The 258,226-nt window shown below is 50.2% G+C and overlaps 8 protein-coding genes across 17 annotated transcripts; 3 read left to right on the top strand and 5 right to left on the bottom strand.

The window, feature by feature from the left end:
• Positions 1-10,826: 10,826 nt before the first annotated feature.
• JAGN1 (jagunal vesicle mediated transporter 1) lies at positions 10,827-15,830 on the bottom strand. The gene is made up of 2 exons (XM_077324861.1): positions 15,637-15,830; positions 10,827-12,119 (listed from the first exon to the last, which is right to left on the bottom strand). The coding sequence occupies exons 1-2, from the start codon at positions 15,750-15,752 to the stop codon at positions 11,657-11,659; spliced, it is 579 nt and encodes a 192-aa protein (XP_077180976.1). The 5' UTR covers positions 15,753-15,830; the 3' UTR covers positions 10,827-11,656.
• A 59-nt stretch (positions 15,831-15,889) lies between these two features.
• RPUSD3 (RNA pseudouridine synthase D3) lies at positions 15,890-23,836 on the top strand. The gene is given in 10 exon segments (XM_077324860.1): positions 15,890-16,114; positions 16,626-16,768; positions 17,203-17,247; positions 17,471-17,567; positions 18,004-18,111; positions 18,295-18,379; positions 18,593-18,719; positions 19,197-19,336; positions 22,556-22,754; positions 22,757-23,836. Coding segments are annotated over 10 exon segments (1,077 nt in total). The 5' UTR covers positions 15,890-16,007; the 3' UTR covers positions 22,783-23,836.
• Positions 23,837-35,215: 11,379 nt separating this feature from the next.
• On the bottom strand, positions 35,216-71,405 carry TTLL3 (tubulin tyrosine ligase like 3). The gene is made up of 20 exons (XM_077331335.1): positions 71,113-71,405; positions 69,861-69,979; positions 65,406-65,517; positions 65,217-65,312; positions 63,744-63,914; positions 61,749-61,811; positions 57,806-57,931; positions 55,047-55,113; positions 53,912-54,025; positions 52,820-52,932; positions 51,890-52,061; positions 47,222-47,283; positions 46,471-46,599; positions 46,160-46,274; positions 44,164-44,292; positions 43,058-43,250; positions 41,100-41,248; positions 39,992-40,235; positions 37,843-38,282; positions 35,216-36,142 (listed from the first exon to the last, which is right to left on the bottom strand). The coding sequence occupies exons 1-20, from the start codon at positions 71,113-71,115 to the stop codon at positions 35,316-35,318; spliced, it is 3,444 nt and encodes a 1,147-aa protein (XP_077187450.1). The 5' UTR covers positions 71,116-71,405; the 3' UTR covers positions 35,216-35,315.
• A 178-nt stretch (positions 71,406-71,583) lies between these two features.
• On the top strand, positions 71,584-84,674 carry TADA3 (transcriptional adaptor 3). 3 transcript variants are annotated; one of them, XM_077324857.1, is made up of 9 exons: positions 71,584-71,743; positions 72,385-72,604; positions 77,059-77,309; positions 78,455-78,560; positions 79,435-79,576; positions 80,214-80,317; positions 80,415-80,524; positions 82,213-82,398; positions 82,534-84,674. In XM_077324857.1, exons 2-9 carry the CDS (start codon positions 72,398-72,400, stop codon positions 82,724-82,726), a joined length of 1,299 nt encoding a protein of 432 aa, XP_077180972.1. In that variant the 5' UTR covers positions 71,584-71,743; positions 72,385-72,397; the 3' UTR covers positions 82,727-84,674. The 3 variants fall into 3 exon arrangements, with proteins under 3 accessions (XP_077180972.1, XP_077180973.1, XP_077180974.1); XM_077324858.1 differs by lacking the exon at positions 71,584-71,743 and adding an exon at positions 71,779-72,310; XM_077324859.1 differs by lacking the exon at positions 71,584-71,743 and adding an exon at positions 71,779-72,314.
• Positions 84,675-85,766: 1,092 nt separating this feature from the next.
• On the top strand, positions 85,767-130,197 carry CAMK1 (calcium/calmodulin dependent protein kinase I). Of its 2 annotated transcripts, none has more exons than XM_077324853.1 (12): positions 85,767-85,923; positions 98,512-98,679; positions 105,546-105,677; positions 110,938-111,012; positions 111,149-111,287; positions 121,226-121,352; positions 122,551-122,626; positions 123,518-123,630; positions 123,721-123,799; positions 124,725-124,812; positions 126,974-127,070; positions 128,766-130,197. In XM_077324853.1, the coding sequence occupies exons 2-12, from the start codon at positions 98,594-98,596 to the stop codon at positions 128,828-128,830; spliced, it is 1,077 nt and encodes a 358-aa protein (XP_077180968.1). In that variant the 5' UTR covers positions 85,767-85,923; positions 98,512-98,593; the 3' UTR covers positions 128,831-130,197. The 2 variants fall into 2 exon arrangements, with proteins under 2 accessions (XP_077180968.1, XP_077180969.1); XM_077324854.1 differs by lacking the exon at positions 85,767-85,923 and adding an exon at positions 85,981-86,202.
• Positions 130,198-130,351: 154 nt separating this feature from the next.
• OGG1 (8-oxoguanine DNA glycosylase) lies at positions 130,352-146,654 on the bottom strand. Its single transcript, XM_077324855.1, has 7 exons — positions 146,411-146,654; positions 141,122-141,486; positions 139,339-139,518; positions 137,362-137,543; positions 135,222-135,369; positions 134,349-134,398; positions 130,352-133,083 (listed from the first exon to the last, which is right to left on the bottom strand). The coding sequence occupies exons 1-7, from the start codon at positions 146,518-146,520 to the stop codon at positions 132,982-132,984; spliced, it is 1,137 nt and encodes a 378-aa protein (XP_077180970.1). The 5' UTR covers positions 146,521-146,654; the 3' UTR covers positions 130,352-132,981.
• Positions 146,655-148,442: 1,788 nt separating this feature from the next.
• On the bottom strand, positions 148,443-173,579 carry BRPF1 (bromodomain and PHD finger containing 1). 5 transcript variants are annotated; one of them, XM_077324849.1, is made up of 15 exons: positions 173,366-173,579; positions 171,141-171,756; positions 167,136-168,095; positions 162,644-162,842; positions 161,882-162,034; positions 160,493-160,621; positions 159,737-159,826; positions 157,740-158,046; positions 155,393-155,719; positions 153,445-153,702; positions 152,064-152,205; positions 150,778-150,914; positions 150,549-150,667; positions 149,468-149,622; positions 148,443-149,317 (listed from the first exon to the last, which is right to left on the bottom strand). In XM_077324849.1, exons 2-15 carry the CDS (start codon positions 171,740-171,742, stop codon positions 149,134-149,136), a joined length of 3,762 nt encoding a protein of 1,253 aa, XP_077180964.1. In that variant the 5' UTR covers positions 171,743-171,756; positions 173,366-173,579; the 3' UTR covers positions 148,443-149,133. The 5 variants fall into 5 exon arrangements, with proteins under 5 accessions (XP_077180964.1, XP_077180963.1, XP_077180965.1 ...); XM_077324848.1 differs by having other exon boundaries at positions 153,445-153,732; positions 173,366-173,576; XM_077324850.1 differs by lacking the exon at positions 159,737-159,826 and having other exon boundaries at positions 153,445-153,732; positions 160,475-160,621; positions 173,366-173,568.
• Positions 173,580-190,421: 16,842 nt separating this feature from the next.
• Positions 190,422-257,266, bottom strand: CPNE9 (copine family member 9). Of its 3 annotated transcripts, none has more exons than XM_077324844.1 (20): positions 257,045-257,266; positions 234,927-234,967; positions 227,297-227,343; positions 225,605-225,708; positions 224,162-224,201; positions 222,450-222,526; positions 217,087-217,150; positions 213,071-213,174; positions 211,023-211,127; positions 210,705-210,746; positions 207,135-207,210; positions 204,527-204,580; positions 202,256-202,317; positions 201,822-201,868; positions 200,739-200,920; positions 198,787-198,914; positions 195,461-195,563; positions 192,646-192,703; positions 192,087-192,160; positions 190,422-190,968 (listed from the first exon to the last, which is right to left on the bottom strand). In XM_077324844.1, exons 1-20 carry the CDS (start codon positions 257,119-257,121, stop codon positions 190,816-190,818), a joined length of 1,638 nt encoding a protein of 545 aa, XP_077180959.1. In that variant the 5' UTR covers positions 257,122-257,266; the 3' UTR covers positions 190,422-190,815. The 3 variants fall into 3 exon arrangements, with proteins under 3 accessions (XP_077180959.1, XP_077180960.1, XP_077180961.1); XM_077324845.1 differs by lacking the exon at positions 257,045-257,266 and adding an exon at positions 256,096-256,178; XM_077324846.1 differs by lacking the exons at positions 201,822-201,868; positions 202,256-202,317; positions 204,527-204,580; ... (9 more) ...; positions 234,927-234,967; positions 257,045-257,266 and adding an exon at positions 201,569-201,789.
• Positions 257,267-258,226: the final 960 nt, after the last annotated feature.

The following is a 258,226-nucleotide window of genomic DNA, read 5'->3' as shown; positions in this document are numbered from 1 at the left end:
GCATTCTCCCCCCCCCCCAATTTTCTCTTGGAAATCGCAGTCTATATGTTCTGCACACCAATAAGGAACAGAACCACTGCATTTGTTTGTTTGTGCGTGTGTGTGTGTGTGTGTCTGTCTGCGTGTGTGTCTGTGGTGTGAGTTTAGTCAGTTTAGTGCTTGGGTGTGTTTTTTGAAATTGTAAGCAGAGGTTCTTCAAGTTGAATTTACTATCGAGTAGCCATCTTAGTAGCTCTCCCCCTTTCATTGGTGTACAAGCTCCACTATTGCTTACTTTCCCGTCTTGTCCATTTCTGGAGGGGAATCTTAAGAAGCTGAATGAATCTCGTGATACAACTTTTTTGCTAAACTTGGATCAGTTTGCTGCTATTGTCCCCTTCACTCAGAGAGGCTCCGTTGGCTGTTCGCATGCTGGGAGGGAGATGCCACCAGTGCAACAAATGCTGAGCGTCTGGCTTAAAGCAGCAGCACAAGGGAGCTCAAGCCAGTGGTGCAGGGGACATGTTTAGCAGCAGTGGTGACTGCTCTCAGCCATTCCTAGCTTGCAGCTAGACACTGTGCTGAGGGGAGGCTCAGCAATCCTGTAGGAGCAGTTTCTGGAGATGCTGAGTGCCCTGATCTCCTAGCTGGGAAGGGAGAACTCTTTCCACATCTCCAGGACTTTGTGTAGGATCAGCTGCAGGGGAGGAGGAGGGTGTGATCCAGCCCAGTTGAGTCTTGCTCAAGCTGAACCCTGCATTGGCTCTCACTTGCTCTGTTGCTGGTACGCTCTGCCCAAAGGGCTGGAAAAGTTTCCCTATTCTGGATTTGCTCTGATTCTGATGAAACATCCACACGTGAAGAAACAGACACTTCCAAGGTGAACATAGCCTCTCCTCCTGAGGGCTGACATTTTTTAAAACTTTCTCACACACACACACAATTTTTGAAACTTCCCCTATCACTAATTTCCCCCCTACTGATCCAGGTTTAGTGAAAAGGCTGTATTGCTAGAGTAATCCCATATGCTAAAAAATTAAATGGATATGCAACAACAGAGCTTTAACGCCAATGAAAGGGGGAGGATGGTGGGAGGAACAACGTGAATGTGGGCATTGGAGTAGCCTCTGAGGTGCGGAAAGAGGGTTGGGGGCAGAAATCGGAGGGAATTATTATGCACTTTCAACTTGATAGTGGAGCAAGGGGGAAAAACCACCACAAAATCACTCTGAGAAAACACAGGGAAATAGCTATTGGAAAGCAATTTGAGCACTGAAGGGAGATAAAAACCATACAAAAAAAATTAAAATAAAGCACAATGGACATGTTCAGCCAAAGTGAGGGGAAATGCAGAACAAAAAACCCAAGGGACATGTGGGGAAATACCAGGGCATAAAAGGCCATAGTTTAAACTAGAGACTTCCTGATCTATCGTTCAGATACTTTCTTTGTCTCACTGTATTGGTCAGTTACTCTCTCAGCCCAGCCTACCTTACAGAGTTGTTGTGAGGATAAAATGGAGGAAGACAGGTTCTTGAACATTGCTTTGGGTTCTCATTGGGAAGAAAAATTGGGTAATACACTTACATATACATAATAGATAAATAATTCCTATTTGAATAGCAAAACATCTGTTTTCTTGGAGAATTTCCATTTGGATTGCCAACAGAAACAAACCTGTCTTTGTTTCCTCCTGGACCTTCAACAGCTGGCACATTATGAAAGGTAACATTCCAAATGTTGCCGTGGTGCAATAATTATTATTTACCACATATAAAACCAAGGCCTTTATAGCTCATTCCACTGGAACAATAGTGTCAGTCTTCAATTCTCTGTGGCTTGGCTAGCTTGAAGTCACTTGATATTCCTGTAGAACCCTGAAATATACAGGTCCTGGACCTTTACTTTTTAGAGAGCGAATGTCCTGATATTGCTGTTTTGATCAAGCAATCCTGTCAGAGCTCTCTCAGCCTCACCTCCCTCACAGGGTGTCTGTTGTGGGAAGAGGAAGGGAAGGCGATTGTAAGCCGCTTTGAGACTCCTTCGGGCAGTGAAAAAAAACAATTCTTCTTCTGTTAAGTGTATCCAACAATCCACAAATTGCTGTCACCAACATCATAAGAGTAACCGGCAATTCTGGGCACAACAGGAATGGGATTGGCGGGAAAAGTGAAAGTGGTGAGCAATTTAGTAGAAAGAAAAAGTTATTAATGAAGCTGAACCACCGTCTGGGGCAGCATGTCTGGGCACCTGCAGAGACCTGTAACTTCAAAGAGGGCCCACCAGTGCTTAGAGGTGAGTGGCCTGCCTATTCCTATGACAACTATGATGTCTTAGCAGACTTGGGCAATCTCCCATTCCTGTTAGCAGAGGCACTGGAAGAAATGGCCTGTAAGGTGAGCAAAATCACAAAACTATGGCTCACGTATTTTGGCCATATCATGCAATCCTACTCAGTGGAGAAAGCAATAATGCTAGGAATGATCAGTGGAAAAAGGAAACCAGCCTGACAAAGAACATGGTAATTAGACATGATCAAAATGGACACCAGCCAGAACATTGCATGGTTGAGGGAGGTTTTGCGGGATTGGAGATTGTGGTGAGAGCTAAGCCATGGGATCCCCAAGACTCAGGCTCAACTAAATGGCTGGCAACAACAATAACAGCAACTCTCTCATACTCCTTCTGATTCTGTGTCAGAGTTAATGGGATTTGAAGGAGAGCTGGATAGGCAAACCCACTTTTATTGCTCGCTCTTTTGAGCAGTAGGGGAAAATGGTGCCACTGGAATGGAATCATGCAACATTATTTCTGGCTATGTAAGCTGAAGTGATTCACCTACGATTCCCTGAAATGCTATGGTTTCTACCATAAGGTTTTTGGAAGATCCTACAGGATCTCTTATGGTTGCCAGGTCTTCTGGCATGACCTATTTCATTCCTGCTGCCATTACCTGCTACCTCTCAATTAGGCAGTGGCAGGAATAAGTGGGGGACTCATGTCTTGGTGTTGAGTCATTTCTATTGAATCTGATATCTTCATGTCAGGTGATGTTTTTGTTGGCAAAGAGGAGCAAAGCACCATGCTGCTTAAAAGAATAAAAGAGAAAGAGGAAAGAGTCCTAGCTAACTGTCTAACTGTTGGTCTGCATTTATTCTGTTTGTTCTGGAGGCAAGCAGGGAGGAAGAATGCCCAAAAGAGTAGGAAGTCTTCAACTGAGACAATCAGGATACTGGAGGAGATTATTTGAAAAAAATATCAGGAAGTTCCTTTTCTAATTATGCTAAATACACATCTCTGAAACCCCCTGTTGGATTTTCTATATATGCTCCTGGATCATGCACACTACAGATCTTGCATATTCCATCACCCCTTCTCAAGATCTAGCATGCAAAGTCCTTCAACTGCATCGTCTGTAAAGTCTTCTAGGATTTTTCTTAGAAAACCCATCTTTATACTGCTGCTCTGTTCCCTGGAGGCAGGTGTGTGAATGTTCATGTCAATCAGAGCTTTAGTTGATTTTCTGACTTCAGATTCTTCATCTTCTGGCTCATGGGGTTCTGTTGGTACCTCATCTGCTAAGTTCATGGTGCTTAGTTGCACTATTTCTGGCTGCTGTACTCTTTTTTCTTCCATCAGTGGAGATTCTTCGATGTTTACATTTTCTGTATTTGTATTTCTTGGATTAAGCATTATATATCCTTTACATCTTAAGGCACATCCTACAAAAATGCCTTGCTCAACTGTCATGTCCATCTTATTTTCTGTCTTCTTGGAAATGTAGGTGTAGGCTTTTGATGCAAATGCCCTCAGTTGCTTTATACTGGGTTTGTGTTCATACCATAGTTCACATGCTGTTCTTCTGGCACCTTTGGTGGATAACCTGTTCTGTAGGTAGGTAGTAGTTTTGATCGCTGGTTGCCAGTATTTCAGGTAATTGAGCTTCTAGAAGCATTCACCTGCACATCTCAGTTAGGGAGTGATTCTTTCTTCCTGCTTTGCCATTCCGTTGTGAAATGTATGGAACAATGAGCTGATGCTTTATTCCTTCTTTAGTCAAGCAGTTATTCATTTATTTAGTTAAGAGCCTCTTGTGGCACAGAGTGGTAAGGCAGCCGTCTGAATGTGGCTGCATGTGGGGGAGTGCAGAATCGAACCCAGCTCGCCAGATTAGAAGTCCGTACCTCTAACCACTACACCAAACTGGCTCTCTAAAGGAAAGTGTGCATGCACGCAGAAGCTCATGCCTTGAATAAAACTTTGTTGGTCTTAGAAGTGCCACTGGACTCGAACTTTGTACTGCCAATCAAACCAACACTGCTACTTGCTTGACTCGAAGCCCATTCTGAATTGCAATCATGAACCAACAACTATGATTGGAAACAGGTAGTTCCCCACAACTAGGAAAATATTTAATACCAATATAATTCTTGAAGAGAGAGTAGCTGTGTTTGCCTGAAGCAGCAGAACAAAGTTGGAGTCCAGGGACACCTTTAAGCCCAACAACCTTGTATTCAATGAATCAGCTTTCATGCACATGCACGTTTCTTTGTCTCTGAAGAAGTGTGCATGCACACGAAAGCTGATACCTTGAATAAAACATTGTTGGTCTTAAGGGACTCCAACTTTCCTTCTGCATAAGCAAAACTTTCCTTCTGCATAAAGAACAGCATGCAAAGAAAATATCAAGAATATTAAAATAACAGGAGCAGCCAGACTGTTTATGGGGTGTTGGATATCATACGTTTGCCCAACAAAATGCAAAGTTACTTAAGGTGTAAGACTCAATTATCCCTACCCTATAAAAGAGATCTGCTTATCAAAAATCCAACAGAAAATGCCCATAAACTGAATCACATTTGAACCTCTGGGTGTATATCTAACTGGGGAATGGTTCACATCTAATAATATTGCTTCCTGTTTAATCCTTATGTAAAGTTTAGGATTTATAGGAGTATGATTTCAATTAAGATTTCTCACGCACTGTATATTAATTTAGGATATTCACGCGCTATTAACTTTTATGACATGGATAATGTTCATGTTTACATTTAATATGCTTTTTATTATTATTATTATTAGTTTAATCAATGAGTCTTTATGCAGTGTATGTATACCAAAAGCATACATCCCTTCATGCTCTAAACAGTGTGATTGTTTACCCAACCTTAGTCATATAGCCATAGTAATTTACAGTGCCCAGGTCTGGATGGCTCAGGCTATCTTGGATCTCGGAAGCTCAGCAGGGTCAGCCCTGGTTACTATTTAGATGAGAAACCACCAAAGAAGTCCAGGGTTACTGAGCCGAGGCATGCAGCAGCAGACCACCTCTGAATGTCTCTTGCCTTGAAATGACTATGGGGTCTCCATAAGTTGGGTTGGACTTGCCAGCTCTCTGCACTACTAATTAATAACATACCAATCAGCCTCTGTTAAAGGGACATGATATATTTTTTTTCCAGGCAGCTGTTAGCCGTAGCCATTGGAGGACTTCCAATGCATGCTTGTCCCTGCGAGCAGTAGAATAATATTAAAAAGGCCTTCACAATTATCCATTAGTTGATTCTCACACAACAGTCTTACGAGGTAGGCTGAGCAGAGGGCATGACCTGTGCGATACTTCACAGCGGAGTCTCCATCTTTCACACATGGAAATCTATTTGTCTTCGGCAGATGGGAGCAGAACATACAAATGAGGGGTTCCTTTCTGTGCTGCTGGCTGCCTTAGAGATTTGGAGACCTGTGGGCATTAAAGGCCCCCTTGATTATTTTGCCATTTATACAAACTGGAGCCATCTAAGCTGCCTCAATTCGGTGTGCATTAGGCGTGAGACAAGCCCAGACACCGATGTAGATGCAATCCATTTGATCATAATCATTGTAGCATTTCTCTGTATCAAGAGGCTTCATTCTGACTGAGAGATCTGCAGAGTTGTTTCTGAAAACTGGGGTGGCTGTTTGCCCTGAATCAGATATCCTTAAGCTCATGATCCGAGCTGTGCCTTGATTAAAATTCTTTAAAATTCTTTGCGGTGAGGCGGATTTCAGGTGAATATTTCTGATTTGCTGTCCCCCATGAGGGGTGTGTTCTCTTGTAGACGAAATAATGCTTTTATAATGATGGCCTCCCTTACAAGGACTGTGGCTGGCTGCGTTTAATTGTCTATTTCCATGAAACCAGACCAGCAAATATATTTAAATATATCATGTTTTTCTCCCCAGTGGAAACCCAAAGCAGATTAGAACCTCATCCTTCGCTTTACGTTCACAAAACAATCCTGTAAAATAGGCTAGATGGAGGAGAGTTACAGGCCCAAGGTTACCTCGTGGACTTCAAGGCAGAGTGTATCTCCCAGGTCCTAATATAAACAAAACAGCATTCTGGCTCTGTTTATCAAAAAGATTTAATCTTGACAAAAGAAGAAGAAGGGGGAGAAACTTTTAAAAATTATCCTGCTTTTTACTACCCATAGGAGTCCCAGAGCAGCTTACAAACACCTTCCCCTTCCTCTCCCCTGTGAGGTAACTGGGGCTGAGAGAGCTCTAAGAGAATTGCTCTGTGAGAACAGCTCTAAGAGAACTGTAGCCAGCCCAAGGTTACCCAGCTGGCTGCATGTGAAGGAGGAGTGGGGAATCAAACCTAGTTCTCCAGATTAGAGTCTACCATTAACCACAACACTATAAAAGCAGGGGGTGACTTTGCCATCTGAAACCCTGTGTTAACACGGACACATGAGAAATTAATAGATATTTTGGCCATGCGTATGACTATATCGACACAGGCCTATCTGTACACATATGAATACAGGTGTAAAGGCTGTGGTAATCTTGGGAGTCACCTCAGGGCTAGGGATTAGAGAAGCAGCTGAACTGGTTCCACTCCTAGTTCTATGATCCTGGTGGACTGCTGCCCTCACTTTATATCACAACCAGCACTGGGGTGGGTTAGGTCTCAATCAATAAAGAAACAAAGGGGAAATCACACTCCAGTTCTTGCCTCTGGGTTAAGGTGACCAGATTGTCCCACTTTTGGAGGGAAATCTGGGGGCACCTGGCAAATTGTACTTATGTTGAAATTAAATATATATATATACTACAATACTATTTTTGCAATCTATGCATTCTATGAAAATTGTTGTTGCTCCATCTAGACCAAATTTTTAATCAAGAACCCGCTGGTAAATGGTGTCCCGCTTTAATGTTAACGCACAGGTCTTTTTTGCTAGTGTTGCAGATTGGTTGCAAGAGTGTAGCGCTTTTCGGAGAGTGAATCCACTTTTGGAGATTTCCCTGAAAGCGCTACAACGAAGCGCTTTTTGCGGATCGGTTTCAGGTGTGTGGCAGATTCTCAACGACGTTGTGCATAATGGCAAATCAGTAGCGTTTTCAATTGGCAACCATTGTGCGATTTTGAAGGAGTGCGGAAAGCCCCTAAATATATATATACTACAATACTATTTTTGCATTCTATGTGTTCTATGAAAAATTGTTGTTGCTCCATATAGACCACATTTTTAATCAAGAACCCCCCGGTCAATGGTGTCCCGCTTTGCCATTGTTAAAATCTGGTCACCTTCTGGGTTCCAGAAAGGAAATCTTGGCATGATGTCTCTGCAGGAAACGAAGGGGAAGGGAGAAATGGCAACAGAAACGAGCGGGATCAGGTACACAACCAAGAAAGCGGGCATTCTTGGGGTGTTCTGTAGCTGCCGAGAGTCAAACCCACTTCAAACGGAGAGAAAGCCACGGTGTGTACACAAAAGCAGCTAGCTGAAGAACATGGGTGGGGAGAATCTCATCTTTAAACAAGGGTGGGCGGGGAAAGTTTCAGATCTAAAAGTATAAAGTGTTGAAGATGCACTGGGGAGGAAAAACCAGGCAAGCAAGTCTATATGTGCCTTAGAGAAAGAGATGGGTTTTTCCCCCCTACATGTATTCATTCAAGTATATGAGGTAACCTTGCTGGTCTCATTTGCATCTAGTTCCTCTCCCCCTCAGAAATACAAAAACCTAACTGAAAATGTGTTTTCCTTGCTTAGTAACTGTGCTTAACCATTCCTTCTGGCAGTTTGCGAACCCGGATACCTGCTTCATTTTCTCTCATAGCCTCCCCCCCCCCCACCTTTCCTTCTGTGCCAGCCTATTAAGAGGGGACACCAGTTCGACTACACCATTGGGCTAGCAAGGAGAACAGATTTTGTCTTTTGATTTGGCTACGAGTAATCAGCCTGCTGGGGGGTAAAACAGTAATGACTGGGGAAGGCACTGGCAAGGCCATCCTGTACTGAGTCTGCCATGAAAACGCTGGACAGCGTCACCCCAAGGGTCAGACATGACTCGGTGCTTGCACAGGGGATACCTTTACCTTTTTAACCTGCCCAAATCGAAGGCTAGCCTCCCAAGGTTCCTAGCCTCCTATAGCTGAATGAGTGGACAGCCCAAATTTCCCCCAAGCATGCAGAAAATAACCAGGAAATAAACTATCCACAATGCAGAATACTTCTAGGGTGACCAGTTGCCTAGAGGAAAAATGTCCTAACATTTTAATACAGGTGTAATAGGATGTAATGTACTTTCATGCCACGAAACATTTCACACGTTCATTTTCACCTTTTACACCTCTGTGAAAGGACATTTTTTTTCTCCAGGCCTCTTGGCAACCCTGACTACTTAACAACCACAAAGTCTGCACCCACTGCAAGTAAGAGTCTTGTAGCCCTTTAAATACGATCAACATTATTCCAGTGCAAGCTTTCAGGGGCTAGAACCCAATTCAGTACATTTCTCTCATCCAATTACAAGCAAGGGCCGACCCTGCTGATCTGACAAGGTAGGATTAAGCCTGGGCATCTATATACTCTTAGCCATGGGGAATGTTTGGGGAATGTTTTTTGACTGACATTCCCCACAATACTTCACAGAGCCTGTGGCCTATTTATATGCATAAAAATTGCTTGATAAGAGTATAAGGAATCAACCACTGAAGAAAAATTGTGAAAACGGAGTATATCTAGAAACCGTTTTGGTTGGTCCTTAAAAAAATTATCAATATATAACATTTATTGTACCAATTGCCTTGGAAAGGTTCTGCTTTTCTCTGTTTATGTTTTGAACCTTTCTTCCTTTTTTCGTATTGTAATTTCAGTCACAGCACCGGCTGGCCCCAGGAGCCTCTTGGGGCACACCAGAAAATGTTCCGGGCTGCAGGCTCCCCAACACCACCCTGGCTGGGATGGACTCACAAAAGGGGGGGGGGATATGGGATTCTCCCCATGAGTGTTGTGGATCCCCACTTGTCTTTATAGCATTAGTGAACTGTGACCCCCCTATCTGCAGATATCTAAATCTGCATATTGGGACCACATGGACACTAAGGTGATTTTCCTGCTAACTTGGGGACGCCCCAGGTTGGCAGAAAAATCTTTTTTAAATTCCTGAGGGGGTGTTAAATCCCCCCCCCCAAGTCAAACAGCAGTCAGTGCCAGTGGTTCTGATGGACAGCAGTGGCATGGCTGAGGAACCATGCTGGAGTTCAGTAGCAGTAGCTGTGCTACCCCAGATCTGAGCTCTGGGTCAATACTCGTGGTTGTGGCAGCCACATAGCCCAGTGCTCCGTGCTGAGGCTGGTAGCAGCAGATGCAGAATGGGTGCCCTGTGGCATCAACTGCCCAGTGATGCATCTCAAGAGTCATGCTGGGCAGGCTGCCACCAGCAGCAGAGCTGCAGGCCTGGAGTTGCATTGGGCACTGGCCCCGTGTCTCTTGTTGGGTACGGATCGCGTTAATACTATTTAGACACCTTGAGATCTTCTACTCCTCTTCCACAGATATTGGAGCTTCATTTCCTCTTAATAAACTCCCCCTCTGCCAATTTCATTATATTTGGATCTCATTTTTCTGCAAAGCTTGTAAAGGCGCTTCACTGCTTCGTTCAAGATACTGCGAACACTGGCAGGGGCTCCTGGGAATTGTAGTCCATGGACATCTGGAGGGCCGCAGTTTGACTACCCCTGGCCTAGGCTAGCTAGCCCTATCACATCAGATCTTGGAAGCAAGCAGGCTCGGCTTTCGGTTTCGAAGGGAGAATGCCGAGGCAGCCCACGGTTGTTATGCAGAGACAAGCAATGACAAACTCCCTGTGAACATCTTCTGCCTCGAAAAATCCACAGGGCTGTCGTTGAGTCAGCACTTTCCACCATCAGAGCCTACGCAGCTGACGTTCGGCCAGTGGCACACTCTCAGCCAACCTGCTTCACAAGGTTGTTGTGAGGACAAAGCAGAGGAGGAGTGACATAAGCTGCTTTGGGGCAAAGGCAGGATATGAATTAAGGGATTGTCAATGTTATCGTTCGGTTAAAATACTGTATTACTGTTTTAGTTGGCATGTTATGTCATGATTGTTATCTGTTATGTGGCTATATGTTCTATGTAACTGTTCTACGATGTTTTCTGTAAATCGCCCAGAGCCGTATGGAAGGGCGGTGTAAAAATCTAGAATGAATGAATGAATGAATGAATGAATGAATGAATGAATGAATGAATGAATGAATGAATGAATGAGATCTAAGCATGGAGCAAATGTCGTTCCGGAATGCAAGCCAATGGCAGGTTTTCTTCCTTAGACTCAAGCTATTTCACTGGAGATTTGGGCTCTAATTGGAAAGGAAGCTATGGCTCAAATGACACACCCGGTGATTTTTGTCTTTGCCCGGACACAGTAACATTCCCCCTCCCCTAAAGCCCCTCCCACTCCACCTTTTGCAGATTCAGGAAGGAATCGAGTTCTACCCAGCGTTGCTAGATGCCAGTGGCCATCCCGCCTCTACGAAAAGATCCATGAGACAGACATTCCAGGTCAGCTCTTTATTTGGTACTGAAGCACAGAGGAGGAGGAGAGGCTGAAATGCAGTGCCTGAGAAAGCAGAGAAGAAGGTGACCACTGTCTCAGGGTCCTGACACAAAGGGAACGTTTGGACAGGGATGGAATCCTGAAGCCGTGAGGGTTGGCAGGATGATGCAAAGCAGGTCAGATTAAGAGAAGTGGCACCAGGCCCACAAACTGGACCTCTGTTGGTGAGAAAACTGGGGGAAGCACAGCATAACAAGATCTGTCTGGAAGCCGCTTTCTTCCTGGCTAAAATCAGCAGCTCAAAAGGTCTTCTACCACCACAGCAAAATAGCCCATCCTCTGGGGGAGGATCACTGCCTAGGGGGATGCCTCTCTCTACAGGGCTGCAGCCTAGAGCATCGAGAGTTTCAGGATGAGCATATGCCAGGTACCCCGTCCTCAACATGAACACCATCCCACCCTAACTCACAAGCTACAGGACAGCTAAAGGCAACCAGTTCTTTGTGCGGTTCAGCATCCAATCCACTGCTTGTGAGCTCCCAGCAATTTCAGCCTCACGAGGGTGGCCTGTTACCTGACAGCATCGCCTGCCTCTCCTTAAGACCAAAGAAACCTTGAATCCCTCCCAAGGAAAGTGGCCCATGCTGTGCATCTCTCAGGCTACCTGGAAGATGCCACGGTATGGGTTCAGCTCTCCCTCGGCATGCATAGGACCTTTGGCATCACTGGAGGATGACAAAGAACCCATTCTGCCTTTGCTAGAGTCTGGCCCCTCCAGCTCCCAGCCCTGAGACGCTGCCCCACATGCATGCAACTCCGAGCTGCTCCTTCATTTCTTCTTCTTCTCCTGTGTGCTGGTGAACCAGGAGTCCAGCAGCTTCTTGCTGTAATAAAGTTGCCAGCCGTGGACCTGCACGGCAATCACGACCAGCAAGTACATGACGGAGACGGCGGAGAAGCCAAAGATGAAGCGGTAGGCCTTGCCATGACGGTAGAGCTGCTGGGCCATGGGGAACATCTCCATGCTGCCGTAGATGAGGGGGGCCACCGAAAAGAGGCCCGTGCTGATCATGGAGATCGCCAGGTAGCTGATGTTGTTTCGGGGGAAGGAGAGGAGGCCGCAGAGGGAGGGGACGATGCTGAGCAAGTACGGGTACTCCCACTGGTAGGGCATGGCCACCTGGTCGTGGGGCAGCAGCTTGAAGTGAGCGACGCACATCTGAGTCGCCACCAGCAGCCACAGCGCCACTTGCATGTAGATCAACTTCTTAATCTCAGATTTGAGGGACACGCTGGAGGGAGGAGAAAGAGAGGTGACGCGAGTCAGTGATCACAAACATTTGATTGTCGTTCTGCTGTCTCTGTCATTTAGCTCTGATTTTAATGATCTGTGTTTTGGGGGCTTGGGTGTGTTTTAAAATGAGATTTTTTATTGTGTGTGTTTTGATTTGTTAGTGTCCCCGGAAGCCCTTATGAGGGCAGAAAAGAGGGGGATATACATTTTATAAAATAAAAAAAGTTAGGCAGACTCTAATCGGGAGAACTCTCCCTACTCCTCCTCCCCATGAAGCCTGCTGGGTGACCTTGGGCCAGTCACAGTTCTCTCAGAGCTCTCTCAGCCCCACCTACCCTCACAAGGCGCCTGCAGTGAGGAGAGGAAAGGAAGTGGATTGTATGATACTTTGACACTCCTTAAGCTAAAGAAAAGCAGGGTATAAAGGTTGTTCTTTAAATTATATAAAACATGGTGCCTGCATAGTGGACACCAATACTGTCATTCTAAGCAGAGGCATACCCTTCTAAAGCCACTGGATTTAATGGGTTTAGAGAGGTGGAACTCTGCGTAGGATTGCATTCCTGATCAACGAGATTAGGTCAGGCTTTCTCAACCAGAGTTTTGTGACACCCTGGGGTTTCTTGCTGGCCCTTGAACGGTTTCCTGAATGGGTTGAATTTATTATTATTTATTAAATTTATAGCCCACCTGGGACTCAAGGCGGGTTACATATAAAAATATCCCCATAAAGCCCAACCCTAAAATAACATTAATCCAAAAATTACTAAAAAGGCAAGATCCCTCCTATCTCCCGCAGTTGTCAGACAAGGGGTGCGCTAGATATTATAGCAAAGCCTGAGGGGGGGCCATTGGTCTTGCTAACCCGGCCTCAACCTTAGACCTGGCGGAAGAGCTCTGTTTTACAGGTCCTGCAGAACTGTGCCAGCTCCGTCTTGGCCCTCAGCTTTCCCAGGAGCTCATTCCACCAGGTTGGGGCCAGTTAATTAATATATCTTTACAACTTGTTAAACATTTATTGGGTGATATGATCATATATAGTCATGTTGTCCTGCCCCCCCCCCCAAATGGCCAATGAGAGGCCTGAACGGGGTGGGAAGGGGAGGGCCTCTGGGTGGGGGTATAAAAAGCAATGCTTCCCAACCATATTCTTCACAATTATGCCATTTCTGGGGCTTCCCAAAGCCTGAAGACTGTTTCAGAGGTTTCTCAATGGTAGAAAGGTTGAGAAAGGCTGGATTAGATGAAGAGGCACAAGGGCAGGGGCTTGGAAGCCTGAAGAAAGAAGTTAACTATCCAGATTTTAGCCATCATGCTGTGGTCTGCAGACTTCGGTGTTTTGGGGAAAGAAGAGGGACCAGGCACAAAGACACCTACTCAATAAGTGCACTCGCTTTGGCAAACAGATGGCCCAAGACAGGACCTTATCTTAGGCCCTTCACAGTGAAATCCTCAACCATCTGCTGTATCATCTTTGAAATCTACTGCCTCGTTGTTCTGCAGGCATGTGTACACAAAGCCTTGTTTTATGGGCCAACAATGAAACTCTGCATTTTCTACAATGAAATCCCCAACCTGACAAACTTTGTTGTTGTTAGTTGCGAAGTCGTGTCCGACGCATCACAACCCCATGGACAATGATCCTCCAGGCCTTCTTGTCCTCTACCATTCCTCGAAGTCCATTTAAATTTGCACCAACTGCTTCAGTGACTCCATCCAGCAACCTCATTCTCTGTCGTCCCCTTCTTCTTTTGCCCTCAATCACTCTCAGCATTAGGCTCTTCTCCAGGGAGTCCTTCCTTCTCATGAGGTGGCCTAAGTGGCTTCAAGGATCATTGCCTTGTCATGGCGAAGGGGCTTGCGTAGCTCAGTGAAGCTATGAGCTATGTAATGCAGGGCCACCCAAGACGGACAGGTCATAGCAGAGAGCTCTGACAAAAGGTGATCCACTGGAGAAGGAAATGGCCAACGACTCCAGTATCTTTGCCATGAAAACTCTATGGACAGTACTAAAAGGCAAACTTTATCTGTCAGTAATATTTATAACCAAGCATTTCTGGTGGTGGAAAGTGCCAAGATGCAGTTGACTCACAGAAACCCAGGCAAGAGGTGAATAAAGGAGGTTTGCCATTGTCTACCTCTGCAGAACAACCCAAGATTTCCTTGGTAGATGGTATTAACCACGGCCAAACCTGCTTAGCCTTTGAGATCTGATGAGATTGGGTTATCCTGAGCCACGCAGGTTAGGGCAGTCATTTCTACAACACTTAAAAAAGTGTAAAATTCTTTACTATCCTTATTATTCATCCCCATTTTACAAACGAGGGGGCAAAGGTGGAGAGAGTCCTGGAGGACCACCAGAATGATGCCAAGGCTGGCACAAACAAGGCAAAGAGCCAAAAAGAGAAGCTGACAGAAACAAAAATATTTTGGTATCAACCATAAACGTTGTACAGTGCTTGTAAGGTCCATTACACCTTAAAAACAATCTATGGTGATATACGTTAAAGGGCGGCAAAGAAGTGGGTTCAGGGAGCTCTGTTCTAGGGCACTCCAGCCTTTATAAGAAAGTTCAAGGGGCAATCCCATTTCAGCAGGTTGAGCTGCTCGTTTTTTTTTCTGGCAAAGCTCCTGTGCAGAATTTCAGCAGACGTTTTCATCTCAGCCCACTGATACAAATTCCAGCAGGATAGCCATATTAATTAGAGCAAAACCATATTCGTTAGAGCAAAAACAAAAAGATGATCCATTACGCCTTAAAAACATAAAAGCGTAAAGTTTTGTAGGTGAAAGATAGGGATGCTTACTGCCAAGAGAAAAACAGTCCTGTCCCTTGAATGGGGGGGCTAATAGTGTGATTGACCTCCATGCCAGGAAAAGCTTTAGCTCCCCATTTCCACATATTAAATTCAAGGGAACGGGTCATCTTTCTGCAGGCCGCCTGGCAACTTTAGCTCAAGCCCTCATCTTCAGTCAGTCTCTGTACCCACACAGGTAGAAGGGAAACTGTGGGGTTAAAAGGCCCATGAAATGCAAGAGGCAAGTCTACATCCCTGACATCACAAGATAAGCAGACTCAAGTCTCCCCCCTCGTCAAGTAACAAAACGCAACGCCTGCAGTGGCCACGAACCATTTCTGTTTAAACCTAAATGTCACTTCCGGGTTGCTGCTCTGCCAAGCACAGGAGCCCTGCCAGGGAAAAACAAGAAGCCAACCGGCAATTTCATTAGGAGCCGACTCGGAGTCTGCTCCCTCTCCTGCAGCTGACAGAAGCGAACACGTCCTCCCTCCCCTAGAAAGAAACAGCAACCAAGGCTGCCTTGCAAGCAGTTCTTGGAGATTTGGGGGCGCGGCCTTGAAAAGGGCTCAGGGGGCATGCCACTTTCTCCAGGGGAACTGGTCGTTGCAGCCTGGAGGATCAGCTGCCATTCCGGGAGAACACCCCGCAACTCCCCTCCGCCCCCGGCAGGTTGGCAACCCCGGCGGCGAGACGAAGCCGCCAACCCGCGCCCACCTCATCTGGTAATGCTCGGCCACGCGCTCCCGGTGTCGGAAATCGCTGCCATCCGTCCCCGTGGCGCGGGGTCCGGCGCGTGAAGCCATCTTCCAAGGAGGGAGCCAGGCGCGCATGCGTCAAAGCCCGCCTTCACGCTCCACATCCATCGCCCATCGCGCTCTCTGTGCCGTCGGAGAGTACAACTCTATGGTTAGCGGAAGGGCTCGATTTGGCGGGCGCCTCTACGATCGGTGGCTCTATGGTTTCCCCCTCGAGGCGGCGCTAGACAGTTCCGGCCGAGGGAACGCTATGGAAACGCGGAAGCGCCGTTCTTTCTTCCTGTTCTCGCCTCTGTTCCTATTGGCTGCGGCCGGCTGGCGCGTGTCGGCATGGAACCCTCTGCTTGTTTCAGGCCGGCCTTGAGGCTTCGTCGCGTTCTATGGTGCTCCGCCTGCGGGCGAGGGAGGTGTGGAGCGCGCTTCAGCACACGTGCCTGGTAAGGGGTCGTGGGGAAGCGCGGCGGGCTGGAGTTGCCCCGCGTCCGCGTGCACGCCCCCCTCCCAAACTCCAGCCATGATCCCTCTCACTGCACTGGCCTGCCTGGCAGAGCTCCCTAAATAGGGGTGGGTTCTTCTCGTCGTGGAAACTTCTCTGCCAACCCAGGTTAAGAACTTGATCCCGGGATAGTAGAATCTTGAAAGGTGGCAGTCGCAGAGTGTCCCTGCCTGTATTTTTAAAAGGTGTATTTTCCGTTCTGAGGAGGGAAGGCGGCATGGTATAGCAGCTATAGCTGATGGGTGGCCAAACTGGCTCTCGGGATGTCCATGGACTACAATTACCATGAGCCCCTGGCAAGGGCTCATGGTAATTGTAGTCCATGGACATCTCGAGAGCCGGTTTGTAGAGCCTGATTTCAGAAGCTAGGCAGGACAACCTGCTTCTCCCTTGCATTGCATGCCCCTTTGTGGGGGTCACCATAAGCCCCCCCCCCATCTTGATTATTGCAGGTATGAGATGTTGCTGAAGGAAGGAGACTCGGACAAGCCACTAGCAGATTGTTCTGGTGGAGCTAGCCTCTTGGGGCCGGCACGGCCATTGAGTCAGCAGAAACTGGTTCAACTCTTGAAAGCATCCGTGGTGCACAGGGATGGTATGTTGCCAGGTGAATGGCAGGGTGGAGAGGGCCTAAGCTGGCTTGGGTGGAGGAATGCCAGTAATGCTTCCTGTCAGGGCTGGCGGTGCTGTGGTTACTAGGCTGGGGGGTTCTGGTGCCCCTTGCCCTGACACTAACTCTGCCTTCATGGGAGTGTTCTGTTTACCTATACAGGTGGAAAGGAATAGGGTCAGATCTTTGAGTGCACACAGAAGCCTATAACTTGAATAAAACTTGGTTGATCTTAAAAGTGCCACTGGACTGATCCCCTGAATCCCAGAACCAGGAGACAACATCAGGGGAAGGCCTTGGTCCCTTTGCCTAGTTGTTGGCCCTCAAGAAGGACGGTGTGAGACAAGATGCTGAACTAGAAGAACCACTGGCCTGATCCAGCAGGGTTCTTTTACATACTTGCTGTTTTTTTGTTTCAGGTGCACTTGTGGCTATCAACAAACCCCCTGGCCTGCCTGTATCAGGTACATATATCTATGCAGCTGCAGCAGTTACCCCGTACAACTAGGGGGAGCACTGCAAGAGCAGCAGTGCTCCCAAAGCGGAACTAGATCAAGGAGGATAGTTGGGCCAGAGGAAAAGCAAAGCTCTGTCGGTGTAAGGAATACTCTCTCCTTTGGGCTTGAGTCATGGATGGGAGGTTGAGGGGCTTGTGTGGCAGTGACCGAGTTTCTTCTGTGCTTACAGGAAAACCAGAGGACATGACTTTGGTTTCTCTTCTACCTCATCTAAGCAAGAGACTGGGCCTCTCACAGGACGTGCAGGTGATCAAAGCTCCCGGAAAGTAAGTGAGATCCAGTGCTGGGATGACTGGCCTTGGGCTGCCCACAGAAAGGATTAGGCTCCTTCTAGCAGGATAAACAGTAGAGCTGCATGGATTGAACGGATGGGAAAATAAACCATGGCTGCCAGGTCGACGTCCAATAGCAGATAGCGCCATGGACCCTGGTCCCATCCCAGGCAAGAACTGCCGCAGTACCCCAGGCGAAGAAGGGGAATGTGAATATAAATTGATTATCACTGCTGTGGTCTTTAAAAATGTTTTCATGTGACTGCTAGCATGATTGTTGAGCACGCGAATCGCTGTGTTTTTAAAACGACCCCCTTTCAGCTGCCCCCCAAGATTTCTACCTTAGAATGCGTCTTAGGAATGAACCTTTGAAATGGATTTAATATTTTATGTACAGTCAACAGTTGCTAAGTCTCTCGTATCTTCCTAGGGAAAGTTCCGGACTTGTGCTGCTCTCGGATTGCGAGAAAACGATCCGGCATTTCCAGGAATTCTACACCCGGTGTCACAAAGCAAGAGAGCCGGTGGCTACATACTGGTGAATGAGACATTCCCCCTTTCCTCTTGTTGCTACCGACAATGGGGAGGAGGGAGCGATGATGCCAAAGGAGAGGGAGGGGAGGGGCTTCCGGATCGCCTCCTGCCGTCCCTGCTTCTCGCAAAGCTCTGCTAGGCCTCAGCCTGTCTAAGCAGTCTTGACGAAGAATCCCTCTCTTCTCAGTGCTGTCACGACCAGGTTGCCTGCGGAGTCGGAAGGCAAAGTCAGCACAGGCCTCAAGCGGATACGCGAGGAAGACTGTGATCTGGTGAGGAAAGCTTTCACAGCGAGGTCCATAGCTTGCCACTGCCCATGGGGGGAAGGGCAGGTTCCTCTGCAGAGCCGACATCTGTTCTTGCCTCCTTTGGCCTCCAGCAGCCTCCATCGGAGGGCCGTGGGGATTACCTGGGTGCCGGTCAGCTGCTGTTGCTGAGGGTCGGCAGGGAACGCTCCGTCTCATGGGGCTGCGCGTGGTTTGCAGGTGGTGCCGGTGGCTTCTCCGTCTCGTCGCAGCCTCCAGGAAGAGGAGGTGAAAATGACCCAGACGTGCTACAAGGTGTTGGACTCCCAAGATCAGTGTGCCTTGGTGCAGCTTCAGCCGCTGACAGGTGTGGTACAACGACGTGCAGCCACTGCGCGGGCCCTGCAGAGTTGAGACAGCAGAGGAGGAGGGGGGGGGTCACTGGGAGAGGCACTCCTTTATAGCATTGCACAGCTATAAAAAAAAAGGGGGTGGGGTGGGGTGGAGAACGGCTTCAGCAGAACACAGCTCAAGTCCCCAACGCGTTAGTCTTTCTCCGTCAAGCCGCAGTCTTGGCTGCATCCCTAACCCGAGGTTAAAGATGTGTGGATGCAATCTCTGCACATGTAGCATGGAATCCTAATACAGCAAACCCTTGACCTGATTCGTGGGGGAGATGTCAAGTTTCTAGTCCTTTTGGTTGTGGAGGAAACCCCCCCTGAGCATGGTTTGCTTGCAGGCTCAGACATCAAATTCACTTACTGCTCGAGACTCCTTTGGGTAGTGAAAAGCGGGTTGCAAAACCCAGCTCTTCTTCTTCCTGACTCGTTTCTCTTTTTGGCAGCCTTCCCATATCAACTCCTGGTGCATCTGACACTGCTGCTGAGTCCAGCCCTAGGGGACCACATCTATTCTTCCCGTGTAGGAGAAGTCCTGGGGGAGCGCTTCCTGATGCCCGCTGAGAGTACCCAGCCTGTGACACAGGTACCGCTCTAGAATCGGCTCTATCTGACTGGCTCCTAAGACAACTGGGAGGGGGGTGGAGGGGGAAGACTCTTTTTCTGCTATCCTTTAATACACATGGAGCACTTGACTGATTAGCCTCGTTGCCAGTTTTATGCTGGGAAGTAAGTGGGCCTTGCCCCCAGCCTCCTGCGTATGCTTTTGTACATCCCTCTTTCTCTCTCTTGTACATGCAAGGCTGTGCTGCACGCCCATTCCTACACAGTGCTCTTTCATACCTATATTTGAAAGTTACCAGCTTAATTGTGATCAGTGCTGAGCCTGTGAATCAGAAGTCGTTCAGTGGCCTTAAATAATGCTATCGCTGGCAGATAGAACCCCTAGGGATGGGACCGGGGCTGGGCAAAAGCAGACACTGAGTGAATGAAAAGGAGATAAGGAAGTCCCAGCACAGGAGTTGCGTAGCTTGAGACTCACCGTTCTTGGTTCGTAGAGCCAAAGTTTGAGCATAACAACTGGATCAGAACTCAGTGTGTCTCTCTGTGGGTGCTGGGAAGGTTCTTGCTGTAGACTGGAATTATATTGATATTTCCTGGGATTTTATCTGCCCTGCCTTCGGTTTGCTTGGTAGCACTGAATATGGACCAGAAACATATTAAACGTTGAGTGAAAATGGGAAGCGTCTAACTCATGCCCCAAGTAGGTCACTGTGCTCCGCAATGGCTAATAGACTGGAGATCCCTGGGTTACACGAAGTCCGCCTGACCCTGGCCCCAGCCTGGTGGAATGAGCTCCCAGAACAGCTGAGGGCCCTGCAGGAGCTGACTTAGTTCCACAGGGCCTGTAAGATGGAGCTCTTCCGCCAAACCTTTGGTTGAAGCAGGGTGGGGTGGGGCGGAGCTAAGGACAATCTAGCCCCTCCTCCAGAATGCCGTATTGTCATCTTCCTGGGTATACGGTGCAGGGGGTAGGGCGATGGGTGAGCTTAGGGCCAGGGTGGGAGGGGGGTTTTATTGGTTTTACATGGGTGTTATGATCTGTTGTGATCTGCCCATGTGCCAGCTGTGCTCGGAGCAGCAGAATATAAATGTAATAAATAAAATGTTAGGGAGGCACAGCAAGATGTTTAATGAACCAGTGCGCTGGATGGAATATTGTGCTCAGACGTCAGATCTGATGTCCTGCCCCACCAAGGAGCTCGCTGTCTGGCCCGGAAACCAATCGCTGTTCTTTCCCGAGATTATTTCAAGGATGCCAGTTCAGATGTCAGAAATACCAGACATGGCCACATGTCAAGATGTTATGGGTGGTTTCGGATCGATCTCCCTAGCCAGCATTGCAAATTGAAAATCCACGCCTGTCCTGGCTGGTAAAATCATGCCATGGAAAACCAAAGGGCTGCTGTTGTCAGAATTGTGAATCCCAGGCAGAACGTAGGTTTCCAAAATCATTGTGGGGAAGCCTTTCGAAGAAACGTCCCAGGATTAGAGTGGGCCTGGCCAGTGATAGACCAGTGTCCAGCTTCTCGTTACTGAGCATATCATTGGTACACTTCTGTAGAAATGGACTCCTTCAAAACCCGAGATTCTCACCTGTGTCCTCAGATCCTTCCATCAAGGTGCTAAATGAGATGATTCACATCTCTGGAGTTGATGCTGGCTCAGCCTCCCAAAGCAGCTGTCAGAACAAAGATCTTGAAAGTTGTCGCTGAATTCAGATACGGCAGATGGCCTGTCAGCCAGGAAAGCAGATGCTTTGTAGGAGATTCATTGGGGTGAAGTTATCGTTGGCAAGTCAGTCCTGAAGCCCTTGTGGACTCCATTTTTGTTAATGGAAGAACTGGCTCGAACTGGGGACGGGAGAAGAGGCTTCTTTTGTCAATGCCCGATTTAGAACCGGTGTCCTCCGTAGCAGACTCTGCTCCCCTAGTCACCTTGCTCCATGCTCCCCTCACCATTAAACTGCTGCCCATTGAGGCATCCCAATAGGCCAGAACTTGGCTGCTCGACCAACTGCTGTGCACACACAGACATCAAGATTGGCACAGCTGTGTGGATCTCTGATCAGAGAGACTGGCCAAGGCCTGGGACCCACATGCCGGAAAGACTGCTTCTATCTGCATGGAACCATCATGCACCGTTCTACCATTGTTTCCTTCTGTCCCTCCTCCATGATGCCACCTCCAGGCATCTTCGCGTGCTGCCCCTGATCTTCGCAGTGGATTGCCAGAAAACAGCCCCTCTGTGGCTGGCGAGTCACAAGACCAGTGTGATGTCATGGTTAAGAGCAGCAGCCTCTAGTCTGGAGAGCCGGATTTGATTCCCCGCTCCTCCACATGCCTACTGACCTTGGGCTCACCACAGTTCTCTAGCGCTGTTCTCGCAGGGCAGCTCTGTCAGAGCCCTCTCAGCCCCACCAGCCTCACAGAGTGACTGTTGTGGGGAGAGGAAGGGAAAGGGGTTTGAAAGCTGCTTTGGGACTCTTTCCGCTAGTGAAAAGCGGAGTGTTAAGAAAAAACAGATTTTCTTTAGGCTGATCCTGCATCGAGCAGGAGGTTTAGGCTGATCTGTGTTTATTTATTGGATTTGTATCTTGCCCCTGACCAGTGTCTTGGGGGTGGCTAACAACATACTTAAAATACAACTTGGGATTACATTAATAATGCAAAACAAATTAAAATAGTAAAATACATCCAATTAAAAGACTGGACAATGAAATCTAACTCCGAACAGCCATAGAGGTAAGTTCACCCAGTTGGTTTATGATTGAGAGGGGGTTGGACTAGATGGCCTGGATGGCTCCTTCCCCACTCTCTGGTTCAATGATCTTCCTTCTCAGTGCGTGTTTTCCCCCTATGAGGCAGTTCTTCAACTGAGAATCTGCTGTCTTGGCAGGCAATGAATGGGTGGTTCACTCTCATGGAATCATAGAATAACAGAGCTGGAAGGGACCTCCTGGGTCATCTAGTCCAACCCCCTGCACTATGCAGGATACTAACATCCCAATCGCTCATCCACTGTAACCTTTGTCTCCTTTGGTGATCGTTGATAACATTCTCGTGTTCGTTTGGTGTCCCTTGGCCTATGGCGAGGGCTGCATGCTGCCTTGGACAGACGGGATATCAATATTCTAAGTCCAAAGGTTGCCAAGGCTTGCTGGTTGGGCTAGCGTGGTGGATATACTAAAATAAAGGCAGTTGTGGGCTTGGCTAAGTCGGTATTCCTTCCTCTCTCTTGCTAGGTCCTGGATAAGGATCTCTTGGACAAGCTGCGCTTGAAGCAGGCCCAAGTGCATCGGCTGCCCCTTCACCTCCACCTGCACCAGGTAGTCGTGCCCGCGGCCAAAACCTCTGCCTCCAGCACGGTGCTTACGGCTCCTCCTCCCCCCTTTTTCATACAGACACTTCGCCTCTTGGGGCTTCGTCTTGCAACAGAAGAAACTAGACTCATTCAGAGCATCTTCCGTAACCTGGCCCTTGTGAAGCAGAAAGGATAGCCTAAAGCCAGGGGGAAAAGGCCTCTCTGGAAAGACTCAACTTGGTTTCTGCAGCTAGAGATAGCGCTCTCGCCCCCTGCTGGCCAGGTGCACACAGTAACTAGCAGAGGGCATCATTTCCTGGCAAGGGCTGGTTTTGTAACCTCCGCAGCGCTAGCAGAGGTGAGCGATCTGTTTCAAGGCTTCTTGCATTGCCAAGGCCAAGTTGAGCTCTAGGGGTCGCATTTGCCCCAAGGGGTAGAATGGCGGTGGGCTTAGCAACTGCCTTGGGGTTGCCAGGTGCTGTAGGACGGGGGTCGTCAACCGTGAAGGCCTCGGTAGCGGGCCGCCAGTGGCCACACCTGCCTCTCCCCCCCCCAGCGAGAAGCTCACCAGGCCGCGAGAGAAGTGGCCGCTTCGCTCGCAGCCCGGCTAGCTTCTTGCTGCTAGAGGGGGAGGAAGAGGCAGGTGTGGTCGCCGGCACACTGGCGGACACAAACACTCCGCCCATGCGCGTTTTCACCACCAGGGGGTGCTAACGCGCATGCGCAGCGCCCGGGCCGCCGGCTCTTCCTCACCCCCAGAGGCGGTCCTCAACCTTCAAAAGGTGCTGTAGGCGAATAAGTTTGGGGCATAGTTCAAGGCATAACCACGTCCTGTTCACCTCAGTGGAATGTAGACATTCCTGTATTTCTCGGTGGTGCGATGCATTTAGAAAAGGCATCACTCAGCCATCAGGTTGCCCACCTTGAGGGGGCCTAGAGAGGCTTGGGGGAAGCCTTCACGTCCCCTGAGAGGCTGATGCTTTTGGACTGGGCTAGTGATAACAGTTCAGCCTTTTCCCCCTAGACCTCTTGTGGCTGCATGAGGCTCACAGGATTGGAAACAGCTCTAGCCTTCCTGCCTCTTCTTCTCCCTCACCGGCCAGTACTTCTTTGGCGTAAGAGAAGTCTTGTTCGGAGAAGATCCCCATGCTGTGTATGCATTTAAAAATTATTAAATAAAGCTTTACTGGTGTTACAAGCTCTTAACGGGACGCTGTACCAACCTCCCCCCCCCCCAAACTCAGAGTATTTGGTTTCAGATGTTGTGCTGTCTGTGTAAGCAGGGCATCTAGCTACAGTTCCATTGCTGCATGACTCTGTGTAATGTGAAGGCTTGCCAACTTCTACGTTACCAGTGTCTGTTCCTCTAGTGACAAGTTGCCTTTCCTGTTCCCCATTATTTCAAGGATGCCAGTTCAGATGTCAGAAATACCAGGCACAACCACATGTCAAGATGTTATGGTTAGTTTTGGATCGATCTCCCTAGCCAGCATTGCAAATGAAAATCCACGCCTGTCCTGGCTGGTAAAAGGGACATGAGTCCGAGAGTCAGTAGGGATAGACTTTGGACATATGTTTTTAGCAGTGTCAGATGGCTATCTGCCTTTTACAACCCAGCAGAGAAACCTGAGCATGTGTGGCAGCTAGAGTTTCTGGGCTAGAGTTTCTGAAGGGTTTTGAAACAGGCACAAGATTATAGGCATCAGGCTCTATCAAGCCTTGCGTCTCCTTGCTGTGTTGAAACCCAGGGAATGTTTGTATGAAAAGCTTGTGGTTCTGTTTAGAAGAAGAAGAAGAGTTGGTTCTTATATGCCGCTTTTCCCTACCCAAAGGAGGCTCAAAGCGGCTTGCAGTCGCCTTCCCTTTCCTCTCCCCACAACAGACCCCCCTGTGAGGGAAATGAGGCTGAGAGAGCCCTGATGTTACTGCTCGGTCAGAACAGTTTTATTAGTGCCGTGGCGAGCCCAAAGTCACCCAGCTAGTTGCATGTGGGGGAGTGCAGAATCAAACCTGGCATGCCGGATTAGAAGTCCACACTCCTAACCACTACACCAAACTGGCTCTAGTACACAGGATTTGGGACAAAAACGTGACTTTTCCACTCTGCCACCTCTTCCTTCTGTTCTTTGCTTCATACCATCATCCCAAAAAAGATGGTAGTGGATAATGGGAGGTTTTTGGAGCAGGCTGCTCAAGACCGGGGAGATCTAGGGACCCCTCTTCATCTAAAACTGCTACAATCTGCATGGGCACCCCAGGATTTCCCCCTGCTGTTGGGGAGATGGAAGGGGAAGAGATTTGGGGGGGGGGGGTGTTCTTTGTTTTTTTCTCTATCTGGCGCTGCTGGTTATGGCTGGGTTTTTAACTTTGTGGGGTCTTATATATATATTTTATATAATTGTAACCCGCTGCAAGATGAAGTTCGGTAGTGGCGGGATATAAATCTAAATGATAAAAATAAATCCTAAACTTTCTAACGGATTTTGCTTGTAACAATAGCACCACCTCTAGGGGGAATCTTATTGACCCACATCCTTGAATGCACTTATGAAATGAAAACGTGACTTGGTGGTTGAAACGTTCAGCCATGGTATATTCTGTGTTCCGTAGAAGCAGCGTCATAATATTGCAGATTGCGTGGATTAGTTAAGCCTGGAGTACCAGCTTATTATGATCCTTGGACTTATTTACTAAATTTTTTTTTTTAAACCTGCTAGGTTTTACCCACTGCCCCTATTCAGGAATATGTTCAGGAAAGTCTTGCCTGAAATTGGCTCGGGCAAGGAGCCTGTGTTCAGCTGAATCCTGCAGTTAGAATGTCTTCACCTGGTGCCCGATTTACATAGATCTCTGTTTGTCCCAGGAATCTTTTTTAAAAGCTTAAAACTACAGTCTGTAGGGGCAGGACTTGTTTCAGGGGAAGACAGAACAGCCCTGCCCTGTCCTTATAGATGTAAATGTGGACCTCCAGGGCCAAGAAAAGACCCCCCCCCCCCCGAGACCTGAGCCATAGAAACTTCATAAAGGTAACACAAACATCTAAAAAAAGAGAGAGAATGTTACATTGCTTTTGGATGTTCTCAACTTTTGCTGTGAAGCACAAAAAGAACAAAAACTGACCACCTGGTTTCCTCTAAACGGGTATCTTTAATGCCACTGCAATCATCTTATCAAACAGAGTTCTGTTAAGCTCAGTTCAATCAGCCACAAAAGTCAAGGCGGTTTATTCTAAAGAACCACCACCAGGATTCACAGACCACTCAAGTGAGAATGTTGCTTTCTTGGTTGGATAAACACATGAAACCACCAAGAAGGGGCTACAGAAGGCGTCGGAAGTGTAACGGCATACAACAGTTGTCCGTGTGATTATCTTCGGGGGGGGGGGTGTGTGTGTGTGTCAAGGAACTGTAGAACAGGGGTAGTCAACCTGTGGCCCTCCAGATGTCCATGGACTACAATTCCCATGAGCCCCTGCCAGCAAATGCTTGCAGGGGCTCATGGGAAATTGTAGCCCATGAACATCTGGAGGGCCACAGGTTGACTACCCCTTCTGTAGAAGACGGGGTGATAATGTTCTTGAATTAGTGGTAAGGGGCAGCGTTGCTCCAGCCTCTCCTTCCTGCCTCTTGTGCCTTTAATGACCACCTGGGGCACATTAATTCCTAGCAGAAGAAGCTCTGCCCGCCTTTTCTCACTCTGCACGTGTAAAAAGCTTAGCTTGTTCAGCCTGGGGGGGTCGTGCTGTCATTCAAGGCACAGAAGCAGGGCTAGGAAGAGGGTGGCAATACCAGGCACAGCGACGATGAAATACCATGAACTTGGGACCATACGCCTCTAAAAGTTACAGCATGCAAAATAATTGCATTATTATTTTTTTTTAAATCATTCCTCCCCGAGGGGGCCTGGATTCGGAAGGACCTTCCTGTGCATAGAGGCAGCTACCCAGAACCTTTCTCTCCATGCCTGAAAAGCTCTAGAAAGGGACCCCGGTGGTGCTCAGAGAAAGGCCTTGTTTTAGAGCAGTGGTTCTCAACCTGGGGGTCAGGACCCCTTTGGGGGTTGAACGACCATCACGGGTTGAACAACCCTCACGGGTTGCGGCAGGGCAAGCAGCTTAGCCGGGGGTGGGGGGGTGCGCCATCCACACAACAGCCTTGTGGGGTAGATAAAGATTGAGCCTTTGTCTGTCTGGAGCAGCAGAAAAGAGTGAGATCAGCATGGTGGGATAAGAGGCAGAACTGAACTGAGAAACCCCAGAAAAAGAAACCCAATTTATATACAATCACGAACAATGGATCTTCACGCCATCGGTCAATTTGGGTTTAATTTCTGTGAAAGAACATGGTTGGGGGTCACCACAACATGAGGAACTGTATTAAAGGGTCTCAGCATTAGGAACATTTTCAAGCTTCATGTAGAATACCCAGAAACTTCAGTGTCAGCCAGGAAGGGAGGAAGCCTGCCTACTTCCTGGAACTTGGATGTGATCGCTTCTAGGGCAGAAACCATGGGAAGCTACTGATACGGGAAGAACTCACAACATCATTTCCTTTTGCAATATACTAAGGATAGCCGTGTAATGCATGAGTCACCTCACGGTTCGCACCTATGTCTTTTGCAGAGGTAAGCACCTGGGCATCTCTTTCCCACAGTGTTTTGCAATGGTTAAAAAAAAAAGATGCAAGATCTGATCACAAGGTATCTCTCCTGCCTTGTGACTCCTGTCTGTCTCTAGGCCAGTTTGCAGTTGTCTTGGTGGCTGAATAGCATCCCTTGTGTTCTATGTGGCTAAGTAAATGAGTTGCACAGCAGAAAACAAATTACTTCCATGCGGAAGTGCTCCTCTGTTCTCCCCCTTTTCCCCAAAGTAGTCCTTTTAGGGCAGCCTTTTCCAACCCTTTGAATGTGGAGGAACCCCTGAAATATTTTCCAGGCCTCAGGGAATCCGAGAGATGGGCATGGAAGGAAGATGCGGGCACCAGCCGATCCATCAATGGATCATTTGCTGTTTCCTTTGTGGAGAGAGACGAGGCCTGCAGCGCAACAGGGGAAGTGGGTTCCAGTGACATCTAGTGATGTCAGCCGCCATCCAAATTTCTGGGAAAGGCTACGTAACCCCTGGGTTCCCCGGAGCCCTGGTTGAGAGTCCTGGTTTTAGGGTTTCTGCACAACGCCTGATAAAATCAGAGTCCAGTAGCACCTTAAAGATCAATTCAAGGTGTGAGCTTTCGAGTGCAAGCACTCTTCCTCAGACTTGTTAGTTCATAGTCTGAGGAAGAGTGCTTGCACTTGAAAGCTCATGCCTTGAATAAATCTTTGTTGGTCTTAAAGGTGCTACTGGACTTTGATTTTATTGTGCTGCTTCAGACCAACACGGCTACCCATTTGATTCTGCACAACGCCTGGTTGGCCTAAATTTTTCCCTATCTGTACTGTCGATTTCCTCCTTCCTGCTCTGGAAGAGCCCTCCAGGAAACACAAATGAGAAAGGGGTAGATCTACACAATCTTCCCACTTGCAGCCTGAACTCTTTCCCTACCACAAGCAGGCTTTCTTGCTGGCTGTTTTGTTTATCATTTCACTCTGGATTTTTTTTAAGTCACCAGGGATGTGAGGGGGAGAAATGGCAAGCAAAGCAGGGAAAGCACAGGGAACCCCTCATCCCCAGCCTTTCAGAAGCTCAGTGACTGCTGAATGCACCTTTCACAGTGGCAATAAGAGAGCACACTGGGGAACTTTTCCGGTGTGGAAGCAGCTGCAGTTAGGAGTGGGCAGAACCAGACTCGGGTCGGCAGCAAAGGGCAGGTTCAGCCTTCTAGCCTGGGGGCAGAATCAAAACGGGGGAGGGAAGTGTTGGCTGCAGTGGGAGGGGGTACAGCAAGGCAGTGCTAGATATGGCTGGAGGAGAGCGGACTGGAGGTGGCGCCAGCACACCGTTCTAGGACCCATTTGGCACACTTTGGATAATGCACTTTCAATGTGCTTTTGCAGCTGGATTATCCTATCCGCAACAGGAAAATCTAAAATGCAATGAAAGTGCCTTATCCAAAGTGTGTGCAATGGGCCTAATGAAATTTCACCAGCAGCCAGGGCCGGTTTATCCACGTTGCACATGTAGTATGTGCTACAGGCCCTGTGCTTCCAGGGGCCCCACATGGTACCTTCTCCCCACGGATCACGGCCACAACCTCTCTCCTCCCCCCTTTTCCCTGAGTCACAGTCCTTTTCCATTGTGGAGGGCCCCCCTCTGCCTCTGGTTTGACTGCTCCTGCCACAATTGTACTCAGCTAGTGCCCAGCAAGTCCTTAAACTGACTCTAGTACTACGGGCCCTGCAAATCCTTAAACCCCTCCTGCAGCATCGGGTCGGTTGGTGTCCATGTGCCCCGATGCTCCAGCCTCCCCGCCATGGTGGCAGAAGTAATGCATCAGATGGGTTGCCTCTTCTTTAGCCCACACAGTTCTGTCACGCTGTTTCCTTTGCTGGCGAGTCTCTCGGGCCTCCTTGAAAACCCTCTCAGGGTTTTGTTCCGAGAACATGAGAACACTCCAGAGTGAGAGAAAAGTTTAAGACTGGAACAGTTTTCTCAAGTTCTGCCTCTTTGACCGCTTTGTCATATTCAAGCACAACCCAGAAATATTCCAGAAATGTGCTGGAGACTCACCCGCAGAGGGACTAGCTTCAAGCAGGAGGGGTAAAGAAGAGCAATGCCTGGCTTCACCTGCATTCTAAAACCAGCTTCTTGGGGGAGAGGAGGAAGTACCAGACCTCCCTCCTTTATATGCCCATTACTTTATGACCAGTGCTAGAGGCTTGGAGGGGGTAAGATGCTGAGAATGCCCTCTTACTCCTTTGGAGAGAAGCTGCCTTGAAGTTTATTGCAGTGTCTTTGAGCATCCTTTCTCAACAGGGGCCGTAGGGCCCCCTGGGTTGTGATGGCACATTTGAAGGTGGCCATGGACTGAAAAATACGAAAAGGGGAGCTCAGAAGATTTACGGGGAGCCCTGGTAACTGAATCAATAAAATGCCCTTTTTGTCAGGTATGATGTCATTAATTGTGAGAAAGTTTGACCTTCGTCAAGGGAAAGAAAAATCATGTAATACGTTCCTTTGCGAACGCTTGAATTAATTATTCAAGGGGGGGGAATGAATGCATGTGCTTCTCTTGGTCAAGTGTTCCAGAAGTCTGTCTCACTTGTGTGTGTGTGTGTGTGTGTGTGTGTGTGTGTGTATATATATATATGTATATATATATATATATATGTATATGTATGTATGTATGTATGTATGTATGTATGTGTATGTATGTATGTATGTATGTATGTATGTATGTATGTATATATATATATATATATATATATATATATATATATATATATATATATATATATATATATATATATATATATATATATATATATATATATATATATATATATATATATATATATATATATATATATATATATATATATATAAGACATGGTACATCAAGTCCAGTGAGTTCACTTTTAGCCTAGCTTATTGCACAAGTAGCCAGCCTAGGAACTTGCGAAATGTTCCTAAAAGGCCTGAGAACGGCTGGCCTAGAGGAACCAAAAGATACACCTAGGTACCTAGACTTTAAAAAGATCTCTCCCTAGCTCCCTGTAGCAGCCCCAGAAGGGGGAAGAGATCCAAAGTGCTGACAGTGGGCTGGGTTTTTTTAAAAAGACCGATCTAAACAATCATCCAGCATTATAACATTCTACCGCTGATGCCAAAGCTTGGTTTGCCTCTTCGGTGTTAGATTGCCTCTCCTTTAACAACTGCCTGGCAGACAAGTTAATAATCCACAGCTGAGGGTTTCCTTGAGTGTAAAAATGGTATTTTTTAAAAACTGATGAAAACTTGGACAGTGTGAGACAGCTGCTGAAGTCACACCAAAGCCCTGCCCCAGTTCTCCTTGACCTGACTGGGGGAAGTTCTGGGGTCACACCTGCCTAACAAGGAGCACAAGGGTAACCCACTCCCCACCAGTGCCCCAGGCAGGTTAGAAGGTCACAGGGACAGGGGTATCTGACTTTGCCCTGGCATGCATTGGCCACTGAAGAGGATCATGGTTACTTTCCCCCCCAGCCAGCCCTCTGGCCTTGTGGGGTCCTGCTGCAGGGCCATTCTGGCTTCCCAGTCTGTTCCTGTTGGAATGATGGAGCTGAAAGGGACCTCCAAGGTCATCTAGTCCAACCCCCTGCAGAATGCAGGAAATTCACAACTACTGTTGACAATTCTAAGTGAAACATGTTCCCCCCCCCCATACAGGATCTTGTCCTCTAGACTAGACATCCCCCCATGAGTCAGACAAGTGCAGAAATAGGATGATCTAGAATTGTGTTTTTAACTGATCACTTCTAAGGACATTCCCACTTGGGTTCAAAAAGGAAGATTTCTCTTCTTTTTCACCATATAAAAATGGAAGAGCTACACGGACACACAGCCAACAAGCTTGTGAACACCAGATTCTCCTTCCCGGAGAAGCTGACAGGCCTGCTAACCACATCTGTACCTTACGTATGAGACTGCCATTCCTATTTAGCACCCTGGGGCAGCAACCAGCTTCACTGGAGGGCGATTTTGAAGAGGTGTTAGTAGGCGGAAAAGCACGGCCTGTCTCCACTCTCCCAAATGGACTGTCACCAAGACACAGCATAGCATAACCACAATCATCTACCCCTCTACACATACACCCATGCCTGAGAGTTAGCAGCTGAAGGGTGGGGCTGATGAGGCCCCCAAGTCAGCCTGTTTCCCCCCATGGGCCGCTAGCTGCTGGTTCCAAGATGGCAAGGACAGCGGAACAGAAACATGGCTGACAGTTTACCCTGTGACATGGCACACAATGAAAGCCCATTTTTTTATCTCCTGGGAAGCATATTTCCCTTCTTTCTTTGCACAGACTGGTATTGCTTGATTCCAGCAGGTGAAGCATTGGTGCTGCCTTTTCTTCTGGCTAGAGCCAGCCCTCTTCCTCTGGTCAAACCTTCAGGGTGTGAGTCTCTTACTGTGTTGGGTGTCTCCAAAGTGCTCCTTTCCCCAAGTGAGGGGACAACAGGCCCATGATGGAACAGTGTAAACCCAGAAAGTCTGATGGCTGCCTTAGGGAAGCTGGAGAAGTCCCCATCACACTTGGACACCGCGTGATCCACTAGAGGTCTTCTTGGCATCCCCAAGATTCTAGGCGTATTTCTAAAGGCGGCACTCCTAGATTTTTTAGTGGATTGAAGTTATGGGGGCAGCCGCCTCTGGACGAATTCAGTGTGCTGGAAGTCTGTTGTGTGATTTTGTGACCTTGGCTTTGCAGAGGCCCTCCAGAGGCTGGTACCAGAGTCGGGGACGGCACCTGTTGACTTAGGAAGGCTCACTGGCGACTGTGCTGGGAAGCTCATCCAAACGGAGAACGGGTGACATCACAACTACTGCTCGGAACCACCAAGATGTTCTAGCGGGATCTCTCTTGGGACCTCCCCTCTGGCGGGAAGGGCTAGTCAAGCAAGGCTTCTCAGGGCAGGAGCGGGGGGAAGAGGGAGGATCCCCGAGCACTCGGAGACTCACTGTACACCGGGTAAGAGTCGAGCCCCTTACGGAAGCGGAGTTTGGGAAGCACAGCCTCGGCTCTGGAGCAGCTACACACCACTTGGACTCTGGCTAAGGCCGTTCCGTCTTTGCAGAAGAGGCAGGGGAGCCTGCAGGGTGCAGCAGGGCCTGGGGAGGAACCAATAATAAAGCATGTGGGCTTCTTGGGATGGACCCAGCAAAAGCTGTCAACGTCAAAAACGATACAGGCAGCCGAGCGGCTTAGGCACGTGCAGGGAAGCAAGAAGGGATGCGCGGCAGTCTGCGTGGCGACATGAATATCTCAAGTCTACTCAGGTTGGTAACACCAAGGGAAGCATCAAGACGAGAGGAGGCAAGCCCTAGTCCAAGCTCACTTGACTCTCTACCCACAGCTAGGCCCGTAGCAGCAGCAGCAGCAGCAGCAGTCCGTGCAGGGGTGGGAGGGAAAGGGGAATCCACATACCATGCACACTGCTTGAAGAGACCTGTCCTGTACGATTGTACCCCCCCTGTGGACCAAAAGACACACTTCTCAAGCCACAAGCTGGTCAGCAAGGAAAACAAGGCCTTTCATGTCACTTATGGGTAGATATTGGCAATGCCAAGGGTTGAACCTGGGACCTCCCGCAGGCCAAGCAGAGGTTTGACCACTGAGCCAAAGTAAAAACCAGAGTGAAGAGGATTCCAAGCATGTTCTTATGGATTTTACATGCCAAGGGAGTCCTCTGCAGCTCGTACATCAAAAGGGGGGGGGGTGTTCCTTCTGGGTTAGAGCATACATTGCTCTTAGCTCCTCTCTTCTGGGAAGGAATACACACACTGAAGTCTCTCTGAGTTTGAAGCTGCTAAAAGAATAGGAGTATTCCCTCTCCTGGAGACTGTGTGATGGGAGAAAGTTTCACCTGCTGGATTTCTGCCACACAGCTGCTAAAGGCACAGGAATTTCTTAAAAGTGGCAATGACGTATAGAGATTATAGTGTAAGATCAGGGCTTGGGAGACCCAGGTTTGAATCTGCACGCAGCCACCGGTTCACGGGTTAACCTTGAGCCAGTCATGTTTTCTCAGCTGAACCCTGCTCCGTAGGGTTGTTGTGAAGGTAAAAAGAGTGATGTCTGCTCAAAGCCCCTGAGAAGAAAGCGGGGACAGAAGTATATATTTTGAGATGCGTTAAAAAAAATCAGGAGGAATGGAAATCCAGCAAGCAACGAGCACCTTTGTTAACACAACTCTGCGATTTTAGAAGATACTTTTGTATTAAGTCATATGGATTTTGTGTAACGTACCCCCAACCATGAATGACGCTTAGAATGACATCCTCACAAGACACACACACACACAGACCTATCTTGCACATGTGTAGCCCCCGTGAGATTGCTCTTTCACACATGCATGTTTCAATCCTAACTGAAATATTCAGTAAGTAACCAGTGCAGCCTCAACACCTGGTGTCATCTCAAAATCTGACAAAGGAACATGAAGTAGGGTTTATGTTTGCCAAGATTCTCTCTCTTCCCCCCTGAAACCAGAAGCAAAAATGGGAAAACAAGCAAACTTATGCAAACCTAGCTTTTCCTGGGACCACAGATTGTGTTACCTTGGTGCAGGACTGCAATGTGTGTACATGTGGTTTACATACACACGAATGCACACCTATACATACACACCGCACACAGGTTTGGCAACTGTTTGGGCCTGATTTGGGCATTAGAATCACAGAGTTGGAAGGGGCCATACAGGCCTGTGTGATGCAGCACTAAAAGACAGCAGAGTAACTAAAAGGGTCAGATGCCGAGGTAGGGAGGATGGTCCACTGACAAAGCAATGACAAGGAAAGGAGGTGGGCATTGTGGACACCACCTGGCATACCGCTAGCTAATATCAGTGGCCTTAGATACATTCTGAAATGGCTGAGAATGAGGTCTCAGTACTCTTTTTGCCAAACTGAAATAAGAAGAGGTGGTGCCTGAGATATGAATGGTCCTTCTGGTTCTACGGAGGCCAAGCCAGATGCCCCTGGAGGGCCTACAAGCATGGCAGACAAGCCACAAGCCTCCTCTCATTGCCTCTGTCCCTCCAGCAACTGGCCTTCAGAGGCGTGCTGCCTCCAAATATGGAGGTTCCAATCAGCCACTGATAGACCATGAAGTTCCTCTTTCAAGGCCCCCCTGAGTTACCGCCTGTCCCCGCATCTCACAGCAGCAAATTCAGCAGGAGGCATTTCCAGCCTGCCCATCCCTAAGCCTGGAGTCCAAGAGCCACCTAGACCCAAAGAGCCACCCACCACACAGTGCATCAGCCAGGCAGCACCAAGGGCACTTGGTTTTCGGTGCCTCACTGCCCATTCCCCTGAATAAAGAAGAAGAAGAAGAAGAAGAAGAAGAAGAAGAAGAAGAGTTGGTTCTTATATGCCGCTTTTCCCTACCCGAAGGAGGCTCAAAGCGGCTTACAGTCGCCTTCCCTTTCCTCTCCCCACAACAGACACCCTGTGAGGTGGGTGAGGCTGAGAGAGCCCTGAGATTACTGAAGAAGAAGAGCTGGTTCTTATATGCCACTTTTCTCTACCTGAAGGAGTCTCAAAGTGGCTTACATTTGCCTTCCCTTTCCTCTCCCCACAACAGACACCCTGTGGGGTGGGTGAGGTTGTGAGAGCCCTGATATCACTGCTCGGTCAGAACAGTTTTATCAGTGCCGTGGCGAGCCCAAGGTCACCCAGCTGGTTGCATGTGGGGGAGCGCAGAATCGAACCTGGCATGCCAGATTAGAAGTCCGCACTCCTAACCACTACACCAAACTGGCTCTAAAGTCAGACACCTTTCCCCAGCAACCGTCTCTAGGGTCCCCCTGCTTTTTCTGCACATCTTCACCCTTAGCGTCTTTATCCTTGTCACTCTGCGTGCCCCCAACCCCATCTGACATACCCCACCATGGGTGTGTCAAAGCCCTTCCCCCTGGCTCCTCCCCCTGGCTCAGTCTTCCATTCACAGACTCTGGCTGGCTTTCCTTCAAAGTCCTTTATTGGGACGGAGACCCCAGCCCCTATCAAACATGATTCCTTCCCCAACAAAGGCTCTATAGCATGATTCTCGGCCCAGACCACTCTGGGGTCACCAGGAGGTCCCCTCTCCACTCATCTTCCGGCTTCTGATCATGCATGCTCTAATAGCATTGAGCTGAGCAGTTGAAGAGAGATCCAGGTCCAGAAGGGACGTAGGGGATGGGGGCAAGGGGACGTTGCGCATGGGGGACCACCTGCGGCTCCGCAAATGGTCTTGCGTCTTGGGCCTCGTGCAACAGGGGGAGGGGAAAGGGGGCATAACGTCAGTAGGCAAAAGGATGGTGTGGAAGCCACGTACGTACAGCTTCGCGCACGTATCCCTACCTGGCATTCGGACTGCCTTGCCGGGTACTTGCAAAAATAGACCGGAGATCTTGGCGGGACGGTTCGTGGACTCCTGCAGGCTAGCGGCCAGCTTCTGAGAGCAAGATTTGGCACAGAGGTGCACTGGCCGCATCACCATGTCCCCTGGAAATGTGACGGTGGTGGCCACACTGTGTGCCATCAGGACCCTTCTGTTACGAGGTTCTGGTTTCAGCTGGCTGGGGAGCTTGAACATCACAGACGTTGACGAGGCCACCTGGCTGGCCTGAGACGTCTCCCTGGCTTTGTTCTCCTTCCCAGGGCTTGCCGGCCCCAACGCCTTGCTGTTGGCCACCGCCCAACATGGGGTGGGCCCCTGGGGGCTCTCGTGGCTGCCACGCTGATAATAGAACTTAGGGGTCTTAGATTTGCCGTTCCTCGTGTCATCAGATGCGGACTTGGCGTTCTTCGCGTCATCAGAGGTGGGGTTTCTTTGGAACGCCGTCCGAGGCTTTTTGACGGTTGATCCTTCAACCAGAAGGCTGATGCCAACGTACTGGGGGATTTCCACAGCTGCCTGCATCAGGGAACAGAGAAACTGAATAAGACAGCTGTGTGCAGCAGAAGAAGCTGGGATTCCCCTGTCTGGGATAGCTGATTACTGGCTCTGTTCAAGGCTCCGAGATAAGGTTTTAGGGTGCTGTGTTTGGAAGCACCAAAGGGGAAATGACTTTGGAGATGCACCTGCATCTGATACAGACGGCAACCCTTTGGCATGTTTTGTGTTCAGAGCTTGTGCTCTGCCTCCAAGCCATGGCTGGCCTCCATTTACCAGGCAAACGAAACCAATAGGCAAAAAGTGGTATCTTCTTGCAATTTATTAAATGCAGTCCTGGGTTATTTAAATGTTTTTGCAACCAGAACGGGGTCCCGGGTATACAATCTTGTTCCTTCTTCAGTGGTTGCAATTATGGTCTACAAAAAAGCAACAGCCAAAATATGTTTTGTTCATTATGTATTTAAAAGTGACAGGGTGAGCTTAACTGGTTACAGATGAAAGTATTATTTGGTTACTTTACACGATGTTGTTGCTTTATTATAGACCAGGGGTAGTCACACTGCGGCCCTCCAGATCTCCATGGATTACAATTCCCATGAGCCCCTGCCAGCGTTCACTGGGAATTGTAGTCCATGGACATCTGGAGGGCCGCAGTTTGACTACCCATGTTACAGACCATAATTGCAACCACTGAAGAAGGAACAGAAAGCGGGATTGAATACCTGGGACCCCCGTTCTGGTTGCAAAAACATTTAAATAACCTTGGACTCCATTTAATAAATTGCAAGAAGATACCACTTTTTGCCTATTGCTTTTGTTTTCTTTTGGGTATATTTCCACGAGAAACCAACAGTGTTTCTTCATATGGGCCCCATTTACCAGGCACCTGCTCCTAAAGCTACCTGCAAACGCAGGGAAAGGGAAGCCGAGCCAGCAGAGGGCAAATAAGAGCCGTCTGGGAGAAGGAGTCTCCAAGCCACTCCCCCAGAGGGCAACTAATCCCGCTTGACAAAGCTCATTTATTTATCTATAGTATTTGCTGGTATATAAGACTACTTTTCCCCCCTGAAAAACATGCCTCCAAGTGGGGGGGTCGTCCTATACGCCGGGTGCCCTTCAGTTGGGATAGACATAGTGGCCCATAGTACTGTAATGTAATGTAACAAACTCTATATTTTGAGTGGAAATGTTGGGGGGTCGTCTTATACGCCGGCAAATACGGTATTTATTTATTTATCATTGCATTTCTATCCCGCCACTCCCACAAAGACTCGTGGCGGCTAACAATGATGAAAAAAAATCCCCAATACATAAAACTCCATAAAACTCCATAATAAAACATTATAAAACACAACTCAACCATCCCCTTAGAATCCTCCAATCGGCGGCAAAAAAACATCCTAAAAACCTCCTGGTGGACGGAGGGGCTTTTAATCCGCTCCTGGGATGGCAAGAGTGGCAAAGGGGGGGGGGTGGTTTCCAGATCTTCTTCCACGCGTTGGCCTCAACCACAGACCTGGCGGAAGAGCTCCGTCTTGCAGGCCCTGCAGAACGGCAAAAGCTCCCGCAGGGCCCGTAGCTCTTCCGGGAGCTCATTCCACCAGGTAGGGGCCGGGACCGAAAAAGCCCTGTCCCTGGTCGAGGCCAACCGCGCTTCCCGGGGGCCGGGAATGACCAACAGATTTATCCCTGCAGAGTGCAGATCCCAGGCCACTCGCCTGCTTGTAGATGAGCTCAAAGCCTCCGGTGCTGCAGCTGCGGTCGTACTTGCGATCGATGACCACCCGCAGGGTGTCCTCCTGCACGCTGGCGCACAGCCGACTAGTGACGGCGGTGGAGGCGGCCATGGTCGGGCTGGCGTTGATCTCGATCAGCCACGGCTGGTAGTTTTCCCCAAAGAGGAAGTCCGCGCCGTAGAGCTCGAAGCTGTTTTTGCGGAACTCGACCAGGTCTTGCGAAGTCTGCATGGCGTGGATGATGGCGGCCTTCATGCCGGGAACGATCACCTTTGACCAGGCGTCTGGCGCCCCCACCTGCCGCAGGTGGACCTGGAACTGCTCTGACGACCACATGTTGTCGGGGGGCAGCTCGGCGTGGCGGTTCAGCGAGTTCTCGTAGTGCTTCTGGATGGAGTTATTGCAGAGGTGGATGGAGCTAGGCGGGGAGAGGAAGATGGGATCGGAACCAAGAGGTGGCTAGTTGGATGCAGCGGTCAACTAGCCTAGATTTGAACAGTGGAGGTCCTTGCTCAGCTATGATGCGCCCCGTCTCCAGTGCATAGGAGCCTTTAATCTCTGCCTGACTTCTTTAAGCCCCTGTGCGTGACTCGGTTCTCAGAGATCTCATGCCAGAGTTCCCGTCAGCATCCTCATTGCCGTTTTAACAAATCCTGACTCCCATATTTCTTCACCTTTCCTGAAACGCTCAGAGGCTGTTTCCAAATGTATCTGTTCCACTTAATATTTCTGGTAAGGGCTTGGAGGAGGAGCTGACCTCATGACTTAAGTGCCACTCAGCACTTCACCCACTCAGGGCTGCTGTCCCATCCCTGAGTGCCTCCCCCTCCAACCGGCTTGCCTGTCTGTCCAGCAGCCAACCAATCGCCTTCCATCCCCCAACCCTGACCACCCCCTCCTCCTTCCACTTCCCTCTGAGGCTTGGAGGCTGCACAACCCTGCCGTGTGAGAGCTGCCCCTGCCGCTGAGTTCCCTAACAACTGGGGGAGATCATACGCAGAGTTCTTCCACACACACCCCCAATCTAGCACCCACTGTATTCCTAATTGCAACAGGCTTTGCCCCAAGTCAAGAGAACAAAATAATGAAATTGTTACCCTAAAACTAGAAGAGCCAACATTTACTTAATTGCTGTGTTCATAGTCTGCCTTTGCCAATGAGGCTAGAAACAGATCACACGGTGGAAGTTAGTGCAATCAATAGGGTGAGATGTCTAACAAGCAACAGACTCGGATCACCTGAGCAAAACCTGAGCAAGCACAAAATATTACCCATTATACAGAATGCGGATACAAGGTAGAAAGATGGTATTACATTAATAGAAAAAGGGTAATTCCTTTTGAGTGTGGATAAGGGACGGGTGCTGCCAAGTCATGGCTGATTTACGGAGACCCCTGTAAGTTAGGGTTTTCAAGGTAAGAGATATTCAGAAGCTATTTACCATCACCTGCCTCTGCATAGAGACCCTGGACTTATTTGGCAGTCTCCCGTCCAAATACTGACAAGGGCGGACCCTGCTTAGCTTCCGAAATCTGATAAGATTAGGCAAGCCTGGCTTTCCAGGGCAGAGAGAGTAATACCTACAGCAAATAAGTAGTACGCCGTGTACACAGTAGTATAGTCCATAGCCACTGTACCTTCATAAAGCACCTTCCTGAACTATTCTGCTACAGTTCAGCCCTGATAAAGTACAGTCCTGTTTCTAGAAGTGCTCTCTTGAACAGTTTTGTCAACCAAAGGCCCTCCTAAAACACTCTGCCCTGTACTTTTTAAACGAAATACAGAAGGGAAGAAACAGCCCACTGAAAGCTACACAGAAATTTGTGTCTGTGTTGACGCACCCTGAACCCGATACTGGCAAAGTTTCTTGCATAATAATATCTACCCTGTCTAACATTTCAGGCAGACGCCCTCTGCGGACTATTGATTTTAAGATCCGCAGTCCTCTATGCATTCTGGATGAGATGTCAAGTAATGCTGCAAGAAGATTTGTTCAGAGTTTGAGTGGGCTGAGCAGAGAATGCAGCGCATCCCTGTTTGTCCCTTTCATCTATGCGCAGGCGAGCATGTGCGCACAGACACACATGCACAGACACACAGAGGAAATGTAAAACTGGCAAGACTCACGTGTCCAGGTTTCGCAGGGAAAAAGGCTGCGTGGAGAAGCGGATGTAACTGGGCTGGTAGAACCAGATGGTGAGTGGATTCCAGTCGGTGACCAGAAACCACTGGCGCAGGTCAAATTTTGTGCCCAGTATAAGCAAGGGTGTTTCTATGTATTTCTGCACCACCCACTTGCCATCCTTCACGATCATGGGGTCGCAGTCCACTAGCTTCACGATGTCTTCCAAGCGGTCCATACACATGATGCCTGTTAGAACAGACTCGGTCATAACCCTGTGTGCCTCTCCCACCCTCGCCTCAGAGCAGAGCTTTGAAAGTGCTTGTCTCTTTCTGCAAGGCCCAAGCTGGATGGGCATCCTCCCAGTGCTGATGTTTTATCACTAGATCGCTAAGCAGCATGCCCTGGCATTTACTGCCCATGCAGATCCCCCTGATGGGTAGGGGAGAGCTTAGCATTTCACCCTCCTCCATGTAGCATGCTTTTGGAACCTTGCAGTTGGTTACACATGCTATGCAGGGCTGCCCTTGAAGACAAATCCAGAACCAGAAACTGGCTTGGCATGCAGTTGGCCAACAGCAACACATCTTGCCTCAAACTTTGCTCCAGCAGAGGTGAATTAGCTGGCTCAAGGGCACTAAGTGGGTTTCCACGAGAGAACAGGAATTTAAACCTAGATCCTTCAGATTCTAGTCCACGGGTAGTCAAACTGCGGCCTTCCAGATGTCCATGGACTACAATTTCCAGCAAATGCTGGCAAGGGCTCATGGGAATTGTATTCCATGGACATCTGGAGGGCCGCAGTTTGATTACCCCTGTCCTAGTCACTCTAACCCGGATGGAATGCCATAAATACATAACCAAAAAGTCTGCTCAAGAGGGTGGAAACTAGGTAACATCAGAAGCCTTGTGTATTGTTCTTCAGCGTGAGCAGTCACCATAATCCCCCCCCAAAAGCACAAATACTGTTTGGAAAGGAGTGTTACTGGTTGAAGGACAAGCTCAACATGAACAAGCCCTTAGCAGAGTGTGTTATCCAGTCTCCATCTTAGCTGTGCTTTTCAGATGTCGAAAGGACCAGCCCTTTTGCAGGGGCTCCTTCATTTCTCTTACCTCTGCCACGGGACTTGGCCCCTGGCTTCACAATCCAGATGTCTTTGTCACCCTCCATCTCCAGCTGCGGGACTACTTTCGCCAACCGATGTAGCATAGCTTCGCATCGCGCAACATGGCTGCCCATCTGCATCATCTGCGCTCCCTCGCTGCAACCATAAACACTGAGAGGAATTTCTCCATCTTCCCGGCCCCAGGTAGATTGAGTAGAGCAGTGGTCCCCAACCTTTTTATCACCGGGGACCGGTCAACACTTAACAATTTTACTGAGGCCCGGGGGGGGGGGGTAGTCTTTTGCCGGGGGACATTGCCGCCGCCTGAGCCCCTGCTCCACTTGCTTTCCCGCCAGCACCCCTGACTTCCCACTGCCCGCTTGGGAGCGCTGCCAGCAGCAGCTCTGCAGTGCCATGCCAAGGGGGAGCGCCAGCCATGGCGGCCGCTGGAGAGCACCAAAGGTGAGCCAACAGCAGAGTGGCAGGGCAGCCCCTGAGGCAGCAGCCAGGGAGGAGGACGAGGAGGAGCCACGGCCCGGTACTGACTGATCCACGAACCGGCACTGGTCCCTGGACCGGGGGTTGGGGACGACTGGAGTAGACAACCATTCTTGCCCCAAATTTTTTTCAGGCTAAGGGACAGTTTGGGAGGAAAAGGCAGGGGGAGAAATGCTGCTTTGGGATCAGTGGAAATTGTGGTTGCAGAACCCAGAATAGGGGCTGGAGTGAATGATCAGAACCTGAATGTTGCACTAGCAAAAAATATGCAGGGAAATTAAAATCTTAGATGCCAGGGAGCATCAGCATGGCACTTTCTCATCTAGATTAATGTTTTGCATACACAACTGGGATATACCTCTCAGTCTCTGATTCCTAAAAATGTAATACTTGAAATGAAATGCTGGCCTGGACTCTCATCATTATTGGTGGGGAAGGAAGGGGGGGAGGTTACCTCTGAAAACATGTAATTTCTGCTAAATTTTTAGAAACTGAGCCTTCATTGGACCAGATCTTCTTGCTAGTTTTGTAACACAAGCTGTTTACACAGGACAAGATTCAGCACTCTCCAATATTCCACATTCCCCTCCCCCAACTCTGCATCCCTTTCTTGTGTCCTATAGGTGCAATTCGTACTCTTGTTTGTGCAAGAATTCCCCCTCTGTAGAGTTTAGGAGGGCTGCCAAATGATGAGTAATACTCCGATGGGGCAAAGAAAGAACAGGAGAAAGCAAAAGAAAGGAGAAAGGTGGAAAGAGAAAGGCCGAAGCTGCAGAGAAGACACATACAAAGACCACGTGCCCTGCTCAACCAAGCTAAGCACGTATAAAGATACCTGGTTCAGTCCAAAGTTTCTGTTCTGCTAATGACAGAGGCCAAGATTCCCTGTCTGGAGGATTTCCGAGGAAGAAAGGGGAAGAGATTTATGCCAATTCAACCCTTCCGGTACAAACCCCAATTCCTTGCACATGCTGCTCCTGAGGATCCCTCAGTCCCTTACAGCATGGGTAGTCAACCTGTGCGCCTCCAGATGTTCATGGACTACAATTCCCATCAGCCCTGCCAGCATTTGCTGGCAGGGGCTCATGGGAATTGTAGTCTATGAACATCTGGAGGACCACAGACCCCTGCCCTACAGCATTATTTCAGGGAAGCATTTTGGGCTGCCGAGGGAGGAGGCAGCAAGAAAACTGATCTCCACTGACAAAAATCTCTCCTGTCAGGCAAAAGTCTGGAAGAGCCAAGATCCAGGAGGTTCCTCCCAGTGGAAGGAGTCCTGCTCCGGAGGAAGACGAGCATTCCGTCAGCGGAACGCTCCTTACATCGGAGAAGCGGCTCCACTGTGATTGAAATGGAAATTCTGGGTCTAATAATTTATGTGAACGCAGAGTAATATTCAGGACCTCTGGTCTCAGAAACTGGGGGCCTCATGGTGTAGATGTCAGTTCACATTCCCTATATACTTACTGGACTACCTGGTAGTAGCCTTGCAGGAACTGTTCCCAGTGTGCCTTCGTCATGAGCAAGGGGGACTCGACGTCTTTGTCAATGTCTTGGTGCCTCAAGCTGCTCAGATGCTCCTCGCAGGCGCGGATGGCAGTCTCCAGTAGCTGGGATGACAGGCTGGGCTTTTTCCTGGGGCTGGCGCAGGGCTTGGCTTCTGCAAACAGAGAGAGTGAGCTGCAAGACTGCCTGTGGGGGGGAGGGAAGAGGGAGCAAGGATCAGTAGTGCTGACCCGGAATCAAAACAGCCAGGGGAGTACCCATAGTGGAAAACAGGAAAACACAGGTTGATTTCATAAACATGGCTTAAATGGCAAGATTTGAGTCCTGTAGATCTGTAGATTTGAGGTTAAATTTCCATAGATATCAACAAGACTTGCAGGGTCTGAGCCAGGCTTTCTCAACCAGAGTTTTGTAAAACCCTGGGGTTTCTTGACAGCCCTGGAAGTGTTTCCTGAGTGGGGGATATGAACATATATGGTCATGTCGACCTACCCCTCCCTTTCAAATGGCCAGTGATGGGCCTGAAGGGGGTGAGAAGGGGAGGGGCATGTGCACAGCGATGCTTCCCAACCATATGCTGCACGATTGCACCACTTCTGGGCTTTCTCTAAGCTTGAAGAATGTGTCAGGGTTTTCTCAAGGGCAAAAAAGCTTTTTAGAGTCGAAGTGCCTTAATCAGATAGGGAAGCACCGACTATCAAAAGTTCATCCCCAGGGAAGAGTCAGGAAGACAGAGTGGCTTTCTGCTTGTCAGTTTGGTCTGCGGTAGCCTTCTTGAGTTCACACACAATGGAAAAGGAAGGGGTGGGAGAGCTGAATCTGATGCACTCCCATTGGCTCCTCCCATTCCCCCTCTCGGAATTTATTCTCAGAGGCAGAAAATGGCTGGAGAAAGGCCATTGGAAGCAAAGGGATTCAGATATTCAAGCAGAAGCAGACTGTGTCCATTGCCACAGACTCCACCCTCCAAAGCAGCCATTTTCTCCAGGGAAACTGATCTCTGTAGTCTGGAGATGAGCTGTAATTCCGGGGGATCCCCCAGGTCCCGCCCTGCCAGCTGCACTCACCTGGAGACTCCTTGACCTCGGGAGGCTCGTCCTCACAAGTATCCAGCGATGTAATGAAGGGACATTCGCGCCAGTATCGTTTCACCACCACTTTGAGAAGGCTCCTAGCTGCGGTGAGCTGGAAATCCTCTGCCACAATAAAGAAGGTGGAGAGACAGACAGAGAGAACAAGCATTATACCTGTTCTGTCACACGCCCATTCCCGGGACCTAGGAAGGGTGACAACAATTAAGAATGGACACATAGCCTTGTAAAAATTTTTATTCTGCTATGACTTCATAGGACACAGATATGAATAAGCCCAGGCTCGCCTCCTCCCCCTCTTATTATTATTATTATAGGATTTATTTCCCACCACTCCCGAACCGTCTCGTGGCAGGTCACAGCAATCCATCATAAAAACCCCAATTAAAAAAAAAAACATTAAAAACATAACATCCATCAATCCCAAAAAACCACAGATGGCGAAATCTAACACAGCCCATCTACCCATACAGTCAGAGTAGTTCAGTAGACTACAGTCAGAGTAGTTCAGCTGTGGAATAGGCTGCCTAAGGAGGTGGTGAGCTCCCCCTCACGGGCAGTCTTCAAGCAAAGGTTGGATACACACTTTTCTTGGATGCTTTAGGATGCTTAGGGCTGATCCTGCGTAGAGCAGGGGGTTGGACTAGATGGCCTGTGTGGCCCCTTCCAACTCTATGATTCTATGATATCTTATCACGTGGGCTAGGAGGAGGCCGTACCCAGTGCTAGCGAACTGTAATACTAGCACTCGGAGAGCACCCAAGGGCACCCAACGGGGGGCAGGGGGGGCCATGATCTTCCTTACTGCCCTTGCCTTAGCCATAGACCTGGCGGAAGAGCTCCGTCTTGCAGGCCCTGCGGAAAGCAGAAAGCTCTTGTCAGATCTCAGAAGTTAAGCAGGGTCAGCCCTGGTTAGTACTTAAATCGGAGACCACCAAGGAAGTCCACAGTAGTTACACAAAGGCAGGCAACTGGCAAGCCACCTCTGAATTTCTCTTGACTCGAAAAACCTTTGCCGTTGCCTTAATTACTCTGCAACCTGATGGCACTTTAAACACACACAACGCTTCAAGAGTGGGTGACAACCATTCCATCTACATCCACATAAGAGGAATAAGATCGATTACAAAGTAAGCCAGGGACTAGGAGAGCTTTCAGGAAATGTCCACTCCATTCATACATAATACAAATGACACAAGATCTCCTTCCCTGTGGCAAAAACATCTGGCCACCAGAGCAAGTACTTCTCTCTACCCCATGCATAAATGTATGCTGCTCTTTCATGCCCTTGAAAATTCCCAGCTTCTTTCACCTTTCCTTGTAGGAAAAGTGCTGTGACCCCATGATTTCCGGCTTCATGTTTTGATTTAATTTAACAGGGAACAGTTCCTGTTGGCAGCAGAGGATAGGACCTGCAATAATCGGTTTAAACTATGTACAGAACTCTACCAGCTAGATAGTAGGAAGAAAATGTTCATGGTCAGAGAAGTTAAGCAGTGGAATGGGCTGCCTAAGGAGGTGGTGAGCTCCCCCTCATTGGTGGTCTTCAAGCAGCAGCTGGACAGATACTTATCCTGGATTCTTTAGGCTGATCCTGCATTGTGCAGGGAGTAAGACTAGATGGCCTGTCTGGCCCCTTCCAACTCTGTGGTTGAATTCTTTTGGGGAGGGGGAACAACTACATGTCTGGAATTTCAGTTGCAAAGCTTGGGTTTGCTGAAGTTTCAGATTTCTGCTGTAGATGCCAGAAGTCTTTCCCTACCCCACGTACCCACAGGAGGCAGGTTCTGTCAGGTGGCTGGAAGCATCTTAAATTTGCAGTCATGTCAAAGCTTCAAGCAGGCGTTGATCTGATCGGTCCCTTGGATGGGAGACCACTAAAAACCCCATGTACATGAGAAGCGCCATCTTCAAATATCATTTATTTATGTTTTTAAGTAGCATACTTTGGACAGCGCTTTGGGCTTCTTACCAATGAAGGCATGCTTTTCATCCGCAGCTCCCAATCGATAACAACGTGGGAAAAAGGTATCAGCATCAGCCTGGTCAAACCATGGCAGGTTTCGTAGATTGAGGCATAGTCCTACCTGAGAAAGAGGGGACACCTTTGTAGGAGTTCAGCTTCTTGATCCCACTCCTGTCCCATCCTCCACACACAAACTCAGACCTTGTAGGCTTCAGCCTCATTAGCACAATAACAGCACGTATGCACGTATGCACGTATGCACGTGGGCACACACAAAGTTATTGATACAGTCCAGGTGTGAAAGGAACTCTGCCCACCTTGGTGGTGAAGGTGCCGGCCTTGGCGTAGTGGTTCATCATCTGTTCCTTGCGCAGAAGGCGGCAGTCGATGACATCACGGCGGTTAGTCCAGATGAAGTAGGGGATCTGGTTGCGAACCAGCCTTGACTGTCACCGGAAGAGGAAAACTTAACTAGTGGGTGAGCCCTGAGCAACAGCACCATGGATTGCACAAGTGGCAGAGTTAGGTGGAAACACGGGGCTTTTTACCCAGTCTCAGTTCGAATGCATGCCTCCCATCTACACTTAATTTGATTTCCATTGCAGATTTTTGATTTTTTTAAATTAACTCCCTTCTCTGTGCTGCACAACAAAGCAGTCTTCCCTGATTGGCGTCAGTTCAAAGACTTCCTGGTTCCCGGTGGCGAGGCTTGTCTTAAAGTGACTGCGTTCCAGAAGCCCACACGTCTGCCTGCTGCTCCTTAACCAGTACACCACGCTGGCTCTCAAGGAAGAGAAGTAAGATAATACTGGGCATGGGGAGAATGATGGTGGAGCACTGAAGGTAGAGATGTCAAGTCTGGGCAGGAAAACCCCTGAAGATCTGAAATTGGAGCCTGAGAGGGCAGGGTTTGGGGAGGGACCACTGGAAGGTACAATGCCACCCTCCAATGAGCCATTTTCTCCAGGGATCCCTATACTTTGGAGATACGCTATAATTCCTGAGGATCTCCAGACCCCACCTGCTGCCTGACAACCCTAACTGAAGGGGGTCTCGCACCAAGATTACCATGAGGCTATAGGTGCCATCTGCATCATCATCCTGTTCATCTTCTTCTTCCTCTTCTTCATCTTTGGGGGGGAAGGTCAGAAAGACAGCATGAAAAATATGAATGACCAAGGTAAACCCACCTTGTGACAGGTGGCTTCTTGTATACATTTGAACCCCATCCCCAATTAAATGACGATGGTGCATTCATGTGAGGATGGGAACTTATCTGACTATTGCTGTATATTTGTTTATTGTTTAAAAGTTCTCAGCTGCCACTTCCCGTGGGAAGAACCCCATCAAATCTGAGAGAACTAGAAAACTACAGTGATTTCTGGACACATTGAAAAAAAAATAGCTGAAACAATTCAGCAAGCAGGCAAACCAACCTAATGGATTCGAACAAGCCAGGCAGCTGTCTGAACAAAAAGCATATATATGTCCTAAAACAGCCAGGAAGAACAAAACAGTGTGCCATAAAAACAAAATCAAACAATTCTGCAAACATACCGAATGAATTCAAACCAGTCAAGAAGGATATGCATTTCTAAAGCAAGCAGTCAGGAAGAACAAAACATGGTGCCAGACATGAAGCTTTACCCAATTCAAACGTCTGGGGAAATACAAATGTCTTTATACCATTTCTTAATGAAAACCAGGCAGCACTCTAAGAGTAATCAGATTTCTAATTCCCAAGTTAGACATTCCCCCCGCCAGGCAGATCAAAAAAAGCTTACAAGGGAGGGACAGCTAACATTAAAGAAGAAAAAAACCCAGGCTTGCAGAAAATAATAAAGGGTTTTCAAAGGTTTGAGGGGAGTACATTTTTAAATGTTTTAAATATGGTTTTAAAGTTGGGGGAGGAGGTGAAACCAGAACACCACAGAACATGTGTGCATTTGGGAACCTAGCACTCCAGTAAAAATATTTTACTTCTTTATTTTATTGCATTTTTATACCACCCTCCCTTGCAACTCGGGGAGGTTCACAGAGGACATGAGACCCAATATGATAGAATACAAACACCTCAGTAACTGCATCAACATTAACAACAACACCCCCGGTTCCAGGGCTCCGTATTAGACTGGGTCCAGAGCTGCTGGATGATCGACCCCCTGGATTTCTATCACCAATTGTTATGATTGTAAGCCATACTGGCTACAATGGCTCTGAGATGTTGGGGAGGATTTTTATAGTGTATATATTTTTACTGCCATGTTATCTGCTATGTACTATGGGGAATTGTTGTAAATTGCACTCTATGAGTTTTCAGAATTTTGGATTGTGTCTTTATGATACTTTTTTATTGTGAACCGCTGCGAGCCAGCTTGCTGGGAGCGGCAGTATAAAAATCCAATAAATAATAACAACTGTGAACATTTCAACCATAACCCTGCAGAGAGGTCAGGCCGGAATTGCCCCACGATGTAACCAGTGGGCGTATCTGATTGGGGGGGGGGTTCTGTAGGCCCCAGCCAAATGCTTGGCGGAAGAGCTCTGTTTTGCAGCCCCTCTGAAATATGTCACCCAACTTTGGCTGGCTGCTGTTGGGGAGAAAAACAAAATTGGTTGTGCGATTCGGCAGCTGAAGTGGCCATTCGCGAACGGCCGCTTCAACTGCCGAATCGCACAACCCTATGACAGCTTGCTGCCGAATCGCACGAGCCTCTTGTGGTGCAGAGTGGTAAGGCAGCAGAAATGCTGTTTGAAGCTGTCTGCCCACGAGGCTGGGAGTTCAATCCCAGCAGCCGGCTCAAGGTTGACTCAGCCTTCCATCCTTCCGAGGTCGGTAAAATGAGTACCCAGCTTGCTGCTGGGGGGTAAACGGTAATGACTGGGGAAGGCACTGGCAAACCACCCCGTATTGAGTCTGCCATGAAAACGCTGGAGGGCGTCACCCCAAGGGTCAGACATGACCCAGTGCTTGCACAGGGGATACCTTTACCTTTATGACAGGTAAGCTATGTTTATCCACTAAAGGTCACTGAAGGCCGGATACTGAGTAAGACACAAGTCTCCTCTGCAGCTGCTCTTACTATACAGAAATTTGGCCCCAAGCGGTGATGTTTTTGAAAGGTTCTTTCTGACCAAATCCCCCTCGAACGCTTAGGCCCTGAAAATCCTGTTGGGTCTTTAAGAAGCTACAGGACTCGATCCTTGCTTTTGCTGACTTGCCTATCAATAACAAAATATCATTGGACTTAAAAGGTGATCCACAACAAATACAACACAGAAGGGCTAAGCAGCAGTTTTGAAGATGAGAATACCGTCCTGTTTTCCTCTGAGAACGTTCTGGTTTCAAGCCTAGGCAGGCTTGAACCTAGGCACCAAACCTAGGCAGAGCATGCATATAACACCCATTCTGCAGTCACTCCCATGGCTGTCCATCAGTTTTTACCATGTTCATTTCAAAGCCATGCATGATCCTGGACCCTCGTTACCTTCTGCACCACCCCTCCTCCCATATTCCGCTGTGACGGTTCCCCTCATCTGTTCAGGGCCTTCTGCAGATGCCAGCAAAGAGCAATGGGCTTTCTCTGTTTGGCTCCCAGCTTGTGAGGGAGTCAGGAGCGCTCCCACACACCTGTCATTTTACAAGCTCTGTAAAATGGAGTTATGCTGAAGGGCTTTCTACAGGGCTAAGCTATGGCAGAAAGGTTAAGGAAGGCACTTTATACCGAAAAAGGGACTTGCAGACTACACCACAGTGCATATGATATATTATCCATTTCCTGCATGTATTACTCTCTTGACACTGTATTGTTTTCTACTGGTATAATACCATTTTTGGCACTGCACCTGCATTCTGTTATCATGTCTAGTATTCTATATCTATTCAGATTCCTGGTCCCATAGTTTATTAGATGTCTCATTCTATTGATTGCATCAATACATGGTGTAATCTGCTTTGTGTCACACTGGGAAAGGTACACTATAAATCTACTATATAAATATATTAAATAAATAAAGGGCAGGACTGACCAGTGCAAATGGACATGGAAAGAAACAATCATGCAAAAATTCCTTTTAAGACTTCATAGGAGACAGAGAGGGAGAGAGAGAGAGAGAGAGAGAGGGAGAGATTAAGTTGTCCTGGTATCATTGATATTATGCAGTATTTGTAAACACAGTTTATGCCTATCATCGTAAGTAGCTATGAGATGTGATGGACACGATACATCATGGAACAAGGCAGCTATTAGATAACTCTTTTGCCTCTCTATCATCCAGCACTGAAAGAAAAGCCAACACGACCTCCTTTATCAAGTCTTTCATGTCTGGAATATATTTTTTAAATCTGCAAACACCCCACTTTCCATTTTTAACACATGTGTTTGCGCATAAACTGGAGAAGAATTGGTTTTTATATCCTGTTTTTCACTACCCGAAGGAGTCCCAAAGCAGCTTACAATCGCCTTCCCTTCTTCTCCTCACAACAGACAACCTCTGATGGAGGTGGGGCTGAGAAAGCTCTGACAGAACTGCTCTGTGAGAACAGCACCAGCAGAGCTGTGGCAAGCCCAAGGTCAGCCAGCTGTCTAAATGTGAAGGGAGTCAAACCCGGCTCTCCAGATTAGAAGATGCCGCTCTTCACCACTACACCAAGCTATTGTTAAGTGGTTTCCCATTGCCTTCCTCAGCAGAATTAAGGACTGTCTTCCTTCCAAGTATTGACCCTGCTTAGTTCTGAGATCTGTTGCACGAGCTCACAGCCTTGACTCTCCATGATACAGGAGCGTTTGCCTAATTATACTCAAATATTAACAAGGACGGACTCACTGCCACTGACGAAAGATTGAAAACGGAAAACAAATCTAGAGACCGTTCTGGCAGAGTCGAAGCCTGAATAAATAACATAAGAGACTCTTTATCTTTTCAAGCTTTATTAAGCCACTGGATAGATTCTGTTTCTCTCTAGTTCTGAGATCTGACAAGATCTCTTCTCTCCCATTTGGATATCTTTAAACAGCCCCGTGGCGCAGAGCGCCACGGACTGAATAAAGCAGTAAGGGCACTGTGGGAGGAGTTAGGGCGGGCCCTGTCCGGGATAAAAACTCGGAGGGGCCAACCGCAAAGCGGCTCCTGATTGGCCCCTCCGAGTGTCCATCCCGCCCCAAGCAGCCAAAAGCGCGGCTCCCATTGGCTGCTTCACCCGCCCAGACAGCCATAGGTGAGGGGTTGGTTGTGCTGCTTTCTCCCGGCCGGCGAGGCTGCTCCGCCAGCCGGGAGAAGGCTCGAGAGAGCCTCGGGGGCGGGTGGGCCTGCTCCGAGGCCATTTAGCGCCCATTTCATTCCTGAGTGAAATGGGCTTTAGATCTAGTAACTGCAATATTTGCTTAAGTCTCTAACTGGATTAAGCATGCTCAGAAATGCTGATGTTGCACATCCTCCATTACGATGCCAGAATTCTCCATTACAGAATACCAGCCACATTATTCATCTCACTAGAGGAGAATTGGTATGTAGAGTTCTCTACCATTATCAGTGGTGCTATATCAGCACTTACGGTTCTGGAAACATTCAAGCATTAAAGTACTTCATCGTGATTGAAAATAAGAACTGTGGTACATCAGATTTCTCTGTACTAATGTCAATAAGCCTCAGGGAAGGCCTCAGGGAAGGCCTCAGGGAAGGCCATGTACAGGCCCAAGAAAATAGGACAACGGCTAGCATTCTTGTGGAACATACCATCCTCTGGTGCATCGCTATCGTCCCCATCTTCCTGCTCCCCGTCAGGCATGCGCACTCGCTTATTAGCAGGTTTAGGCAACTTGGGAAATTTTCTTTCCACCCAGCCCCTGCCACGCAGTCGTTTCCGGATCACAGGGTAAGGGCCATGGACCATGAAGATCTTCCTTTGCTGGAGAGAAACGGGGAAGATTAACCATGTTGCATTGCAGGAAAGCGAACAGACGAAGTGAAACTGCATCTTGCTATTGTAATCAATCACAAGTGGAACACGAGCCAGCAGGGTGATGCCACTGCAAACAGGGCAAATGTCATTTTAGGCAGTATTAATAAAAGCAGAATATCTAAGTCATAAGAAGTAATGCGAGTTGACTTCATGTGGAATTCCCTTCAAGAAAGACATAGACAAATTGGAACAGGTCCAGAGGAAGGAAGTGAAGATGGCTGAGGCTACGGTTGAAAAATAAGCCCTATGAAGAAAGGCTGAAGTAATTTTGTGTGTTTAGCCTGGTGGAATGGAAAAAACACAAACTGTCCAAATACCTGGATGGCTGTCACAGAGAAGGCGGCAAAGTCCTGCTCTCTGTTGCTCCAGAAGACCCTGCTAAATGTCATTGGCTTAAGTTACATGGGGGTAGATTTGGGTAAATGTTAGGAGAAACCTCATAATGTTAACTGCGGTCTGACAACAGAATTGGGAGAGGCTCTCCCTTCAAGCAGAGACTGGACAGCCTTCTGTTAGATATGCCTTAGTTGGAATTTCCTGCTCTGACCAGGGGCCTAGACTAGATGGCCTACAAGACTCTCTTCAGCTCTTAGGATTGTGGTCATCCACGGCACTTCCCCTGAAAGAAACTGAACTGGTATTGTGAGGCAGGGAGTCAGACAGGATAAGGCATAAAGGCTGGCTGAGCCTGTGGGGTCCCTCACCTTGATGGCCCTCTCCACAAATTGTCTGGCTTGTTTAAGGCGTTCTGGGTTGAAGGAAAGTCTGAAGTTGATGCTCTGCTGCGAACGTCCATATATCAGAGAGTCTCCATACGCTGGAAAAAAAGGACACGACTGGCTAAGCCTCCATGCTGTGTGCCCTCTCTAGTATTTACCTCACAAAATATTTACCTCATGAGGCATTCACCTCATGAAATGTCCTTTGTCTGAGACATTGTGGAGCCCAGGTCCAGTCGCACACACCTCTTTTTCCAGCTAGAAAGCCAGAACAGCAACAGTCAGGGGTACCACATCTCAGGTAGAATTGCAGTGGAGTACTAAGGGTGAGATTTGGGGATGGGTGTGTGTGGAGACTGAGAGAGACGCCACTCCCAGGATAAAGTAGGGCATATTATTCTGGTGCCATGGGGATGTGGAGCACTTTCCCAACGTAACCACTTACCGTCCAGTAAGGGAACCGAATTTGTTTGTTTGTTTTGGAGATTTCTAACATACCCAAAATTAGTCTTGGGACAGGGTACATCAGTAAAATACAAAACACAATAGTCATAGCAGTCTAGATAAAATTCTAAAAATTACACTAAAGCCAATTTCATTTGCTCTTGCTATCCCACTTTGTTCTAGACATGAACATGCCTGACCTTCCCTGATTTTCAGATCCTGGACTAAAGTTCAGGCAGATCCAGTTTCAAATCCCTGCAGCCATGACCCTCCCTGGTAGAGCTGCCAGCCTGCGGGTGGTAGCTGGAGATCTCCTAGGATTCAACATTTCCAGATCACACAGATCAGTTTACTTGAAGAAAATGACATGGCCATTCCTGACCTTCCCTGATTCTTTGGCGTACAGTCAGTCTTCCCTCTATATTGATATTTACATCTGACAGCATTCGATCCAAGTTGGAATCACGGGCTGCTTTTGTCTTGAGGGAGTTCTTCCAAATCTCCGCAAAGCTCCATAAAGCTCAAGATTCAGATGGGCCATGTGTTCAGTGGCACATTCATTTCCAAATGCTTGAACTTGCATGCATCACCCCATTGTGCAACAACACTGGCAATAACATCCCAGCAACTCACCTTCCCGCCTCCGTCTGCTAGTGCTGGGCACACTGGATGGCTGGCAGCGAATGGGGAGCAGACATTTGCGTTCCACCCTGGGGCCTGCGTCTCCCTCAGACTTCAACCTGCCAACTGGGGCCAGAGTTAGGGACAGATTATTTAAAAGCTCAATGTTCAAAGGATGCCAAAATCCGTATCAGTGGAGGGCAGCGCTACTGGAAGACATACGAAAAAGACACAATCTGAGCAGGCCTGACCACCGATGAGATCTAACATGCTGTTGTGGTTGAGATTCTTGACGAAAGACCGGGCAGACCCAGTTTCAAATCTCTGTAGCCATGGCACTCCCTGGTAGAATTGCCAACCTCCATGTGGCAGCTGGAGATCTCCTAGGATTCAGCATTTCCAGGTCACAGAGATCAGTTTACTTGAAGATAATGACCACTTCTGACACCATGGCATTATACCCCATTGAAGTCCTTCCCTTCCCTGAGCCCCATCCTCCTCAGGCTCCGCCCACAATTCTCCAGGTATTTACCAACCAGGAGCTGGCAACCTACTCCCTGGGTGATCTTCAGCCAGTCACTCTCTCGGTCCAACATAACTCAGAGGGCTGTTGTAAGGATACAATGGAGGGGGGAGAATGATGTAAGCTGCCCCAAACTCCTTGGAGGAAGGGTGGGGGGAAATGTATTAAAGATTAAAGAAATACGATTAAAAATTGAACAACAGAACGACTCCTATGACGAGATTCAGGGCAGTCCTATATGTAGGAACCAGTGCTATAGGAGGGGGAATAGGAGGGAGGCTAAGTAGGAGCTACTGCCATGAAGAACAAAGCCAGTGAGGCTTTTGCTCTGGCTATTTCCTTGACTCAGAGAAGCTTTTTTCGTAACCTTTTCCTTCTCATAAGCAAGGCAAGGGACCCATGAAATGGGGAGAAGGGACAAATATTGTTGTGCACCCTTTCTGAAAGATTATCTCCAATGGTTTTTAAAAACAGGTACATCTTAGACCACATTCAAGCTATTTGGGGGGGGACACGAGGTTGGATGTTAGTATAGGATAAAGGAAATACACTAAAGCAAGCCAACAGTGTGCAGAAATCGTGCTGTTATCCTGGGACACACATGTCTTGGAGATGCTGCTTTACCTCCTCTTCCAGGCTGCTTGAGCCCTCCAGTATGACTGTCCTCTCCTGCTTTACACTTTGAGCACACCTGCAAGAGACCGAAAGAGACTCAATTAATGCAGCCCCACAGACTCCCTGGTGTCACTCTTCTGGTCAATCAAAGAAGAGCAGATGCAGCTAAACATTCACAATTTCAAAACACTAAGAAATCTTGAGTTAGTTCCTAAAGAAATCTGCTAACAGAAGAGGGAGGTGATTTTCAACAATTCCATCCTTCCACTGTAGACCTTCACCTCCTTCCTCAAGCTATTTTCCGAGAGTCCTCTGCCAGAGAGGTATTTGGGAGGAAGGAGGTGAGGAAAATCCACTGATGGAAATTCCTTCTGTCAGTAGAAACAACCTTTGGGATCTGAGGTCCTAGCTCCTATAACCCTTCTAGGTCTTGCTGTTTTTTTAAGATCAAACCCTTTTCAGCAAGGGAAATGTGGGCATCATTCACATGTATTGCACTTGGATATTGTGCTACAGCAATTGTTTGAAACTGGACTGTTCTTGTTGACACAGGAAAAAGCCAGTTGCAAATGACTGGTTTGGCACAGTAGTGCTAGATCCAGCTGCTCCAGGGCCATTCACCTGCATATTCTTGGTGCCAGCTCCAATGCCAGTACAGCAACTCCCCAGGAACAGGTACGTCAGTCATGGCGCACTGCACAGCCACCTGGAAGGGAGAAGGTGATATGTCACTGGCAACCCATCAGCTGATCCCCACTCTTCTTATTGGCATCCCATGGAGGAGCCCAGGGCAGACCAGAACTGGGGACAGACATCCACAGCATGTGATATGCAGTGTCTGCTCATTCTCTGCAATAAAGAAATTAGCAAGCGCTACCAAACTGAAAATCAAAAATGCTGTTAGAGTGCAGGAGAAAGCTACATTCAAGGCCACCGACATATTCCTGCCCTGAGCATGAAGAGCTTTGTTTGTTTACTTAGGTATTGTGATATGATTTACATAACAGAGCTCACCTATATTTACTGCCATCAGGAAAAGCTTTTTAGCACTATCCAGGCAGTGGCACTAATGTTTGAGTATGCCCAAGCACTGATGCCCTTTTGGTGTACTATTTTTAAAAAACACTGTTATTAATCAGGAGCTCAGCAGCAAATTAGACACAAAGCAAAATTTATTCCAGCATAAACTTTTTGTCAGCATAAGGTTTTGCATTTGCCAAATGCATTAATTCAGTTGACAGAATTTGATTATTTTTTATCAGTTCATCAACAGATTGGCGTGGTCCAAACCAATTCTTAGTGGATTACTGGCGGGATCTGATTTTCATCTGTTGCTTACAATGCAAATGCCATATATTTTTATCATGGGAAACTGTACCTTCCATCCTCTCTTTGTCATCTCCCCCTCCCCCCCCAATTGTATGCAGCTTTGGGTATAAACGTACCTCATAACTGAACAGGCACTTCATGCACCTGACAAAGTGAGCTGTGACTCACAAAGACTGGAATGAATGTTGTTAACCATTAAAAGTGCTACTGGACTCCCGTTTAATTTGGCTGTAAGGACACACAGCTAGCCCTCTGGAGAAACTAGCAGGCTTTCTCTTCAGAAATGCTCTCTCTTCAGTTCCAGAGAGGTAGTCCGGTTTGCATCTTTTTCAGAGCAGAATAAATAAATGGTTTTGTTGAATGTGAGATGGATCCAATGCTGGGCTCCAGCCCATAAAATCTTGTGCTGCAATAAAAGTGCCAGGGGATTTTGCTGATTCCAAGTAGTTTGACCCCAATTGCAGGGCTCTGCGTTTCTGAAAGAAACATGGCATTCATATATAGCTACAAATAATTGCACCCCTTTCATCTGTTACACATCCCTCATCCCAGTCTGCAAACCAGTGTGATCTGCTTTCACAGCTCTCCCCCCCCTTCTCCACACCTCATCCCAAAAATATACCCATCCCATTACAAAATAAATACAATTCCACACATCATCCCACCCACGTCATCCAAAAAAAGGGATGCCAGCCTCCAAGTGGGACCTGGGGCGATCCTCTGGGATTACAGCTCAGACTGCAGAGGTCTGCTCCTCTGGAAACAATTATGGATTCCTTGGAAGGTAGACTTTATGGAACTGTACCATACTGAGGTCAATAAAATCAGAGTCCAGTGGCACCTTTAAGACGACAAAGATGTATTCAAGGGTGAGCTTTTGAGTGCAAGCACTCTTCCTCAGGCACTTGCACTCGAAAGCTCACGCCTTGAATAAACCTTTGTCGGGCTTAAAGGTGCTACTGGGCTCTGATTTGATTGTGCTACTTCAGACCAACACGGCGACCCATTTGAATCCATACTTAGGTCCTGATTCTCCTCAGACTCTATCCCTAAATCTCCCAGCCTTTCCCAGTCTGGATCTCACAACCCTACTCTCCCATGCCCCACCAGTCCTGAGGAAGAACCTGAAAACCCTATATCCCAACGGGACGTGCTTCGAACCGCAGGACTCAACCCTGGAAGGTAGGACGCCATCGAAGAGAAGGCTCCTGTGCATATGCAAAGAGCATTTCTCGCCTCAAGGGGGGAAGCAGCCACCCCCCAATTTAGAACTAGGCGCCACTACTTCTTGCATGAGGGCATCGGCAATGCAAATAAGGGTTGCCTTTACAGACTCTGCCGCCCGCCCGCCCGTATCCCCCTCGGCTGGCTGGTTTCCCCCTCCCCGCCCAGTCCCTTCCCGCGAGACTGCAAGCCCCCTCCCCAAGCCCCCTGGATACCCGAGGGGCGAAAGGCGGCCGGCGCGCCAGCCCCCGCCCGCGCGGCCCCAGCTCCTCCCCGCAGCTCCCAGGCGGCTGTTTGATGTCTCTATGGAAACGAAGCATGCCGGGCCCGGGGAGCTGGGCCTGGGCAAGGGCAAAGGGGGCTGCAGCACCGCCGGGCAGAACGCATGCGCTCCGAGGAGGGGCAGCCAAAGTATTTTTGGCAGGACCAAGGGGCTGGTTGCCTTCTTGGTCCCCAACGCTGACCTCAGAGGGGGCATTCTAAGGCACGTTTTCCCACCCACCTCCTTCCTCCACGATTGCCCACCCTGGGTGGGGAAATAGCTAGAGGTTTTAGGAGTGGACCTCAGCAGGGGCCGGCGCAAGAGACCACCCTACGATCTCTGTCATCTGGAGATCCGTTGAAATAGTGCGAGAGAGCGCCAAGCCTCACCTAAAGGTAAAGGTAAAGGTATCCCCTGTGCAAGCACCGAGTCATGTCTGACCCTTGGGGTGACGCCCTCCAGCGTTTTCTTGGCAGACTCAATATGGGGTGGTTTGCCAGTGCCTTCCCCAGTCATTACCGTTTACCCCCCAGCAAGCTGGGTACTCATTTTACCGACCTCGGAATGATGGAAGGCTGAGTCGACCTTGAGCCGGCTGCTGGGATCGAACTCCCAGCCTCATGGGCAGAGCTTTCAGACTGCATGTCTGCTGCCTCCCCACCCTGCACCACAAGAGGCTCTAAGCCTCACCTAGAGGTTGGCAAACCGATTTCTTTTATGTTTTTACCTGTGATAGAAACCACCGTGAGCAGGAGTGGCTTAAAGGTTTGAGGGGCCCTAACGGAGTGCAATTGTGGCAGGACCAGCCAAATTGGGGGGGGGGGGATAAGAAGGGCCCTCCTCAGCGGAAAGGGAGTGTGATTCTGGGTTTCCTTAAAAGAGGGAAATGGGGGAGGAGAGAGGCTATGGCCCTGATCCATGGGGAGAAGGCACCACGCGGGGCACTTGCTACATGGATAAACCATGAGTTCTGCATGGGGAAATGCTGCTACTAAATGTTTTCAATAAAGAAGGGTAAAAGGCCGTAAAAGAGAAAGACAGAGGTTTGTGAGGCTGAGTGGAAGAAAAACACATTGAACCACACATCAGCTGGAGGACACAAAACATACAAAGAGGAGGACATACCAGTCATGTACCTTAGATGTGGCTCATGCAGTCTTTCGGGAACCTCTGATGAGTCATTCACATTTGCTTCCCCCAGTGACTGAAGGGTAGGCACGGGGACGTGGGTACAATCCTATCCCTTCACAATTCGAATGTGCAAGCGTGGAAAGCCTTATTAGGATAGTGGGAGCTTAGAAGCAAACCAGATCCTCAAAGTGGGGCCTACTTGGATGAATAACATTACAGAATAACTGCATGGAACCTACAGAGAAGGTCCAGGATGTTTCACCTGTGACATCAGAGGGTGTCAGAACCATCCCACATTCCAGGCTTGTGTTCCGTGAGCTCGGAGGCTGTATTTCCACGTGATCGCCCATCTACATCAACCCATATCTGAGACTCAAGCCATGTTGGTCTGAAGTAGGACAACAAAAATTGAGTCCAAAGGCACCTTTAAGACTAACAAAGATTTATTCAAGACAGGACCTTTTGTGTGTGGGCACACTTCCTCAGACAAAACGGAACCTATCCGCACTATTCCTTAGGGCAGTAACTCGTTTTATCACCCCCCTCAACCTCTTCCCCTCCTTCTCTGGACAGATACTGCTGTAGTTTTCCATTGTGTAAAGAAGGAAGAGTAGGACTAAGTACAGCATGAATGATCATGGCCTTGGACCTTTAGATGGGAAATACATCAAGCGATCAGGGTCTGATATGAACAGTACCAACTACACTGAGCCAGATTAAGAGGTGGGAGCTTATGTTTAGCATTACCAACATTACAACTGCAGAAATCCAGAAGCAGCAGCAAGCGTCTTCCCCAAACGACAGGACAAATATAGTAACCATCTACCTGTATCTAGCCCAGTGGCCTCAACCTGTGGTCAGGACCCTCAGGGGGATCACAAGCCCCTTCAGAGCTTCCTTTTGTTGTTGCTTTTTCAGGTCGGCCCAAGGTAACAGTGCTCACACAGCAACGGCAAGGGTGCCACATCAGGTGCCTTGACACACATGCTCAAAGGACAGCAGGACCACGATGGAAGGGTGGTGTGTGGCTTGCTCCCTTGGTCTCACAGTTCTGGCCTTGATCGTTGCGAGGTCACAGAAGCCTCACCTCTTTCTTGCATTTCACCATCAGCTTGCAGCTCGGTGAGTCTCATGTTCAAAGGGCTCCCAGCTCTGAAAAGGCTGAAGACTACTAGACCGTGTAAGAAGCTTCTATTTCAGAGAATGGAACCGGTAATGTATTCCCCCCCCCCCCCCGGTTTGGCTTGGATCCAGTGGTAATTTCTGCTAATGGAAGCAACTCCTATCAGCAGAAGGTAACTTTTCCCCCCTTCCCTTCCACTGCCACAACCTGATGTGTCTCCCTCCTAGGGAAGCCTCCTGGAACAGCATGAGGAGGAATAGAGTGTCCGTGTGGCACATGCCGTCAAATTGCTTCCGAGTTCTGGTGGCCCTATGATTAATGAGCTCCAAAATGTCCTATCAGATGCAGACTTGCTCAGCCTTGCAAACTGAAAGCTGTGGCTTCCTTTAAGACAACCCGTCTCATGTTGGGCCTTCCTCTTTTCCTACTGCCTTCAATGTACACCAAGAAACCCACACATGTCTCATCTGCTAGAAAACAGCTCTCGAACCAGTTTATGGGCTCCTGCTCAGTAGTCTCTTACAACGGACACTCAGCTTGAGACGCTAGCCAGCATCCATGTTCGGCTTAACAAAGGGCATTGCTTTACACTACAGATTAACATGGGCTATAGGCTCCCACGGTGGGGCAGAGTTATATACTACTTCCTTTGCTACAGAAGTCTGGTGAGGAACCACAGATCAAATCATTGCCCTTTTGCTTTGAGGCTTGGAACATTTCATGTACAACCCCATTCAGTTTGGTGTGAGAGCCAATTTGGTGTAGTGGTTAGCAGTGCGGACTTCTAATCTGGCATGCCAGGTTCTGTACTCCCCCACATGCATCCAGCTGGGTGACCTTGGGCTCGCCACGGCACTGATAAAGCTGTTCTGACCGAGCAGTGATATCAGGGCTCTCTCAGCCTCACCCACCTCACAGGGTGTCTGTTGTGGGGAGAGGAAAGGGAAGGCGACTGTAAACCGCTTTGAGCCTCCTTCGGGTAGGGAAAAGCAGCATATAAGAACCAACTCTTCTTCTTCGAGAAACAAGCAGTTGATACAATTTGGGCATTTAAAATAACTTAGCGGCACATTTATTCAAACCATTACTGTGGTTTATCAAACCTTCGATACACTATCTACTGTTCTACTGTCGCAATGAGTGAAGGAGGAGGGGGCAGGGAGCAGATTCACTGTACCTTTACATGGGACATTAGAAAAAAAGACAAGCAAGCCTGATCTCGCCCCCGTGGAATGCTTATAAGTACACAGAGGCCTGTTCTCTGTAAAGCAATGACAAACACTGAAGATGTTCTTCTATAAGCATGCACTCTTCTGTATCAACAGGAATAAGCTGCACGAAATCAGAGCCTTAGCCACTGCACATTAAGTACTTAATGTTACTCGCTTTTGTTCAAGATAAATGCCGCCTGCCTTCTGGCTAAGGAATGAAAGGAGAGAGCCGTCAGCGGTCAAGGCTACCTCGGAAATAATTACTCTTCGGAAACACAGCACCAAATGAGAGCAGCATGCAAGCACCCTTAATTTCAAGAGGCAAGGGGGGGAAAGGCTTTAATAGGGAGTAAGAAAATTACAGCAAATGCCATAGCGCAAAAAAAAAAAAAAGGAAAAAAAAGAGGAGAACAAAAAGAACCAAGAGTTACAGATTCCAGCTCCGTCTCGTGCTGCAGATGCGTGGCTTGGACCTCTTCTCCCATCACAGCTTTCTGTGGCACAGGTAGGAAAGGGAATGAAAAGGTAGGGGCAGGAGGCAGCACTGTGCTCAGAGTGTTCTGGTCCCCGTGGGAGCAGGGGCAAGCAGGAAACTGAGCATGCTCTCTCCCTAGAAACTGGAGTGACTTGGCACAGGGAAGCCTGCTGTCTCCAGCAGCCAGCCAGCCAACCTGCAAAATACTTCCATGCACCTCTGGAGAGGTGGAGCTAAGCAGTCACCCCCACTGCAGGGGATTGTGCCAAGACCGATTGGCACAGCAACCGTTCCAAAAGTAAGATGCTGCAGGCTTCAATTTTCTAGTTCCTTATGTTCGAGAAAGGCAGGTTTTGGGAGGCGGTTGCTGCACGGGCAGCGACGAGCTGGAATTCCTGCAGCGACTCAGGCCTGGGGGCCGCCAGAGCAACCCGATCCCCCTTCTCCTGCTTTCCCTTACAAGAACTTGGCCACTAGGAGACTCAAACAGACAAATTACAGCGAGTGATCGTTTTTTAAAAAAAGATATCAAGTTAACACAGCTGTTGTTGTTTTTAAACAAGCACAGTTTTTGTTCCAAAAAACATTAAAAAGCACCCTCCCTCCCCTGGGCACGCTGGCGAGTACGGTAGACATTTAGCTGGGACAGCCCCCGCAGGCCTGGTTGCTTCTTATCTCACTCCCGAGCTGCGGCCCGCTCTGCAGTCCCGGCAAGGCAGCTGTGCAGAGAGAATGAGAAAGCGAAGCCGTGGATTCCAGCCCCTTGGTCTAGAACTGGGGGGGGAAAGAGAAAAGAAAAACCCTTGATTAAACCAAGAAGTGCACTAATGCAAAATGTATTTTCACCTCCCAGAGGCCCATACAAGCACCCCACCCTCTGATGGCAAAGCAATTGCAATTTATACAGTCCTCGTGCCATCTCCCCGCCTCAACATATGCAAAACAGCGCTTGTGCATTCGTCGCTATAGGCAGGACCCATTAAGACATCAGCTAAGGCCTTCCTTAGCAAAAGTTAGATCCTTTTAACCCCAATAAAGACTTAAAAGGGTGGAACTCTGTTTAAGATGGCATCATTAGACTGTGTTGGATGGAATTCTTCAAGACTCCAACTCTTAAAAATGTGCATTTGATTCCCACCAGAAGCTTTGCCAGAACGAATCCAAGAGCATGTATTCAGAGAAGCTTGTTACTACGATTCCTTTCCCCCCAATTCTTTTCATCACTGCAAGCCCTACTCTGTTCTGTAGTAAGGTGAACCAGGGACAGAGCTTTCTAAGTGGTGGTTCCCCCAGCTGTCAGAACATCCTCCCCAATCCAGGCTGCCTGGTGACTATTTTACCCAAAGAGTAACAGTCCTCTTACTCATCCTTTCAACTAGCTGACGCCTTTCTAGGTACCACTCTCTATGGCCTGCCTTCTGTTTGCGAGTAAATTTTATACTACTGATTGTTGTCCCTGCTGCAAGCTTTAGTGTCGGGATTTTTAAAAATTCTTTTAGATTAGCTGCATTATTTACTGTTTTAACATGGCTGCTTGCCACTTCCAGCCAGGTTTTTAGACATGCAGGATAGAAATATTCTAAGTAAAATAATACTGACCTTACATGGTAAGGAAGATGCACAACACTGATTTCTGGCTATACCCAATATATTGGGCCATAAAGGCAGGGTTCATAGGGCTCCTACAGCCAAAAGATAAATAGGTACCTCTAAGACCTTTAATGGCTCCCAAATACTTAGAAGCTGGATGAACCACCTGATTGCAATGGACAAAGGTCTCTTTTTTTAACCTGCAAATAACTTTGGCCACAACAGGCCCTGGTACTAAATGGCCCTTCTTCTACATAAGATGCTGGCAGCCTGATGACCCGTCTGCTGAGTTCCTGCGAGCCACCAGTGAATTCCAGCACAACATCTGGGCATCACTGTGGTAACATTTCAATCCACTTACGTTCTTGAGGAATTCCTCAGCCACGATGCGAGCCCTGGCGTTGACGGACAGCTTCATCTCGCTGATTTCCTTGTCAATTTCCTCCATGAAGTGAATGACAAAGTCCACCAGCTTGTGCTTGTACATCTGTTCTGTATGGAAGTTGGTGATCAGGAAGCTGATGTCATAGCCCTGAAAAGAAGGAGAGCAGCACAAGATCAATAGATGGTCTATTGCAGGGGCAGTCAAACTGCGGCCCTCCAGCGTTTGCTGGCAGGGGCTCATGGGAATTGTAGTCCATGGACATCTGGAGGGCTGCAGTGTGACTACCCCTGGTCTATTGAGACAGACCCATTGTTCCTTCTGTCTTATCATCTACCCAAATAAGCCAAAAGAGAAGCCCTAAAAGGGTTTAACGGCAATCCAGAATAACAGCTCTATCTCCAGAAGTAATAATATCTCAAGATAGCTGCAGCTGAGTTGGGGGTTTCTGGCACAATGACATCTGGAAGAGAGACTGTGCCAATCAGGGCATCAATACATTATTGAATGATATATACGCCTACATTGTGAGCCCCTGAAAAGAATCAAGAAACAGACATGGCCCACTGGGCTAGAGACCAAGCTCTGCTGGTTGTGTGACTCCCCCATCACCTATTAGAGGGCACTGGAAAGGCCACCCCGTATTGAGTCTGCCATGAAAGTGCTGGAGGGCATCACCCCAAGGGTCAGACATGACTCGGTGCTTGCACAGGGGATACCTTTACCTTTACCTTTATCTCCCACTATTCAAAGTGTGAGCTTCCCTGTAACCAAGCTCAGAACCCAAGAGGAGAATGTTCAGAGAGGAATTCTAGTCACCAAGCCTCACCTGTGACCCAGGGGGCCCTATGTTACAATCTGAGACATGGTGAAGGGTCAAGCTAGTCTGATCCTACACTGATCAGGGGGTTGGATTAGATGGTATGTGTGGCCTCTTCCAACTCTATGATTTTAGCAACTGCCATGGTTGGAATCAGAATATAAGAGGAGCTCTGCTGGCCCACCCCAAGGACCCAACTAAGCCCACTATCCTGATCCAAAAGAACCCAATAAGAAACCTGCAGGAAGCCAATGAAAAGGAGGTGGGTAGCACGCCTCCCCTGTACCTGCTCCCTATGACTGCTATCCAGTTGCGTTTTTCCTCTGAATGTGTGAGTCACACAGAGCCAATATGGCTTAAAGCTGTTTGTAGACCTAAACTATGGCTTTCCCTTTGAAAGCCACGTCAACAAGGATCCATCACTATGTCCTGTGAAAGAAAGTCAAAATGGCTAAACAAACATTTGAGGAAGTGATCTGTCGGATTAACATTCATATTCCTCAAATCAGCCAACATGCCATGATAAAAAGGACATACAAACTTGCTTCATCCAGTCTGCAGCAAAGGTCACTTGCGCCCGTAAGCAAACCACCCCCTTGCACAGAGCCAAGGTCCCGGTCAGGCCACCTCACCTCGACAGGTTTCCGACGTAAAATGAAAAAGTTCTCCGCTCTCATCATCATGAAGCGCATGAACTTGTGGCACAGGATCTTCTCGATCTCATCGGCCTGCAGAGCAGAAAAGGAAGCCCCTCAACATCTCCACCAGGATAAGCTGGAGTGTCCATCCCATCCCACCTTTTCCCTTGGGCTCTGCTTTACCTGCTTCACTGCAATGCTGACTCGCACAGAGTTGATGGAGCCTTCAATCAGGACTTTCTCCTTCTCATTTCTGCTGATGATCACTGGCTGCAACAACAGCTCCTTGCTGCTTCTGCAAAGTCATAAAGAGACGGACCTTGATATCAGGGAGACACTGGGCACACTCCAGCACGGAATCATCCAGATGTCTCCCCCCATATGCATGCCATCTCACATGCACGCAGGATAAGCATACACACACCTTTCAGCCTTCAGAAGCATTTTTACAAGCCTAATTTCTATACTCCGTAAATTAGTTTGCTAGTAGTAGAAACCATAAGACCTGCATCTGCACGGGAATCTCCTCACCCATACAAGTTGCTGTATGGCAACTTATTTATGAGTGATTTGTTGTGAGGGATGTAGAAAGAGGAGAGAAGAGGATCTGGTTTGCAGGATGCAGCCCAGGGGCCATAAGTCATCTGTCCCTGTCCCAAAGACACAATAAAGGAGTGATTAAGTTACTTAGAATCATAGAATAATAGAGTTGGATGGGACCTCATGGGCCATCTAGTCCAATCCCCTGCACTATGCAGGACACTTGATCAAGAACATGTAAATGACATACGTTTTTTCATAAATTATTTATTTGTTTGTTTGTTTGTTTATTTATTAGCCAGCCAGCCAGAAAATAGCATGTTAAAAATGTCATCCAGTTCCATGGGCTGGGTTCTGATATCCTAATGTTTGACTCACAACTTCCCTTGGAAAATTTTTAACAACAAATACTCCTTTCTAGATGCCACACAGCCTCACGCCTTCCCTGAACAACCCAACCTGGATATCTTTAAAAACGTATTTGCCCACCGAAACATATCTACACACTTCGGTAAGAATCCTTTCTGTGTCACCATCACCCCCAAAGAAACATTCGATTATGCAAGCATACGATGCAGATCAGCTGTCATTTACTCTCACAGCCTAACCTACCTCACAGGATTGTTGCAAGAATAAAACAGAGGACAGAACAAGCTACTTTGGCTTCCCACTGGGGGAAAAGGCCGGGTATGATTGAAATATCTAAAATAGGACCCCAAGCTCTTTATTCCTGAATGGGCCTCCAAGATATTCAACTGGCAAATAGGTTCCAAGGAGAATATCCAGCCCTTCAGCTGTTGTGGATATTTAAGTGCAATGAATATCCTACTAGGGTTGTGCCTGCAAACCAGGTTTCTCAGCCTGGCAGCAGAAGCCCTGTTCTTTCAGCAGCAGGCTAATCAGCATGGGCTTCCTTTGTACACATGCAGCTGCACCTTTAGCTCACATAGATTGTGTAGGCAGCAGAGAAAGGAAACAATCATGCAACTGATCTCTGTCCCTGTGTTTGCAGACAGGAGGAGCAATCCACTGCATAACTCCATGTGTACCTGGTGTCACCCAGCATCGATATATTTGCCATCAAGTCACAGATAACTTATGGCAACCCTGTCCGGTTTCAAAGAACGAGATGTTCAGAGGGGGTTTGCCATTCCTTTGCCTCTGCATAGCAATCTTGGATTTCCTTGGTGGTCTCCTCTCCAAATACCAACCCAAAAAGGCGCTGGCCCTGGTCAAGGCCAGGCACACCTCCCATGGGCCAAAGACCACCAGCGGATTCAAACTCGCAGAGCGAAGAGCACTGTGGGGGGTGCAAGACAGGTGGTTCCTCACATATGTGGGGCCCAGGCCATGAATGGCCTTGAAGGTTAACACAAAAACCTCGAGCTTGATCCGGAATGCAATCAATGGCCAATGCAGCTGCACTGGCTGGATGTGAGTCCTCCAAGATAACTTTGTGAAGACCCCAGCAGTTGCATTTTGCACCAACTGGGAACTGGGAAGGCCCGCATAGAGCGAGTTAGAGAAGTCTAGCCTGGCCTGGAAGTGATTGTTGCGTGTATCACTGTGGCTAGGTGCTCTGGGGACAGGTAGGGCATTAGTAGCCTGGCTTGGCATAGATGGAAAAGTACCACCTGGGCTATGCTGGTGAGAAACAAGACTCTGAGGGAGTTTTCTGTGAGTCAAAGAATAAGACCATCACCAACCTGCTTTTACTACGATTCCTCATCTTGCTTCCCTGTCCACACACACACCTCCACTTCTTTTAAACATCCCTTGACATTATAATATGAAATGATATTAATTATAATACCAAATTATTATAATCATATTATAATTATAATACCAAATTCTGTCTAATTAGCCTGGCCTTCATATTTGCAGCAGTGCAAAACATACAAATTAAATTATCATCAAACATATTTCCTGAATTCATTTCAGGGGCCTGTATTTTGAGTTCTGTTGCACACCTGCAAAATCATGACCCCCCCCCACCCCACTGAAGAACAGGAATACATTGACTGGAAAAAGCTACTACAATAGAGCGATTTGAAGATTATCCTGCAACCAAACAGCTTTAGAAGATGTAAATATCAGGGAAAGCCTTAAGAAGGAAACAGCTGGTGGTAACTAAAAGGCCCTAAGAGTCCTTTGGAAAACTAATACAGCACACATTGTGAAGGAGACCTGGAAGGTACCATGGGTGCGTACAGTGTGTGAGGGGGGTTTAAGGAACTAAAAACTGGGCCAAGTAATCTGGACTTTGCCACTCAGGCCACCAGACCTCAAGGAGTTGCAGTTACAGGAACAACAACAAAAGCCAAAACATAACGCTTCAGACCCAAGTAACACCTGCCATGGGTCAGTTTCTTGTCAGCTACTCCAGTCCTACATCAATACTAGAATCAAGGGATCAGCAGCTGGCCTGCACAGCTGACAATCATATGTTATGAAGGGCATCCTTTTAAACAGTTTGCTCATGCAGAGGAATAAGCACAATTCCCCCAAATCACCTTTTGAAGGAAGTCAGACTGTGAGAGCAGAGATAACACTACCACAGTTCAGTGTATCAAAATCAACAGTGAAAGAGAATCATATAGGCAGACGCACAAAGATATACAGACATGGAAGAGGGGGAGCAATTCTCATAACTTTAAGACTGCCAAGGAGACCAGGAGAGTCTGGCTGGTCACATGCCAGGATGTAGGGTTTAATGTATACTGCACACCAAGTTGCAGAGATGGAAGGAGGAAGAGACAGAGTAAAGAATCAAGAAGAGATCAGCACTACAAGGTGAGCTGCAGCAGATACACGAAGCAGGAAAATGGGGACATATATGTCCTGTCATGGGAGGATCAGAGGGCAAATACGGCACCTCAGTCACTGATCGCCATGCAAGCTTGCTCTTATTTCTTCACATTAAGTCAGTGGGCTCAAATGATTTTATGGCTGTGTATTTCCTGGACAGTGGAGTCGGTCCCCTTCTCACTTAAGGGGTGTGGGAGACCGTCGAAGGTGACATGAAGGATTGCCAGCTTGCCCACCGAAGACTGAGCAGCTCAGCTGCACATCAGCCCTCCCACTTGGACAGCAGGGAAAGCCCCAGCCCTTTCCCTGCTACTGCCTCCTATACCTTGCATTTGCCCACAGACTCCATTCCTCCAGAGCTTAACAGCAACCAACTACTCAGCAGCAGTAGCGTTGCCAACTCTCTGGAGAATCTGAGGAGCCGCAGAAGAAAAGGAGGCCTTCTGTGTGCCTGTGACATTCTGTGTACTCTCTGAATCATGCTCTATACAAGGGGGTACAAGCTGGAAAAATAAGCAGAAACAGAAGTGATTGGGAAACGGGGTGAACTGAGCAGAAAGAGAACACAAAGTGAAAAATCTATGGAAGGCCTGAGGAGATGTCATGCTCACATGGGAACACGATATTCTATGTTGCTTGTTGTTATCACTTTATTATTGTTATCAAAGTTATCTGTAGTGCTTCTATTGTATGTGAACCGCTTTGAGCCTTCAGGGAGGTATATAAATATAATAAAACAAACAAACGGGAAACCTTATTTTGTTACCAGTGTAAAATATTTTCATAATGAGATCCCAAAGCAGGGGACAAGATTAAACGCAAAAATTTATAGATTAAAATCCATAGACAGAAACCTAAACCCAAGACAATGTGAGATGATGACAATAATTAGGATACTATTCCACTGCCAAATGACTCTGGCAGATGACATTTCACTTTGTTACCAGCTACAGTTAGGCGATCTGGTACATTTGGCCCCCATGGTAACAGTCATGCCTTCTCATTCATTTCCCCATGACTTCTCCTTTTCTATTTTGCCACTTCCTTGGGCTTTCTTCTTCCCACTGTGCTGCTGTAGCTCACTTCAAAAATGACACACATACATTTTTACAACGGCCAGTTACCTCTTCCAACCTCTAGTTATAAACTTATTATGTTAACCCTCTGTGTGCACCAAACATTATTTCCAAAGACATTTCATCTACTTGAAAAGGAACTGAAGGCTGCCAGTGAGATATTCCTCTCTCCTGATAAAACTCATACAGTCTTATACTTTTCACTCCTCTGTACCTGACTTCCACCTCAGGCTTGTTGTGCCGCTCTACCACCTGGGATGAGAAGTTTTCCAGGCACAGGGCAGCCTGCAAGGTAGCACGCACTGCATTGAGATAGGGGCGCAAGGTGGCAGTCTGTAAGGAAGGAGGCAAAGAAAAAGGAGAAGAGTTGGTTTTCATACTTCACCTTTCACTACTCGAAGGAGCCTCAAAGCTGCTAACCTTCCCATCCTCTCCTCCCTTGTGAGGTTCAGCTGAGAGAGCTCTAAGAACTGTGACTAGCCCAAGGTCACCCAGATGGCTGTATGTGGGGAATCAAACCCAGTTCTCCAGAGAGACCACTGCTCTTAGTCACTGTACCACACTGGATCTCGAAACCATGATGCACCAAGGAAACTAATCCTAAAAGAGGCATTCCCATCCCCGCACTGCAAGCCTTAAGACCACATCCTGAACCAAGATATCTTCTTTGAGCCAAGTCATCTTATTGTTTTAAGCAACCAGCAACATAAATGAGCTACTAAGAACTCAAAAAATTGCAGGCTGCTTTTTGTCATTGACCATGATTCTAAAAAAGCTCTATATAACACAGCTTTTACTTCTGAATTTTGCTTTGGGCCAATACAGTTACTGGAAACCAAGCCCCTTTAGGAAGTTCAGTGTAATAGTTCGAGGGTTAGATTCAAGGTTCAAAACCCATCCGGCCACAAAGCTCGCTGGGCAACCTCTGATGAGTCCTGGGATGGCCAAACTGTGGCCCTCCAGATGTTCATGGATTACATGTACCATGCCAGGTTGGTCCATGGACTACATGTCCCATAGCCAGACAGGTCTACAGACATCAGGAGAGCTACAGCTTGGCCACCTCTGAACTAGTCACTCTACCGCAGGGGTGGCCAAACTGTGGCTCTCCAGGCATCTGTGGACTACAATTCCCATGAACCCAATTCCCAACGCTGGCAGGGACTCATGGGAATTGTAGTCCACGGATGCCTGCAGAGTTACAGTTTGGACACCCCTGCTCTACAGCATCCGAGGCCTTCCTGACAAGACGGTTGCGAGGAAAGATGCTAGCAGAGCAAACAACGGATGCCGCCCTGAGCTGCTAGGAGGAAAGACTAGAGACCCAGCCACCCCACACTGACCCACTCCCCGCCCTGCTGACCAAACCACCCATTGCCCCGAGACAGCCCCTCTGCCTCCCCACCCGCTAAGGCCAGCTCTGACATCCCTCCCTCCCCCTCTTGTCCGGCCGCCCACCCCCTCACCATCTTAGCGAGGGAGGCGACAGAGGCGGCGACACCTGGGGTCCAAGTCCCGGAAACGGAAGCGGAAATAACCCTCCGCCCAGTACCGGCCACCGCTTCCGGAATGTCTGGACTATTCCAAAGGGCGACGCGGGGGGAATCCCTCTAGAGTTCCCCACTTTTGCCAACCCTGATCCCACAGCGAAGTGACCCAAGGAGAGGAGAAAATTCAGACGGCTCCTAGGTCCAGTTTCCCGCGTGTCACTCCTCTCTACATCGCTGTTTTTTTCTTCACATACTCCCTCCTCTTGCTTCGCAGTTGGTACGACCCAGCCTCCCTTACTCCATATTTGGAAGCAAGATTGAGGAGGGCGTGCCCGGAAAAAATCCAGCCAATGAGAAGGTGAGGAATGCCGCCCGCAGAAACGTTGGCTCTCAGCCAATCGGGCCAGCCCCGAAGAAAGGCGTCTAGCCAATAGGAAGGCCGAGCCGTTGGAACAGGGCGGGGCCGGAAGCGAAGCTGGGGAAACGGAGGAGGAAGCGCGCCGCGGCGGGGCTGAGAGCGGCGGTCCTTGCCCCTCCCTCGCGGCCGGCAGCCTGCGCTGTCTCCCGGGGATACGCGGCTCGGCCGCCCCCTCAAGCAACGTGGGAGGTGGGTGTGACCTGGAAGGGAAAGAGGAACAAAGAACCGGAAGCGACCCCCGGGAGGTCTCCCCCCTCCTTGCGCCACGGACCCTGCCTGGCCGCCCCATTCATCCGCGTTTGGGCGCCGCGCACAGCTCCTTCCTAACAGTGCCTGCACTTCTAATCCCTTTCCCCGCGCAAGAACGCCCCTCTGCCCATCCTGCCTACGTTGCCTCCTCAAATGCTATTTTCATACCAACCTAACCCTCCCTCCTCGAGGCTCGTCTTGCTTTGCTCCCATCTGAACGTCTGTCTTTCTTAACCTCTCTCCTACCACATGGCTTGCCCCAGCTGTCACTCCCCTAAAATTCAAATGATCCGCATACTTTTGATCCAGTTCCTTCACTCTTTATTTTTTGCACTTCTCCACAAAACACCTAACAGTCAACCTTAGCCTCTGCCTTTTCAGTTGCTCTGTCTGTAAAAAAAAAACAAAAAAAACGCCTGCCTCCAGATTTCTGCAGGGTTAGAAATGGTCAAGCCAGTTTGCATGCAGATCCCTTTCCACTGCTGAAGAGAACGGTCTCTGTCTTGGGCAGGTATCATATTTGTTGGTGTTGCCCCTGCATCTCTTTTGCCCACCTTAATATCTGCCTTTCTTTTCCACAGACCCAGCAACACCATGTCTGAGCTGAAGGACTGCCCCCTTCAGTTCCATGATTTTAAGTCTGTCGACCATCTGAAGGTATGCCCGCGTTACACGGCAGTGCTGGCCCGCTCAGAGGATGATGGAATCGGCATTGAAGAGCTGGATACCCTACAGCTGGAGTTGGAGACGCTGCTGTCTTCTGCGAATCGCCGACTCCGGGTGTTGGAGGCTGAGACGCAGGTCAGAGGGTAATCCCATGTAATGGAGATGTTTTCCATTGTGGCCCCAAATGCAAATGTTGTCTTTGCAGAAGCACCTTTTTTTCTCTAGAGCAGGGGTAGTCAACATGTGGTCCTCCAGATGTTCATGGACTACAATTCCCATGAGCCGCTGGCAGGGGCTCTTGGGAATTGTAGTCCATGAACATCTGGAGGACCACAGGTTGACTACCCCTGCTCTAGAGCACATCTGTATATGGTCGATATGACCATTCCACATTCTGTGTGGTCTCCTGGTCAGTTTTGTAGTGAACTAGGGACCATATTAGGCTAAAGAGTTACTTCCTAGACTCGATGCAACGTATGAGAGAATCTGGTCTGTGAAGTTATGCTTTGGTATTACTTAGGCAGTTTGCTTGCAAACCGAGCTTGCAGAGAAGGCATTCATGACTACGGATACCAGTGACTGGTCTTGTGTATCAGGGTGGCTACTGAGATGCTGATGGTTTGATTTAGCCTGCTCCTGGGTGAGATGATACCACCGTAAAGGTAAAGGTATCCCAAGCACCGAGTCATGTCTGACCCTTGGGGTGACGCCCTCTAGTGTTTTCTTGGCAGACTCAATACGGGGGGGGGGGGTTTGCCAGTGCCTTCCCCAGTCATTACCATTTACCCCCCAGCAAGCTGGGTGCTCATTTTAGTGACCTCGTAAGGATGGAAGGCCGAGTCAACCTTGAGCCGGCTGCTGGGATCGAACTCCCAGCCTCATGGGCAGAGCTTTCAGACTGCATGTCTGCTGCCTTACCACTCTGCGCCACAAGAGGCTCACCCTAAACACACTCAAATCCTGAATGTACTCTTAGAACCAGTATTTTAGCATCTGAGTAAATGGATTTCAGACTGAAGTGTTTCATAGTCTTGTGCCGTTGCAAGTAGTGGCCCACCTTCCTAACTCATATGAGAAACCTGGGCGATGGAGGTGAATCATATCGTGCCTTGCATTGGTCCCAAATGAGCAAAAATGGCATGCCAGAACAGCCCTGCTAATCCATGAACCTTGTTCCAGTCCTCTGAGACAGTGGTCCGAGTGAGGGGAGAGGGCGGCCCGGGGGCCCACGCACGCGCAGCAGCCCCAACGCAAACGTGCATGCGTGGACTGCCGCGCATGCCCGTTTGTGCCCGGCAGTCTGCGCATGTGCGTTTGCGCCGCCGCCGCCATGCCAGTGGCCACGGCTCCCCCTCCCGGCCCCTCCAGGCCACCAGCCACTCGGCAAGCTTCTCTTCCCTCCCCTCCCAAAACAAGAAGCTTGCCGGGCCGCGAGCTAATCGGCCTCTTTGGCGGCCGATTTGCTTGCGGCCTGGTGAGCTTCTCGCTTGGGGGGGGGGAGGGAAGAAGGAGCCGCGGCCCAGCACCAAGGCCTTCACGGCCCAGCACCGGGTCACGGCCCACGGGTTGGGGACCACTGCTCTGAGACATCTTGGTGCCTGCCAAGATGCCATTCTCCCAATTCCACTTTGGAGGGGTTTCCTTTCACTTCTCTTGCCAGTTTGGTGTAGTGGTTAGGAGTGAGGACTTCTAATTTGGCATGCCGGGTTCGATTCTGCGCTCCTCCACATGCAACCAGCTGGGTGATCTTGGGCTCGCCACGGCACTGATAAAACTGTTCTGACTGAGCAGTGATATCAGGGCTCTCTCAGCCTCACCTACCCCACAGGGTGTCTGTTGTGGGGAGAGGAAAGGGAAGGCGACTGTAAGCCACTTTGAGCCTCCTTTGGGTAGGGAAAAATGGCATATTAGAACCAGCTCTTCTTCTTCTTCTTCTTTAGGTTCGCTCAAGCCAGCCAGTCGGTTTTGGAAATTCTCAATGGAAGGGCAAACACCCCTAATAAGGGGTGTTGCTGTTTTAAGGTTCTGCCCTATTGCCGTATCTCCTGATACTTGTTATTCTGGGGACAGCTTTGTGCAGTCCCTTGGGAAACAACCATCTAGCAACCTACTGCCCTCCTTGTACCTGTTTTAGATAGTGTGTTTGTATCGTGGAGGTCTATGTGGTATGGTTATCAACTGCCAGCATTTAAAGTTGACAAGGATTTGTTGAAAAAAAGCAAGTCCACATACACACTCTGTACAGCAACAAAGCAAGTAAGGAGTCCTCTGTCCCTCAGCCTACATATGCTGTAGTTAGTGTTGCTCTAAGGCAGGCTGTTTAAACTTAAAGGTTATAACATTCTAAAAGCTTCCCTTTACCAGGTGAGCTGGGCAGTCTCCTAGTTTTCTGCTGGGAGAACCATTTTGTGTTTATAAAGCTTTGATTGCTCTGTAATTGACAGTAGTTGACAAGGTGGGTGACATTTGAGAGCAATCAACTTCCACTTGGCTGCAAACAAAAACAACCCCCTTTTAAAGACAAATGTGGGATTTTTACAAGCCTCAAATCAGGAAACACTGGCATGTAACCCCTAAGAAAGAGCATTTCTGCACAAAAGGCTCAATTCCTTCTCTACCCCCCCCCCCCAATACTCTTTCCCCATTAAAAAGATTCCCATATTTGCAGAGGTGAGGTAGGATTCACAAATGTTCACATTGAAATAAACATTAGTCTCCAGGGTCTTTTGGGAGTTTTGTTTTATTTTGAACAGCATCCCAGCCACTATGCCAGAGTCAGTATCACCCAAAAATTCATGCAAGGCTGTACTCTGCAAACAGAACTCAAGCTACAAGACTCAGAATCCCTGAGGTCACTTTCTCCATTATTAAAATCTCTTATCCAGTATAGCTGCCTGTCGCTGCTATTCCAAGGTGGGAAATTCTAAGGGAAAGGCCTTTATTGTGTTCAGGTCTCCCTGGCAAAATGTAGGAAAAGTTTTGCCTGATACGAAAGAGCAAAGACAGAATGGGAAAATATTGGGGGAACAAATAGAACCCGTGCCTGGCAGCAGGATAGGAAAGGCATGCCCCTGTTGAGGAGCAGGATGCCATATACACAAGTCCAAAGATGGGACGCTCTCTTGCTCACCTGCGCGTCAGTATGAATTCAGCCGCAGCTCTGTCTTACTTCCTTGGGTGACATTGGGCTAGTCTTAGTCTCCCTTGGTCTACCTGACAGACAGGCAGTTATGAGAGTAAAATGAAGAGGGAGATGAGAAATCAATTTGGACCAAGCATGGGGAAACGAAATATTTTATCAGGGGAACCTTACCTGCTGGACAAGTAGGCATAGGGCTTCAGATTTAGGATTCTCAGAGGCTGAAAGTGGGTCTTCCTTGGGGAGGACTCATTCTGACCCTTTCTCCGCCTGTTTTGTGTGTGTGCATGCACATTTTGGGGCCAAAAGCATCCAGCTTTTCCGCCTTCTCTGCAACCTGTCCTCATCTCTGTCGACATTACGTGAACTGATAGCACCATAGCCCACTTTCAAGATGCACCAGTGCGGCATAGTGTAGAACGCTGGACCAGGATCTGGGAGATCCAGGTTCACATCTCGTGCTTGACCCTCGGTGACCTTGGGCCAGTCCCTCCCTCTCAGCTTAACATACCTCATGGGGTGGGGAGGGGGTTGTGAGGATAACAGGAAAATCAAAAGAGTGATGTAAGCCACTTTGGTTTCCTGTTAGAGAGAAAGTTGGAGCAAAAACGTTCTTGGGGATACCTGCACTAACACACACAAACATTACCTCAGACCCTGTGTGGCATAGTGCAGTGGTCCCCAACTTTTTTATCACCAGGGACCACTCAACGCATGACAATTTTACTGAGGCCCGGTGGGGGGGATAGTTTACTCCTCTACTCTCAACCACTGCCCTAAGGCTCTCTGATCGCTATGGCAATGTTTAAACATCCCTTCAAAATAAGATACAGACACGCCACAACAATGAACATGAGGAACATTTTATTTTCATGGAAGTTTTGACTCATGACAATGACAAATCAATGGGAACCCTGAGCTTGTTTCTCTGCAACGAGATAGTCCCATCTGGGAGTGATGAAAGACAATGACACCCGAAGTGTGTTGTGAAGGGCCAGGGGGGGGGTGGGAGAAGGCATCCTTCGCAGCCCACCTCCAATTAGTCGACGGACCACGTGGTCCGCAGCCCACAGGTTGAGGATCGCTAGCATAGTGGTTAAGAGCAGCAGACTCTCATCTGGAGAGCCGGGTTTGATTCCCCATTGTTCCACATGCAGCCGGTCACAGTTCTCTCAGAGCTGTTCTCATGGAGTAGTTCTCTTAGAGCTCCCTCAGGCCTACAGGGTATCTGTGGTAGGGAGAGGAAGGGAAAGATGTTTGTAAGTCACTGTGGTGCTCCTTCAGGTAGTGAAAAGTGGGGTATAAAAACCCACCCAGCTCTTCTCTTTTCTCTTGCTCTGAGAAGGTGATCTGAGAAAAGAACCCCGCACCAGAATCATCAAGGGCTGCTATACTCTTGAAGGGGTGGTCCAGTGGGCTTTTCAGACACTTGGTTTCTGCCCCCATCCAGATCCTGACAGACTGGCAAGACAAGAAAGGGGACCGGCGCTATCTGAAGCTGGGCAAGGAGCATGAGTTGGGCACCCCTATCAAGCACGGCAAGCCCAAGAAGCAGAAGCTGGAAGGGAAAGGAGGCCACAGCACAGGACAGGGCCCCGGTCGGCCCAAATCTAAAAACCTGCAGCCAAAACTCCAAGAATATGAATTTCCAGACGACCCGATTGACGTGCCCCGCATTCCCAAAAACGACGCACCAAATAGGTATGGGGGAGACTGGGATGGGCATGGCCTTGTCGTATGAGTGATGTTTCGTGGCTACATAGATGGTGTTTCTTAGGAGCCCTGCATAGAGAAGCTTTTGTTGCAGTGTCTTTGTTGCATTTTGGGACAAGGTGGGGCAGTTATCTTCAGCATGATTTCTCCTCTGGGAGGTGCTTCCTGGATCTCTTTGGCCTTGTGTGTCTGTCCTCTGTGGTGCCTGTGGGTGGGGATGAGAGAGGAGACCAGCTGAGAAGTCTCTTTCCTCAGCCTTTTCCTCGCCAGCCACTTGCAAGCCCAGCCGTGTTCCCTTTAAAAGTACCTGGTGTGGGCTGTGAGGCTGTCACCTGCGGTCCTCCAACAGCATTCTCATGCCTCAGCTCCACCTGTTGGGGATGATCAGACCGGTGCCCTGCCGCTTGGTTTCCATGGCAACTGTACACCCTGTATAACTCGACTGCTCTGTAACTTCCCTTGGAGTAGATGGCATTTGAGTGGAGGGCTTGCAAACCACTGTGCCAGCTTTTCTCAACTTTTTTTTACCCTTGAGAAACCCCTGAAACATTCTTCAGGCTTCGAGAATCCCCAGAAGTGGCACAACCATGCAGAATATGGTTGGGAAATATAGCTGTGTACACACCCATCTGGGACCCCCTCCTCTTCCCACACCCTCCAGATCAATCACTGGCCATTGGTGGGGGGGTCAACATGACCATCTTTAAGGCGATATCAACTGATAAATGTGATCAAATTAACAAGAATATATTAAAAATTAATTCGCTCCCCCCCCCACTCGGGAAACCCTTCCAGGACCATCAAGAAACCTCAGGGTTTCATAAAAGCCCTACAGAAAAAAATATGGGATGCTGCCGTACAACCTCCTCGGCCCTCCTTGCAGGGCTAAAAATGAAGGGCAGACTCCTGTTAGTAAAGAGTGCCTGGATGATGAGAGGTAATATATTTTCTCATGAATAACCCCTGGAGAGGTCACCAGTCCTGTAAGGGCTGCTACAGCATACTCTTCCATTTACCAGGAGCAACTTGGGGTGCCAGGCAGCTCCCCAGCCCTTTAAAGAATGCAGGCTGTCCTCCATCTGAACCCATGTGCCTGATTTGTGATTCTTTCATGTTTTGAACTGCGTTTGTAGGTTCTGGGCCTCGGTGGAGCCATACTGCGCTGACCTCACCAGCGAGGAAGTGCGCACCTTGGAAGAGCTCCTCAAACCTCCGGAAGATGAGGCTGAACACTACAAGGTGAATATCCCCGGGGCCGTTGGTTGGTTGCTTTGCATTCCTTTGATCCTGTCTTCTGGCCCAAGAGCTGGGGGGGGGGGGGTTTACACATCATTCCCTCCTCCTCCATTTGATCCCCGGCGAGGTAGTTTGGGCTGAGAGTGACAGACTGGCCCGAAGGCACCCAGGGGATTTCATGGCAAGCGGAGATTTGACTTGGGTCTCCCTTGCCTCAGTAGCCCCACTTGCTAAACTAACCCTACACTGCAAAGACTGAGTCCTGTAGCACCGTAAAGACCAACAAAGATTTAGACAAGGAGTGAGCTTTCGAGTGCAGGGAGTCATTTTCTCTTCCTCACCCTCCCCTCCCCTCCGTTCCTGATGCTTTGAACTGCCTGGAAGACAGAGTCGAAGCCAAAAGATGTTGGGACATTGCTAGAGCAGGGGGGCTGTTGTTTGGAAGTGGGGATGGGTACCTCAATTCCACATGACGTGGGTCAGATCAGTTGGGAAAATTGAGAGCACTTGTTGTGATGAGCTGAGAGTTGTGGATAGATTCTGGTGGGTAGCTGTGTTGGTCTGAAACAGCAGAACAAAGTTCGAGTCCAAGGGCATGTTTATGACCAACACATTTTAATTTGAGATATATATGTACATACATTTCTTCAAATACACTTGAGGCTCTGGGGGAAACTCAGTTGAGGTAGAGAGAAGGAAGTGGTTCAGAGATGACGCAGTTAGACCTGGGCTTGCAGGAGAACAGTGATACGGGCCTTGGCAACAGGGGCAAGATGGACCTGGTCTTTGTGTGGCTCTGACTGTTGGCTGCTTCAGACCAGCCCTGGAGTCCTCATGTTGCTCATCTCATCCATGGCTCCTTGTCTTGCTCCTGTAGATCCCACCCTTGGGGAAGCATTACTCTCAGCGCTGGGCCCAGGAGGACATGTTAGAAGAGCAGAAAGACGGAGCGCGGGCTGCAGCTGCCGCCGATAAGAAGAAAGGCATCTTGGGGCCACTGACAGAGCTGGACACGAAAGGTCTCTTGAACAGTTTGGTAGTCTCATGCGGATAGGGAGAGACTATAAAGGAGCGTGCCTGTGTCTCATGCAAAGGGGCAGCACAGTTCAGCACTGCTGTGAATGTGTCCTCCATCCAGTTCTCCCCTCTTTAAAGTCAGTCGTCCAGTCTAAAGGCTGGGAGTCAGGGGCTGGATTTAAGGTGCTGTCACTCCAGCTCCAGCAGTCTGCTGGCCCATTTAAGGCCTGGACTGCCTCAGCAGAATTCTTTCTTGCGGACCTGAAGACGCCTCCAAGATTTTGCTTGATTTGCCTAGGTGGAACGCGGCAGAAAGCTAGGATTGCCAAATCTGGATGGAGAAATTCGTGGAGATTTTGGGCAGGGCAGCAAGAAGGGTGGCATTAGGGGAGGGGAAGGACTTCCACAGGGTGTGATCCCACAAAATCCATCCTGAAAGGGGCCATTTTCTCCAAGGGAGCTGATCTCTGTAGTCTGGCAGCCCGTTGTAAATCCGGGGAATCTCCAGGGGCCACGTGGAGGCTGGCAAGGGCCAAACCCTTTCTCCCTGCAGTCCGTGTGTGTGTTTGGCTGCTCCCTGCTGTTACCCTTTGGGTGGGGCACAAGCCATCTCATGGCTCCCTTGTCCTCCCCCTCTAGATGTCGATGCTCTGCTGAAGAAGTCCGAGTCCCAGCACGAACAGCCTGAGGACGGCTGCCCCTTTGGCCCTCTGACCCAGCGTCTCCTGCAGGCACTTGTCGAGGTGAGTCAAAGCAATCCCAACCACACTTTTCTTTTGAGCTGCAGCTGCAGCTGGCCAGCAAGATGCTAAGCCTCCGTTCTCTGTCCTCCAACTGTAGGAGAACATCATCTCCCCCATCGAGGATTCACCTATTCCAGAGATGGCCGGCAAGGATTCTGCAGGGGACGGTGCCAGCACCTCCCCTCGCAGCCAGAACAAGCCCTTCAGGTGAGCGTCAGACAGAGGGTCGCTTTCTACGGGAGTGGAGTTGCTTGGTAAGACGCAAGGCTCCAAATGCAGTAAAGGGCACTGGAGCTCGTGCTATCTTTTCAGAAAGATTCAGGACATTCAGAATGGTTCGTTGTGTTCACGGATGAAGTTTTACACCAGAGATAGTCAACCTGTTGTCCTCCAGATGTCCATGGACTACAATTCCCACGAGCCCCTGCCAGCGTTCGCTGGAGGGCTGCCGTTTGACTACCTCTGTATTGCACCATGTAAGTGCAGGGATTGGATAGTGGCTATGGAATTCAGCCTCTTGACTATCAAACTCAGAACACATCAGGTTTCTGAAGACCACAAAGATGAGCCTGATTGTTTGAGGGCAAGGCTGGGTAAAATATCAGAAGTCAAGGAGGGCCTGCAGGATTCCCAGTGGCCGGGAGGTGAGGCTTCTGTGCTTTGCAGAAGCAAAAATAAATTAGACAGGGCCAGTGGAAATTTGCATTTTGTTCCTTTGCCCTCTTCTGGTTCACCCTAAAATAATGGAACCAGTGGGTATACAGAAGGAGAAATTTCCCTGTGCCGCATCAGCATGGTGTGATTAAGAGCTGCAGCATCTAATCTGGTGAGCCAGCCAGCTGGGTGACCTTGGGCTCATCACAGTCCTAGTAGAGGTGTTCTCACAGAACAGAGCTCTCTCAGCCCCACCTCCCTCGCAGGGTGTCTGTTGTGGGGAGAGGATGGGACGGCGATTGTGAGTTGCTTTGAGACTCTTTCAGGCAGTGAAAAGCAGGGATATAAAAACAACTCTTCCTCATTCAGAGATTGATTGCTATAGAGAGGGAATTGGGCGTTTGGGTTTTTGAACAAATAAATATTGCTTATGGTCTGCTTAACAGTTACGATGCGTGAGAGCAGTTCTCAGATATTTGTCCTCTTGGAACTCTTCCTGCTGCTGGATGCAGCCCCAGCAGCAGAGGATGCAAGATGTCCAGCAGGCAGTCATAATATTTCAAGAAGTGACCTATTTGCAAGGCTTGGGAGCTCCTCACACTGGCTGATGGGGAAAGCAAATGTGCATCTCCTCTTGACATGACACCTCTCTTGCCAAATTAGAACAACTGCCTGTCCCAGGCCCTCCACTGCAAAGGGGGTTCCTTGGTAGCACGAGGGATGCATTTGCAGCCATCACACAGGGAGGATTAAAGGAAGGCAAGTGGCAGGGCCTGCTGAGCCTTGTAAACAAAGGAGTGGGAAGTGTAAGTTCTCTTCTGGCAGAGAGCCACTGTCTTCGCTTCTGTCCCCCATTTTGGGTACCCTTGTTATCTGTATGTAAACAGTTTGTTTTATGAGTAGACGTAGACAGCTTTATTTAACGTATACAGATTGTGCCTGCCAAAATCTGAAAACTACAACGTTTGGGTACTATATAAGCTTTGAGGTTAAGGGTCTGCGCGTGATTTCTTGTTCCTCCTGCTAACGTGCAGAGAATACAGCTCTTGGGCAGCCCATGTTGGGAACTTGTCTTTTGTCCAGAGCTCATTAAACGAGCTCAGGGATTTGAACGCTGCTGTCTGAAGTCAAGAGTTCGTTTGGTTCTCCATGGGAGAACAGTGGCTGTCAGAATGGGTGGTCTTTCAATTCCCCTTTAATGCTTCGTCATGGGTGCCCACCCATCTTCTCTCTTCCTCCAGCGTGCCCCACACCAAGTCCCTGGAGGGGCGCATCAAGGAAGAGCTGATTGCACAAGGCCTGTTGGAATCGGAAGACCGGCCTGCCGAAGACTCGGAGGACGAGGTGCTGGCTGAGCTGCGGAAGAGGCAAGCTGAGCTCAAGGCCTTGAACGCGCACAACCGAGCCAAGAAACTCGAGCTGCTCAGGTCAGGCCCCATGACTTTTTAAATTCCTCGCCAGACTTTGGAGGGGCTGGCCAAGATAGGGAGGGTCTTAACACCAGCATGGTTGAAAGCCTTCCCCCTCCCCCCATTTGTTTCGGGTTTTTTTAACCATTGCAGGTTGGCCAAGGAAGAGCTACACAGGCAGGAGCTGCGGCAGCGGGTGCGGATGGCGGACAACGAGGTGATGGACGCCTTCCGCAAGATCATGGCCGCGCGGCAGAAGAAGCGCACACCGACCAAGAAGGAGAAAGACCAGGCCTGGAAGAGCCTCAAGGAACGCGAGAGCATCCTGAAGCTGCTCGATGGCTGACACTGGGGTCTGGAGAGAAGCCACACTGGCCAGGCCCCTCCATTCCAGCCACCAGCCAGCCTTCCCTTCCCCTCCAAGGGCAGGTGCGAACTTGCCAGTATAGACTGCAGCAGCTCCCTCCATCGGCTTCCCTCTGTGCTCCCTGCGCCCTCGTTGGCCATGCTGCAGCCGGGGAGTCCCCGAAAAACTGGAGCTTTTGGCAGCCACCTTGTCTTTCCGCAGGTGACTGTGGCTGTTGGTGCTGCCTAGACGGGGCACAATTGTTGGTGCTGCCGAAGGCCACAATTCCCACCGTAGGTCATCTCCCGGTCCCCCTTTTTGTGACTTGGCATCAGGGCAGGACAATCTGACCAGCACGTTTCTGGCCCGCAGCACATCCTGGAGGGCTGCTTCTCAAGAGCTGCCTTGGACTTTTGTTATCATCACCGACGACGCTTCTCTCTTTGCCCTGGGGCGTGTGATCTACTAGCGGCTTCAGGCACAATGCATTCTGGGAACAGAATTCTGCAATGTTGTATCTTTCAAGGGTCCCTCTCCGCCACCCCCTGGGCCTCAGCCGGGGTCAAAAGGGGGCTGTATAGCTAGGCGATGGTTCAGAACCAGCCCCTGCCCCTGCCCGGGGTCTGCAGTACCCAGTGCTGAACAGTAGATGGAGCCATGGACTTCCTGGCAGCGCTAGTGGAGCTCTAGCGGCTGTCCAAGCCCCAGCTAAGGGTGTGAAGTGCAGCATCTTACGCTGGGGAAGGGAGCCTGAGACAGCTCTTGATGGCTTAGCTTTATTTCCTGTTCTGGTTAGCCGTTTCCTGTAGTGATGGGTAGGTCACACGTTTGTTTCCTTCTCCTTCCGGCAGCCCACCTTTGAGAAAGGGGTCTTGGAACAGGCCATAAGGGTCCCTGATGGAAGAGGAGCAGAGCAGTGGGTCAAGGGGAGGCCGTACTGCACGACAGGTATGAGCCCACGAGGGTGGGGAGCTTGACCTTTACAGGGAAGTGGAGCTGGATGCTGTCACCCAGCTCTCCCGGCATCCAGCAACCCACGCATGCAAACTGGGGATGGAATGGCCAAGGTGGATTTTTTGAGGGCAGGGCTTTCTCACTGGAGGGTTTGCTTCACTCCAGCCATGCTTTGTTTCTAGAAAAGAGAGAAAAAGAGGGGAAGTTGTGCGCAAGGGAAACTGCAGCTCCCCCCCCCCCCGAAGTGGGCTAAGCCTGCTTCTTGCAAGCACTTGTGGAGGGGAATGCTTCATTCCGGGAGCAGCCCATCTGGCCAAGCTCTGCCAGAATGGGGAAGCAGGGCAAAAGCCATCAGTGTCTCTGCTTCTCTTGGATGACAGCAGACCACAGCCTGCCTTTGTCTTCTGGAAGGCAGGTAAGATGCCTGGTCTTGCCCCTCCCTCTCAGCACCCGTCCCATTTCTCTTCCTTTGCCTGGGCTCCTCCAGAAGGACCATGTTGACCATTACAACCTTCAGTCCTAAGACACTGCAGCACCTGGGGTGGGTGGGGGATCTGTTCTCTGTCGGAATTGGATAGCGAAGCCACTGGAGCACATTCAGAACACTTTGGTGGGAGAATCTGGAACAGGCATTTAATCTTACATCAGGTACTGTCTGGCTTTTGTGTCCATTTACCTGCTGCCACCATCTCAGCGTTCAATGGGCCTTTTGCTTACCTGTTCTCCCCTTCTGTTTTGTTTTGTTTTTTTTAATGTGAATACTTTCACCACCTCGGTACCAGCAAGTTTCAGAGCTGTCCTGTTACACCTGTTCTGGAGAAGGTTTTGTGAGTTTACCGTGTGCGAAGGGTGGTTTTGGAAGGAGCCGTGAACTGGGATTGGGGGAAAGCAATTGGAAGTTCTCCTTGGACACTGTAGCATGCTGCTGTAGCATCAACATGGTGTCTTGTCAGAATTCTCCCAGAATAAACCATTGACTCCAGGAGCGACAGTGGCTGGTTTGTGTGTGGAATTTTATTTATGGAGCCTTCAGCGGACGGATGGTGGTCTGGTATAGTTCAGTCCCTGAAGCTAATTTTGGTTGGTTCTGGGGTGGGAAACCACCAAGGCAGAGGGGCTATGTAGAGGAAAGCAATGGAAAACTGCCTCTGTTCCTCTTGCTTTTAAAGCCCTTTGGTATCGGTTGTGACTTGGCCGCAAGAAGAGGGAAACGAGGAGATTCAGGAACATTTCTATGCTAGGAGGAGTTAGTGCCGGATGGAGGGATATGGCTCTAACGTGTGAGTCGGGGAATGGCTGTGCGCTGGAGGAAGGCCTGTGCGGTGAGCTGTATTGCACCGTCATGCCTGTCCTCTGCCCCAGACCTAAAGTGTGTCTTTTCAAGGCACTCAACCAGACCTCCTTTCCCCCTGTGGGTTCGCAACCAAGCCCATAACGAAAGACTACAGGACCTGTGGGAAGAAGTGGTGGGTGAGTAGATTGACATGTGGCCCTGGATTGGGGTTTTTCTTTGGGGAGGGGGGCAGTGATGTCAACAGATAGGATTGCTAATCTCCCAGTCCCAGAATTAAAAGCTCATCTCCAGGCAACAGAAATCACTCCCCAGCAAAAAAAACGCCTGCCTTGCAGAGTGGGCCTTTGCTGCCCTCTTCCCAGGCCCCACCCTCAGACTCCCCAGCTGTTTCCCAACCCCCCAACCTGGTCCCTGTGATGGGTTGGGTGGGGGTGCTCTGGCACGCTTTGTTCCGTGGAACAGTACAGTGCCTCTGAGCATGTGCAGCCTTCCCAGAACCAGGCTCCACTTCCGGGACAGAAACAGGTGGGTCGGGGTTCTGGTTTCTAAGCGGGGCGGCGGATCCAAGCCCCGCTGCCCTTTTAGCGAGCTTTCCTGCCGAAGGGCAGGCTGCGCGCAAAGAGAGGCCCCTGCGCCTGGGGCGTGCGCGCGCGCATTTATGAATGGAAGGGGCTCCCACCCTCCGCCGCTGTCGCCCGCGCGTTGCCTCCCGTCGCCAGGCAGCTCCCGCCTCCCGCGCTCCGAATTGGCCGCCCGCCGCCTCCGGCCCCGCCCCCTCGCGGTGACACCTCTGGGGAGGGGGCGAGGTGGGGAAGCGGGAGGGGGCGAGGGGAGCGCCGCCGCCGCCGCCGCTGCTGCTTTTGGGAGCCCTGCGCGCCGCGGAGTGGGGCGGGAGGGGCGCAGAGGGGCCGCTCCCAGCCCGCCCGGCGGAGCCCGCGCAGCCCCCCATGTAAGTCAGGCGCGGGGAGGGGAGGGGAGGGGAGGGGAGGGGAGGGGCGGCGGGCACGGCTTGTTGTCCATCGATCTCCCTGGCTGCGCCGGCCGCCCCTGGCTACCTGGGCGGGCGCTTGTGGCGCCTCCCGGAGCGCTTCTCCCGGGGGAGGGCTCGCTTGCCTGCCTGCCTGCCTGTCTCCAGACGTGGCGCGTCTTGCACCTGCCCAGGTCCGCGCGTGCTTGCCTGCCTGCTTGCTTGCCTGCTGGGCGGCGGTGGGTGCTCTCTTCATGCCCGGTGAGTGTGCCTGAGAGAGAGATGGTCCCGGGAGGGGTCCTCTGGCTGCGGCTGCGGCATGCCAGCACATGCCACCCCGGGCGGCTCTTCTTCCCTGCACGCCGTCCCGCGTGGCACAGAACTCGCCTCGCTCCGCACGCCTCTTCCGAGGCAGCGATGCGTTGAGTCGAGGCGTTATTTGGGTGGGGAGGGATGTTTGTGAAACGCATGGAACGGGGCTGGGGGTGGGAGGCTGTGGTGCCACGGGCATGGATGTGCTTCGCCGCCCTAGAGGGTTGTCGGGGAAGGGCTGGGGCAGAGCGCCGGTTTTGCAAGCGGAGGAGCCCAGATTTTTTCTTCTTCTCCCGGTGTAAGGCCTGGCGACGTCTGCCTCAGCCCCTGGATAGCTGTAGTCAACCTGTGGTCCTCCAGATGTCCATGGACTACAATTCCCACGAGCCCCTGCCAGCATTTGCTGGCAGGGGCTCGTGGGAATTGTAGTCCATGGACATCTGGAGGACCACAGGTTGACTAGCCCTGAACTAGGATTGTAGAGCTGCCTCCTGCCTTCTGTTGGGACCTGGTCTGAGGCTCACAGCAGGATCAGGAGGTGACCCAGGGCTGAGCTGGTGGTGGGAAAGGGGGAGCGTACCATTTCAGACTTCAGGAGAGGGGACTGTATTTTTCAAAGTTCCCTTACCTACATGGATGATTCACTAAAAGTGGGAAATTGGCTGGAACCAGTCTTTTTCATATGATGTGTTTTTTCTAAAAAAATAATGCGCAGGATGTTTTTAGACAGAAGGGGCTCATAGAAAATGGTCTGCTTCCCCCACCCCAGCAGTCTGGATGGTGTGGCCCACACCACCGCCACCTCTGGATTCTTATCTCCTCACTGGGCTGTATGTTTGATACAACCACTGCTGTGTGATCATACCTGGCCCTTTTCCATGTGAACCTTCCCCCTTGCGTGCTGGATGAGTGTCTCTGAAACAGGATCCTCCTCTGTGGGTTTTGTGGAGACATGAAGCTGCCTTGCGCTTTATTTTTATTTATTGGAATGTTTTTTAGCGGCCCCTCACCTGAAGGGTCTTCTGGTGACGTACAACATTAAAACCAATAAGGCACAAACAAGCATAAAATATTAACATTAAAATACGTGGCTGTCACCATGCCGCTGTTTAAACAGCCTGAGCACGTGGTTACCCTCCAACAGCCAGCCTAAATAATTCAGCTTTGCACGTTCTGCGGGAACTAAATCAGACCAGCAAGGCACGGGTCTGAATCTGATGAGACCCTTGTTCTGTCTAGATTGATATTTTCTACTGTGTCTGTGACAATGGCTCTCCAAGGTCTCAGACTGAGGTCTTCCCCTTCCCCTAGAACCTGGTCCTGTTAACGGGTGATGCTGGAGACTGAACCTGGCACCTTCAGTGTGCAAAGTGGATGCTCTACCCCTGGGCCACTGTACCTCCCCTGATTATCCCTATGGGGATAATCCTCTATTAAAATGCCATGCACCTCTGTCTGCCACTTTGCATTGAGGTGGGGTGGGACTGCACTGCAGAATTCCTCGCCTGTAGTGGGGTATCTGTGATTTTGCAGGTGTCTCTATTAATTGTGGGTATGTATCTGAGACCGGAGCCTCTTGTGGTGCAAGGTGGTAAGGCAGCCAACGTGCTGTCTGAATCTCTGGCCATGAGGCTGGGAGTTCAATCCCAGCAGCCGGCTCAAGGTTGACTCAGCCTTCCATCCTTCCGAGGTCGGTAAAATGAGTACCAGCTTACTGGGGGGTGAAACGGTAATGACTGGGGAAGGCACTGGCAAACCACCCTGTATTGAGTCTGCCATGAAAACGCTAGAGGGTGTCACCCCAAGGGTCAGACATGACTCGGTGCTTGCACAGGGGATACCTTTACTTTACCTTATCTGACACCGGAGGAGAGCGTGAACCTTGCTTCCATGTGTGAATGCTTCCCTGTGTGCAACTATATGTATGGAGTCTTTTCTTGCCGTTACACTCATCACCATCTGGATGTGAGTGTTATATAATTCATTTGTATGCATTAAATTTGTACATCTACTTTGGCGTTTGTGGAGCAAGATTAGCATCCAGCAATGCCTAAAAGGCCCACAAGATTTCCAGGGTGTAAGCTTTCAAGATTCAAAGCTCTCTTCGTCAGCTATCGACGTTTTCATGTTTGTGTAGGTGTACCTGGTGCATGAGCCTCTTATGAGCCTCTTGTGGCGCAGACTGGTAAGGCAGTAGACATGCAATCTGAAAGCTCTGCCCATGAGGCTGGGAGTTCAATCCCAGCAGCCGGCTCAAGGTTGACTCAGCCTTCCATCCTTCCGAGGTCGGTAAAATGAGTACCCAGCTTGCTGCTGGGGGGTAAATGGTAATGACTGGGGAAGGCACTGGCAAACCACCCCGTATTGAGTCTGCCATGAAAACGCTGGAGGGCGTCACCCCAAGGGTCAGACATGACCCGGTGCTTGCACAGGGGATACCTTTACCTTTACCTGGTGCATGACAGTTTACTTACTTATGGACACATAGTTCCCTTTTGTTCCATCAAGTTGACATGGTTGAACAAAAGCCTTAGCGATCGTCATATCTAATCTACGGGGAGACTTTTCCAAAATGTCTTTTCGTGAACTGCTTTGCCAAAGCCGGGGTTTTCCGCTTTCATAAAAAGACTTAATGACAGTATTATCTTAATTCCTTTATTGCAGTTATTATGGTTGTTACGGAGAAGCATGTTGTGTGGGGGAGTGACACGACATAAAAGAAAGAGCGGGAAAAGGAGGAGTCCTGTAATAATTATTCAAAGCCTACAACAAGCAGTTAGTAGCAAGAAAATACCCACCACTCGCAGTGCAGTCCTAAACAGAATTGCACTCTTGGAAGTCTACTGAGGTCAGCAGACTGCAGAGATGTACAAGTCAGCTTAGGACTGCACCGTTACTGCATCAGTGCATCTTGTTCCTACGTTTTGCTTCTGAGAGATCTCATCTCTACACAGTCACAGTAGATCATGCTCTTTGGAGGTCTGGGGAAAAAATGGGATCCTTTTACTCCAGGACCCCGTTGCTGCTGATCTGACCACTCTGTGGACTGTTATTCCCACCCTTCCTGTGGACACCTGTTAGACAGCGTCTGAGTCAACATGACTAAAGGGTCTCTCATGGAATTGTTCTCTCCCTTTTTCCCCCCAGGAAATCCCTAAGCTAAACATTACCCTCTGTTAGTTGAACCAACCCAGAAGCAGCAATCTAGTAAAGAGGGTTCTTCTTTCTTAAGTGTCAGGCAGGTCCTATGGACAGGCCACCCTGGAATCCCCCCTCCCTCCATTTCAAACAGGCGTTATGTATGCTTCCTTTGGCACCCCTGAGAACACAACACCTTTAAAAATTGGTGTATATTGTTGGGAAAGAGCAGGATGGCTTTCTCCCCCCCCCCCCCAGTATTTTTCTGCTATGTTCCCATATGGATAACAAGCTGGCCTTCGTGTTGTGTGACTAACATCCCGAGCGAATGAGGAAAAATACAGATGGGATGTTTGTTTCTTCGTTGTCTGGAAAGCTACGCTCACGCTGACTAACTCTGGATCCGTGCCTGAGCTGCTGGCCCCGTGCCTGATTCTGTTCTCTGTGTTTCTTTTGTTGGTTCAAGCACCCTTGGAGATATTTGCCATGGTGCCACTATTTCTGTGTCTACCTTGACTTCTGCTTGGATTCTTCTCTTCCCCTGCCTGTGCATGTCCCCTTCTGCGGACGCAGAGCTATCCTGATTGGTTGTCAGTGAGACCCATCACTGCACCAGCAGCTGAGGATACGATGGGCAGTCCGGTGACTTTTGCAGAGTTTCCGTGTGCGTATGTGTGACATGAACCTCAAATGCAAGATCTGATGAGCCTTTGAGTGGCGTAGGGCCGATAAGGGGCACAGAGGTAGGCGTGTCTGTAGTTCCATCCCTGGTAGCTCTCATTCAAAACGAAGCAAAAAATCTCCGGCGTGGGGCTTCTGCAGATGTCCTAGAAAATGGTTGGCATTCACAGAACCTCCAGGGCTGTTTTACATATCGGATCTTCTTATGTATGAGGTGGTTTCTCCTTAACACCCTCCTCCCCAATGGGGAGAGCCAAAGGCATTCTGTTAACATTCGCCCCTAAGGGAGTTAACTTGCTAGTTTGTAGGAATTAATGTGCTTGGAAATCAGGGGGAGGCTGCTAAAGGGCTTAAAGAGACAACAATGGTTCACACATGCAGGAAAAAAAAGTAGTCGAAGGGACTGTCCCGGTTCATATTGAAGATCAAAATCTGGAACTCTTTCCTATGTTGAAGGAAGCAGCTCCCTGCAGCTGAGCAGTAGCTCAGCAAACCAGCAGAGAGACATGACACTTTCTTCCTAGAGGTGCTGGCTTTCTGCTTGCAGGGAGTTCTTTAATACGAAGGAACATTCAGATCGGGAATTCACCCTATAATGTTGGGAATGCCGCAGTCCGTTCCACCTCTTCAGTCTCCAGAATGTGTGATCAAGGTTGGGGAGAAGGGGAAACCCTTTATACTGGCCACATGAGATCTGTGTAGCTCTGCCTCCTAACGCCACCCACCTAGGAGAATGCGGGGCAGGCAGAGACTCAGCCATGCCCTTTCTGGCAGTAGAACTGGAAGTGACATCATCACCCTGCTGAACACTCAAGGGTGTCATTTTATGCTGTGGTGTTACACTTGGTTGTGCAGCGAGAAATGGCACCTCCATTTTGACCACAGTGAATTTAGAGCAAAGGTGGGCAATAGAAGAGCAAGAGCTGGTTTTTTATATCCCACTTTCCATTGCCCAAAAGGAGCCCCAAAGCAGCTTACAAACACCTTGTCCTTCCTCTCCCAACAACAGACACTCTGTGAGGTAGGTGGAACTGAAAGAGCTCTGAGAGAACTGTTCTGTGAGAACAGCTCTAAGGACTGTGACTACACGAAGGGTGCCCGGCTGGCTGCATGTGGAGGAGTAGGGAATCAAGCCCAGTTCTCCAGATTAGCGTCTGTCACTCTGAGCCAAAACAACATACATTTAAGGGAATTCCAATCCTTAGCAGTCACTTGGCAACCCTACCATATTGTGCCAGCATTGTGGAGTGGTGAAGAGCGGCAGCTTCTAATCTGGGGAGCCAGGTTTGATTACCTGCTCTTCCCCCACATGCAGCCAGCTGGGAGACCTTGGGTTCACCACAGCACTGATAAAGCTGTTCTGACCGAGCAGTGATATCAAGGCTCTCTCAGCCTCACCTACCCCACAGGGTGTCTGTTGGGGGGAGAGGAAAGGGAAGGAGATTATAAGCCACTTTGAGACTCCTTCGGGTAGATAAAAGTGGCATATAAGAACCAACTCTTCTTCTTCAGTAATCTCAGGGCTCTCTCAGCCTCACCTCCCTCACAGGGTGCCTGTTGTGGGGAGAGGAAAGGGAAGGCGACTGTAAGCCGCTTTGAGACTCCTTCAGGTAGAGAAAAGTGGGATATAAGAACCAACTCTTCTTCTTCAGTAATCTCAGGGCTCTCTCAGCCTCACCTCCCTCACAGGGTGTCTGTTGTGGGGAGAGGAAAGGGAAGGCGACTGTAAGCCGCTTTGAGACTCCTTCTGGTAGATAAAAGCAGCTTATAAGAGCCAGTTTGGTGTAGTGGTTAGGAGTGCGGACTTCTAATCTGGCAAGCCAGGTTCGATTCTGTGCTCCCCCACATGCAGCCAGCTGGGTGGCCTTGGGCTCGCCACGGCACTGATAAAACTGTTCTGACCGGGCAGTGATATCAGGGCTCTCTCAGCCTCACCCACCTCACAGGGTGTCTGTTGTGAGGGGAGGAATGGGAAGGCGACTGTAAGCCGCTTTGAGCCTCCTTCGGGTAGGGAAAAGCGGCATATAAGAACCAACTCTTCTTCTTCTTCTTCTTCTTCTTCTTCTTCTTCTTCTTCTTCTTCTTCAGTAATCTCAGGGCTCTCTCAGCCTCACCTCCCTCACAGGGTGTCTGTCCCCAACCTTTTTATCACCAGGGACCGGTCAACACTTGACAATTGTACTGAGGCCCGGGGGGAGGTAGTCTTTTGCCAAGGGACGCCGCCGCCGTCTGAGCCCCTGCTCCACTTGCTTTCCCACCAATGCCCCTCATTTCCCACCACCCACTGGGGGGCGCTGCCAGCAGCAGCTGCGCAGTGCCACGCTGAGGGGGAGCCCCAGCCATGGCGGCCGATGGAGAGCACCAAAGGTGAGCCAGCAGCAGAGTGGCAGGGCAGCCCTCGAGGCAGCAGCCGGAGAGGAGGATGAGGAGGAGCTGTGGTCCAGTACCGACTGATCCACGAACCGGTCCCGGTCCTCGAACCGGGGGTTGGGGACCACAGTGTTGGGAGAGGAAAGGGAAGGCGATTGGAAGCCACTTTGAGACTCCCTTGGGCAGTGAAAAGTGGGGCATAACAACCAACTCTTCCAGTGTCCTTCCATTTTTACGATCCTGAGAGCAGGGACCAGGGGGATTTTCCAAATCAAACTGGAAACTAAGTTTAGGGGATATTACTTTAGCACTGGGATACTTAATCCATGGCTCAGGAGCCTCCTGTGGCTCTTCCCCAATGGGGCACCCCCTGTCAAGGTTTGCCAACCCCCAGGCAGTTCCTGGAGAGCTACAATTGATCTCCAGACAACAGCAGTCACTTCCCCTGGAGAAAAAGGCTGCCCGTCCCTAGACTCCACCCACCAAATCTCCAAGTATTTCTCAATCCGTAGCTGGAAGCCTTCCTCATGTTCCAGGAAAGGTCATTGCCTGGCAGGGAAATTGTTCCTGCTTTGAAATAGCTGCGGCTGGAGAGCTAAGCTGTGAGCTTCCTTGAGGTATAGAGAGGGATGGAGGTGAAATCCTGCCCTCTCCAATAACCACCCCCTGCCCTCTGTGCTCTCATCCCAGCACCTGCCAGGAGGAGACCAAGCGGACTGCAGAGAGAAAAAGAATCGCCCCCTCCCATCACCACCACTACAGCAGCTCTCCAAGAAAAAGCCACCTGGCCCACAGTAGGCTGGCTTCCTTCACAGCCAGCTGGCCCTCTTCCAGGGGCCTTGGCAGTTCTCACTCCCATCTGACCTGCTGCACTTGAGGCCGAGGAGCACGAAGGCAGAGAGGGAAGCCCTTCCCCGCACTCCAGATACACAAGGGCTGGCGAAAGCTGGGGCAAGGCAACCTTGAATGTACAGCGGTATCCTGGCAGCATAAAAAATAAATGTCGTTGCATGCTGAATATTGGTAGTCATAATTCTGTGTGTCTGCTTTTGGTGGGGCGGCACACGGAGCGTGCAATCTTCATGTGGCTCTTGGTAAGTGCAAAAAAAGAGCTGTCAGTTAGGGGTGCCAACCTCCAGTTGGGACCTGGGGATCTCCTGGAATTGCAGCTCATCTCCAGACTACAGGGATTAGTTCCCTTGGAGAAAATGGATGCTTTAGAGCAGTGGTCCACAACCTTTTCCAGGCTGCGGACTGGTGGCGGCGGGGGAGGTGACCCGGCTGTGCATGCATGTTTGCGGCCGTGCATGGCACAAACACGCATGCGTGGCCCTGCGGAGGCAGGGAGCCGCAGCCCAGTGCCAGGACCTTTGTGGCCCAGTGGTTGGGGACCACCACTTTAGAGGGCGACTCTGTGGCGTTGTATCTCACTGAGGCCCCTGTCCTTCCTAGGCTAAATATCCCATCCTGGAGCTGGCCAGGCTACCTCCTACCAACCCTTGCCAGTGGCTAGAGGGGGTTCCTGGTAGAACCACTGCTCCAGCATTTCCAGCTCTATATGCTTCCCTTACCCCACCCCCAGCATTCATCCCCTGCCCAGAACTTCAGGCCCAGCTTTCAGTCAGCACTAGCTAAATCTGTAAATGAGGATGATAATGCTATCTCTCCCCCCTGCCCAATTTTTAGCCCTAGAAAGCGTTGTGGTGCTCCATCAACTTAAGCAGTCACCGATGGAATGATTTCCCATGTTTACCATAGCACTGATAAAGCTGTCCTGACCGAGCAGTGATCTCTCTCTCATCCTCACCTCCCTCACAGGGTGTCTGTTGTGGAGAGAGGAAAGGGAAGGTGAATGTAAGATGCTTTGCGACTCCTTCGGGTAGAGAAAAGCGGCATATAAGAACCAACTCTCCTTCTCCTTCTTCTTCTTGCCAGGGTGAATCGCTAGGCAGAAGAAGAAGAGATGTTTTTGCATTCCCCTGCTTTTTTACTACTCAAAGTAGTCTCAAAGCGACTTATATTCATCTACCCTTCTTTTCTCCACAACAGACACCCTAGAATCATAGGGTTTGAAGGGACTTCATGGGTCATCTAGTTCGACCCCCTGCACTATGCAGGACTCTCACAACCCTATCGCTCATCCACTCTAACCTGCCAGCTCCATGAACCTTCACAGAATCAGCCTCTCCGTCAGATGGCTATCCAGCCTCTGTTTAAAACTTTCCCTGTGAGTTAGTTGAGGCTGAGAGAGCTCTGAGAGAACTGTGACTGGCCCAAAGTCACCCACCTATCTGCATGTGGCGGAGTGGGGAAATCAAACCCAGTTCTCCAGATCAGAGTCCGCCACTGTTAACCACTACCCCAAGCTGGCTCTGTGTCTGCTTTTCGGTTCTTTGTTTACCCGTCTCCTTCAGCCTCTGTTTTTCCCGACCCTCCCCAATGTTGGCGGGATCAGAGGAGCCAAGGAGAGCCTGACAAAAGGAGGAAGTCAGCCTTGGTCCTCATACCTGCTTTCTGCAGCACCTGGGGAAAGGATGATTTTGGATAGCAAAATGCTCATGAGAGAAAAAGCAAAGCAATCCCTGCTCCCCTACCCCGTACCCGGCCCTTCTTATGTTCAAACTAATGACCTCCCACAGCGGCTTTTAATTTAAAAAGATCCCATCAAAAGATTTTCGTATGCATCCACTGTGCAGTGTCTCGTTTGGGTGGGGCCCCACTGCAGACCTTTCCTCCCACGCCTAGTTCAAGATATGCAGCTGCCTAGGGATACAAAGGCGGAGGGGGGGGGGAGAAATCTGAAATTATACAACTGGACACCATTGACTCATGAACGTCATCTGATTCGGATCATTTCCATCCTCCCCTTTCATACGTAAAACAGAGGCTCAGAGCGGCTGGCTGGTTTAAGAGCACAAATCGTAACAATAAAATAAGAATGTAGGCAGCCCGAGACAAAGAGCTAGTAAGCCGTCTCCTGATTCACATCAGACCTGGCCTTGACAGTGCTGTCTCCGCCGTGTCGTTTACTTCTTACATTTGGGTGGCAAATGGGCATTTTAGCTACTAGGTGCCTCGGCTGGATAATTCCACCTGGGGAATAATGTTACTCTGGTTAGTAAAGATGCCAGTCAGCTGCAGGTGGTTAATTCGTCTGAATGCATGCTGGTTTAAAGTGTTCTGTTGATATTTTAAATGTTTGTTTTTTATGGCTGTTACTGCAAACATTTCTGCCCAGGTGGCAACCTGGTTTCATGGCATGGAGAAATCACCGATTCTCCTCTGTGTATCTTATACCTATAGAATAGCTTGACATCTGGGCAGGTTATGAATATATGCATGGAAGTGAAGAGAAAGGAGTTCTGGACAGGGAGGTTAGCCTCCAGGTGGGATCTCCAGAATGGCAGCTCCTCTCCAAACTATACAGATAAGTTTCCCAGAAGAACATTGATGCTTTGAAGGGTAGACTGTAGGGCACTGTCCTCACCCACTGAGGTTCTCCCCAAATCTCTAGAGGTTTCCCAACCTGGATCTGGCACCCCTAACCCCCTCCCCTCCTTCCACCAGTGACCAGGGAGAACCTTGCAACTTTTCTTGTGGAACATGGAGAGAGACGGGGGGTTGGCTCTTGTTAGGGAGATCTGAGTGGCCATAACCTAAGTGGAACCTAAAACAACCACTCCTGTTCATTAAATTCAAGGGGGTGGCCCGTTCATGGATGAGCGATAGGGTTGTGTCCTGCACAGTGCAGGGGGGTTGGACTAGATGACCCAGGAGGTCCCTTCCAACTCTGTGATTCTATGATTCTAATTCACACCAGCAGTTACAGTTCTTTTAACACGTGGACTTTAATACTGTCCTCACACAGAGCCAGCCACGTGTTCAGAAGAACAGCATGCGGCAGTCCTCCTGGGGTGATGCCATCTCAGAAGACTGGTGCCAGATTGTATTTTTGAACATTTCCTTCACTTTTTTTTTTTAACAGAAAAGGTCCTGCAAATGTCCAGCCTGGAGAAGAGGAGGCTGAGAGGGCACATGATAGCTCTCTTTAAGTAGTTGAAAGTTTGTCACTTGGAGGAGGGCAGGGAAAGGCTCCACAGCAGAGGACCCACAGCAATGGCTTTAAACTATGTGGAGAACAATATCGGCTACATATCAGGGGGGAAAATTTCATGGGCAGAATAGTTCAGCAGTGGAGTCGGCTGCCTACGGAGATGGTGAGCTCCCCCTCACTGGCGGACTTTAAGTAGTACCTGGATAGATACTCATCTGGGATGCTTTAGGCCAGGGATAGTCAAACTGCGGCCCTCCAGATGTCCATGGACTACAATTCCCATGAGCCCCTGCCAGCGAATGCTGGCAGGGGCTCATGGGAATTGTAGTCCATGGACATCTGGAGGGCCGCAGTTTGACTACCCCTGCTTTAGGCCGATCCTGCATTGAGCAGGGGGTTGGACTAGATGGCCCCTTCCAACTCTAGGATTCAGTGATATCAGGAGTCTCATGGCACCTTCAAGATTCACATGTGTTTGTTTTAGCATAAGCTTTTGTCGCCTAGGACATGCTTTGTCGGAGGCTGATGCTGGAATAAAAGCCGATGCTGGAAGAAAAGCTCGTGAGTCTTTATGGTGCCATGCAAATAGAGGCTAACCTTAGAACCTTTCTTCTGCACATGCTAGCTCTCCACGGGCAAAACATTTTTGATGCATGGAAGCATTCCAAAGAGCCGTGTATGTCGACTGGCCCTGGGAGAATAAAGACCACTCTTTAAAGAGGAACAGCCTTCAAACTGATTCACTAAGTGCGGCCTTCCTGCTCTGGAGGGGAAAACAGGATTACGTAATCCTGTTTTTTAGAGCATGTGTGAACAGTATGTATTTTTAACTGAAATCTGCCTTTTATTCTGTGGCAGGAGAACAGGCAACAAGAAGTAACGCACTTTGGGCACAAAGGCGCCTTTCCCGCACAGCCTTTTCAGAAACGCCCACTGCGGCTTGGTTATGTTATTGGTTATTGCTTTAGGATGCTCTGGGCTGATCCTGCGTTGAGCAGGGGGTTGGACTAGATGGCCTGTGTGGCCCCTTCCAACTCTATGATTCTATGTCTGTGTGAATGCCGGCTGGATCGCCCGTCAGGGCATGGGGCCTGGCCCTGAAGGGGCGGCGGTGGAGAAAATGGGCAAGTCTGGCTCCGGAAGACACAGCATAGGGCAAAAACAGGAACTGCGTTTTCAGTGTTGTGGGAACTATGGCTGTCGTCATGGAGATGGCAGTAATGTTACTAAACAGGCTAAAGTCTATGGTTAAGGGCACAACAGTGAAGAATAATGGAGAGGAATGGGGTGAGATGAGCTGAAGCAAAAGAAGAGTTTAGTTGGGCTCATGGTCCAAAGCTTTTGACAAGGTTCCCCATGATGTTCTGATGGATAAGTTGAAGGACTACAATCTGGATTTTCAGATAGTTAAGTGGATAGGGAATTGGTTAGAGAACCGCACTCAAAGAGTTGTTGTCAGTGGTGTTTCATCAGACTGGAGACAGGTGAGTAGCGGGGTACCTCAGGGCTCGGTGCTCGGCCGGGTACTTTTTAACATATTTATTAACTAGTAATCAAGCCCGCTGTAAGAAAATGGATGGATGTAAGAAAAATACAGCGGGCGCTAGGTAAGGGAGCCCCCGTCAGTCGCGCGCAGTCAGAGTAGTTCAGCAGTGGAATAGGCTGCCTAAGGAGGTGGTGAGCTCCCCCTCACTGGCAGTCTTCAAGCAAAGGCTGGATACACACTTCTCTTGGATGCTTTAGGATGCTTAGGTCTGATCCTGCGTTGAGCAGGGGGTTGGACTAGATGGCCCGTATGGCCCCTTCCAACTCTATGATTCTATGATTCTATGGTCACTGCTGCACTTGCCTGGAAAGCCCACATGGTCTTTGCTCAGGCGCCTTTTAGATCACAGGTGGCAGCAGTGGAACTTAGGTGGAACTCTTATAAACATTGCGTAGATCTGGAGGTACAGTCTGGGCCTCTGCCTTCAGCTTCCCATATTCTAATACCACTTCTGTCCTTGCCGTTCTAGGCCCTGAGATCGCCTTGTCTTCCTGTCCGTCTGCTCCTGGCCAGCTGGAGGTTGGGCCACCCAATTCAGCCTGGGAAGAACCATGCCTTTGGAGGAAGAAGAGCCCAGCTGGAAGAAACGTGCTGAAGATATCCGGGAGATCTATGAATTCCGGGAGGTGCTGGGAACGTGAGTCAGTCCGGTCGTTGGGGAAGAGTTAGGGATGCAGTTCCCAGGTGGGACCTCAGGATCCCTGGAATTATAACTCATCTCCCGACTAATAATGGGTTTAAACTACAAGTACAACGATATGGGCTAGATATCAGGAAAAAAAATTCATAGTCAGAGTAGTTTAGCAGTGGAATAGGCTGCCTAAGGAGGTGGTGAGCTCCCCCTCACTGGCAGTCTTCAAGCAAAGGTTGGATACACACTTTTCTTGGATGCTTTAGGATGCTTTGGGCTGATCCTGCGTTGAGCAGGGGGTTGGACTAGGTGGCCTGTATGGCCCCCTTCCAACTCTATGATTCTATGATTCTAAAGAGATCAGTTTCCTTGGAGAAAACAACTGCTTTGGAGTGTGGACTCCATAGCATTATGCTCCACTGAAATCCCTCCCTACCTCAAATCCTGCCCACTCTCAACACCACCCCCAAAAGTCTCCAGGTATTTCCCAACCCAGAGCTGGCAACCCCAGGTTGGGGTGCAGGGAAGGCGAGTGGCTGATCCTTGAAGGATTTGTTTCTATGGTTCAGATCCAAACTTCAATAATCTGAGGTACCTTCTGTCTGAAGAAGACGTCCCCAAGATTTTTCAGCCTTGCTTCCTGGTTGGCTAGCTTGAATCATTCCCTGGTCACTGCATGAAATCTGCACTACACCCATCAGAGATTCTAACCTTGCTCTTCTTTACTTTTATGGGGGGGCTGGATGGGACGGCCCTTTGTGGTCTCTTCCAGCTCTGTGTGTGATTCTGACTTATTTCCATTTCTTTATTTAGATGTTTATACCCCAATTTCCAACCTGGTAGGAACCCAAGGTGGCTTCCAACACCGTTCTCTCTTCTTTCATTTTATCCTCCAAACAACCAGCTTGTGAGGTAGGCTGTGAGAGAGGTCATACGGCTGGCCCGAGGTCACACAGGTCACATGGCAGAGTAGGGATTCTAACCAGGCTCTCACAGGTCTGAGGCCAACTCTCCAACAGCTACCTATGCTGGCTCCCAGATTTGTTCTTATACAGGTGAAAGAACAGGCACAGGGGCCCTACTCAATCCACTGTAACATCCTGGTCACTGCCTCATCCCCACCCCGCTTCCTAACTCAGTTCAATCTTAGGCAGACAAAATGGGTTCGAACCCAGCTCTGGCCACATAGATGTAGCTGGCCTCTCAGGTATTTGGAAGAAGACGAAGAAGAAGAGTTGGTTCTTATATGCGCTTTTCTCTACCCGAAGGAGGCTCAAAGTGGATTACAATCTCCTTCCCTTTCCTCTCCCCCAACAGACACCCTGTGAGGTGGGTGAGGCTGAGAGAGCCCTGATATCACTGCTCGGTCAGAACAGTTTTATCAGTGCCATGGCGGGCCCAAGGTCACCCAGCTGGTTGCATGTGGGGGAGTGCAGAATCAAACCCCGCTCGCCAGATTAGAAGTCCGCACTCCTAACCACTACACCAAACTGGAACACCAGACACCGTTTGTCATCCCCCCACACCAGTAGACATGTCAGCTCCTGAAGGAGGAACATGTCACAACAAGCACTACTCATTTTTTCCATCTGGCTGGCCAAGTAGCAAAGCCTTCTGTCAAACAGCGACGAATACATCGATCGAACGCTTTACCATTGGCCAGTGTTGCTGCTCTTGCTTTCTCTTGTTGTTTATTCCTATCCATCACTCACAGGTTTATTACGATCCAAGACAGCCATGACAGAATTGCACAGCAGTCGCTCAGAAAACTATTCAATAAAAACTATCAACATCATATAAATTATAGAATAGATGCCTAGAACCATAGAGAGGGAAGGGGCCATACAGGCCATCTAGTCCAACCCCCTGCTCAGTGCAGGATCAGCCTAAAGCATCCAGGATAAATATCTGTCTAACTGCTGCTTGAAGACTGCCAGTGAGGGGGAGCTATATGTTGGCAGAGTCTAAATATGTGAAGAGGTGTTCAGCATCAGGCTGATAGAATCATAGAATCATAGAGTTGGAAGGGACCTCCAGGATCACCTAGTCCAACCTCCTGCAGAATGTAGGAAACTCACAACTTCCTGCCCACCCACAGTGACCCCAATTCCATGGCCAGGTGATGCCCCCCCCCCAAAAAAAAAAACCAGAATCTCTGTGACAGCCCTTCAAGAACCTGAAGATAAGTATCATATCACTTAGTCATCTTCTCTCCTGATTAATAAAATAATTTCACTTATGAAGAGACTGTGTATAAAAAGAGACAGGAGAGAGAGAGAGATTCAAGACTATCTAACTATTCCGCATTCATGGAGGCGAGCAGGGAGGAAATGTGCTTAGAGGAGCAGGAAGCCTCTTATTAAGCAAATCAAGAAAAACATCAGGAAGTTCATGACCTACACATGCTAACTACACATCTCCTCTGATGTTCCATGCAGAGCATTCCCCAGATTTGTGTTCAGTCACACACACTACGGATCTCTCACAGTCCAACACTGGTCTCCTCTGATCACCCCTTCCCTTTCCATGGGCAGGCATGCTCTGCCTTGCATTTTTAACAGGGCTGGGCCATGAATGTATGGCCTCAAATATTAACACAGGGCTTGGTCAATATTGACAGGAGATCAGGCTGCTAGGTGAAGCTTGTGGCCAGTCTTCCTGCACCGTGAGGATGGGACTTATTCCTGGTCTCTCTATAAGTGCTCTAAGAAGCAACTGGTTCAGCCTCTCCTTTCTCCAGTCCCGCTGAGCCAGAAGAGACATATCTGAGGGGGTCTATGCTGAATGTTGGTGCCACAGGAAATCAACTTCAGGGGAGGAAGGAGCAAAAAGGCACCCCTTTCCCCTCTTTTCTCTCCCTTTATACGCTCCATCTGCCTTCCAGATTGCTTGAGATATAGGATTCAATGTTCTGCCTCTCAGATCTGAGGTCAAAGGTCATTGGACAGGCTGGTAGAATCATAGAGTTGGAAGGGGCCAGACAGGCCATCTAGTCTAACCTCTTGCTCGATGCAGGATCCGCCTGAAACAGCTATGGTAAGTATCTGTCCAGCTGCTGCTTGAAGCCCACCGGTGAGGGGGAGCTCACCACCTCCTTAGGCAGCTGATGCCAGCTCAGATTGGCTTGTACAGAGCTGAAGGGCCAGTGTAGCCAGGCTAGAGTGCAGGTCAGGCACTTAGGTGAGTTCAATGTGTGAGTTGCAGGAAGGATACAACTGTGAGAACACAGGGAGGTTGCAATCATCCAGTTTTGGAGGGACCGTTGCCTGTTTTCGGGAACCCCCTTAAGTGCCCAGGACTCATTGAGGGTGAGGCAGTTCCACCTCTCTCCCACCTCTGGGGTCTGTTCAGCAGGAACAGTTGGGAGACGATGGCCTGGCTGCAGGATCACAGCCTCGTGCTTCATGATTTATTTAGGAGCGGCAGCCTGCTTTTCTTCCCACTGGGCACTCAAAGTAGCTCCCCCCACCCCCAAGAAAGAAAATATGATTCAGACAAACAGGGGGAAAAAGCTATGCAACATAAGCCCTAGTTACATAACAGCACAATTCATAAATTTGAGAAAATTCCTTCCAACTCTATGATTCTATGATTCCGCCTGCCCGTCCAATGGCCTTTGACCTCAGATCTGAGAGGCAGAACATTAAATCCTATATCTCAAGCAATCTGGAAGGCAGATGGAGCGTATAAAGGGAGAGAAGAGAGGGGAAAGGGGTGCCTTTTTGCTCCTTCCTCTCCTGAAGTTGATTTCCTGTGGCACCAACACTCGAAGCAAGTTATATTTAAAGCAGCCAGGCAGAGAGGCTAATGGAGTAATAGTTCACACATTTAAGGCGAAGGAATGACTATTCTAAACAATGACCAAGAGGATAATAAGAGACCCAGGCAGCAACTTTGGACTGTCTGTTTTAGAATAAGGTTGCCAGTCTTGGTACAGCAGTGCATGAACACTTGGATTTTGTTTTGGGGGGCAAAACCCACAAACTAACAGTAGAAAGCATAGCCACTCCTTTCATTATCAATTCAGTAATTTTTTTATATGTTTAATTGCTTGCTCCTAACTTAAATTAAACCCTGACCTGAAGGGCCCAGGTTAGCCCTGAGCTTGTCAAATCAGGGAAGTGGAGCAGGATCAGTCCTGGTTAGTACTTGGGTAGGAGGCTACTGATGAGCCTCTTGTGGCGCAGAGTGGTAAGGCAGCGATATGCTGTCTGAAGCTGTCTGCCCATGAGGTTGGGAGTTCAATCCCAGCAGCCGGCTCAAGGTTGACTCAGCCTTCCATCCTTCCGAGGTCGGTAAAATGAGTACCCAGCTTGCTGGGGGGTAAACGGTAATGACTGGGGAAGGCACTGGCAAACCACCCCGTATTGAGTCTGCCATGAAAACGCTAGAGGGCGTCACCCCAAGGGTCAGACATGACTCGGTGCTTGCACAGGGGACACCTTTACCTTTACCTTTTAGGAGGCTACTGAGGGTTGCTATGCAGAGGCATCTGCTGCTCTCCCAGAAAAAAAAACATCCATATACTGAATCCCGCACCGGTCTACCCATGGAATCACCATTGCACAGTTAATCAGCAAGTTACTAGATTATATACACTGTTACCACCAATTAAAACCATTGTCCCTATAGTTTTCTCGAATTTCTGAATTGTGCTGTACCTCTTCTTGCCATCTGTACTTCCTCTTTGTTATAGAGCCAGCTTGGTGTAGTGGTTAGGAGTGCGGACTTCTAATCTGGCGAGCCAGGTTTGATTCCCCACTGCTCCTCCACATGCAGCCAGCGGGGTGACCTTGGACTCACCACTGCACTGTCAGATCAGCCTCACCTCCCTCGCAGGGTTCTGTTGTGGGGAGATTCATGTATTCATGTAGTGCAGCTGTGGCCAAACTGTGGCTCTCCAGATGTCCATGGACTACAATTCCCATGAGCCCCTGCCAGTGGGGGAATTGTAGTCCATAAACACCTGGAGAGCCACAGTTTGGCCACTCATGATGTAGTGCAAATGCTGGCAGGGGCTCATGGGAATTGTAGTCCATGGACATCTGGAGGACTACAGGTTGACTACCCCTGATGTAGTGCATCCTCACTATCATATCATGCTGCACACCTGGTTTGAGTTGTTAGTAGACTGCAGACACTGGGCAGGGTGAAGGAGAGTGGCTAAGCCAGACTCTCGTTTTGCTTTCCCTGGTGCAGCTCTTTCCTCACCCTAAGGATCTGCTAGCCAGCAGGACGTTCTCTGGTAAGGGACAAGCAGACTCTCTGACATCTCTCTGGTAGCAGAATATAGCTGACGCTCTGTGTGCTCCAGTGCCCTTGGAACAGTCGGTTCCCCAAACTCTGCTGGGCCCTGGGGCGGCAGCTTACCTTCCGTGTTTGCATGTTCTGCACAGATCACAAGCCCTTCTTCCTGTGCGGGGGGGTGGGGGGGTGGGGGGGTGGGGAGAGGTTGACTAGACCCTGCTGTTTCCCCACGCCCTTTCTTATCAGTATCTTAGCTGAGCTTGAGGCCTCTAATCACAAGACTGGAGATAAGCAAGGAGGAAATTGGGATGGCTTTCTCTGTTTTTGGTCACTTTGTGTCCTTGTACCAAGGAGGGCACTTCAGGGTCTGCAGAGCAAACTCTGCTCGTGTGTGCATGCATGCACATCCACACTTGGGCGTGCTAGGCGCGTTGGGGTTGCTCACCTCCAGGGAGGACCTGAGGACCCCCTGCAACTGCAGCTCCCCTCCAGACTGCAGAGATCAGCTGCCCAGGAGAAAAGGGCTGCTTTGGAGGTTGTAAAGGTAAAGGTATCCCCTGTGCAAGCACCGAGTCATGTCTGACCCTTGGGGTGACGCCCTCCAGCGTTTTCATGGCAGACTCAATACGGGGTGGTTTGCCAGTGCCTTCCCCAGTCATTACCGTTTACCCCCCAGCAAGCTGGGTACTCATTTCACCGACCTCGGAAGGATGGCAGGCTGAGTCAACCTTGAGCCGGCTGCTGGGATTGAACTCCCAGCCTGATGGGCAGAGCTTTCAGACTGCATGTCTGCTGCCTTACCACTCTGCGCCACAAGAGGTGGACTCCAGGGCAATTTATCCCACGGAGGTCCCTGTCCTCCTCAGCAGGTTCCACCCCCAAATTTCTGAACCTGGATCTGCTCCCCCCTCCGCCCCTCCTCCCCCACTGTTGGCAGCAGGGGGCACCTGGCCACCCTAATGTGTGAATGAAGGTCAGAGTCGGTGTAGACAGCAAGAGATGCCTCTTCCCCCCCGTCACCTCAATTCTTGTTGGACATCTGTGGCTGTTCCCCCTGCTATGTATTATCCCCCCCCGCCTTTTCCTGTCTCTCTGCAGATGCTGGAAGGCTCTGCTGAATTTGCTGCCACTCAGAGCCCAGCTGCACTGCTCTTATCTCCTTCCCCTCCCCGGCCACTGCGTTCTCCCTCCCAGACTGCAGTGTGCCCAGCATCTGCGCTCCTTCTCCCCGTACCACCTCCCACTCCCCACAAACCTCTTCCTCCTGGCACACACACTCCTGCCTGCCCGGTGCCATCTCTCACATGTTCTCCTATAAATAGATGAGATTCTGCAGGTTGCTGTGGTGACAGTGGCTGGGTGAGAGATCCAGCTGGGTGCAGGGGGGGGGGGCTGGTGCTGGTGCTGGCGGGATGGCAAGGCCGAGGATTACGGAAGGGGGACAAGCTCGCACCTCTGGGTGGCTGAGTAAGCCTTGCCTCTCCCCTCCTTCCAGCCCTATGCAGCTCCCAAGAGTTCCTCTCCCTTGGACACAGGGACTCACACACCTCTGTCGCAGAACGGGACTCTCTTTTTCTCTGCTGATTGTGGGAGCTCATCTTTGTTTCTGCCTGCCTTTTCCCTAGCGGTGCCTTCTCCGAAGTGGTGCTGGCCGAAGAGAAGTCCACCCAGAAGCTGGTAGCCGTCAAGTGTATCGCCAAGAAGGTGCTGGAGGGGAAGGAGACCAGCATCGAGAACGAGATCGCCGTCCTGCACAAGTGGGTGCTGCTGCTGCTGCTGCTAGATGTCCGTCGCGTCACCCCATCACGCCCCAGTTCATGCAGATGGCTTTTGTAGGGCCTGAGTTTGAGGTCCATCAAATCCTGCACTCTTGCCTGTCAGACAGGGGCCAGCCAACTCTTGTGGATAAAGCCATCCCTGATTGCTTGACCTAGAATCATAGGAAGGGACCTTCTGGGTCATCTAGTCCAACCCCCTGCACCATGCAGGACACTCACAACCCTAATGCTCATCCACTGTATAACCTGCCACGCCCTTGAACCTTCACAGAATCAGCCTCTCCATCAGATGGGTGTCCAGCCTCTGTTTAAAATTTTCAAAAGGATTCCCAGATTTCCAAAAAATTTCCTTTCTTGCTCATGCTCAGTTTCATACCTGCATGAGGAGGAACTGCGGCTTAGCGCCAGAGCACCCGCTTTGCATGCAGAAGGTCTTGGGCGCGGTCCACAGCATTTTTGATTTGAAAAAAGAGGTCCCGGGTGTCACAATCCAAGGCTACTCTCTCAAAGGAGACAAGACAACTGAGACGTCCTTCATAGAAAAGACAGAGTTCTTTATTAGGGCCAAGAGGGTACATCTGGAGTATCTTGAAAGCTATTATTGCTAAGAAAAAGGACTGGTTTGGCCAGTCTTAGAGTCCACATAGAGACCACCCCCCTCCCCCACCAATGCACGTTCTCCCTGCCATAAGCTATTCCCACGGCAGAAGGGCTTTTATCTTCAAAGAACAGCTAGAACAAAGCAAAATCTACATATTTAAACCTTGTGGCCAAACGGCAGCCAGAACTACTTGCAAGAGCCATAACACGCAGAATAGGAGATAGCTTTGTGAAGGGCACTGTGCCACAGGGGATGTGAAAGGCCCGTGCTTGAGACTCCGCAGAGCCGTGGCCGGTTTGAGTAAGCCATGCCGACTTTGATGGACCCGTGGTCTGATTCATCATAAGGCAGCCTCCTGTGTTCCTTGGAGCCTCCCACCTTCCTGAGTCACTGCTTTTTAATGAACAATCAGAAGACGGAAAGCGGGTCAAGGAATATTTTGCATCTATTAAGGACCCGACTTCCATATCTGGTGTTAAAAATGAATTTATATTCAAGTTTCCAAAGCCATTTGTGTTTGGGAGCTGTGCTCTCTTGGGTTGGCATGGCTATCGCGTCAGGGACCTTTTAGAGAGGCATGCCCAATCCCTGCAGCAAGGCCACAGTGGTAGAACACATGGATGGGGGTCCTGGGTTTGTGTCTAGCACCCTTGTCAATCTCAGGTAGCAGAGCTGGGAATTTCCTTCATCAAAGACCCAGAAAGCCTTTCCCACATGGAATGGGAAGTTCTAGGTTCAGGTGGTTTTGTGACTCATTTTGTACAAGGCAGCTTCTCTCCTAGAGGGGCTCCTTGGCATGCTATTTCTTGTGCTTCCAAGTATATGACTTGCAGCATTAACATATGGCCCTAGGCTGGTGGGTGTTTTCTGCAAGCAGTTGGGCATTGGGCACCGTATTCAAAATCCCCCAGGTAGTTCAGCTTTTGTTTGAAAAAGTAAGTGCATTTCCAGCTGTTGTGATCACACAGGCAGGTGCTGAGAGGTACAGACAATGCCTGGTGCAATCAGAGGGGCCAGAGGTGAGCGCTAGCAAGCGCTCCCTTGGTTAGGCGATCGGGTTTCAGTGCCTTCTTGTCCCCTTTCCATAAGTCATGGCAGCAGGATGAATGAATGCAAAGCAGTTGAAACAAGCAAGATGAACAGCTGGGCTTTTTCTGGATGCAGAATTTGGTTACCTTGGCATAGAATTTCAATTTCCCTTGTAGAAGCACAGAGCGCACGTACCTAGAGTACACTGTTCCCACTGTCCAAACAGGTGGGTGGCTGGAATCAGGACAGTATGTTCATGGGCACCTGGGGGCCATCAGAAGCATGTTGAGGCTGACCCGGGCAAGTAACCATCGTTCCTGGGCACCAAACTGGGGCATATTCATCACCTGTAGGCAGGTAGAAAACACCTCTGGGCGGCAGTGACTCTGTACACAGGGGCTATATAGTAGTAATATGCAGCTTGCCTTGAGCACATGTTAATGCACATTTCCTGTGGCTTCTACTACTGGTCGAGAGGCTCTCTTTGCGGTCAGGCTGATCCAAGTGGCGAGCAGATTTTGGAGGTAGTGATTGTTCCCCAAATGTTGGATAATGCACTTTCAAGGCACTTTAGAGCACAGGAAAACCCAGCTGCAAAAGCACATTGGAAGAGTATTATCCAACAGGTGTGGGATGAGCAAATGCCTGGGTAGAGTTAAAGCCATGAGCAATTTTCATTGGCCCTTGGAGTAGAGGATAGTGGGTATGAATTTGGGGGGGGGCACCTTTAAAAAGCTAGGAAAGGATCTCCTCTGGAAAGAGGAATGCACACCTTAATTTTCAAAGCAGGAATGGTTTAATCTCCCCCCACCCCCTGGGTGTTTCCATCCACCATAGGCAAGATTTCGCCTTCTCAAGGGAGCTGGGCAGAGAAGAACTTTTCAATGCTCTGCTTAAGCCTTAATGTTCTTCCCTTACAGGGGAATGGAAGCCAGGAAGGGACCCCCTCCACGAAATCTGTGCCAATCCTACAGGAATAAGCCATGCCCTTCTGTATAGCTTCCCCCAAAGGAATGTATCATGCAAAGTCCCCTGGTGTGTGGGAATCCAGCCCTAGAGAGGAGAACACGTATGAAGTGTGCCCTCGGGCAGGCGATCCCTTTGCTCATACATACAGGCCACCTCCTGTCCTGACCCTTCTAGACCTCTTTGTATCTCCACAGTCTTTCCTGTCCTAATTTCTTAGTTCCCCATATTTGGGCTCGGGATGCCTGCCATTCTGAAAATAGCCACGCAATATCTCTTTGCGCCCAGGGAAGCCACATGACCGTTCCCATGCCTGCCTCATGCTTAGTGCGGGCACCACATCTTCCTCCTCTGGCATGAGCCCAGGGCAGGGGAATTCGGGAAAGAGAGGTGCCACCTCAGATGTCCTCGCCTAACCTCCTCTAACTCCCTTCTCAGGTTATACAAAACAAAGGCAGATGCACTCATCCTGTCTAACACAAGCAGGCCTTTTATTGACCTGGACCTTTGGTCTGTCCAGGTTGGGATTGTCTCTGGTGAGAGGCAGTAGCTCTCCAGCATGGAAGTCTTTGACATCAACGAGTGTCTCAACTTTTTAACTGGAGATGCCGGGGACTGAACTGGGGACCTTCAGCATGCAAAGCTGTTGCACAGCCACAGCTCAGAAACCACTGGGAGGGCTGGGGGTGTACGGTTCCAGGCAGCAGTGGGCCGGTGCTAGATCTGCTAGAGCATGGGGGCCATTGGCAGGGAATGGGGGTTGCCCTCTGAGGCCATGTGACCAGTCTCCTTCGTTTTGGTAGTAAAGAGGCACTCACGCCTCTGCAAGGGATGTCAGCATCCAGGTGGGACCTGGGAGTCCCTTGGAATTCTAGCTCGTCTCCAGGCAACCAAGGTCAGTTCCCCTGGAGAAAATGGCTGCTTGGGAGGGGGGGCTCCATAGCATCATACTCGACAAAGGCCCCTCCCCACCCACTCCCAGCTCCACCCCCAAAGCCTCCAGGTACTTCCCAACCCAGAACTGCCAACTTGATTCCTCTCCCAAACACTCATTTTGGTAGAAAAGCTGAGCAATCTAATACCTCACTTTCTCACCACATTGATGGTTACATTTTAAATTGTGCGCCCCTCAGCAACTCTTCCCGTAAGAATTTTAATGATTCCCCTCCCCCCATCCAAGATAATAAGAAACAGGAGAACGGACTTTTGGTGACAATGCAAATGATACCACCCCCCCCCATCCCTGCCTTTACAGAATCATCATCCTTATTAAACTCTTTTAAAAGTTGGACCATGTATGACCTTTAAAACAAAGCAAACCAGGCCTTAACGTCAGCCGAGTCATGCCCGACGTCATGTCCTGCCTCTTTGAGAAACATTCTTGTTTCCTTTCCTCTCTTCACTTATTTGGTAGAGCAAGCCTTCCAGCTCTCCTGCATAATAAGAATTACTGCTTCTATAACTAACTCAAATGTTCAAAGCATTTCACAGACAATCTAGAATAATATGTAGAGCAGCCAGATCACTGCAGACGTATTGAGGACGGGGGGGGGGGGGGCGGGGGAGAGACACACAATCTTTAAGAATCATCAGCAAGTTCCTAACAGAAGCAAGAGCTGGCCAGGAAGACTTCCTGGTTTCTTTCTAGTCTCCCAGTCACGATGTTCCTGCTTCAGAGAGAATGACTGTGACAAAACCTGAATCCCTGCAGGCACCTACTAGGCCTCGGTCGGCCTAGATCTCAAGGTTCTGCCTGCTAATGAGAAATTCAACTCTCTGCCTTTATTCTACTGCCTTCAACAAAAAATCGGGGTGGACAGGTGACCACCTCATGAGGTTCTAATTAGCTGAGACTTGGGCAGTTGCTCCACTTAACCTTGCCATTCTCCATCTGAATAAACAGAAAGAAATTTCCAAGCTGGTGATGGCAAAAAGCTTTTTTCACAAAGAGTTCCTAGGTATAAAACCTCGTTTTCGTATATTACTTCCTCAGTAAACTTATTTCTGTTTTTTTTTTCAGGGATACAAACAAAGTCTTCAACCCACTACCTAATTCTTATATTTTATATACCTTATATTTTAAGTCATATAATTTGGGTCTATTAGTATCAAAGGTCCATAAAGGTAACTTTAAAACCAATTCAGAAATAAGTTTACCGAGGAAGTAAAATACGAAAACGAGGTTTTATACCTAGGAACTCATTCTGAATAAAGCTTTTTGCCATCGCCAGCTTGGAAATTTCTTTGTTTATTCATCTTCGGCTGACAGGTCATCTCTGCATCCTCCATCTAAAGCCTGGAGTTCTCTTGGAATTACGACTAATCTCCTGACGACAGAGTTGTGTCCCGGGGGGAAATGGCAGCCTTGGAGGGTGCATCCTGAGCTCCTGTTTTCCCCCAAGCTCCACCCTTATCAGGATTTGCCCCCAAATGTCCACAACTTTCCCATACTTCTGCAGTGTTCAGTGCTAGAAACTGGGGAGGCGGAAGGGGTAGAGAACTTTGGCATTTGGAAAAGTCCTCCATTTCTAAGTGAAGAGGCAACAAGATCTCTTGTGGGACAAAAGTTACAGGGCCTTGGGTGGTCTTGGGGTGGTAGAAACCTCTCCACCCCCATCAAAATGCTCTCTTTCTTTCTGGCAGGATCAAGCACCCCAATATCGTGGCTTTGGATGATATTTACGAAAGTGATGGGCATCTCTACCTCATCATGCAGCTGTAAGTTGCAAAGTGGGAGCTAGAAGTCTGAAGTTTGGGGAAAGAAGAACCACAGCTTGGTATAATCCTGGCCGTTCTCCTACTTGGGGGGCAAGTCTCAGGGCAGAACCAATGTGTGCCTTCTTCCTAACTGCAGGGTCTCAGGAGGGGAGCTCTTTGACAGGATTGTGGAGAAGGGGTTTTATACAGAGCGAGACGCCAGCCAACTCATCCGGCAGATCTTGGATGCTGTCAAATATCTGCACGACATGGGCATCGTGCACCGTGACCTCAAGGTGGGTATCTGCTGCTGTTTGGGAATACCTGCTTATTATAGGGACTGTGGAATTCAGGTGCATACAAGTGCAGTTGTGTGCTTGCTGGTTAACTCCTTTGCCATGCGTATTGTACGCTGGAGATATATTTTGGCAGGGTTGCCTCCAGCATTTTCCTCCATTGTGGTTTAAAGAGGCCTTGCTTTGTGATAATTTGCTCCTTAGAGGAAAGATCTGCATGTTGTTATCCAGTGATCCCCCAACAAAGTTCCTGTGGGCACCATGGGGCCTGCTGAAATACCCATTTGCTTCTTTGTTGAGACAAATCTTTGAAACAAGGGGGTATTTTAAGAAAGCCCAGGAAACATCACTTGAATCTACAGGGAGTATCAGTTTGGAAAGAGCTGCCTTCATTGGAGGAGAATGCTTGGGGTGGAACCTCCAAACATTTTGTGGAATCGTCTGATGTCTTGTGATTGGTCCTCCTATAGCAGACATTCTGTTGTGGTGTCCCCCATCCATTTTTAAAATCCTGAATATACCCACATATTCAGCAAGATGGAGCATCCCAAAGTAATAAGCACCAATTTCTTAGGACCTAGAGGTATCACAGGGAAATCACATGCCAAGAAAGATCAATAAATAAGGGTTAGATCTTGGGTATACTTCTTAGAGAAGCTTCAGAGTTACCAAAGAAAGAAGGTGCAATTTGCCTGTGTGGAGCTCCCATTCTTTCCCTTTTAGTTTAGTTAATACAGGTGGAACATAGTGCCATAGTCTTCATCCAAATTGTGGCAGGGATTTTATAGGGGAAAACATGGGGAGCTCCATTCACGTAGCTCCCAACCTCTCTTCTGACTTGGCTTTTATCATGTGTGGCCTTTTCAAAGACAAAATAGACAGTATAGTGGGACTATCAGAAAGCCAGTGGAACAGCGATAATCAGAGCGGACACAATTATCCCCTGGATATGAAATCTTCAGAAGTGGCTGGGAAGGAAATAATCAGGTGGAGTTGCTTTGTTTGTCTGAGTGGGCATTAATCCAGCAAATTCAAAAGACTCAAAAAGAATTAACTCCTCCACGTTATGTACTCCTGGGGACAGACTACTATTTACTACGCCAACAAAACTCTGTCATGCAAGTCGTAGAATGCGGCTGTTCGTCCTACTGAAAACATGTTTGAGTCCAGTGGCATCTTTAAGACCAGCAAGCAGCTATTATGCATGCCCATCTTACTGCAGATTTTCAGAGCATTAAGCCTTTTATCCTGACTTTGGATTCTGCGCCCACCTTGCACACCATTCTTTTTTCTCTGGTGTATTTATTCTTCAGCTACAATTAAAAAACACCCCATCATTTTCTAACTCGGGATGGAAGTCACTTATGACATGGGAGGGGGAAGGGATGTCGTATACAGTTGATCTATCACAGCTGCACAGTAGCATCCAGTAAGCCCCTTCCATTTAAATCCTCTTGGGTCAGCTTTTGCACATGCATTTTAGTGTTAGTTTGTTGAATGAAAAGGAACAGAAAGGAATGCAGGTGCAGAGGGTGGGGAGCCGATGTTGAAATTGACAAGACTTGGGTTGTTGAAATTGACAAGCAGCTGCAAAGCCCTGTTTTCCATTTTGCAGCACACTGTGGGGTTCTCTGTTGTGCGATCAGCCATTGTGAAAAATGGGAAAGAGTCATACAATCTCATACTATGGGGGAACACGTTGAGTGTAGAAGGCACAGTAGAACCCACTGACTCTGGCAACGTAAGCTGTGATCCCTGGCAATATGTGTGCGTTTGTGTGCCTGTGCAAAGTTGTCTGCAACTCCACCTCGCTTTGCACAGGGCTGTAGTTTGTATGGGTGAGGAGTCGTCTGGCAGAAGCTCTGGGGAGCTTTTAAAAATCTTGTGCCACTAAACTGAAAAAAATAGGGGTGTATTTGCATGGATGCCCTCATTTTTCTTGGGCAGGACATTCTAAGCACAAGGAGTTTCTTACGTTCGAAAGAGAAACAGCATTAATTGTAATAGATCAAGTAGGGTAGCCATGTTAGTCTGTAGCAACAGAAAAGAGCAAGAGTCCAGTTGTACCCTAAAGACTAACATCATTTATGGAAGGGTGTAAGCTTTTGTGAGTCACTGCTCACTTCTTCAGATATCTGGAAGCTCATCCCTTGCCACATTTTTTTTAGTCTTTGAGGGACTCTTACTCTTTTCTACAGAATTAATAATGCTGCACTCATTGCCTGGGACCAGTCCCCTGCAGAAAGTAGCATCAGAAGAAAGCTGAGCCTTTTAGACAAAGAGGATTGTGGGAGGAGGATTTGAGGGTTTTTTTTCCCCAAAGGCTTTTAAAGCTGTTGCATTATTCCTATGCAGTGTTACTCATGATCATGTTGGAAAAGGAAAATCACCCACAGCTTAGCTTTTTGGGGGGGAGTCAGGTGGGAGGAGGAGATGGTTGAAGCCGTCTCCAAATACATTAAGGGTTTTAAGAAGGTTTTTAAAAGGTGTCATGGTATTTTCACACAGTGGCTATCCAGCTCCTCAAAATAAAATTGAAATAGAGTGGGTGTAGAACTCTGAAGGTTGACATTAAAATACAATGTGGGAAAGGTGTTCGTGGTGCACCACGTTCCTGTGATTTCCTGCATTGTGCAGCAGGGGGGTTGGACTAGATGACCCTGCAGGTCCCTTCCAACTCTATGATTCTAGGTGTGAAAGGGAAACAGTGGGGAGAAAAACAGATTCCTTTAGGTTACCTGGAATCTTCATTGCAAAGGTGATTTCACGTAGAATCACATCAGCAACCAAGCTACCACAGCCAGTCACCCTGGTGTGGAAGCAGCCATGGGCCATATAAATGAGGATGTTTCTAGCTATAATGAAGAGGGGGGGATAGCGCCTTTCTCCTTGATTAGCCAAGCCAAAGTCAGCAAGTCAATAATCTCCTTACCACACTAGAATTCTTTGGATCTTCCTGCAAATAAAGGAAGAAGAAGAAGAGTTGGTTCTTATATGCCGCTTTTCCCGAAGGAGGCTCAAAGCAGCTTACAGTCGCCTTCCCATTCCTTTCCCCACAACAGACACCCTGTGAGGTGGGTGAGGCAGAGAGAGCCTTGATATCACTGCTCGGTCAGAACAGTTTTATCTGCCCAAGGTCACCCAGCTGGCTGCATGTGGGGGAGCGCAGAATCGAACCCGGCATGCCAGATTAGAAGTCCGCACTCCTAACCACTACACCAAACTGGCTCACCAATAGGAGAGCCAACGGCAGGAAGGGCCGGACTAGTGGCAAGTCTAGATCCCAGTAACTGGCAGTACCAGCCTAAACAGAATAACAACCTTTGAAGCTGATTGTCTTCAGTGGACTTGGAAAAGAAGAAGCCTGCCTTGGATGTCACCTTTGGATTCTGCCCTTTGTCTTCCATTCGCATCAGGGAAGTGTTCTGTTGCGTGAGTGTATCTCTCTCCCTCTCTCTCTCTCTGTATGCACTTAACCCTTCCCTTCTTGCTTTCCCTTCACAATGCAGCAAACCAGAACGAGGGAGGGGTTAGCAGCAGCAAGGAGAACAGTGGCAGAGAAAGTGTTAAGCCTTCAGCTCTTGCCCACTGGTCTCTGCTTCAGATTGCCCTCTCTGGGCAAAACCCTCACACACTTCAGCCGCTACTAAGAGCAAGTTGTCTTTTCAAGCTAAGTTGCTGGTATTTCCTTGGAGAGGCTGCAAATGGTCTTCAGACAATAGCCTCCTTCAGCTCTTTTTGCCACAGCTTGGCTGCAGCAAACCTGGCAAGGATTTCTCGCTTACCTAGAACCTGCCCTTGCTCTGAAACCGTCTTGTTGCCCTCCTTTCAGTTCTCTGTTTTGTGTCCAACGCTGTCCTATTTCGCTTATCTTTTGAAGGCTTACTGTGGCCTCAAAGGGTTCATTGTACCAAGCAGGCCTGAAATAACCTCCATCACACACAAGTCCAGCGGCAGCTTAAAGGCTACCAACCTCTCTTCCTGCAGGAACTTCTGAGTCACTTCTTAAGCTGCCCATTCCTGGCCAAGGTCACCTTTTAGATGAACCACAAAGCACAGGGGCTCAAGATCTATGAGGCCGATTAAATACACTCAGCCAGTGGCTCCCGCATTCTCTATTTTCAGAGGACCCCTTCACATTAATTTGCCCACCGCAGAACGGCTTGCGTGCTGCAAAGGATTCTGGGCGATGTTCTGTAGGACAGGTAGGCATCCTGCGGGTTTGTGTGCCAAATTGTGGATCGCCCAGACATTCTTCTCTCCACCCGAGGTGAAACCCTGACATGTTGCTGGCCCTACTAGAACTGGGGGCATAAGAGAAGGCCACAGGCATGGCTTCCGTTCATCATTCCTTCCTGGGCCTGTGCAGCTGCCTGCTGGGCCTGAAGTAAATCCCCAGCGGTACTAATTATTCATTTAATGTCTATACCGCCCTTCCCCGCAAGCAGCCTCAGGAAAGCTTACAATATTAATAAATGCAATTTAAAAAACAGTTCCCTCACCCTCTTAGAATCATAGAATATAATAATATTAAATAGAATAATTTAAAAATAACAATTAAAAACTAGTTTCCTCGCCCTCTTAAACACCCTCTGCCAGCTACCCAGACGGGGGATGGTATAAAATAAGAGAGGAGCCAAGGAGAAGGAGGGAGACCTGTATAGTTTCAGACAGCCATGGCCTCAGCCATGTCCGGTGGAACAGTACCGTTTTGCAGGCCCTGCGGAAATTTGGCAGCTCCATCTGGGCCTGGATTTCGATGGGCTACTCACTCTGGCACCTCAACATCTCACAAGTAGACAGCCTTTTTCCAGTGCTCTGACCCAAAAGGTTGCCTGCCCCTCTTCTGGAGTGTTTAGTTAGTTGATGTGGGATAGAATCATAGAATTATAGAGTTGGAAGGGGCCATACAGGCCATCTAGTCCAACCCCCTGCTCAACGCAGGATCAGCCCTAAGCATCCTAAAGCATCCAAGGAAAGTGTGTATCCAACCTTTGCTTGAAGACTGCCAGTGCTGGCTAGGCTTCTTGGGCTTGCCCCAGGGCTAAACTATGGCACTCCTGATGTCCATGGGAATTGTAGGGCTCATGGGAATTGTAGTCCATGGACACTGAGAGCCACAGTTTTGGCCACCCCTGAGCAGGAATCCACAACATGGTGCCCATGGACCTTGCCAAAACATTTCCTGACCACCATCAAGTGTTTTTTAGAAAAAGGGTAGCCCCACAGGGGCTTCTCCGTGGCCACTGGAGATCCAGTTGGCTGGGCAACTTGAACTAGCATTGTTCCCGCAGCGACTGCCACCACGGTTTTGGTTTTATTCTTTCTCACTCCCTGCTTCCCGGTGTAACTTTTAAAACAGCGGTTCTTCTCCCCTGCCCTTAGGCCTCCTTTGTGTGCAGTTTCTCCTCCTGCGGCAGCCATTTCAGTTCCTGGGTTTGAATTCTGAAGGTACCTGCAAGCTCAGCCACATGCATGTTGCCACAGGGGAAGATTCCTAGTCTTTCCAAGGAGCGTGTCTCCTGTGACCGTTCTCCTTATCTCTGTGCTGGCCTTTTACCTGGCTCTTTATCGAATATCAACCAGCCCGCCCTGCATTGTTTATGCTCCAGGCATCCAGCAGGAGACGGGTCGCGGCAATATAAAACAGGAGTCCAGCGGTACTTTGAAGGCTGGCAAAATTCATTCCAGCATGAATCAGAACCCACTTTATCACCTGCACCCAGCCTTCCAGCAGTCGGTGCATCTGGGGAAAGTTGGTGCATCTGCCTAGTTCTGCAAATACCAAACGGCATCTGAGATGCCTCTCCATAGACCCAGCCTCAGCCTTTGAGCTCAAAGTACCGCCAAGCTCCTTCCCGGAAAATGGCCCTCCGACACGTCCACCCTTCTGGTCAATGCTGTCCTTATCTTTTGCCTTTGGGCACTCAAACCCGTTTAACAAGTTAGAAATCCTAGCCTGCTTTGTTACTCTGGCCTGTCCCTTATCTAGACGGTTGTGGTTTGATCATTGTAGCTGTGCCAGTCCTAGGATATTTTAGATGGTTCAGGGATAGTCTTAGAAAGAAGAAAACGTCCCCCTTCAGGAATCTGCAGCTTGTCCGGTAGGAAACATTTGTGTGAGCTGTGGGCCGTCACCGGTTTTCAGACAAATGCACAGCTTGCACTCAGCTAGAGCCAGGGGTCAAGCAAATGTGTTGGTTCTTCCTCGAATCCACGTCCAACAGGGCTTCAGGACCTTTCCCAGCCCAGGGTCCTGAAAACGATGTGGCAAAGATGTTGAAATGATCAAGGGATACTCAAATCCCCTGGAGTAGAAATACACTGTTAATGCATTCAGACACACTGAATAATGGACATTCAGTCTACTTTCAATTCACTTTAGCTGTTGTTTGCAAGTGAATTTTGCTGTTCCACGCATTAAGATCCAGTTGCAAAGTACACTGAAAAGTGGCTTAAAAGCATGTTGTTTAGCATGCGTGAAAGCGTCCTGTGTCTTCTGCTTAGTTGTTTGCTTATTTATTATTATACTAGGGGCCAAGCCCATTGCATTCAGGATTGGGGGGAGGGGAAGAACTCTGCGGACAGCCCCCCCCTCTCCCCAGGACCTGGAAAGGCAGCAGTTAGGGAACTCACCAGCAGGGGCAGCTCTCATGCAGCAGGGATCTGCAGCCTCCAAGCCTCAGTGGAAGGAGGAGGGAGCAGTCAGGGGTGGGGAATGGAAGGTAATTGGCTGGCTGCTGGACAGGCAGGCAAGCCGGTTGGAGGAGGAGGCACTCAGGGGTGGGACAGCTGCCCTGAGTGGATGTTAAGCGCTGAGTGGCACTTAAGCCATGAGACATGCTCCTCCTCCTAGCCCTTACCAGAAATATTAAGTGGAACAGATCATTATATGGTGTGCGTACTGTATCCAGGAGATCCAGCTTAAACTGGCTTATGCATCCCTAAGATCCTTTATTACAAATACCTGGGGCTGTCCACATGCAAACTATCATGTCAAAAGGATGAAAATAAGAAACAGTGTAATTTGCATTCCATCAGAAAGGGTTACTGTTACCAGTTTCGCTTGCATCTCGAATGCACAGATGACTTTAGACTTCCTTCTTTTCCCCTTTTCCTCTCACCTACATAATTCGTATTTTACATCCTCGAGAGGCAGTGACCTACTCAGGGTCATGCAGTGCCAATTATTTGCTGGCAGGGGCTCATGGGAATTGTAGTCCATGCACATCTGGAGGACCACAGGTTGACTAACCCTGGCTTAGAGCATCTCCCGGGGAGTGTTGTTCCATAATTGTGGGACATGGAATTGCCAGCACACATCTGATTGGACAGGATCCATGTTGGACTCAGAGGCAGTGTCAAGTGTGGCCATGCCAAGTTTTTACCACCACCTCCAGGTACTATATAGGAGAGTTGGAGAGCAGGACATTGGCAGATGGTCCCCTGATCTCAACTTACACCTCCCCAATAAGCACATGAAAACATGGAGCTGCCTGATAGGGTCCACCAAGGTCTGTATTCTCTGATCAGACTTGTAGCAGCTCTCCAGAGTCTCAGGCAGAGATTTTTCACATCACCTACTACCAGATTCTTTAACTGAGGATGCCGGGGATTGAACCTGGGACCTTCTAAATGCCAAGCAGAGGCTCTTCCTCTGAGCCATGACACCTCTCCTTAGTCTCAGGACACTGTAACTTATCAAGAACTCTGCCCATTTCATAGTTTAGCAGCGCAGCTCATGGAGAGCCACATTTACAATTACCACCAACCAAAACTTCCACAGATACTTCCATCTGCACCTCAGGAGGTCTCTAAGCTTACCCACTTCCCTGGTTGGAGCTCTGGGGCAAACAGCCTGCCAGCCATAAGCCCAACTGTGCAAAGACCCTGTCCACTTTCCTGAGATGTGGGGCAGCTGCCTCATTGGGGATCAGTGTTCAGAAGAGCTGCAAGTCACCTGTCAAAGAGCCTCAGGTGAGTCCCCAGCTTCTGAATTCGTATCACTGCTTTAAAAGACTCCTCGGCGACTCCAAGAAATAAATCTGTCCCTGCCCAAAAACTGGATTAAAACCTAATACTGTCCCAGCCTCTCAAGATTCCACGGCCAGCCCTCCTTTCCGCTCCATTGTTTCGAAATCCGGTTCAGGGTTTTGACGACATTTTCTACAACACTGTGGCTGCCAGGCATCATCATGTCAGCGTACTTAGTCAGGAATAATTCCACATGACTCGATGGCTTGGCCTATTCCCGGGCTGTTCTTGTGGAAATGATATTTCTTGTTTCCTTAGTTGGTCCTCAGAGTCCAGGAGCTTTCTGGCCAGGAAGGTGGAAAGGAATTTTTTATTTTGATCTTCGTTTCTTTGTTGCTTGACCAAGTTTCCAAAACAGCCTGACGACTTTCTCCCTTTTGTCTGTTCACGCAGTCTTTCCTGTGCAGTTGGATTTCAGGCACAGGGAGCCATGTAGCAGCTCTGGTCTGCAGGCATTTAACCCTACACTCTTCGTAAAAAGAGGTTAACTGCTGCAGCCTCGGTCCCTCTCCTAGAATGGTGGATCTGCAAAGAAGGCAGTGAGCTCCAGGACCCAGTTCTCTGTATCCTCGAACATATATTTCTAAGGTTGACTGTTCGCCTTACAGGGGCAAAGCTGGTTCTCACCTGTCAAGGGCCAACTTTCAGAAATATTTTTTAATCAGATGGCAGCAGCATTTATCATGTATAGCGGGGGGCCATCAACCCCCAGTCCGCGGCCCGGTACCAAGCCGCGAAAGCCACGGTACAGGGCCACCGGCAGCCACGTCTGCCTCCCCCCCCCACAGCGAGAAGGAAGGGAAGAGGCAGGTGCGGCCACCGGCACACCGTTGACGCAAACGCGCATGTGCGCAGTAGTCACGCATGCACGTTTGCGCCCACTGGTGGAGAAACGCGCATGCGTGGCAACTGCGTGCATGCACGTTAGTGCCACCTGTTGGCGAAAACGCGCATGCGTGGCAACTGCGTGCAGATGCTGCACGTGTGTGCGGCACACGGGCCGTCGGCTCTCCCCTCACCCCCGGAGGCGGTCCCTGACCTCAGAAAGGTTGGGGTCCGCTGATGTATAGCACATTTATTTCTCATGTTGGAGAGGAGCTGTGGCTAAGCAGAAGAGCCTCTGCTTAGGATGCAGAGGACCCCAGGTTCCTCCCCAGCAACCCCAATGAAAAGGACCAGGCCGTAGGTGATGTGAAAGACCTCTATATGAATCCCTGGAGAGCTAGACTCTCCGAACATGCCTTCTTTACACAGAGTCTGATTAAAGTGCGGAATTTGCTGCCAGAGATTAAAATGTGGAATTCACTGCCGGAGGATGTAGTTGTATCCACAGGAATAAACAGCTTTAAAGGGGGATTAAATAGTATGGTGGAGGATAGGTCTTTCATTGATTACTTGCCATGATGACTAAAAAGAACCTCTGTGTTTAGAGACAGGAGGAAACTTCAGAGGAAGGCCTCGGCCTCTATGCCATGTTGTTGGCCATCCAGAGGAATTGGTTAACTGTTGTTCATCGTGTGGCCTTCTTTGCAGTTACACAACCCTCCCCACTGTTAACTGCATACCCAGGGAATTGCTAATTGCCGCTGTGGGATTTCTTCCATGCCAGGCTGGATTCTGGAGATTTTTGGTGGAGGGGTCACTTGGGCATGAAATTGGGGTCACTGTGGGTGGGCAGGTAGTTGTAAGTTCCTGCATCATGCAGGGGGTTGGACTAGATGATCCTGGATGTCCCTTCCAACTATATGGTTCTATGAACTGGTTAACTCCCTTTTTTAAAGGTTTCCTTCTGCATCTTTACTTCGATCTTTTTTCCAGGTGCATATTTTGTTAACTTATTTGACAAATTGTTCAGGTTCTATTTTGTTACAATTCTTTCTTCCTGTTTCCTCTGCACCCCTCAGCCTGAGAACCTGCTCTATTACAGTCTGGATGAAGACTCCAAGATCATGATCAGTGACTTTGGGTTGTCAAAGATCGAAGGCTCCGGTAGTGTCATGGCCACAGCTTGTGGGACGCCTGGCTATGTGGGTGAGCTGCAGAACCTCTTTTCCCTCCTCCCCTCCCCCCGATTGAAAGGACAGACCTGGCCTGCCATGAAAATGACTCAGTAGTGTGTGGGATTTTAATAAGGATGCTGGGCCCGGTTTGCTTGCAGCCTGCTTCCGTGGTGGGGAGCTATAAGGCCTCTTTAAAAATCCTTCTCTGTAGGAAACAGCTTACAAAACACTGGTTGGCTGTTTCACAGAAGCATTATCAGTGTGTCTGTTCTATCTTTTGTATATGGGCTGTGAGACTGATTGGCTGCAGCCATCCTGCATGTGCTCACACAAGAATAATTATTGCACAGAAATTCCTGCACATTGTCCGTGTGTCTGTGTTCTACACCAGGGGTAGTCAGCCTGTGGTCCTCCAGATGTCCATGGACTACAATTCCCATGAGCCCCTGCCAGCGTTTGCTGGCAGGGGCTCATGGGAATTGTAGTCCATGGACATCTGGAGGACCACAGGTTGACTACCCCTGATCCAATGTATCAACAATTAAAACACTTTTTTATTAAATGATGTTTTTGTGTGGAGAAATGTTTATTCCTTTGTACTCCTGTTGGCGTTCTGGAGTAGTGCCACTTGAATACAGCTTTACCATGTTACTGAAAACACAGGCTGAGTCCTGACACTGCCATACAGTTCCCTGAAATAGGGGTGTGAGAACTGGAACCTTCAGCACAGGCCTAAGAAAAGCTAAACTGTTCAAAGTTCCTTAAGATCAACCGCCTTAGAAGGGAGTCCTTTGGCTGAGCGTGGCCCTGCTAGAAGCCAGGCCTGCAAAGATTAGTTAGGGGAGGGAGCTGAACAAGGCTGGCAGACTAGGCTGTGAGGGTGAACCTGTTGGGGTATGCAGGAGCCAAGCAGTCAGCCCCTATTAAGAGATTTACCGGGACGGGGAACCCTAGAGCAGGGGTAGTCAAACTGCGGCCCTCCAGATGTCCATGGACTACAATTCCCAGGAGCCCCCTGCCAGCAAATGCTGGCAGGGGGCTCCTGGGAATTGTAGTCCATGGACATCTGGAGGGCCGCAGTTTGACTACCCCTGCCCTAGAGGGAGGTTCTTAGTTCAGCCCAAGGGTTACCTTTGCTAATAAAAACCCAGGTTAAGGTCAGTGCAATCTGTCGTTTTCTCACGGGTCACCTCCTTTCCCTTTCCTCCCCTTCGGTGCATCTCGTCCAGCGCCGGAAGTGCTGGCCCAGAAGCCTTACAGCAAGGCGGTCGATTGCTGGTCTATTGGAGTCATCGCCTACATCTTGTATGTATAGCCTTGTGCTGGGAAGCAGGCAAAGGGAGGGAGAGGGCAGGGGGGGAGGGCTCTGCCACCACTCCTGTGTGCACGTTTGTCCCAGGAGCAGAATGTCGGGGGATGTCCCACTCTCTTCATCTGGGAAGGGCCACGGCAGAAAGAGCCTTTGATTTGCATGTGCAGAAGGCCCCAGGCTCACTCCCTGGCATCTCCAATGAAAAGGATCCAGCAGTGGGTGATGTGACAAACCTGAGACCCCTGGAGGGCAGCTACCAGTCAGAGCAGACATTACTCGCTTTGATGAATGGGTCTGGCTCAGTAAAAGGCACCTTTGTGTGTTTTCACATCCCTGTTCTGCCCTTTAGTTTGGTTTTCCTTTCCTGCGCTTCTGCACACAACTTGAGGATATTATAATAGGGTTGCTTTCAGGGAAGCTCTTGGGAAGGTTCCTTTTCCCCGCACGGACGTCCAATGGCATGCACTCAAGCTCAGGCTGCATAAGTTCTTCTGGACCCCAGGTCCTACTTTCAGCTTGTGCCAGCCACAGTAGACGGTGCTCAGCTAGATGGACAAACTCAGCTGGAGGCCGAGGTGTGTGTTTAATTTTTGCCTCACAGCAGACGGGGGGAGGGCAAATGACCAAAGAGTTAGGGAATGTCAAAGCCACAGACTTGCTTGGGCTCTCCAGCCACGCCTCTCTTTCTATAAGCACTGCCCCTCAGACCCCCGAACCAGAAAGTAACCTGACCTGTTTTTCTTTCTCTCCTTCCCCTCATGCATTTTACCTCAGTTCTCCATTCTGTTCGGCCTCTTCCCAGGCTTACACGTTTATTCCCCCCCACCCCCCCTACCTCAGTGCCTTCTAGTCACGTGTGCCCTGTCCCCAATCTCTCCCTTCAGACTATGCGGTTACCCCCCTTTCTACGACGAGAACGACACCAAGCTCTTTGAGCAGATCCTGAAGGCCGAGTATGAATTTGACTCTCCCTACTGGGACGACATATCCGAATCAGGTGAGGGGAAATCTGCCCGGGCCTGGGCGACTCGGGTGTTATCCCTGGCCCACTTTCTCCCACCGTTTTTCTTTTTTTTTTTACTTCCAGCTAAAGATTTCATCCAGCATTTGATGGAAAGGGACCCCAAGAAGCGCTTCACCTGTGAGCAGGCACTACAACATCCATGGTGAGGGAAGATCCATTAGTGATGCACTAATACGAGAGGAAAAGAGCCTCTTGTGGCGCAGAGTGGGAAGGCAGCAGACATGCAGTCTGAAAGCTCTGCCCATGAGGCTGGGAGTTCGATCCCAGCAGCCGGCTCAAGGTTGACTCAGCCTTCCATCCTTCTGAGGTCGGTAAAATGAGTACCCAGCTTGCTGGGGGGTAAAGGGTAATGACTGGGGAAGGCACTGGCAAACCACCTCGTATTGAGTCTGCCATGAAAACGCTAGAGGGCGTCACCCCAAGGGTTAGACATGATCCGGTGCTTGCACAGGGGATACCTTTACCTTTAATACGAGAGGAAGGGCTGGGGGTTAGGAGTTCAAATCCCCACCGTCACAAAGCTCACTGGATGAACGTGGGCCCAGTCAGTCTTTCTCAGTCTTGCTTTACATGGTTGTTGTGAGTATAAAATGGGGGAGAGGAAGAATTACGACTGGCACCCTAAGATCCTTAGAGGAGGGACAGACAGAGTAGTTCAGCAGTGGATTGGGTTGCCTAAGGAGGTGGTGAGCTCCCCCTCATTGGTGGTCTTTAAGCAGTGGCTAGACAGATACTTATCAAAGATGCTCTAGGACAGCTGATCCTGCGTGGAGCAGGGGGTTGGACTAGATGGCCTGTATGCCCCCTTCCAACACCATGATCCTAGGCGTCTAAATCTGATACCTAGACAACAGAGACTCATTTGTCTCTTTGGTTTATCTCTAGTTACTTGCCTGCACTCGAAAGCTCACGCCTTGAATAAATCTTTGTTGGTCTTAAAGGTTCTACTGGACTCTGATTTTATTGTGCTTTATTGCCAATCAGCCCTGGGGGCAGGTACTATGGAGAGCTCCCATGATAAGCAGCCCTCTTAATAAGAGCCAACCTGCTTTCCGTCTCCTCCGCAGGATTGCTGGAGACACAGCGTTGGACAAGAACATCCACCAGTCCGTTAGCGAGCAGATCAAAAAGAATTTCGCCAAGAGCAAGTGGAAGGTGAGGATTTCCCCCTCTTGTTTTCACCCCACAGGGCCTAAGTCCAGTTGTGCTTTAATTAAGACTATAATGTGAAAGACGAACCTGCCGTGACTGTGCTAGACTTGTACACCTGAGTGTACTCTTTTACTCTGGTCTCTGCTAATCACATTCCCGTGGGCCATAAAAAGAGGCTTGCCTACGTTTCTTAAAAGAGCGGCATGTTTCCAGCAGCCTAAAGCATTTTCCGTCCTAACCAGGATAGCCAATAAGCAGTCAGACCTGGTTAATATTCGGATTGCAGACCCCCTCCCCCCCAAGGAATACCAGGTTTGCTATGCTGGGGCAGGCAATGTCCAATTACCTCTGAAAGTCTCTTGCTTTTGAAAACCCAACCCAAGCCAGGTACAACTCGATGGCCAAAAAAAGGCATGTTCCACTGGAGGAATAGCTCATAATGGAAGGAGGCTTTGAATTTTGCTTCACACACTGATTGGATACAGGGAGCTGCAGTCTGGTAAAGACATTAAGAATTCTCTGGGCCTTCGCAAACTACAGTCCCCAGGTTTCTTGGGGTAAGGGAGCCATTTATTGAACTTAGTTTTAAGTCAGTGGCGTAGAAGGGTGTGCTCTCAACCTGTGAACAGATGTACTTGGCATTTGTACCTGCTGGGGAAGCAGGAGACCTGAGCTCACCTGTTTTGGGAAACACAACCTTAACAGCACCCAAAAGCAGCCAGTTTCTTCTTGTTTCTAGCATGCCGTTTGGCTAGTGCTCATGACAATGCCCTCCCTCTTTCCTGTCCTTTTGACAGTGTCCCAGATCAAGGCAAAAACAGATTGGCATTTTTACGTCGGGTGCCAAACAAATAATGAACCGGGGTAAATATGCCAGGCGCCTCGAAGCCAACTGTCTGTCCAAGGCATGATGGGAGAGGGGATGAAATCTGTGTTGCTTGCAAAGCCAGGAATATGTGGTGGTAGGCAGAGGAACAGAGACGGTGGGGGAACCATCCAAAGAGCAGAAAAACCCGCAGCTCTTCCCACAGGGGAGGTATGCGTGTACATACTGCGAATGACGCAGCCGAGAGATCAGCGCACTGGAGGAGTCGGTATGGTGTAGTAGCCGGCTGGCCAGATGGGGAGACCTGCCTGAAAATCCCTAGTCAGCCTTGGAAGCTTTATTTCTGTTTCTGTTGGCTGCAGAGGACTCGCAGTGATGGGTTTAAACTACAAGTACAACAATATAGGCTAGATATCAGGAAAAAATTTTTCACATTCAGAGTAGTTCAGCAGTGGAATAGGCTGCCTAAGGAGGTGGTGAGCTCCCCCTCACTGGCAGTCTTCAAGCAAAGGTTGGATGCACACTTTTCTTGGATGCTTTAGGATGCTTTGGGCTGATCCTGCGTTGAGCAGGGGGTTGGACTAGATGGCCTGAATGGCCCCTTCCAAATCTATGATTCTATGATGGTGATGATGATGATGATTATTATTATTAACAACAACAATAACAATAATTTCCCGCCACTTCCAAGAGTGACTCGTGGCAAGCTAAAAATTGTCCCCACTAAACCTTGGGCCAGTCACACATCCTCAGCCTCCTCTCTCTTTGTTGTGGGGAGGATAATAGGGAAGGTGGGAGGACTGTGTTAAGGAACAGCCAGATTCTTTCTTTGCATTTATATCCCACTTGTCTCCCCAGTAGGGGAATCCAAGCAGCATACGTTGTTCCTCTCTCCTCCACTTTATCCTCACAAATACCCTGTGAAGTATGTTAGGGTGACTGGCTCAAGGTTATTTAGAAAGCCGAGCGGGCTCCCTAAGTGCTCTGACCTCTATACCACACTGACGGAAATGTAATAGAGATCACTAGCTACAGCATTCGCTGGCAGGGGCTTCTGGGAATTGTGGTCCATGGACATCTGGAGGGCCGCAGTTTGACTGCCCCTGAGCTACAGGAAGCATATGTTGTCTTGCCAGTGCTGAGGAAGTAAGCTTTATAAAATGAGGGTCTGCAGTCAGTATTTCCCTTAATTCCTTCCCCGTTTCCAAAGGTGCATTGGTAGAAACTGGAGCGTCCAGTTGCATAACACCATTTGGGGGTCTTCTCACCATTTGTCTCCCATTCGCCATCGGCCTTTGCTACTTTCACATTTCTCTGCCTTTTAACAATTCTTTGCAGCAAGCCTTCAACGCGACCGCGGTGGTAAGACACATGAGGAGGCTACAGCTGGGAACCAGCCAAGATGGACCTGGCCAAGCCATGCAGGAGAGCAACGGTAAGAGTCTGGGGCAAGCCCCCCCCCCCCCCCCTTGGGTGGCCTTGGGTATTCCCATCCCTGCCCTGAAGGAGTGCAGAGCTCAGGGCCTCTCCTCAAAATTCTTCCTGGGGAATCATAAAGTCAAATGTTCAGTGATTATTTGGATCCCCGAGTTGGTTGACCTTTCGCCTCTACGTTTTGCTATTGGACTCTTGGCGTGCCAAGAAGGTTTGAACGCGGAGGCAAGAACTGACGTTGAGCATTCGAATTCCGGGTGTCTCGTTTTTGAAATCTGCATCGCAGGAACTGCCAGCTGTGTGACAAGTTTCTGTTTCAAATTTACCTCGGCCCCACCCCGCCTTCCTAAGTTAATACGTGTCTGGATCCCCTCTCCTTTTTCAGGGGACATGTATGGGCAGAAAAATTGTAAAGGGGCATGGAGTAAAGTGGGTAATAAGGCCAGAGGGAAGGGACATAAGCTGTGAAAAGTTAGATTGCTGTGGTATATAAATAGGGATTCACGTACAACAATGGACCCCAAACCAGCCAATTCGGATAATACAGGGACAGAGGCTGTTGTCTTGAATTCATGGAACTGACCACCTCTGCTCGTAGACAGAATTAAAAGCTATTCATTGTGACGCCCTTCCCCATTGCTTTATAGCTTCTGCACCCATAAGGACCTTCCCAAGTGAGGCCCTGAATATAAGCACAGCCAACGGACCAACCATCCATGCAGTCCTTTACCCCATTTCTGGCAGTAAACAGTCAGGCACCACAGAGGAGCACACAGTAAAGGTGTGCAGACAACAGCCCTTACTGACTGTTCCCCAGAATCTGACAGTCCAAAGTTCCACTCACTGTCCTGGCTAGTGGCCCTGCCCTCCAGAACTCTGTGCCAGCCCCTTTCTAAACAAGAGGATGAGCTGAGCGTCTCTCTTGTGGTGCTCCATTTATGAAAGCGCTTCCCAGATTCAATTGTTCCATGCCTATTTTAAAAGAAATAATTCTTGGTTGTCTGCATTTTTGGTGGCTTTTGATTGATTTTGCTGTTTTCTTTTTTAAAAATTCATATGAGGCCTTGACCTGGATAGCCCCATCTCGTCAGATCTCAGAAGCTAAGCAGGCTCACCCCTGGCTAATATTTGGAGGGGAGACCAGGATCTCTACGCAGAGGCAGGCAATGACACCCCCTCTCTCTCGCTTTGGAAACTCTGTGGGGCTGCCATAAGTCAGCCACAATGTGTTAGCTAAATAAATAAACAATTTACATCCCTGAATACTAAGAAGAAGAGTTGGTTCTTATATGCCGCTTTTCTCTCCCCAAAGGAGTCTCAAAGCGGCTTACAATTGCCTTCCCTTTCCTCTCCCCACAACAGACACCCTGTGAGGGAGGTGAGGCTGAGAGAGCTCTGATATTACTGAAGAAGAAGAAGAGTTGTTTCTTATATGCCGCTGAAAAAGAAAAAGCCGTGGATCAAGAGGAAAGCTCCTGCTTTGCCTGCAGAGCATTTCTGGTGGAATCCCCAGAATCCTCCCATTACAAGAATCGCACAGAAAGTGATATATAAGTCTTGAGACCCTGAAGAGCTGCTGCCGGTCAGAGTAGACAACCCCGACCTTGATAGACCTGTGGTCTGATTCAGCCTAAGGCCGCTTTGTGTTACATGCTTCCTCGTGACGGGTCCTGACAGCCCCTTGCCTTTTCTTCAGGTTCCGGTTCCAGTGGCAGCGAGGAGTCCTTGGGGAGCGGCTCCCACCGTCAGCCTGAACCCTGAGCCTTGATGGGGAGACGGAGGAACCAACAGCAGTGCCAGCACCTGCCCCCAGCGGGGCGGGCCCAACTCCAAGCCCATCTCCACCCAGCTGCCACAAGCAGAGCCAGGGAAGGGTCTGGGACTGCCTTGACACCCACCCCCCCTCCCAGCCAAGAGGGGCTGCACCCCGTGGCAGGGGAGTGGAAAGCTTCCCCTGTGGCCGTGTCACCCTCCCAAATCTGGAGATGGGGGCTGAGTTGCTGCTCCCACTCACTCCCCCCAACTCAATTCGGCCCACAGCTGGCCCCAGCCAACAGGGCCTGCCTGAGCCCGGGGCTCCGCCCCAGCCCCAAGCGAAACCCTTCTCCTTGCACTCCTTCATGCGGTTGCCAAAGAAAGAAAGAAACTTTCCCAAAGTCCCTTCAGGCCCCTTCACAACACGGGTCCCAGTGGGGATGCAGGTTCACGGATCTGGAAGACACCTCCAAAAGCAGCAAATTTACCCCACCTCTCCATCGACGCCTGCAATCCAGACAGAAAGCAGAGGGCAGAGCACAGCATGGGAAATTTGGCGGGGTCAGTCCTTCCAGGGAGCATGTCTCATGCATAGCAGGGGGAGAGGAAGACGCTGTTTGGTGTGGCAGCAAGGGCTCGATCTGGGGAAGGTGTGTACATTTCCGCCACCTAATAAAAATGGAGGTAGACAGAAGGGGCATTGCTTTGGTAGAGCCCAGCTGTACCTCTGCTTGATGGTCATTGGCTGCCTGTGAAAACAGATGATTTTTAAGACTGGCAGTGCGCTAGCACTATCTGCACCCTCCAATCCTGCAGATTTTCAGTGTGGTTTGGGTGGAACCTGACTACGGTAGGCACCTATTGGCTAGTGCCCATACCGTCACCCCAACACCTCCCACACCATCACAGTTTTGCTGCTGTTTTTAAAATGCATTGTGGATTTTCTTAGGGAGGGGGGAGTCAGTGCACATCTTCCAATATCTTAAAAAAAAAAAAAAAAAACCTGGACACCTCCATTCAAGTACTAGAGGAGAGAAAAGTGAGGGCTGACAGTTCTTTGGCGTGGGAAGCCATCCACCGATCCAGTGATGAGTATGTTTGTCGTGCCAGTCCACAAAGCTGGATTTACACAGTGGGCGAGGATCCCACTGTGACTGCTCGGAAAACGCAATGTCTGTCTTCACCCACTCTGGCCCTGGCACCGCCCATCTGGCAGAACCCGGATCCTTCCTGTCGCCCAGCCCCTCCCTCTTCTGCTCCCCATTGTGCTCTCTCTCGTCCTCTAACCCTCTCGGTGCAAGCAGAACTTTCTAACTTGAAGTTTCTTATTTCGTTGCTTGTTCTTGTATTAAAAGGAAGTGTGCTTGGTTTTACCCACTTCATCTCTGTGTGTGAGAGGGAAGGGGGAAAGGAGGAAGCCGCCAAACGCTGGCAGGGGCTCATGGGAATTATAGTCCATGGACATCTGGAGGACCACTGGTTGACTACCCCTGCTCTAAAGGACAAAGGAGGCTGCACAAGAGAGGCTTAGAGAAGCAAACACTTTATTGTCACCGTGTGTAACACCTACGAGTAGACAAAGCACGTTATAAATAACACAGAACAGTCCAGAAAGGCGGGGAATGAGGCGTGCTCTGGACCTGCAGCAGAAAGAGGCGGGACAGAAGGGGCAGAGTGGGTGGTCAGACAAGAGGGGAGGGAACGAGACTGTTTCCAAAAGATGCCCTGTCTTAGAAATCGCTTGTCAATGGAGAGTTGGCATGGAATGTGATGGGCACATTTTCTCCCTGTGTCTGTTTTACATTGGAGAGCATGTAGAATGTGCCCCCCCCCGCATTCCCTTCAGTCTGGTACAGCCCATTCTACCATCTTGCTTGACTAACATAGGCAAGAGACGGAGGTGAGGCTGAGGGTCACAGAAAGAGGCGGTACCACTTCAGAATGTGTGGGGAAGGAGGGTCACATACTTAATGCTCCTCTCTGTAGAAACGTCCTCCATATTAACAACCCACTAGGGAGAATAGGCTGTGCTAATCTTTCATGAAACCAATCTAAAACAGAAGTGGCCAAACGGCAGCTCTCCAAGTGCCCAGGGACTACAATGACCACTAGCCCCTGCCAGCGGCGCTCATGGTCATTGTAGTCCATGAACATCTGGGGCCACTGTTTGGCCACCCCTGATCTAGAAGCACTTTGAAAAACGCAGTCTCCCTCCGACACTCTGAAGTGGCACGGTCCACTTGACCACCTCACTGTATGGAATGGGTAGGCCAGCCTTCTACCCATGTGGATGGCGGTCGACTGAGGGTAAAAATAAAATCTCTGGCATGGGCCTGTCAAAGTTGTGTGTTTTTGAAGTCCACTGATTCAAGTATTTCCTTAAATCTTTACACCAGTAAGCCAAAAGTGTCGTTAACTTCAACCAGGCTATGCCCACCGTTCTGCTTCATAATTCATCATTTAAAGCTTCATCATTAAAAACAGAATGCATCAATGAGAACGATAAGAGGGGAAAGACACGGCAGATTTGCGAGGGGGGGGGAGATGCACACACTACTACAATGTGGGCCAGATACAAACAGCGTTTCACCATATTAAGAAAAGGTAAAAGCTTGAAGGTGTCCTGAGACAATGAATCTCAGGTGCAATGTAGAGGCGCTGATAAAATGAAGAGCCCCGATCTCAATAGGATGAGGAGTCTCTTACCCCGGCCTCTACAGAAAGTAAGAAAAGATCTAAAGTCCAAAGACACGCCATACTAACATACATATAAACCTATGAGGCAGTTATCTGTTCTTTCAGAAGAGTATATCTTGCCTTGTATTTTCTGCTCATATTTGGCAGCTAGCTGCTTTTCAATGTCTTAGACAAATAATCCTTCTTTTATCCGGAGTGTCACAGCCTGAATCTGGGGTGTCCCATACAGCACAGACTCTACAGTTGAGATCCCAGGACATGAAAGGGAAGGCGTATTTTGCAAGACGAGGAAGAGTGTTTCTGGACATGGGACAAGTGGCTGACATAGCATGAGATCAGCAAGGGCCTCCTTTGGAACAAGGCCATACAGGCATGAGGCTTTAGCACAATAAGAGCCATGATGGCCAGGAAGCAACCTGAAGAGCTACACTGTCCAACCCATGAGGACTGCAGGGGATCTGTTCTCAAAGTGCTGGCTGCCTGTGAAGCACACCGGCCCACCCCGTCCAGCTAAAGCTAGTCATGAACAAGTCTCCCCGAAGGCAACAGGTCAATCACGGAAAACGGTTCCAGCATTTTCCAAAAAACCTTCAGCGTAATTGACTCACACCAGATTGGGGCCAGCATCAGACGTACCTAGAAAGCAGAAACATGGCCAACAGTCCTATTATCCTCTCCCCCACCCCCAATTCCCCAAACAACACCCCAGTGGCAGGACGATCTCCCTTCCCCCTCTCAATTTGTCTGGCACCGTGATAAAAGTGGGCGCCATCTAGGACTCGACAAACAAGTGTAAACATGTATACATTTACCTACTGAAAGAGTGAGGGATGTACTATTAAAATGGGGAGTCACCTGAAAACAAACACTGCCCGAATTACAAGGGAAATGGGGCACACTTCTTCAGCCGTACCTTGACCAAAACTTCACAAAGTTCGGGTTAAAGGAAATCCTTCGAGGGTGTGCAGGCTGCCAACTGGCCACCCTTGACCCAACAACTGAATTTAGTATTCTGCAAGTCCCAGACCTTTGACACTAGGCACCCGGTCTACCTCAAACCACTTTGTATCGTAGGACTGCTTTTTTCTTTTTGGTAGGGAGGTAACTTATCACAGGCTCCATGGTTTTGACAAGGACTGACCCGACCTCCAAGTAACGGACCCCACACCAACACTGCAACACTGCACCCCGCCCCCCAAAAGCAAAATGAGACAACAGTAAAAGCAACCTATTTTGTTTCCTGCTACACATCAAGCTCATGCCACAAACGCCCCCTGGTGGAGGGGAAAAAAACACCCGGAGTTGGAAGGAGTAGGCAGCTCCATGGCAACGCTCTTCCGCAGCTCAGACCGGGCCCCGTTTTCGGCCCGGAGGTTTCCAGACGGCTCCGGCTCTGCAGAGGTTTCTGACTTGCCTGATTTGGACACGCACACTATCCTGGGGGTCCAAAAGGGAGGGTCTTATGTCAGGAGAGAAGGGCTGCTCTTGGCGAGTTTGGCACACCGAGATTTGGCGTCTGGATCGGGAGACTCGTACTTTTTGAGATCGGCACAGAAAAGGACCTGGGGAGGGGAGGAAATCAGAGAGAGCAACGTGTGAGCTCAAACACAGGACCGCTAGAAGGGGAGGGGAGCATTGCCAAAGAGTGTAAAGGGAAGGCCTCTCTCTAGGGCAGGGGTAGTCAAACTGCGGCCCTCCAGATGTCCATGGACTACAATTCCCATAATTCCCAGCATTTCCAGCATTTGCTGGCAGGGGCTCATGGGAATTACTGGCAGGGGCTCCTGGGAATTGTAGTCCATGGACATCTGGAGGGCCGCAGTTTGACTACCCCTGCTCTAGGGAGAAATACCACCTGCTCCAAAACTTCTAGCTAGGAACAGAATACATCAAAAGTATAAATCGGAAGGGATGCCAGTCCTCAGATGGGACCTGGGGATCCCCTGGAATTATAGCTTATCTCCAGATTGAAGCGATCAGTTCCCCTGGAGAAAATGGCTGCTTTGGAGGGGGGACTCCGCAGCATCATACTCTCCTGAGGTCCCTTTCCTCCTCAAGTGCCTTCCCCAAATCTGCAGGATATGGGAACCCTACTCCCATCTCCTGCTGCTGACCAGGGGAGACCTATGGCGATTGCCAAATATCCTGGAGAAAGAATCATCCACTTCTAAGGTGAGAACCAAACGGAAGTCAAATGCAGACAGACAGCACGTCCATTCAAAACCTTTTGAAGACATGGCAGGAAATCCCCACTAGGGGCCAACATTCACTCTGCGGGAACATGGCCTAAAACAGTGGTCCCCAACCTTTTTATCACCGGGGACCACCCAACGCTTGACAACTTTACTGAGGCCCACTGCCCTAACGCTCTCTGACTCTGGTCGCTATGGTAATGTTTAAACATCCCTTCAGAATAAGATACAGACACGCCACAACAATGAACATAAGGAACATTTTGTTTTCATGGGAATTTTAACTCATGACAATGACAAATCAATGGGAACCCTGAGCTTGTTTCTCTGCAGTGAGATAGTCCCATCTGGGAGGGATGGGAGACAATGACACCCGAAGTAAAGGGCCGGGGGGGGGGATGAAGTAAAGGGCTGGGGGGGGGGGAGAAGGCGTCCTTCGCGGCCCACCTCCAATTAGTTGACGGACCACATGTGGTCCGCAGCCCACATGTTGGGGATCGCTAGTCTAAAATAAATGGAACTTCTTGAATCCAGGTCTTCCGTATGCAAAGCAGCTTCTGTCTACCACGGAGCCACAACGACCCCAGCCAAAGCTACACATACATGCAGCAGCGTGATTCGTGTTTGTTACTTACCGCCTGCGCCCAGCCAGCATAGGGTCCCCACAAGCTCCGGAAGAAGTTCCCTGAAGGCAGAACAGAGAGCCGTTAAGAGAACAGGCACTGTGAATTCGACGTGGATAAGCTTGGCTAGAGGGTGGCCTATGATTCAGCATCTTGGGATAGTCTAGGCCAAATTGTAGCTCTCGAGAAGTCCACGGACTACAATTACCACAAGCCCTTGCCTGCTAGTCCATGTGTCAGAATCCACAGATTACTGTCATGATTTGATATGCTTAGCCTTTGTTTAACCATTTTATGTCTGTCTGCATTTTAGCCCTGACCTGTCTGCTACCAATTTATGAGTGTAACAACTATTGTTTTCATAGAAGTAGTAACACTGGATGCTCCAAGGCCAGTTGTTGGACGCTTTCCTGGATGGCACCTTGGTCTATTTTGTCTGTAACTGTGTGAATTTGGTTTGGGCGGGAGAGTTGGAGGGATTAAGAACTGTGTTTTGAACTGGCACATCAGATCCGGTTTTGTTTGCATCCTGGATAGATCTGCTGAATTAAAACTCTTTCTTATTAAAGAAGCTGTTTGGTTTCAAGTCTGTCATCCTGACACCATGAGCTACATTTGGAGAGCTACATTTTGGCCACCCCTGATCTAGGCCATGCTTCATAGCAAAGCAATTCCATTTCAAGCTCCCAATGTGAATAGGTGGCCTAGCCCAGCTAGGGCAGGAATGGAGTGGGAGCGTGGCCATGCCTCTCAGTTGGTTCACATCAGCCAGAAAGTTGCTTAGCTGCAAGCCGGTCCCTGCTTCCCTCTGAAGAATTCTGGCTCCCGTTCACAGGGAACGCTTCTTGCCCCCAGGACCCTTGGCACCTGAGGCCCAGCCCTCACCGATCTCTCGGTGCACACGCTCTGTCACACTGCGGGCCCCCATGCCTAGCTCTTGGCCGTAGTACCGCTTGGCCACCTGCCAGATGTGGGTATCCACGGGGACCGCGGCCGCCTTGTCCAGGGACATCAGACAGACGCAGTCAGCCACCTGCAAAGGAGGCAAAGAACAACGGAACGGATTAGCCCTTTGTCATTCTCTGATGCCTTGATGGTTGATGCGTTAATGGATCACGAGTATTATACTGTCATCTAAAGCAGGGGTAGTCAACCTGTGGTCCTCCAGATGTCCATGGACTACAATTCCCATGAGCCTCTGCCAGCGTTTGCTGGCAGGGGCTCATGGGAATAGTAGTCCATGGACATCTGGAGGACTACAGGTTGATTACCCCTGATCTAAAGTAGACACCCTTTTAAATCATTTTTAAAAGACCATTTATAATTTATGTATTTGTTTTATTTATTACATTTCTATACTGCCCTCTCCTAAAGCTCCGGGCGGTTCACATGAATCGTAACAAGAACAGTCCATCAAATGTGCCCGAAAATGGTCAATACTATAATGACATCTGAACTTGTCTAGTTCTACCGCTGTCAGGCAGATTTCCAGGGCGCTCGGGACAATCTTACATTTCTTTGCGGCTTACAGATGCAAATAATGACACAACCTATAGAGTTGCCAGGTTCTGTGCAGCAGTGATGAAAATGCTCAGTAAAATGGTCTGTGCCAAGATAACTGGAGAGCTCTTTTGCATACATTCTTACAGCATGTTTTATTTTGCATTACTGTATTTTAGGATGCTTTAAATTCTGGTTTTAATAGAGGTAACACATCGTCTTACGCTGGTCTATGACTGTAATGAAGAGTCTGTCTATCTGTAAAATATAAATTAAGTAAATTAAGTACAAAGGAGAAGCCACTGCGTACAGGCAGTGGCTGATTTTGCCCATTTGCCAGCTGGCTGCCTCAGAAGCCTCTGCTGACGGGAGCAAAGTTGTTGTGGCAGAGCACAGGGAAAGATGCAGACCCACGAATAAGGGGGGGGGCAAGGCCATGCAGGGCTTTGTATGTGGTAGCCAAGACCTTAACCCAGCCTTTTCCAACCTTTTGACCATGGAGAAGCCCCTGAAATAAGTTTCCAGGCTTCGAGGAGTGTGGCCAAGCCCCCCTGCCACACACTCTGGAAGTGACATCCCCACCCGCATTAGCAGGCAGGCTCAAGGAGCACCGAGAAAGAAGAGATAGGAGGCAGTTTAAGGCAGGAGCAGGGATGCAGGTCCCACTCCCTCCCCCCTGGTGCAGAAACCACAAGAGAACTCACTCACGTTTCGGAGGGGGAGGAGAGCGGTAGAAGCAGTTGGTTCCCCAGCAGAAAGGGAAAGGCTGTGGACCCCTTGCAGAATTCCCAATGACCCCCCCAGGGGCCCACAGACTCCTGGTTGGGAATCCCTGCCTTAAACTGAATCTGGTCACAGGCAGGCAGCCAATGCAGCCCCTACAGAATGGGAGCAATCGGCATGCTCCGACTAGCTCCCGTTAACAGCCAAGATGCAGCATTCAGGCCTAGTTGGAATTTTCCTAGTTGGGAATTCCTAGTTGGAATTTCCAAGTCAATTTTGAGGAGAGACCAACGTCCAGTGCCCTACAGTAGGCCAACGTGGCATGGATCCAGCTGGGATGAAGGTATCTTAACCTGTTTCTCCAGTAATAAAGCCGTGTCCACTCTGCCTCCAAGGCTTTTAACAGAGTTAGCAAGGGTCAGCTGGGCTCCCTCAAACATGGGAAGGACAATGTCCGTCAAGACCTCCTTTTTCCCAGCCAGCAGTTCCCCTGTCTTTTCAGGGTTTAGTTTCAATTGGTTCACTTCTAGCCAATGAACCACCACGTTCAAATAGTTCTTTAGGACTTCCACCAGCTAAGGCTGTAAAGAGCCGAGTGGTGTAAACACAGCTGCATCTGGAGATACCAGCAACTGAATATCAGGCGCTCTACAGAGGAAGGGGTCTCTCCCAAATAAACGTAGGTTCCTAGAGCTTACGTTTATCTCACGCTGGGGTGGGAATACTATTTCCCCTTCCGTTTCCCATTGAGCTGTGAGGTCACGGAACGGAACGTCTTGCCACACGCAGCAAGGTAACTCACCTTGGCTCCCACGCCGGGCAGGGTGCACAAGGCGTGCCGAGCTTGCTCGTAAGAGACCGTGCGCAGGTGCTGCAGGCCTGTCGCGCCGCCGAGCGTCTTCAGGACGGCACGAGCGCTCTCGCTCACAAACCGCGCCCGGTACCCAAAACCGAGCTCACGTAGCCGGGCTTCTGCACCCGCCTCTGCAGCGGGACAGTCAAAGAAAGAGCACATCACTGTCAATAGGGTAATGGAATGGGGGGGGGGGAGTGACAGATGCAGAAAAGCGCATAACTTTTTTAAAATACAAAAAGATGGGCAAAAGGACACCAGTCAACTAACCTGCCACATACATTAGAGGCCTCCATTTGTTTGATCTGGCCTTCTGGTCCACAGCACTGACTAAGGTCCGAAGTGTCCTGAGTATATAATGTCATTTTATGGAAAGGAGCTAACTGCATATAGCAGTTCTTGCATTCATTGTATTTTATGTATGCTGGTTTAATTTGATACCTATTTATTGACCAAGGCGGTAATGCAGAAACACATCTGGTCAGTGGAGGCATTCGTATGCAGGTATTGGTTGATTGTATTGAGGTTATGCTAGAAATCTTGGGTTTTCAATTGAAATAATTATTAGCACTAAATTTAAAAATTGTGTTCTACCCCACAGGGTCTTAAGTTCATTTGCCTTATTTTGACCTTTTTGGGTCCTTGACTTTTGTTTGGGTCAGGATATTTTGTTTCGGACAAAAAAGAGAGCATCCAAAGATCCACAGGATTAAGGTAAAGGTAAAGGTATCCCCTGTGCAAGCACCGGGTCATGTCTGACCCTTGGGGTGACGCCCTCTAGCGTTTTCATGGCAGACTCAATACGGGGTGGTTTGCCAGTGCCTTCCCCAGTCATTACCGTTTACCCCCCAGCAAGCTGGGTACTCATTTTACCGACCTCGGAAGGATGGAAGGCTGAGTCAACCTTGAGCCGGCTGCTGGGATTGAACTCCCAGTCTCATGGGCAGAGCTTCAGACTGCATTTCTGCTGCCTTACCACTCTGCGCCACAAGAGGCTCATCCACAGGATTAGATGTGACTAAATAGCGATCTAGGTTTCCTGTCTCATTCCCAATACTGATTTCCCCATGCCTGCCAGCCCTCTGCATGTCACACCGAATCCAATCAAGCTGTTGGGGTCGTTCACCGGCCACTGTCATTTCCCATCTGAAATCACCCTGCTCTCCAAATATAGAACAAATGGGCTTGCCCTGGCCTCACTTCAGAAAGGAGGGGGACAAAATTGAGAGGGTGCAGAGGAGAGCGACGAGAATGATCCAAGGCCTGGGGACCAAGGAAAGGCTGAGGGACTTGGGAATGTCCAGCCTGACAAAGAGGAGGTTGAGAGGGGACATGATGGCTCTCTTTAAGTAGCTGAAAGGTTGTCACTTGGAGGAGGGCAGGGAGCAGTTACTGTTGGCAGCAGAGGAGAGGACCCACAGTAATGGCTTTAAACTACATGTAGGATGGTACCGGCTAGAGATCAGGAGAGAAAAATGTTCACACTCAGCAGTGGAATCATCTGCCTAAGGAGGTGGTGAGCCCCCCCTCACTGGTGGTCTTTATGCAGTAATTGAACAGCTCCTTATCATGGCTGCTTTAGGCTGATCCTGCGTTGAGCAGGGAGTTGGACTAGATGGCCCCTAACAACTCTATGATTCTATCATACATTCTAGCTGTACCTGAAGTGAAGAATGACTCAGGAAAGCTCATCCCCAGCCGCAAATTGTGTCAGTTTTCAAGGTGCATCTGGACTCTTGCTCTTTTCTACTGGCCGAGAGTTATCCAGTGAATTTTCACAGCAGAGGAGGGAATTCCAATCAGGCCCTAATCTGACACTTCAATCACGACACTACCCAAACTCCGTCCTCTGGCTTCATGAGGGCAGCAGCTGTGATCTCCCCACCAGCTTCTTTATCCATTCCCCAAGTGCAAAGACATCCTTACCTGCCATGGCCTGCAGGGAGGGGAAAGCATGGTACGTCTTGGTGTCCAGCTGGCAGAGACGGCGCCCAAAGGCCTGGCACAGGTGCTGGATCATGTTGGTGATGCGGGAGAGGTGGTTGTTGGAGGTGCAGATGAAAGAGAAGAGGCACTCCACTGGGTCTTGTCGCAGCACCCGCACCCCTAAGAGAGGACAGACAGCCATGCAATGCGTGAAGCCATAGTTAAGAGAAACCATGTAGAATTGACTGGGTAAAAGGCAAGGTTCTAGCCCTCAATGCTACTGTACAGAATGGATATGGGTAGTGCACGGAGACTCCTTGCACCTCCATGTCAGTGGCAGAAGAAAGTAGGCAAAGCAAGCAAACTGTGCAGGTGTACTTAAGGTGCACTTATCCATCTCTCAGAATGCAGGGTTTTTTTTTACACTGAATTCGAGTGACTGCTACAAATTGTGGTCTTTTTACCTGCACAGGGGTAACTGTAAGGGCACAGGAATCCTCTAAGCACAGATCATCTCTTGACAGGCCCCTTAGCACTTCTAGGGGTGGAAACTACTGTCAAGTCACAGCTGACAGATGGCGACCCTGAGTGCTTTTCAAGGCGAGAGACTTTCAGAGGCAGCTGGCCATTGCCTACCTCCACATCATGACCCTGGTGGTCTCCCATCCAAATACTAGCCACGGCCAACCCTCCTTAGCTTCTGAGATCCGCTGAGATCAGGCTAGCCTGGGCTATCCAGGTCAGGCCACTGAGACCTCTACGCAAGCCTCTTTCTGCTTCCTTAAAACAAACATCCCTTACTCCTCACCAGCTTCAGTGTGAAATCTTGCCCATTTGGTGTCTTGCTATAGGTCTTCTATACCCAGATAAAGAAAACAGCTGCCCCACCTCTGGAAGCATCTGGGTGCTCTCCCCTTTCAGGGATCCCTCCTGCATCTCATAAATTATACTTATGGGACCAGTAAGTAAGTAAGTAAGTAAGTAAGGCTTTTTGACTAAGTAAGGCTTTTTGACTAAGCCTCCCAAAGACTATTGGGGTAATCTGACCTGCTCAGGATTCCCAGCCCAACGCAGGTGAAGCTGGCCTTGACCAGGGCCAGGGCCTCTACCAGGAGAGATAAGGGCCCTGTGGGACCATAACCAGTTCTGCTGGGCCTGCAAGACAGAGCTGTGGTAGAGGCCCTGATGGACCATCAAAAAGCACTGGCCTCATGATTGCAATCTGAGGGAAGATCTGCCCTCTAAGGATTTGACCCTGCTTTAGGATGCTTAGGGCTGATCCTGCGTTGAGCAGGGGGTTGGACTAGATTGCCTGTATGGCCCCTTCCAACTCTATGATTCTATGATCCCCTTTCCCTAGCTAAACTAGTTGGGGGCTACTGAAATATAAACAGTTTTATTGAATATATCTGTTTTTTAAATATTTTTATTGATTGTTATCTTATGTTGTTACCTGAGAGTTCAGGAAGGGAAGGGAAGGGAAGGGAAGGGAAGGGAAGGGAAGGGAAGGGAAGGGAAGGGAGGAAGGAAGGAAGGAAGGAAGGAAGGAAGGAAGGAAGGAAGGAAGGTGTTTGAGGTAAGTAGGCTCTAAGCGCCATTGCCATGCACCTCAAGGAAGGAAGGAAGGAAGGAAGGAAGGAAGGAAGGAAGGAAGGAAGGAAGGAAGGAAGGAAGGAAGGAAGGAGGGAGGGAGGGAGGGAGGGAGGGAGGGAGGGAGGGAAGAAAGGAACTGATGTGACGCCTTCAGAGTCCCCCAAAAGCCACTGTTCCTGACACTTCCTACCTGGGAACTTGACTGCAATGTTCCGGAAATGGGCATCCGTGTAGGACCAACCCTGGTACAACGAAGAGAGGCTGACATGCAGCTGGAAGTAGTCCTGCAGGATCTGTGCCGGGTCCAAGCCCTCCATCCCCCGGGCCTGCTCCCCGCCTGAGCGTCCACTGGTGCCCACAGCCCGGCTGGTCTCGGGCAGCAGCTGCCGCCTGCCCTTCTTCACGGGTGGCTCAGAGAGGCTCTCTTCTTCCCTCCGGTCCTCCTCCTTCTCCTCTTCGTGCAGCGTGTACCAGAGCTGTTCCTCAGACTGCGTGAGGGTCCAAACCCGTCCCGCCAGCACGCCGGTCCAATAGCCGGGGTTGGTTTCTGACCACCTGAGAGGGAGACATGCATTTCAGAGCCATTGGCCTCCTTCCCAAGGGAAGTCCTCCCACCTGGCTAGACACAGCAGCAAGCGTGCAGGTGCCAGCCTGAAAGTACAAATTCAGGCGAGGTAATCAAAGGACTGATATATGATCAGAAATGTGAACGCCGCCATAATCAATTATAGAGAAATGAAGTCCCATGAAAAGCGAAGGCTGAAGTACACAAACACTATAATACATAGTACGCAATACTATAAATTTCAACATTGCATGCTGGTACACAAGAGCAATATCAGACAAACCACCATCTAATGCTGTGTTTCAAAGTGCTTTTAGATAGCGATATTAAATTTCCAGATGCAAAACACAGAGTTCTTCAAGATCCAAAAACCTCAAATGACCCCAACATTTCAACCTTGAATCATGCATGCTGCCTTATAGACTGGTTGCACAGATAAATTCTGGAGCCATTTGAGGGTGTTTTTTTTTTTTAAACTCTGAAGAGCTCTGTTAACTATTGGCTTGTCTGATATAGTACTTTATATTTACTTTTTATTTTTTACTTTATATCCCACCTTTCCAAACAGTCAACTTGAGGTGGCTCACAAAGCTTTAACAGCTTGTGCTGTTAAATATTTGAGCAACGGGTAGATGGGCGGGGACTGTCCAGGCTTCAATTCCGGACAGCAGGCCAATTGGAACGTGCTCGGCCCCACTGGCACCCGCCCCCAAAAGCCTGGCCAGGGGCAATCTGGAGCGATCCAGTTTGCCCCTGGTCACCGTTGGGAGAGGAGGTCAGTGGGGCTCCCGGCCAGGGCCTGCCAGACATGGCCTAGCCAGGCCTCAGAGGCTTCGCCAGGCCCCCCCCTGGGGGGGGCCTGACGGGGGGGGGAGTTCCCACCACCACTCCGCTCAGCACTGCATAGCCTCGCTGAACCTTGGCCTCAATCAAACACCTGATAGTAGAGTTCCGTCTTGCAGGCCCCGTGGAACCTTGACACCTCCATCAGGGCCCTCAGCTCTTCCGGGAGCTGAAAAGGCCCTGGCCCTGGTCAAGGACAGGCGTATCTCTTGGGGACTCGGGACAACCAGCAAATTCATACCCGCAGACTATTGTGTACCAATAGTCAATACTGAAATTTATGATACTGATTACCAAACAAGATACCACTATTTAGAAATAAATATATGTTTATCATATGAAAGCAAATACATAGTTTGTAGCCTTGTATTGGGAAGTTTATGCATCGTAGTTGCTTTTGTGCTAGGAGCGTGTCCAGAGGAGTTATACAGTGAGGGGTTTGGGAACCAAGACATATGAGGAAAGGTTGGGGGAGCTTGGTCTGTTTAGCCGGGAGAGATGACGACTGAGAGGGGATCTGATAACCACCTTCAAGTATTTAAAAGGCTGCCATATAGAGCAGTGGTCCCCAACCTTTTCGAGGCTGGGGACCAGCAGGGCATCGGGCCGCGCCCCCGCGGACCGCACCCCCGCGGACCGCGCCCCCGCAGATCGGGCCGCACCCAAGCCGCGCCCGCGAGCCGCGCCCGCGGGCCGCGCCCGCGGATCAGGCCGAGCGGGCGTGGCCCGCACGGGCGCGGCCCGGCCCTGATTCCCTCTCCCCGCCTCCCGCAGTAAGTAGCTTCCCGGGCTGCAAGTTTGCGGCCTGGGAAGTTTTTTACTGCGGGGGGGGCGGGGAGAGGGAACCGCGGCCCGGCGCCATGGCCTTTGCGTCCCGGCATCGGGCCGCAGCCCGCAGGTTGGGGACCACTGATATAGAGGATAGAGCAGAGTTGTTCTCTCTTGCCCCAGAGGGATAGACCAGAACGAATGGGATGAAATTAATTCAAAAGAAACTCCGTCTAAACATCCAGAAGAAGTTTCTGACAGTTACAGCTGTTTCTCAGTGGAACAGGCTTCCTCGGGAGGTGGTGGGTTCTCCATCTTTGGAAATTTTTAAACAGAGGCTGGAGAGCCATCTGACGGAGAGGCTGATTCTGTGAAGGTTCAAGGGGGTGGCAGGTGACAGTGGATGAGTGATAGGGTTGCGAGTGTCCTGCACAGTGCAGGGGGTTGGACTAGATAACCCAGGAGGTCCCTTCCAACTATATTGTTCTATGATTCTATGACTCATTCATTACGAAATGTTGCTTTGTCTGGCCAGACCATGCGTGCTATGAAACGCAGTGCCAGGGCCCAGAGATCTAAACTTTATCAAGAACACTGGCAACCCCCCCCCCTAACAATATTATTTCTGATTCACCCTACAAGCTTGCTTAAAACATTCACACTCTTACAGTATTGCCTTACAGGATCTCCCTAACGCCCTCCCTCCTACTTCCACCACCAGTTACTCATTAGCCTTGGGGTAGTATGCAGGGACTTAACGCACAGCCTCTGTCATCTGGCAATAAATCAGTTGCTTGCAGGTTGAATAAGAGTCCGGGATGGGCGGTTTCCAGCCCACGGGATGCATGTTTGATGCCTCTGCTCTAAAGGCACATAATGCAGCGACGTTGCTAAGTGAAACAGATCTGGACCTGCTCAGAGCCTGGCTGGGATACCCAACTGGGAATCAGTTCAATGTGCGCTTGAGATGCCTACAACTCAATAAAAAGCCAGCAAGAAATCATTGACGGCAGCCTCCCAAATCGACCTGGTCACTTTTGCCTGTTTCCGAGGAACCGACAGTTCTCCGCATAGCCACAAAACCTGCATAACTTCACAGCACAAACTTGAATGCTACACTGGAGAGGAAGATTTGCCTTTCCCCTTCTTCTATTATATTGAATTGTTGTTGGGTGTTTTTGCACCACCAGCTGCTTTGGGTCCTCAGTGAAGAGAAAAACACGATATAAATCAATAATTAAATGCACTGTGTTCAAGCACTTCACATGCACGGCATCTTGGTGCGCGCACAAAAACTGTGATGGCTCCCCCCACTCACTAAAACGGCTCTGATGCATTTGCCTTTCTGACTTTACATTTTCCACTTAGTGCAATGGGAAAGGGGGAGAATCATCCTTGCATACACTGTGTGTGTGTGTGTGTCTTGAATCATCTGACCCTTTCCCAAGGGTGAAAAAGCATTCAGACAGCTGTTACCATTCAATTTCTTCAAACAGCCTAGAATGTTACCCAGGTAATCAAAATACTTTTTAAAGGCATTCACAAGTACATATTTCAGTAAGGTGACCAGATTTTAACATTGGTAAAGTGGGACACCATTGACCGGGGGGGGGGGGGTGTTCTTGATTAAAATCTGGTCTATATGGAGCAACAAAAAGTTTCAGAACGCATAGGACGCAAAAATAGTATTGTAATATATATTTTTTAATTTCAACATAAGTACAATTTGCCAGGTACCCCCAGATGTCCCTCCAAAAATGGGACAATCTGGTCACCTTAGATTTCAGTGCACTTTTAATGGCTCTCAATAAGCCCCTTTTTTGATGCAAATCTCATAGGAGCATCATGAAACCAAAAATGGTTTTTCCCCCAGAGAGATGACCTATTTCATTCTTTATCACTCAGTTATACGCTGCCCTTCCTTCTACGTGCTCAAGGCACCAGATATAGCTCTCCATTTCGTCACTACACGAACCTGGAGAGGCGAGTGACAAGATTGGCTCCAAGTCGGCTAGGGCCTAGTCTGCACACAATAGATAATGCACTTTCAATGCACTTTAGAAGTAGATTTTCCTGTTCTGCACAGGAAAATCCAGCTGCCAAAGCACATTGAAAGTGCATTATCCTATGTGTGCAGACTAGGCCTAGGAAGAAAGCTTCATTTGGGTGGCCAGGTTCAAATTGGGAAACTCCTGGAGATTTGGGGATGGGGCCTGGGAAAGGAGAGTGCTCCAAAGCATCCATTTTCTCCTGGGATAATCTGTAATTCCAGAGGATCCACAGGTCCCACCTGGAAATTGGCATCCCTAGCAAAGGTCAATTTGAACCCGAGTCTTCCCAGTCGTGGGTCAAACTCTAATCACAATGGCTCTTGCTGAGACCCTGACAATGGATCATAAATAAGGGCCACTAGGCCATAATGCAGAGTGCCGCCCATATAAGCTGACATGGCAGCAGTGGCTCATGAAGATCTGCAGTTTTGGACTCTTGATTGACATGAGCTCTCCAGGGTCTTATGGAGAAGCCCTTCCCATAGCTAACTACAATATAATAAGAAGTAAATAAAGAAGGTATTTTAAACTCTGGATACCCGAGGTCTGAACCTGAGAACTGCATGCAAAGCAGAGGCTCTCCCACAGTCCCCCCCCCCCGCCCTGCCTTTAGCAAGGATTGTAAGCGCGGGGTTGGGAAGCCCCTGGAGGTGTTGGGGATGCAGCCTGAGGCAGGTGTGGGTTTTGTAGCACAGTGACACAGACCCCACCCTCCAAAGCAGCCGTTTTCTCCCGAGGAACTGATCTCTGTAGTAATCCTGGGAGATCTCCAGGCCCCACTGGGAGTTTGGTAACCCTAATTGCAACTAAGGTTGCCAACTGGACCGGGGGGGGGGGGAGAAACGTCTTGTCCATTGAATCGAGGTTTAAGGGGTGGAAATAGGCGCTTGAAACAGAATCGCTTTCAGATCACACCAACAGCACAGGGGCAGCTAGAGGGAGCAGTTTGCAAGCCGGCAACCCTCGCTGCACGCTAATTTCCTCCAACCCCTCTGGGATCGCGAGCCTTCAGCCGAGCGAGCCTTTCTTGAAAGGCTAGCTTTTCCCTATCCTTGCAGCCGCACTTTCAGAGAAGCTGCTCCTGTTGAACGGCTGCCTGCGCCCAGGAGGAGGCAAGGCGGGGGCAGGCCGGGCGTCGCCGGGGGGCCAGGGCGGCGGGAGGGGGGCGACTAGGCGCATCCAGGGGCACAGCGGCGCCTTTCGGAGACGCTTGCAGCGCCGCCGCCTGGGAGCCGCTAGGGGGCGCACTAACCGGAAGGTTTGCCCGCCGCTGAGCACCAGGTCGAGGCGGAGTTCGGCGCGCGGGCAAGGCAGGGAGCGCCAGGGGGTGGCGCGAGGCAGCGGCGCCGGGCGGGCGTTCATGTCGCTCCTTCGGCTGCCCTCGCGGCCCGCGCGGCGGTGCTCCGTGCGCTGCTGCAGCCCCTCGCCGCTCCGACCACCATAGACGCCCCCTCCCGAGCCTGGAGGAGGGGTCACGCAGAGGAAGACGGCCGCCTGGCGCAGGCCGCTCTAGGCTGCCCCGTCCGTTCTCTGTGGCGCAAGCGGGCGGAAGTAGCGGACTGGGCGTCGGGAGCGCTTCCCCTCTCTAAGATGGAGGCGGGTGGCGGGGGCTCGAGGAAGGGCGACAAAATGGAGAAGGGGAGCCGAGCGTCCCACCAGCAGAGCGGGGCGGCAGACTGGTGGGCTTGCAGCGTGTTGAGACTGGGGTGTGTGTGTGTGTGGCTTCCGCCTTGGAAAGTTCCTTCTCTGCAAATATATATGTATGTATGTATCTGAGCCTCTTGTGGCGCAGGGTGGTAAGGCAGCCGGCATGCTGTCTGAAGCTCTGCCCATGAGGCTGGGAGTTCGATCCCAGCAGCTGGCTCAAGGCTGACTCAGCCTTCCATCCTTCCGAGGTCGGTAAAATGAGTACCCAGCTTGCTTGCTGGGGGGTAAACGGTAATGACTGGGGAAGGCACTGGCAAACCACCCCGTATTGAGTCTGCCAAGAAAACGCTAGAGGGCATCACCCCAGGGGTCAGACCTGACTCGGTCCTTGCACAGGGGATGGACGGACGGACGGACGGACGGACCTATCTATCTATCTATCTATGCCGCCTCTTGTCCATTTCTCAATTGTTTTTGCAGATAGGCATCTGCACTGACTGACAGCAGCTCTTTGGCAAGTTTGGCTGCAACCTTTCACATCCTCTGCTACCCTATCCTGTTAATTGACACATTCTGCAGGCGTGCTCTTATCGCTGAGCATTGCTGCCAAATAAATGCCACACTCCTATGATCGGCTGTTAAAATAATCACTGTGAGGACTAAGGGCCTTGTCCTACTGGTTCCTCTTGCTAAAGGTGAACGTATGAACATTTTATCTTTAAAAACTTCTACCGCTGTATGCAAGTTAGCCTTCCAGGTACATTGTGCTTCTAACGGGATAGTACTTGAATATTTTCCTGAGCCTAGAAAAGATCCTTCAAATTGTTGCTGTTAAAAAAAAAAAAGGGAACAATGTCTTTGGTGACAATTCCAGGCCTAGTGGTTAGAGCATCATGAGGAGCATCCAGGAGACCTGGGTGCACATCCCCCTTGGGCATGAAGTTTTCTGGGTGACTTTGGGCCCATCACACTCTCACCCTCATCTATGTCACAATAACGTAAAGTAACAGGGAGAAAACCGCAGCACTAAGCTTCTTGGGAAAAGGGTACGGAAAAAACAATGAAACACTTCCCTTTAGGCATGTGTGGCTTTGGGGTAATTCTAGGAAGCATATGCCTGTATATACATGGGGGAAGAAATTGAAAATCCAGTGTCCTCCTCATCCTCCTCCCCAGATGCTGCCTCGGGGGCTGCCCTGCCACTCTGCCGCTGGCTCACCTTTGGTGCTCTCCAGTGGCTGCCATGGCTTGGGTTCCTCCTTGGTGTGGCACTGCACAGCTGCTGCTGGCAGCGCCCCCCAGTGGGCAGCGGGAAGTCAGGGGCACCAGTGGGAAAGCAAGCAACGACTTCCCTCAGCAAAAGACTACTCTCCCCCCCCCCCGGTCCCAGTAAAATTGTCAAGCGTTGACCAGTCCCCAGTGATAAAAAAAAGTTGGGGACCACTGACCTAGATCACTTTCAGCACACATCAAGGATACTGACCAGAGTAAAAAGTTGAGTCTGACAGGTGTTAAAAATTAGGGCTGTGCTGTACGGCCACCTGCGTTCACATCAAAAAGGAGCAGTGGAATAGGACAGGGAGGTTTGCAAGATGAAACTCCTAGCCTTTCTGGTAACAAAAAAAGGGACAGAGATGTTTGGTTCCAAAAGAGCCATTTTATTATCTAAGAATTCATAGAGATCTTCTTCCTCCAAAATAAATACAAGTACAAATGCCCACCCGGCTGCTGCAGAAAGAGAAGCCAAGGTCCTATGGGGTCGGGTCAGGCAGAGTCAAGTTCCAAAAAGCTATAGTATCAAAATGTGCGAGTGAGAAGACAGCGGGGCCCTGCTCTGCAGAGTGTTGGTTGGGCTGGGCCAAGGGAAGGCTGGTGCACCTGGGCAGGTGCTACAATCCAAGGAGAAGAGGGGGCTGGTGCGTGTGTATGGGGGGGGATCTGTGTGTCCGGAGCAACCCAAATAATTTACATTCTCCCGCTATGGTACAGTATTTTACAAAGGCCTAGAGACTGAGGAGGCCTCAGGCAGTGGGGTATTGTCCTTGGGAGCTATACAGGCAGCTGGGTGTTGCTTACGCAGCCAGTCAGGGCGATTCCAGGCATAGAACAAGGAAGGGCAGGCTGGCACAAGAGGTAGGCTTGCCCAGGGGGAGGGCACAGTGCTCTGCGGGTGCGCCCAGCACACTGGAGGGGATGCCGGGTGCTCTGCACTCGTTCCCACAGCCTGGCCGAGGGCCTGGGCTTCTCGAGGCTGGAGCTCCCCGCTCCCTTCTCCCGTACAGGCCAGCTGCACCGAGTGAGCGCCCAGGGTGGGAGCCCCGCGGAGGGTCAGTCGCTCTCGCTGGAGTCGCTGCTTTGCTCTCCTTGCACTTTGTTGCGGTGCTGCATGGCGCGGTGGTAGGCAATCTGGACAGACTTGCGGATGTTGGACTTGCGCCCTTCCAGCATCTTCTCCTTGTCCAGGTCCTGGTTCACACCGAGGGGCACGAGCTTGGTGCGAGGCAACCACTGCCTGCAAGAAAGAAGCAAGCCTCATTGGAGATCTCTCTCTCCTTCTCCTTCTCCTGTTCCCAACCCCTATGCTTTCGTCATGCTGAGATGCAGCAATTGCTTGACCCCTGCGCCCTCCAGGAACAGGAGCCTCCGACCCTCCAGCTCTTACCAGGTACGCTTGTTATCAAAGAAGAGGACCAGATAGAGATGTTCCCTCGCTTCCTGAGTCATCTGCTCTCCCAGCTTCAGCACTTCTAAGGGGGGTACAGGGATGGGGACACCATGATGGAACATCCCTTCCCGGGGCATCTTGGGGTCAATGATCTGCCAAGAAGGAGAGACGGGAGATGAGGCACTGACAAAGAGGCGGTCATGAAGCACAGCAAGGACACCTGTGGAGAGAATCTTGGGAGGGCGCACACGAGATGCTGCAGAGAGACCAGTGCTTGACTGGGCAGGAATGAGTGGGGGGGCATAAGAGGTTGGAGCGAGAATGCTGGACTTGGGGCTGAGGAATCCCCATCAGCCCACAAAATTTGACCACTCTGCAGCACGCATATTGACCCCCTGAAGGTCTTGGGAACAAGCTTGGAATGTAAACACAGCATTAAAGCAGGGTGGGTTCAGCAACCCGGCATTGTGGTTTAAGGAGAGAATAGAGAAGAGCTCTGTCTGAAACAGGACACGGGGTCATGGCATGTACCTCTGAACAGCCTGAGCCAGGGGCAGTCAAACTGCGGCCCTCCAGATGTCCCTGGACTACAATTCCCATGAGCCCCTGCCAGCAAATGCTGGCAGGGGCTCATGGGAATTGTAGTCCAGGGACATCTGGAGGGCCGCAGTTTGACTGCCCCTGGCCCTGAGCTGTCCAACGCCTGCTTCCTATTGCCCAGGGATGCTGCCATCGGGTGTTCCTGAATACTTCAGCTTTTGTTTTTTAATCGTCTATCCATGATTGCACAGAATCACGCACAGTTTCTGTGAGTTCCAGATTCCCTCCCATGGACCATTAATATTGCCCTTCTGCCAGATCCCAAGTTCTGCAAAAGCAGCTCCTTCACCCGGAAGCACCATACTCAAACTCAAATGCCACCACGATTTAGCTTTCGTTCTTAGCATTATACGGTGCGTCAGGTGCTTAACGGGAAAATGGCACCGTTTACATAGCTGAGCAAAGCTTGAGTGCAAACTCCCGGGGCCCAACGAGGCATCCATTACCTTGGCTGCTTCACACGTGCTCAAAAACTCACCAGTGCTGGATAAGACGGGTAACCCCGGCACTTGGCCCACACCAGGTCCAGGGCATCGAGGGGGGAGTCTTCATCTTCGGACAGCCAGCCGGCGGATCGGCTAATGCTCTTCCGCACCACTGCAAAGAGAGAGAGAGACACAGCGAGAGTGAAAAGGGGTTGCCGAGGCCCTCGTGGCAAAGGCCTGTCCAGGCAGGGGAGCGAGGGAAAGGCCACCAAAGGTACTCACTGCCGTGGCCCACGCCTCGGCCGGTTCCCACTGAGTAGGACTCGTTCTCCGTTCCTGAGGTGTCCTCGCTGCTGTCCTCCGGGAAATTCACCCGCGAGAAGGAAGGCTTCCCTCTGCCTTGCTTGGAGGGAGTGGTGCTGAGGGGGAGGAAATGGAAGGAGGGTGAACTTCCCAGCCCGTCATCTTTTGCAGGAGTCTATCCCAGACCGATGGATTCCACTGCTGGCATCTGACAGTGAACTGGGGGTGGCGGATACTTCAATCTAGGCCTGGGGAGTGTTGGGGATGGGGCAGGCTAGACGTTTGTTTCAAGGACTAGCGATCAATCGTCCCAGTACAATTCCGGGCAAGATAATTAGACTTTGTCTGTTAAAGATAGGGAGATTCTATATGGAAACACACACCCCACATCATTTTTCTAATGGTACAATTGGGAGAATGTTAGAATACTGGGGGTATTTTCTCTTTTGGAGAAAATATTACAAGAGTTTAACTCGGAATATGCAGCATGAATACTGTTTATGTACAGCAATCTAAAGACTAGATAGATAGTAGTACCTATCTATGCTGTGGTAATTTGCGAAATTTAGAAAAAGGTTATTTTCATGTGTTAATTAATTAGTGTCCATATTTTCCAGAGGGGGGACTGGCTTTTCCACAACTTCAACAGTTCCAGAAATTTTGCATCTCTGCCTCTCACTGGGGCAAATGAAAGGGGGGGGGGGTTGTTTGTGCAAACTGCATGGAATGGACTCATAGCTGTCTGCGGACAAACTACAGATAGCCCTGGGACCTTTAAACTACATGTAGAACGGTACCGGCTAGATAGCAGGGAAAACATTTTTCACAGTCAGAGTAGATCAGCAGTGGAATGGGCTGCCTAAGGAGGTGGTGAGCTCCCCCTCACTGGCAGTCTTCAGGCAGTGGCTGGAGAGATATTTATCCTGGATGCCTGAAGCTGATCCTGCGTTGAGCAGGCGGTTGGGCTAGATGGCCTGTCTGGCCCCTTCCCACTCTATGATTCTATGACAATGCACAATGACTGCTTTCCTTTGGGCAGCCCATCATCAGAAGTATGCTGGTTTTTATCTGCATGGTCTTGTAACGCCAAGGAGTGGGGGTGTTAGACAAAACCGTTTGTGAAAGTAGAATGAGTGCAGATTTCAAGCTGGCAAACGCCCCCGTCGGGCCACTCCAGCCCATGCTCCTCTCTCGCCTTTGCAGCCAGGGAGAGAAGGGGACGCAACACAAGGCCTCTATGAAACGGGGACGGGCCCTGGAAGTACCTGGTGCGGTCAGAGGCGGCGCTGCTACTGCTGGTGCTGCTGGACTCTGAATCAGAGCTGCTGCGGGGGAGGTTGTAGTCGCTGCGGTAGACCAGGAAGCTCTCGCGCTGGTTGCTGCTGCTGAAGCCGTTGGCTGCCAGGTCTGGGTGGAGACACACGGAGGGAAGGGCCAATCAGACAGGGCCCAGGTGGCATTCCGGTGGGGCTGAACAGCTGAATCTGGCAAGCTAACCATCGGGTGAGCGACGGCAAAATCTGGTTCACCACCAAGATGGCTGTGAACACCATGGAGTCCTCGCTTTACTTTTTAAAACAAGGGTGTATCTAGTCCTCATTGCAGAGAAAAGCTTTAAAAGATGCAGGCTTTGACCTGCTCTCAACTGGGAATAAAAGGGGCTGGAAGAACTTCCAGCGACCCAGAGGAAAGACTTCTTTCTGGTTCACAAAGTTGGTTGCTCCAGACCTTCCCACAGCCTGTTTCGAGGCTTTCTGTTTTTAATGTCACCTGCAGAAAACCCGCCCTTCTCAGTGCTATTCTAGCATGGGCAGTACTTAACCCAGCAGGGGTGGTACTGGCCTTCATTAATTTCCAGTTCATTTCAACCAATGGGTTGAAATTAATTCAAGAGAATCTTCGGCTAAACATCTGGAAGTTCCTGATAGTTAGAGCAATTCCTCAGTGGAACAGACTTCCTCAGGAGGTGGTGAGTTCTCCTTCACTGGAAGTTTTTAAGCAGAGGCTAGATAGTCCTCTGACAGAAAGGCTGATTTTATTAACTTAGGCAGACGGTGGGTGGGTGGCCAGGAAGGGTTGTGCCAGTGTTTGTCTCTTCTGGAGAAACAAACCCAGAGAATTCCTAATTGCTGCTGTGGGATGGTAGGTGAATTTCCTCCAGGCCAGGCTGGATTCTGGAAATTTTTGGTGGTGGTGGGGGATCACTTGGGGATGAAACTGGGGTCACTGTGAGTAAGCAGGTAGTTTTGAGTTCCTGCACTGTGCAGCGGTCTGTGAACTAGATCAGGGGTAGTCAACCTGTGGTCCTCCAGATGTCCATGGACTACAATTCCCATGAGCCCCTGCCAGCATTTGCTGGCAGGGGCTCATGGGAATTGTAGTCCATGGACATCTGGAGGCCCACAGGTTGACTACCCCTGAACTAGATCACCCTGGAGGTCCCTTCCAGCTCTATGATTCTACTTGACCACATCAACTTCCCGTTTTGTATGGGTGCAAGATCTCGGTCCCCTGTCCTGCCTTCGAGACTGCAGCCAGCAATCTGTCCCCTCCCTAAAAAGTCTCGGCACTTCCTTGTGGAAGGAGAGCCCGGGAGCATCCCCGCCGTCACGGCCCTTCCACAGCAGCCTCTCATCGTCCACTCACCAATCGGGGCGTCCTCCGCCGACTTGTCGCTGTCGCTGTCCGAGCTGGAGCTGGGGCGCGGGCTCCTCACCCTCTTGCGCTGCCGCTGGGACCCCCCCATGATCGGCAGCTGAGGGGGTCCCACGGGGCTGTTCCCGTGGCCTGGAGCCAGCTGGCTGTCCCGGTTCTTGGGCGGCCGCCCGGGACGCTTCGGGGGCCCGGCCGTTTTGGGGTTCTTCTTGGAGAAGAGCACCGACGTCCTGCGGCCAACTTCGTGTGCTGGGGTAGAAGAGGAGTTGGGGCCGAGGCCTGGAATCAAGCGGCGGCATTTGCTCAAAAGGGGAACGCTGGCTGACTTTACGAGGACTGCCAACCCTCCGGCTCCAGAGCCTGCCTGGAGCAGGACTTGGGCGCTCTGTCTCAGCGTTCCTCCCAGAAAAGCTGAATGGGTCTGTTTCTATCGGCTGGCGCCCTCCTTGCAGCGCTGCTTCCCACAGATTTAATGGGAGCTGGCAGAAGGGTGGCCAAATACAACTCGAAAGATAACTTTCCCCCTTTTCTCAGATTCATCTCAGCGTCCCTCCAGTGTCTGCAGGAGATATCAGCAGAGGGCTGGGAAGATAGGCTGGAATAGGCTGCCTAAGGAGGTGGTGAGCTCCCCCTCACTGGCAGTCTTCAAGCAAAGGTTGGATGCACACTTTTCTTGGATGCTTTAGGATGCTTAGGGCTGATCCTGCGTTGAGCAGGGGGTTGGACTAGATGGCCTGTATGGCCCCTTCCAACTCTATGGTTCTAAGATCCCCATGGGATTTCAGCACCTGCTTGGCAACGCCTTAACACGCCCAGTTGAAGGTGCTGCTTGGGACCGAGGGGACACAACAGACTCTGAGAGCGGCCTCCCTCCCACCATCATCCCGTTGGCCCTCTGATGACCAGTGTGGTGTTCAGAAGGATGCAGTCAGGGAAGGAGTCACAGGCATAAATTCTCACTTGGCCACAAGGTTCCCTAGGAACCGCAGAGCTGGTAAATGTCTCGCCTCCTATCCTAGCATGTGGAACTTTTGGTGAAGATAGGCCAGAGACACTCCCTGGTAACGGAAGGGCAGGATACAGTGAGGTCAAGCTGATCTGTAGGGAAAGGCAGGATCTAGAGGGGTGTTCTCCGGAGCCTTTCCTGTCTTCTGCAAGGGATATGGGAACCTGCATTATTAGCTATGGATTAGACAGAAGTTCTTAGAGCAGGTGCTCTTTCAGGTGCCTTCATGGAGTCCTCCTGTGCCCGGGCATGTGACTTTTCTGAGAGAATGCCCGCACTCTGCCAGAGAAGGCCTCTGGCCACCCAATTCAGCTTGTGAAGGAGAGACACAGGGACATATGTCCATAAGGGCTGTCAAGGAACAACCAGCTTATGGGCTTTCATGGGAAGCGAGAAGCAGAGGAGGTTTTTGCCCATGCCTTCCTCTGCAGAGCCTTCCCTAGTGGTCTCCCACGGAAGTCCCAAACAGGAGGCCATGGTGCCTGCCTTCCCAGAGGTGGGGAGGAGGCGAGAGAAAGAGCCCATTCAACGGTATGCAACAGGGCTACAGGGCGCTGGTTGATGTCAGAGAGACTCTGGGTGAAGAGGGACAAAGCTATTTAGTCTGCACGGAAGGGTGTAAAGCCAAGAAAGGGGGAGTTACGCCATGACCGCCAGCCTTGACCTGCTCTTCGCATTCTTTTTCATACACAGGCACAGAAGGGTGTCTAAATTGGTCCAAATAGATGGGCTGGCCATGCCGGAGATGTCCCCAACAGGCTCCCATCTTTGTGGGAGATCCTCCAAAGAAGAGGAACACCACAATTCCCCCCGGCCTCTGCGAGGAGGACCTGCTTGTGTCCTGAGACCGTCTCCAGCCACGGAGAAATCAAGGCAACGTGCACAGCCACTGCCCCCCCCCCCGTTCCCCGCTAGCCTTCCGGGCCCCCTTACCTTTGCCAGTTTCCTGGCTGCTGCTCTCCTCGGCGGCGCTGTCGGTCTGAGTGTCCTTCTCGCACGGATTGTGGCTCGGCAGGATGATGCGGGTCAGGGGGCCGTGCCCGTCCCTCCCCGTCTCCCGCTGGTGCGCCAGCTTGCGCCGCAACGCCGTGATTTCCTTCTTGATCATCTTGGCTCGCCGGCAGCGGCCCACGCTCTGCTTCCCGGTGCTCACCTCGGACAGACGCTCCAGGAGGAGGTTCAGCTGGTCTTCCAGGGGCAAGTGCTTCTGGTTCTCGGACAACAGCAGGCGCTCCTCGTCTGGGTCGAGGAACACACAGCCTGTTAAAGGGGGGGGGGATTTCCCCCAGCAGGGCCACGTCCTGACAATTAAGGTGACCCAACAGGCAAGGAAACCAGGCCCGGGTCTCAAGCAGGCTGCCTTGGCTTGGCGGAGACAGCATTTCTGTCCCTCGAAAGGGCCAGTGAGCATTGCTCAGAAATCGCCCAAAGCAAGGACTGGCAAGGTAGGAAGAACAGTAGAGGTCAGGGAAACCCTCTCCTGCTATTCTGTGTGGGGGTGTCTGGAGCTTAGTTTGACTGCTGCTATTCTCCGTAGACGGCTGTGATCTTTGCTGCTTGGATCTTTCCAGCTGCCAATATTGTAAAGGGGGTTTTGCAAGGCCGGCCTCCAGCCGCTCTGCAAAGACCAGTAGTCTTTGAGGCCTATATGGTGCTTAGGTTTCCTTCTTTTAGGAGCCAGACCAAAACGTTGCCGTTCACCTGGGCTTTTAATGAAGAGGTTAGGTTTTTTAGCCTAGAAACTGTTCTTTCTAGTCGTCTGCTTTTCATAATCTGTATTTTTGTGCAGGGCTGGGGCTTTCTGAAGGCTGGAAATTCAGGTTTTTTAATGTTTTTTAATGTTTGCTATTATTTTTTTAATTGCATAAGCTGCCTCGGGCAGGGGCGGGAAAGGCACGTTAAAGAAAGATATCAATAAATGGATTGCAAGTTGCCCTCTGTTTCCGTGATGTGCAAGCAAGGGAAGAGGCGCTCATCCTGGGGGATCCCCTGGAGTGGACACCCCCTTTACACCAGGCAAGAAATGTCAGCTTCTGGTGGCTGATATTATAGATCGAGGTACAGTAAAAAGTTCACCCACAATTGCTCTCATCAGGCAAAATAGGCACACCATAGTTCCACCACTAGAGAGTCTGTTCTACATTTTGTCTGCAACGTCCATGTCACATTGTAAACCCCCAGAGCATTGTGAAGTGCTCTTTTCTTGGGTGCTTTAGGATGCTTTGGGCTGATCCTGCATTGAGCAGGAGGTTGGACTAGATGGCCTGTATGGCCCCTTCCAACTCTATGATTCTATGATTCTAAGTGTTACACCTGCCCTTCCCAGTGGCATTTGTCTGTCTGTAGCTGGGAACAGGACACTGAAGCAGATGGATCTTCAGACTCAACCAGTGGTGTTTAGCAGCAGTGCTCTGGTTAATTGCTGGGTGGCTCTAGCTTCCCTAGAAGGGAGGGATCATGGCTTTGCATGCAGAAGGGCCCAGGTCTGACCCCCAGCCCCTCTGGCACAAAGGGCCAGGTGGCTGGGGATGACAGAGGGACCGCTGCCTGAGACCCTGGGCAGTCAGGGTCAGTCTGGGTAGACTATACTGACTTTAAGGGATGAATGGTCTGATCCGGTGTAAGGCAGCTTCATGGGTGTTTATGTGTTCGCTGCGTTACCAGATTCCAGACTAAAGCACCCTGTGAGGGAGGTGCGGCTGAGAGAGCTCGGAGAGACAGTCCCAAGGTTACCCAGCTGGCTGCACATGGAGGAAGGGAGAATCAAACCCAGCGTGCCAGATTAGAGGCTGCTGCTCTTCACCACAACGCCAAGCTGGCTCTCTGCAGGAACTTCCCTGCAGGACTGGCCCCACTTCTGCATTCACCTCCCCACACCATCTCCTTCAGGGCACCCTTTCTAGCAACATTATAAAAACAACAACTGTAACAACCCTGCTGTGTTGAAGGCAGATGGAGGACGTGCTGCCTCTGTCTTAAAACCAGGGCCGGAAGAGATGCTTGTGTTCTAAGGCCTCTAAGAGGTCCAGCAGGGCCAGACGCTGCACCAACAGATCCCCTTTGTGCTCTGCAACATTACTGTGCAGGAGTTGCCATTTTGCAGGGGCTGGTTTCCGGGAGCACAGTCAGGCGCATCCATCTTCCCGGAGGACCCGCTCTGGCTCAGCAGTGCCTTTGAGCAATCCCCTGCCCTAGCAACCCGGAACGGCTGCTGCTCCTACCACTCCTCCCGTCCCTCTCTGGGAACACCGGCAGTCCCAAGCAAGCCCCTGCCGCTCACCGTTCTCGGTGCTCCGTGGAGGTGCCTCCTCCCCGGGCACAGGGAAGTGCATGCCGGTCTCAAAATCGATGCCCATTTTCTCCGCTTGCCGGCGGGCCTGCCGCAAGACGGCCCCGCCTTGCTCCCGCAACCGGACGGCCGCCCGGTAGAAGATGGTGTCTTTGGCGTTGTACTTCAAGCAGTTGCTGACGATCAGGTTGAAGTCCTCCTCAAACTCGTCCAGGTTCAGGTAGCGGTAGCCCTCCAGCTTCTGCTTCATGGTGTAGAAGTCCATCGGCTTCTTGATGTGGTCCAGGTAGTCGGGGACCTGCGGGGGACAGAGAGCGGCGCGGCTAAGGGACTTGGGAGCCCGCCTCCCGGGGAGACACCTGCTCCGAGGAAAGAACCGTTAGAGAGCAGTCCAGACACAGGCCGTTTAACCTCTTGCCCAAGCGGCCGCAATCGCCCCACTTGCCAGGGGTACTGCCGGTCGGTGCGGGCGCACGGCACAGCCATAAACACGTTCCTGAGGACAGCTAGAGTCCTGCGGTTTGGCAACTCCGTCCAAACACCAAATCCGCTTGACGAAAGCAGGTTTATTTTGTTTTGGTGGAAGCTGCAGTGAAGGCAGCTCCAGGGAGATGTCTACAAAGTCCTCAGCCCATCTTGGAAATGCGGTCCCTCCCATCCTCCCTCTCTTCCCGCCCTGCAGATACTCCTCGTCTCCACTGCCCCCTCCCCCATGGCTTGCTGTTACCAGCCCCTAACATCTCAGGCGCTTCGCTCCACCTGGTCACCCACGAGCTCCTCCCAGCACCAGGACCCTTTCCCAGCAGCCTTCGCTCTTCACGCACAACCCTTCTTGGCGTTACCAAAACAGGCCAGGGTGGGAACAGACTGCAACTTCCTCCTAGGAGGTTTGATCTTAATGCTTAGCCCATGTGGTCAAGGCCATGGCATTCTAGGATCGAGAGGGCCAAGACAGTCCCTCCTCCCTGGATCTGCGTGATGGGCATTTGTTTGAAAAATGGATAATCTCCCTCTCCTAAGGCTTGCTTGAGGTGGTTTACAAACTTCCTTAGCCACATATCAGTTCCTCCATTCCAACACTTTGTTTCCATGGGCAGTCTGTACCCCCTTTGGGCCTATGGCGGCTCCTTGGGGGAGAAGCGGCACTGTTCCTGCCTTGTGCAGGGGGTTGGACTAAGGACCCTTCCAACTCTATGATTCTATATTCACCAGGCTAGATTTCTGCACTGCTGTTTCCTCGGAAGAGCCCGACAGTTGAAAGTGCAGTCAAAATTCCCCTTTTCGATACAAGCAGCTAACTAACTTTGGAGACGACTGTTCCATAGGTAGCATGTAAAGAGCGATCGTCCCAAATTTACACATTTTAACTCGGGCCGCTGACTATACCAGCTGGAGGGTGTGCTATCATTGGTTGAAATTAAATCGGATTTCTGGGGGGAACACCCCGCTTAAAAGAGCACCAAGGCGCTACCGAACAGCATTGCCAGGAGAGGGGTCACGGCTCAGCGGCAGAGCATCTGCTTGGCGTGCAGAAGTTCCCCAGGTCAATCCCCGGCATCTCCAGTTAAAAAGGGACCTGGCAATCGGTGCTGTGAAATTCCTCTCTCTGCCTGAGACCCTGGAGAGCTGCTGCCAGTCAGAGCAGACAATCTGGTTCACAGCAAGGCAGCTTCATGTGTGTTCTTTACCCCGGAAACCTCATCTTTTAACCTTAAGACGTATGGATCCACAGTTAAAGGATGAGCTTTCGAGGGACAATGTGGGTATACTACCCCTTATCCTCCTTTAGGGGCACGCTTTTCACAGAGTGCTCAACTGGTCAGAACGTCACACTTGCAAGTTGTTGGCATTAATGAGCCACGGTGAGGGCCCCTTGCCCCTGTGCTCTTCCTTCCAGCGCTTTTTGTGAATGCACCTTCACAGGCAGATTGGGGGAGAGGGTTCCCGGGAGCAAGACAAGGAATGCAAAACGAAGCATACGGAGCTACCTTCGGCCGAGTCCCCTGAGCACAGTGTCGTCTACTCTGACCGGCAGCAGTCATCTGTGCTCTTGGCCAGAGAGAGATCTCTGCCGATGCCTGTCACGAAAAATCCCGTTTTAATTCAAGACGTCGGGTATCGAACCGACGTGCACGCAAAGCACATGCGCTGCACACTGAGCCAGGGCCCCATCCAGGAGGGCTCTGGCTCTCATGCCTATTTATAGTGCTTTTCTAATAAGCAAAGACCTTTGACGCGAATGAGCTGAAGAGAGCATCGCTTGCACGGCACTGGTGACCATGCAACGCTATCTCGACGATATATGCATATCTCTTTTGTTAAAAAAAAGGAATCTGTCCCTGTAGAATTCGCAAGGGGTCTGTAGTAGGAAGCGGAGGCGATGTTTGGCCCCCACCAATAGCATCCTGCCTCGTGCCTTTTGTCCCTTCCCTCTAACTATCTAACAAATATCTGAACATAAACTATTGAGGGACATCCCCCTGCTCCCGTAGAAATGAAGAAAGGGCAACCTGGCCTGGGCATTCTGCAACCCTGCCCCAAGTCTACCCCAACCCCAGTTGCAGAAGTATGGGGCAGCTGGCAAGCAGGACATCAGGCAGGAGGGGTTTTGTCGGGAGACCACCCAAAGCCCTGCGCCGGGGGACGTGCCATAACAGGACAGAAACCAGCACCAGAGCTGGGTGGGAACAGAGCAAAGTAGAAATTGGGGGTGGAGGGGTTCTTACTTCGTAGAGTTCTGTTACCTCAGACAGCGGGACCGGCTGGCTGAAGATGTTGCCCGTGTCCTTCTCCTGGAGCTGCTCGAGGGTTCGGCGCAGGAGGATGAGGAAAGGGGTCAGCTGCATCTCGAGCGCCACCTGCTGGATTTTGATCTGGAAGAGAGGAGGGGAGGGGAGGCTCTGCTCAGTGCCAGTGTCTCCGGGAACCCAGCCCCACCGCAGCACCGTGTTCAGAGAGCAGAAGGACCCTCAGGAAAGGGGCGGGGGGGGGAAGGGAACGGAGGGAATAGCCATAGCAGCATCCCTCTAAAGGGGCACAGGGGCTCAAAGGGCGGCCTAGTCGAGCAGAATTTTAGCAGGGTCTGTCCTTCTGGTGGTGTGTGGCTGACCGCCTATTTGACCTGAGATGCCAATCCCTTCCACGAGATCAAGAAACTCCTAAGATGCTAGAGCTCCCTCTCCTCAGGGAGGCTCCCTGCAGCACCCTGCCCAATGAGAGAATCCTGCTGGCAACTGGGGTTCCTGATGACATCTCCCAGGGCACGTCTGAATGCATGGAGATGCCTTCCACTGAATCAGACCCTTGGTCCATCAAGGTCTGTACTATCTACTCAGAGCGGCAGACGCTCTCTGGGGTCTCAGGCAGAGGTCTCTTGCATGACCTACTGCCTGGTCCTTTCAACTGGAAATGCTGGGGATTGAACCTGGGACCTTCGGTGTGCCAAACAGATGCTCTTCTGCTGACCCAGGCCTTTTCTCTCTCCCACTTTCTGTTTGCATATGTTCCAGCAGGTCTCCTGTCATTGCTGTGTCCGTCCCACATAGAAACGTGCTCCTCCCTATCCCTGAAGATGCCAACCCTCCCCTGCAACTGTGAATTAAGACCAACATGGCTGATAAGCTGTCATCTGGACAGCTTCCTGGCCATGCCTTGGTGGAACCTGCCCAGTGTGCTCCTACTAAACCCCAGAGTCTGGGAAACACTGTTTGCGGAGGTTCATCCCAGGCTGTCTGAGTTCCCGTTTGGCTCGGGTCGCACTTTTCTGGAGAGCAGGCTCTTGCGAGGAGGACAATGGAGAGGAACTCGCTACCACCAAGCAACAAGCAGAGAAGGCACCGTAGCCAAAGATCCTCCCCCAGGAAGATCTTTGTTTCTCCCAAAAGACCACGCCGTCTCCCCTCTTGCTTGCCAGCTTCCCCCGGAAGTCTGCAGCCTCCTCCTTTCAGTAAAGCCTCACACTCCGCTCTTCCCATGTTGCCCAGCTACTCTATTAAGGCCTGTTGCTCTCCCTCTTCTGCTCCATTTTGAGAACCTCCCGGTAGATACGCTGGGAAGATGCCCCCACCCCCAATCTCCCCACCCAAGGGAAGCCCCTGGCCTCCTTCCCCGGCTCCCTTCCCCGGCGCAGTTACCGTCTCTCTCTTGAGCTTCTCCCGCTTGCGAATTAACTCCACCAGCAAGCGCGCTCGTTCCAGATCGTGGCGGAGGCGCTGCCAGGATTTCAGCTGCTCTTTCAGGGCCCAGTTCTTATCCTCTGTGTTGTCTCGCTGCGGGAACATCAGAGTCTATGAGAGGAAGGGGCGCCCCCTGACCCCCTGGCCAGTCTGACGCGGCTGCGGCTGGGGACGGAGCCCTTGGCTAGCGCCTGCCAACGCAGCAGCCATGAAACAGCAGGGAGGATGGCGGCAAGCAGCGGGGCAGAGGGAGAGAGGCCGGTCTGGAGGGCTCGGTCACAAGGGGAGGACGGGCGGGTCGGCCTGCTCCTTTCGGCAGCCGCTCCCTGAGGCCTCAGGAGAGGGCTTTTTACAACCAGATTATTTAATGAAAAGTGCCAAGATTGACACTCCCGGGAGTTTTGGCATGAGAATTTAAACCAGGACTAGAAGGTTGGGGTTATGCCGTCCAGCCTTGCTGCGATACCCGGGACATTTCCACCCCTACCACCACCCCCCATGATAGGAACCGGGAAGGAGAGTGCCACACCCTACCCTAGGAGAAGCCTTACACCTAGCTCTCCCTAGACAACCCCCATGCTCCTTCACACCACAAGCAGACTGCCAGGCGAGAGGCCATGCTGTTAGTCACAGGCACCGGGGGTGGGGGGTAGGGCCCACTCTCCCCTCCCTGCTTTCCGAGGACCCGACCCATGCACCAGCTCTTGAGAGAAGCCACACCTGCTCCGTCTTGGACACGGGAGGGGGAGGGGCGGGTCGTCCCGGCTCGCAGTTCCGGTGCGACTGGAGATGCGTCTGGAGCCGGCGCAGCAAGGGGACCCCGTTGCGGGACTGCCTCTTCAGTGTCCAGTAGCTGTGCAGCCGCTGCATGAACTGGCTCTTCCTCTGGATGGTCAGGCGGTTGGTGATCTTGCTGAGCCTGCAGGGGGAGGGGGAGGGGGAGGGGAAAGGGGCTCAGCGGGGCCGTGTTTCTGAGACACGGAGGAGCGGCAGGCGTGAGGCACCCCACATCACCCACACTTTTTGATATGGACTCTGCATCGGTGTTTCCCTTGAGTTCTGTTTTTTTTTTGTTCAGTTTGCATCAAAAACGCTTTCGATTCTCAACCATGGAGTTTCGATATTGCAGTAGGGAATAGGTTGCCCTCACTTGGATAGCCCGGGCAGGGATGATCTTTCCGGCTCTCAGAAGCTAAGCAAGGTCAGCCCTGGCTGGTCTTTGGAAGGGAGACCTCCAAGGAGTACCGGGGTCGTGATGTGGGGTCAGGCGATGGCAAACACCTCTGAATATCTCTTGCCTTGAAAGCCCCACAGAATCACTGTAAGTCAGCCATGACTGGACGGCCAAATAGGGAACGCTGGGTTCCCTATGCCACACCCAGATTTGTACGTTTAACTTTGTTTTAGCCAGTAATCGTGATAGATTTGCCATAGTCTTGAACTTATCTACCGCTTTGTACAATTTGACTTTCTGTTTGATCTTGCGACAGCTTGTGGCCTAGTGCCATAAAGTGTGCTTGCTTGCTGTACCACACCCAGAATATATCTTAAAATCGTCTTTGCAATAAGTTCGGTCAGGGGAGCTATTTGTTCGTATGTTTATTCCAAATGATCTATTTATTGATGCAACTGGATCTTTTCAATTTAGCTTTTTGTGAAATGCGGAATGATGCTCTCTCTCCCTTTATTCTTTCTTCCTCCATCCCACATGAACCGCGGGCCTAAGAGAGAGCGGGACAGACGAGCAGGGACACTGGGCTGCCGCAGACAGAGAGGTGGGCTGAGGTGTGTGTGTGTGGGGGGGAGAAAAGCATCCAGTTCTAATCCTACACTCAGCCAGGCTGGTCATGGCTTGCCTTAGGTAACTGGTAGGAATGGGGGGGGGGTCCACATCTTTAGATGTAAGAATGTGTTAACATTTGTTACTTCAGCCCTGGCAAGAGAGAGTCATACAACAAGCTTGCTGCTGAACTTATAGAATCATAGAGTTGGAAGGGGCCAGACAGGCTGTCTAGTCCAACCCTCTGCTCAGTACCAAATGCATCCAGGATAAGTCCAGCCACTGCTTAAAGACCACCAGTGCAGGGGAAGCTCGCTGCCTTCTTAGACAGCCCATTCCACAGCTGAACTTGACCTTTCCCTACTTTAGAACCAGCTCTCTGGGCCTCACCTTGACACAAGAGGATGGGCAGAGAAGAGCACAGTCCCACTGACGTGAGAGGGGATGGCTGCGGCCAGCCGGTCTTCCTTAGCCTCAATTCAGCTTCAAGATTAGCGCCCAGGATGAGAAGCGAAACCCAACTCCCAATCTAGCCCCAGAGAGAACTTTCTTAGCTCACTAACCACCTCGCCCGGCATCCCACCATCAGTCTGATGACGCATGGGCATATATCCCTGTTTTGGGACTAGCCTGGGTTCAAATCCCCCCAACCACTTGTTGTGGTTCAGATCCCTCCTCGGCCACAAATCCTCATAAGCGTGTTCTTTGTCTTGCAACTAAGAGGCACCACAGAGGACATCCTCCCCATACTCGTCAGATCAGAGGGAGAGGCCATCAACAGTGTCTCTCTACCAACACTGTCGCTTGAACTCGGATGTCACAACAAACCTACTAGACCAGCTACAATCTCTGGTCTGAAATCTCAGGTTGGCAATTTCATTCATTCATTCATTCATTCATTCATTCATTCATTCATTCATTCATTCATTCATTCATTCATTCATTCATTCATTCATTCATTCATTCATTCATTCATTCTTTTTTATTTGTTTGATTGACTGACTGACTGACTGATTGATTACCTGCCACTCCCAGATGGCTCATGGCGGGTTACATATATCTGAATAAAAAAACCATAAAACTGCGGACCCCGTTGGACTTGGGGCAAGGAGCCTGGGTTTCAGACATCACAGCAAACCAGGGCCTGATCAGAACCTGTCTTTTCAAAAGGCCTGAATGTGGCAAAATGTGCTGGGGCCCCACTTCTCACCTGGTCCCGCTTCCCATTGTGCCAGCTTGCAGCTATGCCAACAAAAGAGGAAAAAGAAGAGGAAGGAGGAGAGTGGATTCTTATACCCTGCTTTTCTCTACCTGAAGGAGTCTCAAAGTGCTTACAATTGTCTTCCCTTTCCTCTCCCCTCCACAGACACCTTGTGAGGTAGGTGAGGCTGAGGGAGTCCTGATATCACTGAAGAAAAAGAAGAGTTGGTTCTTATAGGCCGCTTTTCTCTGCCCGAAGGAGGCTTAAAGCGGCTTACAATCTCCTTCCCTTTCCTCTCCCCACAACAGACACCCTGTGAGGTGGGTGAGGCTGAGAGAGCCCTGACATTACTGCTTGGTCAGAACAGCTTTATCAGTGCTGTGTTGAGCCCAAGGTCACCCAGCTGGCTGCACGTGGAGGAGGAGCAGGGAATCAAACCCGGCTCGCTAGATTAGATGCCCACTTTCCTAACCACTACGTCAAGCTGGAGATCAATGAAACAGGGAAACAAAGAGAAGGCAGAACGGAGTGTGGTTGGCTGTGCGGTGTGCTCACACATGCAGTAGCCCCTCGCCATTTGCAGGGGATCCATTCACGGCAAACTCGAGAACAACGAAAGGCAGGGGGAGATTCAGGAAACTGACCATGTGCTACTAACCCCAGGAGCAAAACACCCACATTCTCCTGCAAAATGTAATGATGCACAGATCAAAAAAGGCTGTAGACTTTGCCACCTACGCCAACCACAGGCCACAAATATATGAGACCCCAAATCGGCCATCTGCGAATGCTGTCCGTTGACGGTCCATGAAGGCTGAACGAGATGCCATGAGGCAAACAACGTCCTCATGGCCCAATCCAGATTGTGTTGCTCTTGCTCCTTTTCAGCTGCAGGGTGTGCGTGTGGGCATGTGCCTCTTTTGGCACTTGATAAGGCACAGGGCAGGGCGGGGGGAGACCAGAGCACTTCTGTGGGTCCCGCCACGATCAGGGCCCTTAAGACGGCAGTGGCTTCCTGATGGTCGCCCCAAGGGCATCATCCCACCTAGCTTGGCCCTCAGACACTTTAGTGCGTTTTGCTCTTGTTCTCACAGAGGGAGGAGTTAAAGTCAGGAAGGAGGAGGCATGCCAGCTCCGCTCGGAAGAGGGATGCACATGTCTGACTTCTGAACAGTCAGAGTAGTTCAGCAGTGGAATAGGCTGCCTAAGGAGGTGGTGAGCTCCCCCTCACTGGCAGTCTTCAAGCAAAGGTTGGATACACTGTTCTACATTTTGTCTGCAACGTCCATGTCACATTGTAAACCCCCAGAGCATTGTGAAGTGCTCTTTTCTTGGATGCTTTAGGATGCTGATCCTGCGTTGAGCAGGGGGTTGGACTAGATGGCCTGTATGGACCCTTCCAACTCTATGATTCTGTGATTCTATGAACGGTTTGTCCCGGCCTACATTCTCAGAGTCGGGCCCATGGCATCTGAAGCAGTATTTAAGACACTGGACTATGCGGCTGACCTCTTGCCTGCACGACCTTTCCGGGACTTTGCCTACCCCCTGACTTTCGGCTAGCAAAACACCAGCCGCTGGATGGGAGTCTTGAATTTGGGGGCTGGAAGAGGAGAGCCTGCCTGTGCTGATTACAGCCCCCCGGGCAACCAGGTTTGCATTCGGTGTGACGTCCGCATCCGAAGACAGTTGCTACACAGCCTATGACTCATGAAGCGGTATGCCGCGCAGCCTGAAAAACTGATATCTGATTCTGTAATCCCACGAGATATACACCTCTCAGTTTACTCTCCCTGGAGAAAGTCCCCTGACAGAGACACGGAGGCTGGGGATCCCTATGTGTGTGGTGGGGGGGAGGATCAGAATTCCCAGGTTCAGGTGACCCAATCCTGAGAACCGAGTGTGAACTATTGTTAGCTGCAGCCCCACGGGACAAAGCTCCTGGGATTCCCCTGCAGCCAATAAAACGCACGCTCCCTGAATAACCTCTTCCTAAGGAGTGGGAGGCTGTCTTTCTCACATGGACGGCAGCCAAGAACTCTTCCAAAGCACACCTTTCGGGATCAGGTGACCTAAACCTGGGAATACAGGTTTGGGCCTCAAACACATCGGCCTCCGAACCCAGCCTGATCTCCCGGGGCGTTCCTTGCTGTTGCAGATCTGCAGTTCTGCACCACCACAGATGCAAAACGGAACAGCAGGGATGGAGTCGGGGGGAGGGGGGGTCTTACCGGTGGGGAGGGATGCACGGCACGGACACCACCGGAGCGGCTGCCCTCTTCTCGGCCAGAATCTTCCTCGCCTTCTTCATCTTAATCCGGGACTTGGCCTTGGCCTTCTTCACCTTCTCAGAGCTCCAGCCCTTCCCGTCCTCCTCCTCCTCTTCCTCCTCCTCCTCCCCTTCGCTGTGCGAGAGGGCGGGCAGGCGCCGCATGGAGCCCGGCGGGGTGTGGATGTCACAGTAGGCCGTCTTGCGGACGCTGAAGGAGGTGCCGTTGGCCCCCGTCTCCCGGACGGGCTCCATCTTCATGTACAGCCCGGCCTGCTGGGCGCAGGTGACGTGGAAGGCCGTGTAGCAGTTGGCTTTGTGGCACTGGATGCAGGCCCCGGAGCCGCGCTGCTTGCAGATGTAGCAGGTCAGCTTCCAGCGGGCCGGGGGGATGTGCTCTATGCTGTCTATGGGCTCCAGGAAGACTGTGTTGGCAAAGCACACCTCCGGGATCCAGAGGGCGCACACCACGTGGGCCCAACGCCCGTCGTCCGTCTGTTTAAAAGCCCCCCCTTTGTTCGGGCACAGGGCGCAGTCCACGGCCCGGGAGGGCGACTGCAGGCAGCGGCGGCAGAGCCACTGGCCCTCGGGGATGTACGGGACGCCGTAGCACTCCTGGTGCACGGCCAGGTTGCACATGTCGCAGAAGAGGATGACGTTGCTGTTCTGGCACTCCCCGTCGTTGCAGATGCAGCAGACAGCGTCCTCGTCCACCAAGGCGTTGGGGTCGCCCTTGTTGTGGCTCTCGAAGTAGGACTCCTTCTCCAGCCGGTCCATTAGGTACTCGAAGACCTCCTGCGGGATGGGGGTCACGCCTTCCGTCTTCCGGCGCTCGTTCATGATGTCCAGCCAGATGTAGTCCTCCTCGTCCATGTCGTACTCCACCTCCTCGTCCAGCTCCTCGGCGGACTTCTCGATGTATCTGCGGAGGGGGAGAAGGGCAGCAGGGGCTCAGCGGCAGGTCCGGTTCGGAGGACCACTGCGGGGGCCTTCGGAGAAGGGCAAAGGGGGTGGGGGAACGGACGTGGGGGAGCCCACGGGGAGGTTACGCAGCACTGCCTTTTGCCACCCCACCCCCGTCACGAGGCATCTGTGTGGCTTAGAAGCGTTGTGCCGTGGCTGCTTTGAAGCTTACCTTTTGGCGGCAGTAAGAAGCCAAAAATCGAAATCAAAATGGCACAAACGTGTTAAAGTCTTTTTTTACTTTTTAAATGAGTATGTTTCTAATTTTCAACTTATCGCTAGCCAATATCTGAACAAAATATCATACGGCCCCAGAAAAAAGCAGAGCTCTTGCCTATGTGATGTGTGTTATTGGCTCATACTCCTAAGTGAAATGATATTTTGTCCAGATATTGTCTGGCAATCACTGAAGAAGATATAGAAATCGGGATAAGAATACCTGGAATGGTTGCTGGAAATTACTGGATATCGATAAGCTGAAAATTAGAAATATATTCATTTAAAAAGAAAAAAGAGTTTAATATATTTGCGCCACCTCATGAGAAGGAAGGACTCACTGGAGAAGAGCCTAATGCTGGGAGCGACTGAGGGCAAAAGAAGAAGGGGACGACAGAGAATGAGGTGGCTGGATGGAGTCCCTGAAGCAGTCGGTGCAAACTTAAATGGACTCCGGGGAATGGTAGAGGACAGGAAGGCCTGGAGGATCATTGTCCATGGGGTCGCGATGGGTCGGACACCACTTTGCAACTAACAACAACAATATTTGTTCCATTATGATTTCGAGTTTTGACTTCTTATTGTTCACAAAAAATCTACGGTGTTCTTCTTTTGGCGGCTGCGGCCGTACACTGAGCCTCTGCCCACGTGGCGAGTCACTCCCACCCATTTCTAAGTGACTTTAAGAGGCCAAACGCTGCTCATGAAGCTCCTTTCTACTCTGCCAGACCCTCAGTCCATCAAAGTTAGTACTGTCCACTCAGACTGACAGCAGCTCTCCGGGGTGTCAGGCAGAGGTCTTTCCCATTACCTATTGCTGGGGATTAAACCTGGGACTTCTCTGCAGGCAAAAAGCACATGCTTGAACACTTGAGTGCCCACCATCTTGCCCCTAAACTGAAGAAGAGTGTGACTGCTACCTGCCAAGCCTTCTTGCCAAACCCATGCATTGTTCTCCGCACGATGAAGGTTCACCCTTTCGTTTTTTGCCCTCTAGTCAGATCTGACTTGTGGCGGCCCTGTAGGGTTTTCAAGGTGAGAGATATCCAGAGGGGGCTTGCCGGTTGCCTTCCTCTGCACAGCAACCTTGGACGTCCTTGGCGGACTCCCACCCAAGTCTCAACCAAGGCCGATCCTGCTTAGCTTCTGAAATCTGAGAAGTCCAGGCTCCGTTGTGCCAGCCAGACTAGGGCTTGTCCCTAGCGGTGTTTTCTAAACTCAACATAGCTCTCTGGATGACAACAATGCTTCCCCCCCCCTCATTGTTTCTCTGCAGGCCTTTCTGTTATGGTTAGCTGGAGCCTCTATGACACAGCGGTGAGAGTGCCAGACGCCACCAGGGACACCCAGGTTCGAATCCTTGAACTGCCATAAAGTTCGCCCAGGTGATCCTGGGCCATTCATTCTCTCAACTTAGCAGACCTCCCAGGGATGATGTGTGGACAAAATGAAAGAGGGGACAAGAAGCCTAACCATATTGTGCTCCTTGCAGCAGAGTTGCATGAGACCTGGACAGAGACATTCCCTGCGTGTTCTCTTTGTACAGAGTTCCTTTAGGAAAATAAATGTTTTGCCTGGCCTGCTGATACACCTGGCCTGCTGCGTTGGGGTCCTCACTGGGACTTAGTGCAGTTAGGGCCAAAGCAGATGAGAGAACGGTCATAACTGGATCTGCACAGCTCTTTTGAAATGTTAATGGAGATCCAGTTCAGATCAGAACCACAGAAAGAGGGAAGGTAGAGCTTACAATGGCAAGCAATCTCATCCCGTCCCCCCACAATTACCACACCTCGACAATGATTAAACACAACAGAAACACTCATCTTTCCCACATATTAGGGATGGTCCAGGCTAGCCCAATCTCGTCGGATCTCAGATGCGAAGTAGAGTCAGTTCTGGTTAGGACTTGGACGGGAGACCACTAGGGTCTCTGTGCAGAGGCAGGTAATGGCAAACCACCTTTGTTCATCTTTTGCCTTGAAAACTTCACGGGGTCCCCTTAAGTCGGCTATAACTTGACAGCACTTTCCACCAAGGGCCTATCCTTCCTCACAAAGTTCTTATGAAAATAAAGAGGAGTGAAAATAAAGAGGAGGTTGCCATATGGAGCATGGAGGAGAGTTGTTCTCTCTTGTGGGATAAAGTTAATTCAAAAGAAATTCCGTCTAAGCATCCGGAAGAAGTTCCTGACAGTTAGAGCGGTTCCTCAGTGGAACAGGCTTCCTCGGGAGGTGGTGGGTTCTCCATCTTTGGAAATTTTTAAACAGAGGCTGGAGAGCCATCTGACGGAGAGGCTGATTCTGTGAAGGCTCACGGGGGTGGCAGGTTACAGTAGAGGAGCGATAGGGATGTGAGTGTCCTGCATGGTGCAGGGGGTTGGACTAGATGACCCAGGAAGCCCCTTCCAACTCCATGATTCTATGAAGAACCATAGAAGCTCACTAGAGCTTCTTGGAAAATGGAATAACAGTACGAAGTACGAATAAGGCAATTTCGACATACACAAAACTACACAGAAGGGGGGGGGGAGTCTTAACCTTCCCTTTCTCCTCTCCCTGAATGGCCCCGAGTTGAATCAAGCCTGCCTGCAGATGAAATGTACATGTTAAAAGATACTGAGCAACTGTCCCATTTGATCTTCCCCATAGGAAGAAAGAAGAGAGGCTTATGGTAACCTTCACCAGAATCTCCTTGAGGAGTCCCTCCCCTATTCAAACCAGAGTCTGGTGACTCCAGAAGCCTTTTCCCAGCTAAGGTTCTCTGAGACCTCCCAACCCACAGGAGCTACCTGTAATAAGAAGTGGGCCGTGGGGGTGCATCAGGTGTGTCCTGGTCCAGCTCGCGGTACACAGCCTCTGGCAGTTTGGGCGTGTTGCCAGCCGAGGCACTGTGGTGGTGGTGATTGGAGTCCTTGCGCTTCTCCTTGTTCTTGTGCTTGCCGGCTTTAGGGGCCACCGAGGGGGTTTCCATGTTCTCCATGTGTTTATTGCTGTTGTTCTCGGGAACCTCCTCAGGAGCCTCGTCATCTTCTGACACCACATCCAGGTTGTCAAAGATGCTGATGCGGTGCACGCGGCCATGAAGGTCCACCTCCACCATGCGCTGCGCTTGCGCGTAGGTCATGACCTCCCGTCCCGGGGACTGGGAGGTCTCCGAGGGGCTGGGGGATTGCTTGTTGGCGGAGCGGCTCTGCCTGCCTTTCTTCTTGTGCTTGCGCAGAGGGGTGCTCTGTGGGGGTGGCGGGTTGTCATGGTCATAGTGGTACAAGTGGTACTCGATTCCGCTGTAGCTCTTGTAAATCTTCCGGCAGGTGCCCACGGGGCACTCGTACGGTGGCTTGGTTGCCCGCAAGTTGTGGCAGAACGTCTTCACGTCAAAGTCCACCCCCATCGTGACAGCTGGCTCTGTAAGGAAGGGAAATTCATTGAGTGGGTCCTAGATTATCAAGCGTTATCTCACCTGCCCAAGCATTATCTCACCTGCCCCAATTCAAATTGCATGTTATGAAGCTTAGACAAAAGGTCTCTTGGCTTATTACAACAGAATCGATGCACCTCAGAAAGTCATATATATATATATGATCTCTGCTAACCCAAATAGCAGGCGACATGGACTCACACCTACAATTCACATAAGCCATATGGTTTAGTTACCTCATCCCACATAGTTTTGTTACCACATACTCCCAAACTCTTGGGGCCACATCTCTCTAGCACTGGGGAGACGTGTCAGTCCGACCAGGATGCTTCTACCCCCTCATGCTTCCCAAACCCATAGTGTGCCCCTGGTTTTGTAGTGCAAGAGCCAGCGCAGTGGTTTCAGAATAGGACTGGAGAGACATGGGTCCAGATAACAATGTATCAAGACGAACAGGTGTGGGGAATAGGTGTCAAAGGTGAGAACGAGGAATGTCTACATGCTTTAACTCCTTATTTAGGCAAATCTTCCACACGGGTTCACAGGTACCTGAATGCCATCTGACTATCTATATCGCCCGATTGTGGCCAGAAATTCACAGCAGAGAGAAAACCAGGCAAGGGGAAGAGGACGCCTTACTCAAGGTAATCCTGGACACCACCTTCCTTCCTGGTGTTCTACTAACCGTAGAGGAAACAACAGCCGTGATATCGGGTTATCCCGTATCATCTGGCTCTTCCTCTCTGCGGTCCACCCGGTCCACGGGGGATGGAAATCGGAGCGCCAGGAGAAAGGGAAGTGGAGGGTGCCACTCTATGGCCGCCACCTTTTGCTCATATTAACCCTATCCGCTGTCTCACCGGTCACATGGGGACACACTGGCATAGAGGAAATGACAACGGAGGGAGGGCGATGGCCCACAAACCACATTCGATAGCCTTCCCCAACACAGGGGGGCTGGAAAGGTGAGAGGAGGCCGGGGACCTGATGAACCCTCCTGCCACACACCTGGGCACGTTGACCCAGGGGCACGCTTCAGTCCTACCCGACACCCTGCGAGGCGCTGGGAATTAAGTACAAGGGGGCAGGAGAGGCCAAGACCCTTCCTCCCCTCTGTGGCACCCCATGGCAGGGAAGGCCCCGGAGAAAGGAGGACGTCAACCAGCCCCTGCATCGCTCGCTCAGGCCCCGGCCAGTGGGGCCCCCATGGCCAAGCCGGAGAGCCCGGGCCGGGGCCTGCCGCATCCCTTTGTGGGGGGCCGCGAAACCAGCCAGACCCAAACCCGGCGACCCTCCTGCCAAGGCCCCCTCCCCAAGGCTCAAGCGGGGAAGTGCAATCCGGAGCACGCCCTGGCCAGCGAGCGCGCCTGCCTGCCTGCCCTGCCCTGACTCCCGAGGAGACGCGCGGCGCCCTCGGACGGAGCCAGAGCGGGCATGGCGAGGGAGGCGCCGGAGGAGCCGGGCAGGGAGCAGCCGCGCCCGCCCGCCCGCCCGCCCGGCCGGAGCTGCCCGCTTCCCCTTCCCTCCTTGGCGGCTGCAGGCCGTGCCGCTGCCCCCTGCTCCTCTTCCTCCGTGCCCCGGCGCAGGCTGGCTCACCGGGCGCGGCTCAAGCCCCGGGCCGGCGGCGGCTTGGCGGCGGCGCGACGGCTCCCGCAGCGGAGGGGCCCATGGGCCCAGCCCGGCCCGGCCCGGACAATGGAGGAGGCTCCGGCGGCGGCGGCGGCGGCGGCTCCTGCGCGGGGAGGCCCCGCTGGGTCAAGCGGCTCCTTGGCAACCGCACTTTCGCCACCGCGCCGGCCGGCAGAATCGGCCTCGGCCGACGGTGGCCGGCCGATCCCTTCTGCCCCGACCCCCGCGCCGCTCCCTCCTGAGCCGACGCCGCCCTCGCCGCCGCCTCCGTCGCCCGGGCGAAAGCGGTCCGCGGGCGAATCTGCCGCTGCGAATCGCAAGGGCGGCCTGGCGCTGCCGCTGTCCCCGGGCTGGGGGCGGGGAGGGTGCTGCTCGCGCCGCTCTTCCCGGCTGCGCTCGCGGGCTGCCCCGCAGGGCCCGGGCAAGGGAGGGGAGCGGGCGCGCGGCTCACCCGGCGCAGGCAGGGAGTCGCCGGCGGTCCCCTCCCTCGGGCCGTCCGGCTTCCCCTTGGCAGCAGGGACGGAGCGCGGCCGAAGCCCAAGGCGGGCTTGGAAGCAACGCGCGACGGGGCCAGCTGTGGCCAGGCCTTGGCTCAAGGCGGAGGGGAGCTGCGGGTTGTGGAGCTGCGTTTTTTAGGGTTGCCGTCTCCAGGTGGTGAGCATCCAGCCGACGAGCGCCTGAGCACAAAGCTCCGAGGCGATCAACATGCATTGCAGTGACCAAATAAACAATAATTCTTTTCCAGTCCAGCTGGGACTGGGCTGCGGGATTCGTTGTTGTGTTCTCCAGGTGGTGTCTGGAGATTATAGATCATCTCCAGGCAACCAAGAGCAGAAATGGCAGCTCCAGCGAGTGAATTGTATGGAAGGATGCAAGGCTTCAGGTGGGACCTGAGGATCTCAGGGCCGTCTTAGCAGCATGATAGGCCCCTGAACAAAACCGTGCGCTCAGGTTCTACTTACACAACCATGCACGGGAAATAAAGACGTAAATTATCCATACAATTAAACTTCTCTTTATCGGCACCGCCAACCAAATCGGTGTTTAATCATTTAAAAAATATGCTGCAGAGCAAAGATTAATCAATACAAATGTTTGGACAATTTGACATGAGGCTGGAGCTTGAAAAGCAGTGTGTACTCTTGATCCAAACACTCTGCTGTGTGCTGATTCACAACATGAGGCCTAGCCTCCTTTCTGCTTAGGTGTACATTCTACAGTTTTCACATATCACAGTCTATCAATGCATACATAGATTAGCATGGGGCCCTATGCTCGTGAGACCCTCGGGCTACTGCCCAGTGAGCCTGTGCGTTAAAACAGCTCTGGGGGTCCCCAGGAATTACTGCTCATCTCCAGATTACAGAGCTCAGTTCCTCTGGAGAAAACGGACGCTTTGGTGGGGGGATTCTGCAGCATGGCCCTCCACTAGTTCCTGTCATTCCCAGGCTCCATCCCTGAATATCTAGAGATGCGCCCCAGGTATTCCCTTCGATATGCAACGTGAAAAACTGGCTGCTCTCGTCCATCTTTGTTTCTAACAAGCCTGCCCTGGATGGTGTGCAGCTCTCTGCGGCTCACTCCGCCAGGAACCTAGGCGTGATTCTGGACGCTTCCCTCACAATGGAAGCCCAGATCACAAAGGTAGCGCGGCTGGCATTCTACCATCTCCGCCAAGCCAAACTACTAGCGCCCTACCTGGCCCCGGAACACCTAGCCACAGTGATCCATGCGACGGTCACCTCTAGACTGGACTTTTGTAACTCGCTCTACGCAGGCCTGCCCTTAGCCCTGACCCGGAAACTACAGCTGGTTCAAAATGCAGCAGCCAGGATCCTCACGGCAACACCGTGGAGGTCTCACATCCGGCCTATTCTCCACCAGCTGCAATGGTTGCCAGTTGAATACTGGATCAGACTAAAAGTCCTGGTAATTACCTTCAAGGCCATACGTGGTCAGGGCTCAGTGTACCTGAGGGATCGCCTCCCCGCCTATGCCCCCAAAAGAGCTCTGCGCTCCACTGCCACCAACCAGCTAAGGATCCCTGGCCCTAAAGAAGTCCGTCTGGTCTCGACCAGGGTCAGAGCATTCTCTGTTCTGGCCCCCACCCGGTGGAACGTGCTCCCGGAGGAGTTCAGGGTCCTGACGGAGCTTAAACAGTTCCGCAGGGCCTGCAAAAAGGAGCTCTTCCGCTAGGCATTCGGCTGAGACCAGACGTAATCAACAGCGACCGAAGGGCCCCTGCTCCCCCCCCCTCAGAATTCCACCAATAAGCCCTGGACCTGTTTGTACTGTTACATTGTTGTGTTGTTATATTGTTATTGTTATATTGTACTATTATACTGTTATCTGGTTACAACTATTAGTTATTATTATAAGGTTATTGACATGTTTTTATAGACTGTTTTATGTATTGTTCCTTGTTATATGTAAACCGCCCTGAGCCTCCGGGGAGAGCGGTATATAAGTATGATAAATAAATAAATAAAATAAAGCAAACACAGGCCAAGCCAGGCATGGCTACCCACAAGGCATGGTGTGTGTCAGAAATTCATCAACAGGCAGACTCTGTGTGAAGGCAGCGAGAGGTCTTCTAGTACAGTGGTCCCCAACCTTTTTATCACCGAGGACCGGTCAACGCTTGACAATTTTACTGAGGCTCAGGGGGTCTTTTGCCGAGGGACGCCACCGCCGTCACCTAAGCCCCTGCTCCACTTGCTTCCCGCCAGCGCCACTGACTTCTTGCCACCTACTGGGGGGTGCTTCCAGCAGTAGCTGCACAGTGCCATGCCGAGGGGGAGACCCAGCCATGGCAGCCGCTGGAGAACACCAAAGGTGAGCCGGCGGCAGAGTGGCAGGGCAGCCCCCGAGGCAGCAGCCGGAGAGGAGGACAAGGAGGAGCTGCGGCCCGGTACCGACTGATCCACGGACTGGTACCGGTCCCTGGCCCGGGGGTTGGGGACCACTGTTCTAGTAGACACATAAGAAATGCATGCATTTGCACAAAAGGGCAGGGCAGTATGTTCATCCCCATCTGAGCATCACCAAGACAAAGGAGGAGACCACATGAGGACCAGTGGCAGATCTCGTTAACTATCCTGTCTTGTTTCTTGGTAAAAATCAAATCTTCTAGCAGTTTCCTAAAACCCCATTAACTGAGGGCTCTCCACACCTGGACTGCCCCTCCCAACCTGAATGCAAATAAAGTCCCTCTCAAGGACTCGCCCAAAGTCTTTCGTCAGTCCCAGATAAACCGGGTCTACCCATTAAGGGACCTCCAGTCCTTTGACATTGCCTTCCTGATCCCATCATGGCTTTGTTTTAAGGCTCCCTGCCCCTACCCTCCAAGGTACAAATTTGCTGTAAAAAGAGAACAGAGACAAGCATTCTTGTTCTCATACTTGGCTATCCCTCTGTGCAAAACCCAGCCTCCTCTTCCTCTTTGATGCATCAGATGGCCATTATTGCCTCTATCAAACCCCGATAATCTCTGTATTTTCTCCTGTACGTGTGCGCTGGATTAAGCCGTTTGTATGTTTCTAGGGACCATTTTGATTCATTTTCACGAAAACTCCTTTTTATTAATTCCTAAAGTTTGCCTCTGTCCTAAGATTTCTTGTCAGGTGCTCCATATATGCTGGTGGAGATCTCGCTGTTACCCCCTTCCACATTGCTTATTAGTCTCCTAGAATTGCTAAACCCCCCATCATAAATTCAGGAGACAGATCTGCTTCTGGTAACACCAGGAAGTTCCGAACCTGGATCTGGCAGCCCTAACTGTCTAGAATCGTAACCCTTGGGAGCTCTCTCCTCTCCTCGCACCCTACCTTCCCCAGAGCCCTCTAATGTATGCTCACTTGTGTTATTGCAACACTGCAGACTCCCTATTTATGGTTGTTTAAGTTCCAGAGGCTGAATTCTGAACTACCCATTCTCCCCAGGTTGCAGTTCATGGTGGAGGCAAGAAAGGAAGCTGGAACTTTCCAGTTCACAGCCCGGTCTCCTAACCACCTCATTGCATTATTTTCAGCTATGATGATATGCAAGACTTACTCTGGTCACAGATTCCAGAGGGAGTTGCTGTATTCCAGTTGCAGCAAGAAACAAAGAGCCTGGTAACACCTGATCCTTTTGTCTCTAGGGTGCACAAGATTTCTTTTCGTTGAGGCAGGGCTGCGACTGAGGTCTGTAGAAGCATCAACAAGCACAACGCATGCTGGAGGACAAGGAGACAATTCCCTGCCGCAAGAAGCTTCTGATATGCAAACTGAAGGGAAGGGAGACTGAGACAAACAGGAGAAAAATATGGGTTAATTCAGGCCTAGGAATCTGAATTTTGTTTCAATAGTGAAAGGGTGTGTACCCAAAGGCATTATGGTTTTTAGCTGAAGTAAGTGAGACAGGTGGCACTGTGCACATCCTCTGGATGGCAGTGCCTGGGAGAAGGCGCAGCAAGGACAAAAGAACAGAGCAGCTTGAGGGAAGAGGGTACCTTTAGACGGCAGGATGACACACTCGGCATGCACTCAGAGGCACTGCTGTCGCAGCTCCATCTCAGCCACCACCTTGCGTTAATATCACATTTGCACATATGTTGGTATCACCGGCTGATGACCTCAGGTTCCGGGCCAGCCTTTAATCAAGGTGGAGTAAAACAAATGGTGGCACCTGCCACAGAAAAGGAAATGAGTTTTGAAAGTTGCGAGAATCACAGAGACGCCATTGTGAAAGGGATGTCCCAGGTGTCACATTTATGGATTTTGCGTAGCCTCGGATAGTTTATTATGGAACCTGATTGGTAACAAGGCAAAATAGGATTGTGCAACCAAGTGCACATGTGGCCTCTGCTTGAAGATATGAGAAGAATGGAATCGGTTGGCGGTGATTCAGCATTGAAGGTTTCAGCATTTTGCATATGCTCAGGAGCATTCTCATGTCTACAGTCTGGGCTTTGCACACCTTTGTGAACACCACCTTTATGGTATGTGTCTTAGAGCCTTCTCCAGGGTGGTCCCTCTGTTATGGAGTTGGACCTCCTAGCCTATAGGCATTCATTTGCCCCTGAGTGACATCGGAATAGTGGCACATTCAGAATGCAGCTTTCAAGGTTAGGTAATGATATCATTGCTTTATGTGTGCTTGCTTTATGATTTTTTTGTGTGTGGCAGGTTTGGCCGTTAAACACTTTAACTCTTTGCAAGCTGATTTCAGTGACAAAGGTAGATAATCTATTGCTGCATTGCTTGTAGCCTGGCTGATCTCTGAATGGTACTTGATATTATCAGTTTGTGCAAGAGGTAACCATTGTCAGGAAGGCATTTGTATACAGGAATTCGGACTGTGGTTCCAGAGGTTAGCTGTGTTGCTCTGCAGTACAACTGTGAGCCCAGGAACACCCGAGAGACCCACAACATTTTGGGGATATCAACTTTTGAGAGTCAAAGCGCCCTTGGTCAGATAGTCTGCTTTTCTCACCAAGCCTCCAGGTAGCTTAGTGTAAGTAAAATACGTCAGTCAACAGGATGGGCTATCCAGTAAGCAATGCAGTGGGATTTTGGGCTTGCAGAAATCTGAAACTGAGCTGAAACAACGCATAAGCATCTAAACATGGCATGTTAAATAGTCCAGAGATTCCATCATAGGAGCATGCTTACCGATCGGTAAAAGCTATTAAAATCCTGTTTGGACAGCAAAACTGAGCATCCTTGGCCATAATCAGCTTCTATTATAACACATAGGATAGGATGGGAAACGTGTGCATGCACATGAGAGTTTATACCCAGAATTAAACTTGGTTGGTCTTCAAGGTGCCACGGATCTCAAACTTTGTTCTGCTGCTTCAGACTAACAGGGCAACCCACCTGAATCTCTCTTTCAATTACTTCAGCTCACAATTGGGCAAGCGTCTGCCATTAATCACTAACCTTAGAATTTTCATTCCCCTTTATGTTTCTGTGAATGGCAAATGAACCCAAAGATGAACTCAGTTTGTAATTCTAGCAAGGCATTATTTGTTCTTCGTTATGCTACATATTTGACAGATGTTTTCATTGTACTATTTATCAATTTACTGCTCATTTACTCTCTGTTTATGTCTGTACTCTTATTATTCCTATTTCACTGTCTGAGCAAGGGCGCGTGCCCACGAAAGTTCACGCCTTGAATAAATCTTGGTTGGTCTTAAAAGTGCCACTGGATTCAAGTTTTGTTCCACTCTCGGAGATTGCGTTTCTTACTGTGGAATAAGTTTCACAAGCATTCAAAACTCATCAGTAATGATGTGCAGAAAGGGTCAGGGGGGGGGGGAGAATCATCCGCGCTCTACAGTCATTTTAATTGCTGTGGCTGTGAATGTGATTAGAGGCTCTCAAGGGGCAACTTCTGTTTAAATTCATTAAATGATCTCAGATATGAATCCTAATATGTCAAGTATTGTTTCTTAAAAAAAAAAAAAAGAAAGTGCTGAGGATGAAGTCTCCAACAGGTGGCGCTGTGACATTAAAGAACAGATTCCCCTGCCCTAGAAGAGGGTCTCCCCAAGCAAGAAGATGTAGCTGCCTCTCTCTCTCTTCCCTGTTGTTGCTTTGTCATTAAAATCCTGCCTTTCCCTGGAGATCACTCTAACCAAAGACGTGGCACAGCTGAGGCGTAATAAGGCAACTTCAAAGGAAGCCTCCCTCCAATACAAGCACCTAAAGGAAGGAACAAGGAAGATTATTCCTTCAAGATGCAGAACGCAGCAGTAACTTCATATCCAAGAACACACTTTCAGGCTGTTGCGTGGATGCCATATGAGAGAAAAAGAAGATAGAAAGGGTCATGAAATCTGGCCCTTAAGAACACAAGGGTGATTGTGATGGATTCATAGAAATGGATTCATAGAACCACAGAGTTGGGGCCCTACAGGCCATCTAGTCCATCCCTTTGCTCCATGCAGGGTCAACCTGAAGCATCCAGGATGAGTAACTGTCCAGCTGCTGCTTGAAGACCACTAGTGAGGGGGAACTCACCACTTCCTTAGGCAGCCCATTCCACAGCTGAACTACTTGGGCTGTGAACTTTCCCCCCATTAGTTTAGTTCCGTGTAACAAAGCCATCTTCTCCACCAGATGTAGCAGAGTAGCTCACCAGCAGCACAATGGAAGCAGCCATATCTGGTCTGGACCGCCATCAACATCTGGAAATCAGAAGGATACCACGGAGCGTGTGTTCAGAGATGCCACTCCGAATCAGTCACGGGTTAAAGCAATTGACAGGCCTGTCTTCCATAGACATACCTAATCTCTTTTAACGTTGCTAGGATATAGGAGATTCACATTCGAATCCCGATTCTGCCAGGGAAGGAGACCTTGGAGCAAATAGCCTAACCTACCTCACAGGATTGTTGTTGGAAAGATACTTTTTTTTTTAATGGAGGAAGGCAGAATTATGTTGTAAGCCACTTTGTGTCCCCATTGAGAGGAAAGCAGCCGGAGCAATATTCTGTGCTCGTTTGTTCCAACCTCCTGGCATCGAGGAAGAACCAAATATTGTTGATTCGCCCACATGGTGGAACATACCCTGTGATTATCCAGAATATTTAAAGGTCAGGCAATCAGCGCTACCAGAGAGAAATGAACCAAGGAAACACAGCTAGGGAAAAACCAGATCTTTCATGCCATTTTAGGTGGACTCAACAACCATAATCTTCTCACTCATCATTTCTGCTTGTTGAGGCTGATTCGGATATTCCTTTCTTGAATTTTGGGCAGGTGATCTCTCCCTTATGGGAAACATGATAATTTGCAATGTTTGAACAGCTGCCCAGGTGTCCGTGATTTTTGCTTGAATCAGGAAACTGGTAGTGACCAAAACAGACTTGATCCTTAAACACAGGACCTAAAATAAAATTTCATGCTGCCATGCTGGGTGTCCTAACAGAAAAAGAGAGAACCTGTCCCAGGCTATCAAAATCAGTTAACAATATATTTATACAATCTCTGTTTTAACGATAAATGAAACAACCAGAACAGACTCTAGATTTTGTTCTGTTTCCAAAGTAGACCTTTCATTGGTGGTGGTTTCCTCCTATGATTTTGAAACTTATCCTAGAAGTTTTCAATATTTCAACCAACTCAAAGTTGTAATCAAAATTCTATGCATATAATACCGGCCTTCAGCTCGCAGATATGGGAGAGCTTTGTCCAGATACCACTCCCCAATGCTAGGTGTTACAAAATATAGGATTCGCTCCCCAGCACCTTTCGTTTAACCTAAGCAGCTCTGTGTGATCTTTATTTTAGCTGCCCTGGCTTCAAGCCTCAGAGACCTCAAAGCGAACCAAGAATTTATAGTCATCACAGAAACTTTATGACATGATCTATAATCCCATGCTGTTTTTACTGAGCCTCAGAGGGGGAGCTTGTCGGAGTTCAATTTATTGATTGGCCATAGGCCATTTCAAACAGATCAAGATACAGAATCGATCAATATTTAAAAATGGAATCAAATGAGTAGCCGTGTGGGTCTGAAGTAGCACAATAAAATCAGAGTCCAGTGGCACCTTTAAGACCAACAAAGATTTATTCAAGGCGTGAGCTTTCAAGTGCAAGCACTCTTCGTCAGAAAATTGCATTCGAAAGCTCACGCCTTGAATAAATCTCTGTAGGTCTTAAAGGTGCTACTGGACTCTGATTTTAAAAATAGAATGTATAAGTCGAAGACAATTTAAATAATGCAGGATAAATTTCTTACATAATAATGTAAAATTACCTATGTAAAACCACACACTATAAAAGTTCATAGTTAAATCCTAATAGTTAAAATTAAAGGCTCATGACTGAAGATGAAAATATCACGGGGCCTCAATTTGGATGCTCTCTCTAGACCAGTTGTCCCCAACCCCCGGTCCGGGGACCGGTAGCAGTCTGTGGATCAGTTGGTACTGGGCCGTGGCTCCTCCTTGTCCTCCTCCCCGGCTTCTGCCTTGGGGGCTGCCCTGCCGTGGCTGGGGTTCCCCCTTGGCATGGCACTGTGCAGCTGCTGCTGACAGCACCCCCCAGTGGGCGGCGGGAAGTCAGGGGCACCAGCGGGAAAGCAAGTGGAGCAGGGGCTCAGGCGGTGGTGATGTCCCTCGGCAAAAGACTACTCCCCCCCACCCCCGGCCTCAGCAAAATTGTAAAGTGTTGACCGGTCCCCGGTGATAAAAAGGTTGGGGACCACTGCTCTAGACGTTTTATTTCCTGTTGGTTTCACACCTGAGAAAAAGGGGATTCTGTTCCTCAAAAGCTTGCACCACAGTTATTTGGTTACCTTTTAAGGCGCCATGGAACTCTTCCCTGAATGTTGCAGGGAAGCGAGACGATGCAGTTTAGGGTAAGGACTGGACCTAGGGTAACTCATAAGGTCCTGATTGGGTAACTCTTGAAAATTGCTGGTCAGTTCCTGAAATGAGCCAGAATGGTTGCTGGACCAGAGTAGTTGCCCAGCCCCAATGCAGCTGGCTTGCCCGTTCTGTCTCCAGGTGGAAGTTGCCACTCAGGCAATGAAAGAGAAGGCGTTCTTGGTAGGAGCTGCAGGCTTAGAATACATCCCCTGCCTGAATCATGGCCCTGCCAGCCAACTGGGAAGAGGAAGTGAGGGCTGTTAGTCACTGCAGTCTTTTATTAGCTCTCTGCTTGGAACTGATTCATGAATTAATGTTCCTGACCTGATGGCAGTGAAGTATCAGCAGCCAAAGAAAATGGGCCGAAAATTCAGGGAGGAAAATTCTATAACCAGAGCTTGGAAATGTTCAGTCACAGGGCATCCCAGCTTTCATAGTTAACTTAATTGGATTCACTTGCACAGCATGCAGCAATTACTCTGGTGGCTTTAGAAAAGGATAAGAAGGGTTTCCACAAGGACTTACGGGGAGGGGGGGCACCTCATTTCCTTCCATATCCCAACTATTTCCGATTTCCCTTCTCTGGAAGCCCCCATAACCTACCCCCACTTTCCTGCTTCCTTCATTTCTTCTCACCCGCCAGCCGACATACCTGATCTGCTCCACGGTCTTCAGCTTTCCTTCTCTCTCTCCCTCTGGGAAGCACTCCCGAGGAAAATAATGGCCCAGTTACACGATAGCTGGTGCTGGACCGATGTGATGGCTGGTGATGCCAGGCTGAACACAATTGGGAAGTGGCTGGGCCCAGACTGGAGATGCAGAGGGAGGGAGGAATGTTGGTGCCCTGGCAGGACATCCCAGATGTCACAGTGCAAGCAACTGTGTAGGAATTTCCCGAATCTCTATGGTATTTACCACAGAGATTGGGAGGAATCCTAGAACATTGCTGACTCACTGATGTCACTTCTGCCCTCTCACCTGGAAGTGATGCCCTTATGATGTGGCCCCTCCCAGACACCCCTGCCAAATTGCTTTTGGGGATTAAGAGCAGAGGGCTAGCAACCCTATAGTGGCTGCTGGTACTGAGCTGGATGCTGTGAGTGAAGACTTGCTAACTCCCCAGGGCAGGGGTAGTCAACTTGTGGTCCTCCAGATGTCCATGGACTACAATTCCCATGGGAATTGTAGTCCTTGGACATCTGGAGGACGACAGGTTGACTACCCCTGCCCTAGGAGACCCAAACTGAAAACCAGTCGATCTCATAAGGCTGAAGATGAAGAATAATAGGAACAATGACGGCAGTTTAATAAAACAGTATTCAGAAGTTCATAAACTCTTTCTATGTAATAGATACTGAAGGGCTTCATCAGACGAGGTCTGGATATTCCCTCTCATTTCCAGCAACAATATCTTTTTGTTAGCGACGAAGCTCCTTGATTATATTTCATGTAAATGAACTTCGAAAATCTTTAAGTGAGTATAGTCCTTCAAATATCCATATCTGAAAGGCCGTACTCCAAGAGGTTATGAACTTTTGCAGTTTTGAATAGTGTTTTGTTTTGCATCCCTATTGTGCTTCAGCTCTCTAGTAGGGGCAGGGAAATCTCCCCCCCTCCTGTATGTTTCTGAGTGGCAGCGAGAGAATTTAAAAAGAAATGGCCAATGAGCTGATGGAAAACCCAGAAGGAGTGGCATTGTTACCCAAATGAATCCCTCAAAGGGAATTGTGCAGAATTAAGAATATTGCAAGAGACTGGGCAATGAAAGGTCTTTCTACCGTTTTTACGGGGTCCTTCCCCTGGAAGAAACCCTTCTTAAAGAATGATGACAATTAATGAAAATTAAGCTTACACTCAAGGAGATTTATTTGGGAGAAATATTGGGATGCACGCCAACCTCAAATATAAGCAAAAACAAACAGGTTCCTAAGAATCATAGAATCATAGAGTTGGAAGGGGCCACACAGGCCATCTAGTCCAACCCCCTGCTCAACGCAGGATCAGCCCTAAGCATCCTAAAGCATCCAAGAAAAGTGCATATCCAACCTTTGCTTGAAGACTGCCAGTGAGGGGGAGCTCACCACCTCCTTAGGCAGCCTATTCCACTGCTGAACTACTCTGACTGTGAAACTTTTTTTCCTGATATCTAGCCTATATCGTTGTACTAAAATACAACGTTGAAATAAAAGGAAAGATGGAGGAATCCTGGAGGAACCTGATCCAGAAGAGCAGCAGGGTGGGGGGTGGAGCAGCAGAGTGGCAGCCTGGGTTTCATGAAACATGAGAACATGTCTATTTTAATAGCAAATTTGTACCTTGGGGCTAGGGGCAGGCAACCCTAAAACAAAGCCTTGATGTTATCAGGAAGGCAATGTCAAAGGAGTGGGGGGGTACGTTAATGGGTGGGCTGGTTTTTGACAATGAAATGCTAATGGTTCTCTGGGACTGGTGAAAGGCTTTGATTGAGTCCTTGGGAGTTGACTTCGCTGGCATTCTGGTTGAGTGAGAAATCCAGGCGTGGAGAATCCTCAGTTAATGGGATTTCGAGGTGCTAGTGTTAAAAGTCAGAAGGAAGTTGCTAGAAGATTTGATTTTTACCAAGAAGAAACAAGACAGGGTGCCACTGGTCCACGTGTGGTCTCCTCCTTTGTCTTGGTGATGCTCAGGTGGAGATGAGCATACTGCCCTGTCCTTTTGTGCAAATGCTTGCATTATTCATGTGCCTGCTAGAAGACCTCTCGCTGAGTTCACATGGAATCTGCCAGCTGATGTATTTCTGACACACACCATGCCTTGTGGGTAGCCCTACCTGGCTTGACCTGTGTTTGCTTGTCAGAAACAAAGATGGAGCATAAACAGCCAGTTTTTCTCCTTGCACATTGAAGGGCATAGCTGGGGCATACCCGCATGGTCTATTTTTCTCCGTGCTTGGTAGATTCTGGTGGGTAGCGGTGTTAATCCGAAGCAGCAGAATACAGTTTGAGTCCAGTGGCGCCTTTGCAACTAACAAAGTTCTATTAAAAGGTATAAGCTTTCATGTACATGCACACTTTGTCAGATACTGTGAACCAGAATTGTTTGAGAAAGGATTTCTGGAACCTTGGGAGAGAGAACTGATGGAAGGAACTCTTTATTGCTTATTTGTTTTAAAGAGTTATCCTCTTCCTTCCATCTAACAATTGCCTCCGCTCCACGTTGATTTGCAACAGATTGAAACAATGCAAAAAAAGACTTCATGGAGAGCACATTTCATGGCTCCTTGTGGCAGCGGGGTGGTTGGTGCCAGAAGACCCAGGTTCAGTCCCCCCTTGTTGAGTGCCCTGATCCCAGGCACCCCCTCTTAGCAGGGATGTTGCGAAGGTACAGCTGAGAAGGAGAGCATAAAATGCACTATACGCCAGAGCAGCTCAGAAGAAGGGAGGGTAAGCACTTACTAAAATAATTAATCTCTTGGTGATGGAGTGGCGGAGAGAAAAGTGTGTGATGTTTTATGCAAAGACTGATTAAAACGTGGGATTCATTGCCAGAGGATATGGTGATGGCCACAGGAATACGCTTTAAAGGGGGATTAAATTCATGGAGGAGTGGTCTATCAGTGGTTACTGGCCATGGTGACTATGGGGGATCTCCAGATTCAGAGGCACTAAATCTCTGAATCCCAGAGCCAGGAGGCAACATTAGGGAAGGCCTCAGCCTCTCTGCCTTGTTGTTGGCCATCCAGATGTTGGCCATTGTGTGAGACAGGATGCTGGACTAGATAAAGGTAAAGGTAAAGGTATCCCCTGTGCAAGCACCGAGTCATGTCTGACCCTTGGGGTGACGCCCTCTAGCGTTTTCATGGCAGACTCAATACGGGGTGGTTTGCCAGTGCCTTCCCCAGTCATGACCGTTTACCCCCCAGCAAGCTGGGTACTCATTTTACCGACCTCGGAAGGATGGAAGGCTGAGTCAACCTTGAGCCGGCTGCTGGGATTGAACTCCCAGCCTTATGGGCAAAGCTTTCAGACGGCTGCCTTACCACTCTGCGCCACAAGAGGCTCATTGCTGGACTAGATGGACCACCGGTTTTATCTATCAGGGAGCTTCTTATGTTCTTAAGCCTCTTTTCTGGTGATCCTGTTGGTGCTGTGGTTTGGTGGATGCAAGTAAGTTGCCCATCCAGGAGATACACTGCATAAGTGAAATGCACGACTAGTTGCTTATAATACGTCTAGTGGGAAGAGGCCATTGTTGACAGGTTGGGCACATTTTGCAGGCTCAGAGCTTGGGTTCCATCAGGCCCCAGATGCTGTTCGACGTGGGGAAACAGACCTCAGAGAGCCAGTCAGACTTTACTGGTTTAGGCAAACGCCAGTATTAGGCAGTGGCAAACTTTCTGCATCAAGGGGAGGAAATGCAGCTCAGTGGCAGAGCATCTGCTTGGCTTGCGGAAGGTCCCAGGCCCACTCCTCAGCATCTCCAGGTGAACGGCTCTGGCAGTCGGTGACGTGAAAGACCTCTTCCTGAGACCATGGAGAGCCATTCTGAGCAGGCAATATTGATCTCGGTGGGCCCAAGTCCTCCTTCAGCGTGAAGAGGCAGCTTCGTGTGTATGTGTGCTGTGAGCATGAAGCAGAGCCAGAAGAGCTGGCCTGATTCTGTAGCACACTAGAAACGCTCGGCGTGAAGCTCAGAAGTTCAGCTCCTCAGATTTAGTCGGAGTTTTGAGCAAGAGGAGCAGATGCGTGGTGTGTCTGGGGAGGCTGAGGGATTAGAAGAGGTGAAAGGATAACCATCTTCAAGTACTTGAAGGGCTGTCAGGGGTAGTCAACCTGTGGTCCTCCAGATGTCCATGGACTATAATTCCCATGAGCCCCTGCCAGCGTTTGCTGGCAGGGGCTCATGGGAATTGTAGTCCATGGACATCTGGAGGACCACAGGTTGACTACCCCTGATGGAGCAGAGTTGTTTTCTCTTGCCCTGGAGGGTCAGACCAGAAGCAATGGGATGAAATTAAATCAAAAGAATTTTCAGCCAAACATCTAGAAGAAGTTCCTGACAGTGGTTCCTCAGTGGAACAGGCTTCCTCGGGAAGTGGTGTGTTCTCCTACTTTGGATGTTTTTAAGCAGAGGCTGGATAGTCCTCTGACAAATGCTGATTCCGTGAACTTAGGCAGATTGGGTGGGTGGATGGGCAGAAGGGATTGTGTCCCTGCCTGGCTCTTGTGGCCCTTTCTTGCATGCCCAGGGAAATGCTGATTGCCACTTTGGGATCAGGAGGTGCATTTCCTCCAGGCTAGAACGGCCAGGGATTCCGGTGTTGTTGGGAGGGGGGCATCATCTGGGCATGGAATTGGGCTCACTGTGGGCGGGCATTCCCTGCATTCTGCAGGGGGTTGGACTGGATGACCGCGGAGGTCCCCTCCAACTCTGATTCCATGCCAAAAAGAGGAAAGTGGGCTTGGTCATCGCCAGGATCCCTCGCGAGGCCTCCTACCCAGGCCCAAAATTCTGCCACTGCCAAGGCCATCTGCTCCTCAAATCCGACAGCCTGCCTGCCTTGAGAGGCTACCCGGGAGTCCAGCCCCTCCCCAAGCAAAGTGGAGCTCCTCATGCAAAAGGAAAAGCTCCAGCGATGGGGAGGGGGGCAGTGGAAGATGCAGGGAGGGAGCGCCTTTGAAGCCATCGCCACTGCCTGGGCCAGCCCTCCTGCCGTACCGAGGGGGGCGGAGGCATCCTGCCAGCTGCTGCGGTGGCGGCATGTTTTATTCACGCAGGATCAGCCCCTGGGCCGTGCTTTCCCCTTTCATGAGCGGAGACAGAAGTAGGCCACAGGCCCCTGCGGTGGGGAGGGCTGCCTGCCCATCTGCTCGCTGGCTTCCAGCCGCCGGGACCCCCTCGCCGGCTAGGTGGGCTGCTGCTTCCGCCGCAGGAGAAAGAGTTCTCCTGGAGAGGCCCTTCAAAGAAGTTTAGAGCTGGAGGAGATAGAGCCTGCAGGGGTGGGGGAGGTAAGACAGCTAGCCGGGAGGGAGGCTGGGCACCTCCGGGTTGGGAAATGACTGGTTATTCGGGGGTAGAGCCTGAGGAGGGCGGGTTGGGGGGAGAGGAGAGATCTCAGTGGGGCAGAATGCCCTAGAGCAGGGGCAGTCAACCTGTGGTCCTCCAGATGTCCATGGACTACAATTCCCACGAGCCCCTGCCAGCAAATGCTGGCAGGGGCTTGTGGGAATTGTAGTCCATGGACATCTGGAGGACCACAGGTTGACTGCCCCTGCCACAGAGTACGCCCATCCGAGCAGTCATTTTCTCCAGGGGGACTGAGCTCCACCGTTTAGAGATCCGTTGTCATTCTGGGGAATCTCCAGGTCCCACCTGAAGATGGCCAACCCTACAGGGGTGTTGGGCCTCCTGATAGGCCAACGACAAGGTGAGACCAGTTGCAAATGCTCTCGCCCCCGCCCGCCCCACGCAGAAGGGCCTGTACGTGTATGAGTCCTGTGACTAGATGCCAAAGAAGAGACTGCAAGAGACCCACAATAAAGAAGGATCCATGACCCTCTATGGGTGCTGAATGTGCTACAATACACACACACATTAGGCTGTACTGGCAGGCAGCTCGGAGTACGACACATGTCATGAATTAGACAGAAAGGCCCATGCTAGGCAACTGTGAATTTTTGAATAGGTTTGCTGTCTCACGGGTCACATGGCATGTGTGTAAACATGAGAGCCAGCTTGGCAGAATAGTTAAGAGCAGCAGCCTCTAATCTGGAGAACTGGATTGGATTCCCCACTCCTCCTCCACGTGCAGCCAGCTGGGTGACCTTGGGCCGCTGTTCTCTCGGAGCTCTCTCAGCCCCTCTTACCTCACAGGATGTCTGCTGTGGGAAGAGGGAGGGCAGGTGATTGTAAGTTGCTTTGAGGCTCCTTGGGGTAGTACAAAGCAGAGTACAAATAAAATCTCTTCTTCTAATGCAGCCAGGAGATCCTAAGATTGTCTAGCTGCCAGGCAAGATACATTCAGAGGTGGTTTGCACTTGCCATCCCTTGTTCCTGAGTGCCTCCCCCTGCAGAGTCTTCCTTGGTGGTCTCCCTTCCAACTCACAAGCCTAGATTTCATAAGACAGAGCTACAAAGTGACACATCCCACCGGCCACCGCCACAAGGATAGTCAAGAAGATTTTTTTTGTAGCAAGAAAGCACAAAACCTGCCCTGTTTGTTGCAAGGAATGACACACTGTGGCATACCCAGAATCTTTCTTCCAGAGCTCTGATGATCTTTCTTATGCTGTGGTCAAATTGCCACATTCCGCTCTTCCTTTCCTTCCAGTGCAGGAATTCCCAAGAGCTTCCTCCAATTTGCACCTTGGGGAAATACGGGGCCTTGAAGGATTCTTCAAGTTTTGTCCAAAGACCCTTAAAGAAGAGCTTCAGACAGCAGCCAGGTTGGTACAACAGTCCGGTAGCATCTTAGAGATAGCAACAAGAGTTTCAGGAGATGAGTTTTTGAGAGTCAAAGGTTTCTTGACTGACAAAGGGAGCGCTGCCTCTTAAAAACTGAAACCCCTGTTGATCTCCAAGGTACTCCTATTTCTGGGATTGGCAGCATCTTGATTCTTTAAGGAGCACCAGGGTCGCCTTCAGCAACAAGTTTAAAAACAAAAAAAATGGAAGCAGGGATTCCTGGGACCAAGGATGGTTTTATTTTCAATATCCAGGCAAAACAGAGCTAAATGGCACCTTATTTAGCAGATTTGGCCTGACGGAAAACACCGCCCCAATGGCCCAGCATGACATCTGGGTCCTTCCAAGCCTTCCTTCATCCACTGAGGTTCGTTGCTGCCGTGGCTTTGTGGAGTTATCCCTTTGAGATTCTGGGTGGGCTCATGCTTTTTTGTGCCGGTGTCTCGGCCGGTGTGCGAGGCATGCGGTCTGCAGCCTCCCCGCCTCCCCGCGGAGATACCCCCTCCCCCAAGATCTAGCCGGCTCTGTGTTCCCCCCAACCGGTCAGGGTCATCTTAGTCCCAGCTGGAGCAGAAGCATCCCATTGGCTCAGGCTGCACAGAGGGCGGAGCTACTGGGAACTGGAGGAAAGGGGCTTGATGTCGTACATCTTCATGTAGGAGAGGAGCTGCTCGGGGACTTCGGCTAACACGTCCTTAGCCAGGCGCGCCATGCTTAACACCTGGTTCCCTGAGTGGTCGATGTAGTCTCGGAAGGGCACAAACTGTAAGAGCAGGAAAGCCAGAGAAATGTGAATGAGGTGAGTGTAAGAATAAGATCTTTCCCCAATCCATTCCAGCACACCTTGGTGTCCAGGGCAGCTGGCAGGCAATAGACTGAACCTACCTCTCCCAGCCATCTATCGGGCAAAAGGGTTAGGCCTGGATACTACACTTATTGCAACCTCTGAAGTTCGTTCTTTTTTCAGTGCCGCCTCCCCTCTCAAGTACTGCAAAGTGTGTTCATTCCCGTTTCCTAGACCTACTAGACATCCAAGTGAGCAAAACAACAGCTGAGTGGAAAGACTGAGACAAACACCTTTGCAAGAGCTCAGCTGCCACGCAAGGTCTCTGCAAGAGGTTAGATGCAAGGTCAGTTAAGATTGGAGGAGGCTCGCCGTTAGCTTAGTGTCTCAATCAGTTTGGACTCTTCACTGCTTAAACAGAACCGCTTCAACAAGCCGCTCATTTTTTTTTCTCAATCCTCTCTTTTCAAGCTAGGAATATGTGTGTGTTTGTGTGTGTGTATACACACACACACACACACAATGGTGTGCCTCTTATTAGTATTAAGGGTGACAAGCATGGCAGAGGTGTAGATCTTTGGGTCCCTGTCTTCTCTCTTTGGGACTCTGAAAGATGGGCAGTTATGTCCAGTCTTGACTATCACTTTGACTGATATTATCCAAATAACTGAGTCAAGAAGGTGATACAGGAAATCAAGGGGAAATTTCCTCTCTCTTCCCAACCTGATGCCACTCAAGGACCTCCCTGAGGTCATGACTTCCCCATAATTGCTGTTATCAACAATGTTTGTTTTATATGTTCTTATATCCTGGCTTGAATTTATTTATTTATCTGCTGTATTGCTTGTTTTACCGACTAGTTTTTGTTGTTTCTCTTTACTTGTTCGGTTGTTTTGGTTGTGAGCCTCCTCAAACAGGTCTGGAGAGGCAGGGTACACATTTGCTAAGTACATGAAAGTTATTAAGAATTCAGAGCCCCAGCAGCTGATGCTTCAGGTAGCTTCCTAATGTCGACTGAAGAGAAACAGGCCAGGAAAGGACCTGCACGAACCTCTCCCGGCCAACCCTGTCCCCACACATTCACCCGGAAGTGTTACCTGCACAATGTCTCTCTCTGCGTAGCGCCCCCTGGAGGAGACCCGCACCTCATCTCCGTCTAGCTCTTCCATGGCTGGGGACGACACAATTGGAACGCTCAGGTCTGCTCCCACTTTCCTGGCTCTGCCCTCCCCCTCCCCCAATGATGGGGTTCATTTCAGAGCATTAATACCAACATGTCTCTTGGGATCCAGGAAGCACAAACGGGAGATAAAGCATCCCCTCCAGTGGATGGGTTTCCACAATCAGGGGGACCTGCTTGGCCACATGGCTGATTGATGCTTTGGCACATGGGTGCAAAGTGCCAGTAGTGGGGGCTACCTGTAGAGATATCACCCCACCAGGGTGGCCAAACTGTTGCTCTCCAGATATCCATGGACTACAATTCCCATGAACCACTGCAGCATGTGCTGGCAGGGGCTCATGGGAATTGTAGTCCACGGACATCTGGAGAGCAACAGTTGGGCCACCCCTGCCCTATAGACTCATAAAAGCAGCAGCTGTTGCCTTGGTTCATCCATTCTTGATCTATTTTATCTAGCGAAAGTCAAAACTTACCTAAAAAATCAGCTGGGCCGACTCCCACAATGATGATGGACATAGGCAAAGAAGAAGCCTGTAAAAAAAGGGGGGGGCAGAAGATTATTGGCAGAGCTGCATCCTGCACAACTTCTGGATGTTTCATGCACATATACACCTGTTCCTGACAGCATACATGTTATATTGATTAGAGCAGGGGTAGTCAAACTGCGGCCCTCCAGATGTCTGTGGACTACAATTCCCAGGAGCCCCTGCCAGCGAATGCTGGCAGGGGCTCCTGGGAATTGTAGTCCACGGACATCTGGAGGGCCGCAGTTTGACTACCCCTGGATTAGAGGATCAGATCTGAGAGAACCAGGCTCAGATCTCCACTTCTGCCTTGGAAGCTGGCTGGTGACCTTGAGCCACTCACACATTATCTCAGTCTAACCTACCTCACAGGGGTGTTGTGGAGATAAAATGGAGAAAAGGAGAACGATGTGCACTACTTTGAGTTTCCATTTGGATGAAAGACAGAGTATAAATATACACTCTGCCCAAGTCAAGCCACTCTGATCCTGTCGCATTATCTGAGGCGGAACAATCTGAATTTCAGCCCATATTCCTGTCAGCCACGCTGTAGCTCTATTAGGATGCCCAGCTATTAAGCAGTGAAGCTGGTGATAACAGTTCTGCATTTGCCTATGTTTTAGCTTGGCCAATTACACATTTGCCGGCTGCATGATGTCCCTTGCGATTGTCAATCTGTGGGTGTTGTTATTTATGTATCTCTGTTTGCTTCCTGCTCCAAATTACAGCACCTCATTTTACTATCACAACAATCCGGTGGGGAAGCCTATTATTAACTGATAGGCTAAGAGACCTTGAGTGAATATAGGTCTGCCCACAAGCCATGCTGTAGAGAGCACAAAGCCCATTGGGACCAGGGAAAACTCAAAGAAAGCAGCGTATGTACTGCCTTGTATGGAATCAGACCCCAGGTCTATCCAGGTTAGTACTATCTGTCCCTGGACAGCGACTCTCCAGGATCTTGGACGGAGATCTTTCACATCACCTGGGGGCCAAGCCCAATGAGGAAAGCCTGAGGGACTTGGGAATGTTCATCCAGGAGAAGAGGAGGTTGAGAGGGGATAGGATGGCAAGGGTTGTCACTTGGAGTAGGGCAGAGAGCAGTTCCTCTTGGCAGCAGGGGATTGGACCCACAGTAATGACTTTAAACTATAGGTAAAGGTAAAGGTAAAGGTAAAGGTAAAGGTATCCCCTGTGCAAGTACCGAGTCATGTCTGACTCTTGGGGTGACGCCCTCCAGCGTTTTCATGGCAGACTCAATATGGGGTGGTTTGCCAGTGCCTTCCCCAGTCATTACTGTTTACCCCCCAGCAAGCTGGGTACTCATTTTACCGACCTCGGAAGGATGGAAGGCTGAGTCAACCCTGAGCCGGCTGCTGGGATCGAACTCCCAGCCTCATGGGCAGAGCTTTCAGACTGCATGTCGGCTGCTTTACCACTCTGCGCCACAAGAGGTAGGTAGAACAGTTCAAACTATAGGTAGAACAGTTCTAAATAGACATCAAGAAAAATATTTCACAGTCAGAGTAGTTCAGCAGTGGAGTCTTCTGTCTAAGGAGGTGGAGAACTCCTCCTCACTGACAGCAGCTGGGCAGCTACTTATCCAGGATGCTTGAGGCTGATCCTGCGTTGAGCAGGGGTGGGACGAGATGGCCTGTTTGGCTCCTTCCACCTCTAGGATTGTATGATTCTACCTACAACCTAATCTTTTTGATGGGAAATGCCAGGGATGGAACCTGGGACTGCCTGTACTCTGCCACTGAGCCACAGCCCCTCAGAATCAAATACCCGGAGGTCTAGCTTGTAACCATGAGAGCTAGGATAGTTCAGTGGGCAAAGTGCAGGACTTGATCTGCCCTGAGCAGACAGGGGGTTGAATTAGAGTCACTGGCTCCAGGTTGAGATACGCCTGGAGATTCTGTGGGTGGAGCCTGAGGAGGGCGGGGTTTGGGGGAGAGGCGGGACTTGAACAGGGTGGAATGCCCTAGAGCAGGAATAGTCAACCTGTGGTCCTCCAGAGGTCCATGGACTACAATTCCCATGAGCCCCTGCCAGCAAACGCTGGCAGGGGCTCATGGGAATTGTAGTCCATGGACATCTGCAGGTCCACAGGTTGACTACCCCTGCCCTAGAGTCTAGCTTCCAAAGCAGCCATCTTCTCCAGGGGAGCTGATCTGTCACCTCCGGAGACCACATGGAAGCTGGTAACCCTAGCTTAAATTCTTTCTTGATTCGGCAGGATAAACCAGTATCTCCAGGTTTTGGGGCTTAATACCTGCATTAATCAACGGATCCTTCCAGAAAAAGGTACCTCCCCTCCAACCCCAATATCATATGGCAATGAAACAAATGATTTCCCCCAACTCCATGGGCCTCAAAGGGAATTTGGTCCCCTCCTAGCATCCCATTCTTTGCAGCCTGATGGGAAGAGGCTGCAAGGGGGACCTTTCTGGGTTGCTGTAGAGCAGGGGTAGTCAAACTGTGGCCCTCCAGATGTCCATGGACTACAATTCCCAGGAGCCCTTGCCAGCATTCGCTGGCGAATGCTGGCAAGGGCTCCTGGGAATTGTAGTCCATGGACATCTGGAGGGCCACAGTTTGACTACCCCTGCTCTACAGCAAGGCAGCTTGGGGAAGAGGGGGATCGCTGAGCGGTCCAAAGTGGCCTTGAAGGTAACATTCAGAGCTCTCCTGCACTCCCCTAAGCATGGAGGCTGTTCTCGCCTCCTCTTCCGCTGTGCCAAGAGAAGGATCAGCCACTCACTGCCACGATGGCTTCCTTCGTTTGCAGCATGTCAGAGATGACCCCGTCTGTGATGATGAGGAGGACGTAATACTGCGACCCGTCGCTAACCTCTCCAGCTGACCTGTGGAAGAGGGGAAAGGGCCCAAAGATTATTTCAGCATTTCCTTACAACGGCCCTGCAAGGCAGGCACTGTCATCGTCGGATTGCAAAGGAAATGAGACCAGCCAGGCTAAGGAATGCAAGAAGGAATGAGACCGGCAGGGCAAAGATCCCTTACCGAGTTGGCTTGAATGGAGGACTTTCCGGTTCACAAACCAGAAATCCATTCACTCCGCCATCCTTGTCCCAACATTGACCATCCAGCTAGTACTAGGAGGCGTACAGGACACAAAGACGAGAGCTCTCCCCCTGTTTGTCTGAGAAACTTGCAGCTGTACTGCTTTTGAACAAGGAGGTTCCATTCTGCTGCCAAGGCTCTTGAGAGACTAATCTTCCATGTAACCATCTAGACCAGGGGTAATCAAACTGCGGCCCTCCAGATGTCCATGGACTACAATTCCCAGAAGCCCCTGCCAGCGAACGCTGGCAGGGGCTTCTGGGAATTGTAGTCCATGGACATCTGGAGGGCCGCAGTTTGACTACCCCTGATCTAGACCTTTTTAAAAAATGTAATTAATTTACTTTAACAACCCATCTTATGGTAGCAAGTTTCCTAAGGTGAAAGAGGCAAAGAAATTGTTTCTTTTGTCTTTGATTCGCCTACTGCCAGTCAATTGCACTGAGTCACCGAGTCTTATGTCACCGAGTCTTATGTTTTGCAAAAAAAGCCTCTCTAATAGCTATTAAGTAGCTATGTATGTAGCAATTAAATGGCAAAAGAGTCTCTTCTAGCAGTAGCAGACCGTCTGGTTTTTGAAGGGCCATGGAAGGGCAGGTAATACGCTCGTGGCTGATGAGCTGTTCTGCGAAATCAGGATGGTTGGTTTGATCTTCTACTTGCTTGTCACCTGGAGCTGCTTTGGGCCATTTCAAATATCATCTCAGCAGGTATGTGGCAGTCGAGCCCTGCTAACGTCAAGGCTATCAAGTTAGCCGAACTGACTTTTAATCTCATTTTTAAATTCACAGTAAACGGAGGAAAAACCTCATTGTTTCCAAGGATCTGTTTCTGCTGGTGGAAGGGATGGTATGAGCCCCAGAACGTAAGCCTAAACACATGTTTGTGTAATCATTTTAATGGATCAATATCATAATGCAGTGGACAAATGCACTGTCAAAGCATGAGGTGATAGGTGCTTCTAGTTGCCCAAAAAAACATGACGTCTTTTTTTCTTTTTCTTTTTCCTGTTGAGTTGAAGCCAACTTATGGCATCTCCATGGGGATGCCCATGACGAAACGTTTTCTGCCTTTTTTTTTCATACTCTTTCTTTCAAACACGTGGAAGCCACATGCTGGTGATATAGATTATATAGATTTGTGGAACACAATTGAGAACACAAATACAGATTTGTGGAATACACTTTAGACAGTCTGTCTATGGTTTATTTTTAGGTCAGGCAGAATGTATCTTGAGTTCATTGTGGCACTATGTGTAGTTATTTCTTTGTCTCTCAAAGTAACCTTGAGTTTGTCAAAAGCAGATCGCTCCTGAATGTAGCATCCCTCCATATAAAGGAATGTATTCTTTGAAACAAAGAGCGAGAAAATTGTAATAAGATATATAGCCATCCGTGATAGGTCAGATTGTACGCCCTTCGTCGTCGACCTGATTGGTCAAAGGGACAGTGAGGGAGTGAGCGTCAGGATACCTCATGATGACGTATCAAGGTCTTAAAAATGAGCTGCACTGATGCAGACTTCAGAGAATGCACCAATTAGCTTTCTCTCCATGCTTGCAAACATGTATCCTAAATAAATCCTCTTGCTGCTTAGCTGTCTTTGTTGTGGTCTTGTAAATTTTACACTGCCAGATCCATAACACTGGCAAGGGCTCATGGGAATTGTAATCCATGGACTTCTGGCGAACCACAATTTGGCCAGCCCTGCTCTAGGTGATTGCTGGCTACCTTGACTAACAACATTTTCAGGATCTAAGCTAGAGAGAGGCCTTCCCCAGGCCTATCACTTTAGGTCTTTTAAAATGAGGGTGTCAGGGAGTGAACTTGGGACCAAATGTACACCCATTGCCTGTTCAACCCCTGCATCCCTTCCCCTTGTCAGGTAAAGCCTGCAGATGCCCATGGACTACAATTCCCATGAGCATGCTTATTACAATTACCTACCAGCATGCTTCTGAAAGGGGCTCGTGGGAATTATAGTCCATGGACATCCAGAGAGCCACAGTTTGGCCACCAATGCAAGGGATGAGCAGAGGCCTGCCTGTTCTTAGCTATCCTTAGCACCCTGTTTACACAGTGATCCTTGCATTAACAGAACTCTGCTGACATGGCAATGAAACTCTGCGGACATTTTGCTGGATACACAGTGGCAGACCTTCAGAAACGTAGGCCTAGAATTTAGGGCAGTGGTTCCCAACTAGAGTTCCAGGACTTATGCAAGAGCTCCCCAGGGGTTATGCAGGTTTTCCCAGAAGTTCAGCCAGCTGCTGACATCACTAGATGCCACTGGAGTCCACTTTCCCTGTTGCTCTAGAGCAGCTTTTTGCCCTTGAGAAACCCCTGAAACACTATTCAGCCATTGAGAAACCCCAGAAGTGGCACGGTCGTGCAGAATTAGTTCAGCAGTGGAATAGGCTGCCTAAGGAGGTGGTGAGCTCCCCCTCACTAGCAGTCTTCAAGCAAAGGTTGGATACACACTTTTCTTGGATGCTTTAGGATGCTTTGGGCTGATCCTGTGTTGAGCAGGGGGTTGGACTAGATAGCCTGTATGGCCCCTTCCAACTCTATGATTTTATGATTCTAATATGGTTGGGAAGCATAGCTGTGCACATGCTCACCTGGGGCTCCTCCCCTTCCCCCCCCTCCAGGCCCATCATTGGCCATTTTGAGAGGAGGTGGGTCGGTTGACCTGACTATATATGGCAGCCTTTCTCAGCTTTTTTACCATTGAGAAACCCCTGAAACATTCTTTAGGCTTCAAGAAACCCCAGAAGTGGTGCCATCGTGCAGAATATAGTTGGGAAGCAGAGCTGTGTACAGGCCCAACTGGGGTCCCTCCCCTTCCCACCTCTTCCAGCCTATCATTGGCCATTTTGGAGGGAGGGGCCGACATGGCCACATGTGGTCATATCACCCAATAAATGTTTAATCCATTGGTTTAGGGGCTCAGAGCTATTCAGGAAGCCAGATTTCACCTGGCCTTCTTCTCCCACTCCCCACTTACTGGGCAACCTGGTTGATGACAGGTGCAAAGTTGGTGGGTCCGTACAGCTGCACCGTCCGCAAGCTTTGGAAATAGGATTCCAGCACTCCCTCGATGCCCTCGCAGCTGGGGTTCTCTGAATTGTTGTTCTGCGGAGAGAAGGGTGCAGAGTCAGCAAGCAGGGCAAGGGAGCTCTGGAGGTGCCCCTGCCACGTGTAGTTTTCTGGGTGTGAACCCACACAAGTGCCACACGCGGGACACTTTTCCCAGCCCTTCTCAGAGAAAATTACTTGCATTTCTTAAAAGGAAATGAGGACTAGAAACTTTTCAGCAAAATCCTCAGGATTCTGACAAATGCTTTGCCGCTGCATTTGCATGATCTCAGATGCGCAAATGCTCCTGGGCCAGTTATAAAGGGCACAAGCAGCAAGGGCCTGAACATCAGAACAGTCCCTTCAACTTGACTCCACTGATGTTAATTTTAAGGCAGGGAGGCTCAAGGAATCAGGGTCTGAGGCTTATGATGGTTTGGAAGCCAGACCCTTTGGACTAGCAGCCTTCCCACCAACTTCAGAGCCTATGGCTGAGGTTGCAGAGAGGAGTTCACTCTGTACATGCTCTGGGTCACTCTCTTGAGTTTTAGGGAAGAATCTCAGCTTTGGGACCCGCCAAACCTTGGAGCCCCATGGCAGTCCTAAACCCCACCCCCCACCCCAACACGCTTAATGCCTTTGACATTGCTTGAGACCTTTGGACAGAGAATAATAATAATAATAATAATAATAATAATAATAATAATAATAATAATAATAATAATAATAATAATAATAATAAAAGCAAATTTAAAGACCAGAAAGTGGGTACTTCCTTCCTACTGAACCTAGTGAAATAATATTTCTACTGGATTTCATTAAACCCCATGGCTCTTCAGCAGAGTGCGCCTGCGATGTCTAATTAGGACGTGTTTGTTATTTGTAGAGCTGCACAATTAATTGTTATTTGAAGAGCTGCTGCAGGATGTGTTTTGTAGCGACTAATGAAATTAACTGTGACAGGCTTTTTGCCTTTTCTTACTCCATCCGATCTGCAAGATTACAATACAGTAATAACCGTTTTCTGTGTGTGTGTGTGTGTGCGTGTATGTGTGTGTGTGTTGATCTGAAAGGAGTTTTGTGATGTAGTGCCAATTGGGCGAACAATAACATCCAAGCTACTAAACAATGCCGAAGAATGAGTCCTCATTCAGTAAACAAGAGAAGGGTTTACACAATGTCAAGTCACAAACAATAAGAGGGGGAAAAAACATGTGTAAGGCAATGGAAGAATATTACAAAACAACTAGTAGGATTCTTCATTTCTCATTTACTGCTTGAAGATTCTAAGAGTTTTCACTGCAACAAAGAGCCTCACTTTCCCAATGAGGTCAGTTAAAGGTTCTCTGTAACCAGTGATTGAACCTTATTAGCTTTGGAAGAATTTAGTGAATGAAATTATTTACAAAACTGATGAAGGTCTGATGGGCCGAAACTTTTTCTACCTTTTTTTTTCATACACTCTTTTTTTTCATACACATGGAAACCACATGCTGGCAAAGGGAATTGTAATCCATGGACTTCTGGAGAGCCACAATCTGGCCAGCTCTGCTCTAGGCAAGCGCTGGCTACCTTGACTGACCCCATTTTCAGGATCTAACATAGGCAGTCTTTAAGCAAAGGTTGGATACAGACTTTTCTTGGATGCTTTAGGATGCTTTGGGCTGATCCTGCGTTGAGCAGGGGGTTGGACTAGATGGCCTGTCTGGCCCCTTCCAACTCTATGATTCTATGATTCTATAATGAGAGGCCTTTCCCAGGCTTGTTACTTGAGCTCTTTTAAAATGATGGTGTCAGGAAGTGAACTTGGGACCAAATGTACGCCCACCACCTGTTCAACCCCTGCATCCCCTCCCCTTGCCAGGTCAAGCCCTTACCTACCAAAGGGAACTGGTGGGACACCTTGCCGTCGGGTGGGACTTTGGCTCCGAAGCCGTAGGCAGGGAACAGCTTGTCGCTGTCGTAATCCTGGATGATCTCGCCAACCGCCTTCAGCGCCATGGCGTAGGAGCTGAGCTGGTACGGGCTCATGTAGTGGAGGGAGGTGGGCTGCGAGGGATTCCCTGTGCAAAGGAAAGTAAAACAGTCCAGCGGCACTTTTCCCATCGGTTTATTTCAGCAGCACCATGTGTGGGTTGGAGGTCACCTGTGAGGTTCTGGGAACCTTACATGCCCCTTGTCATTCTGCCTTCCCACCTGCAGTCCACTCAGGAAAAACAACCAAACAACAGATACTCCTTTGACTTTTCCCTCAGACCCCCGCAGACCTCGATGATTCCCACTGGAGCTCCCTCTAACCTTTCTCTCCAGCCATTTCCTCTCAGTGACCCCATATTTTTCCCCCTCAGCTCCCCTGAGGGTGGGTAGATGTCCTCCTTCTCAAAGGTCAATCCTCTCTTATGAGATCTGCCCTCTGAAATATCTGGGCCCTGCTTCTGTCCACCAAAACCGGCCGAAGCTTTTAAAAACAAGCCAACTTTTGGAAACCGTTTGAGTGACAGGCTGTCACTCAAGGAAGGAAGCTCTGCAGGCTGCCTCAGACACAGCTGGCAGTATCGTGAAGTGTATTTCTATTCAAATTACAGTAATTATGTGTGAATCTGTGTCTATGCTTGTTAATTTGCATAAACAAATCTTGCTGAAAATCTGTCCCCTTCTCCTTTTTCTCTTTTGGTCATCCATGGATGGTTCACCGTAGGTCTATTCCTCACCTCCAGTACAACGGGACGGAAGCCTCTCACACGTGCACACGCTCACACTCGAACACATGCGCGCACAGACACAATTCCAGAGTGGTTTCCTACTCCCAGAGTGTTGGAAGGGAAGCCCTGCCTCAAGCCCAGAGGTAGCGGCTTAAAGGTCTCTGCTTCTGGCCAAGGGTCCTTGGCTGCTTGGTTACCGGTAGCTAAGCTGTCACCCGGTTCACCCGGTTCCCATAGCGACTCACTGGTGTGCTGCACTCACCGTTGGAGGCCGTGAAATCAATGGCGACTGTGAAATTCAACTGTGTCCTAGGGGGTGGGGTAGAGAAGAGAGAAAGAGAAAGAGAGAGAAAGGGATGCCGCCATCCCTGCAAGTCCCCTAAGACCCTCTCAGATGTCTCCTCCCTTGCGAGCCCACCCTGTCTATATCACCAACTGCACAGGGTCTCCCCGTCAGGAGCCTAAAGCCTGAACAGGCCCTCTCCACCTGCCACTATTCCCTCAGAACATCTCCCCGGGCACAGAATGCCTCAAATGCTGTTTTGTTTTGCCACCCAGCCTGTGGCCAAAGCCCCCCCCCCTCAGCCAGCTTTCTTTGGCCTCCCTCCCTCAGAAGCCCTGAAGGAGGCTGGCCCAAGAATGGGGGTGCAGAGAGCCAGGGACCCCGGAAGCAGCAAGGCCTCGTCACTGACGCACCCGCCTCGGATGTAATCGACAAAGGTGAATTCGGACTGCACCGTAAACGAAAGGAGGGTCACCTGGAGAGAAAGAGAGAGACGATTTCTTGTGAGGGATGGTGGGCAAGATAGTCATGGATGGGGAGGCCACTTTGGTGTCAGCGTTAACAGAAGTGGTTGTTCCAAAGGGATTTCTTAAAACAGGTTGTTTTTGTTTATTTGTTTGGGGGTGGGTTGGGGAAGGGGATTTTGACTTCCTGTTACCAGAAGCAAATTGGTTCCATTTCCATGGCAGAAACTTGCAAAGGATGTATTACATTATGGTAAAGCGTCCACCCCTCCCTTCCCCCAGCCCTCCTTTCCTCCCCTGCAGTGGCTGCCTCTCCCTTGCTTCCCTATCCCTCCAGGAAGACTAGCTTTTCTTCTGTTTCCTCCTTCCTCAGAACAGCAGCTTTCAAACAGAACCCCCACCCTGCCAAAGGAAGGCAGCCTTTGGTGCCATCCGGAGATACTGGGCCCTATAGCTCTGCTGGTCTGTCTGTCTCCTAGGCCTATTCTGCACACAACAGATAATGCACATTCATTGCATTTTAGAAGTAGATTTTCCTGTTCCGCACGGAAAAATCCAGCTGCCAAAGTGCATTATCCTGTGTGTGCAGAATGGGCCCCAGTCATGTTAAAATGTGACCCTGCATCAGACTACTGAGCACACAGTGTCAGGCATAACGTGGTCACATAGGAGCAGTGGGTTCTCAATTCCTGCCTGTGAGGTGCTGGATTAGGATCAGGGCCACGGTGGGTGGAGGTTGGAGCATTCTTCTCGCACCCACAATTTTCCCAGCCTGAATCAGTTCTGGGGGTGCAGCGGGACCTGTCGGGGAAACCCACATGTTTGTTTGCACTGCAAGCAGTCTTGGATCATGCAGGAGGCCCGATAGAAAAGTTTTAATAAGTAAAACTAAATACAATCTCAAATAGCACCCTGGGCTTGTTTTAGGCTGGGGAGAGAAGGAAGACGCCCCTCTCCCACAGGCCCTGTTGTCTTGATGGGAAGCACATGCACAGGAATTGAGGAGAACCCACAACTCAAGGGTGATTGTGTTAGGTCTGAATTGGAGATGACAGTTCCCTAGAATTATAGCTCATCTCCAGGCAATAGAGATTAACTCCTCTGGAGAAAGTGGCTGCTTTGGAGGGTGGACTCCATAGTCTTCTACTCCACGGAGGTCCCTCCCCACCCTAAATCCCGCCCCACTCCAACCCCAAAGTCTCCAGATATTTCCCAATCCAGAGCTGGCAACCCTACATATGATACAGGGTGGGGACCCAGACTCAACCCACATTCTAGTCTGTTCCACATAATATATTTCTGGTAAGGCCTTGGGGGAGGAGCGTGTCTCATGGCTTAAGTGCCACTCAGCGCTTAACACCCACTCAGGGCAGCTGTCCCACCCCTGAGGGCCTCCTCCTCCAACCAGCTTGCCTGTCTGTCCAGCGGCCAGCCAATCGCCTTCCGTCCCCCACCCCTGACCACCCCTCCTCCTTCCACTCCCCTTTGAGTCTCAGAGGCTGCAGATCCCTGCTGTGTGAGAGCTGCCCCCTGCTGGTGAGTTTCCTTCCTGGGGACCTCCAACCTGCAGCCTTTCCTGGGGGGAGAGGTCATCTGCAGAGTTCTTCCACCCCCACCCCACAATCTAGCACCCGTTGTATTCCTGAATGCAACCGGCTTGGCCCCCAGTTTAGTATATTTTGATGCCAGAACAGCAGCTCAGATTAAACCTGTGTGCTCATACTGAACTTTTATATGAACACATTAATTTATATAACGGTTTTACTATTTGTGCTTCATATGAAATATGTTCTGCTCTGACTAACCAGGATTAACTACCACATCTTGATTAGGTGCCTACAACCACTATAAAACCAATCAGAATCTCCACTCTATTCCTTTTGTATCACTGTTCCATCCCCCTGATTTTGAGCACAATAGGATGCTAAGAGTTACAAGTTAATGGGATGGTAAGAGTTACAACCTAATCAGAGAACCTGGAGTATGCCTCCTTATTTCACTCCTCCCTACATGGTTCCATGAGGAAGGCTGTTCCAGTACCATTTTACAGGTAGGAAAACCGAGGCTTGCCGAACAGTGTGTTACAACTGTGGATGTGCACTATCAACCCACATCTTGTTGGTTCAAGCCAAGCATTTCTGAAAAGGGACAATATTTGGCTCTCAAGTAACGGAGGGAGGGGCAGCAGGAAGGAGGGGGGGGGAATGATCTCATACTCACTGTCCCCGAGTTAACGTATTTCTTTTTCTTGCATTTCTTCCTAGGATTCAAAACCTAGTGTTGGAGCAGAAAGGACAGCTGAGTCTTCTCTAGTCCTGAGTTACAGTCATCATTTTACTTACTTATTGACTTACTTACATTTATATACTGGCCTCCCCTGCAGCTCAGGGCAGTTTATCGTGAAAGTCATGGAGTCATACAAAGTACGTCGTCATTGAGAACATATAATATTTCTAACAGTAAAGCTCATAACAATCAAATGTTTAACATCTAACATTTAATTATGCCATCATGATTTTACAGCTCGCTATTTTATGTTGTTTCAGGGCTGTGGTTTGAGTGGATGAGCGATAGGGTTGTGGGTGTCCTGCATAGTGCAGGGGGTTGGACTAGATGACCCAGGAGGTACCTTCCAACTCTGTTATTCTATGATTCTATGATTCTATGATTCTGTGATTCTATGATTCTATGACACACCCGCCTACGAGACTACACTACTCTGTAGTACCTGCAGTTTTTTATATCTAAGGGGAAGAAAAATGTATTTTCAAGTCACAATACCTTAACATTACATCATGGGCTCATACATAATATTGTACATAATGCCCTGGCTCTCATTGAGTGCACGTGTGTTCCTTAACCACAAAACCATTCCTACTAGATGGTGGAAACCTTCTTATATCACAGATCCTGACCATCTGCAAGAAGATCTGCTTGGAAAGAACAGAATTGCTGCATATTCCTCTTTCTACCCATCCCATTTTCATCCTCTTCAGTTCTTCCAGGGCCTATTCTGCACACATAGGATAATGCACTTTCAATACACTTTAGAAATATATTTTCCTGTTCTGCACAGGAAAATCCAGCTGCCAAAGCATATTGAAAATCCATTATCCTATATGTGCGGAATGGGCCCAGGCCTCCTGTAGTTTTTTGCTTGGACAAAAGTCAGGCTCCCGTCTTGCATTTGAGATTCTCTAAGGGCTTCTCTTTGTCCCTTTGAATCTGCTGCCTTCCCATTTTAAAAACAATCTGCATAACAACTGATATCTCCAATAGCCAATCAGAAGCCTTGCCGGGCAAAAGCCCAATCTGGCCCCACTCACTACCCCAAAACACTTGGTGGGTGCCAGAAAAGGTGATCATGGGCATTTGGGTGCCCACTGGCACCATACTGGGGACCCCCGTGGTACCTCTTGTATATCTGCCTCAATGTTCCACGTCAGACACCTCAATCCTGCCAGGATTTCAGCTATGGCACAGTGCTTAGCCTGCCAGACGAAGAGGCCTGACTTCTTTTCCCCACACTTCTAGGAAATCTTGTTGGGTGACTTTGGTCCTATTCTCTCAACCTAACCTACCACACAGGGCTGTTGTGAGAATAAAACAGAGAAAAACAGAACAACGTCATAAGCCACTTCGTATCCCTACTGGGAAATTTTGCCCTAGCATCTGGCCACTACTTCAAGGCTGAATCCTCAACTTTCCCAAACTGCTTAGTCAAAGGAGGACAGCATCTCCAGCCCCTGTTTGCAGATCTGGCTGGCTCATTGGATTCAGGCTTGACTTTGCTGCAAGGCACACCCTGTGTTTTGGCAGGCAGAAGAGTCACTCATGATCCGCACATTCATCAGTACCTGGGAGTGCTTTGCTAGTTACCTCAATTACGCTGCTTTTATTAAACTGGGCAACATCACCCAAAGTGGCGATAATAGCCAACTGAAGCCACGTGACTCAGGGTGGGTTTGTCTTAAATACCAAACGGCAGAGGGAGAGGAATGAGGCATCGGTAGCCAGCATGTAGCAAAGCCTCTCTTAACTTTTTTTTACACTTGAGAAACCCCTGAAACATTCTTCAGGCTTTGAGAAACCACAGAAGTGGCACGATCGTGCAGAATATAGTTGGGAAGCAGAGCTGTGGACACGCCCACCCATGGCCCTTCTCCTCTCCACCCCCTTCAGGTCCATCTCAGGCAATTGTGGGGGAGGGCTGACATGACCACATACGGTCGTAGTACCCCATAAATCCTTAACAAATTTAAAAAAACATATTAAAATTAATTAACTCCCACCCATTCAGGAAACCCTGCCAGGGCTATCAAGAAACCCCAGGGTTTCCCAAAACTAATACCTGGAGAGTAAAGCCTGGGGTGAGAGTTGCCCATTGGGTAGAAAATAAACCCCGACAGATCGGCATCTGTGCCTTTAAAAAGACATTTAATATGCAGTGGAGCTTTTTACAACACAGAGGCAAATTGTTGAAAGGAACCTCCTGGGTCATCTAGTCCAACCCCCTGCACTCTGCACAAAGTTACACCATGCCTAAGCAAATGGCCCCACACCCTTAGTAGGTGACTTTAAGAAAGTCTTTCCGGAGGACTGAAGAGGTTGCAATAATGAAGAGGGATGTGGGGAAACTCTGAACATGCTCTGTCTACAGATGGGCCGATAGAGGCCTTGCTTTTTAAAAAAGACACATGCGAGTCTTGGGTCGGACACATGCATGTGATTCCACACTCAACACCGGACACGCTAATTCAAAATACCATCTCGGCTGGGCAAGGAATGAGGCTCGACGATCGTGAGTTTTCATTTTGGCGGTGCTCACCTCATACACGGTGAACTGACTCTGGGCGCGGGAGAGCTCCCTGTAGCTTGTAGCAAACTCTCCGATGAAATCATGGCTGTGGAGGGGGAAAGGAAGGCAAAGGAAGAAGCAGAGGTAGTCCATCATTGCCAGTGCAATCTGAACCCGTAGCAAGGCTTAGCTAGCGAACATAAATAACGTGAGCTTTGAGTGTAAGCCCAGCATTTCAAGAACCCAGGCTTCTCTCTTAGTCAATCTGAACTGTTTGCTCTACTTCTCACTTCTTTCTCAAAGGGCCAAACTGCATGTGCTGAGTTGCCGTTTGCCGGGCCTGAATGCTAAGCCTCCAGTCACATGCTACCTTGATGAGAACCAGTTTCCAAAGACTGTGGGACCCTGGTTTGTATTCAGACTGCTAGGTGGTGTTTTCCCTAACCCAAAACTGTCCAATCTGCCCCATCAGAGGACGGCACATGCACCGATTGGCTCCTCAGGGCAAATAGGGCTTGCTCTGGGCCATTTCATTTTGGTGCAGGAGGAAGACCAAAATACCTTCACCATGCATGCAAAAATCCCAATCCAAATTGGGCAGCATGCACCTGGGAAGTGGGAAATTCAGGTACCCGTCTGGTGGCCGAGCCTGAGGGAGGGCCTGGGGGATATTGCTTCAGGATTCCTCCCGAGGAGAAAGCTAGCATGGGAGAAAGTGAACCGGATTAAAACTTTTCTCACCATCAAGAGCAGTTTGAATGAGACATCCTTGCCAGGAGCCAAAGGCCAATGGACTAAGCAGGGCCTCCCATTGTAGTGGGGATCGCAATGACCTCTGGGTATTTGCAGTCATAGACTGAGTCTGTCCACCCTCCCTCCTTCCCCTCCGCAAGGGGGAGCCATGGTTTCTCCATTTTGTCCCTTCCTCCACAGGCTGGCGGAAGACCTGTCTGCCCCAGGTCACTGTTTGCTCACTTGTCTGAGCAAGAAATGATGGCTATTAGGATCAGCAGCTGCCAGCCAGTGGGGGAAATCCATGAGTGAGCAACAGCTGTTACTCTGAGCCTGCACAGCTGTTTTTTTTGCCCAGCACCTGAGGGAGAAATCTGGGAGGGGAGGGCACTGCAGGGCATCTTGCTACAACAGACCCTGCTTCTGGCTTTTGCAGCATCTTAAAAAGTGGATGATCGTTTCCTTCCTCCTACCCCTTGGTAGCGGGACAGCGCAGTGTGTCCCCTCATTTTTGCAGGGTGCATTGATGCAGCTCAGAGAGCCTATTTTCCATTGGGCCTTAAAAGCTGAGGCATTCGAGCTCTTCACTATTATCGTGACTTGAAACGGCAAAGCGTCTTACAGCACCTTAAAAACCAGGACATTTATGAAGGCATCAGCTTTCATGAGAGGACCTTGAAAGCCGGGGAATGGGAGACATGAAAGTGCTGCAAAGAACAAGGGAAGATGTCCTCAGGGAACCTGTGCTGCAAATGTACATTTCACTTTTGCCTGAGGATACCCCCGCCTGCCATCCAGCGCTTGCTGTGGCTTATCTGAAAGATTTTGTTCATTTATGCTCGAGACATAAAGAACCCTTGGTTCCTAAGCCGGTTAGGCTCTCTAACAGTTTGTAAACATCATATGTACCTCACCCCCCAACTCATCCTGAGAGGCAGGTTCAGGCCTCTCAGCCCCAAATTCTTCCAGCTCATTCCAGGCTTTGTTCTGAGGTATCTTGGTATTCTTGCTTTCAGAAAAACTCCCAGAAGCTATCTAGAACAGGGAGACTCTGGTCTTGTGACCGCAACTAGAGGAAGAGTAACTGAGGCCTAATTGTGGCCTGTTCTCTTAGCTGGCTGTTATCCTTAATACTTAGTGGCTCTTATATATATATTTGCGCAGAGCCATGGTGGGCGGAGCGTGTCTGGACTCAATTATTGGCCAGACATGCTTCTTGGGCCAATCAGGCTGTGCAGCGCTCCGACAGCCTCACCAGCAAACAAAGCCTGGTTGCCAAGGGGAGCGGACCTGCAGCGTGCTGGCCCAACTGCTGCTCGCCTCCCTGCACTCAAGGGCAGATATGTGGCATGCTGGCCCGACATGGCTGCCCTTTCCACAGTGGTCCCGAACCTGTGGTCCGCGGCCCGGTGCCAGGCCGCGAAGGCCAGGGCGCCGGGCCGCGGGTCCCTCTCCCCGCCCCCCCGCAGTAAAAAACTTCCCAGGCCGCAAGCTTGTGGCCCAGGAAGCTTCTTACTGCGGGAGGGGAGAGGAAATCAAGGCCGCACCGCGCATCACGCATGCGCGGCCCGGCCGCGCATGTGCACATGTGCGCTACGCGGTAGTTGCCCTGCCGGTCCCCAGCCGAAAAAAGGTTGGGGACCACTGCCCTTTCCAAATGCCCTTGGACCCCCCTGCCCTCTGGGATGACCAGCCGCACTGCCACGTGTGTGGCCCAAAGCTAGGCCAGCTGTGGCCATGGTAAGGGGCCCACTTCTAGTGCCCGTTGCATTCCTGGCTGCAACGGACTTTCTGGCTAGTATTCCAATAAAGACAGTTTTTTTATGACCAATGCTGGCTCCAGCATTAAACATTTCCCTTCCTACAGATATAAGACATTCAATATAAAATACTATCTATATTATTTTGCTGTAACCTGAATGGCCCAGGCTAGCCTGATCTCATCAAACCTAAAACACTAAGCAGGCTTGGGCCTAGTTAGTAATTGGATGGGAGATCACCATGAAAGTCCAGGGTCGCTAAGCAGAGGCAGGCAATTTCAAACCAGCTCTGAATGTCTCTTGCCTTAAATCAGCTGTGACTTGACCCCACTTAAGACCTGTACCACAAATAATTCTGCCGTGCGCTCAAGGCTGGAAGTGTTTTCCTGACTGATCTATTTAGATAAGGCCTGCCAGTTTCGGCCAGCAGATTATCTAACAACAGCTTGAATGGATCCATAGCTGAGAATTGCTTCTAGCTGCTGCCCGGACTTCTGAACGATATTTTCCCATCATAGCCTGGGACCTGAGCCAAATATTATGCCAAAGCAGGTGGTAGAATTCTTGAGCCTTCCCCACCTGCAGCTCCTGCGGCAGGTGATGATATTTCTTAAGGTTCTCCTGTGTAGAAAACTATGATATTGAAGGGAGAGAGGTTTGTTGTGACCCTTTTTCAGAAGTTGTGGTTTGTGTCCTGGGAGGTTTTTAGACAGGGGAGTATTAAAAGATACAATTTTGTCTTTATCTAATGCAGTGGTACTATCTGAACCAGCCTTTCTCAACTTTTTGGCCATTGACTTCAAGAAACCCTAGAAGTTTTTGACTTCAAGAAATGGTGCAATCGTGCAGAATATGGAAGCATAGCTGTGTACACACCCACCAGGGTCCCCTTCCCAACCCCTCCAGGCCCATCACTGGCCATTTTGGGCGTCATTTCACCCGATAAATGTTTAACCATTTTTAAAAATATATAATTAATTCCCACCCATTCAGAAAACCCTTCCCGGGCCATTAAGAAACCCTGGTTGAGAAAGCCTACCGCCTCTTTCTGCATAAAGGCTCCCCCTAAGGAAGAGAGAAGATTCTAGACCACGAAGAATCACCTCACCTGCCATCTCGATCCCAGTCATACACGTCAATTTTCACTGTCCTGAAACACAAGAAAGAAACAGAAGGAAAGAAAAGATGGGTTTTGTGGAAAGGTTTCCAACTTGGGGATCATTTTAACCCTTCGGTTAAAAATTAGGAATGCTAGTGACAACAGTGTGGATAGCCAGCCCATGTTGATAGCCACCAGTGAGGTGGGCATGTCCCCCAAACAGAAGGGCCACAGTGTTCTCCTCCAAATGGTGGCTCCTCCTTAGGCCTGACCCTCATCCTCTGGGCTGTCTTCCAGAGTCTCCCATACCGACTTCCAGGCTCTGACCTGTCATAGTCCCCGTTGCATAGGGCACGCACAGGGATGGAGAACGGCTGCCATACTGGATTCAGGTTGTTCTTCACCACCTCTGTCTTGTGGCAGATGGTGAACCTGGAAGCAGAAAGAGGTCATGGCAAGCGGGCACAGAAACAGAGCATGAGAAACAAGCGCTGCTAACTCGGGCTGTTAGCAAGGAACACTCCGGTGGGGCATGGGACTGCCACAAAATAAGGTTTCTGGACAGCTCAGGCAAGCCCGGTCGCAGAAGCTAAATACGGCCAGCCCTGGCTAGGACTTGGAGGGACACTAGGGCCGTGATGTGGGGGCAAGAAATGGCAAGCCACCTCTGAACTACTTTTGCCTGGCTGCTAGGCAATCTTAGGTGCTCCTGGCTACATTACATACATGCCATAAGAGAAATAATCTATCCATTGTTCTTTTAATATTTGTGAAAAAGCCGGGGGGGGGGGGTGGAATGGTCTGGGGTGTCTGAGTTGGAATAGGGCCAATCAGGGTGCGGCCAGCTTGCTCCCGTCCTACCTCCCTGGACGCTATCCACTTTGCTCTCAGACGCTGCAGGAGCCAGCGCCTGAGAGAGAGACATAGAGACACAGAGAGCCCTGCCAAACTGCTAACGATTACCTGCTATGGCTACTGCTGAGAGAGAGACAGAGAGACAGAGAGAGCCACCCCAAACTGCAAAGAAGCCCTCATTCCCTGCTACAAACCAGCCCTGATTACCTCCTATGGCTCCTGCTGTGACTGAGACAGTGAGACACAGAGAGAGAGAGAGAAAGAGAGAGATCTGTGCCTGCCGGTGTCCCCTTGGTCCTAGCACCCATTTAATTCCTGGTTGCAATGGGCTTCCTTGCTAGTAATACATAATAACCATCTGTGTAAAAATATTTGAACCAATCTAGCAGCACTAAGCTAAGTATTGATACCCTTGGATGTCTGGGGACCCGAAGTGGAATTGCTATGCACCTCTTTGTGGCTGCACAACTACTGTGGAGTACGGATCAGAACTGTGAGTAGGGTTACCAACTCTGGCCTGTGAAATACTTGGAGATTTTGTAGGGGGGGCCTGGGAAAGGAAGGGTTTGGGAAGTAGTAGGACCTCAATGGAGTATAATGCTATGGAGCCATTCTCTCCAAGGAAACTGATTTCTGTAACCTGGAGATCAGATCTAACTCCAGGTCCCACCTGGAGGCTGGCAACGCTCCCTGTGAAGCCTGCCAATATAATTCAGTGTACCCCTCCAAAGAGTCTTGCGCTGGGCAAAGGGTATGAGAAGCCAGAGAGAATCCGTGGGGCAGGCAGAATTACAGACCCGACGACACAGCTGCTTGCTTGAGAGCCGACTTGACGCAGTGGTGAAGAGGGGCAGCCTCTAACCTGGAGAACCAAGTCTGAGTCCCTGTTCCTCTGCATACAGACATCTGGATGACCTTGGCCTAGACACAGTTTCGCTCAGCTCTCTGAGCCCCATCTACTTCACATTGTTGTGGGGAGAGGGAGGACAGGCAATTGTAAGCTATGCTGGGACTGCGTAGTTAAAAGCAGGGTATAAAAAAACAGCTGTTCTTCTTCTTCTTCTGGTGAATGTGTGTGTGAATGAAGGGGATCCAGATACTAGGAAGGAAATGGCATGCTTATCTCTGGGACCATGTTTGCCAATGGGCCATGGATTGTCAACATCTAGATAGCACCTTGAGATCTCCTGCTGTTAAAGCTGATCTCCAGACAACCAAGTTTGGTTCCCTCAGAGAAAATGATTGCTTTGGAGCGGGGACTGTATGGCAGGGGTGGCCAAACTGTGGCTCTCCAGAGGTCTATGGGACTACAATTCCCACAAGCCCCTGTGGGGCTTGTGGGAATTGTAGTCCCATAGGCCTCTGGAGAGCCACAGTTTGGCCATCCCTTCTCTATTGCATTGTATCCCACTGAGGTCCCTTCCCGAACACCACCCTCCCCAGACTCCACCCCCCAAATCTCTAGGTATTTTCCTGGCTGGGTGTCATGGTGGTCTTGAAGGGGGGCATTTCTCGCGTACGTGCCATCCTCGTTGCTGCGGTAGAAGACGAGGAAGGGGTCGGATTTGCCGAAGAAATCCTTCTTGTCAAGCTTGTTGGCGCACAGCTGCATGGTGATGATGTCCTGGAAGCGAAAGGCTAGATCAGATCAAGGGGAAGGGGTTATGCTGAAGAGAGAGGATCGAGAACAGTAATGTACAGTGCGAGAGGCTGGGGGAGACGGACAAAGCCAGGGAGGAGGGGAGGGGGAGCTTAGCACCAGGGGACTTCCTTGGCAAGTGGACAGATCGTAAGTAAGGGAGAAGATAGGTACGGAGGCGTAAAGCTGATCAAAGTGGGCTTTATAGCTCATAATGAGGTTGACCAAAGAAAGGTGGGCTGAAAGGCACTCTACCAGGGTGGTGTAGTTGTCAGCATTTGGGAATTCAATGACAGAGAACAAGGAGAAAAGGGTGGGGAGGAGCTGAGCATGACAGGAGCAGCTAGGATGCATACGGCAGCTCCACCATGAGGAATCTGGAGAAGTCAAGGTCCTTGGGCATTCCGCCAGCCGAATGGCATAATACTAAATATAATCGTGCCTCCTGGCCCCTCCTCACCCTTTCCCTGTCTCGCTCTTCTCTGCCACCTTTTCATGCTTCCCACCCTCCACGTCTCCTCCTTGAAATGGCGGAAGAGAGCAATGAGATTTATACATGACTCTCTTCTGCCTGTCAATCAAGCCAAGCAGCCAATCCCCTTTCTTCATGCTTTAAAGGTCTCACAATGCCCGCTAATTTTTTTAAATGCATACTTCCCCGTTGCTATGCCTACGCATCTAATCATAGTACTTTTTGAACCCCCCCCCCTTCCTGAGTGGAGGATGTAGCTGGCTGTTTACTGCCCAGACATTGCATGTTGGCAACATCATATGCAGGAGCCAGAATATAACGACAACAAAAGGTAAGCATTTAACTATTTTTAACGGGTGCGGAAATCCCCCCTATTTCCAATTGTGGAGATGGTCTCCGAGACTTGGGGCCTTTCATTCCAGGCCAGGGAACCAGCCAAGTCAACTGTGCCTGGTGTGGCTCTGGATAAGCATCACAACAGGGACACATTTGCCCAGCATTTCTTTGAGATAGCAGTTTAAAGGCAATGTTTCATTATTAGGTCTCTCTTTAACCGAGAGAGCTGCTCACCGTTCCCTACCCCTAGAGGAAAACCTCCTATTAAACGCTGGATGTAAAAGGGGGGTGGAGGGAGGAATCCAAAAGGAAGAAACACAATCCGTCCTGCTTTCATGTCAGATGAATACTCCCGGAATTGCTATTACATCAAAGCCTGTGCAGCTCAGGAGAGTCGATACTTCAGGGGCTTACAGCCCAAGTTTTCCATCATCTCTTCCCATCTTGCGCAGATTGTTTAATATTACAGAACTGAACAACCATTTCCATTAAATAAAAAAACAACCACGCTCCTCCCCAGTGAGAGATTCCATACAACAGGTTGCCAAGAGGAGGTGAAATTCATCCCCCTCCCTCTAGAAAGCAGACTGGCTCCAGACTGAAAACTGGATCAGATTCAAGGTTCTTATCTGTAAAGCCCTAAACCAAGGGTAGTCAAACTGCAGCCCTCCAGATGTCCATGGACTTCAATTCCCATTTGCTGGTAGGGGCTCATGGGAATTGTAGTCCATAGACATCTGGAGGGCCAAAGTTTGACTACCCCTGCCCTAAACGGTCTGGAAGCATAGTAGCTAGAGGACCACTTTTTTCACCATGTCCCCAAAAGAATGCTGAGATCCAGCCAAAAACATTTTCTTAGGATCCCAAGCCCCAGTGAAATTAAATTGGTCTCAGCAAGGGCCACGGCCTTCTCAGCCCTGGCCCCAGTCTGGTGGGACACTTTGCCCAATGAGATCAGGGCCCTGTGGGACCTTAACCACTTTGGCAGGTTCTGCCAAGCACAGCTGTTCTGCCAGGCTTAGGGTTAAATTCTGTCCCTGTCCAAAATCCATCCAACCAACCCAACAGAGGGCATATATGAACCCCACTCGTTTTTGCCAGGGAAAAGGAGGCGGCTTCAAGTCATTTTCAATTCAATTTTAGAATTTTTAGAAGTGAACAACAAATTCTTACTGTGGATATTTAGGGTCTGTGTTTTAACTGATGGGACCCACCCTGAGCCTTCAGGTAAGGTCAAAATATAAATAAAATAAATTTTCCTGCTTGGTATTGTTCCCAGCCCAGGTAATAAGCACATTGCCTGGCATGGAACAGACTCAGTACCGAAGAAGAAGAAGAAGAAGAAGAAGAAGAAGAAGAAGAAGAAGAAGAAGAAGAAGAAGAAGAAGAAGAAGAAGAAGAGTTGGTTCTTATATGCCACTTTTCTCTCCTCGAACGAGTCTCAAAGCGGCTTACAATCGCCTTCCCTTTCCTCTCCCCACAGCAGACACCCTGTGAGGGAGGTGAGGCTGAGAGAGCCCTGAGTTTACTGCTCAGTCAGAACAGCTCTATCAGTGCTGTGACAAGCCCAAGGTCACCCAGCTGGCTGCCTGTGGGGGAGAACAGAATCAAACCCGCACTCCTAACCACTACACCAAGCTGGCTCTCTGGACATTCACATCCATTCACTGCCAACAGCCATCACCTGAGAGCTATACAAACTGTTCTTTCTCCAAGGAGCTCAGAGCAGCTTAGACCAGGGGTAGGGCCTTTTTGGTCCTGGCCCTTGCCTGGTGGAACATGCTCCCAGAAGAGATGTGAGCCCTGCCAGAGCTCATTGAGTTCCCTGGTGCCTGCAAGACAGAGGACTTCTGCTGGGCATTTGGTTGAGGCTGGGTCCCAAGGAACATCTAAGAACCTCCCTCCCTCCCATCACACTCCAGATGAGAGATGTATTTCTGATTGGGCCGGGAGCAAGAAAGATGGTGACTGCTGCTCTTGATGGATGTTAAGTAACTTATATTTATTGCTTTTATTGTATTACTCGTTTTAAATGGTTGTACACCTCCCCGAGATGGCTGTGCTGTGACGTTCTATAAATCCAATAATAACAATAATCATCGTAATATGTGGCTTCCCAGAAATCTCTTATCCAGGCAGCTTGCAGGCCAGCTACTGAGGCTGGATAACTGGGGCTCCAACGTACCATTCAAAAAATACTATCGGCAAACGTTCTTAGCCATCCATTCATATGAAATGCAAAGTTTGACCCGGATGGAGCAAAGCCTCATGAAATTGGCTTGGGTGGGAGTTTTAGAAAGCAGAACTGAAGAGCAATGGTTGTATACTTTAGGATGCTTAGGGCTAATCCTGCGTTGAGCAGGGGGTTGGACTAGATGGCCTGTATGGCCCCTTCCAACTCTATGATTCTATGATTCTATTCTATGATTCTATGATTCTATACCTTGTCCAGCCCCGGATCTCTGCCATTGGCAGACGTATGACTGCAGCCTAATACTAAATGCAGCTACTGGGAACACTAGGATGGGAGGTGAGTTTCCTCCAGGCCAGGCTGGATTCTGGAGATTTTTGGTCTGGGGGCAGGAATCACTTGGGCATGAAACTGGGGTCACTGTGGGCGGGCAGGTAGTTGTGAGTGTCCTGCACTGTGCAGGGGGTTGGACTAGATGACCCTGGAGGTCCCTTCAAACTCTACGACTCTATGATTCTAGGGCCAGGAATGACTCTTGTCCCAAAATGCCATGTGAACCCTTCAGGCTCGGATGCCCTTGTAAAAACAGCAGTCATGGCTCCAAAATCTCATGCCTCTTCAGTTGCAGTGTCTCCACCCCCTGCTACAGTTACCCCAGAAAGGCTCCTTGTGGACATATTCGGTGAGGAATTTTACCCCCTCCCCACATATCTTCCATTTCTTTCCCGGCTCCCCTTTGCATGACTGATCTCAGTAAAAAGGCCTTCTTCTAAACTAACCAGACAGGGCTGCACAAAGCTCAGGCCAATCTCTCCATTGGGCATGGGTGTGCTGACCTTGTTCTTGTTCCACATCCCCCCCCCCCAAGACCCCTACAAGTCTGTGGAAGGACACTCACCCGACAATTGCTGAGCTCTTCGGCAGACAGCACGATGGTCCCACACTTCTTCCCTGGGACCCCCCTGGAGAGAGAGAGACGGAGAGAAACAGAGAGACTTAGTGCTAGTTCAGAGGAGCTCACCTACTCTTGGTGGCCAGCCGAAATCATCCTTCTTCTTCTCTTTCTCCAAGGAACTTAAGGCAAGGCGCACGATCCTTTCCTCCCCCTTTCAGCCTCGTGAACCCAACTCATAGCCGAACACCAGAGTGGAGACTAACCATAAAAGCAGGGGTAGTCAACCTGTGGCCCTCCAGATGTCCGTGGACTACAATTCCCATGAGCTCCTGCCAGCAAATGCTGGCAGGAGCTCATGGGAATTGTAGTCCACGGACATCTGGAGGGCCACAGTTTGACTACCCCTGCTTTAAACGCTTCTTCATCACCCAGAACATCTCCAAACGCTGGAAGGTGACTTCAAGCTTCCCTCCTGGACCAGTTTTGCCAGGTGAAACTTCTCCGTTGGGGCTATTCCCCCGCCCCACAGACACACACGCACCCCACAGCCATTTCCATTGGCAAAAACAGCACAGGAGAGAAACATGAAGTCTCTCTCAACTCTGATATTTGACTATAAGTTGGGTTGGGCCCCCTTCTCCAAAGAAACATCAAACATAATGGGTGTTTGGGTCCAGAGATTAGCTGCATGATAACAGGTCAGTCTCTGTGGTGGGTCCAGTCCTCTGGAAAGGCCTCCCCGAAATAACTAATCTAACTAATTTGCATTAGCTGCTTCCACTCATGGAAGAGGGGAAGGGCAAGTTTTGCCAGTTCTTCCCACTCTCTGCTGCTTGCTCTGCTGGTCACAAGGGCACATGTCAGAGGGTAAAAGAAGCCTGCAGCGGGAGAGGAAGGCAGGGCCATCAGAATCAACCACAGAGTGGAAGAGACCACCAAGGGCAGTCTTGTCCAGCCCCCCACCTTCTTGGGGACTTAAAAATCATACCCTCATGACAGGTGCTCATCCAATCTCCTCCTAAACACTTCCAATGAAGGAGACTCCGCCACCCTCCGAGGCAGCGCACTCCACCTATGAACAGCCCTCATTGTCAAAAAATGTTTTCCAATATTTAAGTGGAACCTCCTTTCCCATAAGTTGAACCCATCGCTCCTTGTCTTTGTCTCTAAAGCCACAGTAAAGAGCCAGTTTGGTGTAGTGGTTAGGAGTGCGGACTCCTAATATGGCGAGTGTAAGCCGCTTTGAGACTCCTTCGGGTAGAGCGAAGCGGCATATAAGAACTAACTCTTCTTCTTCAGTAATCTTAGGGCTCTCTCAGCCTCGCCTCCCTCACAGGGTGTCTGTTGTGGGGAGAGGAAAGGGAAGGCAAATGTAAGCTGCTTTGAGACTCCTTTGGGTGGAGAAAAGCGGCATATAAGAACCAACTCTTCTTCTTCAGTAATATCAGGGCCCTCTCAGCCTCGCCTCCCTCACAGGGTGTCTGTCATGGGGAGAGGAAAGGGAAGGCAAATATAAGCTGCTTTGAGACTCCTTTGGGTGGAGAAAAGCAGCATATAAGAACCAACTCTTCTTCTTCAGTAATATCAGGGCCCTCTCAGCTTCGCCTCCCTCACAGGGTGTCTGTCATGGGGAGAGGAAAGGGAAGGCAAATGTAAGCTGCTTTGAGACTCCTTTGGGTAGAGAAAAGCGGCATATAAGAACCAACTCTTCTTCAGTAATCTCAGGGCTCTCTCAGCCTCGCCTCCCTCACAGGGTGTCTGTCATGGGGAGAGGAAAGGGAAGGTAAGCCGCTTTGAGTCTCCTTTGGGTAGAGAAAAGTGGCATATAAGAACCTTCTTCTTCTTCTTCCTCCTCTTCTTCTTCCTCTTCCTCTTCCTCTTCCTCTTCTTCTTCTTCCTCTTCTTCTTCCTCTTCGTCTTCTTCTTCCTCTTCCTCTTCCTCTTCTAAACAAGCTGCCTCCCTCTTCAACATGTCTACCTTTTATGTAGTTAAACACAGCTCTCATATCACCTCTTGCTCTCCTCTTCTCCCAGCTTCTCTCTGCCTCTCCTCGTAAGGCATGGAGTCCAGCCCCTCAACTTCCTTAGTCGCCCTTCTCTGAACACTTTCCAACTTGTCGATATCCCTCTTGAACTGTAGAGCCCAGAGCTTGACACAATATGATAACTCCTGCTGTTTATGCTGCGGAGCTGTGCTCTCATGGCCTAGGGTCCAGACCCACTTGAGGTCCACCAGCACAGTACTCCACAGGCCTGGAGTACAAGGGCTTCAGCCTCTTCTCCTCCACTTTGCAGCCATTCTGCTCCAGGGACCTGGATGCCATTCTTGACTACGGCTGCTAAGCAATTAAATATTTTAATCAATTAACTGGGTAGCTTTGATCTGATTAATCAATTACCTGACTCATTTTTCCCCCTTAATTACATGTTTCTAAGCTAAGTGAAGGTGCCCTTCTCAGGATCTGTGGGAAGTTTCCTATTTCTGTCATAAATCAGCAAACAGAAACTATGGTTCCAGAAACAAGGGAGGCCTTATTTGGAAGATGAGAAGAAGACAACGACGAAGAGTTGGCTTTCATATCCTGCTTTTCCCTACCCAAAGGAGTCTCAAAGCAGCTTGCAATCGCCTTCCTTTCCTCTCCCCACAACAGACACCCTGTGAGGGAGGTGAGGCTGAGAGAACCCTGATATTACTGAAGAAGAAGAGTTGGTTCTTATATGCCGCTTTTCTCTACCTGAAGGAGTCTCAAAGCGGCTTACAGTCATCTTCCTTTCCTCTCCCCACAACAGACACCCTGTGAGGTAGGTGGAGCTGAGAGAGCTCTGAGAGAACTGATCTGTGAGAACAGCTCTAACAGGACTGTGACAGGCCCAAGGTCACCCAGATGACTGCATGTGGAGGAGGAGTGGAGAATCAACCCGTTTTCCAGATTAGAGGCTGTCACTCATAGCCACTACACCAAGCTAGCCCTTGCTTTTTCTTTTTCAAACTCTGGAATACCAGGTCATCTTGAACCCAGTAGGCCACAAGAGACAAAAACGGCTAGATAATATTGTGGGAGATGCATATTTAAAAGATTTCCTGGCTGCTATTTCGATATCATTGGTTTCAGCTGCGCCTGGTCCTTGTCCTCTGAGGGAAATAGAGAAATCATAGTAGTTTATTCTGGGGAAGGAGCTCATTCATCATTAGGAATATCCCTGCAGTGAAAGAGGGAGATCATACCCCAGAATGGAGCTCCCACACCTTTATAACTACGTGATAATGGAGCGCCCATTTCTCCTGCGCACATAGAGCTTCCTCTGACAGAGACCGCTTGCTGGTCAATCTAGCTCAATACGGACACTCACGTTAAGCTAGATTGACCAGTGAGCTTTTTTGGCCATTGAGGTGCAGCCAGCTTACAGTAACGCTGTACGGTTTTTGAAGCAAGAGGCTCTCAGAGATGGCTTGCTGAAAGAAGTTAGGGCTTCTGGAGCCCAATCACTTTAAGACAAGCCTTGCAACTGGGAACTAAGAAGTCTTTGAACTGATGCCCTGGCCAATCAGGGAAGACTGCTTTTCTACATCAGCATTGGAGGCACGAGGCAGGAAGTTAATTCATAAAAAGCAGAGATCTGCACACTTATGGTGATTTTTCAAATATCAAGGGTTATATCCATTTCTGGATATCGCGGGGGAAAGGTAGGATCAATCATGCATGTTGCAGAGGGGAAATTTAAAGTGCCCAAAATCAAAATGGCAATCGAATTCAGTGTAGACAGGAGGGATTTATTTGAGCTGGGGGTGGGTAAAAAGCCCCATGCAGACTACACCCTGGGCTATCCAGGACATCTCAAATTGATTGCTCTGGCTGGCAGCCATTTTCCAGGGCCTCAAGCTGAGAAAGTCTAGCCAGCTCCTTCGCCACGAGACCCTTGAACTGGAGGCAATGAGAATTGAACCTGGGACCTTCTTTCGGGCAGCCCAAAGAAGAAGAGCATCACTGACAGGCAGACGTCTCTTTCCAAGTCTTTCCCCCCTCCAAATGCACAAGGCTTCCGAGGAGAGGCTAAAGGTCAGAATTGTTTACTGTGCTTGGCAACAGCTCTTTGGGCTCTCGGGAAGAGGCCTTTCCCTTCCTCTCACACTTGAGCCTTTCAGCTGGAAATGCTGAGGATTGAACCAGAAACCTTCTGCATGCCAAGCAGAAGCTCTTGCACTGAGCCTCCCAGGTCGTTTGCTCTCAGCGAGTAGCTGAAAAACACAATGTGGGTTCATGGAAGAAATGACCTGCTTTCCTGGGATATAGTCTCCATATTACTTTCCTTTTCATTACTTTCCCATTAATTTCCTTTTCATAGAGAGACGGCTTGGTGGAGTGGCTGAAAGCAGCAGCTTCCAATCTGGAGAAATGGGTTTAATTCCCCACTCCTCCACATGCAGCCAGCTGGGTGCCTTGGGCACGTCACAATCCTGTTAGAATTGTTCTCACAGAGCTGTTCTCTCAGAGCTCTCTCGGCTCCACCTCCCTCACAGGAGGTGGGGAAGGGAAGGCGATCGCAAGCCGCTTTGAGGCTCCTTCGGGTACTGAAAAGCGGGGTCCCAAAAACCAACTCCTCTTCCTCTCCGTGTAATACTTATTAATTTATTGGCAAGGCATAACAGCTGTGTGGCAGAACGTGTTTGAATGGGTGGCACACTTGCTCTCCCGCCTTAGCAAGACCAAGAGATTTATTGCAGCCGAATGAGAGTTTATCGACAGATTTAATCATACGAACCGGGACTTCAGGAAAGGCATCTCTCGGTCACCACGACTGTCGGATTAATTTACCCTGACTAGAGAAGCTGCACAATCACAACCAGTTCTGGCTGTCGGGAACGGCCCTCCGAGCATCAGGCTGAATTATCTCTATGGCTACCATACACTTCCTTCCCCCCCTCCATTTGACGTGTGCTGCCCACTCTGAAGATGACCCCTCCTGGCTCTTTCCTCTCACCCACGCTGGCATGGCTGCCCTTGTTACACTGGGGGATGGCTCAGTCAGAGAGCCTGCCCTGGTGGCCGGGAATCCATCCCTCTTCTTGGCCTCCTGCCTTCCAGATCAGCTGCATTAGCTCCATGCCGCATATTTGCAGTCGAGCCCTATGGCAGCCGCCTGTCCTCGGGAGGGAGGGGAAGGGCAGGTCAGTGGGACAGGGAAGGCGCAAAGGGCTATGAGCCGTGACAGGATGACTCCTGGATCTGGGCCTGCCCTCTGCAGCCTTGCCCCAGCTCCCTTCCGAAGCCGTGCTGATGATCCCGCAGTTCCCCTTGGTTTGGCTAATGTGCCTCAGTGGAGGGGTCACCCTTTGGGAACCTCCCTCAGCAACCTTGACGACTTACGCGAGTGTCCGCTCCAGGCGACCTCTCAGGGAGCCAATGACCTCTCCCAATGCCACGTGGGCTTGCCCCAGGAAGTCCTGCCAAACAGAGACAGAGGAGTGGGGTTGGGGACACAGAAAGACGAGAGGAGGAACCTCTGCCCTACGGAAGAAGCGTGGGTTCTAAGCCAAGCTTCCCCTTGCACCTCTCTCGCGGTCCTCTCCACTGGGCAATGCTTTCCTCTCATGCTTTTTAGCTAAGGGGAAATCCCTGGTCTTCGACCCAGCGGGAGTCCCTAGTGCTGGTGGGACTGCAATGCAGGACTGTTGCTGCCATGGGTAAGTGGGCAGCTGGAGCAAAACAAGGCTGAGGACCCAAATTGTGGGCTACATCCCATGACTTATGGTGGCCTCGTAGGATTTCTAAGGCAAAAGACATTCATAGGATCCCAGAGGGGGAAGGGACCATCCAGGCCATCTAGTCCCATCCCCTGCTCAATGCAGGATCGGCCTGAAGCAGCCTGAGAAGTATCTGCCCAGCCGCTGCTTAAAGACCACCAGTGAGGGGGAGCCGACCTCCTTAGGCAGCCCATTCCACTACTGAACTGCTCAGATTGGAGGGGGGGGGGAAATCCATATGTCTAGCCAGTCCTGTTCTACAGAGTTTAAAGCCAGGACTGTGGGTCTTCTCCTCAGCTGCCAAAAGGAACCACTCTCTGCCTTCCTCTAAGTGACAACATTTCATATCTTTAAAGAGAGCCATCCTGTCCCGTCTCAACCTCCTCCAGGCTGAACATTCCCAAGTCCCTGTGCCTTTCCTCCTAGGGCTTGGTCCCATACCCAGTCCTTGCCCCCAAGAGGGTCAGGAAGCCCCTTACCTTCTGCAGGCCACATGGAGCAAAGTAGCATGGAAAGGAAAGGTTGGAGGCATTAGTAGACTGAACTTCAAAATGAGAACTTCCCCTTCCCTCCGTTCCTTTGAGACTGGTAACAGTGAGGACTCAGGGGATCCCATAGAATCGGTACCCTAGGCAATCGGTCCCCTAGGCCTTTTTCAACCTTTTGACCATGGAGGAGCCCCTGAAATATTGTTTAGGCTTCGAGGCTCCCCAGGAGCAGGCTGGATGCGATGTCAGCTAGCCACATCTCCATGATATGCCCAAGGAGGACTAAGGGGGGGGGGGGGAGGAGGTGGTTTGAGACTGGAATAGGTGTCCAGGCTCCGCCCCCTTTCCCGGGCACAGTAACCACAGGAGAACACCACCCCTAGGCCAGTGGAAGCGGCCGGTTCCCTACTTTCACGGCAATGGCAGGAATAGCTTGTGGCTGAGTCCATTAAGGCAGGATACAGGGGAAAGGCTGAGGAGCTCAGGAGGCCCTGCTTGGGAACCCCTTGCTTTGCTAGAGAGAGTGAAGTTGGAGGCTGGCATGTCATCAGTCACGCCTCCTCCCTGGAGGCAGAAGCGCCAAATAGCAAGATGGAGGCCTAAGCCTGTCTAGATACTGAAGAGAGTTCTATGTCTTGCGCTGGAAAGAAACGGCAACTCCAGTGTGACTCTCCAGCCAACAGCCCCAGTGCTAGACTGACTCACAGGGCTCTGTAGGGCTTCTGTCCTGGAAATTCCAAGAGGGAGAGGGAGAGCAGACTTCCTGGGGCCGGTAATAACAGGGTCCATCCGAAACCTGCACCTATTTCCAGGGTGGGGCGGGGGGAGAAGCTGGCGCCATACTCACATGTTTGGAGATGTTGCAGGTCTTGGAGTCCACATTGTAACTGGAAAAGCACAGAAAGGTTAGTCTGGCCAAGTGTGGCCTAAGCCAGGGCTTGGGAAGGGCTGGTGTCGGGGCCAGGTCAAGGCTCCTCCGCCCCAGCAGGAGGCACACTGTTGACCCTTGGAGTCCCCAGGCGGAGCGGCACCTCTTTGCGGGTGCTTTTGGAACCTACGGGCAAGGCAGGGTTGCTAACTTGGGTTGGGAAATTCCTGGAGGTTTGGAGTCAGGTCAGGGAGGGTGCGGTTTGAGGAGGGATGAGAGCTTCCAAGTGATCTGCTGCCAGGGAGCCCCTGCCTCCAAAGCAGCCCCTTTCTCCAGAGGAACCAACCTCTATGGTCTGGAGGTCAGTTCTCATTCTAGGAGATGTCCAGAACTTGCCTGGAGGATGGGAACCATACAAAAGGAACCAGAGAGCGAAAGCAGGAGCACCCCCCCTCCCAACATACATACACAGACAACCTTTTTATATGGGCAGCAGGGAAGGTTGGATCCAGATGAAGAGAACAAATGAGAAAGCAGAGGCATGGGGGGTGTGGGGGAAGCCCATTCAGGGTGGGCCCCCCTATTGATTTTTTAAAAAATTAATTAATGTATTTAAATTATTTATTTTCAAATTTCTATGCCGCCCTTCCTTAAGGGCGTGGGGCAGCTTACAACATATCATGAAATAAAATGACAATTTAAACATTTTCAACATTTTAAAATCAGATTTCCACTAAAACCATCAGGAACTTCTCTCCAGTAGGAGGGAAGGGGAGATGAAGTGCTTGGCTGCCACATGTTGTGTGGACATACAGATATTTGAGATTTAAGTAGGGAGGCCACCTTGTCGGTGGCATTTGTAGGCCTCAAGCATAGGCCTGGTGGTGGAACAGCTCTGTCTTGCAGGCCCAGTGGGACTGCTTTAAGGCCCGCAGGGCCCTGATCTCACTTGGGAGAGGGCTCCACTAGGCCGGCACCAAGGCTGTGAAGGCCCTAGCTTTGTTTGACGCCATTTGGACTTTTCTGGGGCCACGGATCTTGAGCTGGTTTTGTGTGTTTGATTGTAGACTTCTTTGGGGCGTGTAGCCAGAGGGTCAAACCACCCTCCACACACTTTCATCTGGCATTGTTAGCAGGGAGAGAAGGGCAGGGAAGAGAAGGGAGATCATGCAGGAGGGGGTTAGGGGTCCCAGATCCCCACTGGCCCCTGGCAGGGAATGGCAGTGTCGTGTGCACAGATCCTGCTGGAAGACAGAGCCTGGGGGAGGACAGGAACCTCAGTGGGGTACAATGCCACAGAGTCCACCCTCCCAAGCAGCCCTTTTCTCCTGGGGAGCTGATCTCTGTTGCCTGGAGAGGAGCTGAGGGCTGGCATCTCTAGGGGTGGTCAGAGGGCAGGGCAGGTGAGCGGCAGCGACTCACACATCAAACCGCAGGTTCTGCTTCTCCTCAAAGTAATAGTCGAGCACAAACTTGCGGACAAAATCCGGGTTCAGCGTGTTGTCGATCACTTCCGTGCGGCCGAACTGAACGGAGGGAAAGACAGGGAGTCAGGAGAGGTGCCGCCGTGTCCCGCTGCCCTTGACATGCTGGGGAAGGAGGGAGGGAGGGGGCAGTGGCGCGGAGGATGCCCTGGTTTCATTCCTCCCCCCCTAATCCCCGGTTTGGGATTAAGAGCACCAGAAAGCAAATGATGAGTTCCGGGAGGCAGGGGGAGGGGAAGGGTGTGCGTATCGCAGGCCCGCATCGCTGAGCCAAGGATTAAGGCGCCTGTGATGAGGCCACGACGTTCGGCTGTCCCTCAGCAAAAGGGCTGTTTGGGGGACGGGGAAAGAATTCCGTTGCTGCGTCTGCCTCCTCTTGCACCAAACTAGGGGGTGAAAAATGACAGCCGCAACTCCGAGCATCTCTCAAGGACAGAAGGCAAGGACAGCACTGGCTCTCTCTCTCACACACAGAGAGAGAAAGAGAGAGGAATGAGAGGCCTTCTAAGTCTAGACTGGACTACGATCAGGAAGACCTGGGTTCGAATCCCTACTCTCCCATAAAACTCTCCGATTGACCTTGGGTTGGTCGTTCCCGTTCAGCCAAACCCATCCCACACTCCAGAGGAGTAGCTTACCATAAAATTAACCTGGAGTTCACTGACATCTAGTAGAATTGCCAGGTGCCCTCCGCCCTCTGGCCACCGGCAGGGGGATGGAGGGTAGGGTTGTCCGATCCAGATGGGGAAATTCCTAGAGATTTGGGGATGCAGCCTGGAAGGACTGGGGGCTCAGTGGGCTGTAATGCCAGAGTCCACCCTCCAAAGCATCCATTCTCTGCAGGGGAACTGATCTCTGTTGCCTGGAGAGGAGCTGTAATTCTGGGGGAATCCCCAGGCCCCACCCGGAGGCTGGCATCCCTATGCCATCAGCTCTTTGTCAGTCAGGGCTCGCTTTATCCCACTTATGTGTAAATGTATCTGCCTTATGGCTGTATGTAAGGAAGTGAGCTCTGACTCAAGAAATCCTAGAACACTGTTATGTTGCTACCGAAGAGGCTGTCGTAACAATAAACAGGGGGAAGGAAGAACAGTGTGCACTAGCCTTGCCAATGTCCAGGTGGAGGCTGGAGGTCTACTAGAATTACCTCCAATCTCCAGACTGCAGAGATCGGTTTGCCTGGACCACGCCCACTAATTTGCCCCTTTCCCACAGCCTGCCTCCCCCAGGATCAATCTCCAAATTTGCAGGAATTTCCTGACCTGCAGCTGGCAATTCCAGTGGGTCCCTTTCTGAGATCCTTGAAGGAAACATGGGCTAAAATGTACAGGATGGATCACCACACAAACTGGAGAACTGGCCCATTTCAGCGGAGGAGTGGATAGGCAAAGAGGATCTGGACCGCAAGGATGCTTGGAAGCAGGCATTTTTAAAATCCCCACCTATCCTCCAAGGAGCTGTGGCAGCCTTCACAATTGCCGCCCTCACAATCCCCCTGTGAGGAAAGCTAAGCGAGAGCAAATTGTCCAAGGTCATCGCAGGAGCGTCGCACAACCGAGAGAGGATTTGAACACGGATCAGTCCCATCATCCTTTGACCCTCTGTGACAGAGAGGGGAAAAGCCACTCACCTCTCGCCATTCCTTGTCCACGTTTCCTTGGACGTAAAGAATCACAACTGCAAGGAGAAATGGCAACAGAAACATGTTTGCAGGGAGATTCACGGGCCCCAAGGCCTCTCTTCTCCCCTGGTGCCCCACAGCCCTTTCCAAAGTCTCCCCTGTTTGCTACACGTTCTTGGATGCAACCACCAATGCAAATACATTTAGGCTACAAACAACCCCTGACCGCCTCTGCTTCTAAGGAGCAACAGCCAGGAGGAGGCGAGATGGAAGGGGAAAGCCAGGAAGGGATGGGGATGCTTCACCCTGTTCAGCACCAGCTGCTTTCCTGTTGCGGGGCTCCAAATACAACATGGCCCCGGCAGGCATGCATCAGGTTCTCCCGTGGTGGTGTGACTTGGGTGCTAATTCGGAAAGGAGGAGAGAGCGGCAAGGAAACACCACTTGGGTTTCCCACACCAATGGATCCCAAGCCCCTGATCTCCCAAGCTGTTTGTCCTTAGAAGAAGCTGCCTTTGGCTGCAGTGTTTCAAAAACCTTGCCATGTTTTTCCTTCCAAGGGCTACAAAATAAGAGTTGACAATCCCCCCTCGCCCTCCCCCTCCCTCTGCCTCAAAGAGCTGTGTCAGGAGCTCAAATCAGCGAGTCAAACTTTCCTTATCACTTTTACGTCCCTGCCAGGAAAAGCTTTACCTGCTAGATTTCGGCTTATCGCAGCCGCTCAAAGCACAGTGGCCTTGCCGTGAAGGAGGGGGGGAAAAAAACAACCCAAAATGCTTTTGAAAAGTGTTTATATAAGGGCTGCAACTTCCAATCGAGTCTACCGAAGCTCAAATGGAAACCTGAACCGGTGGAGATTGAAGGGCACGTCTATTTATTTTTAAAGCCATTTTTTTTCTCTCTGCGGTATTACAGGAAATGAAAAAGAAAATCGTAAAGATGGTCTTTCCTTCTAACAAGGAGTGATGGCTTGGGTTTATTAAATTGTAATGCGCAGATATCATTAATAACGCAGTGAGGTCAGTCGGGAAGCCTTCTGTGCATGGGTACCCTTTCCTCCCCGTGACAGAGCCATCCAACCACCACCACCCCTCTCTCTCCAGGTTTGCTGCCGAAGTTGGTAATGCACAGCACTAATTGGCTAGCGCCTAAGTCATCAAGACCACATCACCATCCTCCCCAGTCACCCTCTATTTTTGGAGCAGTTGTACAATGTTCTTGAAAGCATTTCTGGGTGTTTTTTTTTTTTTTATGAGGCAAAGGATACGGTACATATTTTGTGGCTTTGTTACAAGCAACCCGAAAGCTGGCTTTTCGTAGGTAAACATTAGCACATATTGAAACTACAAAGTATTCATTTTCCTACAGAATGGCGATTATGCTCTCAGGGCTAGTCCAGGGGGTTTTGATGCCCTTGACAAACTATGACTTTGGTCCCCCCCCCCCCCCCAATTTGATAGAGAGAAAGGTGAGAAATCTGGAACAAACTTTTTTCTTACTGGGCATTCAAATTAAACAATGTGAACGTGAAAAGAGACAAGCATTTTAGATGCCCTCCGTCTTCCATCATGGTAGCTCGAGGAGGCCAGAGTTAACTAATATGGAGAGTCTAGAAGTCAAATTAATACCAAGCTTCCCTTCAAACCAGCAGAGAAGGGCCTCCTTCCCTTCTGGCACCTCAGGGTTGCTGGTGGTCAGGCTGGCCCTGCGTGATCTCCTGGTACACAGGACAGGAGTGCTGGACCCCAAACTGAGATGAGTAAAAGAAGAAAAAGAGAAATTTCTGGCCATAATGTAGGGGTTACTGTGAGAGTGGGGGGGGGGTGACAGGAAGTGTGCATTTCTTGCACTCTGCAGGGGGTTGGACTAGATGACCTTTGAGGTCCCTTCCAGCTCTATGTCCCTCCACTCCAACTGGCCTGTTCAGGGCTCAGTCTCTCATGCCCCCCAGGGCTCAGCTCCTGATGACAGCTCCTGCCTGACCTTGCTTGGGCCAGGGTCAACCCTTGCTTGGACCCAGCAGGGGTGTGTGTGTGCAATGATTCTGGGGCCCCATCCAGGACTTTTGCTCAGGACCCTCAAATATCTAAGACTGCCCCTGAACAGAATGCCTAAAAAGGGATCCTGCAGAGTCAAAAACAAGCTGTGATTGCGCCGTAAAAGGGGGAAAGCACTGATTTTTCACACAAAGTTTGAGTCCAACAAAGGTTAATTCTGGCCATAGGTTTTCGGGTGCTGTCTGAAGTGTTGCATGCACAGGAAAGCTTATGCCCAGAATTAACCTTTGTTGGGCTTAAAGGCACCACTAAACTCAGACTTGGTTCTGTCGCTTCAGATCAACACCGTTCCCCGTAATTTCTGTATACGATACTTCTGTATTTACCCTAAGGGCATTTTGAGAATGCAATCTCAAGAAAGGTTACGACACATTTTTTAAAAAACTGTATTAGGCCCATGAAATGGTGTCTGCCTCTCCATGTAGTTAACAAACAAGGGCCGTAATGGGATTTGTTTCTGAGCATCAACCTTTACAATTGCAGTGTAATAAAATTAAGACAAGGAAGGCAAGCTCTCAGAGAACGGCTTTCTAGGTAAGGACCATTCTAGGTAAGGACCATCACTGTAAATTGGCCTAGAGCTTGGTTTTTAGACCATGCTTTTCACTACCCGAAGGAGTCTCAAAACAGCTTTAAAATCGTCTTCCCCTCCTCTCCCCACAACAGGCACCCTGTGAGGGAGGTGGGGCTGAGAGAGCTCTGCAAGAACTGTTCTGTGAGAACAGTTCTAACAGGACTGTGACTAGCTCAAGATCACCCCGCTAGCTGCATGTGGAGGAGCAGGGAATCAAACCAGGCTGGCCAGATTAGAAGGCACCACTCTTAACCACAACACCAAGCTGGCTAGAAGCCACAGGTGTGTGTGTGTGGGGGGGGGGAGTCCAGATGGGTGTAACCCTGAATTTGGGGATTAGTTTTTTGCATTTGGATTCAAATGAACTACAGGTCCTGAGTCAGGAGGTGTTGATGTGATTATTTTTGACCTTGTCCCATTTGATAGTTGACAGCTGGAAGCCCTTTCTCCCCAGTCATCCTACAGTCCCCTTTGTGGACATTCCTGGATGCTGTTACCTTTGCCACCATCTCAGTGTCTCTTTACAGTTCCAGCAGCCATCCCTCCATGGGGTTGTTCGGCTGCCTGAAGGTGTTGAGAGCCTAGCAAGAGTGACGGAAGCCCTGGGAAAGAGGCAGTCCCACTCTCTGCAGCTCAGCCCTGGAGTACCAAGGCAGGGGCTCCCTGCCTGGCATCCACTTCTAGGCCACTCCTCAGAGGGGCCCTGGAAAATGCCACAATTGTGTTTGTATCGGAACTCAGAAGTCCCTGGGGACTGAAACCTGTTCCAAGCAGAAACCTCCACAAGCAGGCATCTGCTGCACCAGCCTTCACAGTCTGCAGAACAGCCTCCCCCCACCCCCGAAAAACAACCCTTCACAACAGATATTTGCTTTCTGCTGTAGAAGAAGAATAAGAGTTGGTTCATATATGCCACTTTTCTCTACCCGAAGGAGTCTCAAGCGGCTTACAATTTCCTTCCCTTCTTCTCCCCACAACAGACACCCTGTGAGGGAGGCGAGGCTGCGAGAGCCCTGATATTACTGAAGAAGAAGAGTTGGTTCTTATACACCGCCTTTCTCTACCTGAAGGAGTCTCAAAGCGGCTTACAATTGCCTTACCTTTCTTCTCCCCACAACAGACACCCTGTGAGGCAGGTGAGGCTGAGAGAGCCCTGAGATTACTGAAGAAGAAGAGTTGGTTCTTATATGCTGCTTTTCTCTACTCAAAGGAGGCTCAAAGCGGCTTACATTCACCTTCCCTTTCCTCTCCCCACAATAGAGACCCTGTGAGGTGGGTGAGGCTTAGAGAGCCCTGATATCACTGCTTGGTCAGAACAGCTCTATCAGTGCTGTGGCGAGCCCAAGGTCACCCAGCTGGTTGCATGCTGGGGGAGAGCGGGATCAAACCCAGCTCACCAGATTAGAAGTCCACACTCCTAACCACTACACCAAGCTGGCTCTCTCACTGTTGTGAAGCCTCTCCCTGTCATGTCTGTTTACTCCAGAGCAAGCCTCGCTGAATTAAATGCAGCCTCTTTCAAGGAAATGCCCAAAGAGTACCAAGGATACAGGCGTGCCAGACCCATGCCTGCTTTCCCACCGATGAATTAATCCTTGCATTGCAATCTGAAGTCTAAACAAAAAAGGTTTCTCAGACTATCCCTGTGATTTATCCCCGTTTGGAAGATTTCTGACCTTCAACGCTCTTGGTTTTCAACGCCAGGCACAGAGAGCAGGGGAAAAGAAGAGATGGTCTTTAAACAAAGTTCCATAACCGGAACACCAGATGTGTCATCAGACCTGTAAAGTAGCAATGGTGGAAGCCACCAGGGATCCATTTGGGGAGAGTATTTGTGCAGGGGGGGGTGTTAACTCTTCTCTCCCCACACATAGCCTTTTGCTGGTTTAAAATGCTCCCCTGGCATGTTTTAAGCCCTAACACCACGGAGCTTTAATGCCACCCACTGAGCTTTAAAGCCTCCCAAGGGGGCATTTCTGATCAAGGGACCAGCGCAGGGAGAAGTGCTCATTTCCCTTCTGGCAGCCAAATGGCACATCAGCAATCGCAGAACTATGGTGTTATGTGCTCCTGGGACCTGAAACAATCGGATGATTAAAAACCAGTGCATAACCATCAGCATGGGACGGGTTTGTTTGTTTTTTTTTTCCAAATGAGAGGCAGCAAAAAGATCAGTACTGCCTGATTACGCAAAGCATTCATGCATGAATCAATGACTCTGCAATGCCCCCTTTATAATACTAGAATCCAGACCTGGGCGGCTCAAGTTAGCTGGATCTTGCCTGATCTTGAAAGCAGGGTTAGGCCTGGTTAGCATTTATTTTTTTATTTTACACCTCACTTTTCACTGCCCGAAGGAGTCTCAACGCAGCTTACAATCACCTTCCCCTTCTTCTTCCCACAACAGGCACCTTGTGAGGTAGGTGGGGCTGAGAGAGCTCTGCGAGAACTGCTTGGTGACAACATCCCTAAGAGAGCTGTGCCTGGCCTAAGCACTCAGCTGGCTGCATGTGAAGAGCTGGGGAATCAGACCCAGTTCTCCAGATTAGAGAATGCCACTCTTAATTACTACGCCACAGTGACTCTGGAAGTCTAGGGTTGCTACTCAGTGGCAAACCGCCTCCGTCCATCTCTTGCCTTGAATCTTGATGGGGTTGCATAACTCAGCTGCAACCGGAGGGCCCTTCCCACCCTCCAAAGCACCGGAGCCCTCTTGGGGGACGTTGGCCCCCTAGGCTTGGCAACTTGGCCTGGAGAAAAAGGGCCAGCCTGAGGCACGGGAGCGGGCTCCTTAAGCTCTGTGAAGCACGGGGGTGAATAGTGTCCTGGGTTCTAAAGCAGGAGGTGGCCTCCTGCTTACTCCCGAGCAAGGGGGCTCAAGACTGCAGCATTCCTGGGAAACAAGTCGCACTTGAGTTTCAATTCTCCCTCCCAAGTGAGTGGACACAAGGATGCAGTCGCAGGGGCTGAATTCTCCCCGCTCATCTCTGACTACAATGCCAGGGCTTCTCAGAGAGAGGGCACGGCCGTTCCACTGAGAGGGGAAAAAAATACATTTGTGGTGCAGACACTGACTCTTAGCACTCAAAGTTTCCATCTTTTCTCCAGGTGCCTCTTGACTCTGCTCCTTTCTCCCCCACATTCTTTGAATGACTTGTCGCTTTCTACATAGCTGCTTTTGTCATGCCACAGCGGAGTGGTTTTCAGACTTTCCGCTTCCAGCAATTCCTTTTCCACATTAGTCTGTCTGACAAAGAGCTCCTTGGAGCCAGCTTGCTTAGCGGTTCACAGCGGTGGCTTCTAATCTGAGGAGCCGGGTTTGATTCCCTGCTGCTCCACATGCAGCCAGCTGGGTAATCTCGGGCTAGTCACAGTCGTGATAGAAGTGTTCACACAGGACAGTCTCTCTCAGAGCTCCCTCAGCCCCACCTACCTCACGGGGTGTCTGTTGTGGGGAGAAGAAGGGAAGGCGATTGGAACCAACTTTGAGACCTGGGGCAGTTGAAAGCAGGGTATAAAAAACAACTCTTCTTCTTCAGTAGTGGTTGGGTGATCAGTGAGGGATGGGAAGGGCAGGGGGGCAGTGGGTTTAGTAGCAGAGCATTTGGTCTGCAGGATCCCTAGTTCAGAGCCTCTTGTGGCGCAGAGTGGTAAGGCAGCAGACATGCAATCTGAAAGCTCTGCCCATGAGGCTGGGAGTTCGATCCCAGCAGCCAGGTCAAGGTTGACTCAGCCTTCCATCCTTCCAAGGTTGGTAAAATGAGTACCCAGCTTGCTGGGGGGTAAAACGGTAATGACTGGGGAAGGCACTGGCAAAACCACCCTGTATTGAGTCTGCCAAGAAAAAGCTGGAGGGCGTCACCCCAAGGGTCAGGCATGACTCGGTGCTTGCACAGGGGATACCTTTACCATTACCTTTTACCTTATCCCTGGTTCAGTCCCTGATATTTCCAGTGAAAGCCAGTACTGGGGCAAATCCTTGGTCTGCCAAGGCCCGTATGGCCTACCCCTACCTGACAGCAGTTCTGCAGTCTGAGACAGGGGTTTCTCACACAATTTACTGGTTCTTACTAGATGAAAATGCCAAGGATTGAATCTGTAGAGCTCTGTATGCAAAGCAGATGTTCCTTAACTGAGCCGCAAGCCCCATCCTAAATGAATTAGGGATGCCAGCCTCCAAGGGGGACCTGAGGATCCCCAACACTACAGCGCATCTCCACACCACAGAAATGAGTTCTGGAGAAAATGGATTCCTTGGAGGGTGACCTCTGTGGCATTGTAGCACACCGAAGTTCCTGTCCTCCAGGCTCCATCCCCAGATCTCCAGGGGTTCTTGAAGCTGGACCTAGCAATCCCATTCCCCCGCCTTCTGCCAGACACCTAGGGGCAGGGGTAGTCAACCTGTGGTCCTCCAGATGTTCATGGACTACAATTCCCATGAGCCCCTGCCAGCAATTGCTGGCAGGGGCTCATGGGAATTGTAGTCCATGAACATCTGGAGGACCACAGGTTGACTACCCCTGCCTAGGGGGACCTGGCAACCCTATGTCTCATGGAGGGAGCTGCCTGCTAACCACTGAAAAAGGAGGCTGCTTTGGTTTCAGAGGAGGAGGGCAGCCATCTTGGACCATGTGGCTGCCAGGTGAGCTGATGAATATCCACGAAGAACTTGTAACCTCTTAAGTAAGGCGCTGACTCTATTTTTGACATCAGGGTATGTTTTAGTAGAGGGACAGAAGGATTGTGTTTTACTCGGTTTCTTTTGGCTCTTTTGCCTAACTGTGCTGAACTAAAAGTATGCTTTCAATCCTTGACCCTTTGACAAAACTTTTATGAATTTTCAAAGCAAATAAAAGAATGGAGGTCTTGATGTCTTCTGAGACCAGCTGATGAGACAACAGTCTTTGAGGCAGTCACAGGACTGCTGGCCTCCTGCCAACCCCACCGCCATCTCCCTCTGCTTAAGGGTGTGCCCCTTATCCCGTGGTTGTCACCGTTACACACTTACCAGGATCAGACTTGGAGAAGGTGTCCATGTCCAGCAGATTTCTGGGGAGATCCATTGGCAAAGGGGCAGAGAGAGAGAGAGAGAGAGAGAGAGAGAGAGAGAGAGAGAGAGAGAGAGAGAGAGAGAGAGAGAATCAGTTTGAAAACAGGAGACGGGGGGAGCAGAAAGGGGGGGGCGTCTGCATAATGGCCCCCAGTGAGCCTCGATTTTGTTTGCTTCCATTCCCCTCCCCTACAGCAAAGTCACCCTTTAGAGATGCCTCTGTTCTCTAATCCAGAGTGTCTTGTGCTGTTGGGTTTATTAATACATCCAAATTAAGATAATTAAAGAAGGCAATCAAATCCACGGCCAGTGACAGCTTCACACTGGAGATAAGGGAGCCGGGCGGATCCGTCAGCTCTGTGCCCCCAATAAAGTCCTTGAGAAAGAACTTCTAAATAGAACAAAGGCAGCCCAGATGAGAAAGAGATGGGGGTCACCACCAGAGTTGCCAACCTCCAGGCAGGGCCTGGAGATCTCTCCCTATGACAATTCATCTCCAGATGACAGATCAGTTCACAGCTGCTTTTGAGGGTAGACCGTATGGTATTGTACACTGCTGAGGCCCTCTCCTCCTCAAACCTCGTCCTCACGAGGTTCCCCACCCCCAAATCTCCAGGTATTTCACTATCCAGAGTTTGCAACCCAGGTCACAATGCCTCATCCTGTGTATAGCGTTCGCTCTACCCCCAAGATTGCCAGCTCTGGATAGAAAAATATTTGGAAATGTTGAGGGTGGAGCCTGAGGAGGGTTAAGGTGAGGGACTTGATGGACTTCAATGGTGAGGAAGGGGAGGTTTGGGGAGGGGAGGGACTTCAATGGGGCAAATTGACATAGAGTCCATCATCCGAAGCGGCCATCTTCTCCAGGTGAACGGATTACTGTCGCCTGGAGATCCATTGTAATCTCCAGCCACCCCCTGAGGGTTACAACAAGAAAGATGGATCCGTTTGAAGTAATAATACAACAAAGGAACAAGGACCTGTCCCCTGGCTTACGACCATAGATATTAATACAGTAAAGTTTTTCCAAAAGATTAGACTAATTCTTGAATCGTACAGAATAAAGAAATGCAAAATGAGAAACTTGTCTCTTTTCTTTTATTATGAAGGGTCCAACCCAAACGGTCTCTAGATGTGTCCCGTTTTTCAAGAAGTAATTTACCTCAGTGGTTGTCCTCTCAGTGTTTGTTCAATATAACTGATTTCCAATACGTTTCTAGCCCTCAAGTGATCGGCACTGTGAACACGGCTGGTCTGACAGTATTGGAGGAAGGAGCTGAACTTGGTGGGTGCCAGACAGTCAGGTGAGTTCTTGATTAGGCAGTTAAAATTTAAATACGCATGAGTATAATGTGGCCTTCGGCTCTGATTCGGTATGGGGACGCTTGTCAAATGACTGCTCTCATTTTATTATTATTATTGTTGTTGTTGTTGTTGTTGTTGTTGTTGTTGTTATTGTTGTTGTTGTTATTATTATCTTTCGATTTATTGCCCGCCACTCCCTTACGGCTCGTGGCGGGTTACAACATTTTAAAACCCCCAATAAAATTCATTAAAAATCCCTCAGCAACGACTACAATATAACATTATTAGTTAGCAAGCTAATCAGCCTCCCCCTCCTACTACTAGCAGGTGGAGAGGGGATAGTGATGGTACTAATCCCCAATCTCAATCCCGGGTCCCGGGTCCCGGGGGGGCATAGATGTTAGCCTCGGCTAATTTGACAAGCGTCTCCATGCTGATTCACAGCAGAGAGGACAACCACTGAAGAAAATTTCTTCCTCCTTTTTTCCCCCTTCTGATTTTAAGAGAAACTGAAATATTTTTGTGGGCCCTGGGCACTGTGCCTAATAGATAAGTCAGCCCTGGATAACCCGAGGCTCTTAACTGAGTCAGCAGGACCCCACCAGACGTAAGAAGCCCGCCAGGCCCTCAAGACATCTGCCTTCCTTTTACAACCTATTACTTATTTACAACCTATTACTTATGCTCACCAGGAAGTTTGGAAAGCCAGATATGTTTCGAGCATAATGGAACCCAACAGAACTACTGGGGTAGGAGGAACAATTTGGGAATTTGAAATCCTAAAAAGCACACACAAAAAAAATCTTTACCTTAAGACAAATACAAGACTGCCCAATGAGTAAATGAAAACATATTTGCCAGCCCCCCCCCCGCCCTTAGCACACCACCACTGTCCGTGGCTTCCACGTCTCCCTACAGATTAGAAACTAAAGAAGAAAGAGGAATCGAGTACCATTAAAAGAAGTAACCTTTTTATTAGGTAAAAAAGAACTTGTAAGTACTGCTCCTTAAAAACAAAATCCCCCCTGAGGGAGAGTTCCCTTGTGCAGAAGGGGGCAACTGAGGTGATGAAGAGCCTGGAGCACCTTTCCTGGGAGGAAAAGCTGAAGAGTTTAGACAAGAGGCGATTGGAGGGTTATAAAATTATGTACACGGTGGAGAGAATGGAGAAAGAGAGCTTTTCCTCCTTCTCCCCGAATATTAGAACTCGAGGGCATCCAGTGAAGCCGATGGGTAGACAAAAAAAGCAAGATTGCTTTACACAGAGAATGATTAAAACGTGGGATTCTCCACCAGAGGATGTAGCGAGGGCCACAGGCCGAGGCAGCTTTAGGAGGAGGAGAAGAATCACCCACTTGGGACCCCTCCCCTTCCCACCTCCTCCAGGCCCATCGCTGACCTTTTTGGGAGGGGGAGGCAGGTCAGTAGGACCATACATGGTTATATCACCTGATAAATGCTTAACTGATTTTGAAAATATATCAAAAATTAACTAGCTCCAACTCATTCAGAAAACCCAGGGCCGTCAAGAAATCGCAGAGTTTCACAAAACCCCTTCCCTTCCCTTCCCTTCCCTTCCCTTCCCTTCCCTTCCCTTCCCTTCCCTTCCCTTCCCTTCCCTTCCCTTCCCTTCCCTTCCCTTCCCTTCCCTTCCCTTCCCTTCCCTTCCCTTCCTTTGCAGCCTCATCTTTCCCCTGCTTCTCGCTTTCCCCTTCAAGGCAGCTCCAGTCTGCTTGGGGAACATTGCTGCTCAGGCATAAGACAGCATGCTGCTAAAATGTTTATCCCGTCAATTGCCTTCCTGTCCTGCTGGTCAACTGTAGCTGGGACACAAGATTTGCTTCCTCAGATTTCAGATGTTGTGCTAGAGCCTCCGGGCCCCCTTGGATGCTTCGTGCTCTGCCACGCCCCTCTTCTTACAACCAGGCACAAAACTCCCGATCTTTACTTTGTTTTGGCCCTACTCCAACCAGACACATTTTCTATTTTCCTGCCGCATCCAGGGATGTTGCAGATTCTGTCTCAATCCGAAACAGCCAAGAGCTCTGGTCATTCTAGGGGACGTTTCTAGCCCTCGAGCGATCGGCATTGTAAACACAGGTGGTCTGACAAAACTAGAGAATGGTGCTGAACTTGGTGGGCGGCAGACCGTCAGGGGAGTTCTACGGCCACGATTCATTCTGTCTATGTAGGTCAGCCTTTTTCAACCTATTGACCATGGAGGTACTGCTGAAATATTTCCCAGGCGCCAAGGTTCCAGGAAGTGATCTCATCTGGCCACGCCTCCCTGCCACACCCCCAGAAGTGAGAGGAACCTGGGGCGGCAAAGGGGTGACTGGTTGGATCACCTCCTCTTCCCACCACCTGGTCACTTGGGCAGGGGTGGGTGGGTCCACCTGTCCAAATAAGGGTAGGATTCCTTTAAAAATAGAACACTCTTTTTCTTTCCTCTTTGCTCAGTGCTGGCAAGAGCAGGCTCTCTCTTGTCATATGTACTAAACGGCTCTTTAGGGCAGCGGCTCTCCCCGGGCGCCATTTTGAAAAAAGCCACACTGCAGTACCACCGAGCCTTCATGGTACCGTGGTTGGTACCGTGCTTGGGAAACCCTGATACAGGTAGCAGATGCATCCAAATACGTCCAACTGAAGAACTGGTTCCTTCCTGTAATAGGACTTCGACTACCTCGACAGAGGCCTGGATCCCAGTGATAATTCCTGATAATGGCAAGTCCTGCCCCTGTTACAGACCTCGTATCTACCATCCATACCTTTCCTGATAGAACCTCCCCCCTCCACGGATCAGCATTTGGGAGAAGGGACTGCAGCAGGAAGGGGAGGCAGAAGAGCCAAATCCTTTTTGTTTAGCAGAAGCACCCTCCGTTAATTGGTTCTTATCCCTGGGATCCAACTCCAAGCTTTCTGATCAATATCTTGGATTATTTCTTTTCACCTAACATAGATAAGAACCACGCCGCTGTATATTCTTTTCTTGGAGAGTTCAGCTGATGTGCAGAAAGCCTAGGAGATTATTCCTTTTAAGGTTGGCTGCCTTCTTAAATCTACAGGTGCTGCTTCTGTTATTTGGGGGGAACGGGCAACTCCTTTAAAGTTTTTGTTTGTTTGCTTGCTTCGGATTTTCCTGCAAGCCTGGGGCTCTTCTGGGGTTTGTAGGAAGGTCTGCCTAGCCTGTTCACGGCCCTAATCTCTGGATTTAAGTATCCAAAGATGGGGCCATGTTGAGAGTTCGATGCCCTGAAGAGGATTAACGGTATTTATTTACATGATGTTGCAGATTTTCTGAAGAAGTGCAAAATGCATAAGCGTCACCATATTAATAAATGACTTTCTGACGGCACGGTTAGCATTCTAGACTATTCTACGTTCCAGCCACCTTCCACCTGGCCATTGCTGACTTAGTGGTTAAAAGCAGTGGATTCTAATCAGGTGAGCTGGGTTTGATAGCGCTGTTCTCACAGAGCAGTCCTGTCAGAGCTCCCTCAGCCTCACCTCCCTCACAGGGTGTCTGTTGTGGGGAGAGGAAAGGGAAGGGGATCGTAAGCCACTTTGAGATTCCTTCAGGTAGAGAAAAGCAGCATATAAGAAACAACTCTTCTTCTTCAGTAATATCAGGATTTTCTCAGCCTCACCTCCCTCACACTGTGTCTGTTGTGGGGAGAGGAAGGGAAAGGTGTTTGGAAGCCACTTTGAGACTCCTTTGGGTAGCAAAAAAGAGGCCATCAAAACCAACTCTTCTTCTTCTACCCCACCACTTATTCTTCACTTACGGGAATAATTTCCCCACCCCCCTGCTGATGAGTCCAGCAGGCTCTTTCAAGCCAGTTTGGGTTTAAAATTGCTCTTTATTCCTCTCTTTGTGTGCATTACATTCTCCCCCAGAAGGAAAGTTAGGCAGATTTTTGATTTTCATTGCAGGGGATCTAGTGCAGAGTGTGGGATCCCAAGGAAGGCAGCTTACATGGACACACATACAACAGCAGACATGCAGTCTGAAAGCTCTGCCCATGAGGCTGGGAGTTCAATCCCAGCAGCCGGCTCGAGGTTGACTCAGCCTTCCATCCTTCCGAGGTCGGTAAAATGAGTACCCAGCTTGCTGGGGGGCAAACAGTAATGACTGGGGAAGGCACTGGCAAACCACCCAGTATTGAGTCTGCCAAGAAAACACTAGAGGGCGTCACCCCAAGGGTCAGACATGACTCGGTGCTTGCACAGGGGATACCTTTACTCATGATTATCAAGAAAAGTTTGGGACCTCCTAGTTATGCACAGGGCAGTTACAAAAATGAGCCAATAGAAAGTGCAAGATGGTGAGGGGCGAGTGACCTTCACCGATGCTGAACGTCCTCAAAGGTTATTGCCAACCTGCTGTTAACATCAGAAATTGCCTGCTCTTTCCTTGCCCCAAACTGCCAATTCTCTGAAAACGTGACTCTTACAAACTGAATAAATTATGTATACAAAGTGGCTGTATGTAAATAGACTGCATTTGCATAATTCATTCTGTGCGCAGACCTGGGATTTCCTTGGGATAGAACGGGGACAGGTTTCGAAAGAGCTTCGCTTGCAATTATGGGCATTTGATGCTCTCTCTTGCCATATGTACTAAATGGCTCTTTAGGGCAGGGGCTTTGGCTTTGGCCCAGGAACATCATCTAGTGCTTCCGAGTGTGCATGTCGGCTCCCGTGCGCCTTGCCCGTTCCCCCACGTTGAATGAACCCATGCGCTATGCTGCTGCTATGCTTCTGTGGCTCCAGTCACCTATTCTGCATTCTCTCCCCCCCCCTCCCCAATCCTATCTGCTGGTTTTTGCCTCTTTAGCAGGTTGCCACCATCGGGCCAGAGGGAAAGGCGTGGCAGTGAGCAGGGCAGGAGCCCCGGCCACTGGCCACAATGGCCGTGCACTCGAATCCCAGGCAGGGCCTTCTGGGTCCTCTCTGGGCCCGCTCTTCCCAGCTTCTTCCTGCTCCTTAACAGCTGTTCCAGTCAAATTAATCTGCAGGCACTCCTGTCAAATAGATTCTGTCTGCAGAGCTGGGGCTGCCAGAGCCTTCTCTACAGCTAAATGGAGCTGAAACCACAGGCTGCTCATTCAGGGCTGCGTATGGCAAGGAGACCTTGCTGGGATGAAGAAGAAGCAGCGTTGGTTTTTATGCCCCACTTTTCACTACCGGGAGGCATCTCCAAGAGGCTTACGATCGCCTCCCTTCCTCTCCCCACAACAGGCGGCCTGTGAGGTCGGTGAAGCTGAGAGAGCTCTGACAGAACTGCTCTGGAAGAACGGTTCTAACAGGACTGTGACTGGCTGAAGGTCACTCAGCGGTCTGCATGCGGAAGAGGGAGGGGAATCAAACTCAGCTCACCGGATGAGAGGCTGCAGCTCTTAACCACAGCACCACGCTGGATCGTCCTGGGACCTGGCAAAAGCCATTCAGAGGGGGACACAGAAAGAACCCTTTTTCATTCCCCATCACAGAAACAAGCGAGGAGCTTCCCGCAGCTTCTTTTCAATGGAAACCCCCCCCCACAGCTGCTTTGGGCTGATCCTGCATTGAGCAGGGGGTTGGACTAGATGGCCTGCATGGCCCCTTCCAACTCTATGATTCTGTGATTCATTTTATTCCTTCCAGTACCCAAAAGAAGACCTGCTCTGGCTTTGCTGCAGGATTCCAGTTGCCCCCTCCCTCCCTCCCTGTTGCCCCTGCGGCCTTTGCAGCAGGGAGGGCCCATTTCACTCCTGCACAGCCTTTTCCCTGTGTTTAGTGGCCTGCCTGTGGTCTCCTGCTGTGCTTCCAATTTGCAAATCAAGAGCTCCTGCCTGGGAGCTCCACACCATTAAACTGTGTTCACTGATCCTGAGGAGGCTGCCTTGATTAAGAGCCCCGGCCACCAGCGAGCACCTAGAAATTGGCCAGTGGTTGTGAATGCGTGTGTATGTGTGTGTGCGGGGGAGGGGGGGAATGCAGCATCACCCACTTTTAGAAGTCCATCTGGGGACCAAGGGCAGGCCAATACGCTCTACACCAGTGGTTCTCAATCTGGGGGTCGGGATCCCTTTGGGGGTCGAATGACCCTTTCACTGGAGTCGCAGCAGGGCAGGCAGCTTGGGCGGGGGGACCATCCACAGAACAGCCTTGCGGGGTAGATCGAGATAGAGCATTCGTCTGTCTGGAGCAGCGGAAAAGAGCGAGATCTGCATGGTGGGACAAGAGGCAGAGCTGAACTGAGAAACGCTGGGGGGGAAAACAAATTTATATGCAATCATGAACAAGGGATCTTCACGCCATGGGTCAGTTCTGGTTTAATTTCTGTGAAAGAACAGCCTTGCATCATTTTATGGTTGGGAGGTCAACACATCATGAGGAACTGTATTAAAGGTTCATGGCATTAGGAACGCTGAAACCATTGATCTACACAAAGCCCCTGGGGTATGGCAGTTAACACATCAGGCTCCAACAGGGGAGCTCCTGGTTCAAATCAACCCCTGAGTGACAAAGCTCCCTGGGTCCTTGAGGGATGGGGGTTCACTCTTATTCTAGCCAACCTCAGAGGGCTGTTGTAAAGGTAAAACAGAAGAGAGCTACGGATGCAGCCCCAAATGCCTCAAAAGGAGCACAGGACAGACAATGTGATATTTTATCTGAAGCCGGGTTGACAGCAATTTTAATATTCATTGCAGTTTTTCATCTTGTTTGTCTTCGCATCGGTGGTCGGTCCTGAATATTTTATAGGTCTGAATCTGAGTTTTAGGGTCTGTTCTTTCAATAGCTCCAAAAGGCACACCGATGAAGGTTTTGGCTATGTGCATATATTCTTATTGTTGTGATTTATTTCCCACCACTTCCAGACTGGCTGGTTCGTGGTGGGTTATGGGATAAAATCCCACAATAAACCCCAGTTAAAAACTCACCCTTACAACACTGCAGCAGTGATAATAATTAAAACTCCCAGCTCCCCTCCCGTTCAGCAAAATGGGATGCCCAAGTTGCTCCTGGGGGGCATGTTAACAAGGGGTTAACCTGGTGGACTGTCTATGCTGAGGAGGGGGGCACAGCTCAGCTCAGCTCTGGCCTCAACCAAATGCCTGGTGGGAAAGTTCCATCTTGCAGGCTCTGCGGAACTGTGCAAGCTCCAACAGGGCTCTCAGCTCTTCCGGGAGCTCATTCCACCAGATCGGGGCTTGGATGCATTTGATTTTCAGGGCATATGCTTTCAAAAGTCAGAGCTCCCTTTGTCGGATACCTGATGAGGTGTGCTCAAACTCTGGAACCCTTATAACCCCATAAACTTGTTGGTGTCTACAGTGCTTCTGGACTCCAACTGGACGGTCCTACTGCAGATCAACACCTCTGTAGGTACTGCAATACTATAGTGAGACAAGGAGTGGGAGGGAAAGAAGAAGGAGAATTGTTTTTTAATCCCCGCTTTTCACTCCCCGAATTATTCTCAAAGCGGCCTCCCATTGCCTTCCCCACAACAGACATCCTGTGAGGTAGGTGAGGCTGAGAGTGCTCTGAGAGAAACTTCTCTGTGAGAACAGCTCTAACATGACTGTGACAAGCCCAAGGTCACCTGGCTGGCTGCATGTGGAGAAGTGGGGAATCAAACCTGGCTCGACAGATTAGAAGCCGCTACTCTTAACCACTACACCAAGCTGGCTCTCTCACCAAACTGGATGGGAATTTACTGAGATTGCGGAACATGAGTTCAGAACATTGCCCCTCTCTCCGCCGCCACCAGGACTGAATAGGGACATTGGATTCTTACCTCGGTACAGCTGCTAATTTTCTCCCTCCAAGCATTTCTCCTCTGCTCTAATCCATCGGATTATGGTAGAAAAGAACAATAGCCCTGGAGCACCTTAAAGACTAACCAAAAACTTGTAGCAGGGTAGGTCCTTGTGTCAGTCACTGCTCCAAAGCCGTGGGCAAGAGTGGGGCGTGGGGGATTACCCCTCCCCCCAAAAAACTTAAACAAAAGAAAGAATACAAAAAGCTTCTCATTGAATCAATGAAAACCTATTAACAATGGTACGCGATAGAAGAATAACGAGAAAAGAGTTTAAGTGAGAAAGAATTAATCAAGAAGTTTCATGAAGGTTCTTGAATATATTGCAAAGCCCCCTCCTTTTATAAATGCTGCGGAGGGGCCTGAGCTACTCACTTCTTCAGCAGGGGCTCCCGAGAGCTCCCACCCGGCCACCAATGCTGCTAGCCTTTAAGGTGCCACCAGACTCAGGCACTTAGCTACCACTCCGGACAGACTAACAGGGCTGCCCATCTTGATCTCAGCTGATTAGACTCTGCCGGGCATCTCTGCATCCATTACAGGCGCTCCTTACAACAGGCGAGCCACTGCCTGACTCAGATCCCCATCGCTACTCCTGTCTGAGGAAGGCCCAAAGCTTCAGCCCTGAAAAATCTCCGTCTCCAAGGTGCTCCTGGGCCTCCAATCGAACTGCTCCACCGCAGACCGACGCGGCTCCCCTCTGAAATTATTTCGTCGACATCGATTTCCCTTTATATTTCTGCCGTCCTCTTTCCCCCACTCCAATTCTTTTAGCCCTCCCTGCAGCTCCGGTGAGGCATTCGCAGGCTGGTTCTCTTTCAAACGCTGGCAAACCCCTGCAATCTGTTTTGGTTTTTTGTTTTTTTTAAATTCTGCCTGGCTTCGCGGGGGAGGAGGGAGAGGGGGCTGACTCAAGGTTTACCATCCCGGGAAACCTTCCTAAATCAAGTAGAAACCTTGTTTACTGTTCCGCCGGTGTAATTAAGGGGTCAGCTGGTGGCACCCTCTTTTCCCCCTGGGGGCGGAGAGGAGAATGAGATGAGGCAATTCAAAGGACAAGGTCACAGAAGCCCTGGAGCAGGGGTAGTCAAACTGCGGCCCTCCAGATGTCCATGGACTACAATTCCCAGGAGCCCCCTGCCAGCATTCGCTGGCAGGGGGCTCCTGGGAATTGTAGTCCATGGACATCTGGAGGGCCGCAGTTTGACTACTCCTGCCCTGGAGCATCCTTTCTGTTACAGAAGAGCAACTGGAGGGCCAAGACCCTGATCTGAGCCTTCCACTGATCTTTCTGACTCCGCAGACGCATCGCTCCCCATCAACCCAGGCATTTTCTCCGTTTTCATCAGAATGACCAGGGCAGACTTCGTGCCCGGTCGGGGGCATGGATGGGGTTGCCGGTTTTTAGCCTCTGTCCAATTAGCAGTGGGCCGATCTGTGGACCTTTACATCGGGTACCCCTGATCTCCACGCCTTGAAATGTGCACCAGCTGAGTGCAAAAGATCACAGCCAAGGGGGCAAGAGCAGGCCGGCCTAGTTATTTCCCCAGTCGCCTGGCAATGTTAGATGTGCAGGATGCTGCAAAGTCACCAGGAATGCAAATCTTAAAGGGGCTAATGGGGTTACGCATTATTATTATTATATCAGCAGCAGCATAACAGCATCTTGTTTTCTAGAACAACCTAAATGGGAAAAGGCAGGGACGAGATGTTTGCAAGCGAAGTATTAACTCAGGCAGGGGGCAAAGAGAAAAGAAATTAGCGGGGGAATCCAAAGCAGGGGGAAGAGGAGGAGGAAGAAGAGAAGGAGGAGCTGGAGGTTTTGTACCCCACTTGTTGCTACCTGAAGGAGTCTCAAAGCAGCTCACAATCAACTTCCCTTCTTCTCACCACAACAGACGCTCTATGACAGGAGTAGTCAACCTGTGGTCCTCCAGATGTCCATGGACTACAGTTCCCATGAGCCCCTGCCTGCGTTTGCTGGCAGGGGATCCTGGGAATTGTAGTCCATTGACATCTGGAGGACCACAGGTTGACTACCCCTGCCCTATGAGGTAGGTGAGTCTGAGAGAACTCTGACAGAACTGTGGAGATTGCCCAATCAAATCCAGTTTTCAAGTTTAGAGGCTGCTGTTCCTAACCACTGCACTGAGATGGGATGAACCTGAGGACATGAAGTTACGTTGAGTTAAAATTTGTTTTGGTTGGGTATGTAGGCCAACAGGAGAACTCTTGCATGCACAGAGTCCTGGTTGTGTGGAACTTCCTAATAAAAAGCTCAGCATGATGTCGTCGGGTTGCAGATCTGAATCCCAACTCTGCCATGGAAGCTTGTTGGGTGACCTTGGGCCAGCACACATGCTCAGCCTCACCTACCTCACAGGGTTGTTGTGAAAGAGAGGAGAATGCCTTAAGCTGCTTTGGCTCTCCCCTGGGAAAAAAAGGTGGGATATAAATAAATAAAATAAAATTAGGTCCACCGATTTTCACTCCAGCTCCTTTGTTAAAAGTTCTCTGATGGGATAATGTTATTCAGGATTCAAGCCTCCTGAAATCAGGGTGAAACAGCCAGATTTGCCTGTCTTCAATTCTCGCCCTACTTTGAAGGAACTCCGCCAATCTACAAGACATCTAATGCTTTTGGAGGGTTTTTTTTTTATTAAACACTTTGCTTATTGAACTGGTTCTTCATTTTGCCAAAGACAACCTCTGGAATTGTTGGAATATCCCCAAAGCAAGGAAAGGGTCTCAGAGGTAGAACATCTGCTTGGCAGGTTCAGTCCTTGGCATCTCCTGCAGAAAGGACTGGGTCGCAGATGTTGTGAAAGTCCTCCTCCAGAGCCCCTGGAGAAGCCCCTCCAGTCAGAACAGGCCTAGCCCTGACCTCAACAGATCAATTGTTATAACTTTGCATAAGGCAGCCTCGTGTGTTCATTTGGACAGGGAGAAGAAGAAGAAGAGTTGGTTTTTATATGCCGCTTTTCCCTACCCAAAGGAGGCTCAAAGCGGCTTACAGTCGCCTTCCCATTCCTCTCCAAAGCAGCAACGGGGAGAGAACTGGGAAATGGGCAAAGAAGGGGAAGGTTACACAAGAAAAATAGGGGATGATAAAGAGAGGGGCAAAATGAGCGTTGGAGAAGAAAGAAAGAAAGAGCGTTGGAGAAGAAAGAAAGAAAGAAAGAAAGAAAGAAAGAAAGAAAGAAAGAAAGAAAGAAAGAAAGAAAGAAAGAAAGAAAGAAAGAAAGAAAGAAAGAAAGAAAGATTTCTCCAGGAAGATTCATTACATAGTTCTAATAACTACCATTAGTCAGCGGGAAGACTCAGAATGCTTGAAACAAAATGCTTTACATTAATTATTCTATTACTTTTTATGACATTTAAATATTAGAAGAAGAAGAAGAAGAAGCAGAAGAAGAAGAAGGAGACAATGACGACTCTACCAGGGAGAGTCTCAAAGTAGCTTCCAATCACCTTCCCTAACAGGAATAAACGGATTTGGTCGTGAACCCAGAATCTTAAACATGTTAAATTCCTCCCGAGGCAATCAGGTGAGGATCATCTTGGCTGACTTGCGCATTGTGCGTATTCTCATTTATTTTATTTATTCCTTGCTGGAACGCCCCTCTCCAAAAAGGTCTCAGGACGGCTTACAGCAAGAGTAATAATCTTGTCCAGTTAGGGAACTGAGTGGGAATCAGTCCAGGACTGACATCCCGGTTCCAGCTTTGAGAGACCAAAATCGACATGGTTCAAGCAACAGAACCCAACTCTGGTGCCAAAAAGTGCCCAATTCCCTATTCAGTGCCTGTACGCATTAAGCAGATCAGCCTCCCTGGTTTTGCCCTGCCCCATAAGTGACAGGGCAGGCACACCACACGGACGCCTCCCCCACTCTCTCTCTCGCTGGGCACCCCACAAGCAGCTCGAATCCAGACCCACCCTCCTGCCAATGACCATAAAAAGCAGAGCATCAAAGGAATGACAAAATGTACAGGCAGCTGCTTTGAGCCCCCCCATCAGGGAGAAAAGTGGGCTATAAATGAAAGATAAGTCTACTTGAAGAACATCTAAAGATCTGGAATAACTAGAGTTGGGTCCAGTTGGTCTCACAGGCGCTTCTGGGCTAAATCTATCTTACTGCAGACAGATGCAGGTGGGTAGCCGTGCTGGTCTGAAGCGAAGGAACAAAATCTGAGTCCAGCAACCCCTTTAAGACCAACAAAGTTTAATCCTGGACATGAGCTTTTGAAAGCCTGGCTGTCAGCTTTCCCGTGCTTGCACCCAGAATTTGCCTTTGTTGGTCTTAAAAGGGCTGCCAGTCTCCGACTTCGCTCTGTTGATTTAGGCCTACACGCCAACCCCCTGAAACGGAGCCTGCAATGCGCGGTTAGGACTGAGGGCTTTGACTTTCAAAGGGCTGCCCTGACCTTAGCTGTCTTCTTTGGATCAATCCCTTCTTCTCTTTCTTCTCTCTGTCCTCCTTTTGGCATCATGATTGATGGGCATCACCCCCTCCTTTCGGGGGCTTTCCGCACTCTTGGGAAGGCAACAGACTTTGAAGGGGAAAAAAGGGAAATTGGAGATACTTGGGAGGCTGAGTTCTGCCTATTTCAGCGGCTGCTTGGTTCCAACAGAGATGCTCCCAATTACTGTCTACGTTCTTGCTTTTGGTGAGGGAGAGCAGGAAGTTGTACTTGTGGGAGTCTGTACGGGGCTTTTTACCCACTCCCAGTCCAAATAAATCCCTGGCATCTACACTTAATTCGATTTCCATTTTGATTTGGGGTGCCTTAAAATATCCCTCTGCATGATTGATCTGAAGTGACCCTACCTTTCCCCCGCAATATCCAGAAGTGGATATAAGCCTTGTTATTTGAAAAACCAACATCAGGAAGTGTGCAGATTCCTACTTTGTGTGAATAAACTCCCTTCTCCTTGCGTCATAGCAAAAGCAGTCTTCCCTGACTGGCCAGGGCGTCAGTTCAAAGACTTCCTGGTTCCCGGTTGCAAGGCTTCCCTTAAAGTGACTGTGCTCCATAAGCCCTTATTTCTCTCAGCAGATATCTGTCTCTTGGATTTATTCCCCTTTGCTGTCTCCAATTTTCTTCCCCCCTTGAAGAAAAGAGACTCCTGCTGCACTTGACTCCCCTCCCCACTGAGCCTCTCCCAACCACTTTCTGTTTCAATGGGGGGGGGGCGATCAAATCAATAGGAATTCAGTAGGATCCACAAGGGAAAAAACAAAGTAAGTGCAGAATCAGCCTAGGTGATGTTTTACTGTTTTACTGTTGACACAACTGGCCAGCTTCTGTGTCTTTTGGAGGGGGATTTTACTTTTTAACCAGCATGGCTGCTAAAACCTTCTCTCTCCCCCCCCCCCCCAAATTGTATTAGAAGTTTTAATACAGATAGATAAAAATGCTAAGATATATGTATAAGAAACCAATAAAAGATTGGAAGGAGAGAAAAAGAACACAGAATAGACACCGTATTTTCCTTACAGGAAGCTTTAAAGTTTCCTGTTGAAGAGGCAATGAATTACTGCCCAACAATGCAAACTTGTTTCAATGCTCCAGCCTACCCCCTCCTTCTCCCCCTGCTGCCGAGAACCCTGGGCCGCCCAACGGCAGGCGCATCGTGGAGCACGACGGGGTTGAAAAGCAATTGCAAATCAGCCTTCCTTCGCAGGCGCCAATCGATTCTGAAACCCAATTTGAGCACACTCTGAACGGCTTGTTTTTCACATGCCAGAAACTCCAGCACCGAGAAGCGCCTGACGGCTTTTAATCCCGGCAGCAGGAGAAGAAGGGCTTTGCAGTGACCCAGGCGCACTGATCGGCCTCATGCTCGGGCCATGCGCCCCCCTGGAAGGCCTCCTCTTGCTGGCAGTCAGCAAAGGAGGTGCCCTTCTTCCCAAGTTGAGGACTGCCAGAGCTGGCATCGGGGGGGCGGCACCCGCAAGGGCCACAGGGCCTCACAGAGGGCTCACCAGCCAGTGGCAGAGCTATAGGTTGAGGTTTCGGAATTACCATCAAGGGATCCCCCTAGAGCAGGGGTAGTCAACCTGTGGTCCTCCAGATGTCCATGGACTACAATTCCCATGAGCCCCTGCCAGCTGGCAGGGGCTCATGGGAATTGTAGTCCATGGACATCTGGAGGACCACAGGTTGACTACCCCTGCCCTAGAACTGGCGAGGTCAGGTACCCCACTCCTAAGGAAAGAGCTCAGGACTGCAAGCTGGACAGGGGTAGGGGGAGGGAATGGGGGATTAACTCCAACTAATTTCCATATTTAATGTGTTTTAATGTGGGGGGGGGATTTTAAGGGTTTTGTGTTTTTTAAGGGTTTTGTGCTTTTACCATTTGATTGTAAACCGCGGCGAGTCTTTGAGAGCAGCGGTATATAAATCAAAGAATGAATAAACAAACAAACAGTCAATCCCTCATGTCCCCGGGGAAGAAATACCTGGATAAAGCAGAGGGCAAGAGACTTTCCACTGGGCACCCCCCTTCCCAGTGGGCCCACTGTGAAGTTGCCAGATCCCCCCTCCCCTGGCCATCAGCAGGGGATGGGGTTTTTTTTTCAGGGGGGGGAGTTGCCAGATCCAAGTTTGGAAAAACCCTGGAGATTTGGGGATGGAGCTTGGGGGAAGACAAGGGCCTCAGCAGGCTCCCGAGCCCCCCGCCCCCATTGTGCCCATTTCCCCTGATCTTGGTTGTCTGGAGGTGAGCGACATTTCTGAGGGTTCCCCAGGCCACCCCCGGAGTCCAGCATCCCTCGCTTGGAGATCCTTGCAACGTTTCAAGACTGCTTGCTGGCTTTTCTGCACTCTGTTCTTTCCAGGGTAGCCACGACAGATAGGAAGGGCAGCCATGACGGGGGGAAGGAAGGAAGGAAGGAATGGCCGGAGAGCAAAATCGTGCTGGGTGGGGGTGTAGGGGAGCCGTAGTGGGGGGGGGCCACCCCAGATCTGTGGGGAACCCTGAAGGCGGGAGGGACGGGGGGGAAGCTGCCTGGGAAGCAGTTGGCTCCCTCCCTGTTCTCCCCTTCCGGGCCCGCTTTCCTCGTCCTCTGCTGTCAGAGTGGAGGAGAAACCCGGAGCCGCTGCTGCCGCTGGCCCACCCTGACCCAGGCAGCTCCGGCTTATCTCTGGAGAGAAGAAGTTTGCTGCTTAGTGAAGCTGATCTGCCCTGACTAAGCAAATGCCGGGTGCCCGAGCAAGGAAGCTGCTCTCTGCCACCGGAGAGGGAGGGTTGTAGCCGGCGATGGGGAGGATGCAGCTGCAGCTCCTTCTGGCTCCTCTGCAGGAGAGAGGGCGGTCTCTTGCCCCACAGAATTGCTCCAGCTATTGGGGGACGGGAGACCCCTCCCTGCCTCTGAACACCCCCTATGCCAAAGGCTGATTTCTTTGCATCAGGGCGGGCTGGGGCTCAGCGGAGGGCATCTGGGGGCATGCAGAACGTCCCCGGTTCAAGCCTCGGCTTCTCCAGCTACAAAGAGCAGGTGGGAGGTGATGTGGAAAACCCTTTCCCCAAGACCCTGGAGAGCTGCTGCCGGTCAGAAGAGGCAGGACCGCTCTCGACGGCCTTAACTCAGTGCATGAAGAAGAAGAGTTGGTTTTTATTCTCTGCTTTTCACCACCCAAAGGAGTCTCAAAGCACCTTCGGAGTCAGTGGTTAAGAGTGGCGGATTCTCTTCTGGTGAGATGGGTTTGATTCCCCACTCCTTCACATGAAGCCAGCTGGGTGACCACGAGCCACTCACAGTCCTGATAGTGCTTTTCTCACAGAGCGCTCCTGTCAGATTTCTCTCAGCCTCACCTACCTCACAGGGTGTCTGTTCTGGGGAGAGGAAGGGAAGGCGATTGTTAATCCACTTTGAGACTCCTTCAGGTAGAGAAAAGCGGCATATAAGAACCAACTCTCCTTCTTCTTCAGTAATCTCAGGCCTCTCTCAGCCTCACCTCCCTCACAGGGTGTCTGTTGTGGGGAGAGGAAAGGGATGGCGATTGTTAATCCGCTTCGAGACTCCTTAGGGCAGTGAAAAGCGAAGTATAAAAACCAGCTCTGCTTGTAGGCCAATTCACAGTGATGGAGTATAAAAACCAACTCCTTCTTCTTCACAACAACCCTGCAAGGTAGGTGAGACCAAGTCAATCCCAAGCGTGGGATCAGTCCAAGGACCCCCAAGCAAGGCCTTAGAAACTCTCAGAACACCTTCCTCTGTCCCTGAGCAGAAAACTAAGGCAACCTCTTCTGCAGGGACCTCCAGCCTTCCGTTCCGAGGTCTGTCAGGCAGACTTGCTTCTGTGACTCTCAGCACCAGCCAGCCTGGAAGGCAGCCACCCTGCCCTCCAGAGGCTTTGACCCACAGAGGCTCTATTGATGCCTCTCTCTGTTCGGGGGTGGCATTTCCTGCCCTGTGCCAGGGGGTGGTATAAGGATTTGCGGGGCCCGTAGCCCCAGAGGCATTTTAAGCATTCATGGGGCCCTGGCACAGTACGATTGCAGCAGGAGCAGCCAGGTGCCACTCTGAGTGTCCTTAAAGAGGGGAAAGGGGGGGGGGAGGAGAGATGCTATGGCCTTGATCCATGGGAGGGGAGGCACTTCGCGGGGTCCATGAAAACATGGGGCCCCTAGCTCACACCACACATTCCACATGGATAAACCCTCCATGCCTGTACCTGCCTGGCCCCCTAGCAGAGAACCGATTCAGCTTCTTGAGCCGTGGCACAGCCTCGCCTGCTTGCAAGGAGACCAGATCCCTTCTGCTCATGGCTGGGGGGGGGGGGCACGGCGGCATGGATTTCTGCTCCGCTCCCAGCCAAGTGGGTGGATGCCTATCGCCCGTGGAAACCACTCTCCTCTCCCTGACTGGAAGATGGCTTTTTTCCCCCTCTCTGGCCATTCAGGTCTATTTTTAAACTCAGCCTCCAGGGACTGGGGAAGATTGGCTAGAGGCATTGTGCTGGATGAAGCCTTCACCCAGCAGTCCAGGACCCCCATCTCCCTCTCTCTTTCTCTCATCGGCCCCTCTGCTCCCTGGAGCGTCATTCATGGCCAGCAGCCCCTCAGCCTCTGGGTCCCACCATGGAAGGAACAGTTTTGCTCTTCATCCACGGATGCTCAGGAGGTCTAATGTTCAACGCCATCAAATCCTGCCACCAGGTGTTTTTGGACAAAGCAGAATGCCAAGCAAACTGTATTTTGCGACGAGAATAACTTAGGCATGGGCAATGTATTTGCACAGATATACTCAAGCGCAGGGGTAGTCAGCCTGTGGTCCTCCAGATGTCCATGGACCACAATTCCCATGAGCCCCCTGCCAGCAAACGCTGGCAGGGGCTCATGGGAACTGTAGTTCATGGACATCTGGAGGACCACAGGTTGACTACCCCTGCTCAAGCAGAACACTCATAGAATGGCCAGGAGAAAGCGGGTTCAGCCTTTGCAGGGTAACTGGTTTGAGATGTCGAAGCAGGAGGGGAGAAAGAATTAGTAGATCGGGTGGGGAAAAGGGGGCAATGACAGGGAGTCGTCCTATGAGATCGGCATCCCCGTCAAAAGCTTCTTTCAGCGTCTCTCTAGGCTTCTAAGCTTGAGGGAGAAATGGAGCACCTTTCTTAGACTTGAGGATCATGAGGGCTAGAAACTCTCTGACCTTTTTGTGATGGAAGCATCAGGACTCTGAGCTGGGTTTTGACTGGGCTGGCTTTGCTGCTAGGCAGTGAGGCCGGGTCTTGCGAGGAGTTGGAAGGGGCCATACAGGCCCTTCTAGTCCAACCTTTGAGTCCTACTTAATGCAAGATCAGCCTCGAACATCCCTGGCAAGCTGCTTGAAGACTGACGGTGAGGGAGACCATTCCGCTGCTGAACAACTCTGACAAAAATGTTCCCCCTAATACCCAGCCGGTACCTCTCCTCCTGTAATTTAAACCCATTATTGTGAGTTCTGTCCTCTGCTGCCAACAGGAATAGCTCTCGGCCTTCCTCTAAGTGACAGCATTTTGAATGCTTAACGGTATTATCATCCACACTTCAGCAGAACCAAACTGGCCTCTAAGCATGGGGAGGGGGGAGAAGAAGAAGAAAGAGGAGAAGAAGACAAAGAAGAAGGAGGAGACGAAGAAGACGAAGAAGGAAAAGAAGAAGAAGACGAAGACGAAGACGAAGACGAAGACGAAGACGAAGACGAAGACGAAGGAGAAGGAGAAGGAGAAGGAGAAGGAGAAGGAGAAGGAGAAGGAGAAGGAGAAGGAGAAGGAGAAGGAGAAGGAGAAGGAGAAGGAGAAGGAGAAGGAGAAGGAGAAGGAGAAGGAGAAGAAGAAGAAGAAGAAGAAGATGTTTCTGAAGCCGTGCATGGATGAGAACAGTCCTCTCTGATCTGCAGCGCTCCCCCTCCAAGAAGTTAGGTAGCCAGAGAGCCGAGAAAAAGGGGCCTTGCAGGAGACACAGTTCCGTGTGCAGAAAAGAGCCACACCAACATTTCAGGACGTGTTCCTCTTTGCTGTTCCAAGAGCCTTTTCCAAAGCAGAAGGGACACCCCTCCACACGAGGAAATCCCTCCTGCTGGTTTCCCCCACCCCCAGACAGATGCCCATGGCATCGACTTGGGGAAGGAAACAAACCGGCAGATAAAAGAAGGCAGATCTCCGTGTGTGTGGGCTGGAACGTCTGAACAGCCCTGGAGCAAGTGAGCCCCTCGGGCGGACCTCCACTCTGTGCGATCCTCAAGGAAGCCAAGTCTGAACGGAGCAGACCCGGCGGCATTGCTAGCACTGCAGGCTCCGCTTGGCTCGTCTTGCTCCTGGGAAGGGACCAGTCTCTTTCCAGTTCAGCAGCCCACCGGGGTTCAGCTGGCCCTTGAGGAAGCCTCATCCCCGTTCTTCCCCAGCAAGGAGATCAGGAGATCACTGAGCTGCCCCTCCACGTGACTTGAGGAAACCAGAGGTGCAGTTTTGACACACGTTTACCTGGACGAGAGCCCCGCTGAACAGAAAGGGGCTTTTTTTCTGAGTAACCATGTCTAGGATTGCACCAGGGGTGTGCAACTCAACTCAAAAGCTTGCACTGCCCCTTCCAGAATTGGATCTGACGCAAGGTGTCCCCTGATCTACCTGGCACTTCCCATCTGCATCTAATTGCTACCTGTTCTGCTCCCCAGCGCAATGCCGGGGGCAGTTCCGCAGCCTCCTCCGGAGCCCCGAGGGAAGGAAAGGGCTGGCGGAGGCGGAAGAAAACATTTTGGCCTTAAACATCCCCTTGCGCTCCAGTCAGGATTTGGTTCGCCTTGAGGAGCGAGTGAGGACAGGGAACTGGGCACCCCAGAACACGGGCAACCTTTCAAGACTGAGCTAGAGTCTCCGAAGGGCCTGATGCAGCCTTCCCCGGGACTGTTCCACTTCAGCATTCAGCGGAAGGAAAGCCCAGGAAATCTCCCGTAGGGCAAAAACACAACAACAGCAGCCTGTGGAAAGGTAGAGACACATAACGTCAAGTTCTACCCAGGCTCCACTGTTCACATGCAGGTAGGTGGTGGCGATGGAGGGTTTAAATAACATAAAGGAGGGTTTAAATCAGGGGTGGTCAAACTGCGGCATTTGCTGGCAGGGGCTCATGGGAATTGTAGTCCATGGACACCTGGAGGGCCGCAGTTTATCTACCCCTGGTAAATACATGACACTCCCCCTCCCCCCCAAAAAAAAACATTCTGCTGTGGTCCAGTCACTGGAGAACTGGGCTAGGAAGTTATTCTGACTGCCCAGTTTGATTGTGGGTTAGCCGACAGGCATCCTTTGGAGATGGGAACTTGGCCAGGCTGGCCCATCTTGGGAATTAGATATCATTGTAGTGGGACTTGCCTCTCCGCCCACCCCAGACCAGACCGGCTAGCAGCAATCCTGGAAGTTGTGTGGGTTTGTTTTGCCCAGGTGTGGCTCACTTTCTTGAGATCTGTGGTCCCTCTCTCTCTCTCTCTCTCTTTTGTAGGTTTCCCTGCCGCTGCACCTGGCAGCACACCTTGTATTCTTCTGCTTCTGACAACTGCAACTTGTAAGGGCGGGCTGATGGTTAGGGGGTTGGCGCATGGATGGGTAAGAACTTGGAGTTCATGGCCCCCTGGTTCTTTCCAGCCCTCGGGTTCAAGCACGCTGCTTTGGCACAAAGAGGCTTGTACCGGGGGAGACCCGCGTGCATCTGGACGGAGAAGACGACATCTGGACACAGTGGGAGAAGAAGGAAGGGAACATCCGGGGCAAATTGCTCAAGGAAACATCCAAAGCAAAACACATGCATGAAAATAAAATGTTCTGACAAAGATATATATAGAGACACAATATGAGAGGTTGACACTGTATGCGCCAACCCGAAGGCGCACCGCAAGCACCTGCACATCCCTCAGGATACATGAATGGAAACAGACCACAGACCTGAGAAAGATCAGGTTGCTGGGGGGGGGGGGGAAGGGGAGACCCCTATGCGCATGCATGCTCGTGAATCAACATTACCACCAAAAGACACAGGCATACATGGAAATGTCATACAAAACGGACTAGTATCGTACACATGAGCGATACCTGTTTAAACTGTACAAGCGCCACTCAAAATAAATGCGCACCCTGCCCAGTGCCCCGCTACCCTGGCGTTGCACCCCTCTGACCATTCCTTGGGCTCATGAAACAGAAAGGATTCGTTGCAACAAATCTGGGAGTTGTGCGCTCAGAAATCCACACTGCACCGGATGTTCAGCCACTTTTCGAGGAGTGCACCCCCCCCCCCATGCTCCCCAGCACTGTTTACATCCAGGCAAACCCATGCTCATCATGGAACCTTTCCCGGAGGGAGGCGTTTCCTCCTGCCCTCCCTCCCCCCAAGCAGGGGACAGCTGGGCTGGCCTCCTCTCCTCTCCTCACCGGGGGAGGGGTTGGAATCAGGGGTGCCTCCCGCCCCACCCCCCTGCCCTCCTCACCTGCAGGACACGGTGAGCTCCACCTTGGTGGCGGGGACTCGGGAAGGAGCGGGCTCCAGGTCTCCCGGCGATGCCATCCCCGCGGGGCTCGGGCGGCGTTAGGGGCGCAGAGGGGCGCGCTCCATGGGGCGGAGGGGCGCCAGCTCCGAGGCGCCGCCGAAGCGTCCTCCGATCGCGGCTCCCGCTCGCTCGGTCTAGCCGCGTCCGCTCCCGCTCCAGGTGGCAGCACGTGTGGATGGGGGGCAGGGAGGGCGGGAGGGAGGGAGGCGGGGAGGGCGCCCCACTCGCCAGCCCTTCCTCGCCGCTCCCCAGGGGGCGCCCTGGTGCCGCCGCCGCCGCCGCCACCACGCAGAGAGCTCTCCGAGGTGCTGAAGCGCGGCCGCCCGGAGGAGAAGCCCGTCCCGTCCAGTCCCCTGCGCCCGAGCGACGCTTTGCGAGACTTGCGGGCACTTTGCGCCCAAGAAGAGCGGCGGCGGCGGACCCTCCCTCCGCTCCACGCCCTCTCCGGCGCAGGTCCGCCCAGGCGCGGGAGGTGGGGCCGGGTGGGGGGGGGGAGAGCCTCGCCTCGCCTTCTTGCCTTCCTTCCCTCCCTCCTTCCTCCCGGGCTCTTTGCAGCCCGCAAAAGCGGGCCAGTTTGAAAGCTCCGCCGCTTTCCCGATGCGTGGGATGGATGGAGGTATATATATAGCCTCGGCAAGGAAGGCAGGCAGGAAGGCGGGGGAGCTAGCCCGGAGCCGCCCGGGCCATGGCGAGGAAGCGCGATCCGGCACAGGGGGGCGCTGCTCCGGGTCCAGATCCGACCCGAGATCGCCCGGACCTTTAAAACTTCAGCTGCCGCGGGTTTGGGGGGGGGGGGAGGGATAGGTCAGGTGTAACCGAGGACAGGGTTTTCGCACCGGACACTGGGGTCAAACAGGAGTTTCAAACGTTCACGGGCACTCGCTACATTTTATATGGGATAATATATAGCAGTGCTTCTCAACCTTCCTAATGCTGCGACCCTTTAATACAGTTCCTGCTGTTGTGGTGACCCCCCAACCAAAACTGACCAATGGCATGAAGATCCATTGCTCATGATTGGATATAAATTGGGTTTTTCCCCGGGGTTTCTCAGTTCAGTTCTGCCTCTTGTCCCGCCATGCCGATCTCGCTCTTTCCCGCTGCTCCAGACAGATGAACGCT

This window comes from Paroedura picta, chromosome 3 (assembly GCF_049243985.1).
Source record: "Paroedura picta isolate Pp20150507F chromosome 3, Ppicta_v3.0, whole genome shotgun sequence".
Classification (NCBI taxonomy): Eukaryota; Metazoa; Chordata; class Lepidosauria; order Squamata; family Gekkonidae; genus Paroedura; species Paroedura picta.
The sequence above is the reverse complement of the archived record's forward strand: the minus strand, read 5'-3'. Positions and strand labels throughout refer to the sequence as shown.

What these genes read in the sequence shown, in the direction of transcription:
- TADA3 (XM_077324857.1), top strand. Translation starts at nt 72,398, where the DNA reads ATGTCTGAGCTGAAGGACTGCCCCCTTCAGTTCCATGATTTTAAGTCT. An exon ending in AAAAACGACGCACCAAATAG is followed by an intron (nt 77,310 to 78,454) that starts GTATGGGGGAGA and finishes CTGCGTTTGTAG; the next exon opens with GTTCTGGGCCTCGGTGGAGC. An exon ending in AAGAAACTCGAGCTGCTCAG is followed by an intron (nt 82,399 to 82,533) that starts GTCAGGCCCCAT and finishes TAACCATTGCAG; the next exon opens with GTTGGCCAAGGAAGAGCTAC.
- CAMK1 (XM_077324853.1), top strand. Translation starts at nt 98,594, where the DNA reads ATGCCTTTGGAGGAAGAAGAGCCCAGCTGGAAGAAACGTGCTGAAGAT. An exon ending in TTCCGGGAGGTGCTGGGAAC is followed by an intron (nt 98,680 to 105,545) that starts GTGAGTCAGTCC and finishes CCTTTTCCCTAG; the next exon opens with CGGTGCCTTCTCCGAAGTGG. An exon ending in TCGCCAAGAGCAAGTGGAAG is followed by an intron (nt 124,813 to 126,973) that starts GTGAGGATTTCC and finishes AATTCTTTGCAG; the next exon opens with CAAGCCTTCAACGCGACCGC.
- BRPF1 (XM_077324848.1), bottom strand. Translation starts at nt 171,742, where the DNA reads ATGGGGGTGGACTTTGACGTGAAGACGTTCTGCCACAACTTGCGGGCA. An exon ending in AGCCGGTCCCGCTGTCTGAG is followed by an intron (nt 159,827 to 160,492) that starts GTAACAGAACTC and finishes TTTTCGTGACAG; the next exon opens with GCATCGGCAGAGATCTCTCT. An exon ending in GCCGCCTCTGACCGCACCAG is followed by an intron (nt 150,915 to 152,063) that starts GTACTTCCAGGG and finishes CCTCCCCCTCAG; the next exon opens with CACCACTCCCTCCAAGCAAG.
- TTLL3 (XM_077331335.1), bottom strand. An exon ending in CTGAGGAATTCCTCAAGAAC is followed by an intron (nt 61,812 to 63,743) that starts GTAAGTGGATTG and finishes CCTGTGCCACAG; the next exon opens with AAAGCTGTGATGGGAGAAGA. An exon ending in TAGCGATGCACCAGAGGATG is followed by an intron (nt 47,284 to 51,889) that starts GTATGTTCCACA and finishes TCCCCCCCAAAG; the next exon opens with ATGAAGAAGAGGAAGAAGAA.
- CPNE9 (XM_077324844.1), bottom strand. Translation starts at nt 257,121, where the DNA reads ATGGCATCGCCGGGAGACCTGGAGCCCGCTCCTTCCCGAGTCCCCGCC. An exon ending in GACTGGGATCGAGATGGCAG is followed by an intron (nt 207,211 to 210,704) that starts GTGAGGTGATTC and finishes CCCCCTCCACAG; the next exon opens with CCATGATTTCATCGGAGAGT. An exon ending in CAGAGAGAGACATTGTGCAG is followed by an intron (nt 190,969 to 192,086) that starts GTAACACTTCCG and finishes CTGCTCTTACAG; the next exon opens with TTTGTGCCCTTCCGAGACTA.
- JAGN1 (XM_077324861.1), bottom strand. Translation starts at nt 15,752, where the DNA reads ATGCGCGCCTGGCTCCCTCCTTGGAAGATGGCTTCACGCGCCGGACCC. An exon ending in GCCGAGCATTACCAGATGAG is followed by an intron (nt 12,120 to 15,636) that starts GTGGGCGCGGGT and finishes TCCTCCCTCCAG; the next exon opens with CGTGTCCCTCAAATCTGAGA.
- OGG1 (XM_077324855.1), bottom strand. Translation starts at nt 146,520, where the DNA reads ATGAACGCCCGCCCGGCGCCGCTGCCTCGCGCCACCCCCTGGCGCTCC. An exon ending in CTCCCTGCAGGCCATGGCAG is followed by an intron (nt 137,544 to 139,338) that starts GTAAGGATGTCT and finishes GTCCCGCTGCAG; the next exon opens with AGGCGGGTGCAGAAGCCCGG. An exon ending in ATGCTGGCTGGGCGCAGGCG is followed by an intron (nt 133,084 to 134,348) that starts GTAAGTAACAAA and finishes TCCCCTCCCCAG; the next exon opens with GTCCTTTTCTGTGCCGATCT.